Below are 253,479 nucleotides of genomic sequence, written 5' to 3' on the forward strand. Positions count from 1 at the left end.
GTGACTTAAACTTGCTGCTAATAACTCTATACAGCTCAAACTGAACACTGCTCTGTTCAGCCAGTCACAGATTACTTGTTTTTTTTTTAATTAAAGGTCAATATAATCCCTTTTGTACATGTTCTCCTTTTATAATTTATATGACTGTACATTATGTGTACAGGCACGATGAAACAGAAAGGAGCAGGACATTTAAACAAAAATCTATTTTACACAAAGGAAACCTTTGGTTAGTGGAAATAATCACACAATATAACATAAACTGTTGCTTTCTTCATTAATGATAATCTGAGAATATAATCCATGACTTTGATATGGTATTTTAAGTTGTTGTTGTTGCTAATAACTTTTACTTTGGTAAAGTTTCAATGCATGATTCTTGTTCAACATAAAAACATATTTCTAGCAGGTTGTGTTGCAGTTGTTGTACCAGTACTACCACAACACAAACAGAACAAAACTAAACAAACATTTCACCACCACAACCTAATGGTGACTGTCTGTTTCTGCAGAGTGATGATTCAGTGCCTCTCTGATATTTGGCTGATGGATGATGTAGCACTACAAGCATCATGCACACTCAGCACATTTTCGTCCCATATTTTGCTCTCAAGCCCTGAAACACCAACAAAATGCATAAGCAATAAGGCAGAAAAAACCGAGAGCTGAGCCAGCACTGTGAGCGGTTTGTAGATAAAAAAAAAACAAGAGGGGGAATTATGCAGTTTAGAGCGGTTTGATCTGACCTTCAGAAGATACGAGCCTTAACCTAAAGATGAAAAATGTCAGAGTGTGTGTATGTGAATGAGATGGAGGAGAGGCAGCAGAAGCTGAATCAACAGGAGAACTCGTATGGAGGCCTGCAGAGAGTGACCCCGTCCACACTCTGACGTGTTTTCCTGCAAAAAGAGTCGACAGTAAATCCTCTTTTTTTTCAAATGATGCATCAATTATACAAAGAAACTGTTATAAACACGCAATGGGACATTTTAAGTATAGAAACATCATCATGCTCGGTGGATGAATCGGGGATGATGAGTCGCCTGCATTGCTTCTGAGTTACTCCTGAGTGCCAACTATGTTTGGATGGCACCTGTCATGCTCTTAATTAGGGCCCTGATTCATGGCTTAACTTTTAGCCTCGTATTTATGTGTGCTGTAAAGTTTGACATTTTAACATGAGGGTATCTGGAGGCCACGCAGGGACGTGCAGTTCCAGAGATGAAAGTTCTTAAAACAGCAGTGGGAGTACACAGGTTTCAATATGAGATAAGATGGCACAAACACAATATTTTGTTTTTTTCAGATTGTCCTGTTACAACCTGGAGGCTGCATGTATGTACTTACTAAGGCACTGTAGTCAAAGCAGGAAGTGGGGCCTTTGCGGTACCGGGCGTTGCTCAGGACTTCACATGGATTTTCCTCCTGAACTGTTGGTTTTCAGTTAACAGGCTTAACTGCTACATATTGTTGGGTAAAATTTCCATCTTCAACAGAAATAAAGGCACCAAGTTGTGTGTGTGTGTGTGTGTGTGCTCGCAGAAAGGATACACTCTGTCCTGACCTGGGTGAGTCTCTCTATCTCACAGGAGCTGCAGGGCAGTGTCTCGGCCACCACAAGGAGCAGGTTGGTGTTTTCTATCCGCTTGGCATGGAACAGCCTGCCGGAGACAGTGATGAATGTTTAGCCAACTCCAAATGGACGGCATGGACCCAAGAACACAAACACACACACTCTAGAAAACACACCGTGAACAGTTTCCACAGTCCTGCAGCACGTTGTAGGAGTTTGTGGTGTTTGTGAAATAAAACTGGCTTTGGATGTTCACGCAGCTGCTTTCCCTAGTCTCAAAGCCTTCAACCAGCATGTCATCTAAAAGACAAACAATACACCTTTTACATTTAACATCAATATGGAGTGTAGTTGATTTTTTTTAAATAATAAAAAAAAAAATATTGCTTAACCTTGGTAGAACCAGCTGTTGTAAATCAGACCATGCAGAAGCTGATGTGTCACAGACCTGAAAAACATGTTTGTTAAAGAATGAAGTTCATTTCGGAAACATCAATAAATAACAGTAAACATGTGTCAGAGCTACAGGAACACAGAGCTGAAAATAACCCCGCTTCAGCTGCCCAGCATGAAATAAATAAAATCTCCTTCCTGGCTACCAGAAGTCTGGACACAGTTGAGATTGTTTCAAAGGGCGGCTCACATGCTACTGCTGCCATTTAATGTGCAGTAAATAAAGTCTCACCATGCCACCGTTGACGTCCACCAGGCCAAGTTCAGGATGTCAGCTATGGACGGCTGCAGAAACAGACAACGTAAAAAAAAATCAAACATGCTGTCCTGTCATGTAAAGTCTGCGAGCCTGGAGCCGCCTCCATCTTACCACAAAGATGCCTCTGGGTGCTGCCCCTGTGTGGCTGCTGCTGACTGGCTCACACGCAGACTGGTACTGGAACGACTGCCGTCGAGAGAAGATTGAGTTGTTGTAGAGGGCGTGCATCAGGAAAGGGTCCACATCACCGAAGAAAAGGCCAAGCTGTGATGAAATAAAAGGAAAAACAGTCACACAGAGGTCATTAAAGCCTGAGAACACACCAGCACACAAAGGTCTGACATAAAAAGAAACACAGATGCACCTTTTTCCAGTGATCCTTCTGATTGGACATCACCAGAAAACCGCCATCATCAATGAGATAGCAGAGGAGGTCCTGCAGACAACAAACACATGAGCGCACACTGTATGAGTGAACAGCAGCAGGACTTCAGCTGGTGTGAGTGAAATAAAAGATCGTACATCTGTGTTCACGTCACAGTCCATCTCACAGCTTCTGGAGGGTCCACACTGTTTGATAAAATCAATAAAGAGACCATGTGAGGTTTGCTGAAGTAAACTCAGTTTTAACTGCGTGATCCATGACACTGTGTTGGTGTACCTTGTGTGAGCCCCGTCGATTGTCTGTCACGTTGCTGGCCAGGATTTTAAACTTCTCCACCCACACCTCCAGGTCCAGCTTTGCTCCGATCACTGAAAAAAAGAAAGCGAGACTTAGAACCACTGGTATCTGAAATATGGACAGATACTTCAATTACAGAAAGAGAGCTCCACATGGCACATCCAGATCAGCAAAGGCTTTTCTTACCTGCAGGTTTGAGTGGTTTGCCTCCTAAATTAACCTCAACAGCTGAACTAACCAGAATTCCAACTGTGTCATTTTCTGCTCCAAACTCGTCCAAATCTGTTCAGAATACACAAACATGGGATTAACTTGAGGTTTGTTTACTTTTAAAGGTACTGAAATTAACTTCGTTGATGATGTATGTGATATAGGACAGAAAACATGAAGTGTAGACCATTGAGGGGGTGACCAAATGAGGGGAATTGTAGCATGTTTTAAAACTGAGCTTTAAAGCTGGCTCTGTCTGAGTATTCTTGGGATGTTTACAGGAAAATCTCTCTTGAGTTACTGGTGGGAAACTCACAGGATCTTGAAGGAGCTCTGAATATGTAGCCTTTGTTGTCAAGACTCCGTCTGTAGAAATTTGAATTGAAGGGCTCAGGATCTTCATCCCACAACTCCGCAGCTCTGTGCAAACACAAATCACCTGTTGTTATAAAGCAGAGGGGCCGTGTTTTTCTGCTTTACTCTTTAAACCCCACTTACATGTTGGGAAAAACCCGTGTTATTCCTCCATCTGTGGATGCAAACACAGCCAGGAAGTGGTACCTGTAACAGACCATTCGTCAGCTATAGTTTTTTTTACACAAAGTGTAGAGCAACAACAAGCCGACTCACGCATTCAGATCCCTGTTCTTCCACACACGTGAGGCCAGTTGCCCAATAATCCTTGAATCCAGAATCAGGTTATGGATGAGGCCTTGGTCACCTGCAACAAAAGAAACAGCAAAGCTGACCATCTCATCTGAGTGTCTGCAGCAGCCACAGCCACTGAGACCAGCTGATGCACTCACACTCATCAGATTCAGGGGAGATGTCCAACATGAGGGACAGAAAGTTCTGCAGAAACTGAGTGTTGTTGTCAGAGAGCTGCAGTCGCTTGCAGTATTCCCTGCAGAGACAATGGAGCAAGTAAGCAGCTTTGTTTTACAGAGGAGGCACATCAACAGAGATAAAGATGGTCACCTTGGAGCCAGAAACACATGTCCTGATGATTCAAAGGAGCTGGGCAGCAAAGACTGCATATCTGTGAGGCAGAAAGACAGAGAGGATGATTTGTCTTTTACATCATATTCCTGTCTTTACGAGACTAACGCTCCTCTCTGTACTCACACTGGAGCTGCAGCATCACATCACTCAGGTCTGCTTGGATGTAGTACTCATTGTAGGGAGGTAATACCAGACCAAGACTGCAGGTGGTGCCATTCCAGCATGAAAATACATGAATGAGGAGAAACCAGAAAGAAGCTGAGTCCTAATCATGATGTCCAGGCAGACCTCATCAGACCACAGCTGGCTGGCTATCATTTGTGATTCATAACACTGTTCTGAGCTCACCTGTAATCTGTACCATTGATGGGAGTCCAGGTGTAACCCCGATACACATCGTCAATATATTGCTGTAATAGAAGAAATATTTAAATAAACAGAAGTGAAAGGTACCAAAGTAAACAGACTCACTGTGCCCAGGTTTACTTAGTGTCATATAAACTTGTTCTATCAAATCAATTCTAAAGAAAAAAGGCTACGCCCATCAGATTAAGATTTCCCTCAGCACACAGAACAAGCTCCCAGTGTGTTGGTGGTGACATCCCCAATTAGAACAACCTTAATATGAGCTGTATGTTTTCTGACACCATATTGTTTTTACACAAAGTAAGAAATGAATTTCAATCAACAGAGATTCTGAATACAGTCTTTCAACTAAATAAATGAAAATACAATTAAAAATATACTAATGACAGTGAAGCTGACATTTTAAAAGTGCATATATACAAAAGTATTTGACAGGAATCAATCAGCAGAGACTTAAAACTGCATTAACAGAACTGGACATTAACAATGATATCAAGTTTAACTTACTGTAAGTTTAAAAATAAGAAAAGAAACACATCTAAAGAGAGAGAATTTACTTGCCTCATCAATTGACTTGATAAGAGTTCTGATTTGCATTTCACCCGGTCTCCCATCAATCATTTGTCTTCGAATCTACACAATGAAAACACACAAACATGTTCTAAACATTACATGACCTGCATAGACTCTGCAAAGGGACTGGCAGATTGTCCTTAGGCAGATCCTGTGCACTGGCCTGGTAGTAAACAAACTTAACCATAGTACAAAAATTGCCTGAAACCAGAAATCTTTTTTAGTTCCATTTGCTGCTCACCTCCTCTTTATTGCTGTCCTCTACCTCTGCATCCAGGAAATCCAGAGTCACAGGTTCAGGGAGGTTCACAAGCTGAGATGTAAAAAGCAAAAACAATGAGGGCCATCCAATGGAAAGAAGTGTAGGTTTCTCAAAGCCTCAATCCACAGTGTAAATATAACACTTAATTAATTAAACATTAAACATAGAGATTACCTTTGGCTGTAGTTTTGGATGAAGCAGCAGATATCCATTTGGATCAATAGCAAAGATGTATCCATTGGCACCGAGCTGTTTCAAACACAACAAGGTGAGAAACAGCAGCTTTGTTCATCCAGTCAAGTACAAACAAAAAGAAAAACCTTACACATACATTGTACCGTGGTGTCAGCCGCTTTATCTCATCAAGATGGACATCCACCCCCATGACACCTAAAATCAGCTGATTCTAAAAAACATCAACATGATATTACACAACAGTTATACTCTGCATTTAAAAAAACAAATGCTGGGCTCAGAATATCAGAGTTTTAAGCTGACAACCAGGCACTAGTATGTGAAAAATGCTAAAGGAAATTGTCTAGAGTTCAGATGAAAATCATATTTTTAAATAAGTGACTCAGACAAATGAAACACGACATATAGCTTTACAGAGAAACATGAAACATGAATACTTCTTTTCAAAACCTTTGTTTTTCTTTATGAAGGCTTTGTTAATGTAAAGATGTAACCTAAATACTAAAACCTAGCAGAAACAGAGAACTTCCTGTTTGATAACTAAGGAGGCTGACGCCCCGCCCCTTCTTGGTGCCTGCGTTGCCATAGTAACGCGTTGTGTCGATACTAGCCTTGAGACATAGGTAGTGGAGCTCTGACGGAAGAAGAATTTGTCTTCCAAAAACTATCCAACGCGGCACATTCTCCTCTAAGTTAACGGAGAATAATGGTGAGCTAAGCTTTATTGTTTAGTGTTGTTTGTTGTTGTGTATGTACTATTCACAATCGTGTACAGGTTACAGTAAAATGCTAGCGTTAGAAGTTAGCTATCTTTGCAGCTAAAGCTCGTTATGTTTTGTTCACTTTTTGTCCAGCCACCCAAAAAGAAAGACTCGAGTAAAACGCCTGCAAAGGCACGGACGCCCACGCTGATAGATGGTCTCACTAAGGAGGAGCTGTCCAAGGAGCAGGTCAGAGCTGTGAATGAAGCGTGCGTGGGAGTGTGTGGCGTGATGCCTGTGGGTCCGGGTATCTTTGGATACACAGCAACTCATTTGTTATTCTGAACACACTGAACGTTTTACTAATTACTAATATCAAAATAAAACTTTTCTATTGATTAAACATCAAATATGAAACCTCTTCCTCCACCTGCTCTATCTTTCGGTCTGATTACCACTTCCCAAGCTTAAGTAGAGTGTTAGAAGATTAAATGTAGTAAATGGTAGCTAGTAAATATGGTTGTACTTTGTGGCGTCATGAAAAAGAATTAAAAACAACTTTTTATGTTTCAGTTATAGCAGTAGTATTTTAATCAAATTTGGCAGACTTATGTGTCCACTGCTGAAAAATGAGCAGCGATTTGGTGGTAGATGGGGACCTCTACTGGCAGTGTAGATAACACTATTTGAGAAGAACCACATTTTACACACACACACACACACACACACACACACACACACACACACACACACACACACACACACACACACACGTGGTGACAGATAAATGGGTGATCTGGCACCTCAATAAAATGAAGAGTCCAATACATTCTCTATCAGTTCTCTAGGCAGTAGGATGTTTGCATTGTCTGACTATCACAGTAATATAAAATGTATTCATTTTAGATAGAAGAGCACATTGTGCGCCTGCGGGAGGAGCTGGACCGTGAGCGTGAAGAGAGAAACTACTTTCAGCTAGAGAGGGATAAGATCTATACCACCTGGAAAATCACAGAAAGACAACTGGAGGAGGTCAAGGCTGAACTGAAAAACTTGGATAACCACACAGAAAAAGATGAGGAGCGTCACCATACAGATATCAAGGTAAGTTAAACAGATCAAATTCCGTGTGAGCAAGAAAAAAAGCCCACAGCACCCATACACTTTCATGGGAAGTTTAAAGGCAGCGATAAGAGATTTAATAGCTGAAGTCATCCTGTATCACACATTATTTTCTTCCACTAGGTATATCAGCAGAAGATGAAGCACCTCCTGTGTGAGCACACAAACACCATCTTTGAGTTGAAAGCAGATGGTTCAGTCTCCAATGAGAAGTTGCAGAAAGAGCAGGAACAGCTAGAGATGGAGCTCCGTGGGAACATGACAGACACGCTGGCTGAGATGCAGGAGGCTGACAAAGAAAGCTTCATCAAGGAACTTGAGCAGGTTTGTTGTACTGCGTACATTTGTGTACTGTGTATGTGTATCTTTGCCTTTATATAGTTCAACAAATTGTTTTTCTCAACAGAGTCATGCTAAAAACATGACTATGACAAGGAACAACTTGGAGGAGAAGCTCAAAGGTAAATAAAGGTCATTTTGAGTTTATCACCCCCTGATATCAAACACAGGGACATCATTTAGTTTCTCTGTTGGGCAGATCTTATCGACAGCTATAAGAAAAACATTGAGATGCTGAAAGAAGACCTGGAAAAGATAACAACAAGTGTGACCTGTGAGAGAGAACACCAGTGGAACAGCCACATCGCCTCTCTCAAAGAACACCATGCCAAAACCATGAGTGGCTTTGATGACATTGTTTCCCAAATGGAAAAGGATTTAGATGAAATCATTGCACACAAGGTACAAAGAACAGACACATTTAGCTTCTGTTTCAAACGGCAATAAACATATTTAAGATTCTTTGTTTAAACTGCAACTTATTCCTGATAAATCTACTGTATTTAATCTTAATGTAATCAATTGTTGCAGCACATTTCTAACGTGGCATGTTTGATTTGCATCTTCTAGAAAGAAATTAAAGAATTGACGATCAACACCAGGGAGTTGGAAAAGAGCATCGAATCTGTTTTGGAGGATAACAAGCGTCTTGTTGAGCTCATCTCAACAGTCAAGAAGGAAAAGACTCAAGCTGAGAAGAAAGTGAAATACTACATAGAGGGAAAGGTTAAATGAATGGTTTACTTTCTTGATGTGGAATTGTAAGAAGGGCTTAACCATAGTCGGTGTATTACCTACAGTAGATGGAGGTGGACTGGCAACGAAACATAATCTGTTTTATTCTTCTTGGATCTGGATTAATGTGTTAAAAATGCCACAGTGGCGGAGCTCTGCGTTCTGTGAAGTAATAATGTTTTTTTCAGTAGAGACTCTGAAGAGAGCTTTCAGTTGTTAAACATGGTGAAGAAGTCATAATTATCTCAATGATAATATTTTATGTATAAATGGATAAACTGATTTTCATTAGGAGGGTTAAGTATATTCTGCACCTGACTGTTCCATAGCAGATCATCGCTTGGCTTTAGTGCTAGTACTTCTGTCTGCTTCACCTGTCAGATTGAAAGTGAAGTATTTACAGCATATTTACACTATTGTGACAGATTTTGTGGAAAAGGACTGAAAAGGACAGACATAAGAAGCTGAGAGATCTGAAACAGGATCATGAGCAGTTGGAGGAGAAATTCATCAAGGTAAAACGCTCAATTGCTCCAATGTCTGCTTGACTGTAGAGGCTAAATAAGTGTGTAGTTTAGATGTCAAATATTTTTGTTTGTACTTCCACAGCTTCAGCAGGAAGTAGGCGAACGGTCCAGGTCATTTGCTCAGAGTGTTCAAGAGTTGCAGCACCAAGCCGATGTGAAGGAGGAACTGCTGAAAAAGAAGCTGCAATCCGTGAAAGAGAGTGTTGAGAAGACGCACGCTCAGCTCAGCTCAGTGCTCTCAGCCTCTAACATGGACCACACAGCCCTCACAGGGAATATCAAAAAGATGGAGGTAGTCCTCTCAATCACTGGTGTAGATGTGTTTGTTGTAGTGTGTATTTTGATTAATCATGAAAGAAATGTGTGTTTTGTTTGAAGGAAAAACTGGACTCTGCAAATAATACCATCAAGGACTTAGAGTACAGAAGAAGGCTGGTTGCAAGGGTTTGTAGTTTTCATTTTTCTAGGTGGTATTTTTATTTGTAGTGATGTTCCTACTTAAGTGAAACATGTGTGTCCTACAGGCCCACAGAGATTTGTTGCTGTTCATTGAAGCAAAGGAAGCAGCTTGCGGTGTTCCTGTGAAGTAACCATGTGGCTTTGTATGTAAGGTTTATTAAAGCTAAATAAAACTATGCGATTACTTGTAGTAGAATTTACTTTTTTCTTTAAATATCTAGTCATTTACTTCAGTAGATGTGTGTCTATTTTGAAATAATGTTAATGAATTCAACATTTCAGTCTTTAAAATTTAAAGAAACTTTACTGAGATAATAGTACATGAAGTCTGAGTTGTGTTGTTGCCAGATACTGGCAATCCACTAATGCAGTGAGATATAAAGAACCAGTTCACCTGTTTGACATTTCTTTGTTAGGCATAGGCTGAAAACTCTATGAGTATTATTTCGATCAATAAAAGCCACACCAGAGGAAACAAAACAAGCTGCTGAGGATATTGGAAAGCTGTCAGCCTGCTAGATTATATGTGCTAAAGGCAAATAGTCAGTCCTTGCTGTCATTGAAGCAGGTTCTGGGTTTCTGTAAAGCTCCAAGACGCTATTCATAAACTGAATTGGGGTACACCCTGGACAGACCACCAGTCTACTGCAGAGCTGACATAGAAACAAAGAACCACTCACACTCAGCCCTGCAGCCATTTTAGAGTCCCCAGTTAACATGCACATCTTTGGTGTGTCTACAGTACCCGGAGAAGACCCACACAGAAGGGCCCCAGTCAGATCCAATGTGAGGCTGTAGTGCTGATCACTGTGCTGCTCTCTCTGGTGTGCTAATGTTTCAAATGTTATACAGTATGCATGTGTGAAACTCCTGTAATCTGAGCCCAGTGTTTAAGACAAACAAAACAAGAAAGTCCAAAGACACAAACATAGTGGTCCATAGTGTAAGGACCAGTTACCTGTGAGTTCCCATCGGAGGTCAGATTAAATACGGGCAAAGTCCCAGTTACAACCATGCCAAGTCCCTACAGAGTTTAAACACAGAGCCCAAAACCATTTATGCAAATATAAATGAACTTGTTGTGGATTGACTGCATTTACTGTATCTTATCAAATGCAGCCAACAGGATCATGCGGTCTTACCAAAGCATCTTGATAGACATTGGTCCACTGAACCTGCTTGGCATCACTACCTGCCAGAACCATGGGGCGTCCCAGCACATCGAGGTACTCCTGACAAAACACAGAGATGCTAACGTGACCAACTACAACCAAACACCATCAACAACAACCTCAAATCTCGTAAAGGAGTAGAGAGTGCAAAGACAAACAAGCAGAGATGTTCCTGCACCACAAGGAGGACAGTGAGAAACAGTGAACAGGGATCAGCTGTGTCACAGGCACTAGACAAACCCACCTGGGTGTTAATCCTTATAGCACAGATGGAACGGATCTCAAAATAGTAACCTGGCAAACCACAGAGAAAAAGACAAACAGAGGGAGAGAGAGCATGTGTGAGGGATGCTATTAGAAAAAAACAGGAGTGGTGCTCATAAATATTCCAGATTTGACAAGATGTTACTAGAGAAGTGACTCAGCTACTTAAATCCTACAGATAGGAAGCTTAAAAAGGAAAACTACTGAGCTCTAAAACTGAGGTATGTGTGGTCGTACAGAGATCTGCTAAATTATCTAAAAACAATGTGATCCCTTGTTATCCAAATGTTTCCTTTAAGTAGCTTAAGAAGCCATGTTTTTAAATCAAACCATCACATTTTTTTGTCAAAAGAAATTTTTGTCCTTTGTGTTTATTTGTCAGTACTTTCTTTGAATTGTCAGCTCACCTTTATTTGTGCAGGCAATCCACTGTAAAGGTGTGACATCATAGTTATGCTGGCCCACAGAAAATGTAAACACTCGAACCTAATGGGATGGCAAACACAGGGAGTTAAAAAGATATTTGATAATTTTAGAGGGGGATTAAGATGCTGTGGTGAAATGTTATGTCAGGACTGACTGTTTTATTGGGCCAGTTGTATTGCATGAAGACATCCTGAGCTCTGTCCTCTCCTCCATCCGTAAACAGCATGATTATTTTATTGCAGTTAGCCCGGGGCACATTTGTCTTCTGAAAAATATCAAAAAATCATGCATGAGGTAAATACACAAAAACAGTGTAGAATTCTTAGGCGTGACACAGAACAACCTGCTTACGTTTAACAGCTGATTGAAGGCGAAATGAAATCCAGACTTGTAGTCGGTGGTGCCTTTCGCCTGCATCTGCTGCACTGCATCCTTGAAAATCTTTTTGTTGCGCACATTAGCCTGGACCAGATGTTTGAAGCAAGGAACGACAGCCTCTGCCTTCTCATTAAACTGTTAACATGGAAGGAGAAACATAGAAAATGATAAGAGACATGAAATGATACAGAATCTGTGATTAGAGTTAATACTGCAGATACCAACCCTGGCCACATTGACGTAGTCATCATCAGATAAAGTGTCCAGCATTTCTATCACTGATGCTTTGATCAGTTTTAGAGTGAGTCCACTGACACTGCCGCTCCTGAGCACACACAAGAGAAGTGTCATCACAATCACAACAGATGACACATTTTTTATACTCTCACAGCAACTGACAACATACGAGGGAACGACATCTCAACAAAAACACCCTTTCCAAAAAATGTTTGGTAAACCTCTGAACTCACACCATGTTATCAGTGTTTGCTGAACGTTATTTTCTGTGGACAATTGCCAGCATTGATATGCCATGATGCCTGTAAATAACATGTGAATGAACACATCTTAAATTAACTGTTCAAACTCACGGTGCAGTCATGACTACTTCACTGACCATCTCATTGTACATGTGATGAGTGAACATGTTTCATGTTCAGGATGTTTCATTTTTTCCATTCAACTCAACAGTAAATTCAACCTTGCACAGAGCAGGCTACTGATGAATGACCCTTCATTTGCTGAATGAATAGCAGCCATGGGGGCGGCACAATAGTAACAGATAGCTGCACTCCACTGTGACCATGAAGCTCAATGCACTGAGCAGAACCCAGTGCTGCCCATGGATCTACTACAGAAACTGATGTCTGATGTTGTTACAGTACATGTTACATATGTTTCATACTTAACATTATGGTAGTATTCTTAATAGTATACAGTATGTTAATACTTGTTTTACATCCAATGAAATGCTTCTACAATGTTTTTGTAAGAGGGACAACATTCATGTGGTGCTATTTGTACAACATCTGCTGCACCTGTCTCATCATATACACAGTCTTCAACATGATTCAGGCTGTTAGAGGTCGCCATAAGTGTGTAATTGGAGGCAGAGGGTGTGGTGGATTCTAACTAGCAGCTGTTACTGTTTTTGCACTTGTTTACTTTTCAAGCGATTCTTCACTTTTCTTGTCATACACCATATTTAGTCTATAATAGGGTTAGGTATAAACATGGCGACATGGTTCGGATTAGAGGAAGAAGATCATGGCTTTGGTTTTGGTTGTCATGATAATGGTGGCTACCATAAGATTTGCTGCCTGAAAAAGTGCGACTGTTGACAATCTTTGTCCCTGCCTTCATTTTTTTTACAGGTGGAAATAGATGGAAGCAAATAGAACTCTGACAGCTGTTAATAGAAGCAACACTTAAATATGTCTGTTTTTGGAGATTTTTGCAAATTGAGCTAAAGCCAGTAGCTGCTTAGCTTAGCTTAGCAGCTACACAGACTGGAAGCCAGCTTTCTCTGTCTTTGATCAAAGATCAGGTAAAGCATACTGACTTTAGTCTTTTGTCCAGTGTTACAGGGGTATGTTTCAAACATTTTCTAGGCTGGGAGAGGTGACTTCCTGGTCTTTTTGCGAGATGCCTGCCACTATAACTATTCCCTATGTATTTATCCTAAACTAAAAAAAAGGACATTCATTACTTACACATCAACAAGGATGACCATATCTTTGGGGGATGAGGCGCCCTGGATGTACCTTTAACAAACAAACAGAACTTCAACACCTCTGCACCTGTGACAAGAACATATGTAGTAAGTATCACACAGTACCAGGGCCTCCTCCTGACATCATACAGGTCAATTTTATCCGGGGCTTTCCAAGGTGTTGCTGTAAAAAAAAGAGGGAAAAATAATATTTTAATGCAACTTCAAAGCTGTTCAGCATTAAAGCGTTAACATTAGGACACACAGACAGCTCAGGCAGACCTGGATAGTAGCGTGTGACTCCTGTTGCACTTCCAAACGCCTGCCACAGTAGTGACGGATCCTCGCGGCTGTTCTCCATGAACACTTTCTCCAGCGCCTGTGTCCAGTTCAGCTCGTTCAGAATGACTGGAGCTAGTGAGGAAAGAGTCACACTTCATAAACACGCTCCTTAGACGTATGTGTAAACATTTCAGGCTTCTGTGTACTCAAAATGTCTGCTGCTCTACTTGCCTCCTTTATAAATGTCAGTGGGAATCTGAACAGCTGTGTATGAATAGTTGACGTTGTTTTTGAAGTTTGGATCGTACACAAACTCCAGCTTGATGTGCGAGGGATTTTCCACCTCTCCCTCTCCATCCATGGAGTACTGTAATATAAAAAAAAATCATAAATAAGCTTTTCACTATGACAATTAAGATTATAGCCTACTATCATTTATTCGTATTCAGCCTTGTCAAGAGTTTATTGAAGATTCAAGATTCAAGAAGTTTATTGTCAAATGCACAGCACTTTACAGTTACACTGAGCAATGAAATTCTTACTTTGCGAGTTCCCTTCACATGACTTTATACTCAACTAAACTAAGATAAAAAACAGTAGACTTATTTTAGGCATAAGAATAAATACAAATACCAATAAGCAATAAGAAAAATAAAATAAGCAAAATGTGCAGTTCTATGTACAGAGGGTAAAGTGCTATCAGTGTTTAAGGTACATTGTTTATGCATTATTGTCAGAGGTAGAACATTTAGAATGTGCAAATACCTCACTCACATAATCTAGCTCTGCCTTGGAGTCATAATAAGCCATGTCCAGCTCCTAGAAGAAACAGATGGAGATGAGATGAGAAGGCTGCAGCTCTGACAACTGTGGAACATTATGAAAATGAGCAGTCATTATGGATGCACTCTCAGAGAGTCATCACTGAGGACTGGGCTGCACGTAAAAGATTATTTAGGAAATTTGTAATTAATCCCTAAAAACATCCAGCAGGTTTTTCATCATTCATCACATTCAAAAACTATAAAAACAGCAAGAATTATTATTATTATCAGACTTTAGATGTCTGTTTTAGATGTTCTGTTCAATTGACCTTGAACGCACCACTGTAACCAAAGGTTAAAGTGTACTTTTTCATCTAAGCTATTTTATTCACTTAAAATAAGAGTAAAAACACATTTCTGCACACCTCAGAGCAATAAGATACCAGGACTCACTAAGTAAATCAGACATCAGATATTTATTATCAGCTTATTTAATTAGTTAGTATGTACTGATTGGTTGAATCATCTGTGAGCTGATTACAATTCATTTGAACTTATCAATCTAAAATATCAATAATTTAATAAATTCAACTGACATATCTTTTCTGTGTGATAGGAGTGAAACCCAATCTTCATAACTATTTAAGTTAATCAATGCATTTTATACTTCTCCTTTGTTAATAGCAGCCAAGATTTATGACTAAATGGGTGTCGAATTGAGCTTTCATCCCAGACAAATGAAAAAATCTATATTAGTGGATATTTGATATTTAAAAATGCCTAATACAATTTCAGTGTAACTGGCAATAACTAATTAATTCATAAGAGAAATCCTAAGTAAATATTCACACAAAACAACATTTACTCAAGTCAAATTATTCACAAAACACAGCCAGTTGAACCCAAACAAACTCGTTGCCCAGATTGCATCATAATGACTGCTCATGAATGTAAAAGCAGCTGTTATAAAGAAAAACAACAGATTCTTCCGGTAAATCTCCACAAAAAGTTACCACATCCTGAAAAAAAAAACTGAAGCGTTCAGTTTACACAAAATGGAGAAAAGTAGCAAATCGCCCTATTTGCAAAGTGTAATCACCAAATGTTTCCTATTGCTCAGTTACAGCTTTCTGCTCGGTGCTGTCACATTATGAATCAGTAGACAGGCTGTGTGCAGCATGGCCATCTGTTCGTTTAGTTTCTGAGGAGAGCGAACACACTTCAGACTGCGTGTGACATCACTCAGAGGTGAACGTGTTCCTATTTCTGGTTCGTTCTGATTAACAGTTATCTCTGATGAGCACCTTAGCCTACATAACATTTCAGTAGGTCGACTCTCTCTGTCCGCTCTTTGTCGTCCACTATCTGCCGTCCACTGCTGAGTATCACTCGATGTTCATTATCAGTCAGTGTCACATTGCTCATCCACCATGGGAGCTCCTTACCTCTGAGTCTGTCATCGCAAACAATGTCCAGAGAGAAACCTGCCTCATACAGTATGAAGTCTTTACTCTATGTTACTCTCTGAATCAGCTTCGCTGAATCATCACCTTTCTATAGCACCAAATTCTGTCATGTTGTAAGTTTGCTAGCTTTCTACTCAGCATCCTAAAATAAAAAAAGGAAAGCAACAGGCAGCTGAAAGTTGACTGCATGCATCAGAAATGCATCCACAGCATTTTAAACTCCACACAGTTCTCAATGAATGGACTAAAACATGCAGCGGTTTGAAATGGCAGGGGGATTCAGTGCCGCAGAGACGAGTGTGAGAGGCCATGTGAGAGGATGAGGTTAACCCTGTCTCATTTTGTTGGGTAAATGAAGCAGACTGAGTGGAAAAGGGGAATGCCAATGTGTGTAGGACTCAACAGAACCGCATGGCTGAGTGCACTCAGTCATCTGTTTCAGCCAGCTGAGTGCCAGGGGATCTGCTCAGCTGACTGGTGTAAATGTTCTTTCTGTCTCAGGTCGTCCCATTTTAGCGCCACAGAGCTCCGACGCAGACCCCACTGATCTGAATAATTTATTAGTCTTTAAAAACAAATTTGGTGTGGTAATATGTAACTGAAACATTGGTATGTGCACAAGAATGGCATGTATAGATTACTATTGCTACAGTATTAGCATCCAGTTGAAATGGGGATAAACATGACCTTAGAACGTGCATGAAATATACATTCATAACTTATAAATGTCCTATTTAAAGAGGCAACGTGGCCACAGACACCCACATCCTTGTTATATCAAAGCAATTATTATAAAAAGATGTTGCTTCTTTACCTTGATGCCATCCTGCCATGGGTGTTCTTGCTGGAGCCGCTCTGCTTCGCTGGCTAACCTCTGCAGGTGCAAGCACAGACACAGCCTCATTAGATGCTGCTTTCTCTAATAAAACAAAACAAAAATAAGCACACTGTGGAGTCCTCTGAGCCACTCTGAGGTCAACGGACATTAGTAAATAATGCTGTGTGTGACGTATTTTGCAGCACATGGGAATCAGCTACAGCTGTCAATCATACTATGGGGTCAAATACATTCATATTAAAACTGAATATAAACTGGTTAATGTCTCTGAACCATTATAAAGAAAACATTTATTATGGCCTGAGCCTTTGCAGTGTTTATTAAGAGGAATCATCTAAACATTTCATACACTTACATCAGAAACAAAATATAAATACTGCAGAAAGACTTATCATGGAGAGCAGCTGTACTCTATAAGAAAACATATACTCACGACGAGGGCCTTTCGCTTCTTAGCCAGAAGCTTCTCTATATCCAGGGCCACCTTCTCCACGATCTTCCGAGGCTGATTCTTCACCAGACTGAACCGCCGCCTTTCTTCGTTGTAAATCTGTTTTAAAAGGACGACATCAGAGTGACACCAGGCAGACAGTATATTGTATTTATTCATAATTATCTGAAGCACAAACACTGAAGACATGTGTGCCATCATTTTTCCAGCACATACAACACACACACTGACAAGTGTGTGTGTTTTTATGAAGCATTTATGAAGTATTTATGAAGCTTATGAATTTGTAAAAGCAACCCTTTCTATATTAAAACAGCGAGGACACAGGGGAACCGCCACTTGTTGTGTTCGATGCAAAGCTAAAAATGGCTCCTTTCATGCAAGTGTATTCATGCACTCTGTGTGTGTGTGAGAGAGAGAGGATCACATTACTGGTGTCCTAGTCCAAAAAAATCACAGATCCCATGCGGCTTTTAGTCACATTAAAGTTGTTTACTTGCTTAATATCTTCTCTATACAGGAGGCAAACAGGTTTTTGAAGCAGAGTTAATTTTAGAATAAACAGCAAACAGGTCTAAAAACATTCACCATATGCTGTGTGAATGTTACTACATAAGATACAATGTGAAGAAAAATACAGTAACATATTTTTTAGGCAGTTATTTCACACATTTTATCCATTGGAGAACAAAGAAACTAAAACCAGCCATTTTATTAAACTAGCTGCACGGCAGTTCATATGGTTTGTTTTTCATTGTGTTTACTAGTTTTCTTTTAACTTTTTAAAGAGAGCATCACAACAGACTGATTGCCGGGATCACTCTAGATAGAACATGTTTAAATTTCACATTCGTTTCCCATCTTACACAATAATATGTATACAATAATGTGACAATGTTGATGTATTAAAACTACATTTAGAAAACATGTTACAAATTACATTAAAGGATATTTTATCACTTGTAACACCAACCCTGTGTCAGTGAAACAAAATCAAATTTAAGTTTATTTTTAAAGTGCGAACTGAAAAAAATGAACTCATTCAGCCAGATGATGACCTTACTGCTCTTCTCCACAGGGGCTGAATTTAAATTAGAGCACACATGGACACACATCACTTCAGAGGACCTGGAATAGGGCCTTGCTACATCATCCAAAGTATTCCTTATGATTTTTGTTTTACTCCAGAGAACTTTATGGGTCATCAGGAGACACATGGGACTCACACTGAGTAAGCAGATTGGGCTGCATGAAATAAAAACCTCCAACATATTTCTCATTCAGTTTGGTGTCACACTCAATTGGACTGCAAAATAAGTTCTACCTAAACTAATATCTAAAAAAATGAAAAAACAGCCAATGGGAAGAATGAAGATGATGTTAATGATCCCCAGTGTCACGTCAAAAATGGTATTTCCCTGCACCATCTACTCTCTGGTGTTTCTAATAACTATAACTATGCACACAGCAACATCTCAGCACACAAACATTGTCTTCACTTGTACATTATGTGACTGGGATTTTATCATTATATCAGATGTACTATAGATGTATTATTTCCAGTACCTCAGTGTCTGACTGTCCCTCAGACTTTCTACCCTACGAGGAAAGGTGTCAGGGCACACAGTGAACATGCATGTGTACTGTATGACAGCTTTCTCCTATAAATGAACCTCCCTGGAGACACCCCTCAAGTTGAGCACTGACCAGATGCTGTATTGAAGCAGATGGGAACATGCAGTAATGAACAGGGTGTTTCAGTGAACCGTGTGCCGTCTGTGAAGAACTGGGTCCTCCGATGCATTCAGCACTGAGGCGCAGCACTGAGAATACATGTGGTATAACCGGGATGCTGTCTGCAGGCTGTACGCTTTAGCAGCAACTATTAGATGGAAGTTTTCATGGTTACCAGAGGATAAATCTACCGACCATCCTGGCTAGAGTGAGAGTAAGAGACTGTAAGAGTGTGTAAAAAAGTGCAGCTGGTGCTGAGGCTTCTGAACCCTGTGAGTGACTCTGGTCTCCATCAGCATCAGCATCAGCAAGTTTTTAGGTAAAATGTGACTATGTGACTATGTGACAATGTGACTACTAGGCGGAGTAATTTAGAATTAAAAAAGAAAGCGATTGATGCAGAAAGAACAAAATATGATTTAATATTTTAAAATTGTGTTAAATAAATATCTGTTCAAGTTCACACTAGTTAATCAACAGGACATAAGGACATCTGCTTACATAACAATGTAACTAACGTAAATTATGATATCACAACATATCATAATAAGCTAACTGATTATACTCAATATTCTTTGAAACATATCAACATGGTCCAACACCTGTCCATTATATGTTGGGTGATAAAAGGATATAAATCAGGAGCACAAAAAAATATTTTCACCTTGTTACAAAGGACCATTCGACCTGAGTGTTAGCGGTGTCAGTGTGAGCATGTTAGCACTGTGACATTTAGCTGAACACAGCCTCACAGGTCTGCTAGCTTTGCTGCAGACTGCTTTGATGTCCAGCACAGGGAGTCTGCGAGGGTTTTCTCACAAGCCCTACTATTACAAATAATCATCTTTCTATAGAGCACAAAAAGCAAAACTGAAGAGGATTCACTCTAAAAACTACAGCAAGTAACAGAGATGATCTCAAGTGGGCCACCATAATTATAATGTGAAACCCTGGCTTTTTATTGACTGATGAACGAACATGTCATTTGAATTACACTTGTGTCCTCGACTAGAGAGGATCGCGCTGAGCTCTCCAAGCTATAAGAGGAACAATTTCTTTAACAGAAGCATAGAGGGATTAATAAGGATTGAATGAACAAGTGAGTCGCACATCAAGGCATTACTGCGGGCTGACCATCTGCTCAGCTGTGACACAAACAGAGAGGACACGTGCCGGCGCTCTCTGCTGAGGAAACGCCCCCACACTTCTTCCCAGAGCAGGGCTCTCTTGCCCTCTACAGATCAGCTTTGGTCCTGTTTTTTGGCATTTGTCTCTTTAGGGACAGAGACAGGGAACAACTTCAAAAACTTGCTGATGCTGTAATGAAAATCAAAATGAAAACCCAACAACAGACTATATTTAGCTTTAGATTGATAATGTTTATAATACTGGAGGAAAAGATTTCAGCTGAAGATCATTTCATTTCTCAGCACAGTTATATTAGAAACACAAATATTGAATTAAAGTGTCATCAGTTATTAAACATCTGTGTAAAGTTTTCTCATATAAAGTCTAAAAAGTGAACATTCATGCTGGTTTTACATCTCTTAGTGTTTGTGAGGTATCATGATCATGAACCTGGAGAATGGCGGGATAACCGCTGAGCTTCATGACAAAGGAATGCAGAGCTAGAAGATATTTTCTCACTTAACACCACAGCTGCAGGCAGAGGCTGAAATACAGTAAATGATGAAGCCACACTTTTACAGTGTATTACATACCATGTTCAGACACTGGTTAATTTTGAGTTGATCACACAAACACAGTTCAGAAGTCTTCACTAAAATGTCAGCTCTAAAACTGCACTATATACTCCTGTTTATTATAATGACGATATTTGATTGAAAGGGCTAAAAGCTAAGATTTAAATGGAACTTCAATGGAATGAAATAATGATACCCACAATAAATCATTGTATTGCAATGCGGGTGCTCTTTGATAGGTTGCAGTGCCTACATTACATTTTAACAAGTGTCAAATAACTATATATTAATTTATTCATGTGTTCACTGTAAGCTGTAAGTCAATAAGGGTTTTTCCTACAAACGGAGTGTTTTTTTTAGCCCTTACTTGCAGGTGATTGTTCGGCGAGGGTCTTTAAAACTGGGAATATATTGTGTGTATGTACAGCGGCCTGTCTCAGTATTCTGGCCTGTTATTTAACACCAGATACACTTGGTTTTATACCTTTTTGACTAATACATCATTTCCATAAATTACATCCCTTTACCTCCAGAACATGAGCTTGATGTTCTGCCAACAATGATTATCTGTCATTTAGCCTGTTTATTGAGATTTCTTCTTATTTAGAGTAAATGTTCCAAAGACAAATATTTTTTAATGGTTTGTTCTAGAGAATAAGTTTTCACTAGTCCATTGTTTCTTTAGGTTACCTGTGTCCATGTCAGGCAGAGATCATCTATAAAATATCACCTGTCTTTAAGTTTTCAACAAACAGCATCCTCTTAGAAAGAAACTCCAAAAAATGTTTTCAATTGACATTAGATGATGACATTAGAGCTCAGGCGGCTGCAGGGAATCAGATTACTATAATGTATAAAAAGCACCAGACTTGGTGGTATAATCACTTCATAGTTCCACTGTTAACACCACATGACCGGATCAGCTCATGAAAGGTCTGAATTAGTATTATCATGGATGTAGGTGCTGTTAAGCTCATGGCTTCATGAAACTATTAATGAAGATATTCTAAATCTGACCACTGTAGGCGTGTGTTCAGGCTTCTATTTCACTTTGTACAAATCACACAGTGTGTGCAGAAATGATAATTGTTGAAAACAAAACACAAGGTGCCAGTGAAAATTTGGCTGCAACATCTGAAAAGCAGAGTTTATATAGTCTAAAGCACCGCTGAATTTAAAAGCTATTAGGAGCAGTTTTATGTCTGTTCAGGGAAAACAGTAGCATTGTGTTATATTGGCTGTTTCGCCGCTCTGTGAGGGGTCCAGAACAAAAAAAGAACAAAATGTGTTTGGAGGAGGCAGGCTGAATTGTTTTCTGGTTTTATGCACCTCTTTAGCTGCAGTGGTTGAACTTAATGGATTCGCAGCACACTGACCTCTCTGCTCCACGGATTCTATATTGAGCTGAAGCAGTGCTGTGATGAGTAAGAGGACAGACCACACACTCACCCCTTTCAACTGCTGGACTCCAGTGATGTGCTGGAAGACGGTGTCAATCTCCTGCTCAATACGTCTGGCCCAGTGCATTATCCTGTGGAGAAACATCACAAAACATGAAAACGATGCGTCTAACAAAAACAGTCATTCCATGGTGTATGTTAGAAACATCTATTAAGAAGATTTGCTTCATTTAATAATATACTGACTGGATTTATACTTCCACAGCACAACCAACAATTAACGAGGCACCAATAACCGAGCAGAAATCACAGAGCAAGCAGCTCTGTGATTTCTGTGACTCTTATAATGAGGCGAAGATTTTACACATTTGTACACCGACTGACAAAAAGAAGCTCAGACCATTCACAGAGATTTTAGAAACACTAATAAGCTAACTCAGACTCATCATGACGGAAATTAACAAAGCTAAGAAAAAAACGAATTCCTATATTATTATTAAGTATGTAGAGAGCTCGTCTACTGTGAGGAACTGATGACTTTTTCCCAAACATAATGAATAATACAGGATAAATAAAAAAAACATCCACTGTGAAGCACAACAGGGAGAATTACAACAGTGATCAATCAACATCTGCCCAATAAAAGTGTTTTACTACCCAGATAGTTTTCAAAGATATTTTAAGATTTTGCTGTGTTTGAAAGATGGTCATGTCGGTCACTACATGTGCTTGTTCAAGCCATTCTGTTAATTCTGTTATATTAATACATGTGTAAAAAGCTCTAAAACAGGCACTGGTTAATCCATCCACCCATCATTGGAACCTGTTTTGTCCTCCAGCAGGGTCACAGGGCGGCTGGAGCCTATGGCGCTATCTACAGGTGAGAGGTGGGGTACACCCTGGACAGGTCACCAGTCCATCACAGGGCAACAGACACAGAAAAAAAACATTCACACTCACACCTACAGGCAATTTAGAGTGACCAATTAACCTAAGAAGCACGTCTTCAGAATATGGGAGGAAGCCGGAGTACCTGGAGAGAACCCACACAGGCACAGGGAGAACGTTCAAACTCCACACAGAGTGGCCCCAGTCAGAATGGAACCAGGTTCAGATACCTGGATTATTTCTGTGAAAACACAGCACCTATTTGGAGCCAAAGCAATACAGATAGATGGATAGAAAGATGATGTCATCCACAGAAAAGGTGTGATTTCTTGCCACAGTTATCCAGGTCTGGACTTTATTACTGAAGATGTGAAGTGGGAGGAATTATTTCAGTAACTTTGTTTGTAGAATAAATGCTCCATTTTTTCCCCAGGAGTTAAAATTTTGTGCACATGAAACTTGGAAGGCTGAGTTAATTACAACTCTGGAGGATAAGAAGATGAATCCCTCGAGAGTTAGAGCACTTAATGGTCATTTCCTGCATCTGTGTCACATGGACACACAGTCACTACCACGTCCCTTAGGGACACTAATGGAATGTCCTGAGAGTGCTGACTTCAGCTAGAGTGTGTGAGCTCAACAATTCTTTCCCCAACCCCACATGCTCCAAGCAGTCTGACACTACTACTGCACACTTCAGACAATCAAGCCTGAGATCTGTCTGTCTGTCTACATATCCTCTTTGCTGTATACTTTAGCATGCGGCTAAAGCAGCAGATACAGCTAGGATCAGTTCAACTGCTTTCTGGGTAAATTGGCGAAATGATGTTTAAGACAGTCTGTCACACTGAAACATCTGTGAAGTTGCCCTTGGAAACCGCCTGGAAAAGATGGGTGCTTTTAAAAGGATACTTGACAGGTGACTGAATAAATCATCTGTCAGTCTATAACAAGGTGTGTTCAACCAATCAGATCACTGAATCACTGAAGAGGAAACACAACAAGCAGCTGAGAATCTTTGAAAGCGTGGCCTGGATGACTGAGAATCTTCATCGACGTGTTCGTTTTAGAGTCTACGCAGGGAAAATATGCATAAACAACACAGCTATGACAGCCCCTACTTCAACAGAAGACACTTATTGGTCTTATGAGGAGAAACAAAACAAACAAAAAGTAGTAGCAGTATAAGGTTGATACATTATCTATAACAGTCCTTTAGTTCTTTAGTTTATTTCTGTCCTTGCATTAAAAAATCAATTAGAGATACAGAATAAACACATCCAGAGGCAAAACTATTAAACCACTCAGAATCTTTCTAATCAGCCTTATAAATACTGTACAGCACAGTTTGTGTCTGTCTGTCTGTCTTTTTCAGATATGTCTTATAAATAATAAATGCTGCAGCATAATCACATGCCGAGCTGCAATTTCAAGGCAGAGCACACAGTCCTACACAGCCTATCAGAACAAAAGAGCATCCTGCAGTCTTTTATATTCACTGCATCCATGCCACGCTGGCAAAAAGGCAATAGGAATGCTTCAAATGAAAAATATGTTTAAAAGACTGTAGACTAGAATAAATAATTTATAGCATTAATGCTACAGATTTTCACCCGTCCCCAAGAGACCCCGAGGATGCAGCTTCAGTAAAGACACGCATCTTTCTGTTCACCTGCCTCTAAGTCAGACAGTTTAAAGGAAAGCCTGTGGAGGAGAAAACACTTCTGTGAGCCTGCTGCCTAAATTAGTTCAAACCAGGAAATAAATCCTAATACCCAGAAAATCACCCCGGATCCTGTAAGTGCCCAGAGAATCGATTCATTATCAGTCAGACAGACAGCTCACAGCAGAGTTACGAGACAACATCACAGATTAAAGCCTTGTCGGGTTTGTCTCTGCTGTCAGAACAGCCACAAATCTGCGCTCAACTGTCCACATCCACAGACACTGCAAAGAAACACAGCACTCCTCATCTCTTTTCATTGTAGCTGCGCTAAAAGAGATGATGATGATGAATAGCACAGAACTAGACTTTTCACTTCTGGGCTTCTGAAAAGTGCCAAAAAGGAGGAACAGAGTGAAAACTAAGATATACTCTGTTAGCTCTTTGTTGTGACTCCAGCAACATCACGACTGTGAAGTCACGTTTTAGATATGATTGAACGTCTTTGAACAGCACTATTTAAAAGTGATTTTTGTTTCAGCCTGAGGCAGTGCTCTGAAAAAGAGCAGCATGCAACACTTGTCCTCTCTCCATAGTGACAACACTAAATGGGGTATAAAAAGTGTTTCTTTAGAAAATTCATTCCACTCATTGGAATTAATTCTCCATTAAATCAGCCTATATGACTCTTAACAGATGGTCATGCTGCTCTGTTTATAAAGACGCGCGTAGACTCTGAAATAGCAACAATCCTGCAGGTTTATTACATGTCACACTAAATAATATGTCTTAAAAAATCCTGTTTGCAGTCTGTTTCCTATCAGATGCCACTAATGCTTCATTAAATCACAACATCCATCTGCATCCCATATGTTTTCAACAGAAATGCATGTGATCTGAATCAGTTATGAGTGTGTGGCCTGCACATTTTCACCAGTCTGTCGCATGTCATGTGTGTGGATTGACTTTGTTGAAGTTTAATTACAAAGTTGTGTGTGAGTTTGTTACTTGGTGTGATGTTAGTTTTCATCCTATTCCTCTCACGATTAGCTCGGTGCATTGGGGCCTTCAGGCAACCTACATCTTGTTGGTGCGACACTTTGTACACAAAAAGCAACCCTAGACTCTGAATCTGAGATGATGACAATATAATTGATTGAATGGAAGAGAAAATGACCCAATTTCTTTAGTGCACAATAATGTTAGTTTCATAATCATAGTAACATAGAGCATAATGCAGTGTATGTGTTCATCTCACGGCTGACATGTGAGTAATCCATCAGTGCCAAGCAGCAACTTTCTTTATCAGACAACAGCACAAAACTTAACAGGGGTTTAACATTTGGCTGGTGGTCCACCTCCCTCTGAATGCACCATTCAGGTACTCATACTGCATGTTACCATACCTAATGTTACGGCACTGATGCTTAAAAGAGCAAATGCACAAAATCACTGACCAAAAGACTGAGGTATCAAAACAACTGTGCACAAACAGACAACAAGTCCACTTTCTCTACACACTCTATTAAAACCAACACATCATGGCGCTGAAGTGAACGAGCCTGTTGCATCAGAAATTAATTGAAAATGCCCTCCGCCAAGTTCTGTGTGTCTAAATCAGGTTTGTTACATGACTGCAGAGCAGATTTAACTGTGTGAGTCAGTGCAGCAATCTAAAGTTTCAGCACTGTGTGCTCCACTTCTCCCTGTTTCCAGAAAACTCTGTATAGCTGTGTGCTGTGATGAAGGAGCCTCTGCTCTGTTACCTGCTACACTCGCATACCCCTGTGAGAAACGACTGAGAAGCACTGCATGACGTGACCCATATTCACATACAGCAGAGGTTGAGGGTGGAGCTGCAGAGCACTAGGTGGAGGATAAGAAGCAGAAGAGACATATATACATGTCACAGGATGCTGATAGCGTCAGGATTACATTATTATTGTTATTGATATGACCTTGACAGCAAGATGCAGCCTCTGTCAGATTTTGGATCTGTCTGAGGAAAGGGAGCATCACTACTTTTTCTCAATTACAACAACATTCATTAGAAGTACAGTGACATTCAATGAATCCATTATTATAAAGGTCTTTATTCAAAGTGTATGTGTCACACAATCGATGATCACTGTTGTCAGTGTATGAGTCATGTATCATGAGCGTGTGCTACAAAGAGCAACATCTCCTCACACATAAACATCACAACATGTGACTTTGACGCTGCATGTGGTCATAACAGCTGAAAAAGCCCACACATAGTGGATATACTTTTACTTTCACTTTAATCCAGGAGGCTGCGGCTCATGTTGCCTGTCAGGCTGATGTTTTACCTTCTTTTTTTCACGGTTTTGTTTGTTTGGTTCAGGCATCAAAAACTACTTCTATAAAAAGATCATGCAACAACAAGCATCTGCCATCTACAACCATTGCCTTCATAATTCAAGTACTACTGCAGTTCTCCTGGCAGGCTGAGTAATTTTAATAGTGTCAGACTGTAAAAAAGCTTAGGGTTGCAATGTTAACATCCTACATCTTGATGGAAAGAACCTGCCTATCTATCTATCTGACTGGAGGAGTGGGGGTTAAAGGAGAAGTGAGAGAGAGAGGATAAATCCTCTTTGCTGCAGTATTAATTCTTAATTGAAATGAGATGCTGTTCTTCAGTGTAGCAATTCTGCTTCATTTAGCTTACATGAGGAGACCCAGGGCACAGGGCTATGTAGCTGTTTCAAAGCACTCAGCAGAAAAACCAGCAGAAAGGAGGAGGTGGAGGAGGAGGAGGAGGAGGAGCGGCTATACCCTACTTGAAATACGGTAACCCAATTCATCATAAAACACAAACACACACACTCAGGCCTACACCTTCCTGATTTACAGGCCCCCTCCTTCTCTAATTGGTAACTACACCTCAGTTCTCCAGTTGTGATTGGACAGAAATCCTCCATCGTGTGCCCTGAAGATGAGAGGACCATCTGGCCTGCTCCTCCCTCCAGAGCAGCCTGATTGCTGAGCCTGGAGGTGGGCCCAGATAGCTGGAGTCTCAAGTTAGGAGCCAGCTGTACTTAACAGAAACGGGTTAAAGGTTTGATTTGAAAAAAAAAATAACACATTAAACCACACCTCCTTACTTCTGTGCCACATGGTAGCTGTGATGCTACTGTGCATGAATTAATATCTATTACTCAAGAGGCTGTAAAAAGCCAGTGTTTGCTGAAATTGTTTTTGTAAGACTGCATGGAAAAATCCAGTAATGGAGCATGAGAACAGCAGGGGAAACAAAGCAAAAGAAGCACCTTCCAGTTGTACCACTGCGCAGATTTAATGTTGCATGTCAGATAAAAACTCTTCACTAATTAAAGCCACAGTTAGTCTCACCTTTAACTCTGCAGGCATACAATACATCCCTCCAACCAACACTTTAAAAACAAGAGCAATGAGTTCTGGAGCTGATATATGTCAGGATATATATATATATATACATAGCTGCCTGTGTACAGAGAATCATCATATGGCAATACACAGATAACAGGTACACTGCCAAACTTGATTTATAAACATCTATGAGGTCTAGTGTTTGGCAGAAACACTGAGCCGTGGCTCCTGTAATGTCCATGCACATCCCTGTAATGTATGCACAGCCATAATGTGGACTACACCTTACAGACCGCTCTTTACATCCCCTGCCTTTACATGGATGTAATCACCAACACCGTGAAATTATGTAACAGCAGGAAATCTACCAGAAGTGATAGCAGAGCTGAGCCCTAAAGTTGTCCCCCCTCGGAGCCCGGCTGTTTACAGTCACAGTGTATATGTTTAGGATGCACTTACGTGTATTGTTGTGGGAATGTGAGACCCTCTGCTCCAGGCCACGATGCGCTGAAAATCAAGATAATCTGGATAGATACCAAGCAGACGATGCTGCAAGACCTTTCGCCTATCGCCATTTTCCATTAAAAATTCTCGTCACGGGGGTTTCGGTGCGTGGATGAAGCGCCCCGGACTGTCTCCGGGGTGTATCGAGAGCAAGTGTGAACGTCCGGCTCAGTTTCCCGACGACTTCATATCGCTTTCTGCTGTCAAGTGGACGCGGAGGAGGCAGGCATTGGCCGTGGAGGCATCGCGGACGGTGGGAGATGCACTAATGCAGCTGCCAAGACACTGCAGAGTCTCCCCTCCTGCTCCCACTCACACACACACGCACCGCCAACACCAACACCACCACAATCACACAAGCCGGCGCGCTCACGACTCTCTCTCTCTCTCTCTCTCTCTCTCTCTCTCTCTCTCTCGCTCTCTCGCTCTCTCTCATCAGCAGCCCAGGCGCGTTCACGCTCACCAGGCAACAGAGGAGCAGGAGAATCTAGTTTGGCTTTATTTATCTCTCTGCAGAGCCACGTGGGGATTGTCATCACCATACATGTAGTTTTTATACAACACTGACCGCAGCTTCTCTGTCTGTAGCGATGGGCTTCTGTAAACGTCTGAGTGTAAGAAAATGAAGACATCTTCATATGAACTATCTGCGCCTGGATTACACCAACTGGGCCCCGAGCCCTCAGGGGCCTCAGCTGTGTTCACACATGGCTACAAGAACAAAGAAGCCCAGCAGGCAGATTTTGGTAATTCAATTAACGCTGTGACTGTTTACTTATATTTGACCCTAAATGATGAAACAAACTGCATTTTAAAGATTGAAATTCTCTATGGGTCTGCCTATAACTGTCTATAACTACAGATTGGATGACTATTAAAAAAGTCACAGCAGATTAATTTCTAATATATGCATATTCATTCTGATGAAATGTTTTTGTTTTAGTTTCCTTCCTCCAGGCTCCACCACAGTTTAAGATATGCATAGGACAAGACATGTAATGTTTGTTTCAGGGCTAAAGCCCCTAAAATGTATTTATGGTTGCAAAAAAATGGGATCCATAATTAGTTATTCTGAACCATATGTATCTAAAATAGGATGATGGGATCTAAATATCATCATATAAACAGCAGCAGATGTACTTTGATCAATAACATCTGAAATCCTGTTTTTTTTCTCTGTGATATTTGGATTTACCCATAAAATAAATTCTCTGTGTAATCCAGAGCAAAACAGTCTGTTATCTGTTTTCCATTTCGCCTACAACATGAGAGCATCCTATGTTTCAAACTTGCACACACACATCGTCAGAATTTAATACACATCAGTGCACGTGCAGCAGTGATCAATGCAGCTGCACTTTTATCCTGTAACACAAATCATTAACTGAATACCAATGCAATACACAGGTGGTATTCAGACACAGCGATCTCTCAGCTGTAACATAAATCTGGCAACAGTGGGCCACAACATGATGTAACACACACTATGTTGATCGCATTTCAGACATGCTCTATATATGAGCAAAGGGGATTTACTAGAACTGCACAGAAACAGAGGCTGATCGTAGAATTTACATTCAGATAGAATATATATGAAGACCTGTCCACTGACTGAAGGTAAAAGTCAATAATGATATGTCTCTGTATCCCTAAATGATGATCACCTCTTCTTCGGTTTAGAATGTTGGTTTTTCCAGACTGCTAACAATCATAAATGTGAAAACAAAAAATACTGATGACTGCAGCTCTCCGACAGCTCATCATTAATCCCTGTTCATGGATAAATTTTGTGGCCAGTACAACAGTGTTTGGCTTTAATTAGCAGCAGAGGACAGTGGTAGTTTCACTGCAGAAAGGGATGTCATCCTGCCGTGAGATTTCCTCTCACACACTACAGCATCTGAAGTAATAACAGCTCTCATCCAGAAGCAAGAAACCTCCAGAAGTGAAAGTCAACACTGAGATGACGGAGACACTCAAACACAGCTGCTTTAAGGACAGTCATATGGAAACTGTTTCACAGGAATCTGAAGCATCAAGTCTAACCGGTGTAACAGTGTAACAGGTACCAAATGGACAAGTGTCCAAAGTGGTGCAAGTAAGTGAGGTAAACCCCTCCTCATCCTGCCCCTGAGTAACTGACAGGTGAGAAATAACATGCACACATGTGACTGGCTGCAGTGTGTGATGTTTGTGCTGCAACACATTCACCAAAAGCCTTCCTGAAATGCAATAAGGAACATCTTTAATAAACAGTTTAACAACAGCACCTATGTTCTTTCCTTCAGACCGCATTAAGACGCTCCACAGCTGACCTGACAGGATGACTGCACCTATTCCTGCCCCCTCTGGGAGGAAGGATGTGGGCTCTGCTTTTATTCATCCCCCTGACGGCCCCATGTGCTAATACTGCTGTCATGTCCTGGGGAGAGAGAAGACTAATTACTGACTGCACAGTCTTCCTGCCAGTCCCCCCTCGGAGACACGAGCACTGTTAATTGGACGACAACTCCAAAGAGAGCTTAACGGTGAATGAGAGCGACCTTTAACTCATGTAAACAGCATTACAAATCTAAATAAATTTTTAATTTGTCATTTCCTGTATTACACTTCCATTACAGAGCATCATTGTTAATAAATGGTGTACATTTTAGCATTTAGAGTCAACGCTCTGATGGAGAATCAGCCTTTGATTACAGAACACCATGAGTCCACCATAGTCCTGACTATAGGGCGAAGGTTTGAGAGTAAGAGATGCTGCATGTTTCACAGATTTTAGTCATCACTCCTCCTGTGGATAACATTCGCCTGTGCATTCCTGTGTCTTACATGGTTCACACACATAGATCCTTTCGCTTGTGTATGCTTCCAAAAACAGGCTGACTGGGAATTTGCATAAAACGTACAGATTTTTAAGCATGCAGGCTTCTGTCTGCAAATGTGATATTTACACAGACATCAAATAGCATGAAATAGTATATTATAAATATTTTAGACAACCCCCAACCAACACCCAATATTTTTGCAACCTTACTAAAAGAGCAGGTACAGAGCACTTTGGACAGAAAGGCTGCTCTTTCGTGGCTGGCTGCACAACATGGTGAAAAACTCAAGTCAAATCTGTAAAGAACTTGTATCTTATTCATCATAAAGCAAACTCACACTGACCATTAATGATCAACCCTCCCCAGGGAGAATGAGGCCCATGGAGCTTTAGCCCAAAAAGATCAAATATATGAGGTTTACAAAAATTATTTTGGAGCATTTTCAGTGGGAAAACCAGTAGATATATGTCAACAGAAAGTCTGGGACAGACTTGAGGAGGGAAAAGATCACATTCTTATAGAAAAGTTGAATTATTTACAATCTGATTGATAATCAAAACTATGTTTACCAAAACTAAGTTAATTAATAATTTTGTGTAAAAGCAGAAGTAAATTATTATTTCTTAGCATAATGTGTTTTTTTTTCAGTGCAGGTCTTAGGCTCAGCCCTGCCATGCCCAGGAAGGATTCAAATGTAATCTTGCATTCAGCTTTTGCACTTCCTTGAAGGCATGAAATAAATTAAATACAAGCTTCAGCTCTCTTTGCCTTTTCCAAAGTGCCTTTTGTACATAATGTTGTAACTCATTATGGTGTGTAGGCAGCACTCTCCAAAAATAGCCCACAGTTCAAAACAGTACATTTTTTTGTGTGTTTGTTTTTTTGGGTGCTCATGATGAAGGCTGTGCTTATGGAGCCACTGTTACATTGATGTAGCTGTGTCTTTGAAGCAGATGGTTGGGTGGAGGTTAAATGTTTGGCTGTAGCACACCTTTAACCCCCCCCCCCCCCCCCCCCCAACAAAAAAAAGAGAAAAAAAAAAGAAAAGAAAAAAGACCATGGAACTACTGAACAAATATATTTATTCAGGTTTATTAAATAAGATGCTATCTCTAGAATTATTTGTTAAAATGAGGCTAAATTTAAAATTAGATAAGTCACATTCTAGTAAGTTTTTTTTCATACTAACGATATTCTCATAAGACTACACATACACACAGGCGCACTCACTCAACAGTGCTGACACACAGTAAGTACGCTGTTAAAACCTCCTGCAACACTGAGTAATGCAAAGCTCGCTGCACCTATATCCTGAGAATCATAAAAAATTAACAGTACCAAAGGCTAACTGCTCAGTTTAGCTTAATGATATACATGTTTTTATTCTTTGGTAATTCCTCACGTTAAATATTCAGATCATCTGTGAAATGTTTTAGAGAGGATTAAAAATGAACACTGCTCTAAGCCTCGTCAGGAAAGGCAGGAACGCTGGTAAGAGCTGGGATGAGCCTCTCGTACACGCTGATACCGTTCAGGAAGACATGCTCATTAAGATACTCGTTGTGATCGTGCAGCAGAATCGGTGTGTGGTTCATCGGAGAAAGGCCAATAGCAGGGATACCCACCTAGTTTCATAAAACACACAGAGTTCAAACAGAGCAAAGGCCTTCTCTCTGTATTGTCATGATGACTATAGGGTAGGGCTGCAACTAATGACTATTTCAGTAGTCGACAAGTCATCGACTACCTTAATGACTATTCGACTAATAGTAGACTATTAATTTGTCGTTGCTTCATTCGCTTCTGTGCTAAAGCTGAAGATATTGGGCTAACGCCCTCGGTTCAGGCTTTAAAAGCATGTGCGTGTGCGCTCATTCCCGCATCTGACAAAGCGCATTACCACTGAACCTACAGTTACTCCACACCAACCTAACATCTGGGCCATCCGGGTTTCGAACCCAGGACCTCTTGCACCCAAAATGGACAATGCAAATGTGTTACACTTGCATGCCATGCGATGATGTCACTAATGATTTTGTCATCGACTTTAGTCGACTAGTCGTTGCAGCCCTACTATAGGGAAATAAACATTAAACTGAAATGCCGGCTGAATACAGGCAGACTCACCGCTCGGATGAAACGGCTATCTGTAGCAGCTGGAAAGATCTCCTTTTCCAAAGTCATGTTCCTGCAGTAGAGATATATGTGATAAAGATCTTCAATATTAACATTTTGTCAGTTAAATCATGTGAATAAGCATTCATCAAAACATCCCTTAAAAAATTTTACAACCACAGTGTCCTGCATGTTTCCAATGAAATACATAATAAATGGAAAAAAAAATCTATCAGTTTTGCTGCCCAAACACTGTGGGGAACAGGGGGAGCTGTGTGTATGTATGCATTAGTGCACTCACATTCCCTTGCAGGCAGCACTGAAGGCACACCACCAAGGATCATTCTCTTCTGTCGAAGTGATATTCTGGTTCATGTGTTTCTGCAACAGACAACTGTTTTAGTCCATTGGACACACAATGAAAGGAGCAGCCTATTGTGAGTGTGAAGTACACACACCTGAGCAAATTCATAAGTGACGTCTTCTCCTGCTTCCTTACACCACTGCTTGATCTGTCTTTCAAACTCCTAGTAGGACGATAATAAAGTGTTTAAAGTTAAAGTACTAGTTCACACTAAAGTTAAACAAACTTACACACACACAGACCTGCAGATTCACTGTGGGGGGTATTCTCAGGTCGAAGCTGACGTCCATTTCAGCTGGGATGACATTATAGGACACGCCCCCTTTGACCATGGTCATATTCACTGTGGTGACATCACCAAGAGTGAAACACTCGCTGATGTCTAGTCTGAAACACACACACAGTAGCAATGACGTAATATTACACTGTAGAAAGTAGAACTGTCTATAAAGATATTTTATAAAACTTTTATAAAGTTTTTATAAAACACCTTTTAAATGTCTCAATGTTTAAAACTTAATAATAGCATCACTACCATGTGCGCGTCACTTCATTTTAGCCTGAACAACAGGATTATTGCTAGAACATGTTTTCATTCTGCAGCTTTGAACATCCTCCTGCACAGTCACAATATACAGAGATGTAGAGAGCACAAGGCAAACATGTGATATACGAGGGTGACTCACCTGTGTTTCTCCTTCTCTCTGAAGTCCAGGAAAGAGTTTATAACATGACGCTGCCAGAAAAAAACAAGTGTGGTCAAAGATACAACAATCAAAACATACAGTATTCCAGCTTGCAGGTGGTATTGCTAAGTCAGATATGCAGCACTGCAGTGATCTGGGTGAGTCCTGTATTGGTCAGCAGGTTTATTTATATACATTAAAACTAGGCCTGAACCTGACTCTTGTAGTGGGGACTGACACGTTTACACTTACAAGCTTCTCAGCAGCTGTGTTCTCCACGAATCGAGACCCATGACCTGGACTGCCCGGGCAGTGCACCGTAATCCCTAAAAACCAGAAGACACTCTGCCTCATTGAAGATGGACTTTATTCAGTTTAGAACAAAACTAAGTTAAACTATGAGATGTGAAGGTGTCATGTATTTTCTACTCACACCAGGGGTTCCTTTCTCCATAGAACACAGTGAAGGCCTCACCAGGATTTGCCAGACCTGCAGAGCACACACAGAGGAATGAAGACCCCCTCAAAGACAGCAACACACAATGACACAAACCAGTTTATTCTTTCAGGATCTCTCACGAGCCAACTTCACTCATGAGATCAATGATTTTTGCCGGTTTTTAATGAAAAGCTGGTGCACAAAAATATTTTTACTAATGCCGATGTTTACCTACACACAGATTATCCAGGCCTGTGTTACAAAGGATGTCCGTCCCACCTGTATGTGCTTTATATATCAGGATCATCTGTGAAAATGCTTTAATTCTCCTCACATTAAAAAGTGTATTCATTCATTCATTCATTTGTTTTAGCAGGCATGTTACCGGTTATCACAAGAATTGTTGCCATGGTTACCTGCAGTTTTTATCTTGTTGCATCATTTAGCAGCAATTATATATTTATCAGGAACAGTTTGAGGTGTGAAGATAAGAGAATGTTCACTGTGAACTTCAATCCACTGGGAGTTCAGTGTGCATTACGTTTTGAAGAGTGTTGGTAACATTTATTTACCTTCATCCAAGGCGAAACCAATATTTAATTTCTGAAATTCTGGATGCTTCACAAACGTTTCCATTCCCTTGTGACCTCCAACCTCCTCATCTAAGAAAAACAAGAAAAAATAATATGCATTTTTTTTTAGTGAAACTCGTGTTATCATTATCTATGTTCTGACAATCATTACGGCTGATCAGGCCTCTGGGTCACCAGACTCCTTGGAGTGTTTGTGTTCCAAAATGCACCCAGCACAGCGCTGTTCTGTGATGAACGGGCTGTTGTTTCAGTCCAATTTATGCAGACTTGAAACAAAGCCGATGTGTAGTAAATAGACAAAACACCACATGTACCAACAGGATCAGGAAACAATACACACTATTATCTAACTTGGTTTGCAGCAACTGAATCTGCATTGTTTTACAAAGGGATTGTTTTACAAAGGGATCAAATGTAAATCCAAGTTTCATCTTCTCCTCCTCCTGCTGTGTGATTAGCAGCAAAATGTGTTTATTTACTTAGAAGGAGGTTTGACATACAACAAGCTTTAAAAGGTCAACTCATTGTTAAAGATTAAACCAGTGATTCTCTTACATGTAGTACTTTCACCACATGACATGAGATAAAAGATCTGAGTACTTCTGAATATACATTATATATTAAAGCTGAGTCTATGTGCAGGAATCTTCTGTTAAACAGAAAGTTAGTGTGACACGAACAAAAAAAGTCAACCAAAGAGTGAGGTAGCTGTGAATCACAGGAACAGAAGCAGAGAAGCAGTCAAACATCTCACCAGGAACAAACATTAAATGCACGGTGCGCGCTGGTTTCCATCCCTCTGCCTTCAGACGTCTGACTGCCTGGATGTACCTACAGACAACAACAGGTACACACAGATGATAAATGACAGGATCAAGGGACCGACTGTGAGCTGAGAGTAATGCAGCTGAGTGAGCGCGTGTTAAAGCAGCACATACAATATACAAGTGAAGATCACAACAACACTAGAGCACAAATCCTGTTTCATAAAACAAGTTATCAAGGCAGCTTATACCCACTGTATAGTTACACATTTCATGTCCTGTGATCCCCGGGCATAAATGTTGCCCTCTGCATCTTTGAAAGCACTGAAAGCATCGTATTTCCAATGTTCCTGGAGAAGAGATTGATATCAAATCTATTTTTTTCATGTCTATTACAGACAGGTAATGACAGGATTGCAAGACAGTGGAGAGAGATGAATGCCACACCTGGTAAACAGGAACAACATCCGTGTGGGAATTCAGTAGGATGGATTTCAGCGTGGGCTTCGTCCCCTCCCATGTCATGATGGACACAACTCTGCCTGGCCACACCTTGAAAAGAACAGGGGACAGGGGACCACAGCCTGTATCACTTAAAAAAAACATTACAGTATTTAAACTGCTCATTTTTACACAAATTACCTCAATCTTTTTCATGGGCAGCTCAAGTTCTTCTGCTATTCTGTCCAAGAATCTCAGAGCAGCATCTATAAATGAATAAACAGATAGCACAACAGCCTGTTAAATATTAATACCTGGGTGAAAAAAAGCTCACTCTGTGAGCTGTGATGGTCAAAAGGTTAAGCAATAATACCACCATAATGATAACGATGATGATGACCGTAAGCATTAGCTCAATTAGCTCAATTAACTAAGGCTTTTTAAATGAGGCTCTAGGATCCACCTTTTGCTTTGACTAGCTGTTTTCCCAGCATAAGTCAACAAGCAGCTTATTTAAACCATGTATTTAAAATTAAATAACTTTTCAGAGTCTCTTGTAGGCAAACTAAACTAACCTAGTGTGAACCCAAAGTCCTTTTGTAGGTCTTTATTGTGCCGAGTTTGTAAAATAACAGACATTGTGGTAGTTTAAGACGTAAAGATAACATCATTGTTTTAGGGTGATTTCAAACAGCATCAGAGGCCTTTCTGAGAGTAAATCTTTCCACATTCACACTGCTGCTCTTTCTGTTCCCAGTTTTTCAGACCTACAGTGGGTCTTTCAGCATGTAAGTTCTCCTTTTGTTTGTGCCTGTTAGACTGAGGGGCACCCTGAACCTTAACCAGAGCCAGATGTTCTAACTGCAGTAACCAGGCGTGACCACTGAATGTTAAAGAACAGCTCTGCTCTCTGTTACAGACAACAGTCTTAATATGTAACTTAGAGGTAAGCAGATAAAAAATGGACTCTGATACAGAACATAAGATGATAGACCTGATAAAGGAAAAAAAATCACTGTCACACTTTAAAGAAGTTGAAGTCAGCTGTTTGACTCCTCTGAGACAAATTAAAGGGAAGGACATGTTTTGACTCTTTCTGTTGGAGGTGTCTCACCGTAGTCAGGCTCTGGGTGGACAGTTTTCAGGCGGAGGTAGTCTCTGAACAGACTCACAGAGGGGTCCTCGCCCAGAGGAGAGCTCTGTCCGCCTCCAACAACGGGACCGTCTTTGTCAGGCAACATGGTACGATTTAATCACTCCTCCTGAGGAAATGACACCCAAACAACACAAAATAATAAAAAGACACTCATGTCAGACACACATGGGAAATTATTCTGTATATTCTCTGTGACTTAAAGCCAAAGGAAAGGGTTAGACGGCACACACACTGTTATTTCTCTGCTGCAGGACACTCAGCAGCTGCGTGCTCACCGCTGGTTTAAACTGCACGCAGCGACGATAACAGGCCGGCAGACACACAGACATATCTAACCAAGTTAGCTACTGTAGATAGCGGTTTCTCACCGTACTCACCCTAAGCAGTTCACTTGTTTACCAGGTAAGCAGCAGCAGCCTCACTGTGTCAGCTGACTGCCGCAGGGTCCTCCTCTGCTGCGTCTTCTTCTTCTTGTTTATTGGCTGTTTGCTAACGTTGCTGACGTTTTGGTGCATTACCGCCACCCACCGGTAAGGAGTGAGACTCAAATGGCTTTATTTATGTTATTAAAAAAACTACATCCTCCCAAACAAATTAGTCGCCCTGAAATAAAGTAAAACATTTCGTCTTTCCCTCCTCCACACACTTTATTATTTAAGGTCGTACTGTTCTTCTTCTTGCCCTGCAGACATCACATGTGCCTGTTAAAGTTTGCTGTTCAAAACATACAGCTGTTAACCTGGAGGCTGAAGCCTGCCGATGGGGAACGCCCTGGACAGGTCACAGGGCAAACTAACAAACATCTAACATAACAGGCATATTTGTGGTAGGAAGGAGGGACAAACCCACCCAGGCACAGGGAGAACAAGCAGACTCCACACAGAAAGGCCCCCAGCCACGTGAACCAGGAACGCTGGATCCACTGGTTCAGCCTCTCTTCATTTTGATCACCTTCTTTGAAACCTTGTCTGCTTTTTTGTCTCTATGTATGTGTGCTGGTGCCCATACAATCTACTGCCTTTAACGGTCTTGTGTTTTTGGCCCACTGCACTGCTATATTGCATTTCCCCTTTTTATTCTGGTAAGTATAGATTTGCTGGTAATGGTACTGCTGGGGCAGTATTTTGATGTCAATCGCTCCTTTAGTTACTGTCCATCCAAACCTTGTTGTCTTCCTTCTCTCCTTTCCCAGTGTGGTTTTACCATCATATATGTTGGATGATCTTGATCTGTGGGTGATTCATTGACAGCTGCATCATTTCCATTATCTTTGTTTTATTGACTAAACATTTAACAGCCCATTTATCAGACCTAAACTCAACCCTACTAACACTAATAAAGTTAAACCTTTATACAGCCAGCACCAGTTTAATCTGAAATCAACTCTGCCCACTTTCAAGCAGTTTGTGGACTGTAAAACAAGAGAAAATAAAACTCTAGATTTACTGTATGCTAATGTTAAAGAGGCATACAGCTCCATAGCTCTCCCTCCCTTGGGCAGATCAGACCATAGCCTAGTCCACCTCAAACCCCAGTATATACCAGCAGTACAGCGGCAGCCGGTGACCACCAAAACTGTACGGAGGTGGACACCGGAAGCCCTGGAGACCCTGCAGGGATGTTTTGAGGTGACTGACTGGGATGTGTTCTGTGACACCCATGGTGAGGATGTAGACACACTCACAGACTGTATCACAGAATATGTTAATTTTTGCACAGATTCACTAATCCCCACCAGGTCAATACGCTGCTTTCCAAACAATAAACCATGGGTGACAAAGGACATCAAGGCATCACTCAACAGAAAGAAGACAGCCTTCTTGAGTGGAGACAGAGAGGAGATGAGGAGGGCCCAGGCAGAGGTGAAGGAGAAGATTGGAGAGGGCAAGGAGGAAGCTGGAGAGCCAACTTGCCCGGAACAACTTGAGGGAGGTATGGAGTGGCATGCGAACCATCACCGGCCACAATAGGATCTCCGACCAGCTGATGGATGGAGATCTGCAGGAGGCCAACCAGCTGAACCTGTTTTTCAACAGGTTTGATAGTCCACTCCCTGACCACCCTCCCCCTCCCTGTGATGCACCATTAACACCTGTCGATAACAACAATGTACCTCCTCCTCCTCCCCCTCCCCCTAACCATACTAACCAGTTTCACCTCCCCATCAATAACATCACCCTGCCCCCCTTACCCCACCTTCCATTAACAACCCCCCACCCTCCCCCATCAGATCTCTCTCTCTGCTCTTCTGTGTCCACAGTTACCATCACCACAGAAGATGTGAGGAGGGAGTTCAGTCGCCTACGACCGGGAAAAGCTGCAGGACCGGACGGACTCAGCCCCAGAGTACTCAGGGACTGCGCCACACAGCTGTGTGGGGTCTTCCAGCACGTCTTCTCCCTGAGTCTGAGCCTGATGACTGTCCCTGCCCTGTGGAAGACAACATGCCTTGTTCCTGTGCCCAAGACCAAACATCCAAGCACACACAGCGACTACAGACCAGTTGCTTCACATGTGATGAAGTCTCTGGAGAGGCTGGTCCTGAAACACCTGCGTGCTGTTGTGGAACCATCGCTGGACCCCCTGCAGTTTGCTTACCAGCCCCGTATTGGAGTGGAGGACGCCATCATCTACCTGCTGCACAGAGCACACACCTACTTGGAGGAGGCAGGTAACACTGTTAGAATCATGTTCTTTGATTTTTCCAGTGCGTTTAACACCGTGCAGCCTGCCCTTTTGAATAGGAAGCTCCTGGACATGCAGGTAGAGACCCCACTGGTCACCTGGATCACTAACTATCTTACAGGTCGACCACAATTTGTGAGGCTGAGGAACACTGTCTCGGACACGATAGTGAGCAGCACGGGGGCACCCCAGGGCACGGTACTGTCTCCATTCCTGTTCACACTCTATACATCGGACTTCAGACACTGCTCACAGTCCTGCCACCTGCAGAAGTTCTCGGATGACTCTGCCATTGTGGGCTGCACCAGCAGAGGTCGGGAGGCGGAGTATATGAGTGTGGTGGACAGCTTTGTGGAGTGGTGCGGACAGAACCACCTGCAGCTGAATGTCACAAAGACAAGAGAGCTGGTGGTGGACTTCAGGAAGCACCAGACACTCCCAAACCCGGTCAGCATCAAGGGTACCAACGTGGACATTGTGGACAGCTACAAATACCTGGGTGTCCACATTGACCACAAACTGGACTGGTCCACAAATGCAGAGGCAATATACAGGAAGGGACAGAGTCGCCTGTATCTACTGAGGAGACTCAGGTCCTTTAACGTCTGCCAGACCATGCTGCAGATGTTTTACCACTCGGTGGTCTCCAGCGTCATCTTCTACGCTGTAGTGTGCTGGGGCAGCAGGATGAAGACGGCCGACACCAACAGACTCAACAAGCTCATTAGGAAGGCTGGCTCGGTGCTGGGAGTGGAGCTGGAGTCTGTGGTGGAGGTGACAGAGAGGAGGATACTGAGGAAACTCCTCAGTATTCGTAACAACACCTCTCACCCCCTGCACGACACACTGCTGTCCTACAGGAGCACATTCAGCGGTAGACTGAGACTACCGAGGAGCAGCACAGAACGCCACAGGAGGTCCTTCCTGCCAGTGGCCATCAGACTGTATAACTCCTCCCCTTTCTGTAGGGAGAAGCGCTAGATATTCATGTCAGGCATCACTGTCATTCCCTCCACTGGTCTATATCATGTTTACTTAGCACCTTACATCTCCATATTTGTATCCAGGTATCATATATTGTGCTCATACTGTGTACTGTACTCTTAGTTTGGATTATAGTGACACTTATACCTATACTCTGTACTTAACTGCATTTATTGTGACTTGATACCTCTGGCACAAGAATTTCCTTCGGGATTAATAAAGTTTTATCTTATCTTATCTTATCTTATCTTATCTTATCTTATCTTATCTTATCTTATCTTATCTTATCTTATCTTATCTTATCTTATCTTATCTTATCTTATATTTATGTGCGGATGTTATTATTCTCCCCTGTAGGTGTAGAACTTAATTGAATAACATACACAAGCAAAGCATTACTCATTTACAGTCATGTTTTTTTTATGTACATGTGTTTACAACTCTCTGTTTTACATGGTTATATGAAGCGTCTGTTTTTATTTCATGTCTGTCTTCTCTGGTTTTCAGTGTCATATTTTTGTTTTTTCTGACATTGTAAAAAGATCAAAATAAAATGATTTCTGTGTTTATAGAGACAAAATTACTTGACTTTAAATGTATTATTCATCCAGTCGATGGAGCAGTGGTGTGTTTTATACTCTCATCATCCGTCATCGTCCGTCTGTTCATCTTCCAGGCTTCACTTCACGTTGGTGGAGAGATTGATGGTGATAGTTTAGCTTGGTGACAGTGTTTGAACATTTTACCTCCAAGAAAATGAGCAGTGAAAGGTGTCAAGAGATGCCTTCACTTACATGTTAAACATTGTTTTCAGTATTTTTGTGCAGCTGTAATGGACACGATTTTAGGTCTTTAACATAGTATATAATGTGAAATAAATGATGTTCCTACCTGATAAAATGCCACATTTGTCATGCCTGTGTGTTGCAGCTGATCAGCATTTCTCTCTGGCAGGTTCTCCTTGTGTGTCCCAGCAGGAGGAGAAGGGTAATGGTGGGTTGAGCTGATGATAAAGAGGAGGGGGTTAACCCTAATGAGAAAGGGTGTTAGGGTGGTACGATCATTTAAGACAGAGGTGAAGGTTGGCAATAGAAGAAGTCAAAATACGGTATAATTTCACTGGTGGTAACACCTCCTGCTGGGCTGGTGGTGGAGGATCAGAGCCTGAGTGTGGACAACAGCTGGACTGAAGTTGCTGTCATCACGTGTAATCACCACTGTCAGTTGTGTCATTGTCCCTCCTCTCACACAGGTGGCGCTAAGTTTCCTAAACTCAGCCTGGAGCAGTTCAGTCCATGCTTGTTTGAAAAGTGGAACAGTAGCTGTGTCCCAATTCAGGGTCTGCATCCTTCGGAGGACGCGGCCTCCTGAGGATCCTCCGGAGGATCCTCCACCGTTGGTAAATGGGACGGTCTGGCCTTCAAATCACTTCCTGATTGTGGCGCGACGTCATAAATTTTGCCCCGGGAAAAACAAAAGCAGCGACAGCGACACAACACGGACTACACAACAAACGGGACAACAGTGTGGATTTAGACATTTGGAATATTTTAATATATTTATTTGTTGTTGGAGGAAGGGGAGAGGCGGCTCCAGCGGCAGCAAAACCGGTGACGGCTCATTTTCTTCAGGCTGGGAGAGCGCAGTGGGGAGGTGACGGTAAGCTGCTGTTTAACCATATTATTGATCATAATTAATATACCAGTTACTGAGCAAACGCTAGATATATAACCAGTAGATAGACAAATATGATTAAATTTATATTTGATTCAATTGTAAGACTTGATACAGGGTCTGTTTGTAATTTTAATACTTTAAATTAAATAGCTAAATGTGTAAGAACCCTGCAAATAACCCTGAAACCACTGCTTTAATGTGTCATTAAGCATCAGGTCTGTCACTGCACCAGAGAATTACTGCTGGGTGGAGGAGAGTGGGGCTCCCTGCAGGACCAGCTGTCTGTCCTGGAGGAGGTGTACTGACCATCATCACCTTTGGAGGGTGAGGATACATATTTTATAGCTTTTCATATTTTAAGCTGCGTTGGAAGCCGCTCTGTTGAAGTTATTATTTTTATTTTTGCCCTTTTTAAAAACATCTTTAGTAACATGGCAGCCGCCGATCGTCAGCTCTGCAAACCCTGATGGACGATGTGGTGGACAGAGGAGACAGACACCCCCCTCCCCCAGATGATGTCCCACTCACAGCCAGAGGACTCCAAGGTCTTCACCGTGGCATCATCCAGTCCAGCAGCACCAAGGACTCCTGCTCAGCCAAACATTTATATATATGTTCTTTGTGAATAGTATTTTCTGCTGATTTTTATAAATAATAAACTGTACATTTTCATAATGTCCACTGGTAAATAGTTAGAAATGTTCAAACTGTGTCTTTGTAAATATTGTACATAACACAACACACACACAATAAATGATTTACTGTTGTCACTGAGAAGTTGTTCAAAAGTTTACTTCAATTATAAATAGGTGAAAACACATATGTAACAAGGTTAGAAGAGTTTAAGAACACAGAGACAAGAACGATTTAATATCATCCTTTAATTTAATAAGTAACATTTAAATAACACAGAACATAAAATCACTGCTGTCCAACATCCTCTGTATGAGCTGAGGTCTGTCCGTTCTTTCTCTGCTCTCTCTCTCCTCTCTCTCCCCCCTCTCTCTCTCTCTCTCTCTCTCTCTCCTCTCTCTCCCCCTCTCTCTCTCCCCCTCTCTCCCTCTCTCTCTCTCTCTCCTCTCTCTCCCCCTCTCTCCCTCTCTCTCTCTCTCTCCTCTCTCTCCCCCTCTCTCTCTCCCCCTCTCTCTCTCTCTCCTCTCTCTCTCTCTCTCTCTCTCTCTCCTCTCCCTCCCTCTCCCTCTCTCTCTCTCTCTCTCTCTCCTCTCTCTCTCTCTCTCTCTCTCCTCTCTCTCCCCCTCTCTCTCCCTCCCTCTCCCTCCCTCTCCAGCCTCATCTCCTCCGTTATCAATTGTCAGGTTTCTTCTGTTTCTCTCTGCTCCTCCTACAACAAAATGCCAACAGGCAGAAAGACCGTTTGATATAATAACGATAATATTGCTCCTCACGTGAACTATACTTTATACTATACTACAGTAAACAACAAGAAAGAACATCCAATCAAAGCGTTTAGTTTTAGCGCCTCGTATCAACAGGACGTCATGTTTGTAAATATGAAACTCATTTTTTTAATGCCGCTGTCACTACTAGCATTTTAAAACTCTCGAACTACTGCTCTTTACTTACATTTAAATGTGAATTCGGCACTCCTGCCGCTGCCGCTCGCTTGGTCCGTCATTGTACTATTGGACAAAAAGTAGGCCCGCAAAGCATTGTGGGATATTTAAGGCCACGAAGGATGGTAGCGATGCGTCCTCCAAATTCAGGCAAAAGGAGGACGCATTTGGAGGACGCATTTGAAGGACCCTTCGACTTTTGGCGAATTGGGACAGCCTTCGCGCAGCTTTGTGACGTAAGCGGCCTTAAAATGCGCACTGCGAAGGATGCAGACCCTGAATTGAGACACAGCTAACGAGTACAATGGCGTGAGAGAACTCTCTGGGCAAATAATATGGACGTAGACTCACCGCTAGCAGTTCAATGTCCGGGCTGCACACACGCTCCTTTACCGTAACGTGTCCCGGGCTGCACCACCGGTTGTTCACGTAGGCTGTGTCCCATTTCAGGGTCTGCATCCTTCGGAGGACGCAGCCTACGCGGTCTCAGGAGGCCGCGTCCTCCTGAGGATCCTCCGGAGGATCCTCCACCGTTGGTAAATGGGACGGTCTGGCCTTCAAAGCACTTCCTGATTGTGGCGCGACGTCATAAATTTTGCCCCGGGAAAAACAAAAGCAGCGACAGCGACACAACACGGACTAGACAACAAACGGGACAACAGTGTGGATTTAGACATTTGGAATATTTTAATATATTTATTTGTTGTTGGAGGAAGAGGAGAGGCGGCTCCAGCGGCAGCAAAACCTGTGACGGCTCATTTTCTTCAGGCTGGGAGAGCGCAGTGGGGAGGTGACGGTAAGCTGCTGTTTAACCATATTATTGATCATAATTAATATACCAGCTACTGAGCAAACGCTAGATATATAACCAGTAGATAGACAAATATGATTAAATGTAATTTATATTTGATTCAATTGTAAGACTTGATACAGGGTCTGTTTGTAATTTTAATACTTTAAATAAATAGCTAAATGTGTAAGAAACCTGCAAATAACCCTGAAACCACTGCTTTAATGCGTCATTAAGCATCAGGTCTGTCACTGCACCAGAGAATTACTGCTGGGTGGAGGAGAGTGGGGCTCCCTGCAGGACCAGCTGTCTGTCCTGGAGGAGGTGTACTGACCATCATCACCTTTGGAGGGTGAGGATACATATTTTATAGCTTTTCATATTTTAAGCTGCGTTGGAAGCTGCTCTGTTGAAGTTATTATTTTTATTTTTGCCCTTTTTAAAAACATCTTTAGTAACATGGCAGCCGCCGATCGTCAGCTCTGCAAACCCTGATGGACGATGTGGTGGACAGAGGAGACAGACACCCCCCTCCCCCAGATGATGTCCCACTCACAGCCAGAGGACTCCAAGGTCTTCACCGTGGCATCATCCAGTCCAGCAGCACCAAGGACTCCTGCTCAGCCAAACATTTATATATATGTTCTTTGTGAATAGTATTTTCTGCTGATTTTTATAAATAATAAACTGTACATTTTCATAATGCCCACTGGTAAATAGTTAGAAATGTTCAAACTGTGTCTTTGTAAATATTGTACATAACACAACACACACACAATAAATGATTTACTGTGGTCACTGAGAAGTTGTTCAAAAGTTTACTTAAATTATAAATAGGTGATGAAACACATGATGTAACAAGGTTAGAAGAGTTTAAGAACACAGAGACAAGAACGATTTAATATCATCCTTTAATTTAATAAGTAACATTTAAATAACACAGAACATAAAATCACTGCTGTCCACCATCCTCTCAATGAGCTGTGGTCTGTCCGTTCTTTCTCTGCTCTCCCCCTCTCTCTCCCTCTCCCTCCCTCTCCAGTCTCATCTCCTCCGTTATCAATTGTCAGGTTTCTTCTGTTTCTCTCTGCTCCTCCTACAACAAAATGCCAACAGGCAGAATGACCGTTTGATATAATAACCATAATATTGCTCCTCACGTGAACTATACTTTATACTATACTACAGTAAACAGTCCAGAAACATTCAATCAAAGCGTTTACTTCACAGCGCCTCGTATCAACAGGACGTCATGTTTGTAAATATAAAACTCATTTTTTTAATGCCACTGTCACTACTAGCATTTTAAAACTCTCAAACTACTGCTCTTTACTTACATTTAAATGTGAATTCGGCACTCCTGCCGGTGCCCCTGCCGCTCGCTTGGTCCGTCATCGTACTATTGGACAAAAAGTAGGTCCGCAAAGCATTGTGGGATATTTAAGGCCACGAAGGATGGTAGCGATGCGTCCTCCAAATTCAGGCAAAAGGAGGACGCATTTGGAGGACGCATTTGAAGGACCCTTCGACTTTTGGCGAATTGGGACAGCCTTCGCGCAGCTTTGTGACGTAAGCGGCCTTAAAATGCGCACTCCGAAGGATGCAGACCCTGAAATGAGACACAGCCGTAGAGCGCAAGTCCCCCTCCTTTCTTCCTGCCACTCTCGGTACAGTTCCTGTCCGCCCGTACCAACTGAAAGCCGGCTAAACTCACGGTAGAGTCCGGTATGTTTGCGTGCAGATATGTCTTATAAATGGGGAACACACAGGCTGTCAGGTAGAGTTAAAGAGTTGTTTTAGCTCAGCTGGCTCCGTTATCCAGCAGCCTCCAGTACAGTATGTGGGATCTGCCGCTTTGTTCTTTGTTGCGGCTTTGGGTAAGTTTTGGGGATGATGTTGTTTTTGTTTGCTGTAGTACTGCCACTCTGTCAAATCTCATGTCGGTTTACAATTGTCATATTTTTGCTTTAAATGCTGGATAAACAATCTCAGTTGTTAGGAGCAAGCCCCATTACTTACTTCATGGAACTGTAAAGGTCTTGGTGGTGCCTTAAAGAGGGGCAGAGTACTCTCACATCTTAAATCTCTGTCTTCTGATATTATTTTTCTACAGGAAACCCACATTCAGCCAACTGAACGGGGGCGTTTAAAAGCCTTGTGGATTTCTCAAGTATATAAGTCTACCTTTTCATCCGTAAAACTGCCCCATTTGTTTTCAAGTCCATGGTTTCAGACCCAGGTGGGAGATTTATTCTTGTCACAGGCTCTATTAATTCACTTCCTTTAGTTCTGTTAAACACCTATGCTCCAAATTCTGACAACCCTGACTTCTTCTGTAAAACATTCGATTTTATCTCTGAATACACTGATCATAATATACTCATTGGAGGGGACTTCAACTGCTATTTTGACTCCCTCGTAGACCGATCTTCAACTAAACCCCCCACTCCTTTAAAATCTGTGGCGGTCCTCAATAGTTTAGGACATTTGGAGGCTTCAGCATCCCACTGAGAAGCAATATTCTTTTTTTTCTTATGTACATGGTCGTTTCTCTCGAATTGACTATTTTCTGATTAGCTCCAGCTTAATACCAAATGTAATCAGCACAACATACCACAGTATTCTAGTCTATGTTTTAAAAAAAAAGACAGCTCCCTGCATCAGTCATTCTTTTCTGACAAGAAACGTCATGTTGCTGACAATTATGCTAAAGTTGACGGGGATGTGGGGGGGATGTGGTGGGGGTGGAGCTGGACTCCCTGACAGCAGTGTCAGACAGAAGGATGCTGTCTAAGCTGCAGGGGATCCTGGAGAACAGCTTCCATCCTCTACACCACGTGCTGCTGAAGTGCAGGAGTACGTTCAGTGCCAGACTGATCCCTCCCAAATGCAGCACTGAGCGCCACAGGAGGTCCTTCCTTCCTGTGGCCATCAAACTGTACAACACCTCCCTCTGAGATCAGAACACACTGTCTTGTAATCTTATCCATATTGGATTTATTCAGACAAGATTTTACTGCACATGGTACAAGTTGTATTATATATGACTTTAGTCTCCACTTGCCAGGATTGACTTGAATGTACATTAATGTTTAGAATTTATTAGGTTTTTATCTTATATTTTTATTTTTATTTTTTACGCTCACTACTTTACCTTATTAGTATTTCTGTCTTTTTGAGTATACATGGAGCACCTGGAACGAAAACAATTTCCCCCCGGGGATCAATAAAGTATTTCTGATTCTGATTCTGATTAAAACCAGCAGTGCTACTGTCAGGAAAGTGCATCATTCAGATACTGGATGCAGAGAGAATGTCTTCCACCAGGTGTTTGTAGACCCAGGCGTCTCCCTTCAGCCTCTGGCGGCGCACTCCGATGACCTCTGGCCTCTGCAGCATGCACACCTCTAGCTCAAACGCCATGGTCACCTTTCCAAAGTCACTGCAGGTCTGACACTTGAGAGTGTACCTGAATGATGGGTGAAGTAAATAATGGTAAAATGACTGAATTTGATAGGAGGAGCAGCATTATGAAAAAAAGGCAGGGAGGCAGCATGTCTTTCTAACCCCTTCTGCTGGAAATCGATGTTTTTCTCCGGCAGGATGGACAGGATCTGGTTGAGCACCTGGTCTGGATTGGTCTGACTGGTCAGAGTCACGTTGTATTGATCCTGGAAGGAGACAGCCATTCATCAACAAAAGTTTATCATTGTAGCTTTTCTATGAACATGGTTTATTGAAGTAAGAAAAATGAAGAAATTATGGTGAGGTCTGTTGTTTCACCATGCTTATACCTTGATTTTGCGGGGGCCGTGCTGATGGGCTCGTCTCTTACTCGGGGTGAGCATAGTGATCACCTTATCTAGGCCTCTCTGCAGGGAACCAAACACTTTCCCTGCTCTCTTCTTCTTCCCACTGTCTGTGACGGCCATGTCCAGAGAACAAGGCCTGGAAAGCAAACAGTTTAGCTTAACTTCTGTCACCTGTGACTCACATGTTCTTGTTTTTTTTTCCCCATTTCGGTCTGATTGGCCGACCAAAGACGTGTAAGGACATCGTCCCTTCACTCATCTTGTAGAGCACTCACCTTCGCTCTGGACTAAAGGCCAGTATTTCAAGGTTTGCAGCATCTTTGTTCTCTGCTGCCCTCTTCTTATTCAGCTCCTTAGTTGCACTATCACCACCTACATTTACACATCAAAAAAGTAAAGAATCTAGTTAGCCATTTTCCAATATAAAGGAAGCTGTGACTGCTGCTTTTCTGGTCTCATAAATTTATCATTTCAGCCTTCTGGCACTGTTTTTCTTTTTTTGACACAAGAGTCAATAGTTCTATATTAATAGTACCAGCATTATTATTATTTGGTGTGGTTCAACTACTAACATACAAAAATGATTGAGTCATTAGGAAACTTTTAGTGTTGAAAAAAACAGATATTATGGAGTGAATGTTTCATCCCAGTTTTAAGTAATTTAAAAGGACAAAACCTCATGGGATGGAATCAAATGTTAAACTGTAAGAACAGCTGTTATGCATATGACTGGCTGTTTTTGGCATTAGAGTTATAAACACAAAAGGCAAAATGAGTCTCACACACTCGCTCTCTCTCTCTCTCACACACACACACAACAGAGAGATAGGTTTTAGTGGCAAGAGAACACATGTCACTACAGCCCACGTGGGACAGTGAGCAAAGGAAAGAGACAGCTACACCTGTCACAGCACATGCCTAGGGACAGACACACACAGACCATGGTGTGTGTATGTCACAGGTAGCCTGTCTGCACTGCAGCTCAGAGAGTGGGAGGCTGTAAAGAAAGCAGGGCTGAGCCAGAGTCCGAGGCTTTAACACCAACCAGCTCAGCGGAAGCAAGTTTAGCCAAAAGAAACAAATGAGGCTGGACATCTGAGCAGAGACGTCAATATGACAAATAATTAAGCCTTTAATGACTCTCTTTTCACATTAGTGTCCTCCATTTACAGATAGGTGAATAGAATTAGCCTCCTGATTATAACCTCACCTTTGAGTTGACAGTGATAAGTGTGAGTGAATCTGAGTGTGTGTCCATTTTCTGACATAATGACAGCTAAATCACAGAAATATGAGTGGCTTTGGGATAAAAAAAATGGCCAAATAAAATGAGTTTATTACCAGAAGACAATTTACTTGCAAATGTGTGGCATGTGGATGTGGCACTTGTGATTATGAGAGCTGCATGAGACTGTGAGTGTGGGATAGATAAAGGAAAGAGGTGGGGGGGGGGGGGGGGGGTGTGGAGAGGGGCAGTTGGTTAATGCAAATCTAATCTAATAGGGACGGTACTTCAAGCCCTTGTTTGGAACAACAAACAATTACAGTATTCAAATAAACTGTACTAGTCCTGAAGCTCTGCATTATCTGTAACCAGGAAATTATTCCTACCTTTGGGTGTGACCGCTGTGGGTTTGGTTCCATTTTGATTTTCTTGGATAGCAGTATTCTCCTTGTTTTCACTGGTTCGTTCTTGGTCCCTCTCCTTCTTCTCCTGGCGGTGTGGTGTCGTTTTCCGCCCCCTCTCTGGGGTTGGGCTGTAAGCACACCTTTTTTCCACTGATGGAGATGCCAGCCTCTTTAGGAATCCAACATGAGAAAAGTGGTATGAGTACATTACTCTTGACAGAATCATGCTGAATGTGTGGTCTGTCTGAACAGCACATCAGCTGGACACCAAATTCATTCTCTCTACAACATTTAGTCACTGTATGGGGAATGACTGTCATCTTTAAAGACAGGTAAATGGTTATAGACCAAGAGAAGCTGTCTTGCAGAAGCATTAGCCAAGGTTTACCATGGCAGCTCCCTCCCCTTTTGCCTTTGCTTGTGAACAATCAAATACCACAAAATAAGGGTCTTCTTAGCAGCATCATAGCATAATGTTAGAATACCAAAGAGACTGTCTGACAATCAGGTCTCCCAACCACCCTTCCTCCTTCTGCTTCCTGCTTTTGTTTCAACTTTCACATACCATGTCTTTGTTTGTTCTTTCATCTGGATGACCTCTGACCCCCTGGGGTGTATGCTGTGAGATGTGATCATCAATGTAATCTGAGCAAAAGTCCATAGAATCCACAATTACAGCATCTTCATCCTCGCTGAACTGAAATGCGTCTCTTGTCTGAAAATGAACACAAGAAAAAAGGTCCACAACAACATTTAGGTGCAGAGAATCAGTACAAGAAGAACATCCACCTGGCAGTAGCCCTAAATATGTGGAGTATATTGGAGTGGTCCAGAGTCTGACCTGTAGTCCCTGGTGCAGCGGAGAGCAGGAGGAATCATAGACAGCTGGTTGAGGACACAGGCGGACAGGCTTTCCCCTCTGCTTCTTTGACAGCAGCAGCAGGTAGGTGGCTGTGGTGTGGTCAAAGCGCCACTGTGGGAGGGGAGATGTTTTAAAATCCATCAGAAACCATGCAAAAAAATGCACACAGATCTCTTAAACAGATTTTACAGTGTAGTGAATTCACACACCTCCCTCACAAGCGCTGTGGTGCTCTCTCTCGATCGCTTCATGTTCACTGCCATCTCAGTGATACAGTCTTCATCTATGTGACCAAGCTACAAAAAAAAAGACCAGGACTATCCATTAAAGACCCAAGAGGGACACTTCTAGTTTTATGTCAACACACGAAAACAACAATTTCCAACAAATAATATTGTTGAGTATATAATACAAGGATGTTATTGTTTCAGTAAAAAACCTCGAAATCGACGAATCTTTGATTTGAAACCAAAAGAAACAAGCTACCAAAGAGAACACATATCGAAAGCAAAAGCTGTTTAAGTGTTTGTAATTGTGTGGTTTAAATGTTTGCTAATGCATGCTGTTATAGATGATCCTCTTGTGTCTTTACCAGCTGCCTGCTGTCCCATTCCACAGGGCTGTTGTGGTCTTTCATCACCCAGGGATGATCCAGTAGCTGTTTAACAGTCACACGACGCTTGGGGTCCACCTACAGGACACACACAGACACTGCAATTCAACATGTACACTGTGTCTAAAACTATAATACAAGAACAGTTCAGAAACTGATTATTTATGTGAGATAGATATTAATATTGTAAATTCCCAAAACAGACTGCTGTGCTTTACTACAGATAAAGATATTAAGTGTACATTGTAAAAGAGGATGGCTCTGTTTCTTTGAAGAAGGACCTTTTTTCCTTGATGTCAGATAGGGTTTTCCTACAGGGAACTGACACCACACTGAATCAAACCGTCAAACTCCATTGACAAAAACAGTTTAGTTAACAGATCTGAATACCCCCAATGTTAGTTGCCTACAGTAAACAAGCACTTCCTGTGTTCTGCAAGGTGAAATGGACACATCAATAAATGGCAAGTTGGGCAATGATAATATCCCCATTATAGCAATCAATTAGTGAGTGACAGAGATTTTTTTTCCACTGGACCTTTTTTTCAGTTGGCAGTTCAGTTTTCTATATTTTATGTTCTTTCAACATCTGTAGATGATGCATGTAGGAATATGGACAAGAACCCCATTCTACCTTGCTTGTGTCAAAAAAGGATAAGGTCAAGATAAAACACAAATAAAACAGCAAACAAACTGACTGAAATGTACCTGCATCATCTGGTTGAGGAGAAGGACGCTCCCTGGAGAGAGCCAGTGTGGGTTGTCATATTTCCCCCTCTGAAAAAAAATATCCACGTCACAAACACTTCAGGAAAAACAAACAATATTCCGGCACTAGCTTAGACTGTAAGACAAAACAACGACTGTTGGTCATGGCCACAAATTATTTAGCAGCACCTCCATAACTTCAACCAATATGCTGCACACACAGCAGAGCTCTTACTGTAATCTTCAAATCATCGTCAAAGGGCAGGTCTCCACAGAGCAGAGCGAACAGCAGCACTCCCATACTCCATACATCAGCCTGGAGGTTACACATTACACAGCAGTATTTCAGCTTCAAGCTCAGTTGTACCGAGTCATGCACCAGTGAATAAGATCAAGAAACCAAGAAGAGGCAGACGCAGCAGAGCAGGCAGGTAATAATTGATCTTTTTTAGTGGAGATCCTGAATGTAAACACAAAGGTTTCTACATGTTAACATTCAACAGTATGCATGTCCTACCTCTGAACCAATATAAGCTCTGCCCTGGATGAGCTCAGGTGCAACGTATGCGGGGCTCCCACAACATGTCATCAGCTCATAACCCAAACCTCCCTGAGAAAGAGGAAACGTGATATGTAGACCAGTATGTGACAGTTTTACCTTAAAGATCAGACTTTTTCATCTGATGATGTACCTTAGGTTTGGCACACAAGCCGAAGTCAATGAGCTTCAAGTTATGATCCTCATCAATCAATATGTTTTCCTAAGATTCAGAGACACAAACATTAGAATCAAGTGTAGTCAAACCCAGACAAACATTTTGTGGTATCTGGCTGTATGATGAGGACTTTTACTGGTTTTAGGTCTCTGTGTGCGTATCCTTGGCTGTGTACGTAGGCCATGGCAGACACAATCTGTCTGAAAAACACCCTGGTCTCCTCTTCCGACAGACGGGCCTTTGCTATGATATAGTCAAACAAATCTCCACCTGGGCAGTGCTACAAAGAAGGCAAATATATGAACATAAGATTGTTTTATTCAGAGTCACACATCATCTCTGTCTGTTCGACCTTTACCTCCAGCACCATGAATATCTGGGTGGAGGTCTCTATGACCTGGTACAGCCGACAGATGTGCTGATGACTCAGGTTCTTCATGGCTTCAATCTCCAGCTTCACAAGAGGCAAGTCATCCTGTAGAGTTAGAAAGTGAAGGTGCTTTCAACATCGGTTAAATGTGATGTAAACACAGCCGTGTTTATTTTTTTGTTTTGTACATTTTCAAATGGTCCTGCAGCTTGAGGTCATGGTTTGTGTAAGTTTTGTGTTGTACACTTCAGTCAGACTCACCCCGAGATCTTTTTTATTAATGATTTTAATGGCAACCTTCTCTCCTGTCAAGATGTGACGACCCAACTTGACTTTAGCAAAGCCTCCTAAATAAAACACAGCGTCCTTTAACACACAATAGAAATGACACGAAACGACACAAACTGCATTTAGTCCTGAAATTACCCGAGCCGATGGTCTCATAAACCTTGTAATATTTGTAGAGCTCTTCGGCTCGGAACTCCGTCGTCCTTTCCACGGGCATGCTTCCTGCTCCAGCTACACGATAAACCTCCTTCATACGAGATAAAAAAAAGGTTTGAAATTACCAACAGGCTTACAAGAACACTGAAATTTGCAGCATTAACATCGCTAATACATTTTAACACTGTAATCTTTATGATAGAGAGTTTAAATACACTCTCTGATAGTTAAGCTATAATTAGTTTGGTTGCCCAGCAACCAAACCAGGCAATCAAACTCTTGTTCTTCTACGTCTTTATTAGTTTGATTGCCGTTGCTAGGCAATCAAACTCTTGTTATTCTACGTCTTTATTATTAGTTTGATTGCCATGGCAATCAACCTAGTGACTTCATACTGTTCTTGTCTTCAGCTGTTTCTCTTTCATATCTTCATGATATTAAAACATTTTCTACTTTTCCAGATAAGAGCTTCATCTTTCTAAATTCTTAACTGTGTTTCAGCAAATTAAGTTCAGATTGCAGATTCTCCAGCAATTCAGAGCAATCACTCACATCAGCGTTCAAAGCAATACTTCAGCTGCGGCAATCAAACTTGCATTTTCTTCAGGAAATGCTTTTCTAGTTCATATTTATTTCTCTAAAAGAAGTTTGGACATTAGGAGGGTTAGAGATGAGAAGAGCTTGTTACTTACTGCAGTGAAGGATGATGAGGTGAAAGGATCCATCTCTTGCAGGAAAATGCAACTTCTTTACAAGAAGAAACAACGGTGAGTACTCAGGTTGGTGAGTTGTGTCCCAAAAGACTGAAGCTTTGTTGATACGTCTCTATGGTGAAATCAACATTCTATCTATATATCTCTATACCAAAACGTCATCATGATAACGTCATAGCAACATTTAAAAACAAATGTTTGTTTTTCAATTTTCATATGAAACATTGTGTGTTTTATTCAGATATGAAAAAGCCTGCAAATCATTTCCAAACTTTCCAACAGGTTTCAGTAGCTTGAATCAGTTACCACACTATCTTAATATATACTAGAATGCTTTGAATGCTGATGTGAAGGATTGCTCTGAATTGCTGGAGAATCAGAGCAATTCAGAGCTTTGTATGCCTCTGTGTGTCAGCCTGTCACCATGGTAACAGCAGAGGAGGCCTCAAAAACCACTCCAACTTTAAGAGCCTGGCATGCGGAAATGATTCGGAATTAGAAAATTCTGAATACAAGTTTGATAGAGCAGCATCTAATGAGCGTTTTAAGACTAAATGGAGTCTGTAGCTTGAAATTTGTAGGAGATACATTTGGCAGATGACCCTCGTTGAAAGGCTCTCTCATAGACTTCCATGTTAAAAATGACACCGAAATTCCTTAATAATCTTAGTTATATAACCACCATCATAATGTGGTCAAGTGCATTTTCAGATTAATTACTTGAAGGACATGTGTGCAAGGTTTAGTGGCATCTAGTGGTAAGATGGAAGATTACTGACCCCATCAAACTCTCTTTTCACCTTTACTGTAACTTAGAGTAGAGTTCTGCCTTCAAATGCTACTGAAAAATAAAAGATACCACATACTTTATAAGTTATAAGTGCATTATATTGTAACTTAGTCTTACAACATAAGTAGGCAAACCTTTCTTAGAGTCACTACAGTCATTAAATAAACACATTTATTCCAAGTACAAGTGACGGTTTAATTTACATTCAGGAAAATGAATCATGCAAAGCAAAGCAGCTGCAAAACTAAAATATAAATGCATGGTTCAGTTAACATACAAAACACATATAAGTAGTTATTTTAAGCAATGCACATCTTTTATTTTTTCCATGATTGTCCAAACTTATTGCAAATATATTACATTTTACTTTATCAGCACTATGTACATAAGCATTAGTTTTTTTAAACACTTTTATATTCATACTCTTTTATACATGTGTTTTTTTATTGCAGTGTGCGTCTGTTATTCTTTTGTTGAGCAAAGCATGTAGCATTTGTTGAGGCAGGAATGGTTATCTGACCTTATCATATAATATACGTCTGTTTGTCAAAGGTAAATACAGGTAGCTGCTTGGTTCGCATACTTACAGTTACCTACGTGTCACCTGCAAACACAGCAACAATAAAGCAATCACATTCCATGTTATTACATGCAACAATGCAACGGAGGGGCATGAAACACATTAAATAAAACTCATCGTTATACAAGTCTGAAGCTAGTTTTTACAACAAGCTGAGCTAAAATAGGCTCACTTTAAGGTGACACCAAAGCGTACTGAAAGAAAATAAATAAAATCATAATGGCAACAACGGACACACTGTACAGCTAACTATAACATTTTATAGAACATTTTTAAAACCTACTCCATGCCAATGATCTTATGGGAAGTATGCCAACTACTTCCTTCTTCACTTTAATTTCTTCCCATCTTTTTACCTCGTATTCTCCTGCTACACATCTGTCTTCAGCGTGCCGAGGAATTCGATCAATCCTTGGTGAAATTCTCTGGGTTTGTCCATGTAGCAGGCGTGACGAGCTCCTTCTAGCTTTAGCACAGAGTGATGTGGAAGCTGTGAGAGGTTCTTGTGGGACTGGGCACCAAGATTAGTGTCGAGGGCTCCATACACAATCAGAGTGGGAGTCTGAAAAAAAAAAAGACACCAGCAAGAAGTTAAAAAGTACGTAGACTATACAAGGTTTTCACACCAGTGTGCCAACTAGTGGCATTAGTGAGAGTAATCTCTTGTTTTAGTAATCGGTTGTTGGGAGTAATCTGTGTAGTGCGTATTGGTAAATAAATGTGTGTTAAATTAAACTAACCCTAAATTAGAGGTGTAAAAAAAGTAATATTTATATTTTATTAGGTTTAATGACATAAAAGAAATAAATGCAGCATTTCATTGATATATTAATTATCACAGCCATCTGCATGTCCTCACTCACCTGAATACTTTGGTATTGCTGTGGAGTGTAACTGCGGGTGCCGACTGGAGCTATAGGAATAAAGCCATGTAGCTGGGCGCTGTTCTTCATGAGGAAGGGGATGGAGTAATGTCCGCTCATGGAGGGGCTCAGAAGCACAGCTGCCCTGACACCCAAAGACTCCATGAACCTTGCAAGCAGGTCCACACGACTCTGGTCGGTCTTCAGAGCCTCTGAGTCCGGGGATTTTCCATATCCTCCACAAAGGAGAAGAATCAAAGAAAGTAAAATGAACATGTTTAAAAAATAAGAGAGCTTTAATTCAAGCACAATACTACAACTATTCAGACCTGTGTGATTCACCAACAGCACAGCACACTTGGCAAACTCATTATAAAATCCCAGTGTATATACCACATATAATAACATGCCATTGTTTGGGAAATGTACAAATTATTTAATTAAAACTATGTAATATACTTATAATCTAAAGTTTACTATGTGCAAAACATCTTAAAATTTACCTGGCAGGTCAATGGCTAAGGCCTGGTATCCCTTAGCTGCCAGCAGTGCCATTGTACCAAGTTCTTCCCAGGTTTTAGATGTGAAGGCCTGACCATGCAGAAGGACAACTTGCAGCCTGCAAACATAAGGAGTCTGTTAGCAGCAGTGCCTGAGTTTATGCACTTCTTGAAACTGTAACCATCATCAATCACTCACAGTAAACTGACAAGCGTGGTTTCTGCTCAGATTTGTCACAGATCTTTACACTTATTACCGTACCTGGGCAATATCTGCCGCCCTGCTCCATCCACAGGTAAAGCTTCTCTGAAGAACAGTGGGGGGTCCCCAGGGAGCTGTCCAGTGCGAATGGAGACATTGATGGTTGGAAGTGGAGGAGGAGGAGGGGTGACCCTCAGACTCATTCTCTGCGCTTCAAGGGACGGCTCCATGCTGCCCTGGCGAATGGATGGCAGCAGCAGGTACAGCAGTACTGTGGCCAACAACACCAGGCCCAGAACAACAAGACGATTGCGCAGGAAATTCATTTCATCAGGATGAATGGATCTGGAAAAAATAATGGACAGTAGATCATTAAGATACATTCAGAAGCAGTCACACTGATCATATTTAATGTAGTGTTTAGTATTCACGTTTTTTAGTGTATAAAGTAAACAGACCCACCCACACACCACTGTATTCAACCTGTGTCTTTATTATCTTTAGGAAAGTTCAGACTAAATATTAATGTCATGCATAAGGTCTTTTCCATGTTACTTATACCTGCGATAAGCTCTTTACATACACTAAAAACATCCAGAATATTCATGCAGAAGTAAACATACTGATGAGCTATGAGGAACAGGACTGACTGATGTAAGCAATTAATATGTTAATTTGTTGGGTAGAATTTGTGTTATATTTCATATGCAGAGGGCAAGAACTACAAAATGAGATTCTACATAATTAGAGTAGTTTGGCCCTAGCAAACTGCTAGGCACCCTTTAAATCTAAAGAGGTGACTGATGAATAATTCCTGATCATATTTGGTTGATGTTTTTTTTTTTTATTAAAGCAAACATGTTTTGTTTTAAAAATAAGTTCATATTTTAGAAGCATGGAATACAACTGACAATTCAATATAAGGTATATGTATTAGCAGTCAAGTTAACCCTCAGGAGGAAAGAGTTAAAATATTTGCAGTACTAGAGAGAGAGAAAAAACATTCAAATGACCAGTGTACCTTAGGCTACATGAATAAAAGCTAACATTAGCTTGTCGGGTACTAGCTAAATCTCTCAATAAGACGCTGAAGGAGGTGAGGTGAGGAGATCCGAAGGAAAACATACCGACACACGGGAGACAATCAGCTCAGTGACAGAAGGACTGGGATCTGTTCTTTATCCTCATGTCTTCTGCATTGCTGGTTAGATATGCTGCTGAGAGACTTCGCTACGATGCTGCTGTTGACCTCCTAAAACCAGCTCTGCATCCTCTGCCAACGTAAACTGCGCGTACTTTGAAAGGGGGATCAATCGCTAGTTGACAGAGTCTTGATTGAAAAAAAAACAGTCGTGAAATTAAAATGATCTTCTGTCATAAATCCACCTCGGTCTAGCCGTTAGTTTCTTGCCGGAACAAATTACGAGCTACACATAACAACACTACGCAGTTACGTCATTTCCTGTTGAGGCTATGGATAAACTAAGGGAGGCTGTGAAAAATATTTGTGTTCTTTCGTTGTAAACATGACGTTGAGGTTGTTTTTCAATAAAATACGCTATGCATACATAAAATCTGAAATCTTCATTATGATTGGTCGTTTATACCTTAGTCATGTCCGGATACTTTTTTCCACAAATTTAGCAGCTACTATGCATCAAACACTGGCCCACATGTTGCTTTGTCCTTTAACCATTTTTTTTACTTTGCCATCCTCCAACTTTGTCTTGAAATAAACTGTTTTAATGTCTTGTTCTGTCTGTTTTATCTAGATTTGATGCTGGATGCACACTGACATAAAACTCTAAGGCCATATGTGCATAAACCATATTTACCATATTTGCTTACAGGGGGAAAAATTCCAACAGAAACAAGTTGAATATTTCTTTTTTAATAATGAGGATTTCAATGTAAAGGCAAATATGAAATACACCATCTGTTTAGTTTGCTTTGGTTTTAAATTTCCTATAAGTCTAAAAAGACTGAACCAATGCTGTCTCAAGAACAAATGTGTAGTGATAAAAAAAGAAATTTAAAAATAACAAAATAATAAAAAATAAACAAAGGAAGTGAGACAAGTCAAGCCTTCACAATGCAGCCAGGAATAATCACTTAAAAAGAATGTGTTGTGAATGTTATTCAATAACTCTGTCACTGGTAAAAGCTGTAGGGTTTAATCTGCATTAAAACATGAGTTTCACCTTTCTTTCCATCTATAAACCAGTGCTATATCAGAGCTGTGTCTGTCATTGATTAATATATAGAGGAGCCTAAAACAATATCAACATAACAATTTAGCCAAGGGAGGTATACTTATTATGGAAGCACCCCTCTCTTTTAAGACAAGATCCACAGTGGAACATCTCTAATATGACACATTACAGGGTAAAAAAAAAGTTATAATGAAATGCACTGTCAGGCTTTTGTATCCAGGACACAGAAAATAATTTCACTTCCATAAACACGTAATGAGGCAAAACTCCCCTTGACATAAAAGTAATTAAAGTGCAGATTTTTCATATAGCCTCCTGATATAATACTATCCATAGTTTCCAGGTTTTCGGTTTGGCTGACCCGTCCACCTGCCTGCTGGTTATCATTTTGGTTACTTGATATAGCACCTACTATATAAATATAAAACTGCTCAGCTAGCATCAATCTAGAAAATATATCAGAAAAAAAATCTACTCTGAACATGTACCTACAATGTACCAGCAAGAAGCCCTGACACGAGCTGCAGTGGAAGCAAACCATGAAATCTGATTACTATGAAAAGATCCCGATCAATAGGTATGCTGATTTTTCAGTCCAATAACACTCAATGTTTTCAATATGAACATTTTAAAAGGCTCTCTCACAACATTAAATACTGAGAGTAACATTTTCGGACTTGTAAACAAAACCACTTTTGGTATTTCCAAGAAATCTGGAACAAAAAAATACTATTATTATCTGATCATTGCTGTTTGTTTTCAAAGAAATTATATTAAATAATAACAAAAGGTTAATTATATTATATTAATAACATTATCAGGTGAATAACGACTTTCCTTCACAGTAATATCCCAAAACCATGATGAAATTTACATTCATCTTTTTAGTTTACCGTTTACATCCTTTATGTATATTTTTCTCTGATAAAATTGTAGGCATCGTGGCATCACTGTCAGAATAAAGCACTGAGATAAACACTAATAAAGGAAATAATAACATTTGTAAACAAAGGAAAGTGTGAAAAAAGCCTTGATAAGGCACACTTTTGGCTTTATAACACTTAATTTGTTATGATGCATAAAGAACCTGTCAATGCACCTGGAGTGGATAGCCATCAGTGTCAGTAATCCACTAGTGCAGAGTAACTTACCACCTTTATGTAAAAAAAGGTTGATCTCTTTTTTTCCTGTCTTCCTCTGCAGGAGCAGAAATAGTCTGTCTTCCCTGGTTTCCTCAGTGTACCAAAGTGAGGAGTCCAAGTGGGAGTACAAGGAGAGGCCAGGTCCCAAAGACAGAGAAGGCTTTATTCGGGCTCTTTCCTTCCTGAGCACAGCCATCCCCACTAAACCCACTGTAGCACTGGCACTGAAAGTGTGTTTGGAAACTGGCCAGCTCGGCCTGGCCAGGTGCTCCTGTCACCTTCAACCGGCCACTGTGACTAGTTATCTTGTGTGTTGAGGCACTGAGATGCAGGTACACATCTTTGTCTGGTACTTGGCGGAGACAGCGGCCACGGGATTTACACAGCACCTGGCTGCATTGCTTAGCTGCTGTAGACACGTTCAGTAGGTACTGGCCCAGCGGTCCCTGAAGGTACTGATTTAGAGCAGAGCAGCTGGTCTGAAGGATAAAAAAACAACATCAACTCCAAAATACAAAACAACTGGCTACTCAAGATCAAACAAGCACAGAGGTACAGCTCTTACATCACTGCTTGCATAGGAAGTGTCACCCCAGAAGATCACACCTGCAGCTCCAAGTGCAACACTCTCACCGATGGTGGAGACCAAATCTGTCTACACAAGATTTACCAAACATTTTAGCACACCATGCAATAAGAAGTATTATGACATCATTCACTGCACAGTACATTTCAGTTACTGTACATATTTTATTCACACCAAAAACGGTACTTGCATTTTATCTAACTAATGGTCATAAGGTCACTTATGTCAATGATGCTTGCCTGGACAAATACACTCACTGTTCTTATCTAAGGGCAGTGTGTAGTTGCCAAATAACCGAGACATCCAATCACATGTAGGTGAAAGGTGCTAAAAGGTGGTTAACATTTGGTGAAATAACATTTTGATTTCTTTTCATTTGATGTCATTCTGAACTGAATACTCTTTGAGCTTTGTGGCTGTTTGTTAGAGAACATGTGTTGTCATGTGTTGTTTTTGACATGTTGAAGATTATATGTGCCAAATCAAATAAAGATGTGCCAATGGTTAATTAAAGGTAATAAACAAACTCCTAGACAAATCTCTAGTGAACTCACCTCAGTTAGGGGGGTCATCTCACTCATGTAAGTAGGTCGGGTATAAACAAACACAGGGCGTGCTAATCCATCCCCAACAGATGCCAGGCGCATCGCCTCCTTCACCCGATTTCGGACAAAGAGGCGTCCATAATTTGAGGAACGTAGCGCAGAGCCCAAGTATATGGAGGGAAAAAATGCTGTACATTCCAACCACAACCAATTCAGTTGATCATTGCGCTTCACCTCCACAGGAGGACAGCGGCCTGTGTAGTTTTTCAGGCCATCCCTATAGTCATGGTTGTAGCAATCTGGGAACAGGTAGAAACCCCACAGCTGATTCAGCCTCAGATTCTTGACAAATTTTAGAGTGTCCAGCATAAATTTTTGAGATGCTAGCTCAAATTCTTGTTGGGCGACTTTCACCAGTTGCTCAGGTGTCCAGTTAGGGTTCTTTTTTGCCAACAATTCACAAGACTTTTTGCGATAAATATCTTTAACATCCCAGTTGCGGATCCACAGGGGACGCCACTCCTCCCAGTCAATAACAGCTAAACCTTTTGCGTCTGACTCGCGTATATATTTCTCTACATCTTCAGGTATCTTTTCATAATGCTTAGTGAGGCTGGCCAGCTGTGGAAGGCCTCCATTGACAGCAGTGCCACTGTGCTTGTAGTAGGGATACAACCCAAGGCGTTCCTTATAGAAAATTGTGAGATTCTGGCGGACAAAGCCCTCATTGGGGGATGCTACGATGTCAAACTGGTCCAAGGATAAAGTAACATGGCGTCGTGGTGCACACTCCTGTGTTGGCGCATTCCAGGCAAGAAGAACTGGCCTCTGAGAATATAATGGCCATCTTGTCTGCTTTATATCTGCAGAACACAAGACTGTCCACAATGTAGTCAGAGTCAGGAGCAACCAAGGCAGCTGTCCAGCTGTGGTGAGAGAGGGAAACACAGCCTGCATGGTCACTGCTCACCTTCACTCCTCTTACTCTGGAAAAGACAAAAAAAACATAAATGTTGAAATCATCCACATATATAGGTAATCTGTTCTAAACATCTGTGCTTCAGAGGATATTTTTTTACTAATTCTATAAAATGTGTAGAAGAAACAGGAAATCCGTTTCAGGAAATATATTACAAAACACTATAGGTTCAGAAAAAGCTATATGCTTTTAAAGAATCTAAAGGTGAAGTCTGTAAACTGTTAGCTAATATTACCAAAAAATAATAAAACATGAGCTTAGATAAAGCGACTTCCCCTGGGATTAATAAAGTGTTTCTGATTCTGATAATGATGACTTAACCTGAAAACTCTTAAAAAAAGAGCTGGTTATCTATCCCACTACTTTATATCGCAAACACACACATTATCCCACAGACTGCTTTATTCTGAATCTGTTCTGTTAAGGGACTCACTAAAGTTAAGTGCCAGTCGTCTAGTTAGCCACATTAGCTCAAAGTTTCATTGAAACAAACTGATCGTTAGCTAGTGGGGTTCTTCTTCCCGTTTAGTCTAACCTGTTCTGTCGAGGCCGAGGAACCACGGTGAAGTTGTCAGATAAAGGACTCTTCCACCGCCCTGCCATGTGAAAGATGAGACTCATACTCCGTTTAATCCATTGTAGTGATTAACAAGTCTATAACATAAATTGTTGCTAAACTATGAGAATAAGGGAAGTATGGACGATGACTGTAAACGTTGAGCAACAACGGTTCACTGCATTTAGTTTGAGAGTAGGGGGGGTTGGAATATATGAAAGAAGTAATTCGCCGTGCTTTTATAATTCTTTAGTCAGAATTACAGTACGTGTGTGTAAAATTGTTATTACTTAGTACTTATTTATTATCATACTTTGTCTGACATAAAATTATGGATAAAAACATATTGCTGTGCCGCGCACCCCCCTTTAAATAATAAACGCAATAGTCTGTTCTTCAGCCCTGGCTCCGCTGGAGGTTTCATTGATTTTCATTGATCCACGTATTAAAATATGGTAGTTCCTCCTTTATTAATGATCCTCGTTTGAAGCTATCCTGAAAACTTACAGCATAAACTGACCACATATTTATTTTTAAAGCCTAAGTACGGCAGCTTTTTATTTTGTCCCATAATACAGGATGGCACTAGTTTTTCGGAACACTGATTTATTCCTCTCTGTATCTGCAGCATGAACAGAGGCGACGTATTGAAGTATTTATATAAAAGTGTAAACAAAGCATGATATTAATATTTGCTTTACTCAAGGCACAAATGTAGCATAGAACTGCTGTCGGTAATATTCTCTGGATTAGTATTGCATAAGAACAATAATGGCTTTTGAAAAAAAGGAACATATTGTATGAAGGAAACAGTTGTATGACAACATAAATCATTTTGAAATACTTACTTTGAGAGGAGTCACAGTTATGTTTCTTACCAGCAGTCGTGTCCTCTCTGATCTTAAAATGAAGTAATTGTGAAGAGGATGTAGATCAAGGAGCTCCTTTTAAACAGAACTGACAAAAGCAGTTGTTCATTGCTATTTAAATATCGAAGAAACCCCACCTCTCTTTGACCTCAGAAGTAACAGAACATTTCAGGCAAGTCAAGGGGGATGGGAGCTGAGGGTGAGAGACCCACGTTTTTGTGTGCACAAAACCTTACCCGAAGTTCTTGGTGGTCATAAAAAAGTGACTGTTTCTCTTGTTTTGCTGACAGGGGGAATTTAAGATATGTTCTATTTAAATTACAGGAGTGCACTGCCTGTCTGGAGTAGACCTGCCACAGCCTGCAGCTTTATACAATAATCCAAACTTTACAGTTGACACTACTTGGTAGTGGGGTCTTGAATGGATTTTTTTTAGTATTTAACTTATTATTTAACACTTCTGAAACAGGTCTTGCGTAACATCATGGGCTATAAAAGTGGACTTCAGGTTGAGTGTAAAGTTTGCCTCATGTCAGCATGTCTAATGTTTTTCATGAATGTGCCCTGACGTTTGTCAGCAAAGATGGCAGGTGGTGTGCTGAGTCGCTCTTTGCTTCATTACTGAAGTTCACCTCATGGCCTTGCATATTATTTCTTCTTTGTGAAAATGAAAACAAAAAGTAATTGTGCTGCCATGATGCCCCTCCACTGGAAATGCAGTGTGTCTATGAGACAAAATGAGAGACCAGTGCAGAGCAGGATGATTTCACAGAAGCAATAAAGTGGAGTGGACTTTGGCATAGACATTTTATCCTCTAAGGAGAGCAATATCAGAAAGCTTTGTAGAAGACCCTTTCCCAGGCAGGCTGCATACTCTCATCCATGTCTCATCAGCACACATCTACACACACACACACAATGGTTTGCCCCCCAATTTCCTTTGCAGGTGGCTAATGTCATCACAGGTGGAGGTCACAGGTCCAGTCAGTTCACTTCAGTGTTTAAACCTTTGCCAAAAGGCGAACTTCTCCATCATTATAAGAGATTATTTGACAAATTGCTCTCTCAATCATTGTTATATAAAGGATCAGGGAGACAAGCCATGCTGGAAAGTTGCTTTGCTCTTAATTATTTAAGTATTTTCAGTTTAGATGCATATTACTGGCTGTCTCAGGGCAGAATAGTTTAATCAGCAACAATGCTCTTATTCGTCCAGGTCATAGTCATGTCCAAGTGTTTAAATCAAGGCACCTACACTCGTGGATTTTTTTTCTAAAAACGCTCGCCATTCGACCAAGTGGCCTCTTCAGTTCTTTAAAGTGGTGATCAACCGACTTGTTCTGGTTGGGCTGTCTGCTTTTTTTTTGCCCACTTTGACCAGGCTCTGTTTGAGTAGCCACATGTTCTGAGGGCTGTTTTCACTTGTTTTTAATTTTTCTCCTGTCTTTGTAGGCATTGTTAGCACCATGTGTTGTAGGGTCCTGATGACACCCAGCTTATGCTCTCATGGGTGATGTGACCACAGAGTAAGTACCGGTCTGTATGGGTTGGTTTCCTGTACACCTCCATAGTTTCACTCCTGTCTGGCTCAGTGTGAACAAGTCCAGAAATGCCAGACTGTTGTCTCTGACATCCTCCTGGAGGAACTTGATATTCTTGTCCAGTGCATTTATGTGCTTGATGAAGAGCTCCACTTCACCTGTTCTGATCTTAACCCATGAGTCATCCACATATCTGAACCAGTGGGATGGAGCTGTTCCTGCCCTGCCTCCACTACTTCCATGTAAAGGTTGGCCACAGTTGGGGACACAGGTGACCCCATGGCACAGCCATGCTTTTGTCTTCAGAATTATCCGTCAGATTTAAAGTAGGTGGTCGGTTTTATCAGCAACATAAGTCCTGGCCTGTCTGGGTACTTCTAATGCAGGAGTGTGCTAAAACATGACAGGCTTGTGTCACTAATATCACTTATCCTTACCAGCTCAGCTGTGATATTTACCACTCCAGCACAAGGAGGATAACATGATTTTGGGTGAACTTTCCTTGTAAAGATATATTAAGGTAGTGGGTTCAAATCCCCAAAGGCAACTGAGGAGTTTCTGAGATTATTTCACAGCATGCAGGTTTAATCTTCCTATCCTAACCACGTTAATGTGTCAGCAGATGGTTTCCATGCTGTTGTTATAGACTCCCTGCAGTTTGCTGAAACATCCCATTTCCATTTAAAAACAAATCCACTGTTCTTACTGCAGCCTGAGGTTAGTTTTAGCATGTTCTGCAAAAATAAACTATTTTGATATTTTCATAGACTTTTCTCAGCAACCAGAAATACACCTCTGTGGACACTATGTGTCCTCATTAACAGTCAAGGCTTGAGAGGTAAATGGACTTTAATATGTTGTTCAACTATAAGGTTTGCATATAAAACAGGAACATGACACAGTTCAGCATTTTAGTTTGTAATTAAAAACAGTTTTAATAAATTATAGTGAAATATGATATGCCGAAGCTGCAAAAAAAAAAAAAAAATCTCATGAGACTCTGCTGCTGTGTACATGTGCGGCTCTGAGGTCAAAGAAGCCAGTCCTTCCATTATTATATCACATTAATCCACTTTAGATTTTGTGGGCAACTGATTGTCAACTCCCTATAATAAGCAGATCCTGATCCATGCATAACAAAGCAACTGATAATGGTGTCAAAAAAAAACTAAAGGGTACACTGGCAACTCCCCTAATCTGCGTAAGACCATGGCAGAGAAGGGACCTGGTTACATTCTCCTTAAACTCAACAAGTTTAATGAATCATACCAGAAAACAATCTGCAGCAAAAACGTCAGGACTCCTGTAAGATGTCATCCCTTGTCTGCACACACATTCATACTTACATGCACACAAACCTTGATCTGTAAACGATCTGTAGGCTTTGCCAACTTGGCACCATTCTGGATTCCCTCTGGTGACCTATTCTGTGTCTAACTGCACACAAGCCAAAAACAGATCACATGCAGAGGCTTTGCAAACACTGCATCAGCCTGTCCACATTAAGGGCATCGAATATATCAAGAGATCACGTTATTTTCAAAAGGTGGTTCGGGCTTCCATGTGTCACGGAAACCACAGGACGGAGTTGACACAGTGGTGAGTCCGACACTCCTCAGATGCTGTCAGGCTTCACAGAGAACCACTGGGAAATCTACATGGATGCATGGGTGATCCAGCTTTATAATTCCCTGCAAGGAAACAAAAACAGTCTAAGGATAAAGGCTATTGAGAGGGCTGGTATTGCCGAGTACATGTCCCGGTTTTCTCACCTGAGGTGTTAAATTCTTCTGAATCCTTTTCAGCTTGGCTTTTTTACGTCCATTTTTTGTCACAATTGTTTCTTCATAGAATTCATGGGCCAAGTCTCCATCTTCATCAAAGAACATGGAGCTGCAAAAAACACACAAAATTGATCATACAAAATATTCACAATGACAAAAAATGTGCCTCCACCAACCAGTCACATTACAGTTTAAATCCTTGTGTAAAATATGTAGGTTAGACTTTGAAAGAATTCATTAAATGTGTTTACATTATAATGCCAGAGTGACATTTTAGTCTAGTTAAATGTATGAACTGTGGTGTTGCAGCAATCTTTTACCACCAAGTTTTTGACCAATCTTAATTTGTGCTTAATTTGAAGTGGAGTTTTCTCCAGACATCAGTGAGATATTACGTTCATAGAACACAACAGAAAAGATGGGCAACCTAAAAACATGCCTCCAGCCATGACTGTTGCAGGAGGAGAAGCATTAAATGTACTTGATGTTAAGCACTGAAATAAACTCTCATGTGAACTGTGTTCCATTTGTTCACATAAGAAAATAATGGCAATAAGGAAAGTGCTCATTCAGCTACTAGTCTGTAGATAAAACAAAAGCTAGCAGATAATGGAAAGAAATTAACAGCTCAGTACAAAAGTCGTGTGTAAGACAACACTATGTGTCCACTCTTGCCAAATAAGAGAATGAAGAGTGGACACATTAACAGATATCACAAGTGTGCGTCATAATGAGCCAATGCATAGGTCAGAACCGTTGTGCAATTAGCATGAATTTATAGCTCCCTCTTTCCCAGTGTCAGCCATACTGACCACACTGACTGAATGTCAAACTCATGGGAATATTTTCTGTCATGTCTTTATGTCCAAAATAATAGATCATGTCATTCATGAACTCTAACAGCCCTAATACATGTGGTTTGCATTTTAACTGAGTTTAGCTCAGTTTGTTGTATGCATGCCAGAAATAATGATACAGCTATGTTCCTAAAGGACATTCTGGATACAAAGGGACATCGAGCTAATTAAAACTGCATGTTTAATCCATTTACATGGCACCTTCAAATGTATTACCAATTTAAAGTGTAACATCTCAGTGTATATGACAAAAGACAAGGGGCTATATTTACCTTCGTCTGATAAACACAAACGGTGTTGCACCTGGAAAACTTCGAACTCTTGCCAGCGTTTGCTCATTTCCATCTTTGGTTGCATCGTCCACACTACCTGAGCCAGAAAAAGGCCAAAATCCTTTGGATTTGGAGCCGCTACCCCCCATCTTCAGCTGCAGCACATTATTTTCTTGGGTCACAGGGCTGCCAGTGGTGCTACAGTGTTACTGTACCTGACAAAATCTGGGTGTTACACCTGTAACAAGTTGCACAAGAGAATGTATCTACTTTACATAGATAAATCATGCAGACATTTATTGTTAATTATAAATTCTGAAACATGGCACCACATATACTGCACCGTTACCACAAAAAATACACAAAACAGGGTACTAGTTACATCTAGTAGTGGTTTTTAGCTGATCTTTCTAACGATGTCATTCCAATGGTGAAGATAGACTGCGGACTGGTGTGGAGTCAGTTTTGTAAAATCCCAGTCATATGTCCTTTACCACTGTGCCAGACAAAGCAGGCTTGTGACGTGACAGTGCAATCAGACGATGCGTCATTATATATCAGACCAGCGACATATACCCACATATTATTATAATGTTATTTAATTAGGTTAACTCAGAATTGAAAATGCAACACATTTTCATCGTCATCTCTGCCAGGACTCGCTAACGTTAACATGGCAGCTAGGTTGGCTAGCTAGCCTAGCCTGGCAGTACAGATGTGTTCAGCTTACGTTATTTACAACAGCTTTAATGTTACTTTTTGTCCTGACTGCTAACATTACGATTAGCCAAAGACAATTAGCACTCTGTTACTAGCAGTAACCAGGTCAACATGTTTCTCAAAAAAATGACGTTTACTGACAGTGCCAAAAGCTAAAGTTAGCCAGTTTTATATCCAGCGATGGACGCTTCGGCTCTGAAGAAAACGTACCTAAAGTGAGCGGTGGCAATTTCGCAGGTGGGAAATGTTCTTGTATGAATTGGTCTCGACTGGTTGCTAAATCTACACAGGCAATAACACAGAGTTACGCTAGCTATTTATGCTAACTAACGTGTTATTCTTCAGTCATTCTTCTGTGAGTAGTTGCAGAAACATAGTCCAGATATAGCGCCACCGCGTGGGCAGGAGGGCGAGTGCAGTATTCAGCAGTATCAAAATCAAATGAAATTTTCAGTGGCCCACCATAATCAGACTCTGTGGAAAACAGAATGAGAATAAACTGTGGTGCAAATTCCTGCAAACCGGTTTAAAAATCTGTTAGTAAGCGTATGTACACAAAAAATGACACAAATTGACCCATAATTATCAGTTTATTAGATAGGTATAAACACACACCCACAGGCTGATTGAAGTGCAAACTTTAAACTAAAAACTAATTACTTCTGTGATAGATAGGAGACATGTCAAAGGTGTAAAACCCACCTTTTGCCCATTCACAGCTGGGATAGGTTTCAGCCCCCTGTGACCCTGACAGGGCAAAGCACGTTAAGAAAATGGATGGACAGCCCCTACAATGTTGATTTTTAACATCTATAAATAATCCAACCAAGCAGCCTGATTTTTAAAATGAGAACTAATACTTTATGTTTTGATCCAGTGACCTGATCAGCAGCTTTATTATAAATCAGAAATCTTCAGTTACAAATCCATAATATTAATTCATTCCCTTTACATTGCTGCAAATGTTTTTATTGATTCATGATACTATCAAGGACCAGAGGTCAACCAGGAGTTGTTATTCGCGCCATGGCCCGCTTCATCATTTCTCTTGCAAGAGCGTAGCGCTTCACAATCTGCCGAACATGCTCCTCCTCCTCACGCTGAAGGATTCGCATAAAGTTGCACAGCTCAGGAAAGCTGAAAGCATCCCACTACGGAAAAGAAGCGTGTGACTTCAGAAACAGCACTACACACAGGACATGCAGTTTTTAATTTTCCTTTAACAAAATAATGTAAACTTACATTTACGTCCCCTGTCTCATTCTCTTTCAAAACCAGACTCAAGACTGTTTCATCAGGGCCAGCACGCAAGCGCAGATAGAGAGGACGTTCATCATCAGACACTTTACGCATGTACACTGGAGGAAAAAGAAGCAGAGCTTCAGAATGAGAGTTACTGTTTTGTTTTCTAACACATACGTCATATCCAGACTCCTACCTTGACTTTGTTTCTCCGTACGCTCAAACAAGGCAAACTTTGCTGGGTTGTCCACCACGGTGAACTTATTGAGTAGCGCCTCAATGACTTCTCGTACCCGTGTCTCGGAGCTTATGTGTAGGTGCTTCGCAGCATCTTTTGGGAGGTAGAAGGACGTCCGCCGTGTCATCCGTCGGCCCTGCTGATCCTCCTCCTGAGTTAAACTGTGGCTCCGAGGAGGAGGGAGGGAGATGGGACGAACTAACTGAAAGTGGACCTTGATGAAACCAGTGTAGGACCCGTCTTTATTCTGCAAGGTGGAGAAAGAGTCTTATGCAGTATCAGTTCATGCAGCTTGGTTATTTTTGCAGGGATCCACTCACATCCACCATGTAGAGATTACTGTTGATCTGAGCATTATACTCCTTGACCTTCTGCTGAACCTCACCAACAGTTAACTCTCGTTTCTCCGACTCGATCGGTTCATCCTGATGAGAAAAGAGCACTCACAATAACAACACAGAGGCAGAAACATCTGAGGATAAAGACGGACAAGAACCATGGTTACCTTCACCTTTGCGACCTTGTGAAAAAAAGATGTATATGCAGTGAAATACAGCTCAGGGTCCACGCTATCTTCGTGGTTGAAGGATGTGCTGCCCCAAGTCATCTTGAAAAGGATTTTTCTGTCATTGCTCCTGTCTCTGAGAATATGCTCTGGGGTTGTTGAAGGTTAGCGGGCCTTCTGTCTGCTCCGCTAGCAGCTCTTTTGACCTCAGCATTTCCATTTGCTCCTCCCTGACAATATAACCTCACAATGATGTCTCGAAGGCCAACCCACTCCCAGTGAGCTCTGACCAAATTATCCAAAAAGACTTTCCTTGAAACCATGACCCAAAGTGATGTTTCTGCACTCTATGGTTCCCTGAGTGTAACTGGCTGAGGAAAAAAGCTCAAGTAAGATCATTAAGAAGCATGACACAATGATGGTAACTCAGCCCCGGGTTGGATGGGATTGAGAAACATTCATATAGAGAGCTTTATTTATGTGAGGAGCTGTTCTGCTTAGTGGACAGCAGTCTGAAACAAGGACAGCTGTTTCATTGTTTAAAGTTGTTAAGTTCCCTCCTCCTCTCCGCTTTCTCCTGAATTACTTTCTGTATGGATGACTCAACAATGAGTAGGTAATAAAATTGGTATCTCTGTTGACATATGGCACAATGATGTGGAGTGGACAGCAGTGGGTAATCTGGTAGCCTCCTTCTGCTTTGTCTTATTTGAACCACACTTCATTCTTATTCCCGGTCAAATCAATAAGATACCCTTGTGTGTAGTAAGAAAAATAATTAATAATCTATAAAGCCTCCTCTCTAAATGTAGTATCAGTACAAAGTGTTGTTCTTTACCACATTTGTGTCTGTCTCAAAGGAGTCCTCGGAGAAGTCTTCTTGGTCTGCTAACAAACTTCCATGTGTGTTGCAGTCCAGCTGGATGAGCGGTCGGCAGCGGTAGTGACAAGTGTAGCTGCAGTCTAAGAGAGTGAAAAATAAAACTTTAGAGGTTAGGTTAGGTTTATGCGTAAAAGTCAGCAGCTGTATTTGACTTTTAACTCAACAATCTGTCCCTCTCATAGTTTCATATAAATCACCATACTGAGTCCAAGGTGAGACAAGCAAACACATTCACATGATGTTTGCCAGAGCTTCCTCCAGATTAGGACAAATGGAAAAACTCACATCCTACATCCTGGAGGTACAGGAATGAGGAGGGTAAAGAGTGTTTCTCAGCTCTTTTGGACATAATAACAACAGCTGATTGAGAAGTTTGTGGCCTAGGTATAACTTCGGTGACACACTTTTCAATCGGCCTATAGGAGCTGATTTAGGATTTAATTGTTAATGTTATTGATTTATTTGACTTGAGCACTTAAGATGGACAGCCCAAATGATTTAAATTGTCACTTCAGCTTCACCATCTCTCTGTGGCTGTTAAATTAAATCATTCAAAATTCAGGAGATTTATTCCCATCATGCAACAAGAGGAATGTGATAAAGCACTCCACTCATGGTACTGCAGTATAGGGCACAAAGAGTTAAAATACAATAACTTAAAAACCTAAATCTGAAATGACTGCGATGTAGCAGTGTATATGTGAACAATATGAAACTGAAGAATTACTGTCATTGATTAAAAATGGTCAAATTATTACTAAAACAAATGCATTGATATCTGCTACTGACAACAGCAGGACAGTGTGAGTGAGGGACCCACACTGATAATAAAGTATGGTCATCATAATGTGAGGGACCATTAGCCAAAATATAATCCCTGCAGAGACAGTGCTTATTTGCTTGTTTTGGTCTTTGTATGGGATTACTTGACTAAAAAAATACATACAGATTATCACCATCCTCTAAACCCATATGTGGGAGCTACTCACTGGTGCAGCGTAAACTCTGCTTGTAGAGCCCCCAGATGAATTCTCCACACAGGTCACACCAGGTCAGATGTGTGTAACTGTCAGGTTGGAAGTCATGACCCAGGCCGGCCTCTCCTGCGTGACGGCCGGGGGCCTCAATGCTCACACTGTCTCCAACCAGACGGACAACGTGGCAGTGACCTGGCTGATCTGGGTTTGAAGGCGGCAGCAGCGGCAGGGCTACGTGCCCAGGTGGAGCAGCCAACTCGATGGAATCATTCACACTGAGGTCCTTCAGCTCGATCAGCTCACACTTAGACATCCTGTCCTTGGTGCAGATACTGACATGTCAGGGGGCACTCGCTGTCCATCAGCTAGGATGAGTGTGATGTATGTGGTGCCCTAAGCTGGGACAGCAGAGCAACATGTGCCTCTTTGCATGTTTTGTGATTGTCAGTGTTGATCAGTCAGTTTTCTGGACTCACTTCTCTTGTGCAGAGAAACAGGCGGCCTCTTAAATCCTTAGTAGCTGTAGGACAATTAGAAATACAGTTAAACATAAAGGCAACTTCAGTCTGTTATATGACTGTTATATTGAATGTCTGAATGAACTGGAAATAAACAAGAGATTAGCTTTTGTTATCTGGTGCCAGGATTCATACGATTATTTTAAAATGTGGGACAAGATGACGTGTAATAATCCTGTGCAATCCTGGGACAGCTCCTACTGTTTGTCAACTGTTTGTGTGAGACAGAGAAACAAAACTGCACGTTTCAGACAAAACACTCAACAAAGTGGGTCAGCAGCGCCTCATTCCCTGAATTCAAAGCACCAAATGAGTCATTTAAAGGAATTGTTTCAGAAAAATACCAATAACATCAAAGCAAAGAAACATTTAAATGCACTATATGCATAAAGACTACAACAGCTACAGGTGCTAAACTGGTCCTAACAATACTATCCCTATTTCTACTGGACCTACTGGAGAGTTCCTCAGGTCTGCAGATTAAGATATTTTTTTTACGTTAAATGGGCATCTAAAATCACATGATCTAATAGGAGGCATTTGTTTGCACATCAGCTAACTCGTGTAGCCTTCGTTGAACTCGAGCTTTTCTGAACTACAATAGAAAAAGTCTGAACTTCCTCCACTGGTGACACACATGTCAACAACAAGCCGAGCTGCAGAACCTGATATGCTGCATTCATCTCAGGATGCATTCAGGGTCAAATGTTTACAGGTGGATCTGAAACTTGGTTGAATTGGCGTCTAAAGGACCCGCACTGTGACTGGAATAAGAACAACCCGGACCTCTATCTGCCAAGTGGGTCACCACACTCTATTATTCTGTTATTCACACGGGGCAACAAGAGCGCATTGTATCCATCCCTGCATTTTCCTGTCGCATCGCTTTATTTTTTAGTCCTGCGTGTTTTTGGGTTTAAAGACAGATTATTCTGACATTGCTCATTTGTTGCAGCTCTCTCTCGCTGCCTGTCTGTAACGGGACAGCCCGGTTTAATCCTGTAGTCAGAAACAGGACGTCAAACTCAACAGTCAGAGACAGCGGAGCTAACGTTCAACTTTGTGACAGACAAGCTGTGAGAAAACAAACTTACCTCACCGCAGATCATCGCAGAGCAAATCTGGAGGCTGAAGGCAGGTTGTCGTTGAATTAACAGTGAACCGTCCCTCTGCCGAAGCACGCACTTGAGTTTGCGCATGCACATTGTGAGTGTGGGATTACTGTCTAATCCCACATGTGTATTAAAGTGCACTGAGAGAAGAGGCACCGCTGGAGGAATCCCCTCACAAGCCTGTTTGTAAGTAATGGTGGTAAACAACACAAATAATAAACATACTTTATACAAGAATAATTTTTACAGTGTTAAAAAGTAGGCTGTTTACAAATTACAAATAGCCTATCAATAATTATATGGTAATAAAATAAAAATAAACAAATCAATTATAAAACAATGTGATGTGAGGTTATTAACAGCCCTTTGTTGATTGTTAATCCGCTTCTTTAAGGGATTATTGTAGAAATCCAAATCAATAAATATAATGTACAATCTGTCAATAAAGGTGTCTTTTTAGGCAGAGTTTTGATTTTGAGTAATATATATGTATGTTTTTTGTCTAAATAGCTGCATGAAATCTCATTATAACAATAACTATAGGCCTACTCTTAATCACAGGCTGTGTTCTTTCTTGATGATAATAGACAATAAAGTGTTTAATCTTTAAGTAGGGGACATTTGGAAAGTGTTCAGTGGGGGAAAAGCCTTGAGGCTTAAATATGGCAAATCAAAAATTCACTATAGCTACATACAGTAAAACACGATGTTCAAGCTTTCACAATGAAAACAATGAAACAATACTTTAGACTGGAGCTCTAAAGGGACCAATGCAAAAATATGTTTTTATTAACAGAATAAAAGCCATATAATATTGTGATGACTCAAGTGAAGGAAAACAACAGTGTGGATATCTTCCATTATATGTCCTGCAATTAAATGACCCAAATATCAGCAGTACTATGTTATTGGGCATGTAGCTGCCTTATATATCTGGATTATTATAAATCATAGAACTCATAACATGTTATACAAAATCTACTCACAAGTGTTACAAACACATTTACAAGTTAAATCTGAATCTGAAAAAAGCTCTTTAGTTCATGTTAATCTATTACTGAACTTTTTTATGCACTAAAAATGGCGCATGCCCCCAGTTTGCTGCATGAAGTTTGGGTGTCATAATGTGTGAGACAGAGACAGGCAGTCAGAAACAAGACAAGCACGAATGAGAAAGCTGTTATTTTGTGTGTGCCTCAGTGTGTGGAGGCCCTGCAGAGTCACAAGCTTATTACAGAGTAACTGGAGCACAGTGTACAGCTGACCAGTGTGTGTCTGTCTGCAGGATGTGGAGCTGCTGGTGTTAATTAGAGGTATTACATAAAGTACGCTGTGCAACATTTTTGAGGCATTTAAAATAAAACCTTTCTATATTAATCAGGCAATCAAAGAGTGTGTCCTAAAGGCACAAACATGTTCATTAAGGAGTCCGGAAAACGTTTATCACCGAGTCAAGTGTGGGATTATATGCCGGGATTGACAGCCCCGAAATAATCAGAAGAAGAAATTATAAGTTCCCTACAATCCACTGGCACGTCGTCGCTGTCGTTTTCAGTGACAGGACGTGTGGCCAGTGTGTTGCTTTCCCTAAAAGCCCGTGGGTAATCCCTCCAGAAGGCATCCACGTCAGCCAGGAGCTCCTGCATGCAGATGACCAATAAACCGAGGCAACTTCCGGTTTCAAAATAAAAGTTTTAAAACGTGGTATCAACGAGTACTGCTAAAATGTGGAGTCTAATATGTAATAACCGAGTAAAGCACAGTCTGCGCATCTTGTTCTTGTTGAACGCCAAATGATCACAGTGGTGTTAAAAACGTTTAAATACAATCACATATAAATCTTGTTTATCGTACAAGATAAGGACAGTTCCAGGTGTTTTTTAATTTATTTATTTTTATTTACTAACCATAACCCTTATTTATTTTAGTTTTATTTTTGTATTTTTTATTATAGTAAACGCACATTATTCGTCATAATCAAGATTTAATTAGTTCAGAATAGATATTACAACGTGTAAAGTGCTTTATTTTGAAAAATCAATCCGGAAGTGTGTTTTTTGTTTCGTTGGCGACACATCAGCACAGAGCAGCTGAGCAGGCTGGCGTGTTTGAGTGTTCGTGAATTTTTTGTAACACAGAAACTCAGTTATGTGACGCTTACCTGCCGCTCCGGGCTCCTGTAGACGTGACGTCCTCTGTGTTAGGATGAAGCAGAGCAGCAGGAGGAAGTAACGGACGAACTGAGATCACTTCCGCGTCTCATTGATTTAAACTCTGGCTGCAGACTGTCTGGCTTTGATAACATTTAAACATGGTTCACAGCAAAGAGAGTGAATCTGAGCCGCGGATCTACAGGTTCACCAGAACAGCTTCTGCAGTGCTGACCCACTTTATCTGCTTTGTCTTCACGGTATTGATCACATTTCTGTCTCGTCCCGGTACAAGTGAGTGCTCCTAATAGATTTTCATGTCAGTGCGCCTTTTTGCACAGTAGCCTGTGTGTTAATGTGTTTCTTTTGTTTTTCAGGCTTGTTTTCTTGGCATCCCTTCCTGATGACGCTAGCTGTAAGTAAACTGAAAATGATCAGCTGTCAACACATTAATCAAACTTCCAATTTTCTATTTTAGCGCTTGAACAGTCAGAGGATTAAATAACTGATAGAATATCAGAATGTTTTATTAATTTAAAAATATTAGTAAGTAAAATGTAAATGACGCTTTCAAAATGATGAAATTTGTACTTGTCCTGAACCATTTCTTTCGTTTCCTACTAGTTCTCCTTCTTCATGACAGAAGCCATCCTCCTCTTCTCACCTCATGGCTCCCCCATAAAAAAGCTTTCACACAAGACCAAGGGCCGTGTCCACTGGATGCTGCAGGGCCTCTGTGTGTCCTCTGCAGTCCTGGGCCTAGCTGCCATCTCATACAACAAACACCTGAATGGTAAACCCCACTTCACCTCCTGGCATGGCCTGCTGGGCCTGCTCACAGTGTGTGTGGTCTGTGCACAGTCTTTGGCTGCTGTGCCTCTCATTTATCAGTCTTTAGCCAAAGGCTGGTCCCTCGCCAAGCTCAAACGCTACCATGCAGCATCCGGACTCCTCACCTACCTGCTGGGCAGTGCCAGCCTGCTCCTCGGCCTCTGCTCCGCATGGTTCAGTGCATCTGTCAGGGATTACACCTGGTACCTGACAGCACTCTGCCCTGCTCTTAGTGCCTTCATTGTAATGAACCAAGTCTCCAGAGCTTACATTGCTAAAAAGCGGTTCCAGTCCTGACAGAGGACTTAATGGCCAGTGACACAACATAAGCAATGTTTGCCCGAGAGATTGCATTTTTTTATTTCTATCAAGATTGATCCTGAACTGATTTCTACAGCAGCACCCGTTTAGCTGCATAGTAACCCACATGCTAAGCAGATCTAGCTAATAAACAAACCTCAGAGTGGAGACCAGCCAATTTTACTAGAGAATTTGGACCTGTTTGGTAAACATCAGCCTCACCACAGACAGCTCACTGATGCAATAATATTGAGCAAATTTCTCACCGATGGTCTAGACCATAGTTTCAGGTATATTCTATATATGCTGTACAAAAATACTTGAAACTGACCTGTTCTTTGCAAATCTTAGTTGAATAAAAATGAATAAATTTGTTTGTATAATGCAGAAGGGGTGATGGAAACTTTACAGTCGTATTGGCCACATTGCACTATTGCATACTGAGCTGTCTGCCTAGTTTTACTTTACTATTACAGAGTGAGTTATTGGGGATATTAGCATTAAATATTAGTCATTAGTCATTGGACCACACACCAATGGAAGTGTGAAAATTTCCAATTTATACACTGTAAAAAACAAAAAACACAAGTTTATCCAAGTCTCTGCTGAGAATGAGACACTCAACTCAAAGAGTCTTCAGCTAAGGAGCATCTAGAATTAGAGTTTTAGTGGGAGACATACTTTTTTGTCAATTGTGACCAGCTCGTCAGTGAATTTTCCACAAAAGAAAAAGAGATGGAAAATCAAATGCAACAGTACGTCAACTCAAAACTCAACTCAAAACAAATTAAAAAAAAGAAGTAGAGGAGAAACACGATGGGGAATTCTATGGATATATCAGATAGAGTGGGCTTAAACCTCCACAAAACTTTGAATCAAATCAACAATATAAAAAAAAATATTTTTTTACAGTAACATTCACTTCCAACAGAATTTAGTTGAACAAATGATTAAATAACACACGACATGTTTGAAGTGGGAAAACCAGCGCTCCCACGGTAAATAAATCGTAATAATTTAAAGAATCTATTGGCAATAACTAGCACATTTTTATGTCATTTTTGACATGAACGTTAGGGGGCAGCAACGCCCCATGCAGCGTGGACTTCACCGGAAACAGAAAAGAAGAAGAAACTCCTCGCTGGAAGCAGCCGTTTCAGTGAGGATGAAAGAGATGCTTGCGATATTTCTATGCATTTTGTTATGTGTCACTTAAAGGCGTAATTTTCACAGAGCTGCCTGTAAATCAGAAGGAGAAAGTGAACCTACCTCAGCGTGAAGAAATGGGCTCGGTCAAAGAGGAAGGTAAGCATGCTCTGCTAACTGAAGCTAACTTCTGGAGAGCTCTGAAGTTTAGCCCAGGCTGAATAAATAATACAGAAATGTCAATGTCAACGCAATAATAAAGCGTCTCAACGAGGTTCTTACTTGAAAAAGTGAATTAGGGCTGTTGGAATGTGTAAGTGTGTATTATGATTGATATGAGTGTTACGCACCTGTAACCATCACACACTTTAACCTTGACCTGTAGCAAGATGTTGAACAACAGGCCTGCAACCTGCACTTTTTGTTTGATATAAAGTTTTTATGAACGGCTGTTAATATGATCTATAATATTGGGGGTAAACGTTTTATATAGTCAGTATTCTATGTTTTTAAACAGATTACATTGTTAGAGATTAAATGTTTTCCAGCATAGCCCTAACTGGTGAGATCCCCAAAAAAATCAGTATCTATTTGTATCCCCCAAACTTTATAAATGTTTTAGTTAATGTGACAGTTAACTCATTGATAAATGATTAATTACCATATGTGCAGTTTCATTGATTAAGCTCATATCTACAACGGTGCTCAATATACTTAAATACACAATAATAATAGGTGCTGTTTTACAGATGAGAACAACAGTTTTATTGCCATGTCTTTCATTTTACACCACAGGTAAAGATATAATAATCTTTGTCACCAAAGAGGACCATTCGACACCCAGCAGTGCTGAGCTCGTAGAAGATGATGACAACGACCCATATGAGGAGCGAGGTGAGGAGCAATTAAACAACCAAGTTCATCCTGTCATCAGGCTAAATTGTAGCTGTGGGTTAAATGTCCTCTCTCAATTAGGTCTGATTCTTCCCAGTGGGGAGATCAACTGGAACTGCCCCTGCCTGGGCGGGATGGCCAGCGGCCCCTGTGGGGCAGGATTTAAAGATGCCTTCTCATGTTTCCACTATAGTAAGGAGGAGGTGAAGGGCTCTGAGTGTCTGGAACAGTTCAGGGCGATGCAGGAGTGTATGCAGCGTTACCCAGAGCTCTACCCACAAGAAGAAAAGTCAACTTCACAAGAACCTTCAGGGTCAAACACAACATCTGTTACTGAGCAGGACTCTAATGCCACACCTAACACAGAGAGCTCAGTGGAAAGTTAATAATATGACACAGCCCTGCTCACACCTGACAGTAGCATTTCTAGGTTGATCAGCATGTTTAGTTGGGAAACGAGATCCACTCAGAAATGCAGTTTATATTTTCATTATTAAATATTGCCACAAGATCCATTTAAAACAGTTGTATCAAAAGCATCAGAATACAGAATCAGCACAGTGGCAATCGTGAGGTAACAGTGTATAAAATGTAGACATTGATTTCCATATCCTCACATTTTGTAGCGATTACTAAAACAACAGTAAACGAGCAAGCAAGCAGACAGGGAGGGACACTCAGCTACATAGTAAATTGCATTCAGAGATGCAGTTTAATGGCAGATGTAGACCTGAGATGTGTGGCAGGTGTTAACAGGGTGTTAAAGGAGGTGAACGTTCGTGAGATTTAGCCATCCCTTTATTATTTCTGTTGAAAACAAATAAAACAATATATATTTAAATACATTTTCAGGTTAACACGGGATGCTTTTTTGTCACTGTGGAAGCTGGATGGTTTAATACCTGCAATAACCTAGCATACATTCAGTTTAACCTGAACATGGAGAACCCTGGAGAAACGGATGACTATCTTTAGTGTTTTAAATTCAGACTCTCCATTCCTGCTGTTGTGCTCATCCCGAGCTGTTTTACATAATCTTGTAAATGCAGATTAACAGGACCAAGTTTAGTAACACACTGAGGTGCATAATATATGTTCTTTGTTCCATTCTGTGATTTGATAAAGTCACAGACTCTAAGGTTACAGTAAACTGTACATGTTTAATTTTCTTTCTCTGATATCAGATTTCATATATGTCTATTATATGCTTTACAAATATTGTATATGTCACTAAAAAATTAGCAGAATTCACAAAGTGTGAAGAATGTAGTAAAGAGCATTAGTGTAGCCTGTGTTTCCACTGTTACCCTTCCTCCTGTGGAACTGTGTCCATCCTGCTAATTTATAACCCCACTCTAAACATTTACCTCAACTCAACAGGAACATCTGTGGATTATTTTGTGTGCAGCACACGAGTGATTGAGTCAAAGTGAATATTGTTGATAGTTTTATAATAAAAGACATTACACCCTTTTGGCTTGTGAGATCTTCTACATTCTTTTAAATTGACCTTAATTCATTAAATCTCACCTATACATTATCTGTAAAGTCTGGCATTACATATATAATTTACTATTCTGTGCTGACCTGTCCAAAGGATTACACAAAGACTACACATTTGTGTAACATGTCTATGCAGCAGAGGTCAGAGGTCTTATCTGTCCTTTGAGGCATGTGCTACTTCAAACTCCCTCAAAGATCAATAATTGACAAACAGGCTTTTCTCTCTGTGGTGTTTCATTGGTGGACTGTGATGAGCAAAACAGTTAAAAGGCCAATAGGACAAGAAGAGTGATCATCCACAGGGGAGCGTGTCAGAGCTGCCTGCAGCCTTCAGACTGATCTTCTTCTCTGGGTTTCGGCTCAAGTGTGTGACAGAAAACACGCAGTGGGATGTCTGATTTAAAGGAAATATGCAGCGGTTTACCCCTGAACCCTTTACCACCTAACCGGGGAAGAGATCCCAGTGTACCACATGCACCTATCAGAACCCCCAACCTGTCAGCAGAGGAGCAGCGGGTGAGTGAATACTATTTGCAGTCACACTTTTATCAACTTACTGAACAAATTGAAAAAGTAACCTATTGATTTTAATCACTGATGATGCAAGATTTTTAAACAGGTGTGCTCTGGCTGCATTTCTTGTGCATACCTCAGCTGTGCATGTAAATGTAAAATAATCACAGCACCAATCTTTCTGCTGAAGGAAGACAAAATGCTTTCTGTGGGATATTCTTCACAGTTATATGTCGAACAGATGTTATATGTCAGACATTTTACATTTTACATGAACTCTGCCTTGTTGCACCACTCCTGTTTGTCTACCCAAAAATTGATTATTCTCAAAGGTCCTCAAGTGATTACCCAAACTTGAAGCTTCAGTCAATGATTAAGAGAGTTACACAGAGAGCATAGGGAGGGAGTAAAAGTGTCTCTGTCTGACATCACTGACACACACACAAAAGATTTATTTACTTAATCAAAAGTCCCTGTCTCCTCTAGGTGGCACTGAGAAATGCCCTGCGTTATTTCCCCTCCCCTCTTCACTCCACACTTGCACCTGAGTTTGCTCAAGAGCTGCGGCAGTATGGACACATATACATGTATCGTTTCTGTCCCACACTACGTTTGAGGTAATGTTAATGTCATCTTTAACATTTACTCCCATGTTTCTTAATTTATCCCACTGCAGCTGTAAAGTGCATTTCCTTTCGTTTCCTTAGAGCTTACCCCATTGATCAGTACCCATGTCGCACACGTCAAGCAGCTGCCATGATGCTGATGATCATGAATAATCTGGATCCAGCAGTTGCCCAGGTGAGCTTTTTTCTTAGCAGGCTAGGATAGCAAATTCCTTTTTTGATTTTTTTTAATGGTTTTGTTTTTTGGCTGATGCTATTCACACCCCAGTTTGGAGCATACAATGCTACATCAGGGATGGAATAGCCAACATGTCTATTTAGTCCTGGATGTATAGGATTGAAAAGTCTTTGGGGAATAAAGAATATTTTTTCTAAACTAAACCAAGTACCTTTGTTTCCTAAACTGAACCATATATTCAGATTAAAAAAATCATGTAGGCTTTAAAGAAGGCCAGCCACACATATAGTGTCCTCTATAGGTGTACATAGCTGAATAGCTGCTGTTCTCACTTGGATTAAAAAAAATACATTGGTTGGCAATTTTCCTTTTTTCCTCAGTTTCCCCAAGAGCTTGTCACCTATGGAGGGAATGGACAGGTGTTTAGTAACTGGGCCCAGGTAAGCCCTGATCTAATGTGTGTTTATTAAACTGTGTACAGTCTAACCCCTGTAGATTAATGGTATTTGTATGTGCAGTTCCGCCTAGTAATGCATTACCTCAGTGAGATGACAGAGGAGCAAACTCTGGTCATGTACAGCGGCCATCCTATGGGCCTGTTCCCCAGCTTGCCTTCCTCACCTCGCGCCATCATCACCAACGGCATGGTAATGGGACAAAACATATCTGAGACAATGAAGCGATGGTTACATACAGGACATATTAAACAAATGGTTTTTTTCAGGTTATTCCAAATTACTCCTCCAGAGATCAGTATGAAAAGATGTTTGCACTTGGTGTTTCAATGTAAGTTTTTAAAGGGATACAGAATTAAACAATCAGCCATATTAAGTCTGTTGAGGTCCATGGGGGATAATGTGTGTTTTTGTTTTTTTTAGGTATGGGCAAATGACGGCAGGCAGCTACTGCTACATTGGACCTCAAGGGATTGTTCATGGCACCCTGGTTTGTAAAGACAAAGTCACACATTCTTGTAAGTGTATGATACAAGTGTTTACAGTGTGTTTTCTCTTTTTTGTGGTTTTCTGTGTAGCTGACAGTACTAAATGCCGGCAGGCGGTACCTGGGCTCTGGTGACCTGAGGGGGAGAGTGTTTGTGACGTCTGGCCTCGGTGGCATGAGTGGAGCTCAGGCTAAAGCTGCCGTCATTGCCGGCTGTGTTGGCGTGATTGCAGAGGTCAGCTACAGTCATTTCCCTTAAAATACCTTACTACTGCTGAGTAAGTGAGAATGGAGGAAATACTGTGTGTCCTATGTGACTGTGTGAATTTGATTTGTGTTGTTTGTGTGTAGGTGGATGAGGCTCCTCTCAGAAAGAGACATGAGCAGGGCTGGCTGATGGAGGTCACCAGCAGCTTGGAGCAGTGCATCAAACGCATCAGGTAACAGAGTAATAGAGAGTAGAAAGTAGGCATTAGCTAGAAAATATAAAAATGCCTGCTCAGGTCATTAGAGTGACTAACCAAAGTAAACAAGGCTTTAATAATTCTGCATCTCAACATCATTCCACCTTCAGCAAGACCTTCCCGTAATCCCACACAGAGGACTGAAGGAGAACCTATCTGCTTAATGCTTATTTTGTGTCTTGCAGAGAGGCCAAAAAGTCCAAGACCCCCCTCAGTCTGGGTTACCACGGTAACGTGGTAGACTTGTGGTGAGTGCCAGATGAAAACCTTCTGCTCCACAGACACTCAAATCTTTTTGTTGATTGATCTTAAATTCTTTGTTGCACTTTTCTGCCTCTTTCTCCAGGGAGAGGCTGCTGCTGGAGTTTGAGAGAACAGGCGAGCTTCTGGTGGACCTGGGTTCAGACCAGACCTCACTTCACAACCCCTACAACGGGGGATACTACCCAACCCAGCTCAGCTTCCGGCAGGCAAACCAGCTCATGACGATGGATCCTGAGCGGTTCCGAACAGTTGTCCAAGAAAGGTATATAATCACAGTTTGACAGCATTTGATCTGCTCTACATTGGGTTGTGTACGCTGTAATATCCATGTTTTATATGTTGTCACAGCCTCCGAAGTCATGTAGAGGCCATCAACAAGTTGTCTGATGCTGGTATGTTCTTCTGGGACTATGGTAATGCTTTCCTCCTTGAGGCCCAACGAGCCGGTAAGCAACTCAAAAAACCAAACCTTAAGGAAATTCTGTTGGTGCAAACAATGAAGAGGTTTGTGCGTGTTCTTTAATGTAGGTGCAGAAGTGCAGAAAATTGGTGGTGGAGCAACAGAATTTCGTTACCCATCTTATGTGCAGCACATCATGGGGTGAGACACTGACCCAACAATAAAGCTGATTCATAAAGTGATTTATACAGTTGAGCTTTTGTTCATCTTGAGCATGTTCTTGATCTTTTTCTTCTGCCTTCAGGGACATTTTCTCACTGGGCTTTGGGCCTTTTCGCTGGGTGTGCACGTCTGGCGACAGCCAGGATCTGGCTGTGACTGATGACATTGCTGCTACTGTCCTGGAGGACATTAGTGCCAGTGTGTCTGATCGCATCAAACAGCAGTACAGTGACAACATCCACTGGATCAGAGAGGCTGGGAAACACAAAATGGTCAGTTTTCTGGACAGTTCAAACAGATAAAAAAAAATACAGATTCCTTATAGCTATAGCCGTTGGTTCTCTTTGTATAGGTTGTGGGATCCCAAGCCAGAATCCTCTACTCTGACCAGAAAGGAAGAATCTGCATTGCTTTGGCGATCAACCAGGCTATTGCTGATGGAAGGGTTTCAGTAAGAGGATAAACTATCTGCTAAGATTATTTCATGCTTACTGCCGAGATCAATATTTCAGTGGATCTTTCTCTTGTTCAGGCACCAGTGGTAATTAGCAGAGACCATCATGATGTCAGTGGCACAGACAGCCCCTTCAGAGAGACCTCCAATGTGTATGATGGCTCAGCCTTCTGTGCAGGTGTGTCACATGTTTACTGAGACAGCTAAGAACAATGTCTTTTCATACAAAATACAGTCCACACAGAATCAGTTTTAGGTTACTACTGACATGAAAATAGCTGAGATGGAGTTTTGTGGATTTGCACTTAAACTCCTGACCTTGTTAAAAATAACCTCTTTTCATTTTCTGCACTCTCAAACATCCTAATATTCATGTAATTCATAAATGCCTGAGTAGTAAAAGCAGTTATAGCTCACAGTGTCTTCTCTTTGCAGACATGGCAGTCCAGAACTTTGTCGGTGATGCATTCAGGGGCGCCACATGGGTCGCCCTGCACAATGGAGGCGGTGTTGGTTGGTAAGGCTAACACCTTATGCAGTAAAATGTGAGCTGGGTCCATGTTTTATAAGAGGTATCATTCTAAATGATTTTATTTCAGGGGTGAGGTAATAAATGGAGGATTTGGTTTGCTGCTGGACGGCACAGAGGAGGCAGCAAAGCGGGCCAAACTGATGCTCAGCTGGGATGTCTCTAACGGGGTGAGAGAAGCAGCCCTATAGATTCAAGTCGCACTCTAAAGTTTGGCTGTGATCTTTGTGTCTCTGTGTCACAGGTGGCTCGTCGCTGCTGGTCTGGAAACTTGAATGCCTATGAAACCATCCAGCGCACCATGGAGGAGAACAGGCAGCTGCGTGTCACCATGCCCTTTGCTGTGCAGGATGAGCGTGTGCTGGACCGTGCACTGCAGGGCTAATCAACACTTAGCATAGGATACCTGCCAGCTGCTTACAAAGACACAGCATAGGAAACCTGAAGCAATAAAACCGTATCAGGCTGCTGATGTTACACTTCAGGCTAATAGATATCATCCACAGTTCAGTACACTACAGCTCACCGGGTTGCATCAACATGCTGTTTTAATGATTTTATATATAAGGATATATTCTATTTTCTGTGATGAAAATTGAACTTTAGAGCCTGTAAATTAAAGAAACCTTGATTTTTTGTGTCTTTAATGTCCAAGATAGTTGTAATTACCACCAAGAGAAATAAATCAGGAGTAAATAAAATGGTTGAGATGTTATTTACATCAAAAAACAAACAAAAAAACAGCAGATAAAGTCTGGATAATAATCCAAGATGAAGTGAATTCCAGGTTAGTCACAGTTTACAAAACAAATTACAGCCAGTCAGGTAGTGTTTGTTTAAAATGAACAGACCAAATAAAGCAGAAATCCAATGAAACTCCGATGACATCTGTTACCGGATCCGGCAGTCCCCTGCCGTGCGTCTTTGCGCGTGATTGTTCCTTTAAGAAAGCTGTGACTGGTGAATGAACTTGAGCTGCTCCGCACTGACGTCAGGGAGCTGGAGGGGTTGGTGTGCCCCGCAGGAAGAAGCAGATAACGGTGATGAGGACCAGAAGGGGACAGCAGATTTCTTCTTTTATTTCTGTTTATTTATTGTCTTTTTAACATCTGCTTCTGAACCCAGCCTGTGGTTAGGGTCTTTTGAAGTTTTCTGTGCCAATATAACGCTACGATTCCAGACCTCCGCCCTTTTTCTCCATATCAGGGATGTTATAGTTTGGAAACCTAATGTCTTCCTTGTGTTGAGAGTGTGTCGAGATGTTCTGTCGAGAGGCACGGAACTCCTCCGGACATACGTGGATGAAGTGAGACAACAGGGGCTGTTTTCTGCGGCAGACACTGATGACATTTTGTCTGCACCACTGTCGACTTTTAGAGAAAAACATGAATCATAACCAGGCGGAGCACTCGGTCAATACAATCACCGCGCAGCACGGGACAGCGCACAGCCTGGTCAGCGGCCTCACTGACCTGCCGCCACCTGCCTACACTAAACTGGAGTTCAAGAGGCATGCAGTGATAGACGACTATAAAATAACAGCGCAGGTTCTGGGCCTGGGGATCAATGGCAAAGTGCTGGAATGTTATTGCAAGAAAACTGGAGAGAAATGCGCCCTCAAGGTTTGTGTGTTTCTCTGCTAGTTAGTTATGAAGGATGTTGTGACAGGAAAGAGAGAGCAGCCATCAATTATTCAGCCTCTGTGGTCCTACCAGCCTAATGGTGTCTTAAATCTGTGTAATGTCGAAAAGCTGCCTCGCTGAGCCACTCAGACAGTGTGTGTGTGTGTGTGTGTCTGCAGGCAGTGATGTGCTGTCTGGGAAGCTTGGACTCAGTTGTGTTTTGATGATTGTTGTGTTGACAATGATGTGCTCTGTTCACATGCTCTCATTTAAAGTGCTCTACCACAAATAATTATAAAGTAAAGAAGGTAGGTTTTTTTTTTAGGTTTTTTCAGTTTATTAATAAAAGATTATATACATTCATTCATTAATTCATAGACATATTAAACAGCATTTTATAAGGTATTATTATTACTGATATTGATAATCTCACAGGAATCTAGTCTGTAACCATTTGTTTTATTTTATTGTTTTTCCTAACGTTTTATCATGATTTCAGTGAACTAAACTCTTGTTTTAATTTTCAGTTTAGTTTCAGTTAACAGCACTGATCCAGCTCAAAGAGAAAAGCAGCTCTGTTAAGTACATAAACAGCTGGCTGCAGGGTCACAGCAAGGCCTTATGAAAATACAAACAGGAAGGTCAGCTCCCATGTTCTTGATGACCTAAAAAGACCTTAAGACCCGCCTCTGTCTGGGAAGCTGTGGGTTTGTGCATTAGCATTGTCATTTCCATAAGGATTTGGGGTATAAGAACTGCTTATAGGTAAACAGGAAGTACCCTCATCCTCTTTCACTGATACCTTGGATATGAATAGCAAGTGTAAAATTTCCATGTAGACAAATTAAATATGAACAGAAAAGGAGCATATTTGTTTTTATTTTTTAGATCCTATATGACACTCCTAAAGCCAGACGAGAGGTTGAGCTGCACTGGCGAGTGTCTGGAGGTCCCCACATCGTACGCATACTCAGCCTGTATGAGAACATGCACAAGGGGAAGAAATGTCTCCTCATTGTGATGGAATGGTGAGAACTACATTCATTTTGAGACTTTTAAGGGGAAGTCACGGCTTAAATAGATTTTTCTCATATTATCAATAGAGAAACGAAGTGAATTACGTTGATTATTGTTAATGTTGATTATTGTTAATGATCCATTAGTGTTCTGTCTTCTCATCTTTTCTGTGGCCATGTGATAAATATAAGCTTTAAGACTAAGTGACCTAAAATGTAATTATATCAGATTAATTCTAAAAACATGCAAATGAAATGCTGTAAGCTTGGTTCAGTAGTATCTGTGGTGGACCTTTTGCTTGAGTCTGTTCCAGCTCAGTAGACTGGACTCATCTGAACAGCAAACAGGCACAATGACTTGCTTTGTTATGAACCATGATTACAGTAGAGTTCCTTCGCTGCAGTCGTAATCTCTTTGTTATTCTTCTCTCAGTATGGAGGGAGGGGAGCTGTTCAGCCGCATTCAGGCCAGAGGGGACCAGGCCTTCACAGAGAGAGGTGGGTCAGTGTTCTCCTCACATCATTTTTTTCAGTGTGTTGGTTTTTGTGTTGTGACGTGTGCTCTCATATCTGTTCATCAGAGGTGTCAGAGATCATGCAGGATATCGGCACAGCCATAGAGTACCTCCACAGCATGGATATCGCCCACAGAGATGTAAAGGTACTGCTGCTCACTTCTTTACAGAACACATAAGAAAGATTCTGTTAGCGAAATAACTGTGTTGTCTTCACACTACAGCCTGAAAACCTGCTCTACACCACTAAGGAGACCAATGCCACACTGAAACTGACTGACTTCGGCTTCGCTAAGGAGACAACACTGCACAACTCCCTCCAAACTCCCTGTTACACTCCATATTATGTTGGTATGCATCAGCTGAAATCTGAAAGCAAGACCTCAAAGCTACTTTTTTAGCTTTGAGATGCCATCCGTTTTTGTGTAGTATGCAAATTACTGACCTGCATATTTTGTTCTCTACTTCATTGGTTCATTCTCTTTGCTCATGCAGCACCAGAAGTGCTTGGACCTGAGAAATATGACAAATCATGTGACATGTGGTCTCTGGGTGTAATCATGTACATTCTGTGAGTATCATTAAATTTCTTATTAAGATTGTTTGTTAAAGATGATGTAATATTCTCTTCTGTTTTTTCTTTATATTCTACTCCTTGAACTTCTTCCTCTTCTCCTTTTATTTCCTTTCCTTCTTCTTGTTTTTCTTGCTCTTCTTCCTTTCTTTTTCTTACTTCTCCTCCTCACTCCTATCATGTAGGCTGTGTGGGTTTCCTCCATTCTACTCAAACACAGGTCAGGCCATCTCTCCAGGCATGAAGCAAAGAATCAGACTGGGTCAATATGAGTTTCCCAACCCTGAGTGGGCTGATGTTTCAGAAGAAGGTTGAACATAAAACATTAATTAATTAAACATTAGATTAATTAATTAATCAATTATGATCTCAGATTCAGATCACAGATTGTGTTTGTTTTTATGTCCCCTGCAGCCAAACAGCTGATCGTTCAGTTACTGAAAACAGACCCCAGTGAGAGAATGACCATTGGACAGTTCATGAACCACCCTTGGATAAGTGTAAGCTCCTACAGCTTCTGTGAACATTCAGTGATTGGACAGTTACTTTTTGTTTCACCAGAGTACATGTTTTACTATATTGTGTACTGCTCAGCAGGCTTGCTACTATGCTAACAAAATAACTAAGATAACTTAGATAACTGTATTCTTGTTTGTTGTTTTAAATCAACAGCAGTCAATGGTGGTCCCGCCAACACCTCTGCACACCTCGCGTGTTCTGACTGAAGAAAAGGAGCTGTGGGACGACGTGAAGGTGAGACTCATCCTATCTAAATCTGAATGTGGCCACAAGATGGCAGTAAAGCACCAGATAAGCTGTTTGTGTCCTCTTAATAGGGAGAAATGACCAGTGCTCTGGCCACCATGCGTGTGGACTACGACCAGGTGAAGATAAAAGACTTGGATACATCCAATAACCCTTTGCTCAATAAAAGGCGTAAGAGGCCTGTGCCTGCAGGAGCTGACTGAGCAGAAGAGGCTGATGCAGGAGGAGGAGGAGGAGGAGGAAGAGGAAGAGTGACCGTAACAGATATTCTTTGAAAAACATGGGGAAATGACTATATGACAAAGTAGCAATATTTTCCCATCTACATATCACATAAATACTCTTGTTCTTTGTGTAACTGCACTCAATAAGAATGTTGTTGTATTTTAACAGTTACTCCTATAAACATGTGTTTTATATGTTTTACACCTGTGTTGTGTCACTTTGCACACTGACACTCAGAGAGCTGAGTAACGTATTTGGTGATATGAAAGTAAAATAACCAATTTGAGGAATTTCTGCCAAGAAAGAAATAAAGAATCTGGAAGATACAGTAAGTATTAAGTAATAAGTCCTCCAGAGACTTTTATTGTGCTGTATTGTATGGGTAATGTGATGTGCACAATGAAGAGGAAAGCTGTTAACATGTGCCTTGACTGTGTGATCTATAACCCCAGCCATAAAACCACTGACTTTCAATTTTCTTCTCACTCAACAAGTCAGTATGACTGCCTGTTGCTTCAAGATAAACCAAGTTCTGTAAAGAAAAAATGATGAAAATACAAGAGAAGAGGTTCAAATGAAAATGAACCTTCAAGTCAACACCTAATGGTGTTTAGGGAGAGTGCTAAATCATGAAGTATGTGGCAGATTAAATTAGTCCACGATACATTCCCAACACTGAGTAAATTTGCTACTACCACACTTTATCATATGATATGATAAACAAACATTTCCATGTCATCCTGATTTGGGTGCTGTCGACAGTATTCGCTGCTGTTCGTTTGCTTATTGAAAGCCACAATGCACACATAGTGTTCTTGAATTTGCATGATCACATGTCCTGCTATGAGAGTTTGGCTACATTCAGCAAGGATGAGAGGACGAGGCTGAGACTTGTGCATTTGAGTGGAAGAAAACATGGCAGCTAGTCTGGTTTCTGGATGTCAGGCCATGAGTGATCTCCTGACCATCCGTGAGAAAGGAGTCCTTGTCGGTCTGCTTGATCCTCAGTGTAAGGTCAGTTATTACACTTTTTACAGTACAGTATACAATTTACCAACAGTTCAAGTATAAAAACATGTAAACCAGAGCAGCCACGCCTGTGTGGCCATAAAGGTAAACACTTGATGGAGTGACTTAATAGTAATATTGGACTCAACCTGGTTTGGGCTGTTGTTGGTGTTCAGAGGAGGCCTGATAGGTGATGGGCTTTATGTGAGGGCTGCTGCAGTTATAGAATCTATCCTGTCTCAGATGTTTTTTTGTCTGATAGAAAAAGGGTTTATATAGAAATTTAATTTAAATGTTCATTTCAATTTAAAGAAAGAAATAGGTCAATGCTGTAAACAAAAAACACAGTAAGAAGACAAAAAAAACACATGGGAAGAAGTCGATGAAGTGAGCAAAATGATTGGCTATGGAATGATTTATGGGCCACAAATGCTGTGTGCAGCCATTAAAACATGTGTGGTGGTATAGTGACAAAAATGTCTTGTCTTAACCTGACATTCTAGAACATCTGGCTGCCAAAGGTAATTGTAACACATCTGATAGGGTCACCTGTAAGATAGAATGAGATAATTATATTGGTTAAACAGGCAGATAGAACTATGTGTTATCAACGCAACAGTAAACATTAGGTATCAAAGTGGATCATTTAAGTATTAATCCTGTGAAAACATGTTGGTTTGTTTGACATCAGAAAATCAGCTGAGATACAGAACCTTGTGCATTTATGACACCAACCCAGATTCTCCAGTGGTGTCATTAAAGGTTTTTGATCTCCTGAAGCTCTCACAAGACATAAAAGAATTTAAGTGGATCATTCTACATCATCATCTTCGCCCTCTAAAAGGAGGTCACTGATCTCTCTGAGGAGCAGCTCTGAAACTAAACCAGCATGTCTCAAAGGTTACTGTCAGACACACGAGCTGGAAACAAAACTGCAAAAGCTCTTAAACAGTCCAGCGTATTGATAAAAACACACAACAAACATGCTCTTAAGGGTAATTTGTAGGTTTGTCTGCTTGTGTGTTTTAGCTTATCAAAAGCACAGTGGCCCAGGTACTACAGGCCAAAGGGAGTCTGGGCTGGAGTCGCTTTGACTGCGGTGTGGTGTGTCTTGTTGAGGATGAGTCTGTAAAGTCCTATTTCCTGCGTCTCTACTGTGTCAAGGTAAGAAGAACTGCAGAGTCCAACCACTGAGATCAGCACACACCACAACTCTTGCACATTAAATTGATTAGTGTTTAAGTTTTGCTGCTCTGTGTATGAGCATTGCTGCATGCACCAGGCAGTGTGTGTGGTTTCCTCTGATTTGCATTTTCCTTTAGAGTAATATAAGCAGTTATACTTTGACAGGTGTGTGTGTTTCCTCATGTAAGAGAGTTCACAGCCACTTCCCTTTCATCCCTCCCTTAAATATCACAGCGAGCCAAGTTACTGTGGGAGCAGGAATTATACGTTCCATTCAAATACACAGCAACTCTCAAGTTCTTTCACACTTTCCCTGCAGATGTAAGTGACCCCGTTAGAATATTTGCATTATTCTCATTAGAGTATTATCTTTGCTTTGGTTTGAGGTGGACTTGCTGTGTTTCCACAGACCCACCAGGCAGGCCTCAACTTTGCAAATGAGGTGGAAGCAGAGGAGTTTTACCAGTCAGTGACGGCTGTCCATGGTTAGAAACACATCAGATAACAGCTCTCTTCACACGACACTGAATCAAACATACTATCAAGTTTCTCTGCTGTCAGTTCGCATTAGATTTCTTTGACCTTTTTTCTTTGCAGAAATGATGACCGGCATGATTGAGGTGACAAGCACCAAAACCTTTGACAGCCTAAAAAATGACCCCTCTGAACCAGGGTAAGAATAAATGTCATTGCTGTTCATTGGAGGCAGGATAAAATATTTCAGATTGTTGGGTCACGGATGTGACGTCCAGCCTTCTAAATGAGAGTTTATATCTGTTTAATTCTATGTAGAAATGACACAGTGCTCAGTTTGGAAGAGAAGAACCATCACCCCACAGCTCCACCAACTACAAGTTCAGTAAGTCAAATAAAAAATCAGTAACTAATAAAATTTGCACTATTAACCATTCATTATTGTGTTTGCTTGACAAAGTTTAAGGATCTGGACCCTGCTATGAGGAGGCTTCTGATGCAGGCAAGACTTACTGAGGGAGACCTAAAAGACAAAGACATTGCTGAGGCTGTTGACTGCATTATCAACAAGTTCGGAGGACTGAAGGCTGTGCAGAGAGAGCTGAGGAACAGAGGTCAGAGTTATCACAGGTGCAGTGAAACCCCTTTTACCTTTAATGACAATGTTCATGGTATTTTTGACAGGGTCAGTATCTCAGACACTGCCGAGATCTGCAGGAGCATCCATCTCCCTCGCCCTAAGGAAAGGGCCTTTGCCACCGGTCCCCTCTGCTAAACACAGCTCCACCTCTCAGCAGAGACCACAGAGCACAGACACAGCAGACCAGGGGCAGGTTGGGTCCTGGATTCCCGGAGTCATGGATACAGAGAGGATCAGGAAAAGTGCAAGTTTCAAACATGTAAGAAGACTATATTGGTGTGATTATCCACAATGCAGACAGCGTGTGAACGGAACAAACTTGTCTTTGTGCTGTCAGGTGGGCTCATCAGCACCAGCAGCACCAGGCGACCACATCTTGACTGCACTGAAAGAGGTGTTCAGACAAAAGCAGATGCTTCAACGATGCTCAAGCCAACTGGATCCAGATACTAACAAAGGCATGCACCTTTAAGAAGCCCAGAGATGGTGGAAACCATCGCTATACACACAGCAATGTTCGCCACGACTGCTTTTTGTCTCTAAATAAAAAAATTTAAAAAAAAAACACAAAGGTGTTTTTTATCTGAGCCCTGTGACAAAAGGACAGGGCCTCTACTGACCCATAGTTTACTCTGTGCCTTTACACCTAATGTGTAATAATCCAAAAGTCCTTTAGAAAGCAGATGTGATTACGAAACACTGTCAACCAAAGAGCTAACAGGATGAAATATTACAAATAACTGTGGTGTTGGTCATGGAAAATTAAACAGATATAGATATTTGGCAATAAAACAGACAGTGAGAATACTGATGATACTATTAAAGCTGTTTATGTCAGCTCACATTAAAGCTGCTCTAACAAGCTGTCACATTGTGAACATGTGGCCTGTGTGATCCAGGTGCAGCTACAACCTGACCAGGTTCATACTCTGATTTTAAAAAAAGGTGTTAAGTAAAGTAATGTAGTAATGTTTAAATGTATGTAGTGCTAAACGAGCACAAAACAGATGTGCACATGTGCGCGCACTCACGTGGACGCGCCGTGCGCGCGCTTCTCACTCCGCGCTCACTCACTTCATTCATTGCTGGTTTGGACGCTCACACGCTCCGCACTTCACGCTGGGAAGACGAGGCTTTAAACCGGGATCATGAGGGGCTCCTGCCGCCCGGGAAACACGCAGGGCAGAGCAGGTAGGTTGCACACTGCAGCTGACCTCCCACAGTTCGTTTTGTCTTGTATTTTTGTGTTTCGCTGTTGTGAGTCGACATTGTGCGCTGAGTCGCCACACAGAGAGCAGCTGGGCTAGCAGGCGGATGAAGTAAACAAGTCTGTGTCACGTAGGCTTGCCTCTGAGCTCACAGGACTGTCTGTCGGAGACGGCCGTGAATATTTGTGTAAGACTGGCCTACTGTAGTTTTTATGCTGTATTGACATAGTTTGTTAGTTTGACAATGATGCTTTGGTGGCTAGCATCCTCCTGGACGCTGCTTAGCCTGACTGCAGCTGCTGGTTAGCATGTGAGCTGCTGACAGTTATGAGACTGTAAACAAGACCGATCGTTATCAAAATGTTGCCACACATCGTGTTAGCCAACTTAATGAGTTGTCCGCGTTTTTAAACCTCAACTTTGACTCATAGGATTAAGTTGCGACAAAGAATATTTGAGAAATGTCTGGAGTTTGTTCCTGATCAGATATGTCTCATGCTTTCATGCCATATTGCCAGACCTGTATGACAATACAGAGAGATTTATTTCAGGGTAAATCATCTAACATTATCTCTGGACCTAAACAAGTGCATAAACTCTCCACATAAAGTTTAGTGCTCACCTTGTTATTGTAGGAGGTCGAATGAGGTCTCATACCTGTTATTGTTTGGTTTAGGTTCCACATGTGGCCAGAAAAGATTTAAATGATTTGATTACTGTAAGCACTTGCTTCATTATTTCACAGCATGTTATAGCTGCGTATAGATGGAGCAGATGGAGGAGAGATTTGGGTCTAACAGGTGCACTGTTGTATCAGAGGCTCTTAAACGTCACTGTCTGTTTGCTGTAAAACTGTTCTGTAATAACTTGTCCACATAACAACAAGAAAAACAAGCTATTTTATGCTTGTGAATATCTTTTTAAACCTGGGAGTATACTGTGGCCCATATAATCGGTTGGCTTAGTTATTACAGGAATAGGCTGTTATGTAATTGTGTTAGTCATATATGCTGGAGGGCCTATTGAATTTGTGCTGTCATGTTGGTGAGCACAATGCAGACAGGTTGACTGCTGTGTGCTGTGTTAGTGTGACCGCAGTGGTTCAAATGTGTGCAGCCTGAGCTGTTGTGAGCAGATGTATGAAGGATGAACAGAGCTCAGGCTGTGTCTGTGAGTAGGAGATGTTTTCTGCTGGCTGTCTGTCTGCCTACACAGATAGAGAGAGGTGTGGTTGAGCAGAAAAACAGGAAAAACACAACATGTTTCTCTGTGTGTCTGTGTGTATTTGAATGCTGCTGTGTTTATTTTAGGAAAGCTGATGACAAATAGAAACAGACGATTTGTTTGATTTAACCGTTTATATATCGATAGAAGATGAGGTGTGTAAAGACCTTCCCTTGCACTGATGTACAATGAAGTAGCTTTGTTGTACGCCCACATGTGTTTTTAGCTGAAGAGAGAGAGGTGTGTGCTTCAGCTTCAGATTATATCATTGCTCACACTGCATAGTGGCCGTGTACCCTGCAGGTTATTAATCTCCATGTCTGAGACGCTGCCAGCTGCAGCAACGCTTCCTGCTCTCACCCAGTATTTCCCCTTTTGTTTATTCTCAGTAATTCTTTATTTTTTTGTATGTATTTCTGTCAGTTTGCCTCTTTAAATCCTCACAGTGAATTTCTCCCCCTTGTCCTTGCCCACAGACGAGCTATCACTGTCTCGCTGCGCCTCACTCTCTCCCTCCCTTCCTGCGTCTGCTCCTTATCTGGGGGAAAGTTCACCCGCTCACTCTGAATCACATTAAAGGCTTCAGACGAGGCTGTGTAATGCCTATGCTGCAACTGTGCGACTGTTCAGTGCACTGATCGAGCTGATTATTTGCATATGGCGGCATTCAAGCAGAGACTTTTTAGTGTTATTTTTTTATATGTAGCTTTGCAAATGAAGCAACATTTCTGTGCAACAGACACATTAGTCTGTGGAGGAAATGGCCTCTTATTCTGTCATCACTTTGGAACAATATGAACCAATAGACCGAGCTCAGATTCGATACACACTATTCCATATAATTACCACCAAAAGATGAGTCCATTAATCCTCATTTAATGGTATAAAATTGCTAACATGTTCAAAGGTTGTGTAATTGTGTCAAACAAAAACTAGAGAGAACAAGAGAATTTTTGGCCGCTGAATGCTAGTTCCATCCTATATACTGTATGGATATAATGTTTATGTGCCTGTACTTTGCTGTAATTTAGAAGGATAAAACTTGATGGATTCTTCCCTAAAGTTATACAAAATTACACAACACAAGCAGCTTTTAGACACTGTAAACTAAACATTATTATTATAAGCAGTGCAGTGACCTTGTTGGAAATGAACCATCTGCCAGTAAGGTGGATCACACTGTGTTATTAATTGTTTATAGCTGCAGGAACATGACAACAGGTTGATAAATGTGACTGTTGGGCACTCTGTCCATTTTACGACGCACCATTGTGTCAGTGCTTGCAGGCTCATGTAGCGGTGTCATTTTTTTAATGGTCTTGTACCCACAGCAGATTAACTCCTATATAAAAATAGGCAATAAAGATCATCTAGTGTCCCAGAAACAGGACTTTTATACACCTACATATAAACACACAACTTTTTTTTTATTAATTTGGGGGCTGTCACAATTTGTATACCTATTAATTTAAACATATATTTTTATATTATATCAGGTCTTGCATAGAACATGTTTTCATTGTATGTATTTGTTGTCATGCATTTAAATGAGTGAGTAAAGAATAACGTCATGTAATATTTTTCATGAAGGACAAAATAATCTGTGTGTTTGTGTGTGTTGTGTTGTTTGTGGAAGTGTTGCCAGAAGCTGTAAAGTGTTTGATTGGATTAGTCCTGCTGACATGCTGACTGCTCTCTAAAGATCATGGCCTCTGACCCTATTTACTGTCACTGTCACCATGGATGCTGGGTTGATACCACAGCTGATGTCAGATTTAGTAATTTGTTAAGAATATTGAAGTTCATCTCTGCCTCAATCTTAAAATCTGGCCTCTAAAATGAGTGCACACTGCCCTCTGCAGACAAACCTGTGGTAATAAATGCAGATTAAAGTAAGGGGGTTGTTAAAAAGGGTTAGTCTACAAAAGTGAAAACTGAATCGTCCATACACACACTGATGAGCCAATTAGAAAATTAATGCAGGGCTGCTGAATTTCTACTGTCATGGCTTTATTATGCTGCAGTCTGCATTGCCCCCCCCCCCCCACACACACACACAACTTTCACTTCATGTGTGGCAAAATGTTGAGCAAGTGTAAAAAAGAAGAAGCATTGTGAATGAACAGAAAACTATTTAGATTTACATCGCTATACACTTTGACCCTTATCCTTAGATAATCCCTCATGAGGGACAATTTTAGGGTTGAATCACCAGTGAATCTGAGTGTAAAGTCCTCCCAATTAGTTAATACATGTCTTTCATTAAAAAAGGTCAGAATGTCTTTTGATCTTAAGGTGTTTTTCCCACACCTTAATAACAGACAAAGGCAGTCAAGTGTTTCAATTGAGGAGGAGAAATGTATCTTAATTACCAGCCAACTGACCATAGTTACAGCCAACTTTATTTAAATACATTTAAAGTGATTTTCAGGAGTGTATTTCCTTTGCTGAATAGGATTTAAATGGTAGCCTGTGGAACAGGATGTTCTGCAGCATGTGCCTGAATTTGTTGAGAAACTTTTCCACATGTAGGCTGTGTGATCTGACTCCGTGAGGACGTGGATAGGTCGTGTAAAACTCCAGGATCTCACTGTTTCCTTGATCGTGTGTTTACCTGTGGTTCTAGCATGCAGCACGCCCTCCATGTGCCCCGACGTGCTCTCCTATTGGCCGCTGGGCCTCTCGTCTTACCTCTGATTGGCTGAGTGCTCAGTTGCATTCACTGCCCATGTGTGCCGCATGCGAAGGACTGCACATTTGTTTTCTTCACCATCAGTTTTTTTCCCACTTTACTTGCCCACTCAGCGCAACATTACGGTAATAGTTCTTAGAAATGATTAATGTTTGTCTATAACCTACTCCGAAATGTTTCTGAAAACTTTAACAACATAAGATTCATTCTTTACGCTAGACAGCACGGCAGGAAACACGCAATAAACATATATATTGTTTATTGTAATATAATAAACAATAATTATGGTACATAGATTTTACTTCAGGTTTGTATCTAACAGACGGTTTCTTAATCTTAATCTTTTTCTTCTAATTGTCTCTCGTAAATAATCATGACATTGTAGATGCTAAAAGATGTAGATGCTGATAAGTTTTATTAAAAACTTGAAGTACATTCCTGGCAGCTGCTGCCAAGTGACTCCCTGTACCAGGCCTCTTGTTTTGCTCCCTCACATTTGTGTTGCGCTCCGCCTGTAGTATTTACGGTAAGGAGAAACTGCTGTTTCTCAGCTGATATGTGACATCCACCCCCCTGCAGCCTGCTGAATCAGACCGCTAGGGCTGCAGCCCACCGCCTCATTTTGGTGTCGGCAGGGTAACCTCACTGATCCAGCTTTCAACATGTTAGACAATGAGGAGTTTGTGTTGGAGAATTACCCGCGGGAGCTCACCCAGAACCCGCTTAAGAAGATCTGGATGCCGCACAGGAACGGGCACATAGCTCAGAGAAGGGGTAAGATGCAACCGCTTCGGCGAGTGCGCAGAGGATGTAACGGGGAGGTGATGTCGGGCATCTGATGAAATCTTCTCTTCTTTGATCTTTACGCTGTTATAACATATTTTTCAGCTTTGCATTTGAACTGGTGGATTCAGTTACTGGACGCAACATCTCCGGCAGTTACGCGTGACTGTTGGAGATGTTGCGTTTGTGCGCTTGCCGGTGTTGCATCATGTTCAGTTTGTGTGGTCCCTTTTTTTGTTTTTTTACCTTGATGTTAATAGAGGAAAACTTGTAATTTTTTTTACTTGTGGTTTTGGAATACACCGGTCACACATGGCCCAAACACGTCAGTTCAGTCAGGACCACAAACACCAACATGTCTGATGTGCTGTTGATTAGTGTTTGTGGGTCTGGGTGTGAGGCTGAGCAGCCAGCTGCGCTTTGTCTGGCTGCTCTCGTTGCAGGGTCGTCTTGCTTTTGCTGAGTCAAGCGCTGCTTTCCTTTAAGAAAGAAGCTGCAGATCCAGCTGTCTGACTCTCCAGATGGTTTTATGTCCAGGGTCATTCTGCAAATTGTCTTTTTTTAAACATTCATATCAAATCCATTTTTTCACTATCATCATTGACATGAGGCAGTTTCTCAGTGACAGTGAGGAGGTTATGTGAAGATAAATGTATTTAACAACAGCAAAAGTGATAAGAAAGAAATTCTGGCTGCAGAATCTGCTGCCATCACAGAAAAGCCAGGAGGAGTATTAATTATTTAGAACGTGATCAATTTTGTTGACTTTGTGAAACAGCCTTAAGAGATGCCCTGGCATCCAAACATGTGGAACTACATTTTACTGAAGTCTGAATTTGCAGTTGTCAAACCTGACCTTTGTTCCACATCATGCTGCTGTCCTTAATTAATCAGCATGTGCCTCTGGTTATGTCAGAGTGGACATCATGCCGACCTCACTGTCTGCATGCACACATCCCATCCTTTCCTTTAGTTTTTCTTTCTTCCTCTTTTTCCCCTTTGTGTCAGTGATGTGAGAGCTGGGGTTGAGTCCTCAAAGCACATTTAAAGTGTTTTCTCTTATGAATTATAACATTTTCATATTTTTATTGTCTTCTGTGGGAAGACACTGTGTGTCACTGTGACACAGTCAGCGCTAAAGTGTTCTCACTGGTGTTTAATTACGAGAGACCAATTCATTCTAGCTGAATGGAACAGTGTTAACAAGCCATGTTCAGCAAATGAAAAGTGTTTCATATTTGTCACTCCTTCTCTTTCAGTGTGTATGACAAACTGTCCGACTCTCATTGTCACCGTTGGACTTCCAGCCAGAGGGAAGACATACATCTCAAAGAAGCTCACTCGCTACTTAAACTGGATAGGGGTGCCAACTAAAGGTGCAGTACAGACCACACGCTCACAGATATTATTTAACCTGTGCCACTCCACATTTAAAAGAGTCTGTGTGCCTTCTCTAACAGAGTTTAATGTTGGCCAGTACCGGAGGGAGTGTCTGAAGATCTACAAGTCCTTTGAGTTTTTCCGTCCAGACAATGAAGAGGGATTAAAAATCAGACGGTGAGTTCTTCACTCTGGATGACAGTCTGTGCTATGCATGGCCAGTCAACCATAAACAGTGGCAAGCCAACAGTCTGCAGGGTTTTCAGTCCAACCAAAGACTCACTGACAAGTATAACTGCCTGCTGGAGCGAATGGTTAAAACTGAAAACCTGCAGTTATGAAATAGAAAGACTGAGTGTGAATATTTCTCCCCTCACAGTCAGTGTGCTACTTCAGCACTCAATGATGTTCGGCAGTACCTGAGCGTTGAAGGGGGACAGGTTGCAGTAAGTCCTTAATCAGTTCTTTAGGCCTCCATGATAAATAAGTGTGTCCGCGCTGCATAAGAAGCACTTTGCTGCTCTTTCAGGTCTTTGATGCTACAAACACAACACGAGAAAGAAGAGGGACGATCGTCAAGTTCGCTGAGCAGAATGGCTTCAGAGTATGTTAAAAGCAGGATTTTATTCATGTTTAATCTTCTTCTAATCTCGATGACCAGGTTTACAGTGTTTTCTTATCAATCCAGGTGTTTTTTGTGGAGTCTGTGTGTGAAGACCCTGATGTTATTGCACAAAACATAGTGGTAAGCTTTATTTAGTTTAATTTAATTCAGTATGATTCTCATAAACTATGTATACAGGCAGGCAAACCCTTTAAGAATGGTTTGAAAATGCAGTGCAATCCCCATGCAATGGGTCTGTATGGGTATTGATGCACTTTTAGAGCAAGCCCCAAGTGGCCAGAGAACTGCAGCTTTTATCTTGGCTAAATTTCCTTTTGCTATATAATGACAATTAAGTTAAATAATTATTAAACTTGCTTAAATATTAAAAAATGATTACCTTTGTCTAAAAAGATATGTTAATATTTAACACATAACACACCAAAAACACAGTGAGCACACAAAGCTCAGTCTGTTGCTACATTTCTCTTAAGAAGTGAGTGGTACCTGCCTTATTTCCAAAGCCACCAGTAGTAACCGTCCCCATGTTGGCGGTAGTAACCACCCTTAAGCACACTGACCTGTTGTGAGGGTGAGCTCGAGCTCAGCTACACATGTAAAGCAGAGTCAGACAGCTGACTTCCCTTTGCCCTGTCCTCACATCCTCTGCGTGTTTCCTCTCTTTGTAGCAAGTTAAGTTGGGAAATCCAGACTACATACACTGCAACTCAGAGGAAGCCATTGAGGATTTTATGAAGAGGATTAAGTGCTATGAGTCCTCCTACCAGCCCCTGGACGAGGTGCTGGACAGGTGAAGACACACAGGACTGACTTGAAGTATAGTCCTCTTCATACACAGGTGGTTGACTTGAGTTTTTTTTGTTGCAGAGATCTGTCTTATATAAAGATCATGGATGTGGGCCGCCGTTACCTGGTCAACCGTGTTGTTGACCACATTCAGAGCCGAATTGTCTACTACCTGATGAACATACACATCACACCTCGCTCCATCTACCTGTGTCGGCATGGTGAGAGTGACCTCAACATCAAGGGTCGCATTGGAGGAGACTCAGGCTTGTCTGCCAGGGGAAAAGAGGTGTGTTTCTGTGTATGCAGTGTCTGCTTAACAAGAGTGTAGGTGTCCTAGTGTTGGAATCTAAATGTCCTCTTGCTGTTTAGTTTGCCAAAGGTTTGAGGAAGTTCCTTGAGGACCAGAACATCAAAGATCTGAAGGTCTGGACGAGTCAGATGAAGAGAACGATTCAGACAGCAGAGTGTCTGGGAGTGCCCTACGAGCAGTGGAAAGCTCTCAATGAAATCGATGCAGTAAGTTACATTCGGTCTTCATCTATGAACTCATTTCACAATGTCTGTGTAAAAACCTAACACTTTTTATCCTGTCCTTTTCCAGGGTGTGTGTGAGGAAATGATGTATGAGGAGATCCAGGAGCACTACCCTCTGGAATTTGCACTGAGAGACCAAGACAAATATCGCTACCGCTATCCTAAAGGAGAGGTAAGAACAGAATTCTTGCTAATATTTCATATTTTGTGAGATGTGTTTCTGAGTTTGTTGTTTGACTGGCCTCTTCAGTCATATGAAGACTTGGTTCAGCGGTTGGAGCCAGTGATCATGGAGCTTGAGAGGCAGGAGAATGTTCTAGTTATCTGTCACCAGGCCGTCATGCGCTGTCTTCTTGCTTATTTCCTGGATAAGACTGCACGTAAGCAGAACTTAGACTGCTTTGTATGTTCTGATTTACAGATTTCAGAGTTTTCTTGTCAGTGTGTATCAGAGTAGCATATTGCAGTTGGAGTGCATCACCTTGTCTGTCTCCCTCACCAGATGAGTTGCCTTATCTGAAGTGCTCTTTGCACACTGTGCTAAAGCTGACGCCCGTAGCTTATGGTGAGTAATATACATTTTCTACACTTTTATGTGGTGTCACAGACTCTCAGAATTGCAGCCACATTTTTTCTTCTTGTACTGTCTGAAATTGCGTGGCAGTAGTTTAATACAAACTTTCCACCCAGAAACAAAATATCCTGATGTATTTAACTGCTGTTTGTTATAACTCAGCATATTACATTTTTATGTATTCTCATGGTGCAAACTGCCTTCATTTGGTCTAACTTTAAGTGATCCTTGTTTTGTCTGCTCTCTCTCAGGATGTAAAGTGGAGTCTTTCTATTTAGGCGTGGATGCTGTGAACACACATAGAGACCGACCGGAGGTACGTATCACAGCAGACAACTGACTTCACTGTGACCCACAATTTATTCAGGAGGGTCCCTGTGAGTGTTAAGCACATTTACGCCAACATATTCAGGCAAATAACTGACCTGAGAAGACCCAGAGAGTCAGAGCTGAGCCGTGCTTCTCAAGACTTATGACACACATGAGTGTAAATCGTTCATTTCATTGTCATGTAATTAGAACAGAACTGAGCAGCAGCTTGCTGTTGTTTATCTCAGGGTTTTCCATCTTAATGGAAAAACTGCCTGCAGTTTCAGGATAAATCACTGAGCTGTGTATGTTTGTGTGCTTGTGTTAATAAGAATATGTGAAATGAATCTGTCTCAGACAGAATGTCTGTTGTACTTAAAAGACAAAATGGAAGGTTGGGGTGTTGGCGTGTGAAGTCAGTGCAAAACACTTTTAAATGAGAACATAACAGTGAATGAATAAGAAACAAATTAATCCAACATAATTTTGATTTATCTTTAAATAGTATGCCAAAGCATTTTTCCTCTGTTAATGTTTTGTATTTATATACACATGTAGCTCTTTTGTATACTTGTATGGTAATCTCAACATGTCAACATCAAACTACGCACAGTTTCATTGTCTTTTCAGCAAGACTAAGCTGCACTTTTTGACATTTCAAATGAATGTAAACACAATACTTACCTCCACAATAATGATAAGGTGTTAAATAGTTCTGAGTAAAACAGGCTGGATTTATTTGATCAGTTGTAACTTGTTTTGTCAAATTTTTTTATTGTCAATATAAAAATCCTGATAAAACTAAACTGTCTGGTCAGAAGCTTTTTTGTTATTGTGCACTCAGTGAGGTGGAAGTTGAGCTGGACATTAAATAATTTGTAGTTTGCAGTTACAAAAGTTATTTAGAATAAAATACTTCTGTACCGCTTGGCTAAAATAAATACAATAAATATCAGTGGCTCAAATCTCACTACATTTTAAAGTTCGCTGTGCAGAGATCACGTTACAGCAATAAGTGACATCTAGTGGTGAGGTTGCAGAATGTAACCAACACATTATCCCATTATTATTGGTGTTGCTGCACAACATTGTCATAAAACATAGTTGGGGAGAAGCTATAAGCTCTAATGATTATAATTACTACACGTCACTCCTGTAAAACTTCCCCCAAACCCTACACACTGGTCCTTCAATAACTGAAAAATTTAAAAAGACAACACATTAGCTGTACTTACAGTTAATTCATACATTTTTGCTCCAAATATAAATGTGAAGGGATATTTGTGACTATCAGATAAGAAGCACGTGACTGTAACTCAGTGTTTTTCTCTCACCACTGTTGCAGAATGTGAACGTGCAGCGGAGTACTGACGATGCTCTGCAAACAGTCCCAGCTCACTTTTAATCTCCTGCACTTCCTGTTCCAGCTGACACCTCATCCATCTCTGTGTTAGGACCTCTCAACCGCATTAATGGGAACGCTGCTGTTCACCTGCCAACGACGGCAGCTTCTTCACTGATACAGAGACATCCTACCAGAATCACACTCTAAAGCACTTTTAACAGATGTTATCCATTTTTATACATGCAATGGTTTGAACTGTACTGTAGCTCAACTCTCAGTGGAGAAAAAACAAAATGCTATTTTTATTTTGTACATGAATTTACTGTTTTTACCAGCGCAATGATAATGATTTCAACTCTCTGTAAATGGTGTATTCTGCCATTGTGCTTCTATTGTTTCTAAACTTTTTATTGTACAAAAATCCATAACCCCTGAACAAACAGGACATAATCATTACAAATGAATGACTTTTTCTGATTATTTTCTAAAAAAAAAAAAAAAAGAGGCAGCAATAAATCCCCAAAAAATTCAGATGTGGAGAAAAAAACAGTTCCTTTTAACCCCAGACACACTCCACAGAGAATTTAACTTCAAAAGCACTTGACACTTTTCCTCTAACACGTAGCTTGTCTGGTATCATGATTAAATGAGGCCCTTCCTATGCTTATTGTATTGACGCCAATAAAATTAAATTAAATTTCGGAATTAACAGAGGCAATGAAAAGCTTTGACAAATGCCTGTTTTTATTTGGAAAAATAAGGAAAGGTACTGTGAAAATTATATGTGCATGTTTAATGTGTTGTGTGTGAAACTACTGTGTATGACTGTAATGAAAATTATTCCGAATGCCTTGTCTGTCTTCAAAATATCAATAAACTTTAAACATTTGTGGGAATGGTGCAATATTTACAACAAATCGAAAAAGAAAAATCACTAAAATACAATTTGTTTTTATTCATTTTCACTGCCAGCAAGTGTATTTATTTTAATATGTGTCTTCTACAGTAGGGTCTTCTATGTATGCAGAAACAAAAACAAGTTGATTGCCTTCATGGTTTAAGGTTTGTTGTAACAAAACAGCAAAAAAACAAAAAAAAATGATGTGCATATATTTATATATAATTAAAAAACATTTAAATTATCTGAAAGAAAATCCATCTTACCCTGTGCTCATTAATATTGATAACAAATATCTTTTTAAGGACCTGCCCTGAACTCTAATGTAAAGGCAGATAATAATTGGTGCGAAAGTTCATTATGTACAAACAATATTTTTGAGCACAGGGCCTTTTTAAGGTTTAAGGGTTAAACCCTATTGACCTGTACATCCTTACTGTACATGTCATGTCGCTCAACAATCTCCTGGCTGATTTTATTTTGTCTCATCTCTGTCCTGTGATGTCAATGCTCCACACTGATGGCCAAGACTGCAAAAGGAATGTTTCCCTGGGTTTTCTCTTGCTCTCTCAGAACTGCAAAAGTAAAAACGATCATTCATTCATTTATCTATAATAAAAGCAATATTAGAAGTGACATGGTGTGACTATTGACTGCATTTTTCAATGTAAAGAGGTGTACTGACACAATAACTCACATTTTTGAGGAACTCCTCAGCGACTATACGTGCTCTGGCGTTAACAGACAGCTTCATCTCACTGATCTCCTTGTCAATTTCTTCCATAAAATGAATGACAAAATCCACTAGTTTATGCTTATACATCTGCTCAGTGTGGAAATTGGTGATGAGGAAACTGATGTCGTAGCCCTGTGGAATGAACATGGATGAAAAGGACAGTGTTACAGATCCCCTCAACAAATAAACTGAAGAGCATTTTTTTAATTTCTTCAGTATGTTTTTGCTACTTTAACTTCTGTATACTTTGAACAATAAAAAACATCCTGCTACCTAAATGTCAAAGAGTTCTATTCATATTATTCATTTTTTTTTTTAAATCACTCAGCTTTTCCAAAACTTTCAGACCATTTAATCAATAGAGAATCACGTTTACTTACCTCCACTGGCTTCCTTCTCAGGATGAAGAAGTTCTCTGCTCTCATCATCATGAAACGCATGAATTTGTGGCACAGAATCTTCTCAATCTCATCTGCCTGTAGGATTCAAAAACAACAGTGATTTTTTTTTTTTTTACACCAGTCCTATTGTTCCGGCACAGGCACTGACCTGCTTCACAGCGATGCTGACTCTGACCGAGTTGATGGAGCCCTCAATGAGAACCTTCTCCTTCTCGTTGCGGCTGATGATCACCGGCTGGAGAAGCAGCTCTTTACTACTCCTGGAAATGTGCAAAAACACACATGATTAATGCTCACAGGCCCTTAAGAGGGTGAATGACTTCAGTCACATTCAGAGTGGTGGTGCGGGGCTCACCTGACTTCCACCTCTGGCTTGTTGTGTCTCTCCACTACCTGTGAGGAGAAATTCTCCAGGCAGAGGGCGGCCTGCAGTGTGGCGCGCACGGCATTGAGATATGGGCGCAAGGTTGCTGTCTGAGGGAGGAAAATAAGAAGTCATTGCTAATGAAGAATGTATGCATCTGTATGGAGGAACAACTAAGTCTGACTGGCTTTAAGAGTTCCGATTTCACACACTGGTCTCTGGTTTCAGTTCACCTAAAAACCCTGCCTCGAGACTCATATACACATAGATGGATTAACCCATGATTCAGAAGGATTCTGGATGACTCTACATGTTGTTAGGACTGAGGCTTCCTGTTTAAAAGTATGGGGCAGGTTTTAGGAGCAACAGATGATTCAGCAATCTAAATGGCTGAGTTTGTCTTGTGCCAGATGTCGACAGATGGTTCATCCAATCAAAGTGAAAACACATTGTTTTCAAGGATGAGTTACCACGTGTTTATATGTAACAAACCATAAACTGTGACTGTCAACTGAAAATATTATTGAGAGGAACCTAACAACAAAAGACAGCAGGGAGAAGAAAACACTTCCTTTAGCAGGAAGAAATGATAGAATGAGTCAGTGTAATTAACTCAAACTGCTGCTGTTACTGGAAACACCTTGCTGTTCCCCTAGGGATATATGTCTAGTATATAAAGTACTTCTCTCTTTGAACAGCAGAAGAGCCAAACACAATCTGCAGAATGAAGATGAAGTTTGACTAATAAACCACAAGAGAAACACTATGTATGAGAAACAATCTCATACATATTTACTGCAGTAATGTTTAACCCATATTGATACTGTAACAATGTATTACCATGCAAAGTAATGCCATTACTTTATCTACCGACCCGTTTAATTATGTATAGTTCACTAAATGTTGGTATATAGACCCAGCAGCAGCTAACCACCACCACTAAGTACGCAGGTAAAACAACCAAAGGCAGAAACATCAAAACTCTGCACCACTGACACAGTATCTGACATACGTCACTCAAGTTATGCTTTAGCAATGAGGGAAATAGAGGCTGTATCACCAGCCCAGTGAGCTCACATCAAACCAGCTGGTACCAGCAGCTGCGTACTGCCAGATGCTACTTAACATTACCATCACAACAGTGAGCATAGTACAATACTACAAAGCATTACCACATTCACGATCAAAATGTAAGCGATGATAAAAACTCATTAAGTGTCCATACGGCTTAGAACTAAGCGGAACTGTGTCACTCGTTTAGCTAGGAAACTGACAGGCTAATGTTAGCCTGTTAGCTAACCGCCTATTTTTAAGTAGGACCAGTGGAAGACCAGAACCGCGCCAACCGTGTGTGGTAGTAGTTGTAGTTTATGAGCGTTAAAAACCTTCTACGGGCATCGTCTGATATATGTAATCATTAAACTGTGACGTTTAATCAGCACATATGTGTAATTGCTCTTACCATTTCTCAGTATCTCCAGAGGCGGCTAAAGGCGGAAGTAGGAACACTCACGAGCACTTGTTCCGTGAACACACCGGAAATCCACAGCAGACGCTGGTGTGTGCACAAGGACGAGAAATCACAAATTTACTAAATACAAGGAACTGTTAGCAATTTGTTTGTGATGCACAAATCTAAATTGTTTGTATTTCTGTAACATTACAATAAAAGACGGAAGCAGCATACTGATTCGTTTTCTTCTTCGTATGTAGACAAAATATGTTTACATATACTTTTTTAATTAATTATTTAACATTACTCTGATAGTATTGTATGTGGTGTGATGAAGTGATGATGAGATTAAATTTCATTAAGACAGCAGGAAACATGATAAGAACACCTTAATGTGATGGATAAGTGATATGAAGAGGAAGTTGTGCAATAATGATCTAGGAATAACATGATAAACCTTATCAAGGAGCACTAGTGGACACACTGAATAGAGTCTGATCAGCCAAACATAAAGTGAGACAGTTGTTAGACCACTGATATATTCAAGAGTTTTATTGACGTTCGAATTTTCTTTGACAACATCATTGGCATTGCAGTATTGTTTGTAAGGAGGAGTAATACCAGGGCAAATAGTTGGATATTTTCTTAAAATGGAAAGAGAGAACATCCATTTCATCTTTGCCATCTATACACCGTAATACACAATCCGTTAAAAATATTGAGTACTTAGCCAACCTGAGCTACAAGCAGATAGATAGAACAGCAATAACAATGACATGACAGAAGACGAGTGTACGCTGTGTTGGTGACGCATATTGTAATTCCATAGCACTGAAAGATGTCTGATGAGGGACAGAACACATACAGCAGTAATAGTAGCGGTACAAGTAATGGTACATAAAAGGCAAATATCAATATATCAAGGAATTAATTCACTGTGACTGCTTTTTCAGCTTTTACATATCTACCAAGTAACATTTCTTTTGCAGTGTGAGGCAGTTATAAACCCTTTCAACACATAAACTTGAAGGAAAAAAGCAATACAATCACCAGAGTGTTTTCTCAGGATGTTATTTGACAGGGAAAAAACAAGTAAGGAGGTTTAATTTGAAGCTTACCAAAAAGGCGTGGTAGCAGACGTTGCCCAAAATCAGTCATCCCTCTAGAACATTTAAAGGCAAAAAACATAAAAAGAAAGTGCAAAAAACAAGTATGTGTTTCAGATTGGCCTGAAAAATAACACCAGCCAATTAAAATATACATATATAGTTCAACTAGATTATTTTTGACAGATAGGCTAAAGAAAGCAAACAGAACAGAGAGATAATAAGATACTGGGATGCTGACATTAGCCAACATCATCTCACATTATAGAGCATCAGCCAGTCCAGCTAGAGTTCTTGATTGCACTCATTGAACATGGCTCCATCTTGCCCCCTCACTGTGAGAGTCAGGGGCCACAGTCAGACAGACAGGTGGGTAGGACAGATAGCATGTCAGGGACTATGAGGTCAGATGGGATGTCATTCTTCTCTCGTGTGATCTTTGGGCACTGGATTTGTCAGCGTATTTTCTGAGTGTACGCTAGTGCATTAAATTGCGTGCTAAGTGTGGGGGAGGGGGTATACATCCATGTGCAGCATACTGCATGAGGGATCGTGTCGATGGAATGAACAGTGGCGTGAAGGAGGAAGACCAGTAGGGAAGTCCTTTCCCTGGGAGCGTGGTGGAGGTGATGTAACCGGTGACAGGGTGTTTCAGAAAGCCAAGAGAGAAGATGGTCCAAGTTGTCCCTTAGCAGCTGCAGCTTTCTGCTGATGGTTTAGCTCTGTCATTCCTATCCAGCTTTATGGGCTCTGGGAATTCATTATACAACTCCACCTCTGTCTCCTGTGACAGAAAACAATCAGCAGTCAGTCGCTAAAGTACAACCTAAGCAACAAGATGTTCACATAACCAAACACACATCACTGTCCCATTTTATTTAAAGGCACAGTAACTTACCTGTTTGAGGGCATTACGTGCAATTGTCTGGAATGCCTGTTCTACATTTATGGCTTCTTTGGCACTGGTCTCAAAGTAGGGGATGCTGTTCTTACTCTGACACCAAGCCTGAGCCCTTTTGGTGGTCACCTGTGTGTACATGAAAGAGACAGATGAGCTTGAATGAAAATGAGTCTGATATGTTCATTTCCATTACAAATCACTTCAGTAATGTCATTTCAAGCCACAACAATACAGTGAGCAACAAACACTTGGGAAATTTGAGCTATGCACTCTTCTGGTCACTGAAATGACTCTGTTCAGATCAGGTGACACTGTTGTATTTTGACTAAGTTCTCTGCCATTCCTTGTACACAGTTGGAATGGGCGGTATTCACTAAACTTTTTCATCCCGACTATTCAGCCAAATTTATGTCATACGCACAGGACAGTCCTGTGCACTTGAGTAATTATTATCTTGGGTGCACAACATAATTTTTTTCTGCATTCAGCAGTCATTCAGCAAAGACACTGGGTGTTTGACATTCCCCGTTGAGAACCTACCTGTCTGTTTTCCAAGTCAATCTTGTTGCCTAGCACCACAAAGGGGAAGTTCTCTGGGTCTCGAGGACTGGCCTGGATCAGGAACTCATCTCTCCAGCTGTCAAGCGTCTTAAAGGTGTTGGGTGCAGTCACATCAAATACCAGCACACAGCAGTCTGCTCCACGGTAGAACGCAACTCCCAAAGACTGGAATCTTTCCTGGCCAGCCGTGTCCCAAATCTAGTTTAAGACAGTGCATAATGGTCACTGCCTTCACAAGTTTAAAATATTCTCCGTTTGTGTTATGCAGCTATTAATATATTAAAGTCCATAACTATGCTTGTGCATATCCAAAACACAGTCTATAATATTTAGAAGGACAAACATTTCTTCCTCCAACTGTAGCTGTAGGCTTTGTTTTGTTTTGAGACCAGATGTTGCAAACTACTGTCAAACCCCAATTCAAATGGATTTATTATTATATGCAATTGTTCCACACCTGCATTGTAACAAGCCGGTCGTCCACCATCACCTCCTTGGTCAGGAAGTCTGCCCCTATTGTAGCTTTGTACTGGTTACTAAACTTCTTGTTCACATACTGGTTCATGAGGGAGGTCTTTCCAACACTGAGGGCAAAGGACAACAAACTTAACACAGATAAGAGGATACATAATATACAAGGCACAACAGATGCATTGTTTAAAACCTGAACTATTGAACTTAAGCTATTAGTGGGAAAATGGTAACAAAAAATATAAAATATATTTTTCCAACCCATAAAAACTGCCTTTTAAATAGTCTTTGTATAACTGACTGTGGATTATTGTGATTATTGCCACAGCACAGAGACAAGCATGAAGACAGCAGAGGCAATTCAGTCTGTATTTACAAGCAGCAGAGTTTGTAACTCTGCCTGGAGACAGCTTATGGCACAATAAGAAGTCAACAAGGAAGTCAAACAATACTGCATAAACTGATTCAAAAACTAGATTCAATTCAAAACAAAAATAGTAACACACCACACAATTTAGGGTTTTTCCCCCACTGAATTTTATTTTCAGAACAGAACAGTTATTTCCTAACTGGCAATACTGGTTTTGACGAAAAAGAAAAATCTGCCACTGTGTGACTCACCCAGAATCTCCCAAGATGATGACTTTCAAGAGCACTTTCTTCCTGGATGTCATTTTTCCACAGCTGCAGAAACACAAAGAGAAAAAAAAGAGTTTAGCCACTACTGGCCTTCTAACCTCTTCATTGCCAGTCACAACATAATCACCAGATTGCAATGGTTCAGAAAATCAATACAAAGGTTAAATCTGTTCCTGTACAGACCGGCCTATTGGAAAACAGTATTCCACAAATTTGTGTGTGGAGTTTCATGCTGCCTGGACCAATCAGGTTTGAATGCCATTCATTCCAGTCATGTGCTCTCTAAGCTGTTGGGTAAGTCACAAGGAACACATCATTCTTTCTCTTTCTTTCTCACACACAACAGGAAGTTACCTCTAGAGAGTCGACTCCTCCTCTTCATCGTTAAAACTAAACAACACATCATTTTCTGCTGATATCACAAGCTGACATGTTCTGGTTAACCCAACAAAGAAGTGACACACAGAACCTGTTTCTGCATTTCAGCAAGAACAATCTTTCACTATTTGGTAATCTGTGTAATTCCTCAGCACTCAGATATACACAACTGCTCTGATTTTCTTGTCACTAACTGCAGTGATGAACTGATCTCTCAAAGGAAAACACATGTTGTGGGCCAAAGAAGTAGGACTACAGCAATACTGCCTTGAAATCTGATAAAATAAACTTCTACGTTCTTGTTTACCCTCCCTCTTTTGAAAATGTAGTGTAGAATATTAAGATATGCTCCATTCTTGAAGGGTTATCAGTAAAACTTATCTGTGCACAAATAGGCAAGAAAGACTAAAATAAACAGTGATTTCATCAGAGGCAGCCTTATCTATTTCACACCTTTGAGTCTGTGCCATGTAAACAGTTATCACACTGCTACTGACCAAAAAAACCTTTGGACAATCTATTGTAGATGGTAGTAATATTGTGTAGCCTGCTTGCCCGAAGCAGGAGCTGGTTTAGCCAGGAATACTCCAAACAGAAGCATAGAGTGTGTAGAACAAAGACAATACAATCATTACATACTGTACTAAAAGAAACGTGATGCTTTAAGTACCTTGAATTTAGGTGAATTAACTTAACTTTTTAGCAGTTATAAACAATAACCTGTTGGTCTATATATAGGTCAACACACAAAACACAATAGGCATTTTAAACACAACAATAAGACAGCTCCAACTGGTGCAACTGTGTTACAGAACATTAACAACTACTGTGATTCTATACAGAGCCATGAGTCCATAGAGCACCCCTAAAATTCTACAGCTAATCTTGAAAAACACAAATGCTTCAGTTACCAAAAGGAGCTAAAAAGTACACTTGCATGCTTTTTGAATGGAACAAACATGGCACTCCAAAGATGACAATACTGTGAAGCACAGAGTACCTGGCAGAAACTCAGACAGTGGCCACATGATTATAGAGAAAACAGAGGTGTTTTATCTCAAACAGCTGAACATTGGACCAAAATCTAAATGCCAATCACAGTCTCTCACTGAACAATTTCTTTCATCTTGGTGCATATGTTCTCTGTGTTATGTTTTTCATTAGTCAGTGTTGAACAAAGTTCCAGCAGTTACTAAAAAAATATATAATCAGCAGTTTAGGCAGTCATTTGTTGTGTTAAATCATAATAAACCTGAGTTCACCTACCTCAGTACTGATTATAAATGAAAAGCAAAATACATAAACTCTAAACCACATATGGATTTAGAAGGTAGAGTTCAGATGTTTCTCCATGCCCAAGTCATCTCCTTCATACCAAGTAGGTGGCTGTAATTTTTTCTGGTTAACAAGTTTGCATAAGACAGTCCCAATTATATCCATAAATTATAAATACACCAACAATTTTAAAATGCTAAAAACACATGCATGCACTACAGATCTAGGTAGTAGCAGAAGGGAGAAGGAGAAACACGAGCAATCAATACATGCATTATACACTCACAGGAGAAAACATTTTTAATAAGGTTCCTTTCTACATTTAGCAACAGACGTACCTAGATGATCAACCGAACAATAAATCAAAGCTCTGAACATACACCTTGCTATGTAATATGACACTGAGCTGTGTCAGTGAACTTTTCAGGCATGTAAACCATAAAAAGCCTACATGAACCAGTTACCGTACGTTATCAAAGAAGGAACAAAACGTATCAATTTGTGGGATGTGAGTTAATGAGAGCTGGTCTAAAATATGACTCAGGTATACATGGTCCAGTGTCCAATAACATGTGCAGGACTTCTTGTACTTATGAAAAACCTGACAACAACTAGTAGCAAGAACATGCCACAGTCTTCAAATTATTAAAATTCCAAATAGCAAATCACGGAAGACAGATGGCAGTGTCAGACATTTGCACATGAAAATCAACAGATTTCATTTCATCCTTTCAAGCTTGTAGGCTCAGGAATTCACATCAGATGATCAACATAAAGAGACAAAGGGAGCGACGTGTACCTGCGTGACCTGTGAGTCACAAACGAAACAAAAACTTTGGGAAAACACAGCAGGTCCAGTCTGCCTAGCAACACTACAACAGATATATATAACAAGTTTTTTTCCCCATGGCCGGTTGACAGATGTTGCGCATTACTAAAACCCACCTTAGCAGATAGTAATAAACACATTTTGACTTTTTTTTTGGAAAATGACTATTGCTGTGAGTACATGATACAAATTAAAAACTGTCTCCCTTCCATACTTTCACACACAAGTAGGGGCATTTATTTGTACAAAAAAGAAAAATATTAAGCTCGACAGATCGACCTCGACTCTCCGGTTCTCCTTTCATGTTGGAGTCGACCCAAAGGAGCCACAGGCCGGCCTTGTTTTTGCCAACCAGCTTCTCGGAAAAACATTGCACCACCACCATTAGCTGTTACAGCGTAAGGGTTATTAGAACACCAAGCGCACCGATGAGCGAGCAGACAGTATACACATGAACAGATTGTTATCGTCACACAACTTACTTACTTTACACTTGTAACACACCACGAAGGAGACTTCTTGACAGTACGAGACCCGGCTGCGAGCTAACTAGCTGTTATTGTTCAGGACAGCTAGCGTTTAGTGGCTAACTAGGCGTTACGTTTGCTAGCTAGCTAGCTCGCTGGAGTTGTTGGCGTTTATTTGGCAATGCCTCGTTTCAAATAATAAAAATGTGTCGCCCTTTTACGTAAACAACAACAGCAAGCGTGTCGTAAATTGACGAGGCAATTTAGCTACAACTGCTGTGTAAATTTGGCACTTTGCTTGAAGGCTCGCCTGCCTGTCAGCCTGCTAACTACCTACTAAGCTCAGCTTGTCTTCCCCTTTCACTTCCTTCTCCAAAACAACGCCTGCGTTCTACGTCAGACGCGCCCCGCCCCGCCCATTAGAACTGTCCATTTGCCTTGGCTTAATGTTAAATTATACATTATTTCTGCAATGGTTACTGCAAGTTCGTCAACCGTAAAAAAAAATAAATGTTGTGATCGTATAGGTTTATATACATGTTGTTATTTAGGTTCGGTTTTGTTTGGCTCTAGGAAATTTGGATAAACATTGAGCAGTGCACATTCACAAATTTAGTAAACACACAATAGACCAGTAACAATAGTAAGAATAGTTCAATACATATTGCACTGCATCTCATTTAAACCCTTCCAAAATTCCAACATCAAAAACTTGTTCCTGACCATCCTTTCTGTCACAGTATTTAGCCTCAAACTCAATCTGAAATAACCTTGACAACTTTATTTGGACAACAACAGGTTCTCAGAATCTGATGACCTTCATCAGCCCCATTGCGGCAGTATAGTAAGTAGCTATTTCACATGACTTGACTCAATAATTTCCCAAATGATCAGTTTGTCATTCACTCACTGTAATGATATTGCATAATTTTAAAGGGGTAAAATTTTAACCCACGATATAGCACAATTTTACAGAACACATAGTAGACAACACATAGCATCATACATTTGACTTCCAGGGCTGTGGTACAGTACCATACTAAGCTTTTGAGACACCTGCTGCACAATTGCTGCTCCGTTTGGTTATTGTGTTGTAGTTGAGAAGCTAAGCTCATAAACCACTAGAGGACAGTGTTAACTCATTTTGAAAAGATGAACCATATGGGCTGATGGTCCCACTGTACCACACTGCACTGACAACAACAACTTGTAAACAATCATCGAAATATGTATCTTCTGCAATTTCATGCTAAATCACACTGTGTCTTTGTAGTGGAAACATTGTGGGTTAGCAGTGGCAAATCATCTTCTGCACACGTCTAATAAAATCAGGTTACATGTGCACTGATCATTATCAGACGACATGCTGTAGACTTTCATTTGCATCTGTAACGACTGCTGCTCAACCTCTATCAGGTTTTAATAAAAACCCATCAAAGAATTTAAAGAATAACATTTTCATCAGTGTAATGGTACTTTTGGTGTCTTATGCTTAATATTTAGGGTTTTTTTTTCTTTTTTGGACATAATCTGATAAATGTTATTATTGTGGTGCACATTTAAAAGAAAAAAGCTGCTCAGCTTGTTGTTCACGAGTAAGTGTCTACATATGTATGTTTGTTCTCCTCGTTACGGGGAGTGTGCCTCTGCAGAACCCTGATGACTGGGAAGACTCTGGTGTTTATACAGGAATTCCTGCCCTCACACACCTATTGACTGTCCAGTCTTTATGGCCTCTTTGGAACTCAGTTTGTAAACACAAACAGTGCAACACAAAAGCACACAAGTGAAAAAGTTGTTCACACAAGGAAAGGAGCTGCATACTTTGGGCATCTGCAGGATTTTCACCTCTGCAAAGCTTGTTACATGTGCACCTTGATGACAAAGGTTGAGAGGTGGTGAATGACACGTAATAACTGAATAATGTTTGAGCTTTGACATATCAAAGCTAAAGGATTTGTGAAAGATGCCCATAAAATGTGCCTAATGTTACACTGCATATGTGTATGTGACATAGTGGGACTTTCTACTCATGCTCTCAGTGCATAAGTGTGTGTAAACATGCATGTGTGTGGCTGTGTGGGAATGTAGGAGGGAGAATGAGATGAGTAAGGAGATGGACAGATTGTGTGTGTGTGTCTGTGTGTTGGGGGGTGGGTGCATTGGTCCGTGTCAGACAGCAAAGAGTGCCGCATTTATCTAGGAATCTGAGCCAAAGCAACCTCACTAACGGAGAGTAAGCAGGAGAAAGAGGACGTCAAACATGATGAGCTGAAGACGAACAAAAAGAAGGAGATGAAACAAGATGAAGAGGGACAACGGCACACAGATTTAAACAAAAGGACGCCAGTCAGGAAACAGTCTGCACCTGAGGAGGCATTTCCACAGATATAAAGAAAAGTGAAGCTAAAGTTTGCAGCGAATCATCAACAAGGCTGGACAAAGAGTTTATAAGATTAGAAAATGATGCCCGCATCTGCGCATTTTCCCATGATTCCTTTCAATTATGTCAGCATACTTTCTTTGCTGTGTCTTTATGTGGGAGTGCTGCTGTCCTCAGATGCATCTGCAGCCTGCACACATCCTCCCTGCAGGGACAGTCTGGTGGCTGCACCCAGCTCGCCAGGCACTGGAGCAGGAGTGGATACCAGGGCCTGTGAGGGTCAGACTGGGACGACTCTCTGCAGGATGGGGGTTTCACTTCCAGTCGTCTCAGATGGTCCTCGGAGGGTGGAGAACAGACATGAGTTCCCACAGGCTCAGTTAAAGGTATGTGTCGTTACCCTTAAAATATCTTAAACTACATTTTAAGAATAGACATTTTAGTCTTCAACAAATCTTAACATCTTAACAGTGATGGACAAGCTGAACTAGACATGAACTTCTGTCAGCAAGCGTAAGTGCATACTATCAGGCACATGCCAGCAGGTCCTTTCTCATGGGACACTAAACTTGGCACCACCTAACAGCCTTCCAGCAATAACAGTGAGCAATCAAAGAAGGGATATAATTAGATCTGCTTTAAAAATGTCCTCATCATATGGTGGTGCTGAGCTCATGCAGCAACAGGTGTGTGAGGGACATGATTACAAAGGCTGAGGTAAGTGTAACAGAGGCTGGGTGTGACACAGAACTGAGCTGGGTTTTTTCTATAAGAGGATCCAAGTTTGGGCTTCATTTTTTTTACTTGAAAACACAATGCAACCACCATGTTGACTGTGTTTGTGATAGGTCAAAAGTGACTTATTAAGACCTGTACCTATGGGTGTCTGTGCAGTCTGGAGGTGTCAAAGAGCGTCTGGTTCAGCTGCAGCACTGCATGCGCTCTCTCCAGGAAAAAGGGGGGCCCTGGAGTCATAGGGACCAGGAGAGCAGCTCTCTAGGGGCCATCCTGGCTTTAATGGCAGCTGTGCTGACAGAGTGTGACCTCCACTGTCACAGCCAGACTCTTGGGGCAATGGCCAAACGACTGGGTAAGTAGCACACATTTATATGCTCCACCTATGCAACACACATACACACACACACAGAAATGCCAGTGCAGTCACTCCCCCACACATAGTAAACAGAACCCCAATGAGGCCTGCTAAGTGTCGGTCATAGGTGAGTGCATAGGAATTTAACTGCACTGAGAGGCATGGAAAAAACCATGTATGTGCACACACAGACACTGTACAGCTTACAGTGAAGAGTGTAATGGCACTATCGTACAACAGTTGTGCGAGGTACATGCAGACAGAGGTGTTATTTTAAGCTGTGACAACAGTGTCTCACCGATCACCTCTTTCTCTGGGTTGAAAGAGAGTGCAGCAGTGGGAAGAGAGGGGGAGAAAGACCTGCTGCTGTTCCTTAAAAGCATCACACAGGATCCTCCCACAGGTAAAGGTAGTCATATGTAAATAGTTCTTGATCAACACGATGAATAAAAATGTTCTTTGTGTGGCTCTCAGTCGCCCCTTTGGAACGGTTACATCCTCGCGACTGTGCAGAGATTTACAGGCTTGGGATCAAAGAGAATGGGATCTACACCATCCAGCCCGACTTGCACGGGCCAGCACTGGAGGTATTTTGGTTCACCACAGTCATAAAAGACACATACACACCCAGATCCTCTTCTTTAGGAGAACTGCATGCTATCTGTGGAAAATCTAGATCTCAGATCAGAGTCTTTGTTTTGGCTCAGGCTAAATGTGACATGGAGACGGCGGGTGGTGGGTGGACAGTGATCCAGGTTCGGCAGGATGGCTCAGTGGACTTCAACAGGACATGGCAGGAGTACAAGGAGGGCTTTGGCAGTCTGCAGGGAGAACACTGGCTGGGTAATGCAGCACTGCATGCCCTCACCTCCACTGGCCAACACCAACTACGCATAGAGCTGGAGGACTGGCACCAACAGAGGCGCCAGGCTACCTACAACAACTTCAAAGTGGCTTCAGAGGCACAGAGGTGAACTGCACTGCAGACACACATGAGATGTTCAGAGTTACCTGAGTGGCTGGAGGAAAAGCCCACTCACTTTAACTTATCAACCTTTGATGAAGTATTAAAGATGGTGTTGGGGTTGCTTTTTAAGAAAGAAAAATCAGTCAGAACAACCTAAACACTGCCCTGTCATTATGTGTGATTTTTATTTATGTAAAAGAAGACTATAAAATATAATTTAGCAATTCCTACATAGTCCATAGATTTGAACACACCACTCATAAATGTGTTTCTGTCCTCCAGGTATCGTCTGACTGCCCGTGAGTACTCTGGGGATGCAGGAAATGCACTGAGTTACAGTAAACGTTACAACCACGATGGAAGATCTTTTAGCACTGCTGACCGAGACCATGACCGTTATACATCTGGAAACTGTGGTGAATATTATGGTGCAGGCTGGTGGTTTGATGCTTGCTTGGCAGCTAACCTGAATGGACGATACTACCGCGGGCGCTATAGTGGGGTGACCAACGGTATCTACTGGGGGACATGGTACATCCTGACAGATGGACGAACTGGAGAGCGCTACTCCTTCATGGGGGTGGAGATGAAGACAAGGTCCAGGAGCTTTGTGGGAACACACTAAAGATAATAATTTGCTGTATAGTTGTCAATTATAATGATCATACCAAAAACAGGTAGAGTACCTGTTTTACATTGTTTTTGATTGATTAGATGTTTTCACTGTTTCACTTTTTTTAGTGCAACTTTCATTTTGTCTGTGATGTGCTGATGGCAGCTAACAGAGCCTTTAAACACTCACTAGGAGGCTGTCTACAGAAATCATTCAGCTACTTTAAATAAAGCAAAGAAATAGACACTTAAAAATTCTGCTTAAATGTTGTTGTTCTAATAAATTCACAGAATCTTTATTGTACAAAAACATGCTATACTAACACACATGAAACTAAACACACTCACATGACATTTTTCTTTTTAGACTTATTGAAACAATGAATGTTTCATGTCTGACACCCTCCTGTGGTTCTATAAATGATTCATGGGTTGTCCTAGGCAGGTCTCACTATGCACAGTATGACAACATATAAACTAATTGTGCATAAAAGTCATTCATCAAGAAGGTAAGCCTGATCGTTTGCCTGAGGTCTTTGCAAAGTTGCCCTAAAATTTAGACTTCATCAGGTTGCTATTTAAGTGACAGAGAGAAAATTTAAAAAAAAAAACTTTTCTGTGCGACCACAGGCTGCTGTGTTCTGCCTCCAACTGTATTAACATAGAGCCAAACCCAAAGTTCACAGTTAGACACTAAACAGAGAGTAGACCCGTTTTGAAGAGGCCTTTTCTCACCTCACCTTACCACTATTTTCCCTGGTCCAGGCCTGACGGGGAACTGCTGAGCTTTATTCTGTCGTCATACTCCAAAACCATCCACCACCCACTATTATCAAATCAAACGCGCACACACAACCTCGGTCTCACCTGCTTTTCAGGGTTGGCGTCAGGCAGGCGGCCCCCTCCCTGGCTGTGCTTCACAAAGCCTTTTCTGGGAGTTCAGAGTTGGCAGTGTGATTGGTGGCACAGGCAGTGAGTGTGTCTCTCACAGTGTTTGTAAAATGCAGCAACTATTTTAGCAGCGTTCACGTTGAGCTGTCTCTCCGACGAACAGCATGGCTAATATTAACATGTGAAGAGGCCGTGGCCCTGACGGCTCTGATCTAAACAAACAGACACACTGCTGGCAGACTACTGACTGCCGGGACTTGTCTGTGTTACACACACACACACTGACACACACACACACAGTTCAGTCAATGAGGTGGTGCTTGGCTTCAGAATAACAAATGGCTTCTATGGCACACATCTTAGCAACTCAGTTATCGTTATGCAGCCACACACTTCTTTTCCCCTTTTCCTCTGATGTATACATGTCTTTGCACACACACACACAGCAGAAGACAACCATAAGCAATCAAGTTCAATTACCCGCAAATGCCATTATACATATCACCATGTGTCCTTGTGTGTATACTGCCAGGTGGCAACTTCCAGGCCTGAAAATTAAGCTAATGCAGCTTAAAGTTCAATTCTGCAGCTTGCTGGCTCCACATCACATTAAAATGTGGTAAGAATGCAGTTAAATCACTCCATAAGACAATCACCTCTTATCCTGTCACCCTCATCCACCAACAGACCTGACTGAAGACTAGCGATGTAGAGTTCCACCCCTACTTGTGTGACAACTGTGTGTTCCTCAGGGAGTAAGGAGGTTTCCCACCTGTGTTCTGATCGCCACCTGTCCTAAGTGCCCTGAGTACAGTGTTACTACAAATATTTATGCTGCTACAAAAGTTATAGCCTGGCTTATAAGCCATAACAAAGAATGAAGCAGGCATAAGGACTGACCAGACGAAAATGGTCACTGTACAAATTGATTTTAAAGGAACACGCGGGAAAAATATAAATATAAAATTATGTTCTTCACCACAGAGCAGTTTAAAAGCTCTTCCTCCTTTAACAACATCTCCCCTGCATGCATGTGACTGACATCAACTTACAACTTGAAAGGTTTACTCACACAAGGGAGCATTTTTACCAACCAATAAAGTAAATCAATTGTGCCACAACTGTTGAAATGTTTCGATAGAGCCTCCAAATGTAAATGCAGCATGCGGCAAATATTTAGCCCAGGTGGAGTAGATGGGCAGGTATGTGGTCCTCATCTTCTCAGTCAGATTCCCCCCTCAATCCTCCCCCAGGACCGCTCTCTCCATATTTGAATGTATGGTATATCACAGCACTAGTTTGTAAAATCCTAAGCCTTGTGTTCTGCCCCCTGGTGGCTCTTGACTATAATGCAGCAGCTGAGTAATGTAATCTGCACAGCAGCAATTCATGTATCAGAAAATCTCCTGTTAGTCTATAGTGAGGTTTTGTTGTTGAGCTTTTAGAAGTACATTTTGAAATGTTCTGGACAATGATGACTATCTTAATTGCAGCCCGATACTGTATAAAGGCTAACAAGAAATCATCATCAGCTCCATCTTGATATTTTCTCATCAGACCTTGTGTCCTCTCTATTTTCCTCTGCTCTGCATCCATCAGTCTTACTGACAAGGGAGGAACAGAGGCCTGAGGTTGTGTCACCACAGTATCCTGGCACAGTGTCTGGGGTGGTGTGATAGTGGTGCTGCTGCAGGGTGTAAGGGGATACCAAAAGGCTCTGCTGCCCCAGGGCCGGAAGCCCAGACTGGGCAGCGGTTAGCCAGCACCTCCCTTCGAGAAACACTGAACTCCTCGAAAGGAATTCCCCCTGTGATGTTTGTCACATCAAAAAACGCATCTTCATTGCACTGTGTTGACCTTTATGTAACCTTGATGCTTTCAGTGGCAGATGATAGGTGTCAATTGATGCAGCTATCGACACACAAACTGAGACATAGGGGGAGACCGGTTGTTGTCACACTTTTTACACTCTGTTATATATTTTAAAATTATTTCATCAGATTGTTAAAAAAAATACTTACCAAATCAAAGAACAAAGTCATATACTCAAGTAGTGTGACAAGTTGCCCCAAATTGGCTGAGACAATTTGCCCCAAACAGCCATGTTTGCTGATATTAGCCATATTTTAAAGTTAGCTTGAAGCAGCACTGTAACTCAAGTCTAGCCAAACACTTTATTCTCTCTTCTAGGAGGTTCAAATGTTAAATGATTGATATTTGTGTATTTAAGCAGACAATTACAAAAAATATTTATTTGGCATTTTTTACTTTCACATGTGAAAAATGGGAAATTTGTCCTCACCTCAGTTGACAGTGTGCTTTGGCTTTCCCTGAAGGGATGTGACATCACTATGTTTAAGCACAAAACTACTATTCCACTTTTGAGTAGACCCCCTTTGTGGTCAAGTTATTGCAAGTGTGACAAAAAGCCCCGGTCTTCCCTACACGAGGCTAAAATTAATATCTACTGAAATGAAAAATGTAGTTTTTAGTACGTATTTATCCAGGTTTTTTTTAATCCAAAATAAAATATTAACTTTATTCTGAGTTTTAGAACTTATAAATGTGATCTTTGCAAAAAAAAACAAGGATTCGTGAGATGATAGCTTTTGTGCAGTTTTTTCTGCTGCTCTTATTCCATACAGTAAATTAATTTGCAAACATTAAACAGCAGGTGGCAATGTTTTCTCATGTGTTGTCTCATGTTGCTCAGAGGAAATCTTAAGAAAAAACCTTCTGAGACTTTCACATGAGAACAAAAGAGGCATGAACACTGTGTATAGAAATGAAAGAACAATAAATATATTATGTTTTGTGAGAAAATAAACTATCAAAGACAATAACACAGCTCAGCTGTTTGTGTGAGGGCTGCTGAGAAAGACAGTAACTGATGTCATATGTTTAAGTTATATTAAATCATATATGAGCTTTTCATATTATATGTGCTTTTCTTTGGTTGGGTTTGATGTTTAAATAAGATGAGTGATCTAACACAAATGAGTCTAGAATATGTGCTTAGAATATGAAACAATATAAAAAATGATTAATATTGAGCTTCAGGGCCAGATAAATGAAGGCTGCAGTGCATCTTTAGAGGCACCATAACTGAAGTCAATGAAAAAAAAGTCCACTGTGAGAACAGTTTAATATGTTTAAATATGTGTTTATAATAATATATTGCAATTTTAAAGTGGGATAATTACATTAGTGTCTGCAGCAGTTTGGTTTGTGGCGGAAGATAATTCAGTGATGTGACAGCATGAAGGAGGTGGGAGGAGATGTACACCGTAGTGGCCTCCAGTGGAAGGAACTTTTCATTCTTTAATCTGCTCTGATGGTGATAAGGGTATGCATGGATGTGCTGTCACGGGTGAGGATGGGAGGGGATGGGGAGGAAGCAGGAGCGGGTGAGGTTTGAAAGGTGTGTGAGCACAACAGGCCGTTAGAGGCTCCCCTTCCCTGACCACAGGACCTCTAAAAGACAGAGACATGTGCCTGTTTTAATACTGGTCCTACAGAAAACCAGAGCAAGGCAGCGTTCCGTTTGAAACCGGAATTCACCAGAACAAGTGTATCCTGATGTGGTGAGGAGTGGAGGGGTGAGGAGGGTGAGAGGAGGGAAGGAGGACACAGAGGGCGCCATGTGGCGGGCCTCACTCCATCTCTTGTCTATATCTGCACATGAAAGCAGAGATGGAGGGGTTTTGCAGGCAGAGGGAGGAGCATGGAGGACTGTGCTGCATTTGTAAGACTAAATATCATTTTCATAGATATTAATAAAAACTTGAATAATGCTCAGTTAATGCAGTGCAAAAATAACTGAAAGGCCCTGACCTATGACCTACTTTCTTATTTCCTGTTTTAACATACAGACTAAAAATCCTGTAAATATACCGTAGATTAAATATTTATATTATTTACATTTTCTGAAAAATGCATTGATAGTTTTGATGAAAAACAACAATGTTTGATCAATCTTCATCTCCTTAATACTTCCTTAAACCTCTATGGACACAGGTATTCTCTAAAGCAACTAAAATCAAAGTTCTCTTTTTGTAAACAGACAATTCAAATCATTCAAATCATCCTCCTCCCTGTCTTATTGAGAAAAGTGAGAGAGCAGAAGATGAATCATGGAAATACGAAGGTACTTTTGGTTTGTCACATTTTAGAGCACAAATAAACACATCAGCAGAAAAGTTGCTGGATTTTGTGTGTATTCAGCCAAATGTCACACTTCACCCGGTTTGCTGCGGCCTTTCTGGTCCCCCTGTGACTCAGACCTCCAGGACTGAAGGCAGTGCAGAAGAGCTGAAAACTGCGGTTCCTCCAATGACTGTTTAAGACCGACTCTAAATATAGGCCTGTCCTCACAGACATGTATGCTTAGTGTCCAACTTTACAGATGACAGCTATGAATCATTATTAATATTAGGAAGTGACAGGTGGATAAGATCTCTTTAGATAAACAGATTTGTTAAGATGTGATGGCTCCACAACATGCTTCAAAACAGCTTGTCCATTCCATGTTTGGTGCAGTTTTCCTTCATATTTTGTCAAGTATACACACACACATACAAAGCAGAGACGAAGATAGTGATGTAATCGTTCTCATGGTGCTTCTTTAAAGCCCTGCATGTTTGTATGTGACTGAGGAAAACAGAGGGCAGGGTCTGATATATACTGTAATACTTTGAGAGGACTGCTTTAGGTGTGACTGAGGCAAAGGTTATTTTTCCCAATGTATATCTTCTCACAACCACAGCATATGTGCCACATGCTGGCATGATTTCTGCTGCTCTTTTCTTACGTACCAGAGGTTTAAGAGAGAATTCACACAGGAGACCTTGAAGGCCACAATGTGCAGCTTCCTGACTGACAGGAGTTGAATCCATTGGGGTCTGAATATCATGAGCTTCAAAGCAGTTTACCTCCAGCAGTTCTTCTCAGAGCTTCTAGAGCATCATAATCCACCTAACTGTCACTCTGCAATGATGGTAAGAGGGAAGAAATAGCAAGAGAAAAGGTGCATAGATCCACAATGCTCATCAGGCAGACTGTTTCTCAAATCAAAGGATTATCTAGTCTGATAATACCAACAAGGTCAGAGGCAGCTCATCATAATCCACATTAAATGCAAATACACACATTGTGTCAAATTGTGTGTGCGTGTGTGTGTGTGTGTGTGTGTATGTGTGTGTGTAAAACGTTAAGTACAGTATGAAGGATGTGGTAAAGCAACCTGATGGTCAGCTGTGTTTCTCTTCTCTGTGTGTCGCTTTCTCTCTTGCACCTGCAGAGAATTGTGGTAGAGTGAAAACACACACACACACACACACACACACACACACACACACACTGATGATCAGACACAGACTGAGCAGAGAGATACACACTGAAACATGAGATGAATCTTCAGATCATAAACACACACACACCGTTGTGCGTGTGAACACTGAAACACTGACGAGATAATTTTATGAACTTCTATCTTAACATCTATTTGAAGGATCGGTGACTTTTGTGTCACCAGCAGGTGGCAGTTTTTGTTTCAGTAATCCATCTCTGACAAGACTTTTTACACTGAATTTATTTATCATGTTATTGTGTGACATTACTCATTATTACACATTATTTCTTGAATAAATTTCAGCCTAATTAAGCTTTTGAGGTTAAAGCACACATATAGCCACATTTCTAGTGGTTGTGTACAGGTCGGTCTTTCTTTCTGATCTGTAATTGTGTGTAAGGGCACGATGATATAAAACTGATGAACAGGTTGAGTGGGGAGCTAAAAAGCTGTTTTGAATTCTACAACTCCCCGGACAGCTCAGCTGAAACAGAGACTGATTGACAGGTGGTTAGTGACAAGGTGTTGTAAACTTTCACTTCCTGCTTCTCTCTGAGCAGGAAGTGAGGCAGTGAACCTCTGACCTGTAGGCTTTTAGCAAAGATCCATCTGAAGACTACACACAGCTAAACTGAGTTCAGACATTTGAAAGTAATGTGAGAGAGGTGTGTAAACTGACAGCCTAAAGGTAGAGTCCAGAATCACATCCCAGAAACCAGTCTGTGCTAAAAGGTGAAGCTTCACTGAAGCCAAAGCTGCTTTTCTTTTCACAGATTTTGAAAGTTTCAGATGATAAACAACCGGGCTGCGTTTTTTGGTGTTTGGATAGCCGTCAATAACTGAAGTTGAGTTTAATTGATTATGACAGCTAATATGATTCAGCATCAATACATATATGTGCAGTGTTTTAAGGTTCAATCAGAGAGAAATTAGTTCATTTTCTGTCATGAAAGACCCAAGTAGAATAGTAAGAAGACTGGACTAGGATTAGCAGAGCAGCTGCTCTCCTCTAGGTGGCACTGTCTGCCCATTCCAACCAACCAGCAGCACACGGATCACTGTAGTGCCTCACAGTGAGAGTGAAATGACACAGAATATACTGCAAAAAAGTTTCAGTGATCGGATCAGTGGAAACAAAACCCCATGAAATAAGGAAACATAAATACAAATAAATTGTTTTAATAATCTTTTTAGACTGAAAAAAAAACTTTGATGGAGTATTTTTGGGGTTTAATCTAAAGAAAATGCAGCAATGCCCATGTGATCCACTTCACTAATTATTCCACCAATCTCAAGTGCATTATGCAGCCTTCCTGGTGCATGTTGAAGTCTCACATCTTTGCCCAGTTTTGCACACACATGCCATTGATGAGGAATTCTTCCATTTATTCTTCCTTTTTGTGTCCTGTCTTCGGAGAAAAAAAATGTCTGGGTCATGGTGATGAAGTCAGTTGAAAAAAAACACGATTTTAGATGTCATCAGAGAAGAAAATCACTGAATACGTCCTCCTAATAATATATCCGAATAATATGAGAGGAACCTTCAGGAGGAGGTTTGTTTGTGGGAGGTTTGCATCTATCAAAACATGTCAGTAAAGGTCAACACGCTGGTTTAACTACAATATGGGAAAAAAATGGGAAATGCTCTGTCATTGTAAAGGGAATGTGCAGAAGGAGGAGGAACACTCCTGGCTGGCGTGACTTTCTCTTTGACCTTTCTGGGGAAGGAGAACTAATCCTTGAATATAATAGACTGTAAGATATGGAAAATGACTGTGCCCTTATCTCTGTTACCCTGGAGACCATCAGCAGCACCCAGGGCTGCTGCAGCTGCCAAGTTATTAAGCATCCAGTTTGTATATATTGGGGAAAAAATACCTTTTTTTTGCTGTCATAACCGGTCAGTCCCTGTGCACACACTCAAGCACAATGATTTAATAAGTAGGTTCCTCTTTATTCTTTGTGCCTGAGAGGACAGGACGTGACAGAGCAGCCTTTGTGACGTAAACAAATCTTTTTATCAGCAATAATAGTGTTTAAGGGAGCAGTATGGTGGGATTATTTTTATTTTCTTTAATTAAATTCAAGATTTTATTTAAATCTCTAAATAAGATTACGGACAGTGTAAATCAAGTTTAATGTTTTCATTAATTAAGGGACCATCATTATTCAGGACCAAAGTGCTGTGGGGTTTAGAAGCAGATAAGGATGAATAAACAAACTAAATAAACAAATAAATAACACAATACATCTGACAGGGCCTGTGTGTTTCCACACACGTGGCTTAATACCTCTATTCCTGGCGTTTGGCATTTGCAAAATTTCCAACACATGAAAACATTATTCAAATATATTTTTCCTCTCTGTGTGGAGGCGGCTGTGTCTGTTTAACTCTTATCCAGTAAAATCCAAGATACCACAACAAAGAACCGGAACCTCAGATGGCTCCCGGAGATAACCTAAAAAAATAATGGCAAACCAAGCTGTATTTATCCCGCCAAACTCAGACGAATAAAGACTTTGCACATGCAGAACATTAAACTTGTTAATACGCCATGATCCCCCCTCGTGCAGCCCCCCCCCCTTTTCTATCTATATCTATCTATCAATCATTCAAACAGATCTGGCCCACTATAAGTGATGCATTCCCCGCATTAGATGTATTTGTTGCGCGAGTTTGAAAAGGCGGCGATAATCTGGGAGAGAGAGATAAGAAATGCCATTTATTCCGCGGCACTTTGGAGCCTATTTCCCGGGCCGATCAGCCCCATTCTCCCCGACACCTCCAGCAGCTCGCTGATAACGATTAGGCTATTTATTATCTTCACAAAGAACAAAGATTAGCCTGCACCGATGAAAAATTACCCCGGGATGGGCTATAATCAGTGGGATCCAAGGATCCTACCAGCATTGGATTTCTTCCTCTCACCACACACTCACACATCAATGTAAAATGCTCTTAACGCAGATAATAATAATAATAATAATAATAATAATAATAATAATAATAATAATAATAATAATCGTTATTGTTATGTGTGCATATGATACCTCATGTTGCCACACAGGCCTTTAGGTAAACGTCTGTAAGGACCTTCTCTGAGCTTCTCGGAGCAGCGACCTCTCTTATGTGTGAGGGGAAAAGAGAACCGTAAATAAAGGGCTGGATTGAATTAATGTCAAATCCCAAAATGGAAGTGGATGTTCGCTGCTGATAAGGTTTTATCGCCAGACCAGATCAAAAGGGCTCACGCTCAAAGCATGTGTATTTCCACATTATCATGCTGATGAGCTCTAATGCTGCTCATTCGTCCCTCTCGTATGTTCTGCTGTCTGCGGTCTATGTTGTTGATTTTCTCTTAATATTGCTTTAAAAAAATAAAATTTCTCTCTATGTGGATGAAGACAGCAAGTTACACCCTGATGCATATGTAATGATTTAAAGGTACGGACTTCTAGTAGGGCCGTTATAAATGATAGATAGATAGATATATAGATAGATAGATAGATAGATAGATCACTGTTGATATCGTTTATTATTTCATTATAGGCCTGGTTGTGGTATCTATTTAGGGAAATATAAAGCGAATATGTGTATCTGTACACATTTATTTAAAATGTCTAATCTAATCTGATCTAATCTAATTTCCACTTTTTCTCAAAGATCGCCATTCACAGCTTGTTCTTGGCATGTTCTTCGAAATCACAGCAGGGTCAGGAAGATGTACTTGATGTATTATTAATGCTGCCACAGTGTAAATATCAGTTGCAGTGTCCTTCCTCGAGTTCATCCGCTGGGACCGCAGCAGACTCCGGGCAACCCCCGTCTCTCCCTCTCTCTCCCTCTCTCTCTCTCTCGCTCTCTCTGTCCCTCGGTGTTGGTAAAAGTTCACGTCCTGCTGAATCTGTTTTTTCTTCTCTAAGATGCACTGACGTCAGGAAGCGGCGTCAAGCAGGCGGCAGTGTTGGCCTGCCGGGGCCGCACGCGCTCCCTCTCCAATTATTGTCTGTCAATCATACGCGCGAGGAGATTGGGAGGGGAGCGTAGCCTGAACTTTAAGCCCGTACAGGACGAAAAGTCAACAAACAAACAGGCAGAAAGAACCACACACTGAAACAAAATATGACGGAGCACAAACAAAATGTCCCGAGTCTCAACGTGAAACAAATAAAGGAGCAATTCAGACTAAATACACATTATCAGTGATTTCAAGACGTGAAAGTGACAATTAAAAGTGTGGATGTATTCTCAAAGCGACACTGCTGCATTACATACAACAGAGTGTGACAATGAATAAAAAGAGATGCACGACTAACGGAGTGAACTCCTTGCGTAAAACAGGCGTTTATGTTCCTTTAACTCTACTTAATCTACCGTTGGGTTAATGATGTGGCTCATAATGTAAAATGTAAAAAGCATTTTTCATGCTTTTCATTTCAATTGGCATTAGGTTTTTATTTCAATAACTTCCTTTAAGAAACTATAGGTCACATGAGCTCGGCACTAAGCAGCCAGACAGTGCCTACATGTACATTACAAAAATATCTCAGTGATTTTCTGGTCGGAGGTTTGGCCTCTGAGGTTTTGTAGAAGTAAGACGCAATTGGCTGAGTCAAAGCTTTATTGGAGACTCCGCCTCTGAGCCTAACAAGCCTGGCCCTGCGCTGTCAGCCACAGTTATACGTGTTGCTTTAAGTCCCAGCGGACAGAGTTCACTCTGACAAACACCAACCCAAATCTGGAGAGGACCTGCAGTTAGGGGACAGGTTTCCAAAGAGGCGTGAGTTGATGGGACGCTGTGGATGAAACGCTGTCAAAGGTACGGAGTGTTAAACTTCTGCTTAGGTGTGAGTGAATCTGAGGTGAAATATCTGGTTGTGGATATGAAGAGTGATGTGATTATAAATGTGGTGCGAAGAGTAGGATTTTTTTATTTACTCAACTTGCATCACTTCGTGCACCGCAGGAGAAGCGTGCGCAAACTCTGCGCTCAGAGGACTGATGCTTACAAACAGATACCAGGCTACACAGCACCTCTAAAATATTAACATCTGATGTTTGCTTGTTGCAGGTTTCCAGTGTCAAACTCGACTCCATGTCCAGGAACGAAGAAGTGTTTAATTCGGAGCACGAGATCCTGAGCTTTGGATGGACACAGCGACCATCGGCGTAAACGACAGATAATTTGCGCTATTCTTTGTCCTCTCCCTGGATATACCGTGACTTTATAAGACAACGCGCCACGCAGAGAGTCGCGGAGATGGATGTGGCGGCTGATCAGCCCCGCTGGATGCACCACCACGCCGTGCTGAATGGACAACACCCAGACTCTCACCATCCCGGCCTGGGGCACAACTACATGGAGCCCGCGGCGCAGCTCCTGCCTCCGGATGAGGTGGATGTTTTCTTTAATCACCTGGACTCACAAGGAAACCCGTACTACCACAACTCTGCCAGAGCCAGGGTGTCCTACAGCCAAGCGCACGGTAAGATGGAGCCAGCACAGTGTGCAACAGATGACCCACAAAAGTACGCGTCATCAAACAGAAATAAGACAATTATCTACATTTCTACAAGCTAAATTATTGTCAATATTATAATTAAAACGTGATCCCGGCACGTCATTGTATTTTGAGGGGTTAAATATAAACAATGAATTGTTTTCAGTTTTATGAATAAACATATTCCTGGTGAATGAGTTTGACAAACGTTTGCTTATCAGGAGTCATATTTGTGCTTATACAGCCTACAGCAAGTGAAACATTTTAACATTGTTTTGATATTTTAATGCATTTATTTTAGTAAATACTGGCTTCATTTGTACATGTTTGTGGTGCTTCATTTAAATCAGACCAGAGATTCAACAAGTCTCTCTCTTTTTTTTTGCATTTTCATTTGCTCCACACAGCTCGTTTGACGGGGCCTCAAGTCTGCCGGCCTCACCTCATCCACAGCCCGGGGATTTCATGGCTGGACGGAGGGAAGCCAGCTCTGTCGGCTCACCACCACAACGCCTGGGCCGTCAGCCCCTTCAGCAAGCCGAGCCTGCACCACCCCGGCTCCGCGTCCCCCGGCGCGCTCTCTGCCGTGTACCCGTGCAGCAGCAGCTCAAACACGGCCTCAGCATCCTCGTTAACACCGCCTTCACACTCCAGCTCTCATCTGTACACCTTCCCCCCTACGCCGCCTAAAGACGTCTCCCCAGACCCGGGTGCTGCGTCACCGTCGTCCTCCGCCACGAGAATGGACGAGAAGGATTCTATCAAATACCAAGTGTCGTTACCGGAGGGCTTGAAGATGGAGGGCTGCAGTCCACTGAGAAGCAGCCTGGCTTCCATGAGCGCACAGACGCCCTCCACCCACCATCCCATTCCGACGTATGCCCCTTACTCTCTCCAAGCGGCCCACGAGTACGGCGGCAGTCTGTTCCACCCAGGCAGCCTGCTGGGATCATCGTCCAGCTTCAGCAAGAACAAAGGCAAGACACGGTCCTGCACCGGTGAGTCCACCGCAAACACTCCACCTCAGTCCAAAATAAAACAAAGGAAATTAAATCTGTTACAGCTCAGCAGCTCTGGATTTATACAGAATCTGTGCTTTATTTAACCACCCAAAGACAGGACTGAAGTGTCAATTTAACTAAATCTGGACAGTAACAAAGTAACTTATTACATTTTTAAAATGTAGTATGGCGCTGCAGATTACGCAGCTTTATGTGCTGAGAGTGAGTGTCAGAGCAGCTTTCATTTTTTTGTAGTATATATTTAAATGTCTACCCCTTAACTACTGCGTTAATATTCTAATAAGAGGACACTCGTTATTTATAAACAGTCACAAATAAACCTAATAAAAATAAGACCATGTAATTTATTATTATCTCGACACAGCAGTGATTAAATAAAAATGGCCAAAAAACTATTTCAATAGAAATAATGACATATGAGCTGTGATGAATAATTGTCAGAGAGGATACTCCTTTGTTTGATAAATTAAATTATAAGAACTAGTAAATAAAATTAATTTAGTAAAACTCCAATCACAATAACATTTTTGAAGGTCAATAAATAAATCCCTTTAAAACAGTCAGTTTGTTGCAATGTGCACGCCATCAACTATATTTAAAATAAAAATGTGTCAATAATAATTTCTAAAGGACTCCTTGCTCATTGTACTAAAATATTCTGCAGTACAGTAAATGATATGAGCGTCTGCAGTGGGCACTGGATAGACCTACACACAGAGCCACTTAGATAATCCCCTTTGTAATTATGCCTGAGCTGGCTGCAGCTGAACAACGAACTGGATCCAGACCAGAGGTGTGAAAGGAAGATCCGCACGAGCACAGAGCCAAAAACCTCAGTATTTAGGCTAGGAGTAGCTTCTCTGTTACATAAGACACCAATACATTGTCCTGATTGTTATTTGATTACAGACCAGGAGACTCCCAGCTTGATTGTGTTTGACCAGCTTATTAGCAGAGATACGGTACATGGTAACCTAAACTCACTGTTTCTTATAAAAACAAACATCCTGGCTGACTCTGAAATGTTTTTCAATATGATCATATGACTCATGATTGGTGTTCGTTTCCAACAGCTCCTAAAGTGTGAATGAATGACTCAGCTCTGCTCTGTTAATGAAAAATAAAAAGTTTGTGTTGTATGGATGTCTGAGGAAGAGGAAGTTTTGTGAACTCCTCTTCAGCGTGTGGCTGTTTTGTGCCACTACTGTAAACCTAAAGCTTCCACACAGTCAGTTTCTCTCTTCTTATCTTGTTGTTTGTTGGACTGAAGTAAAACTGTTACATCAGTGTATACACACACACACACACATAAATGGTATTCTACATGGCTTAATAAATGTCAATGTGTGCTTTCCTTCAGATGGCCGTGAGTGTGTAAACTGTGGAGCCACGTCAACACCTCTGTGGAGACGTGACCCCACTGGACACTACCTGTGCAACGCCTGTGGGTTGTACCACAAGATGAACGGCCAGAATAGACCACTTATCAAACCAAAACGCAGGCTGGTGAGTCTCTGCTCCCTCTGTATAAACCTGTGTGTGTGTGTTTGAAGGGTAGTAAATAAAAAGAGTAGCTGGAGGGGAGGTGGGGGTGGGGGTTACAATTCCAGGAAAGTTATATTTTCCCAATCAGTTTCCAGGAATTGTGTTTCTTGCTCACCTCTTGCTCCTTCAGCTCAGGCTGTTAGCAGAGTGGACACTATCTGCACTGTTGCTGTTATCATTATTATAGCTACTTCTGATACTGTCATTGATAACTGGCTGCTGACACTGTATGGGTCGTAATGCCACTGTGTGCTGTGCAGATGTTTTGAATATTGTAAGTCAGGTTTTTATATTAACATTTGGGTAGCAGTGTTGTCTGTAGTGTTAATGCTGTCTTTTAAATAAGTTGAAAATGTTCCTATAACTTAAGTGTAATAATCCATTAAAAATAACTACAGTATTATGTGAAAATGTACATTTAAAAAAAACAGTGTTTTTTTAGCTCCATGAAAGGTTGACATTAAATGACAATGGAAAACTGTCCTTTAAATCTAAAACCAATCTCCTCCCAATAAGTCAATCCATCATGAACTGTTCTGAATATCAGTTTTTTCAGCTGGCAAGTAGGTCAGCCTTCATGTCACACCCATCTGATCATTTTTAAAATATTCTTTTCACCAGTTTAATATTAATGGAATACCTGACAGAAATGGAATATAAAAATATTTCTTACATAAAAATTTTAACATTTTAGCAGCAACCTTGGGCAGGAACGTCCCTGTAAATGAATGCTGTGACTCTGTGCAGCTGCTGTGTGCAGCAGGGGGCAGCTGGGAAATACAGAAAGAAACAGTGTTTACACAGACAAAACGAACTAAATCAGCCCGATTGACCTTGGGTGCCCACGCTCAAAATCATGGTTTTAAATAGATAATAAGAAAGAAGGATAAATACAGACTGAGATATCTCCGTGGAAAGGCTTATAAGCGCGGAGCAGCAGAGGAAGAACGGCGTTTTGCGACAGTCAGAAATCAAATGATTTTTTAATAACCTGTGTGTCGGGCCTATCGGCGCATGCGGACTGCAGCCTTATAAAAGACGCAATCTATTGAACATAAGCAATAAAACGACCGTGTGTCAAATGAAAGCTCCGTCCAATGCACGTACGGTCATATATCAGGCCTGGTTTACGTGCGCCTCGACTGGGGGGCTCGCAGTGGTCCACAGCGTCTCCTGCTGTGTGGTAGCAGCCTTCCAGTTGTTTCCTATCCGGATATCTGACCCGTCCAGATAAAGCAACGGGGCCCGCGTCTGCTTCCTCCCGCGGCCTTCTAGCTACAGGCGCAGGGCTCACTGTGCAGTGGTCAACTCTCCATCCACAGACAAATACAGCACGGAGAATGAAATGATAAAAAGTCAATATTTTAATACTTTTTAAAGTTAAACTAAATTACAGGAACATTTTGACTGGGGGTGCAGATGATGGTATTAATTGTGTGAAACTGATGAAGCAAGAATTGTATTAAGGAAAAAGTGTAAACACAAATTTGAATGTTACCAATGAAAAGGCATTTGTTTATATTTTTTTAATTTGAAGTCTATTATTAATATATAGACAGGTAACAAACTGAAGAGCTGCAACAATCAATAATGGACATTTGAAAATGCCCCAGTGGGAAGATAAACATTTTGAAACATAAATAAACATGTGATGAAAAAGATGCTGATGTCATAAAATTGGTTAAATCAATAGATTTCATTTATTGACAAAACACTGTTCAAGTGTCCTTAGCCTTGTCTGCTTGTGCTCTAATCAAAGCTCATGTTTTTCCACAGTCTGCTGCCAGACGAGCGGGCACCTGTTGTGCTAACTGTCAGACGACCACCACCACACTCTGGCGGCGCAATGCAAATGGAGACCCTGTGTGCAACGCCTGCGGCCTCTACTATAAACTGCATAACGTAAGAGTTTGACTGCTGACCCAGACTTTGGGTCCAATATAAGGCCAAGTAGACAGGAAGTACTGTACGCCAGCAGGTTACATTGATTGCTGAGTGATAAGAGGAGAAAAGAAAAGAAAGAGAGAGGGAGAGAATGAGGGTTGTTTTACTCTCAGACACTGTTGCACTCGCTGGTGTTTTCTTTCTTTGTGCTTTATTGTTTCCATGGTAGGCGTAATCCCCTTGAGACTCACAATGGTGGGACTGTTGTTGAGTGGGACTGCCACAAGGCCAGTCTCTATATGAATACCATTAAGGCTAGCAGGCATTACATAGACTGCATGGGATGTATGTTTGTAACAACAAACAAACAAAATACCTTCAATATAACTTACTTTTCTTCGCTATATAGGGCTCCATTATAAAAATCCTCAGTGTTTCATAGGGTTGTTCAGGATACTTACTCTTCCATGAGGAGTGAGTATTTCGTCTGCAGAATAAATACTCCCAAGAGCTCACTGTGTGTTCATCCATGACACAAAACAATCACCATCAAATACACAAAACAATCACCATCAAATGCACAGTTTATTCCTGTTTGCCAGCTATTAGAACTTAAAATAACATGAAAACTACATAACATGTTTTCAAGGTTTGTATTCATGGAACAATAATACCACAGACAGGCTTAGGAGACCATACTAGTGACCTAAGGGGGAAAGTTTAGAATACATTTAGAAGCTCAGCAGAAGAATTGAGAGAAATTCTGCTTGAATGTTAATATTTCATTCACAACTACATTACATCAAAATGTATGATTTTTGCATGTCATTCACCTCCTTACCTATCCTTTGTTGTGTAGGTGAACCGGCCTCTGACTATGAAAAAGGAAGGAATACAGACACGCAACAGGAAAATGTCCAACAAGTCCAAAAAGAACAAGCGGGGCAGCGACAGCTATGAGGACTTTTCCAAAAGTCTGCATGACAAGAGCTCTCCCTTCAGCGCCGCCTCACTGGCGGGCCACATGTCAATGGGCCACTTGCCCCCTTTCAGCCACGCTGGACACATGCTCCCTACACCCACCCCGATACACCCATCTTTTGGCCATCCACATCACACCACCAACATGGTGACGGCGATGGGCTGAGAAGGCGAGGAGAGTGAGGAGGTTGGCATAGAGCTACAAGAACCTGAGCAGGATTCATGAAGGGTGATGAGGGTCTAACAAGAGGACAGTGTGTACAGTGTTACAGACATGCAGCTTGTGTGTCTTCATCCTGATTGTCTCTTGCCAACGATTGGAGAAAGGACCTTTTACTCCTTATCTATAGGTACCTATCTGGATGGAGAAAGATTCTCTCCTCATTGTTTGTCCCCACTGACAGCCCGATGGACTGTACTGTGGTTCAGTCTGTGCTGAAGACGTTTATACTTACTGTGAATATTATACATGTGTGAGACTAAAGAGGGGCCGTTCCAGAAGGAGCAATCCCCTTTAAATGAGAAATATGCTGGATTTTTTTGCTGATGGACAATTTTAAAGGAATTTTCACAGAAAAAAACAAGCAAACTAAAAAGTTTATGAATTCTAATTTGACACTGTTTATTATAATTATTGTTATTATAGTAATTATTGTTATTCAGATAATTTATTTTCACGGTTATTGTTTTGTTTTTCTTTGACTATATTACCTGAATCATAATATGGATACTGTTATCCCAGTTATGAATATATTTTTAGCTGAAGCGCTTTGTCTGAGCTGGTCAACATTTATACTCTCAAAAAATAAAAAGAGATTGAGTTCATTATCTGATCTGCTACGTCTATTTAATATCACATATGAGACTCTGAGGGGAAAATGGATGCAGAAACTCAGTACAATTAAAAACTACAGAAGGAACAGCTCTGTGTGCTATTATAATTACTACTCCTCACTGGAGCATCAGAGTTACAAATTTCAGTTTGAACCATTTTACCTTGAGTTTCTCCACAGCTTCTGCTAATATTTTCTACTTGCATTCATCCCATATTAATCTGTATCATATTCATCTGCCGGGGAGGGAGGGAACATTCTTTGCTATCTGTTTAAAAGCTTCAAATCTGGTGACCGTTGCATACTGTTAATAATAAAATGTAAAAAAAAAAACTAACAGTAATTAACTTATTTCCCTTTGATAGACACATTTTATATTAATAACAGACCATAGTACTCATTGTTAAAATGAAAATGAACATTTCTTTATAGCAATAAACATGCGAGAAATTATAACCTGACTCTGTGTGAGTATGTGAGAATTTTAAATGTGGACAAAACTGCTGAAAGTGATTGACTCTGAGTAGACGAGTCTGACCTCCAGTTTATTTTTTAGTGTGTCAGGTCTGATACAATGTCATGAAGGCAAGTGACTACATTATTCTTTTATATGTCTTCTATCACAACCCATCCTCATCAATATTTCACAACCAGTGAGTACCGGTAGGTATCTGGTGCCCACCTGTGGTTGGTTGAACATGTACATCAAATGTGCAGGCATCTCCATCGCGGTAGCTACAAATAAGAGTCTAAAGATTTTAAACGAAAGCATGATCAGAAGGCCTAACCAAGTATTTTAGAATGTTATGAAGTGTGAAAACAAAAGTGAGACGGTGACAGGTCATGAATGGTACCAATGGCAGTGGTCCCACAAGAGAAGTGAACCCTAGTCTCTTGGGTGTAAATCTGGAGCCAACCATACAAAACAAGCTTAAACTTACATCATTTTTCTCAGTGCTCACTGCTATTGCAGCACAACACGCGAGATTGTTGTTGGACAGATACATATTAGGTGCAATGCATGGTGCTTAGGGATCATTAGCTGCACACTGCTTTTCATGAGGCATAGTGGGATACACTGAGTCCACTATAAATGCTATAATGATTCCCACTGCACATTCTGATAGTACTAGAAAAACTCAGTTGTACTATGTAGTGTACTCTATAGCCAGTAGTAACTATGTAGTCAATGTAGTTTGGCTGGCTGGTGAACATGTGGAGTCTTTAAGGGGAGTTGGTGGAGACCCAAAACATAAAAGGAGACTGAGCATTGGATTATTCAGGTAAAACAAATTGAAGGTTCTTGGTGTCCATTCAAAAAAGTTGCTATATTCAAATTAAAGTAGTGCTGTGCGTTTTGTTGCTTTGCAGAGAATAACACATCTGATCAGCTTATGTAACCCACCCACTGACCTGCTTGACTGTGTAATGTTTTACTTTTTCCAAGACAGCATTTTGCAATACAGTGTATTCAAGTTACTCTTCCACCTTTTGTCCACATAAACCTCTACTTTCTAACACACAGGTTACTTCACTTGGCTGTGGAGATTAGAGCTGTTGACAGAAACTAAGCAGGCTGAGCCATATGTTCCCACAGTTACTTAACCAGTTGCATCTGCTCATTGGATAATACTCTTATGAAATTGGCTTTTTTCATCATGACTCTGTTATATGAGGCCAATACACTGATTCATCTATGTGACAGATTTGGTTATTAGCAATTTACAGCTCAAAATAATTGATTATACACATGAATAATATCATTTTACAGGGACATTTTTACTTTTTAAATTATGTGGCAACATGTAGAAAGGATCTGTAGCCATGTAAACATGTAATATCACCCAGTCACCACTCAGACACAAAAGTGTGTCACTTCATGACTTCCTCAGAAAACTGATGGTCCACTTTGCCCTAAGGCACTGACCCCTGAGACACACAGTGAAAGGTCACCTCAAGTGCAACCTCCTCTTAAGACTTTCCTGACCTCTCACCCTGGAGGCACTTACTGCGTCAGTCTCCAAGGCCTCACACACATCCTCTTAAAATGCCACGTTTTCTCCAAAAATATGACAAAGAAAACACTCAAAACACAGCCACTTCGCAGGGTGAGCCTCTCTAGGCCTTTTAGGACTGGGTGCCATCTTAAAGCAGCTCACAAAAAGGATTTATAACCCCCACCTCTACACAGCAACAACCCCTCAGACCATTTGTTTTTCTACCAAATTCAATTGGAATCAAAAACAAGGACAGAGGTGGCTTGAGAGGAGTCAGTTAGCAGGCAGATGGTGATAAAAAAGATGAAAGGCAACAAGAGCAGAGTTTTATCCATTGCAGAGAGCTAATAATGAAGAAGGGAGGAGGTACCAGAGAGGAAGAACAGTTCATCCACATTTCTCAGCCTTTGATGAAAATAGGTTTACACACAAATTATTACATTTTAACACTATTAGCTGTGTTTTTCTAAATTATGCATATAGCAGAGTTTCTTTCTTCTATATCACAGGAGATATTTAGATGGACAGTCAGCTCACAGTGTTTGTAAAAGTGATGTCGTCATCTGACCATGGGACCATTACAGCTGCAAAAGTCCAATAAGGAAGTAGGGTGGAAATGGTGGGTGTACATGCAACACATGGCCTTTCACTTAGGAGTCTGAGGTTTGAGTCTCCCTGACACTATGAGCTGTTTTTTCCTGAAGTTAATATTTGCTTGTAATTGCAGCTTGATTTGGCATTTTAAAAAGTGTTTAGGGTAAGGCATTAAAACTAGAGTAGGGGGTTAGGTAATGTAAGACAAATTCATAACATTAAACCTCTCCTGTCACATAGTTTTTCTGCATTTTCAGCAACCACAGAAATAGTTCCTGCCCCCACGGACATCTAGAGAAATGCACTGACATGTTCTGTTTTTAGGGACTGAAATATCAACCTTATGTTATGTTTTCTTGCGGAGGACGGACTGGACATTTCTCTGGAATATCTTCAATAACATTTTGAAGTAAGGTTGTGAGATCTTTACCAATAGTACTCCATTGCAATCTGGGATGAGCTTCAGTGAGATCCAGTTATGACACAAAGGTTTTGTCGCTGCCAACATCTCAAAATGGCCAAAAAGCAAAAGAGAGGGCTAGTATGGTTGATCTTCAGAATCTCTGGGGAGAACTGAGTGCCTCTGACAGAACTTTCACATCTACAGACATACACTGACATACTAGAATGAAGCTTTCTGCAAAACAGAGCCAACTTCAAGTGGAAGACAAAATTAAACAATCTAGAAGCTAAAATATGATAAAAATCATTTGCTGCATTCTCACCTAACTATGCTGGAAAACATAATGTACACCACTGACACACACTGATGTGCACACACTGTACAGACACACACACACACACACTGTGACTTGCTCGGCAGAAAAGGTATGCTGACACACGGTGCATTCTCTCTGAAAAGTGGGACACCCTCCAACCACCCGATCCACAACCAGTGACAAGTCCCTTTTAAACTGCTTTTCTTCTTCTGTCTGAGGCAGACAAATTCATCCCTCTTGTCTCCAAACAATCACTTCTTTTCTTCTGCCCGATGCACCAATGAAAAGAGGAAGGAGGGTCCAGGCCAGAGGGAGGGAGAAATACATCTGCCTGACTGGCTGCACTGTAGGCTCTAAGCTAATGTCCTGTGTGTTAGGGCCCCTGGGACTGGGCGTCTGGGCCCCACTATCTTATAACCAAGTTGACAAAAAGCCCAGGGCTCAGCCCTGAGGAAATCTGAGAGGCGGGGTATCTAGGCCGGGAGCGCAGGAAAGAAGGAGGGACAAAACATCTCAGGTGCATTGCATCTATGCTGGCCTATATATGTGTAACGACTGGGTTTTGTTCGAATCAACCTACTTCATACAACATGTTATAAAGTAGTCGTCCCTGTTCCAATTGACCACATCCACCATCCATGAAATAACAAATAGTTAAATAAGTTATATCCATTTCTGTGTGAATATTGGTCAGGTGGCTTTGCAGCAGAACACAATGCAATGAGGGTTAAGATGTTATACAAAGCTAATGTAAACATGCCATTTCATTCATCAGGAGTGTAATAATCACACACTGTCCTGTGTAGCTTAGTCACATCCACTAAATAGTGGCCATGATTCACACAGGCTACAGTATGGCAGGAAGCTGCCTTTCCTTCGCTGCATACATGTAGACACACCAACAATGCGATCACTGGAGACACTGCCAATCTCTATTACTGTGATCTGTGTGTGTGTCTGTGTCTGTGTGTGTGTGTGTGAGAGATTTGACAGTGCAGCATGCGAAGGTCTCGGGGCTCTGTCGCCCTCTCTCGTCAAGGGATTTGACTGTTTTATCTGCATGTTTTATCACATCATCTGTCAAAGGACCCTCACCAAACCACTTCACCATTACTTACTATTTACACACAGTTACCTTCCACTTTCACCACAAAAAAGTGTTGCACTTGGTAACATCCAGCTGATGTTATTTTCTTTGCAGTCAACACTGAGGTGATCCATGCCATCGTGGCCACCATGGCGATGGATCTTTGAGAGAGAAACAATCACTTTTAGGGGATTATTTTGGAGGCCAAGTGTCTGTTCATGTTGCTTCTCCGCTGACCTTCAAGTGACCTGCAGACCAACCAACAGCTCAGAGCAGAGGCCCTTTGGGCTGGGAACCAATCACTGGGGAGAAACACTGAGAGAACAAGACGAAATGAGAAACTTGTACTACCAAGAGAGTTGTTGCTGTGCAGAATAGTAAAATAGACAGAAAGGGGAAGCTGTGTTGAAAGATGAACAAGGACGGCTGTGAGAAGTTTGAAAAAGAAGGAAGAGAGTGTGCAGGGGTTCATGTTTGTTGATTTTAGGGACAGTGGAGGTGGAGTGAGGACGAGAGCATTAAAAACCTTTCACACCAAAGTTAGTGCTTATATGTCGGTTTTTAGCACTTTCTATAATTAACTTCAGTCTCTTCCTACTTTCTTGCAGTTAGATGAGCAGTGAAAAGTTTGTGTGACTGCTGAGGAGCCCTTGGACCTGGGAATAAATACAGACTTGACCCTTTCCTACGAAAGACAAAAGCCAGATGTGTTTTAACAGCAAAAAAAAAATGACACTTGATTTTGTCTGTGTCTCTTGTATTATATCCCTTTGCTGACAAATGTCTTTTTCAAAGTGAACAGGACTTTAACAGCGCATGACAGCTCATGGTATAACACAGCTCTGATATCTTGACTCTGCACTGTAAATATCTGCACTTAATATTGAACTAAATATGAAAGACTGGACATGTTTACAATCACACGTGCAGTGTTACAAACACACACAACACATCCTCCGACTCTGCGAAGGTGTCCTGATGTGACACGTTCTGTGATTCTGTTTCTTTTTACCTCTCTGTCTTAATTTTTTTTTTTAAATTTGAGCTGATTGCCTTTTTGACAAGTGCACCACATATCACCCTCCACCATCAAGCTGCTTTTCATTTCCTCCTCTTTTTTATTGCTTTTCTCGTGGTGTATCTCTTTAACCCTTTTATCACCATTCTAAGCAGCAGAGCAACACATTGACTGATTCTCCCAGTTTTTCTTTTATACATAATGAATACCAACATGAAGATCACTTTGTTTTCTCATCAATAACAGGGACTAGCGATCTCATATTGTTTCACAGAAACACAGAGGCTTTCTGTGAAGAGCTGATACACTCGTAAACACTTTCACACACTTAGGTGGGGCGAGGGATGGAAATCGGGCCAAGAGAAACTGGAGACACGGACTTGAGCACTGAGAGAAAAGAGGCAGTGAAAAAGAAAAAAAAAGAGTGATAGTCATGGATCCGCCTCACCTGTATCTTCTGCTGCTGCTTCAGCGCTGTACTGTATATAACCCAGCAGCAGCCCACCCCCACCCTCATCTCCACATCCCCCTGTAACCCTGTGCACACAGCCTCTACCGGCTCCCTCACATCTTTAATTTCACTGCTATTGTTGCGGTGGCCATAACACCCTGTCGTATTGTCTTTTACACAGCCCTGTTATAATGAGGCCGTTTTGTCACATGCAAAGGAGCCATTTTGTGTGGACAAAAATCACTGCAGGCATTTGCAGCTGCTACTCAACTCAATGAGCCAGCACACAATGTGTGATTCCTAAACAGTTTAACCCCATCAGTCAGTCACTTGCTCAAATACAGGCCTACACACACACAAAGACACACATACACACACACACACCTATCAGGCACTCATGTTTGAGATTGGTTGAGTCTGACTTTTGTGAATAAAGGAATGGATTATGCAGAGCAAAATATCCTAATTATTGCAAGCAACTTTATTTATTTATTTATTTTCTTTAAAATAGTAATAGTAATATGCCTATGTCTGTATAAGTGCAGGCATATATCTCTTGCATATTTTTCCCCATTGTGGGACAAATAAAGGTTTTCTTAATCTTAATCTTAATCTTAACCTATAATAAGAGAGGATCCAGCAGATAGTGCTCTAACACGGATCTGACTTGACTTGACAAAATGCTTGACTGGTAATCCTAACATTAAGTAAATATACTGGATTGCTTTTCACAGTGGACATACTGAACCCTTCCCCAGTTATAACAATACAAACCATTGATGTGCATGAGTGGACACATAGTAATAATAATGTTGTAAGAAATGTGTTAAAATTCAAAATTTATTTTTGAATTTTTCATTTGTATACATTTTTTTTTTAATTTACAACTTTGTTTGCATTTCAAATGCAAAGACAAGACAAACAGTGTCATATCAGTGAGTAAACTATCGACAGTAAATATCAGGAAGTTTCCCATTTCTTCTACAATCTATCAAGCTCTCAGTGCAACTAAAACCTTTTCACATTCCTCTCCATTCAAATCCATTCTGTTCTTCTGACCTGCTGAGGAGTGAGTCAGATAGCATCCCTCCATGCTGGGCCGCCACACCATGAGCAGAGAAGGGTGGGGGTCAGGAGTCTGGCTGTAGTACAAAGTGTTTACTGTGCCTCTGTGAGGGTCCTGGAGCTAAAGACGCCCCAAGCTTAACCACTTACATCAGTCTGAGGTTGGAGGCTTTGACCACAACAGCCACACACATACAGTTCAATGCTGAATAAAAGCAATGTCACAATCATTTCATATGCATTATATGAAGTCAACCTCATCAGGACAAAAGCTTGTGTGAGTTACAGCCACACATCTATCATGTGAACACATTCAGTCTGAGATTTTCACAGAGGCAGCCCGCCCGTGCTCCAGTGCACACAGTGTAAGGAAATCCAGCTATCTCCTCTAAACTGAATCTTTTATGAAATAAACATGATCAAACTGCTCGCTTACACCCTCTTATTGTGCTTTTTATTGTCATTTAAGAAAATACTTCCTTCATGAACCACTGCCCTGGGCCACATATGGGAACAATGCTGCTCAGATTGCTGTTACAACACAGCCAAGGAGTTTCAGCACAATCGCTGTGGATTGAGTGACACTGTGAGGTTATTAGTCCATGTTCTGAAACCTCACCCTACCAACCTTCTCTACTCTTCTCTGCCTATAAATTACATCTTGTACTGTGCTGTGCTCCTGTTACACCTGCATGACTGTGCCTACCTCAGATACCCTGTAAACCGGTGTTACTGTGTCTTGTATGTCACAACAACTGCAGTTAGGTAGTAAGAGATGTCCAAAAATCTTAGGCTACATAAAAAAGTCTGGATTCGACACATATGTAAATAATCATAAAGTTATAAACACCAGAATATTTGTGTGTGCAGATTTGAGTTGTTGACAGGTTAACTGTGAAAACGGTCAGTTTCCCTTGAACCGCATCTTTTCCATTGAAGTAGTGTTCAGATGATGCTCATGCTGAATTTGATCTACTCATCAGAGGCATCTTCAAGTAAGTCATATTGCAGCGATTGTTCACGTATAGACATGGCTGTGCCTTTAGTTTCCTGATGTGTCATGTGTCATGGTGTGTTACAAAGATCTAACAGGAGAAGCAGCATATATAGCTCAGCTTGATCCGTTTGATTCTTCCTGTTGCCTCCATAGAACTCCATCACGTTTAAAACACACCGACAGCAGCCAGCTGTCTGTGAGACCATTTTTTTTAGTATAATGCAATGGAAATGAAATGCATGTTCATCACCAGTACAGAACTGTTAAACAAAAGGTCCTGTTAAAAAATAGGGGAAGTAGGCAGAGAGTTTAAGGTGGGCTAAGAAATAGAAGCACAATTCAGTTGCTAATGTGAAAAAAAATATCTAATAATTAACGAGAAGACTGACGGTGTCCTTCAGAGACAAGCTTCAGTAATTAGTTTGCATCTTTGTGGTGGATTCAGCAGGACGATGAGCTGAAACAAACCTAAAAGATAAATTAAAGACCACAGAACACCAACAGGTGCTGACTTTTGGTGAGTTTCCTCCACAGTCACCTGACCCCACCCTTGCTGAACATAGCAGAGGCATCTACACTTCTTTTTTGGATTTTTGTACCCATGTCATCATGAGAACAATTCTGATCACAGAGGCTTTAAGCCACAGGTGCTGCACCACAAGCTACCTCGCAGACAAAAAGGCTGCATCAGGGGTCAGACCTGACAAGACAATTACATTTATGAAAGTAGTGCATGTTACAAAATAAAAGTTAAAATACTGTGACGGTGTCACATCTTCATCAGGACTTCATGTGTGTTCTGACATTACACTGTTTCACCTTGGTTCTTTTCGTTTGGCCAGCCTTGTTCTTTTTTGCATGTGGATGCTATTGTGTGAGCAAGCAGCACTCAGAGAATATATCATATACACATACACACACACACACCTATGGCTGCAGAGTTCCTGAGGGTGTGTGTGTGTATGTATGTGGTGGGGGCATGGTTCCGCAAATTTCTATAACAGGAAGCCTGGCTGGAGTCAGCCCACACACCAAGGATGCTGGGACACTGGAGGCCCCTGAGCCCCAACCGTGGGAGAGCCAGGAGAGGTAAGAGGAAGTCAGCTTCAGCGATTACTAACACTATATTAACTGATATTGACCAGTCAGAGACACAACAACCGAAAAACTTCAATTCTTCAGAGAGCTTTGAATCCACAGGAGCGAAATGATTGACAGGAGACACACGTCCTCTATTTACACTAAACCCAGCTCCACCCGAGACCACCTCATCTGTCTCTCAGCCCACTAATCCCTTAATGACAAACCACTGAGAGTGAGAGTCAGCACACAAAAGGAAAGAGAAGTTCCTGAGCAGTGTGGTAAGGTCAGCGAGTGAAGAGTTCAAAAACTCCAGAAACAGATCAGGATGTGGAGACATTAAACAAACAAGTTCCATGAGAACAAATACAGAAAACTGTGTGTCAAATATTTATTACTCCATATTCTCATAAAGAGCTGAGACAAAGGAAGCATTTATTGGTGTGTTTGTGATTTTTGTTGTGCATGACCATTTTTGACTGGTGTGTGTGTGTGTCGTTCAGATTAATACTCCATTGTCAGTGAGGAGAGACGGCAGCACAGGATCATGTGACAAGAGTCAGACTGAACCCGGCGCCTACACGCTTCTCAAAGGTCACACAGGGGTCGTCATGTGGCTACTGTGCCCACTGCCAAATCTACACACACACACACACACTAACATATGGTACAAGTGTGCACATGGGGATGCAAAAGCACTTAAGCAATGCAGTACATGAACAGTTAACAACTGAGCATAAACACAAATGTGCAAAACAAGCACACACAACACATACAAAGACAGAACTTCACAGATCATCCTCTCCCCATTAAAAGATTATGCACAAATTAATGATATCTTCTTGTCTTGCATGCATTTTTACATCCACTACTTCTACCACTAACCTTCTCTCAGGTCATGTAACCGGAGATTCCCATGTTATGTCCTCTTTGCGTATTAAACCCAGCCATTAGTGACATCAACTCAGTTCAGACGTCAGGAAAAGGAGATCAGGGCAAAGGAGACATTAGGGAAATGATAGAGAACAAGCTAGACAGAAGAAAAATATTTTGTATAGGCTGAAGAGACGAGTTATTAAGGTGGAGAGCAGCAGAGAGGTGGTGGATCAGGTTTCAGTGTTTTCTGTACTATCACCATTACAGTAATGTGTTGGGACCACTTAAGTAATGCATAAAAGCAGCTCAGCGATACCTGCAATAAACTGCATTACACAATGAATTAGGGTATGAGAGTCAGAGAGGGCCACTGAAAAATGTAGACTGTGCATACTTAACCCCCACCCCTCTTCCTCTCTCCAAACACACACAGTATAAAATGACTAACTTCATTACCCTCCCCATTCCTCTTAGTGAGCACAGCGAATTGAAACCTAATTACCACACCAGAGCCAAATTAAAAGCTTTTCCTCTCAATGGCTGCAATCCATCTCCTGACAAATGAACAGCACCACTTCCACTGTGTTAATGCTCGTTTTCTCCCTCACTGCATTCAGATGTCTTCATTCATGCCAGCAAGCGTCTTTTCAAATTACACTGAGGCAACAGCTTTGATACCAGCAGCACATTATCACACTTACACTAATATCAATCACATTTCTAAGACATAATATTAGAAAAAAACAAATCTGCTGGATGTTTGTTATTCAATGGACTTGCTGAAACCATTTGTAAAACATCACTTCTAACACCTCAATGAGAGATTACAGCAGCCTATTCTTGAGTCAGCTGTCATGGCTCGTCACTCATTACAGAATCTTCTTCCTCTTTTTATTTCGATCAGTCGCTGGCTGTGTGTTCTCTGTCTCTGTCCATCTGGTGCTCATTCAGTAACATCAAAGTTTTGTATAGAGTGACAGCCACAGTCAAAGAACTATTGAACATATTATGTAAAAATATGCAATATAGGACATCAGATTAAAAGTCCAGCACCAACATGTGACATTTGGATCACTCTTCTACCCTCTGCAGCATTGATAGATTGATAAATATTTAGAATTCTTGGTCTTCAGAGGCTGCACCAAAGGCTCTGGTGACATTCTGGCTGCCGTTTCAAAAATGTCTGTTAATCCAACGCTTTCGTTTATTAACCTGTCGCCTGTGTTTTATGTTATAGCTCATTCTAATACACAGTCTGCTGTACATTAGCCCATTAGCACGTTAGCACACCAGCAACATTACAGCAGAAATAAACATATTTACAGCCTGGTACAAAAAAAGGTTTGGGTAACAAAGTGAATTTTTGTTTTAAATATATTAAGACAAATTATATCATCCATAATTTTGGGCATGACTGCTTTGAGTAACAGACAGGTGTGAACTCACATCATGATGAGCTTTCTGCTTCAGCGACTGCCCGGCCACCTTTTTGAGGTAGGGTGTGACTATCTACACTTGCTCTCTGCAGCTGTCAGTGTGGGGATCCTGAAACTTAGGTTTGTTCATATAATTTCACAGCCTACGGTTAAGATTACAGCTTACTGTAAGACCACCCATTCTTAATTATAATCACTGCCTTACCAGCTATCTGTAACTCCACCTAGTAATTAATAGTGACATGTATCAGTTCGAGATCAGATGTTTTGGGTTGTAGGAGGCTATGCTTAATCCAATGATGTCTTCGTTTAACAGACAGTCAGGCTCCCAGACAGCAAGGTTATCAGAGGGGCTCTCTGCTCACTGCCACTTAATGGAGATCTCAGGAGATTGTGGCTCACAAATTCACTATTACCGTTACATTCTGCTATCTTTTCTTGTCTGGTATTTCTACTTTTCGCAAGCTGACTTATAGGAAATGGCTACTGCCACTGATTATTCTGGGAACAAAGATACAAAGCCCACACTCCTCACTGAACACATTCCAGTCAGTCAGTCACTTCTCATTGTGCCGCTCCAAACAAAGATTGTCAATGGAAAGCTGGTTTACGAGGAGATTCCATCTGATTGATTTACAATGACTCAAACCATTAAAAACAACCAATGCTAATACATGTAATGTGTACTCAGCTAGATTGTGAATGGTCCCTCCTAAAATGTACGGTTATCACATGGAGGGCAAAGTGCTCTTCGTTTAAAAGTCTTTATCACTAGTCAATCACAGCCGAATGAGTTTGGATTGATGGCAGATTACTAGTGCTCGCGCTGCAGGTACTAATGCCATTATTTCCTGCTTTTTGCGTCTCTATCTGTCCATCCTAATCCAGTTAGACACAATGAAACGGACCCAGAGGGGCATAGCATTCAAAGCACATTTGTCCTTGTGTATGAAAGCAACATGTTTTTTATGTATGTATGTATGTCCAGAATGAAAGCTCTATCCTGCCAGCATGGCTCATTCAAATCATATCTGCCATTAATACTGTGTATCCCTATTACTCCTCCTTCTCACTGAATTCTGCACTTTTATCAGTATACTCCCCTGGGAACCGCTGGTAACGGCACTTTGTAGCATCTGTCATGTTTTAAAAGAATGATGGTGGCTGCATTTAAATTACTTTGAGACCTCAAACAGTCCCTAAATAGAGATTTGTTACAACTAAATCTAACAGACAATTCTAACCTATAGGATGTATCACTGACGGTAATTATGACTAGGCCAGGCACATCTACATGATATCTGGTTCTTCTTTGTAACCTAGAATAACAGTAAAGTGATGAAGTTTGAGAGGATGAGAGAAAACCCACTGTGGGAGAGCTGTGTGGGTGACAAGGAGAGGGGCGGGGGTATAGTATACCAACAAAGAAAGAAGAAAAAGCAAAAAGCAGCATGCACGGAACAATGAAAAAATATAGTGGGTGCATTAAATGACTGCCTGTCTTTGTGTTTGCATATACGGGTGGTGGTTGTTTTATGCAACTCCATAGTTTGTCATTTGAGTGCTCGCTCCACTCTTTGTTGTGCCAACAAAGCTGCAGAAGTATAGTGGGTAATCTTAGACCGGGGCTGCTTGCAAGGTGAAGGACGGGTGGGAAGTGGGTAAAATGATTCAACCCATTTCCAACCTATATGGCAATGATGAAACAATAAAAACATTTAAGTGTGTCACATAGTTTATGTGGGTGAATCTGTTAATAGGCCTAATTCTCTGCTATTGTTTCTAAAAGTCGCCATTCTTTCTGGGATATAGAGAGAGTAGCGGGGAGGAGAAGCGACGGGGAGAACTGAAAGGCAGATTTCATCTCTGAGATACGTCACTACACAGGGTGGTCAGAGACTAGCAGAGGTCCTGGTCTTATATGGAGCTGTAGTCATCCTCTCTGCTGGTCTGACCAACGAGTTCAAACACTAAACCACTCTCCCTCCCAACTTCTCTCTCCTCCCGTCACTGTAACCTTCTTTCACTTTGAGATAAACACTGTGAGTAATCTCTTGCTTTCTCCTATTGCACCCTCTCATTTTCAGCTCTCCATTTCTACCTTTATCTCATCATTATTTTACTCCATCCATCCATACTGCTCCCCCGCAGAGATCTGCGCAGCTCCACCACCTTAAAACCTCCAGCTTGCTCTGTGATCCAAGGTGCCTGAGCCAGAGGCCCATACTTGGCTGTGCCTCTGGGTGTAGAGGTAAACAGCAAACACTCAAAGCGAGGGACGAGTGTATAGAGGGTGTGTGAATCAGGTCTTTGTCCGTGGCTATAGACGGAGGTGTAAAAGGAGGAGGGATCTCATGGCTTTGTCCTGGCAACATGATACAACCAGGCGAGCAAAAAAGAAACAGGCCTCGCTTCAGAAATATATACTGTGTAGTATGTATGTGCTGAGGCCGTGACAGAGTATTTCATGACAGAAATCATTTAATTTGATCAGCGACTGTTTATGAGGCTAAGTGCAAATACAAAGAGTGAAACTCAAGACTGGAGGTTTAGTGTTTATCAGCAGAGCGCCACTGAACGGTTGATGTTTAAGGAGCTCTGAGCTTCCATTGAAGCATGCTCAAAAAATTCAACCAGTTTTTTTAAACATTTAAATTACCACAATAAATTAAATCAACCTGTCATGTGATCCTTTTAATCCTGACACAGGACACCCAGCTGTTAAGAAAAATATAACGAATATAACAGAGCCAAACAAGCCTATGCTAATAGGCTGGTATTACAATTGTGGCAATAATCACTACAGGAGGTCAAATCTTATGAGGACGGCCTGAGAGCTTTGGTTAACAGCCCACAAGTTAACAATGTTGTACAGTACAACCACTTATGATATTTTACCTTAAATATTATAGTAATCTCTCAGTTTGACAATAATGGAAAGGCCATTTAAATATTTAGATAATAGAATACTTGTGTTGGGGGGGGGGGCTTAGACAGTAATTTGAATAATTTATTAAAGTAAATTAAAAAAAAATAAAGTCAAATTACTACCTGAGAGTCTGGTGACTCAACATTATCATTTGTGGCTATATTTCCACAGACATTCATCTGTAGCTGTATTGTATGTGCTTTGGAGTTGAGCTAGTTTTTAACAGTGCACTTTAGCCCGTCTCGGTTAACCACACACGATCTGGAACAAATCCTCACCACACACACAACACTTAACACTTGACCTCTAAGTCAGCAAGCAGTACCACACACTGCGAGTCACACGCTGTTAGAGAGGGATATAAATAGTGAAAGGAGGCATGAGAGTAGTGTATATGTCTCCACTTAATGCCTTTGACATTCAATCAGAGCTCTCTATTATCAAATTATGGTAATTATGAGTGATTATCTGACAGAAATCATACCTTCCTTTGTGTTCCCCATTCACACCTGCCAACTATGTGCACATTACCTTTTACGGACGTCTGAATCAGATCATAACTTGGCATTAGTGCATTATGCTCGCTCATGCTGTCTTTGTCGAGCGTCATCCCAACTCTATTCACAGAGTTGTGACCTTTCTGCTCTCTGCTGTGTGACAGAGGAGTAACAAGTTGTCAATACAAATGAACTGAGAGACTGGGAGAAAAGCAATTACAATCTCCCTTTAATCCCTGGCAGTTCCAAAAGTCAAAGATTTAGCCTGTCTCACCTAGCTTCCTCAGTGTGTGTGTGTGTGTGTGTGTGCTGGTCCTAATCAGGATAGAGTGAATAGGGATCAAGTTTCTCTTTCACTGATCAGGATAATATGTCTAATTAATCCAATCTCTCCTTCTTGAATCTCCATTCAGACTGAAGGTGAGACAGATGAATCTGTGAAAAGCCTGTTCTTTAAAAAAGGGGACAAAACACACAGGCAGAGATTCAGCTGGTGAGAGACAGAGGTGGTGTGCAGATGTGGAGACTAAGAAGAGGTGGTGGTGCTGGTGGTGGTGGAGGGCAGGTCTGGATTAGTTTCTACCTATTCGCCACCTTCAGCTAGAAGAATTAGACAGGGGGGGGGGCGAAGAGGGCTGATAGTTTTAACAGTCTGAAAGGAGCCCAGATAAGGAGCACAGAGAGGCTGGGCATGGAGGGGATCGAGATGGGAGGGAGAAGTTAATTACCTGAGCAGAGGGCATGGAGGGAGAGGTGATTGGAATGAGCGAGGACAGATATCTCACATGGCTACCCTCCAGAGTCCCCGATGCATACTGAAACAGATTTTAAGGGGGGAGGAGTGGGAAGACAGGGTTGTTTAAGTGGCCTCACTGCCCCTCCAAGACCACAGACAACATTGGAATATTAAACAGGAATCAAAGGGAGGCACTCGTCTTTAGGCTGTATCTCCCACAGAGCCACAGACCTGCAGAAATAAAAAGCATGAGGGAACATTTAGACTGAAGGTTGTTAAGGCTTGCTGTGAGCCGTTAATGCAAAATAGATGCACTTCATGCACTTGAATAGATGTTTTAATGCCTGAAATATAGGAAAATATTCCTGGCAAATTTGTCATGGGTGTATCAACCTTAATATAAACAGTGTGACCTCTTAAAGAGACTGCCTGGAAAAACAAGAGAGTTTCACAAGAACCAAAGAGGAATGCAGGGATGGGGAGAATTAAAGGATATGAGAGGAAAAAGGAAACGCAAAGTCCCATTAATGGAGCGAACTTCAGAGCCAAATTACAGAGGCGCCGCAGAGATAGTGATCAGAGCGCGGCCGTGCACCCTGCGTCTGTTAGCACAGCACTCAGTGCATTTACATCACTATCATTACTGTCCTTATCATGGACATCATTCAAAGCTATACATAATGTCCATATAAAAGCTATAACGGACTACTTTCATTCATACGGTGAGAGTTGAGCTCCTGGCCGGGTCCAAAGTCATACTACAGAGAAAGAGAGTACAAAATAAGTCAGCATTTTTGAACTACCATTCCCTTTCAAGGAGGAAGTGGTAGAGCCAAGGCTCTTTGCGATTGGTCCCTGCAGACCTGCCCCGCGGCTCATTCGCTGGCTGGACGGTAATTTTGTTAAGGGCATGGGTTGCTTCCTGTGCTGGCTAAACATATCTGTGTAAATGAGGTTTGGGATGCCTAAGGGGAGTGGGGGCCATAGAGGGGAGGGGGGGGCAAGTAATGGAGCCAGTTGAACAGAGCACTACAGGGAGACAGAATGAGGGGGCGGGAGGGAGGACAGGGACACGGAATGAGGAAACGAAGCCGAGGTAATGGAGGTTAAATGAAGTGGAGATAGAGGGAGAAATACAGCTGCATCAAACATGCATTAGCTCTGATTAACAGGCCTGCTTTGAGTCACTGCTCTAATATTTCCAGACGTCAAACAAAGTTGACCCAGTGAGCTGAGAGCTGTGTTCTCGCTGACCTCCTGGGTCTCTCTACCAGCCTAATGTCTTCCACAGAGCAGAACAAAAACAAACACACTGTGGCTGAAACTGCTCAGATTCAGAGGGGTGTTACATGTTACCTTAACCTCAGTGCTTACCTACATCTTCACTGATGTCGGGGAACAAGAGACACTGTTTAGTGTAGCTAGTAAAACCTGATCACATCAAAAACCTGCATGGCAGGGGCAACTCTGTCTCATGCTATACTCCAAATCCAATTACAGCCAAACAGTGACAGTTAGCAGCCCAGGAGCCAGGTACCTTCCACTCTCCTCATCCCCTGAGGCTGAAACTCCCCTCCCTTCATCCCAACCATCCCTCCCCTGGCTCCACTGAGCCCCTCACAGGCCCATAATTGGATTGGTCAACAGTTAACTACATTACAGCCGGCCAGTTAGGCACTTGATATTTTGAAGTTGTTGGCAGTAATTTGCTCCTATTAGCAGCTTTTACAGAGAATAAGAGTCACTGCACAAACAATCCACTAAGTAGGGTTTCAGTGTCCGGTTTGTGTGTGTTGTGTGTACACTCATGTGCATAAAAGGGTGTTTGTTTCAGAGGAAGATCCAATTTGAGGAGTCAAATCTAATCAGAGGACATAGAAGTCTTACAGGACAGCATGTGTTGAAGTGAGTGTCAAAGGGGCATGGCTGACCCTGATTCCCCCTGAAGTCATCCGGGTATCCAGACTGGGACTACTGCCACACTGCTATACTAAGGCTGAGGAAGGAGAAGAGGATGTAGACATGGGATATTTGAATAGCGTATGTATAACTGTGAGTAGGGAAATTTAGATCATAATGCAAATATGCTGAAAAGATGCTTCAAGGCAGTGTTTTAGAATCAAATTCGGCACAGAGACGAGAAGTAGAAAGTACAATTACTGCAATAAACTCACCTGGGATCATTTGGATGTGAGTATTTGTGAAGTGATGAGAAAAAAAATGGGGCAGACAACACATCTTATTTAGTGAACTGATTCACTCATAATATTTAAGACAATAGATAGATAGAAACAATTTGGCTTTAGAAAGATGAGAACGGTAACATCAGGACTGAGGCAGCTCTAGGTCTCTACAGGAAGCAATAATCTAACTGATGATAACAATCTGAATGAAGGGAAGAGGGTGATGGGAGGATGGGGATGAGGGAGGCTGACAGCTGAGGGGCTTTCTCAGTATTTTCCAGCAGGTTATTTCTTTCAGTTCAGTCTGGACAAATACCTGTCTTACTTCATGCTGAGGTTGATTAGATGGACCACTGCTGGGAAAGAGGGGCCACGTTTGTCCTGAAACATCCTGACAGTCTGTCTAAAGCAGAATGGGAATATCTCTGTATAAGTGGTGACAATGGTGTCCGAAGCCGATCAATCGGGAAGAAAATTGCCCGGAGGAAAAACTCAAAGGAAATGTCTGGACGCTTGTTGTACCTTTACTCTCCAGTCTGTCTACCGCCTTTTCTCTTCTACTTACCACGTGCAGGGAGCAAAGAGGACAGCAGTTTCCTGACATTCATTCTTCAGACACAGACTGAAGGGAAACACGAAAGACAGGGACCAGGCAGGGTGCCGTGAAACCAGGAGGGGATGAAAACGATGGAAATACGAAGGGGGCGATGGGGCTGCGGTTGTGTCTTGGTGTCTGTCTCTAAGGAGGACCTTGCCACCTGTCGGAGCCCACATTCCTGCACATTCCAGGGATCCCACAGACAAAGCGTGGTGAGAGGGCCAGGAACTGACCTTGGCTCTGCCTGTCAACAGCAGATCTTTCTGATAGAGACTGCAAGGGCCCATAGTCACATAAGCAAGATACGAAAGGACACAAGAAATGCAGCACATTAGAGAACATGTTTTGGGCTTTGGATAAACATGTTCTATAAAAACGAATGTTATTAATAATAAGAATTTTCACAAAAAACTAAAATTAGGTATCAGGAATATCCTGATTCATTTCATTTGCACGATTGTTGAGCTTTAGAGGCGCTGGACATGTTTCTGTCCATTAGACTAAACTAAGCAACATATTTACAGTCTGATATCATTAAGCCAATGTAAATGTACCACCTGATACAATAAAATAGCTGTCTGTCTCCTTCTTTATACATGACACAAATATTCAATTAGAAAGGAAAGAAGAAAGGATTAGAATTTGGTGGTCAAACATAACAATACATAAATTACACTGATGACATTGTGAAAGGTCCAAAAGGTCAAAGATAATTTCACCACAATGTTCTGAACAAAACCCTTACAGCCTTCACTACATTCAGATGAGTCTAAACAGACATATATTTAAAGTCGTTTTTCATGCAAAAAGTATTTGGAAGTTTCACCCACTTTCTCAGCATTTGAAGCTTTTCTCATTTAAAATCAAACTTGAGTTTGAGCTGTAGAAGGTTAATGAATGGTTCATTTCTGATGTTTTACTTTTCAAAACAATTAATTTGATATATTTGCATACTTTCTCCTCTAGTATGTTTTGTTTTAATAACAACTTATATTAGAATTATCAGTGCATAAACACAGCAGAAAAAATCAACAGTATAACCTGAGGCAGGGATGGACATATTTTTACACACAGTATATATTCAAATCAGAAGAGCAGGAAACTGAAGCCTCGACAGGCAGGATGGAGAATATCCTCAGGCTGTCTATCATATTGCTGTCTGTCCACCTCAGTTTCAAACCACTGTGAGCTCTGAGCAGTGTTGCATTTCAGCTGTTAACAGAGTGGAGGGAGTGCAGTGAGAGGTGGGGCTGGGAGTGTGGAGGGTGCAGCAGCTTATGAATGGAGCTCATTCTCCCCGAGTGGACATCAAACAGGCCCGCATCAATCAGCCAGGTGGAGCACCGGTGGCTGAGCCATGCCCGCCGGCCGTCAGCCCAGAGGTTTCAGATGCACCGAGCATGCCCTCTCACACGACAGACTGACTGACACACTGACCAGGAATGGGCCAACTATGTCAGACACACACACCTACACACAGGTTCCAACATGCACATATTACACACACACTCCCAAAGCCTCTGGCCTTCTGGGACATGGCATCCAGCATTAAAGTGCCAACGATGGCTCAGTGCACTCACACATAAATCTCTACTGCTGTTTATGTTTTGCCTCTTTGCATTGTCTTCAAATGTTCCTTACAACGGACTCTTTCACCTTTATGCAGAATTCATGTACTTCCTGCATTGGTGCACCTGGATTTGAGGTGTAGGATTTTTCAACATGTTCTGTTACACACTTATAACTTGTAATATCATCTCTTCCTCTTTTATTTCTGTAAGTGATCCCTGCATGAACCAAGATGGCTCTTTTCTCCTTTGTTTCTTAAATAAGCAGGCATCATAGTTCAGTTCATGCTATACTGCTAAATGGCAAGCTGAATAGAATCAGGTCAAACAATTTAAACTGATGAGCTTCTGTATGCGTCACACAGTGTGTAAAGTAGCTGTGGTGTCATTTTCCTTTTCAATAATCTAAGAATGCAGTTTGTGGATTAAAGAGACCTGTATCATTAAAGTCATATAATCTGTCTATCTCTCACCTAGCAGCAGGTATTTGTGCCTCTTTCTTTCTTCTATGGAAAACAATGTCACAACTTCCTTAGCCTGCAGGCTGCAGATCAGATAACAGATGATACAAATGTCCAAACAGAGACAGTCACGTTACAGTGGGGACAGACACTGTACTGTGGGGAGAGCTTAGGAAGTGCATCCTGCTCTCCAGCAGCCAGCTCAGCTCAGGTTGGCAGCTTCTCTGAGGCCGAGCTGGCATGGCAGCAGGTCCTCTCAGTGGGTTCACTTTGTTTGTTTGTGCTACAATTATGTGCGCTCTCTCTCATCCACCATGCTGGCCCTGTGACCTATGGGTGAGGGTCAACATGCAAGATGCTCTTTCCAACGTACACAATGGATCTCCATTCACAAGCCAGGGGTGGATAGAGAGAAGGAGAAGAAAAAGAAGAATGAAAGGAACGTTCTCTCAGACATCAGACCCCCTATCTCTCCATCATTTCCCCTCATCTGTCTGAGCAGTGCAGACCGAGGAGACTCTGCCCACATCCTCTCACAGCTATGAGACCCTGAGTCTGCCACCCTCCTCTAAAACAGACCCACTCAGCCCACATCACCCTGTTTTACAAGACCAGTTTGTTCACTGTGAATGAACTGGTGCCAAAGAACTCTGGGAGTGGCCTGTGGCACAAAACACTGCACACAAACTCAGCTCCACATCCTACAACATAAAAACAGTCCATCTTTTCCTGGATACCAGCTGATTCCAAAGCATTCGTGTGTCACCTGCTGCCCTGTGTGAATTCAGCCTGATGCCACAGTAAGAGAGGGGCTGGCAGAGGGGAGAGGGAGCAGAGCATAGACCTCAGGGCAGGCGGGGGGGGGGCTAGTGGAGGATGGCAGCAGAGAGTGTTGGTGGTGGGTGTACAGGGCTGGTGTTGATGGGTGGGCGTGGAGGCAGTGAGGATTTAAATGGAGATTGACGCCCTAGGGTAACCTGGCAACAGGCAGGAGCTCCTGTCAGATTAGGATCTGAAAGCAAGAGATAACCACTTTACTGCCCTCTGGACTGAGGAGAGCTGGAGGGCTGCAGCGTGTGTGTGTGTGTTTAACCCACAGTGTTAAATACACACACAGGAGGCAGCTGCAGAGCCGTTTCTAAAGGTCTGGTTAAAATGCCACACAGCAAAGAAAATCCATCCATAATTGACTGCATCACTACAATCTCCAAGAGTAAGAGAAGGGCGCAGACACAATGTAAACACACGAAAACATCTCAGATACAAACAACAACAAAACACAAACTCCCATCTGGTTAAAGATTTGTGCAGATTCTTTATGTTTGACACATTTAGTTTGAATGCAAAATAAAACAAACTGTCTAGAATTTGATATCATGATGGACAATAGACCACCAGCAGCTCTTATTAACATGACAATAGTCTGTCAGCACAGTGTCTAACGTCCTCACAACAGCGTAGACAAACAGCAACCTCCTCACAGGGCAAAGGTCATGCATGAAAAGACCTAGTAAAAAAAGCAATGTGGCAAAATAACAGTTTTATTATTGATGAAAAGAATGGTTAAGGTCTTACATTTCTTGTTTACAGACGGTCTGCTGGTCCAGACTGAAATATGTTAACAACTTGAGATTACATGGAGTAGCCTGCCTGTCAATACTGTGCATATGACAAATAAACCTCTTTGAATCTTTTAAACTGCTGGACAGAATTTCTATTAAACTGCTGACATCCTAACAATGCTGGTGATTTCTGAGGTGTGTTTTAGCAGTAGCTACTAACAGGTTTTGTGAAATTTCTTGACAATAAATCTCTGTGTTGTTTGGTAAAGACATCTCTACACGCCCCACTGATTCCTTACCTCCTCCAAAGGAGAACATTTTAATTGGTCCTCAGTATTTTAATGCTAAAACATTGTATGATATGTAAGTATGATGCTCCATGAAGGGCCGATGACACCACAAACGGCACATGTTTACAGAAGCTACAAGATCTATTTTAAATGAACAGCTGGAAACTAAATCTGTTTTAATACGAAACTGTGTTGTTTGTGTGGCTCCAGCACCCGCATGTTGTTGTGCTGGCATAAACATTTAATTCAACAATTGTCTCTAGTTGAGTTAGCAATGTATGCTACTAAATAGACAGTAATCTTTGGTGAAACCTTCCACTAAACAGAAAGGATGAGATGGATTTTAAGGAGGACTGATCCATCAGATAGACAAATGCATTAATGTAGAAAGACAAACTGATCAGACAGAGAATTGATGAATGCAACAAGCTGGCTGAAAACAAACTTGCATTGATGTCCAATACACTGATAAGCTCGTCAAGTCAATCAGTCAAGTGTGTGCCAATATTTTTTTTTTTAGCCATAATCAATAAACTCTCCTCTTGATCATTAGGACAAACATCAGTGAAATAATTGTAAATAATCTCTGGAGCATGTAGATTTATATGCACAAAAACTGCTTGTAGAACAAATGCACACACTCCAAAACTGAGTACAGCTTCAAAGACACACACACACACACACAGGCCCGCTTAGGGCCTGCTGGCTGACGGATTGAGAGGGATTTGTTGGACGGCACGCGACTGTGTCATGGCAGTGCCTCCACCTCCTGTCAGCTGTGTTTGTGCTAGGCCAGGGTGGAGGGAGGGGGAGGATGGAGGGAGGTGGGTTTATACAGGGGGACAGTCTCTACATAAAAGAACTGGGGAAAAAAAGAGCATGTAAATCTTCTCGACAAGCAAGAGGGCTGGAAAGAGAGAGAGAAAGAAGGGGGGCACGGCTGGAAGTTGAAACAGTCACTTTTTCTTTTGTGCAGGTGTTTTGTGTGTGCGCACGTGTGTAGAAAAGACGGCAAGAAGACAGGCTGCATGCGGACTGAATGACACAGGCAGACATAATGACACTAACCAAATAAGCTGAGCACAGGCCTGTTTTCTTCAGTGCTTTAACTTTTGGGTGATTTGCATTTTTCCTTCAGCGAATGTGTGTGTGTGTGTGTAAAGGAGATAGATCCATCTTTTGTTGCATTTAAGGGTTTGTAAATTATGTTTTGTTCATGTTTTACACATTTATTCATACAAATGGCTGTAATTTGTGCCATCTTCATGAAAATCCAACATAATTCCACAAATGGGAACAATGGTAAGAGTTTTATTACAACCAAAATCCAAATCACGTCAGCAGAGGGTGGTTATTACAGAGTGTTTTATTATGGAGCACTAAAGCTTAATTTATGTTTGACCATAAACCCTAATCCATCATCAGAGCCCTGAGTGTGGTCCGAGGATCTTCAAAGCACGTTTAACAGTAGACACTGACAGTTTTATTTCCCCTTAGTCTGCTATCAAATAAAGGTATGTATGTGTTTGAAATCTGCTTTATAAACTTCTATCTAGAAACCGTAAAAATGAAGAAGGTCTGCAATAAATCAAGTCCTGCTGATATTTAAATGGTCATCTAGAAAGGATCTGGGTCTTGTGTGGTATTAGGTGTACTGTAATCAGTAATGTCTCACTCCACAGTGTGTGTGACAAAGAAAGAAAGAAAAGAGAAGAACAAAAAGTTAACACAAAGGAAATAACAGGTAGCATTCATAGAATTCAGTCATTTGATAATTATTGGTCAACACAAAGTAAGGATGGAGGGAGAGTGCAGCAAAGATGAGGGGATAATAGAAGGAGAGCCATCTCTGGTTCTCATTTCCAGTCTGTGGACATTACCGCTTCATTAGCAGGCAGCATGTGCTAAATATTATTCTGACTCTGATGGCTATCACACTCCTATGTAATGAGATACAGGCCCTCTGAACACTCATATCTTAGACATTTTCTCTTCCCCTCCGACACCTCCTGACCCTCCTTTTACCTCTGAGCAAGTGTGTATGTTAATGTGTCTGTCTGAGTGCATGCATATCCTTCCAGTACATTCGTAGGGTTTTCCTGCGTACGCCAGAGAGGCACAAGTGGAGGGAGAAGGGAAAAGGACTGAAAAGGGAGGGGAGAGAATGATACAGATCCCTAAACTCTAATCCATATCATAGTCTACTTTGTCTTCCTCCCTGTGATACCCCGATCTCATTTCAGTTTCAGGAGTTTAGGACCTCACTCTTCACTCTCATATCTCCCTCTGGCCGATTTACAGAATTATTCAAATGAAGGAGAAACTTTGTCCGATAAAGACCCTCAGATGTTCTTTTAAGGACCTTTGAAGGTTGCAGATGGAAAAGGGATTCCTCTAGAGTCGTTCCCTCATTAAGAATGATAATTGAGATCTGGATGTGTTTGATATACTGTACACCATTAAACTAAAGGTCTGAGCTGGTTACTCAGGGACAGAGTGGCTGAGTTCAGGGCAAAAGAAATTTTCCACTGCAAAGGAAAACCTTGTGAGGATTTTCAATTATTTAAGCTTGGCTTCACATTTGCAGCTATTTATGTGTATAATATTTAACACTGTACTGTCACAATAAAAGAAGTGGTCATTATTTACATATAATTAATAATTAATCATGCATCTAAACATCTTTAATATTCATAGTACACATGTCTAGTTCAGTTTGTGTGATTAATGTCATTTTTATGAACAGTTCTAAGTTGGAAGTATTCTTACTAAACTCAAATTTAAGCGTCTGTAGTTATTGTTATTTCTAAATCTGACATTTTTTATTTCCTTTAGCCACAATACTCCTAATTTTGCAGTAACTTCTAAAAAAATCTGCATTAAAAGCAGGTAATCATGCAGTCAAATAGCAGAAAATGTGCAGAGATACTGAGAGATGTTATTCAGACCCATGTCAGACAAGAACGCTTTTAGGGAAAATAACAGTAAACCCCTACCCCAGCTAGAAGAGAGAAAACGTGAAATATTGTTACAGTGTTGGTTAAATAATTAGCTCATTTTGCTTATTTTATTTATTCTTTCTCTGTTTAAAGTGAGTTTATGTCTTTTATCTCAGTTTAGTTGTGTACTATAGTCATGTGAAGGGAACTCACAAATTAAGAATTTCATTGCTCAGTGTAACATTTGCATTTTACAATAAACTTCTTGAATCTTGAAAATATGTTAATATCAGTTTCTTTGTCTTTTCCAGTAGCCCGTGCACACACACACAAACACACAAATCTGTGGGCTAAGTAATCTTAATTACCACTACCCCCTAGAGGTGCACAGAACAGCAGACGAAAAGAAGGAATTACTTTCAGTGATATTTCCCAGAAAATAAAACTCCACATGTTAGGTAACAAAAAATAAAGGTGTCAAATTTTAAATCTGTTTATTATCGAAGAAGGCAAATGAATAAATCATTTTGGTAAAAAAAAAAAAAGGTAATTATGAATAAAATAATTAACCATAATTCAAATACTGGGCCACATCAAAATAAGAGACATACAAAATAACTGCCTCAAATGTAACAGTAATACTAAATCTTTTTGTTAATGAGTAATAATATAGTAAAATATAGTTGACTTTTAAACTGAGGTGGTTCACACTGTGGATGAAGGAAGAGGGTCAGAGTATAATGCTCAGTATTATCGTTGTGTGTTGTGGCTGAACTCAGTATCAGTGTGTTATCAAGCTTCATTTATGCTCCATTGCAGTAAGGCGTTATGTCCTCCCAGTCAGGAACGGGCTGAGAGATAAAGGCCAATCAGAGCACACAGGGCTGATAAAAGCCAATCAGAGAGGGAGAGAGCGATAAGAAAGCAGACCTCGCCCTGCAGGTGAGGAGCTCAGACACACGCAAAACCACACGTAAGGACACACAAAACACACCGCACAGTTTTACCGACGTATAAAACTGGAATTAAAGTTCTTTCACTTTTTTAAGTTAACTTGGATCAATAGAAAATGTGTCTTAGTACAGTAAACTACATTTTCTAACATGCAATAATGCCAACTAAGACATATAATACCGTTTTTATTTAGGCCACTAAAATGACAACAATACATTACAGTCTTGACTACACAAACTTAAAGAACGAGTACAACAGTATAAACACAATCTTAAAGGCAGTGTCTCAACAATAAAACAACGCGTGCACAGTGAATATCCTGTGTCCAGAATAACCTGACAGCAAAGCCTGTTTTATTTGGGTCATAATGTATTCACAGGGTACAGAAGAAAGACAAGTCAAGTAGAATTTAGCATTATTATAGCACATTGCTGTTTGTTTGGTCACTTATTGCACACATGTAGCTCAAAGGCAAGCCAGAAAAAGTTCAGCACAAAAATGTTCTTCTCAGCTGTCTGAAGTGAAGGGGTTGATGGAGGGGGACAAACGGGGGGAAGAGAACATTTGAAAGACCTTCAAAAAAAACTCCTCTGAGGAAAATGAGAGCTCGGCCAGAAAGAGATCACAGGCTGCAATTACAACAGCATGCTGCGGTGATGGAGGTGATAACACGCACTCTGGGGTGAGCAGAAAGCTGGCACTCTGAACCTCAGCTCACCCAGTCCACCACCACCTCAAGCCCAAAACCTTGACTCCTTTCAAAGGAGTCTCCCTCAGGTCAGGCAAAGGTCATGTACAGGAAGAAGTTGAGAAGTGCACAATGCAATCAGGACTTCTCATCTAATGGTAAGACTGCTTCATTTTTGTGTGTGTGTTTCTTTGTCTTTTCCATTTTAGTTGATTTTTCAGTGTTTTCGTGGCTCAGACTTTTTGGCAGAGGTCATTCTTGCAGGCATGTAGCGCACAGTAAGTCCCCCCTGTTAAAAACACTTTGCAGCGTAAGAGCTACATCTGGACTGCTTTACAACACAGTCAACGAAAGCAGATTCAAACAATTTACTCAGGAAAATATGCTCTTATTGACAGAGCTCTAAATGAGTGTGCAAAACAAACCGATTTAGAAAAAACTGGAACAGGAGCAGTTGATGGCACAGTCGCCTTTGCTGCCATGGTAATATCATCAACAACAAATATACAAGCTGACACGACACAATAACACACATTTGAAATCCTTTAAATCCAAGAATTGTTTACGTTAGTTTATAAAACACCTCTTCTGAACCACTTGCAGCTTTCTGGACAACTGCCTATTCAAACAAGCAGACTGACTGACAACATGTCATATTTATTTAAATAGTAAAATATCAATTTATACTGCGCCTGGAAGGGAGTGTCCTTGGTTTAGTTACAACCTGCCTCCTAACGAATGATAACAGACCTACTAAACTTAGTAGATAAACAAGAGCTCCACTAAGATTGTGGTTGGTGATGACAACTAATAACAGCCATTTAATGGGATGATAACACTGAAAACTGCGGCATACAAACTAAACAAGGACACAAAAAATTCTTCATTGTTTAGAGGCCAACAATTCTACAGGGTATTTCAGAGACTTCACATCACAGCACACTGCATTAGAGCATGCCTGCATGTGCATGCACACACACACACACACACACACATCGTGTGCATGCATTTACAATTCACCTCCCTCTCACCCCTCTTCCCTGGGTGGGAGTCCATTTCCGTCTCTTGATACATAAATAAATAAAGGGGTATATAGTGCCCCAGGACTGGGATGGAAGAGACAGTGTTGAAGCAGGACAGAGAAAGGAAAGAATAGTGGTGGACAGTGGAGGAGAAAGGAAAAGGAGGAGGAGGAGGAGGAGTGGGGGGGGGTTGTAATTGTTTCCCAGCTCGGGGAAGTTCAGTCCCAATGCGACAGAGCCGACTCTCCCCACGGAGCCCACCTCCCCTTTCTCCCAGACACGAGAGGGAGGCCTCAATCAAACACATGAGCCACAGAACATGACCTGGCAAGTTCAGCAGGAAAAGAGGGGAGGAGGAGAGAGTTAGTGTGAATTGATTGAATTACACTTGGCCAAAAACACCATGTGTGGGGCTGAAAGTTGAGAGACTCACAGGCTGTGGTTAATAATGGCAGCACACACTGATTAAGAACATTGTTACAACTACTTATTTAACATTAAAGCTGCACCCTCAGAGTCGTATCAGAGCCACTATAAACATCTGTCTGGATGAAGGGTCTTAGAAACAATGATTTAAAGAAGACAAACAAGGTTAATTGAGTTTGTTTTGTTTGGTGCCAATCTAACGAGTGGTGAAGAAAATAAAGTCATGCCTGTCGGCAACAGAAGGAGGGTGACGGAGGAAGTGGAGGAGATTTTGAATAAATACATCGGCATTTGTTTTCAAGGGATCCTATCCCCTCCACTTCTCTCCTTTCATTCCTACTTTTCTCACAAAGGAGAGTGATAGCTTAAAGCACCAAAAATAATTAAGCTGCCAAATTTATTCATCTAATTTAAAATGGCCGTCTGCAAAGAACTGTTCTGTATGGTACGAAGGGGTTTTCCTACTCTAATTCTAGCTGTGAGTGTTTACTGTTGTATCTTCCACAGTCGTATCAGTGTGGGCAACAGAAACAAACTTCACCTGCCAATCATTATCGACCCGGAAGCTACGATCATCACACAGGGCCAGTGGTGGAATAGACACAAAGCCTGCACTAAAACCACTGATTAGCAGTTTTTAGCTTGTATGTGTTGTGATATTAGGGTGATGATACAACTGATTTGATCTTTGTGACGTCTGTGTTGTAAAGCCTGTGTTATGTCTACATTGGGGTTGCGTTTCTCATAAAGTGTTACTTTCTTCCTTGTATGTGTGTTTTTTTTTCCTCATGTTCTATGTGCCACTGTTATCTCTCATTTTTATGGTTGAGACGAGTGTGTTGAACTGTTAGCGGTTTTGCTGTGAACCCACCAGTCAGACCAGTTCTTACAGACAAGAGCCAACAGATAACACACTGACTTGCATACATGATAAATTTGCTTACATTTGCATGAGGCCTGTTTTCATACTGGAATATCCAGCCCACATGAAGCCACCATTGTTCATAGCTGATTAATTAAACACCTCTGCAGGACAGAAAGTCCCCTAAAGCAATCTCCAGAAGATAACATCACAATGTCAGAGACTGGTCGTAAGTTAAAATCCAAAAAACTGCGAGCTGACTGTCAAACAAAGGGAGTAACACACACTGTGTAGTTGACAGTGCAGAGACACACTAAGTGACAGCCTCATCTAAAACTGGGCCAAACAAACATTTCTCGGCCCGGAAGATTCTAGAAAAGCCATGGCAGCAGCCTGCAAATCTCCAGCATCAGTTTTTGGGGTTTGAATGTAATTACTCTATGGCCACTTAGTCCAGGCTGTCACGGCTAAGGTCACATGAATAAGCCTCCATATTTGTCTCTAATCGAGCCACTAATCTGAAAGATCTAAGAGCCTGAATCAATCCTCCATTCTGCCTCTATTGATCTCATCTCCTCCGTCTACCAGTTTCACTCCCGCTTTTTGGTCTCTGTCTCCTCCTTGCCATGCTCTTTTTGCAGTAATGGATACTGAAGATGTCAGACAGATTTAACATTTACTGCTTATTTAAAACGGCCTCTGACCCAAACACAATACACTTCACCCACATCTCTGCAGACATGCACTAAAAAGAGTAAGCAGAGCAGCAGCAGCTCGTATTGTTGCGGTAGCTATGTAATGATCAAGCTACACTAATGGCAGCCTTATCTCTCTTAATAATGGCTCCTCAAAGCCTGCCTCTCCAGGTGGGAGTTATGTCATTAAGCCTTGGTATTACACATTAGACTAACCCCAATAACCATATGGTCTGAGCTAAAGAGCAAGATACTGAAAGGTTTTCAAAGCCTCCAGGCTGGGATCACATGGATCAAAGTAGCAGAAAACCTGATTGTAAATGTCTACATGTGTCTGTCGCTCCAGTGTTAGCAATTATGTGCATGCCTATTTATGTGTACAGTCAGTCGCTTTATACCTCGCCTGCAGTGTTTTCACAAGCAGCAGCACTGAGTGAAATTATCTCTTTTTTTCCCAACATGTAATTAATGTTGTGCACTTCATTCATATTAATACAAAAGAAACGCACGGTAGAATCCCTCAGGGGGTGGAGGAGTAGCCACAGCGTGCAGCGGGAAAATGAGGGCACAGCTTCATGTCATGTTTAAATTGTGACCACGGCTACGATTTCATTTAGAAATATATGATTATAATCATCAAGCAACAGTGCCTATACAACAATAAGATACTTGGTGAGACATAGAGTTAGAAGGGTATGTGGACAGGAAAACTGTGTATCAGATCTACACTGTAGGTCCAACACTAATGTAACACATTACCAGTGATGGAAAGTATTTTTTATGTAATTTTTTATGTATTTATACTTTACTTAAATAAAAATAATAGCGCATACTTTATACTTTTACTCCATTACATTTTGCACCTATTATCTGTACTTTCTACTCCACTACATTTCTACAGTGTTTGTAGTTACATTTTACAGTGCTGGACTAATGTGAGGTCAGACTCTGCATGGAGGTGGTGTCATGCTGCGAGCTGTGTTTCTATAATGTGGCTCAGCCTGGGTACTGAAAAACGCAAATTAACCACACATTGTCAATTTTAATCTTAAAATGATTTCTTTATTATTTTAACCTGTTCAGATATCCTTAGCAATGGAAATGAATAATATATATTCAGTGCATGAGTACTTTTACTTTTAATACTTTAAGTACATTTAAAAGTAAGTACTTAAGACTTTTACTTAAGTAGGATTGTTGATGTAGCACTTCTACTTTTACTTAAGTATATATATTGGTGGGTATTTGTACTTTTACTTAAGTACCAAGCTTCAGTACTTCCTTCACCACTGCACATCACAGCAAACAGCAACAACCGTGACTGACATACAGTACATAGTCTATTCAGAGCTAATTGTCGACATTGCTGCTCACATTAAATAACAGTCCGGATCACTGATTGTGTCTTTTGACATCTGTCTTTTCTTATCACAGTAATTTTAGTAAAAAGCAGCACAGATGCTAACTAGCATTATGGCAGGGGAATTATAAAAAAAAAGTCTGCACTCACAATGGTGTATGGTAAAGCTCTGTGCAGATTATCAGTATAAATCTGCTGGATCAATAAGAACATTTCCTCCTCTTTTGTCAAAAGGCAGACATTTAACTTCTGAATTTTATGGAAAGTTTATGGAAAGTTACACAATTATAATTTAAGATAAAACAGAAACAGTGCCCTGTAAGCTGGAGGCCCAGGTGAAATGTCTCAACAACTGTTGGATGGATTGTCATCATTAGATCAATATTCCTGTCAGCCTCCTCTAACAATTAAATATTTAACACGCTACAGTATGATGAATAAGATTGCAGGCTGACAAACATCAGCATGTAAGTTCATTCTTCTCTTATCAGATGTAGCTGCTCTATTGTTTGCACATTTCAGTGTGGATAGAGATCTGTACAAAACAAGCAAAAAAATGTAAACATGAGCTTGTAAGCAAACAGCAAAGTGTTATATTAAACACTGACTGAAAAAACTTTGTTACCTTACAGTTAAAAAATCAACACTGAGCTTTCAAAATAAAAAGTTGGCTTGAGAGGAAGAGAAGCACGAGAAGAAAGTTTAAAGACAAAGAAAATGAACAGAGCGACAGACATGTCTTTTCAAAACTCAAACGACATGAGTGAGCTACAGTCAACTAAACCCTTCCATATGATACCATTCTGCCTTCATAAGTTCACTGTGGTTTCAAATCAGCCACGCATTTTGTTAAACAAACACTGGGATTATAGAGATTAATACAGAGAGAGAGAGAGAGAGAGAGAGAGAGACAGAGAGTGCTCAGTGGATGCAGGGCGGTCAGACCAGACAAAGCCGAAAACAGTTACAGTGAGTATTTACATGAACTCTGGGGAAATCCATATCACCACTGCAAAAACATACACTGCAAAACAAAAGCACACAGCCCTGCAGAATGAAATACAGAGGTGTCATTTTCTCTTCTCCAAACCAGAGCATGAGGGACACGGTCCGGGGTTTACATAAAATACAGTCAGTATTAATATCTACCTACAGCTTTCAGATGGTAGTCATCACAACAGGAACCTCGGACGAGGGTTTGTCAGCTGCACTTTAGGGAGTTTGAGACATCATGTCGAAAGTTCTGTTCATCCTGAAAGAACAAAACCTTATATATATATGTGTGCGTGTTTTGCTTTTAAATGGATTATAAGTCATCTGTGCTACTTGCTGCAGTAGATTGGCTTGATACAGCTTAGGGTTAGTTGTTTCTGTGTTGCCCCTGCAGGCATCCTCCTCATTATTTCTCGCTGTCTGGATCATAACTTGCATCAAAGCCGTGCACCAAACCTGGCCTAATGCCGACTGATAAAACTACACTTATCGTCCTATCTGCTTTAAAACCAGCTTTTACATGCAGGGCTGTAGATTGCACAAAACAAAATGGCAGCAAAGTGCTGGAAGGTGGAGAACCACAGAAAAAAGTAGGCCACTAATACAGTCAATAGCGTGCACATGCAACTTTGCTGCAACGTCTGTCTATGACAAAAAGAGATCAAGTTACACGCTTTAACTACTGTCTGGGCAAATTGGACACATTTAAGACACCCAGATATTGCTGATGAAATAATAAAACCATGATAATCAAAGCAGCATTTTTATTTAAGAAACTTAACTCATGGGCCATCAAGGCCGTCTGTCCTGTCCCCCAAATCATTCCAAACCGCCGGCTGACTTCTGCACCCCATGCCAAATGCAGACGAGGAAAAGGGGAAGGAGAAAAATAAATAAATCCTCAATTTTAATGGCTCATTTCCATGGGAAACTACCCTTAAGCCTTGAGCCTGACATCAGTGAAGAGATGTCTCAACCCCCATTCACCATTAAATCTCCAGCTCCACACACAGTCTGTGCCGGAATAGGAGCCAGGAGTATGTCTAATCTGATTTTTTAGTTTCAGATTCTCAGAGCAGACAGACAGTCGGACCTGCTCGTGGCAGAGCAGGTGAGACTACCCACCGAAAAAACCCTGAATTTATGATCCCTCTTTGCTTTTGCTCATGTTTGTTTGCTTGTTTGTGTGCCTGTGCTAAACTAAAAAGTTTTTAAACACATTTGTTCAAGCAAACAACTTTCAAATATAAAGGTTCTATATTTCTAAACTTTCCACATTCAACTCAACTATTTTTGGCTTTATGCACTGTAAAGCTGAATTCACCTGGATTTTGAATGACCTTGATGTCATATTAGGACAGACTGCAGAGAATTTTACTTTAGAAAACACTTGGTCCTTGCCATGTTTACATTTTGAAGGGACATGTGAGCTCATTGCACCTCGTGGAGTTTAACACTCCACATGTGTGTCATCTCAAATTTTACAATGAGCCATTCAAATTGAAAATATGCGTGATAATTTGATAACAGTTTTAGTTGAGTTCTGTGATTAATGTTAGATTACGTTATATTGGAAGTATCTGTATCTGTAGAAGCTACTGGGAACCACTGTCTGTCAGTGTCAATGAGCAGCACCATGACATCATATAGTGAACTTGTTTGCACATGTTGATGTTGATTGGGGACATTTTCAGTATACACTCTGAAGTTTTACAAGCATTGATCAGTTATGCTAATCAAATTATTTGCAGTACTCACAAGTTCCCTTTTTTCTGAGCAGGCATACCGTAATCTGTTTAATTATATTGAATGTATTCTGTTATTTATAGTCATTTCTGGTTATGAAAAAGAATTATGTTTATATAAATATAAATATATATATATAAATATGTTTGATTTGCTTTAGTTTATTTATTAGTACTTGTTTGTACCGTATTTGCACTTTAGGTCTACTCCTGATGTCTGTTAAAACTATTAAATATTTATAATAACATATAGAGATGCAGGTGTGGAATCACATGCAGAAGAAAAAGAAAAGGATATTGTATTGTGAATTATCAGTCGCTGTATCTCCCGTCCGCTGTCACCCTTGAATGGTCTCTGCTCCCCTATTGTCTCCCACTACTACGCAAAATGATGTTATGTACACACACCTGATGATTAATATGCAGCGATGAAGCAGTGAAAAGAAGGAGAGAAGAAAGGCCTGATGGGAATCTTTTCGGCACAGTAAACACTGCATGAATTAACCTATCAGAGCTCTGACAAGAGCTGCAAACAAATGAAGAATGGTCGAGGGTAAACATGCTTTACTTTAGATACCAATCCATCACGCAGTGTTAAGAGAGAGAGGCGTCCGATCAAGCCCTAAATTAATTCTGGAGCCTGACAATGACCCCCAAAAAAGTCAGAAAGAACTGCAGGAGAACCAGGAGTGTTGGAACAGATGAGCCTTGATCTCAACACTGTGCAGTCAGTCTGAGGTTACACAAAGACACAGAAAACAGAGAGGAAGTCTGAATCCACAGATGAATGATGATGTGCACAGTTCTCCAAAAAACACTTTGAACAACCTGCCACAACTGTGCTTAGGTGTAATGAGGAGAACTAATAATGTTTTAAAGGCAAACATTTGATTTAGGCTCTTCCTACAGACATATCATTCAAGTCAGAGGTGTATTGTATTGTTTCACAAAATGCTTATGTAGGCATGCGTGTACAGAGCACGCTCAATGTCAATCAAGCTAATTTCTCATTAAGAGTTGCTGGGCAAGGTTAGCGATAGTTGCTAGGGAGGGAAATCACTATCAGCCTTCATTTTCATATGAATGAGCTCATTTAATTACACTGAGCAGCTAATGAGAACCTATATCAAAATATTAGAATGTTTTATGAGCTATGTAAAAAGTGAACAAAAACATGTGGATGACATATAGGACAAAAAAAAAGCTGAAGAGAGACAAACGGAGTGAAAGGCAGGGAGATTAACTGGCTTCCAGCAGGAAACAGATATCTGTTGTCTTTGAACCTGTAACGTTATTTTAGAGCTGACAGAAGTTCAAAGAATCTGTAGGCCGAGATTGAGTTAGACTTTGGTGCACAAAAGGAACGAGGAGGAGAAAGAGAGAGAATAAATGTCAACTTGCATGTTGTCTGGTGTGTGTGTGAGAGAGAGAGAGAGTGAGACAGAGTGAGGCATAGAAGAAGATCTTGGATGAAAAGCTGAGAAAAAAACTCTTCCATTGTTGAGTCTGTGCAAGCATGTGTGTGTGCTGCAGTGTGATTGTCAAGCGTGCACGTATACTTGTGTGCCTGCTATAATTTCTCCATTTGAAGGTTAATTAACGCTCGGAGTGAAAGCTACAGGACTGCAAATCAAAGACAGTAAACAGACTTCCAGCTGCCTCAGGGGATTATTAGAAAAATAAATGAAAGCTGCATAAAACAATTAAATTATTTGAAATGTGAACTTTGAGAAGCAGTTTATCCCGCTTTCCTGTGATAACACTAAAATGATCAAGGACAAGTGAGAGAAACTTTGAGCACAAGTGAGCGTACCAGGGATGTGGACACCGTAGGTGCAATACAGCAACAGGCACAGGGTTAAATGTTAGGCACCTTGAAAGATGTCGAAGTGGGAAAGTGTGCGTGTGATGCTAGTGACTGGGAGAACTACGTATATTTGATCTGGGGGCAGTGTGTGCACGTCAACACCCTCAATCTGGTAAACCAGAGGGATATGAGCTAATTAAGGAGGAAGACAACCAAAGGGGCATAACAGAGGGAAGAAATCAAATTAAAGACAGGAAGGGATTAGTGAGAGGCAAAGTACTTTCTACTTTTTCGAGTTTAGCAAAAACATTTGGAAAGACAGAGGATGAGACAAACTGGCATGGAAGTCGAGGAATGAAGACAGATGCAGTGAACATTTGCTATAACTGATTTGAGTTGAATTTCAGACCCCCCCCCCCCCCCCCCCGCCCTGTTTTTATATGTTCCGTTTGTGTTACTGTCGGTTCCTCTGTCTTTGTCTGTCTTTCTGTCTCCGTTCTGCTCTCTCTGAGGAGCTGTCCCTGTCCCAGCCCTGCAGCTCCTATCTGATGGGAAGTGGGCCACTGTTTTCATAAACACAGTTTTTGGAGGGCTAGCATACATACATAAACAGCAGCACCACAGGCTGCAGTGTCAGGTCTCCTCTAAACCTCTGTCACTCACTCTGCTCTTCTAAAAGCTCAGTCAGTCTGTGTTTGGACCAGCCTGCCAGTCCAGACCTTTCAGAGGGGGTCCCAGACAGAACCAGAGCCACATTTGGGTCCCCCTGCAGACGCAGAAACCCCCGGGCCCATCAGAACCTCACTGTCAGTGCAGGATTAACTCTGTACAGAAACAGGCCCATTACAGTGCACACAGTGTAAGCCTCAGGGCACAATAAATATTCTTTAATCTGATAACCCTGCATTTACTTTAACAGAGTCATTTGGAGTTTTTGTGGGTTTAAAATGTGATGTTAGCGTATTACTCTAAGAACCCCTGAATCTGTAAACACGTATTCACTGATAGTTAAAGAACCACTTGTGGTTTCCTAAAGCTGAGATCCTGAGGTTCCTAAGTGTGCGTTTGGTATTCTGCAGCCCCAAAATCCTCCCAATTTTCAGATATCCTAAAAATAACAAAAAAATAATGCTATAGTCATTATTACTTAAGCTTTCTTACAACAAACCCTGTTTTAATCACTGAAGAGCAGCTGCTGTTATAAATATTACCTGTGTAAATGATATCAAAGCTGCTGCTTCAGGTTCACTCAGCTATATGAAGCATTTTAGCTTTTGGTATTTCATTGTTTTTAAGTTATTGTCCACAGCTTGACTGTTTTGATCCATGCTCACTGCTTTAATCAGCACTGTTTCTAAAAGAGGCCGGCTGCCTCAAAAAGCCAACAAACATCACTGTTCAGCACCAAACAACAGACACAAGCAGACCAATAAAGTGAAGCTTCACAGGCTAAGAGGTTTTGACTGAATGACTGGAACTGAGTGGATCACTTTGGAGAAGGATTTAAAGTGCATGTAGTAAGATACATGGATGAAAAAAAATGCATAAAATATTTTTCAGTGTCCACAGACAGACTTGACAGCTGAAACTGAATTGTTGTGGTGTGTAATCACATGAGGAGGGCCAGATTCAATGAGGAAGTATACATTCAGCTTTACAGTCATTTAAATAAATAATAACATTATTCTGAAACTGTATCTGTTCAATATATGAAGGTGATGATATGCTTCTGTTAAGAAATAAATGTTTTTTTTATTTGTGTTCAATGACAGATTTTTTTGCAGATCTATTCACTGTTCGGGTACTTTCTATGTTACACTCATCAACATCGATATGATGCTGTTTGCACTACAATAAATTAATTAAATTAGTTCAACATAATTTAGGCTCACTAAAACATTAACAACATAAAATGCGTGACACATGAGGAGCGAGTTAGGAGTGAGGGCTGTAATGTTTGGTGACTAATCTCAGCATAACATCTACCTCTGGTTTGCAGCGGGCCAGATGGACTCCCCAAAGACATTTCATTAGATTGTAAAACAACCATGAAGATCCAAGAATTGTTGCCATCTCTGCGACATCTTTTACAAGGTTATCCAGAGTGTAAGTGATTTTTCAGGTGACCCTGCACATCACATGACCCCAGCAGCAGCCATTCTGCTGCAGGAGCCTCAGTGTTAAAGCCTCCTTCCTGCAGCATGAAGTCCCCACAGCAGTAACAGAACTCTAGGAAGGGAACAGCTTCAGGCCTTTCCTTCAAATTCATTATGGTGATGGTTTAACATAATTACTGAAAACATTTTTTAGGTCAGTCCAAAATCCTATCATTTAACAATAAAGACTCCACACAGAGCTGAGTACTGAGATGACTGAGTTACCATACAACATGTCAGGCATTCACATGGACACCTCAATTTTATTCAATGAATTGTGACACACATATTTCTTTGGCAAACTATACCATAGCATTTTCTCTTCACCTCAGCCTCCGAGTCATAGGTGCATGTTTGTTTGTCTTTGTGTGCGAAGGTGAGTGATAGACAGCAAGACATCGACAGGTGTGCAGAAAACTGGCCGCCATTTTTCAAGATGATGCTGCGGGTGACCTCTGACCTGAGCACCTGGACTGTGCTGAGCTCAGCTGTAATGATCGGCTGTCCATAAGCCCCTGGCTTTCACTTTCATTGTGAGGTGATAAGGACAGAGATAAGAGGAGCACTAAAAAAAGACTGCTGTGTGTACGTGTGCCAGAGTATGGAAACAGTATATCAATACATTCCTTTATGGAGGTGCCAGCAGTAATTTGCATGTTTTTGTCTGTCTCATGCAAACAGCTCTGTATTAAAGGCTTTTCTTTCATTATGGTGCTCTGCTTATGCATAAAAACAAAATTATGTTTTAATATGCAAGAGAAAGAATTCAGCTTTAGTAGCTGATTTGTTCGAATTCCAGCCTTTTCTAAATGTGGCACACAAAGAATTCAATCAGCTCTAATCTAATGTGATACAAACACAGTAACTGAAGAAATCTGAGCACAATAATAAAATTGAAATTGTTTATTGTTGATATTAAATTAAAATGAACAAATTAATGTTAATTTGTGTGATACCAAAATAATGTTTTATATAATGTATTTATGATGCAGTTACAAATTACTGTGAGAGCTTTTTAATTACACAAAAATTTTACTTTTACTTTAACCACTTAGGTGGTATTCTGTTGTACCCTACTGAGGTGCAAAATAAATAGAGAGAATATATAAACTTTAAGTTAACCTTTTAAAACTTTCAGTGAAATTTTGTTTATTCAAGTATGATGAACACAAACTATTTTATGAGAAGGTAAAGCAGTCATAGCTTCATATAGGCATAATGTGCCAGCTCACATGCATGTCTGTGATTTAAAGGCACATGTCAAGAACAAAACACAGAGACAGACTTACACAGCTGATGGGAGGATTGGAGATAAGCAAAACCGGAAATGGAAATGTGGATTGAAAGAGGCTGCAGAGGTATTAATTAAACAATGCCCAGTTTAATCACAGCTAATTATATTTGCATGCACGGGTTCAGAGGAGTGGGGGGGCAGAGGGCGATTCTATCTGTGCCTGTGTGCTTCAATAGCATGGTGGAGCTGTCTGGTTGCTGTCATCAAATAACCCGCATTAAATATCTGTCAGAGGTGATAGTGTGATGAATACAGTGACAGGTCTGTTTAGTACAAACACTTGTAGCAGAGCGGCTGGAAAACAACGATGGGAAATGAAACATCACATCTGGAACTACAGGAAATTTGCTGTCAACAATAAAGAAGGGAAAATATTAGCCAGGAATGTGTTTCAGCCTAACCACCTCCCCACTGGTTAAATAGTTAATTAGTGTTGCATCCATTTACTAGTCACATAGCTGCTAATTAGTCTTTTCAAGCCCTCTGCCTTGAACCACTCTTCTTCAGCCCTCCTCCTCCTCGTCAATAATCCAGCCACCGTCCTCTCTCCTGTTCCTTTTTTCTTATGTGGCTGCCTGTTATCTATGCTCATCAGCAACTGCTTCCCATCTATAAACATTCAGGAGCTCATACGTTGACCCTCGACTCCCAGCTGACCTGGAGGTCAGCAGAAAAAAAGGGACAGGGGTATTGAAGGTAAAACCATCAGGCCTGTGTCTTATCTCTTGGAGGTGCAGAAGGAGCAAAATATAGGAAGCCTAAGGGGAAACTGCAGTCAAGAATAAGAGCACTGGGTGCAACATAATGGACAATATGTTGTCTTAGGGAGAAGGTGTGGTCGCTGTCCCATGTCCTGAGGTGAGAACACACTCCCAGCAACTGTCTCATAGCCTCAATCAGCTAAAGCAGATTACTCAACCCACCTAAGCCCACTCACACACAACAGGATTAGCATGCATGTTAAAATACAGTGAGGGAAACACAGCGCACCAATACTCCCGCAAACAGGAAAGGATCTTTATCAAGACAAGAGGGATGGAAGTAATCTATTAAAGCATATTCTTTTATCAGCAATGTTATGATGCAAGATTATAACTTTAAGCTAATTTACAGGCATGTTTTTGTGGTTTGGACATGAACATCACATCCAGCTAACGGCAGTTGTTAAGACTTTCACACACATCTAAACTTTACACTGCAGCCGGATCAATCACTGCAATATTTTCCATTACTGACTCATACCAGTAATACAGAAGAGAAGGGTTTCCAATAAAAAGTAGAATGGATTAGGAATGAAAGAGGGGGTGGAACAAGACAGAGAAATTGGAGAGACACAGGAGTAAAAAGCGACAGATTTTTTTTTCTTCCTGTCTGGTTTTCTATAAGAGGAACGAGAGGAGATAAGACTAAAAGGACTGTCACTCAGAGGAACAATCCTTCCAGTGTCCCCCCTTGCTCCTGCTACTCCTCCTCCTCCTCCTCCTCCCTCTCTCTCTCCAATTTCCACAGATTGCTGCTGAGATAGAGTCGCTGTTCACAGGGACAGTTTGCTGACATCATCTGTTACATACTGAGTGTGCTGCACTCACACTGCCCACCCAACAACACTAACAGGATGGACACACAAACACTCACAGACATGCAGATGTTAGCAGGTACAGTTCTTGAAGCGAGTTAATTTGAAACATCCGTTATTTGCAGGATGAACAGGTATTCTAGTTACATTATCATCTGACAGATGCACTTTTATGTTTGCTGTATATTCTGTGACCATGCTTTGCACTGCAAGAAACTGTACAGAATAAAGGTATTTTTCAGATCATTATGAATTAGGTGTGTACTTGTTATCATTCTAACATGTTTAGATAGCTAAAGCTAACAGTGCTGTTAAATCACATGTAAATGTTTGATTTGGATCCATTTTTGTTGTCACTGCCATGTTTATGTTACGCACCAAGGGCAACACAAATGAACACACCTAATGTTGATCAGAGCAGGAGTCTTCATCTGAGTTTTTATTTGTTTCTGAGACGATCAGTATTTAAATCATATGAAGCGAAAAAAAAAACTTCCATTAAAATTATACTATAATGAAAAAATACTGAAATACAGAAGAATGTTGAGATTACACAATGATTCTGAACCCAAAACCTATGCCTTCATCTTTGCTATATCTTTAGCATTTATCATTTATCATGTATGGTTTAGTTGAATTAGAAAGATACAAAACAAAAGTTTGCTGCTGGTCAGGTGACCTATTCAGACTTTATCGGCAGAGAAACGCTGAAAGCACTGGATTTAAAAAAAAGAAAAAGGGAAAAAGGACAAATCAATTCCTTTGGGAACAGCAGAGCAGCTTTCACCCTTGTGATGGGACAAACGGGATTAATTCCAGCTCCTTAAAGGGAGATAAAACAATCACTGTTTCACATGCGTTCAGCATTCCACAATCACTGCATTTGAAGTTATCGAAGCCCTGATGCACAGGATACAAGACCTCTACAAGACCTCTGAAGCTGCCCCATCTCTGTCGCCAGTGCCACAACATGGTGTCGGCCTGAAGTGTGTGCAGCAGAGGTCAAGACTGAACCATCTTTTTATGGGGATCAAAGACGTATCGCTTGAAGTGCAAGTGAATATTAACGGGCTGAGAATCTCCTTTGGGCTCCTCTTCATTTGCCGGTTTGTTTCCACTCTTTCCTTTCTTCTTAGAGGTGGAGGATAACAGCTGCTTGGTTTCTGGATGGAGGCCTTCTAAAAAAGATCAACAATAAAACAAACTCACACAAACAGATCACCTTAGGCAATAGATTTAACCATATGTTGACTGTTCTTTACTATATTTAGTTCTTAGGTCAAATAAATCATCTGAGTTTATGTGTGTTGTGAGGAGAGAAAATGTTTGCTTGTTTGCGTGGGGTTTTTTTTTCGGCTTTTTGTACACGGAAGGTATGAAATGTTCTGGGTTCACTGCTTTACACACTGGCTGTCTGACCTCACGTACAGCGGCGCCAGCATTCTTCTTGTTATCGTTATGCCAGTGTGAGGGTTGTTATGGTTGCAGCGCAGCCAGAAATCTCTTTTTGTTATCTATGATCAGCTGAAAATGTCCGTTTACCACCAGAAAACACACTCAGCAGAGCCAATCATAAATGACTTAAGGGTTTACCAGACACATGATAAGGTCGCTGTTTTACATGTTTGTTCAAATAATTGCACTTCTGGGTGTGTGTCATTCGCAAAAGAATACAAATCTAAAATCTATAATCTATATAATAAGTACCAAAAATACTGAAAACTAAATATTACTGCTGCAAGTTCACAGGAAACACGAGTGATTTTACTTGCGGCCTACTAGTCAGAAAAAGCGTGTTTAACAGGGTCCAAAATGAACATCCAACAAGCAGCATAAATAAATAGAAATGCCTTTGATTTCTGTGAAGAGGAATGTTACACTTGCCATGTTCAAGGCTCACTGAAATAACAGCAATGTGTGTGAATCAATCAGACCTGGGTAACCCAAAGATGAAGTCAGTGACTTACATGTCACACTTGTTTAGAGCTTTTGTATCAGTCATACGCTGCATGGTGCATTTGTCAATGGAGTATATCATTATTATATTAAATTATATTACTTTAATATATTAAAGTATTAATGCTAGAATACTGCTTTTAAATAGGTCATAATTAATACTCATCTAAAGTTGAAATTAAATCAAGTTTGCTTTTTTCTGATAAAATAACTACATTTCCAGTATTTGTTTTATATGTTACAGACAATACTTTAAAATTATAAAAACAATTATAAGATGCATTACAAGAAATAATGCAGGTACAATGAGCAACAGAAAAGTTATCTGTATATCTCACATGAAAACTGCCACTCTTCATCCTCTGTGAAAAAAATGATGCATGAAAACTTGTATGAGAGAGTGGACAACAGGCAGGAAACAGACCTGTGACCACAGTGGAAGTTATGTGTATGAAGAGGAAGCAATCACACACTCATTATGGAGCAGTTTTTAGAGAATATAGTTAAAACATTTTTAGAGAGGTAAGACATATTCAAACTGCCATAAATGAAAATACCAGCAGAGACCAAGCTTAAGCTTCCACACATCCTCAGTAAATGTCTGTATTACATGTGAGCATGAGTAAGTCAGTGTACCAATATCTGAGACCATTGAGTGAGCAGGAGTAGAGGATGTAGGTAAGGTTCTAAATGTTTTTGTTTTCTCTCCCCCCCTGGTGTGGAGTCGTGGGTTTTGAGCAACAGAAGGTAAAATAAACATTGATCAGACTTCCCCCGGAATACTGGCAATCCCTGGAGGAATCCTGGGAATGCGACTCGGGATGTCGGGCCCACCACTCTTACCACATCCTGAAAACTGTCCGTAGAGCCCCCAAATTCAAGAAGAGAGAAAGTGCTCTAGATCTGACTATACAGATGAAGATGGAGGCTTATCTTTTTCAGGGCTCTACTCTACTCTAACTAGGCAACATTAAGGTTTGTTGTGTGGCCTCCAGTTAACTGAATCTGATCATCTTACCTTGTATCCGAATCTTGAACTTCCCGCTCTGACCAAACCCACCCTCGATAACACCAGTCTCGCCTGTCGACAGTGTGACTTTCAAGCCCACAAAGAGCTGGAGATTGGTCTCCTTCTTAAACAGGTTGCGGCCAATCACAGTGTAATCATCAGTCACCTGAGAACAGGAAAGCAGGAAAGAGCCGTATGAGCTGCAGCGCTAATAACACACACAATCAGAGCACAAAATGTGACAAGCTTGATTAGAAGTACTTGCTATATGCAGGCATATGATCTAACTAGGACTGTGAAAATGTCAGGATGTCTCTCTGGTTTATTTAGCTGTAGTACATTGGTAGGACGTTATTCAGGCATCATGACGTTTGAGGGAGTGTAGCCGGTCCTCTTCCCTCATCAATGAACTGTTCACCATTTGCCACATTCTTCAGGCTCGCCGCCTGGCAGTCTAGTACTCTCTCTTTCATCGTGCTGCATATTTTATGGTATATTTGTTTGTATTTCTTGCTTATCATCCATCACTAAGTCGATCTAACCCGCTACTAATCTGATAACAGGAGGGCACCGCTCTGTCTCCAACTCACCCCCACCACCAGCTCTTCCTTTCTCTTCTGCCTCACCCTCATTCATTCTTGAACATTTGACCCTTACGTTCCCCAAGCGTGACTGATACACTGATAAAAAAAAAATACAGTTGCTCTCCATGTCTGACAGAATGTATGAACTGTGACTGGACAGGGCCATCATATCTCAACAATGCCACTAATGTGTTCTTTTACGAAAGGGAATTCTTTCGTCTTGAAACATAACTGCCTCATTCTGAGAAACAGACGAACGACAAATGCAACGTCACATGACCATTATCTGACCTCGCACACTCACTGTTCTGCTCCTGAGCAAGTGGAGCTGTCAACAGCCTGAGGTGCTAAAACAGGAAACTAGCTCACACACACTTGACCCCTGACCTGAAACTAACCCCGTACAAGGGTCTAGACTGAGAAACTTAACTGTACCACACACAATGACAAGAGTCAACACCTTTAGTGTGCACACAAAAAGAAAAGAACAGACGAGTGTTGACTTTTTAAAGAGTTTGACAAAATTAATGTTGATTAGAAAACAACAACCAACAAGAGATATGTAATAGTAAAATGGAGCTCAGAATTCAGGGCACAATCAAACAGCTATCATGAAAAAAATCAAGACGCCATGTGACAGAGCGGAAAGAGAAGGGGAGACGAAGGTGCTTCTACAGAGCTAACTCTCTTCTCCAGCTTCTCTAACAGACATGTGGGTATTCCTGTGCCACTCAGGTGTGTCCAAACAGCGCCAGCCTCTGACAGCTAGACAGGACTAGTGGCGTCAGGCGGCCACCCACACACACACCTCTGTCACAGCACATACTAAGGCATGCGTACCCAGCCATGCTTCAAACACTGCTCATCATGGTTGCATATGCATGCTTGTTTGGGTGTACGTGTCTGTTTACAAATACACAATAGGGGCTCTGTCTGTGAGGCATGCTCCAGTGCCACCAGCAATGAGAAACATCCAAAGAAGCAGAGACAAAAGGAAGAAGTACAAGGTGATAGAGCGGGCAGGGATGCAAAGACAACATGCAAGAGCCACAAAACAGATTTTATACAACAGACAAAGCATCCACTCACCCTCTCCACCTGTCCCTCCTTCTGTTTGATCTTGTAGATGCGCAGACGAGGAAGGGCGGTCTCTGTGTAGCTTTTGTCTTCAAACCCCTGTAGTAAACGGCCCTGGAAGGCTAACCGGCACGCATTGGCGTGGATGTCTGTGTCCAGCTTGGAGCCAATTACCAGACAGAGTAAAGGACATGTGACGGACCGCTCAAACTCCAATAAGGCCCACTGCTCTGGGTGAGGCCCTGAACTCCCCTCTCCCTGACTGACAATGTATTCATCCTGGTAGAAATACTCCCTGTCGTAGGTAAAGGGTGTTTCCAGTGAGCAAGGATCTGATGAAGGAAGTTTAGTGTCTGATGAGGGCTCTGAGGCACCTAAAGGTGGCAGGCCAAAGAAAGTCACCTTTGCCATGACTGTCTCATGACCCACTGTAATGTGGAACTTGGCACGGGTGGCAAGAGAGCCTTTGAAGTAGGCTATTTTCCTAACAGAGATGACTGCGGCAAAGAGAGTGCGGAGTGAGCCTGGAGTGCACACAACACCGCGCTCCAACAGTTTAGGGTCGAACTGTGTTACACACACACCCACACGGTCCCCCTGCATGGCCCCAGACACTGGCTTCCGAAACATCTGCACTGACTTTATCTTCTTGGTGACCTGGTGTCAGAGCAAAAACAGAGACACATAGAATTCGAACATAAATTTCAAAAATATTTTGAAAAAAATTTTACAGAAACTACAGAAAGTATTTCAGGCTTAAACCTTATAGTTTTCTTTTTACCAAATGAAAATCATGGATGCAACATTTGTTTTTGTGAGCCACATTCAATTTTACTATTAAAATCTGGAAATTATATACAGAAAACAGGGCTCTGCAGAAATTTTTTTGTCCAAACACCTGATTAAACATGCCCAATTTTTAGTTTAAACACTTCTTTCTTTAAAAGATAACAGAGCTTCTTATCAAAACATTGGTTAATCATCAAATTTGCAGAGGTCCTAAAAAGAGTTAGGTAAATTTGTTAATAAAATTGTGATATTTAAATATTCATTTTAATAATATAAAGAGCTGATAAGAACCTAATTAAAGATGATGCTGTTTCATCAAACATCTCAACAACAAAACAAAAATCTCAAGAAAATTAAAATATGCTTTATTATCTGGCTTGTTATCTTAATATATCTAGCATACTGCAGTCTTTTGTGGTTGTTTTTGTTGTCTGTCACATTGACAAAATCATCAGCAGGCTCTCCACCAAGGGACCAATTTAGCCAAATGCTGCCACCAAGAGGTGAACATGAATACTGCAGACAAACCTGCTGAGCCTGGAGAAAGTTTGCATCTGGTCTAAATTACCCATCTCCTGTGCTACCAGTCCACCCCCAGTCTCCTCATCCTTTCCTCATTAAACTGACACATCCTCTGAACCCAGTTGGCCATCCATCCCTCTGTCTGCCCACAGCCAACTCAACTTCTGACCTTCCGAATCTCTGCGGTTTCTATGAATGCATTTCATCCTTGGGAATGTTACTTGCTTATAAATATCAGAGATTCAGAATTTGTGCCCATTTTTTGGGAATACCTTTAATGCCGGAATTTCCACTGTGTCGTTTATGGCCAGTGACCCCTGCAGGATGGTCCCTGTCATTACTGTTCCCTGACCACGTATGGAGAAGCAATGGTCTACAGCCATTAGAAGATCCCCTCCTGGGTCTCTTTGAGGGAGGTACGCTTGTTTTTTTAAAAGCTGAAAGCAAGAAGAAAAACATGCACATACAAAAAAGATCCGATAACTAATAAATAGACCGTAGCTTTTGAGGGCCACATAAGCAAACAAACCCACTGACATCAATAAACAGATAATTTTTCAGTACAATAAATAAAAGTACTATATAAAAAGGGTTGATTTTGTAACTATTTTTTTCCTTCATTAGAGCTTTTGTTGCACTGAACAACTGTAGCAACAAGGTGCTAACCCACTACTATTTGCTGTGTTGTCAGAAGGCACTGTGTATTTGTTGATGTTGAGTTCAAATATCAAGTCATTCTGGGTAATGGTTTTCAGCACCTTTAATATTCACTACACTGCATGTATAATATCATCTGACCTTCGGCACCACAACTTTTACCTCTATAGCAAAAATAAGACTTTACCTCTATTAACTGTGGCACCCCCTGTGGCTCCTCTGGGTCAGGGGCGTCTGGACCCCCGGGTTTCGCTGCCACAGCAATCACTGGACAGTCCCTAAACCTGGCCACCAGAAATAGAGCCACACTTGTTTTAGTTCAAACATTGATTTTAAATGAAAAAACAATAGACTTTCTTTGTAACTGGAAAGACAGAATGTGTAATGAAAAATTAGATTTTATGCCCTATGCCATTATCTGTGATTGAATGCTTCTAAAAACACCCCAATTTACTTATACCGTATGTGCAAACCTGGTGTTCTCCAGTGTTTTCTGCAGTCGCTTGGTCATTTTCTCAATGGCACTTTGTCTTTTGTTGGGTGGCAAAAGGTCAATCTTATTCAGAACAACAACCATGCGAGGGCAGGCCAGCTCTCCTATCAGCAGACACTCTGCAGTCTGGGTCTGCACTCCTTTCACCACATCCACCACTAGCATCATCAGGTCAATGATTTGGGCACCTAGAAAAGGTAGGTATTGGATATGTCAAAGAAATGCTGTACATTATAGCAGAAAGCACAGTACTTTGATGTTAAAGCCATTCCAGCTTTCTCCTTCTGAAAAAAAGCATGTTCGAACCATGAGTGGAGACTATAAGACAGACAAGAGCAACACAAACAGGAATGAACAGAGATGCCCAAAAATAACAGCAGAACAAGAAATTAGGGGAGGGGTGCACCAATGCAAAGCGAGAGTAAAGGGCTTGAGGGTTGAAACTAGAGCTGCAGCTCACTTGGTTGTCTTTCCTTTCCTCCTTTCTTTTCCTGACTTTGGCAGTCTCTCTTTCCTGTGCTACCCTCTTTTCTCTCCTTCTATTTGGCTCCCTTTCTTTCCTGTTTTCTTGCCACTTGGGACTTGAGGGGAAGTTTAATACATACCCCAATCCATATACTTTTCCACCCCCATAATCTACAGCATGTGCCACCCCAGTGGCTCATAGGTTTAATTTACAACATGACATACAGCAGCATTCAGTGTTTGAATGGCCTCAAGCAATCTACTTGTATTATATTTGTTACATTTGAGGGCGATTTAGTGTTCGGTTGATGGCAAATGAAAAAAAAAAGTTTTACAAACTGTCCTTATAGAAAAATGCCTGACTATTTGTTCCGTACCTCAGGTGTTCTCTATTAGAGCCCAAATCAATCAGTTACCTTTGACCTGGCTTTTTGCAGAGAATGCGCCCTCTGCTGGATAGGCTAAGCCTGACCTTAAAGTATTGTGCAGTATTCAAGTTTTTTTAATAGGGAGCCAACAGGCTCTTCCATTACCCCTTTAACCCATCTCTTTCAACCATTTATCCCTTGGTCAGATGTGACCAGCCTGGACAATGAGTGGCCTTTCACAGATTTTAATATATTATAATATATTGTATAAAAAAAATAAAACCTTCCAGTAGGAATGAGTAAAACTGTGAATCAGGTAAAAATCCTGTTTTGTCACGGACCTTTAAAGGTTGTTGTCACAAAATCTTGTTAATATTAGTGTTTTGTTATTAACTGGCCCTTGGCCCTCTGCAATATCACAAGGCCCCCATGCAAAGCAAACAGGATATTCCTGCTACCGCTTGTTTCTTAAAGGTAATACGAGTCCAAGAGTTTAAATCGAGGCAATTGGACTCGCGGAAAAAAAGATCCATGAGTCATGACACAGACAAAATGTGAAGTACTGAGTAGTGGTAAATCTGTGCATTGCTAGTTACTGTAGTCTGTTTGCTCATACAACAGGTGTTATGGTCACTGTGACCTGACCGTTTCCTGCCCTGTTATACTGTACTGTGATCTGCATTACATTTGGCATCACTTCCTAAAACATCAGAGCTCACCTCCAATGATTGTCCGGATCAGAGAGGCATGTCCAGGACAATCAACCAGGGTGAACTGAAGGCGGTCATGGGACTGCTTGTCGCCGTTGCTCCGCAGGTGATCAGGCAGATCCACCGTGAAGGAGGAGAAGCCGAGATCCAGCGTGATGCCCCTCTCACGGGACTGTGGGTTCTTGTCGAATGCAGCCGTGGATGCCGTGCTGCTCAGCGCCCTGGCCAGCGACGTCTTCCCGCTGTCGACATGTCCGAGGACTCCGACGTTGAAATTTAACGTTTTGGTGCGGCTGTCAGCGGACTCTGACATTGTATTAGCTGTATGATGTAACGTTAACCGACGTGCGAGTGTTTCCTATCTCAGAGCTGGACCTCGAACTCTGCTCCTACAGAAACAAACGACGGTGTTGTTTGCTACTTTCTATTCGTTGGCGTTTGTTAACATGAATACCGATAACGTCAAGCCATTGACTATTAATAGTGTGATACTAACAAAGTATAGTTAGCAATAAGCATGACTTTACTTTTCATGGAAACAGGTGAAAATATCTTCCCCTGGTGTCTGTGCGCTGCATCCTCGGGTCAACATGCTAAAGCGGAACTGATTTCATAGCTGACCCGAGCATAAACAAGACCATTATATTAATATTTAAATCATGACGTGGCAGTGAAATATAAACGAAAACCCTCTATCGTTGTCGTCCTGCACACTGCAAACACTTCAATTCACACAATGACAAGTTTCAAGCTGTTTCTACTACGACACAGCAACTGTAGCACAAACGGAAACGAGAGGGCGGGGTTACGGCTGGTAGAAAATGATTGACACAACCTTAACGAATGAACGCTTTAACAGACATGACAGCGTCCAATCATTTGTCGGGTTAGTCCAAAGAGGCGGTACTTTAAGGTATCACTTCCTCTCATTTTCCCTAGTAACCCACATGGAAACCAATTTCCTTGTGTTTTGAGTTTCGGCGCCGATTGCGGCGGGCAGATAGAGAATAGAACATAGGGGGCAGTTTATGTGTCAGTAGTGTATCTTGTAATCTTAATAACACATATTTGTAGAAATAACACAACTATGAAGATCGAGGAGGTAAAAAGCACCACAAAAACCCAGAGGATCGCCTCTCATACTCACGTAAAAGGACTGGGGCTAGACGAGGCCGGGTATGCTAAACAGACTGCATGTGGACTGGTCGGCCAGGAGGCTGCAAGAGAGGTAATGTTTCCCTTTCACTGTAAATACGTCGTTCCTGTATTCTTAGAAGGAAGAATTTAAGAGCTAAATATATCATGGTTCACTTAGTTTATCATACCGTTTAGTACAGCAAAAGCTAATTCCGTTAACATTGTGGTGTCGCAGTTTCATTCTCAGTTCAGAGGTGATGTGAGTTTTAGAAGATTTACCTGAAAAACATCCAATTATATAAAATATATGTCACATTTATATTGTTTTATTTTACTTGTGTTTAATGTGTTTAATTAACGTATTTTACCCTCACGTCTGTTGCTTAACGGCCAAAAGCAAAACAATGTTATTTATTATTAGTTTGATTGCTGCAAAGCAACCATTAAGACATAATGTAAAACCAAAAACATAGAAGAAGAGCAGCCATATTTTCTAACTCACCGCCATCTCCACGTCTTTGGGATCATAGACATAAAAATCATAGGCTTCAGTTTGGACAAAAACAGAAGTTGTTTAGAGGGTGTTTTTACATATTAGGAGGGGGACAGAGAGAGCTGCAGTTAGGGGCAGGGCTGTCCCGATACAACTTTTTCACTTCCGATATATACCGATATTGCAGCCATGAATATCGTTATTCACTAAACACTAAATCAACACATATCATACATACTTTAATTACAAATTTTGTAGAGTGGAATGTTAGAAAAGGCTTTATAAATTGTCAGAAGCAGTAGGTATGAGAAAGACCCATTTATTAACAATTCAATAAAATACAAAAGTAAAAAATAAATTAGGAGACCCTGAAAAATAACCTCTGTAATAAAATTAAAACAAATTATACTTTTAAAATGCAAGCTCACTATCACTAGTGTTACTCTCGTGCATGTAACACTGCTCTCTGCAATGTAAACTCATCGTCTATCCAGTGCGCAGTCAGACTCAATAAGGACAGCGGAGAATGGCTTGAGGTCCAGATGTCGGTGGTGAAGCTAACAGCATTAGCTTTCTCTATGTGTCTGGCGATAAACGTCTTAACTTCTACATGCATCTGGGTCATAGTTTTGTCGACAATGGAGTGGCGGCTAGGGATAATATAGCGAGGCTCGAGGTGCTCAATTAAGCGTTTGAACCTGACATTACTCACCACAGACAGGGGTCGGTCATCAAGCACAATAAATTGGTATCGTTTCTGTTATAGCTAATGCCCTTTTGCTGTCCCGTGGGAGTTTGTCACGGTTTTGAATAGTTTCTCCCAGCATTGGTTGTTTGAGGTTGTTTGTTTTTTCGCCTCGGTGATCTGAAACTCTTCATATTGTTGTTTGTGGTGCTGCTTCAAATGTGCGATGAGGTTGGTCGTATTAAACTTCCTTGTCTCTGTGCCTCCTCGGGAAATTTGAGCATGACAAGTTTTGCACGTAGCTGCAAAAAAATACTGCCACACAGCCGTGCCATGGATACAGGCAGGGAGGCAGGGATGTTACCATGGTGACAGGCTGACACACAAGAAACATACAAAGCAGCCATATTTGTAGTCTTTATCAGATTTTAAGCATTATATCTGTCATATTGATCATCCTTCAGCTGTATACTACTTTTCCACATTCAACTCACACAGCCTGTGCTTCTTATAAGCTTATGGTATTATTCCAGCCTCAGACCTTTCATATGGTATATTCACACTATTCTTTAAGGTCAGTGACTTCATACTGTTCTTGTCTTAAGTTGTTTCTTCTTCTTCTTCTTTCTAATATTCAAACATTTTCTACTTTTCAAAATAAGAGCTTCATCTTTTCAAATTCTTAACCGTGTTTCAGCAAATTAAATTCAGGTTGCAGATTCTCCAGCAATTCAGAGCAATCCTTCACATCTGCATTCAAAGCAATGCTTCAGCTGCACAGCAGCAATCAAACTTGCATTTTCTTCAGGAAATGCTTTTCTAGTTACTTATTACTTATTAAGTACAGTATGTCATAAATTTTCACAAACTACCAGCTATATGATTATCGTGAATAGATATCATCACCTTGAGTTACTTGGATGGAAAAAGTAATACCAGTGCATCTAATTTTACAATTGCAAATATATTTTTACACTAAAGTAAATAAATTGCCATATTATTATTATTACAGTCTTATGATATGTGTATTGTCAGAGTGGTCACAGGTTGAAAACCAAGACTGGGAATTAAAGAAACTACTAATTCTTAGTAACATCGGATGGGAAATCTGATGCACTTTGTCTTAATGTCTCTGCTCTAAATTGACATTAATGCTGGTCACTGCTCACATTTTACCATTGACTGTTCTTCATAACATATGAATTTTAATCATCCTCCAGGCATGTGGCATCATTGTTGACCTGATCCGCTCAAAAAAGATGGCCGGAAGGGCAGTCTTACTCGCAGGGCCACCTGGTACAGGAAAGGTGAGTTGTCCAATGTTTATTAGGTAAAAAGGAAGGAGTAAAGCTTAGCTTCACTGTCGCTTCATGTTGTTGTTGCAGCAGATAATGACACCTGCCTGTCATTTTTTCTTCCCCACTTTCAGACTGCCCTTGCCCTGGCTGTAGCACAGGAGCTGGGAAACAAAGTGCCTTTCTGCCCGATGGTTGGCAGTGAGGTATACTCATCTGAGATTAAAAAAACAGAAGTATTGATGGAGAATTTCAGGAGGGCAATTGGTAAGTATAATGTACTTTTTGGTGATTTCTTTGTGTCCAAAGTTATAGTTTCTTACCATTTGTCTATTTTATTTGAACAAAGTAACTTTACCAAGGTTTTACTTAATGTGTACCATTTTGAATGCTGCCAGTTAATTTACAACTTTAGCTGCAACGATACTGTTGGCACCATACTGTTCTTATGCTGTAAAGGGACATTTTTAGAAGTCCTTGGAAAGGAGCAGCAAGCTGACACTGCTGTCATGAACTGAAAGGCAACACTTGAAAGCGGGATTATGAAGATGATTGTCGAATTGTAGAAGTAGTGCTGATGATGGTACTGTTGTGAATGGGGAGGAAATGGAGCTTGGAGAGCGGTGGCCATCAGCACAATCTAAGAGAATGTGCAGGGGGAGTGGGTTTTATATGAAGGCTGTCACCACCTTGTCAATAACAGCTTTGTGACAGACAGTCCTCGGCTTTACGCACTGCTCTCTGACCCTCAGCACTGAGGATCAGGCACCTGTGTACCACACATGCTCAGGGCTGCATGGAAGAGGTACAAGAGTGTGATCGTGTTACACTGAATGATGCCCAGGCATCTCATGGGCATGCATGGAATAAAATACATTGTTCAGGAGTCTAAAGGATGTGGCGGCTTACATGATACAGGAATATAAAGGCCCAATTAATTTCCCACTCTGTACCTTGTGCATGTATGACTGTGATGCTGCTTACTTTTCAGGACTGCGTATCAAAGAAACAAAGGAAGTGTATGAAGGCGAGGTGACAGAGCTGACCCCCTGTGAGACAGAGAATCCCATGGGTGGTTATGGAAAAACCATCAGCCACGTCATCATCGGCCTAAAGACAGGGAAAGGCACAAAACAGCTCAAGGTTAAACTTCTCTTTATATCCACTTTATGTGTGGCTGTCCTGTTGATTGTAAAAACATTTCAGCCATGTACAAACAGTGTCAGAATGTTTCTAAAACAACATGTTGTTTCTTTAGCTGGATCCCAGTATTTACGAGAGTCTTCAGAAAGAGCGTGTAGAGGTGGGAGACGTCATCTACATTGAAGCAAACAGTGGAGCCGTCAAGGTGAGTTGTACTACTTTAATGCATTTTTATCAGTACTACTATTAGTAATACTATTGGTTTTATAATTAATAATATTTTATCCACTATATACTAGACTTTAAAACAAAAATTGTCTAAAAACTTGGTTGGACCCAAGCCGAATGTTTTCTGTCCTCCTCTCATAGTTGTGCGCTTTCATCTGTCTCAGCTCTATATAAAAGCTCTGCTGTATTTCGCTGTACTCTGGAATGAGCCTCATTCCTGCAGCTCTCTGTGGCCACTCTTATCTCCCTATCTTTCACATCCCTCTTTTCCAACCATGGGGCTTGTGGCCCCTGTTGACAGGCTGCAAGGACAGCTCCTTTAATCGGTACAGGTGGGCTAGGGGCATGGGGAGGCTGTAGTTGGATGGCTGTGTGACACATTTGTAACTGTTGACAGCAAAGTCATGACTTACTTTCTCAAACTCTTTCATCCCTCAGCCACAGCCTCATGCCCTCCTTTCTGCGACGGGCTGGCACTGGGTTCAAACATACACCTGCTCTCCCTCTTTCAGTGTGCCTATGTCTTTGTTGACCTGAGTAGTGTAAGACATTGTTTTTTGTTAAGAGGTAGGTTCTATGATTAATGTGTTTATTTCTGTAACTTTGCAGAGACAAGGCCGCTGTGACACCTTTGCTACAGAGTTTGACCTAGAGGCAGAAGAGTATGTTCCACTCCCTAAAGGGGATGTCCACAAAAAGAAGGAGATCGTCCAGGATGTCACACTGCATGACTTGGATGTTGCAAATGCCAGACCCCAGGTACCTGCAGTAATACAGTAACATCAAATGTGTTATGTAGTCACTCTTTAATAACCGCTGGCTGTAAAATCTCAGGGAGGCCAGGACATTCTCTCCATGATGGGACAACTTATGAAACCCAAAAAGACTGAAATCACAGGTAGACAGAGGTGCCTCAATCCAAATGTCACAAGCATCATCAGTGGAGTTTTATTGGAGACAGACTGTTTTCTTTCTCACTCCAGATAAGCTGCGTGCTGAGATCAACAAGGTGGTGAACCGGTATATCGACCAGGGCATAGCTGAGCTCGTACCTGGTGTGCTGTTTATAGATGAGGTGCACATGCTGGACATTGAATGCTTCACGTATCTCCATCGAGCACTGGAGAGCACCATCACCCCAATTGTTGTGTTTGCTTCAAACAGGGGAAACTGTTTAATCAGGTAAATAGTAAACTGAGTGTTATAGTGAGAAATTCCTCTACCAAGTTTTTTGTGTGTGAACAATCTATTGTTGTTCACCAGGGGGACAGAGGACATCAGCTCTCCACACGGCATTCCTCTGGACCTGCTCGACAGAGTCATGATAATCCGCACCATGTTGTACACACCACAGGAAATGAAACAGGTGAATCTGAGATTCAAAACTAAACATTTATGATATATTGCATCTGGTCTATGTTACTAATGAGACTGATTTGTAGATCATCAAGATCCGCGCTCAGACTGAGGGAATCAGTACCAGTGAGGAGGCTCTTACAAACCTGGCAGAGATTGGCACCAAGAGCACCCTCAGGTACAAACCAGCATTTTAAGCATAATGGAATAGTAAGAAACTGAGTGGCCTCATAACCATTGTCAATAGTGATCCAGTTTTATTCCGTTTTTGTCTATCGTGACCTGACCTATAGTCTACATAGTGGCTCATATGTCTCCTATTTCCTCTCAGGTACGCTTTACAGCTGCTCACACCAGCCAGTCTGCTGGGCCGTGTTCAGGGTAAAGAGTCTGTGGAGAGAGAGCAGGTGGAAGAGATCAACGAGCTGTTCTATGATGCTAAGTCCTCGGCAAAAATTCTCCAAGACCAGCATCACAAGTTTATGAAATAAACCGGTTCAGAGGGCTTGTTGGTTCACTGTTGTCTCCACCATGTTCCATGCTTTGCCTCTGCATTTGTTTTTTGTCTTTAATTTCCACTTAGCATCTCATTAAATTCTAAGTTGTATTCATTGTTTTGTTAAATACATGTTTTTGAATAAAAATACAAACAAAAGTAACCGTTACCCCAGTTGTTTTTAATATTTTGTATTACATTTTTAATACCATCGTATGTTCATTACATCGCGATCAAAACAGTGTTACTTCTGGTGTGACAAACTAGTTTATAATTTTAGTTTATCATATGGTAATTCTTTGTGTAACACATGTCAATTATCAAATTATTATAGGTGGTATAGTATAGGTGGATTATTAGTGACAGATATAAGTGATCACTTGCCTGTCTTTGCTGTTTTGGAGTCTAGGAAGCTAAAACAAAGACTCAATGAGACTAACAGTCTGGTTAGACTGAGAACACCAGAAGCAATAGAAGCTTTTAAATCAGAACTGACAAGTCATAATTGGCAAGAAATATATGTAAACAACATTAACAGTGCTTACAATGCATCTTTGGAGATGTTTATGTTATTTTACAATCACCATTGTCCAGTAAAAGAAATGAGACTAAAGGCTAATAAGATAAGGAAACCTTGGATAACAAATGGCTTGGAAAAAGCTTGTAAAAAGAAAAATCAGCTGTACAGAGAGTATATAAAGCACTAAACTAAGGATAAAGGGGACAAATATAAAAATAAATTGACAGCTATTTTGAGAGAACAAAAACAGTATTACTACACTACTACTGTTACTACAGTACTACAGTACTATTAGTACAGTAATTAATGCACAAATATAAAACTAATATGAAAGCAACATGGGGTGTTATTAAAAAAAGTGCTTAAACAGCACAAATGCAAATCTTTCCCTACTCACACTGTTAGAAAAGATGGTTCTGTTACAGATACCATTCGGGAGATTGTTAACATATTTAAGAATGTTTTTGTAAGTGTGGGTCCAAATTTAGCAAAAGTAATTCCACAAAATGATGGGAAGGTAAAAGACTTTAATACTTCTGTCAATAACTGCAGTTCCATGTTTCTTGGGGGAGTGTGTGAGAGTGATGTGTTAGAAGTAGTTAGAAAGTTTAAGAACAAAAAATCCACAGACTCAAACAACACTGACATGTCAATAATTAAAACTGTTATTGATTGTATAGTTAACCCTTAACATATATGTAACATCTCTTTTTCAACTGGAACTTTTCCAAAGAAAATGAAACTGGCAAAGGTTTTTCCTGTTTATAAAAATGGACAAAAGGATATTGTTTCAAACTATAGACCAGTCTCTTTATTATGTCAATTACTTGAAAAATTATTTGTTATAAGACTAGACAGTTTTATAGAGAAAAATAACTTACTGAATGAACAGCAAAATGGCTTTAGAAGTAACGGTAATAGATCTACATCTTTCACAGTGATGGATTTTGTGGAAAATATATCAACAGCAATAGATAATAAGCAATATGCTATTGGGGTTTTTATAGATTTGAGCAAAGCTTTTGATATGATTGATCACTCATTACTGTTGCAGAAATGTGAATACTGTTGTGTGTTGGGTTGCTGTTTGTATTTTGTGGTGCTTGGTGCTTTTTGTCCCTCCTTCCTGTAGGAGGCTCTGTCGTCCTTTCGGCTGGAGGCGTGGGCTGGACCTACTGTGGGTGGACTTACCTGATCTGGTTTTCTGCAGGTGGCTCTCTTAAGCCAGAGCAGTCCTCACCTTCGACGTTGGATTGTCACGTCACGTGGTACTCTCTAGCCGCTGTTCTCTGGACAGTTATTACTTTGTGAACAGATTTTTAGATGTTCGATTAATTTTCAGGAGACTAAATATGTCCCAAAACATTTTTACAGCTGCTAAAATGTCACATTTAAAAAATGAGCTCCTTAAAAATTAAGCATGCCTAATTTGGCCAGGAGTTTATTTTGCTGTAATTGTAAATTAATTTCAGAAATAAAAACTGTTAGTTTTAAAGTTATATTTAGTCTACTGTTAACAAGTTGAGGTATAATTGTTATAATTGTTATATTTCCTGACTTTGGCAGTCTCTCTTTCCTGTGCTACCCTCTTTTCTCTCCTTCTATTTGGCTCCCTTTCTTTCCTGTTTTCTTGCCACTTGGGACTTGAGGGGAAGTTTAATACATACCCCAATCCATATACTTTTCCACCCCCATAATCTACAGCATGTGCCACCCCAGTGGCTCATAGGTTTAATTTACAACATGACATACAGCAGCATTCAGTGTTTGAATGGCTTCAAGCAATCTACTTGTATTATATTTGTTACATTTGAGGGTGATTTAGTGTTTAGCAAATGAAAAAAAAAACATTTTCGAGGTGACTGGACTCACTGAAAAAAAAGATCCGTGAGTCATGTTGCCTCGATTTAAGCTCTTGGATCATAACCTGGATGAATGAGAGCATCCACAGACAGACTGTGAAGTACTTAAAAATAAAACCAGCCCAGTAGTGGTAAATCTGTGCATTGCTAGTTACTGTAGTCTGTTTGCTCATACAACAGGTGTTATGGTCACTGTGACCTGACCGTTTCCTGCCCTGTTATACTGTACTGTGATCTGCATTACATTTGGCACCACTTCCTAAAACATCAGAGCTCACTTCCAATGATTGTCCGGATCAGAGAGGCATGTCCAGTGTCCGGTGTTGTTTGCTAACTACAGACTTTCTATTCGTTGGCGTTTGTTAACATGAATACCGAAAACGTCAAGCCATTGACTATTAATAGTGTGATACTAACAAAGTATAGTTAGCAATAAGCATGACTTTACTTTTCATGGAAACAGGTGAAAATATCTTCCCCTGGTGTCTGTGCGCTGCATCCTCGGGTCAACATGCTAAAGCGGAACTGATTTCGTAGCTGACCCGAGCATAAACAAGACCATTATATTAATATTTAAATCATGACGTGGCAGTGAAATATAAACGAAAACCCTCTATCGTTGTCGTCCTGCACACTGCAAACACTACAATTCACACAATGACAAGTTTCTGGCTGTTTCTACTACGACACAGCAACTGTAGCACAAACGGAAACGAGAGGGCGGGGTTACGGCTGGTAGAAAATGATTGACACAACCTTAACGAATGAACGCTTTAACAGACATGACAGCGTCCAATCATTTGTCGGGTTAGTCCAAAGAGGCGGTACTTTAAGGTATCACTTCCTCTCATTTTCCCTAGTAACCCACATGGAAACCAATTTCCTTGTGTTTTGAGCTTCGGCGCCGATTGCGGCGGGCAGATAGAGAATAGAACATAGGGGGCAGTTTATGTGTCAGTAGTGTATCTTGTAATCTTAATAACACATATTTGTAGAAATAACACAACTATGAAGATCGAGGAGGTAAAAAGCACCACAAAAACCCAGAGGATCGCCTCTCATACTCACGTAAAAGGACTGGGGCTAGACGAGGCCGGGTATGCTAAACAGACTGCATGTGGACTGGTCGGCCAGGAGGCTGCAAGAGAGGTAATGTTTCCCTTTCACTGTAAATACGTTGAACAATTTAAGAGCTAAATATATAATGGTTCGCTTAGTTTATTGCATGCTGCTTAGTACAGCAAAAGCGGATTCCGTTTGCACGGTGATGTCGCTGATAAAAGGACCCTCCTGTACCCACCTCCTGCACTGAGTCCAGAGAGCAGCCCAGGACAGAGCTGGACTTCCTGATCACTCTGTCCAGCTTCTTCCTCTCCCTCTCAGTGATGCTGCTGTTCCAGCAGACCACACCGTACAGGATGACTGATGCCACCACAGAGTCATAAAAGGTCTTCAGGAGTGCCCCTTTCACTCCAAAAGGCCGCAGTCTCCTCAGCAGGTAGAGCCTGCTCTGGCCCTTCCTGTACAGTGCGTCTGTGTTGTGAGTCCAGTCCAGTTTGTTGTTGAGGTGAACACCCAGGTATTTGTAAGAGTCCACCTGCTCAATGTCCATTCCCTGGATCTTCACCGGCAGACTGCCCTGGAGGGTGAAGAGGGTGAAGAGGAAGGGGGCCAGGACAGTCCCCTGAGGGGCACCTGTGCTACAGGTGAGCAGGTCAGACACAGTTCTGGGCTCTCACAAACTGTGGTCAGTTTGTGAGGTAGTCCCTGATCCACTCTGACAGCAGGTGGTCCACCCCTGTCTGCTCCAGTTTGTCCTTCAGGATCGCCGGCTGGATGGTGTTGAAAGCACTGGGAAAAATCAAAGAAGGTGATTCTCACAGTGCTGCCGGTCTTCCAGAGCTGTGGTACCACCCCCAGCTTGAGGCTCAGATTAAAGACATGCTCCATAACTCCACACAGCTGGTCTGCACAGGACTTACCTTAAGTGACAGGCTGACACACAAGAAGCATACAAAGCAGCCATATTTGTAGTCTTTATCAGATTTTAAGCATTATATCTGTCATATTGATCATCCTTCAGCTGTATACTACTTTTCCACATTAAAATCACACAGCCTGTGCTTCTTATAAGCTTATGGTATTATTCCAGCCTCAGACCTTTCATATGGTATATTCACAGGCTATTCTTTAAGGTCAGTGACTTCATACTGTTCTTGTCTTAAGTTGTTTCTTCTTCTTCTTCTTTCTAATATTCAAACATTTTCTACTTTTCAAAATAAGAGCTTCATCTTTTCAAATTCTTAACCGTGTTTCAGCAAATTAAATTCAGATTGCAGATTCTCCAGCAATTCAGAGCAATCCTTCACATCAGCATTCAAAGCAATGCTTCAGCTGCACAGCAGCAATCAAACTTGCATTTTCTTCAGGAAATGCTTTTGTAGTTACTTATTACTTATTAAGTACAGTATGTCATACATTTCACAAACTACCAGCTATATGATTATCGTGAATAGATATCATCGCCTTGAGTTACTTGGATGGAAAACGTAATGCCAGTGCATCTAATTTTACAATTGCAAATATATTTTAGACTAAAGTAAATAAATTGCCATATTATTATTATTACAGTCTTATGATATGTGTATTATCAGAGTGGTCACAGGTTGAAAACCAAGACTGGGAATTAAAGAAACTACTAATTATCATCGGATGGGAAATCTGATGCACTTTGTCTTAATGTCTCTAAATTGACATTAATGCTGGTCACTGCTCACATTTTACCATTGAGTGTTCTTCATAACATATGAATTTTAATCATCCTCCAGGCATGTGGCATCATCGTTGACCTGATCCGCTCAAAAAAGATGGCCGGAAGGGCAGTCTTACTCGCAGGGCCACCTGGTACAGGAAAGGTGAGTTGTCCAATGTTTATTAGGTAAAAAGGAAGGAGTAAAGCTTAACTTCACTGTCGCTTCATGTTGTTGTTGCAGCAGATAATGACTCTTGCCTGTCATTGTTTCTTCCCCACTTTCAGACTGCCCTTGCCCTGGCTGTAGCACAGGAGCTGGGAAACAAAGTGCCTTTCTGCCCCATGGTTGGCAGTGAGGTATACTCATCTGAGATTAAAAAAACAGAAGTATTGATGGAGAATTTCAGGAGGGCAATTGGTAAGTATAATGTACTTTTTGGTGATTTCTTTGTGTCCAAAGTTATAGATTCTTACCATTTGTCTATTTTATTTGAACAAAGTAACTTTACCAAGGTTTTACTTAATGTGTACCATTTTGAATGCTGCCAGTTAATTTACAACTTTAGCTGCAATGATACTGTTGGCACCATACTGTTCTTATGCTGTAAAGGGACATTTTTAGAAGTCCTTGGAAAGGAGCAGCAAGGTGTCTTGCTGACACTGCTGTCATGAACTGAAAGGCAACACTTGAAAGCGGGTTTATGAAGATGATTGTCGAATTGTAGAAGTAGTGCTGATGATGGTACTGTTGTGAATGGGGAGGAAATGGAGCTTAGATAGAGAGTGGTGGCCATCAGCACAATCTAAGAGAATGTGCAGGGGGAGTGGGTTTTATATGAAGGCTGTCACCACCTTGTCAATAACAGCTTTGTGACAGACAGTCCTCGGCTTTACTCACTGCTCTCTGACCCTCAGCACTGAGGATCAGGCACCTGTGTACCACACATGCTCAGGGCTGCATGAAAGAGGTACAAGAGTGTGATCGTGTTACACTGAATGATGCCCAGGCATCTCATGGGCATGCATGGAATAAAATACATTGTTCAGGAGTCTAAAGGATGTGGCGGCTTACATGATACAGGAATATAAAGGCCCAATTAATTTCCCACTCTGTACCTTGTGCATGTATGACTGTGATGCTGCTTACTTTTCAGGACTGCGTATCAAAGAAACAAAGGAAGTGTATGAAGGCGAGGTGACAGAGCTGACCCCCTGTGAGACAGAGAATCCCATGGGTGGTTATGGAAAAACCATCAGCCACGTCATCATCGGCCTAAAGACAGGGAAAGGCACAAAACAGCTCAAGGTTAAACTTCTCTTTATATCCACTTTATGTGTGGCTGTCCTGTTGATTGTAAAAACATTTCGGCCATGTACAAACAGTGTCAGAATGTTTCTAAAACAACACGTTGTTTCTTTAGCTGGATCCCAGTATTTACGAGAGTCTTCAGAAAGAGCGTGTAGAGGTGGGAGACGTCATCTACATTGAAGCAAACAGTGGAGCCGTCAAGGTGAGTTGTACTACTTTAATGCATTTTTATCAGGACTACTATTAGTAATACTACTGGTTTTATAATTAATAATATTTTATTCACTATATACTAGACTTTAAAACAAAAATTGTCTAAAAACTTGGTTGGACCCAAGCCGAATGTTTCTGTCCTCCTCTCATAGTTGTGCGCTTTCATCTGTCTCAGCTCTATATAAAAGCTCTGCTGTATTTCGCTGTACTCTGGAATGAGCCTCATTCCTGCAGCTCTTCGTGGCCACTCTTATCTCCCTATCTTTCACATCCCTCTTTTCCAACCATGGGGCTTGCGGCCCCTGTTGACAGGCTGTGATGATGGCTTTTTAATCGGTACCGGTGGGCTAGGGGCATGGGGAGGCTGTAGTTGACTTACTTTCTCAAACTCTTTCATCCCTCAGCCACAGCCTCATGCCCTCCTTTCTGCGATGGGCTGGCACTGGGTTCAAACATACACCTGCTCTCCCTCTTTCAGTGTGCCTATGTCTTTGTTGACCTGAGTAGTGTAAGACATTGTTTTTTGTTAAGAGGTAGGTTCTATGATTAATGTGTTTATTTCTGTATCTTTGCAGAGACAAGGCCGCTGTGACACCTTTGCTACAGAGTTTGACCTAGAGGCAGAAGAGTATGTTCCACTCCCTAAAGGGGATGTCCACAAAAAGAAGGAGATCGTCCAGGATGTCACACTGCATGACTTGGATGTTGCAAATGCCAGACCCCAGGTACCTGCAGTAATACAGTAACATCAAATGTGTATGTGTTATGTAGTCACTCTTTAATAACCGCTGGCTGTAAAATCTCAGGGAGGCCAGGACATTCTCTCCATGATGGGACAACTTATGAAACCCAAAAAGACTGAAATCACAGGTAGACAGAGATGCCTCAATCCAAATGTCACAAGCATCATCAGTGGAGTTTTATTGGAGACCGACTGTTTTCTTTCTCACTCCAGATAAGCTGCGTGCTGAGATCAACAAGGTGGTGAACCGGTATATCGACCAGGGCATAGCTGAGCTCGTACCTGGTGTGCTGTTTATAGATGAGGTGCACATGCTGGACATTGAATGCTTCACGTATCTCCATCGAGCACTGGAGAGCACCATCACCCCAATTGTTGTGTTTGCTTCAAACAGGGGAAACTGTTTAATCAGGTAAATAGTAAACTGAGTGTTATAGTGAGAAATTCCTCTACCAAGTTTTTTGTGTGTGAACAATCTATTGTTGTTCACCAGGGGGACAGAGGACATCAGCTCTCCACACGGCATTCCTCTGGACCTGCTCGACAGAGTCATGATAATCCGCACCATGTTGTACACACCACAGGAAATGAAACAGGTGAATCTGAGATTCAAAACTAAACATTTATGATATATTGCATCTGGTCTATGTTACTAATGAGACTGATTTGTAGATCATCAAGATCCGCGCTCAGACTGAGGGAATCAGTACCAGTGAGGAGGCTCTTACAAACCTGGCAGAGATTGGCACCAAGAGCACCCTCAGGTACAAACCAGCATTTTAAGCATAATGGAATAGTAAGAAACTGAGTGGCCTCATAACCATTGTCAATAGTGATCCAGTTTTATTCCCTTTTGTCTATCGTGACCTGACCTATAGTCTACACAATGGCTCATATGTCTCCTATTTCCTCTCAGGTACGCTTTACAGCTGCTCACACCAGCCAGTCTGCTGGGCCGTGTTCAGGGTAAAGAGTCTGTGGAGAGAGAGCAGGTGGAAGAGATCAACGAGCTGTTCTATGATGCTAAGTCCTCGGCAAAAATTCTCCAAGACCAGCATAACAAGTTTATGAAATAAACCGGTTCAGAGGGCTTGTTGGTTCACTGTTGTCTCCACCATGTTCAGAATCAGAATCAGAATCGTGTTTATTCCCATGTAAGTAAGGGGATTCACATTACTAGGAATTTGCCTTAGTGATTGGTGCATACATAGAACATATAATAATTACATGAAATAAGATAGAACTAAGATAAAATTAAGGTAAATAAACTAAGGTAAGGCTAAGTTGACATGGCATAACAGACATGGCATAACAGACATACAATGAACAGAACATAAAATGAGTGGCGGTTGTAATGGCAAACATAGACCCTTATATGAACGAGTGGAACAGTGTAATAATGTAATAGGTACCACATGGGTCGGTGAGGTGGTACTAGTGTACAAGCAGTGCTAGATGGAGTAAACAGTGCAAATAGTCATCAATATGCAGTGACTATACTAAAGTGACCTTGTGAAGTGACAGTGCAGAGCAGTGCATTAATTACAGTTCAGTCAGTCCAACAGCAGAGGGGAAGAAGCAGTTCTTGTGGCGTGAGGTTCTGGTCCGAATGGACCGTAACCTCCTGCCTGAAGGGAGTGGCTCAAAGAGTCCGTGTCCAGGGTGAGAAGGGTCAGCTGTGATCCGACCTGCACGCCTCAGAGTCCTGGAGACGTACAGGTCTTGGATAGATGGCAAGCTGCAGCCTATCACCTTCTCAGCAGAGCGCACAACACGCTGCAGTCTGTGCCTGTCCCTGGCAGTGGCCCCAGCGTACCACACTGATGGAGGAGGTGAGGATGGACTCAATGATGGCCGTGTAGAACTGAACCATCATTCTGGCTGGCACCTTGAGTTTCCTCAGCTGCCGCAGGAAGTACATCCTCTGCTGGGCCTTTTTGATGAGGGAGCTGTTGGTGAGCTTCCACTTGAGGTCCTGGGTGATGGTGGTACCCAGGAAGCGGAAAGAGTCCACTGTGGGGTGTCTGTCAGGGTGAGGGGGGGTGATGGAGCTGGCACTTTCCAAAAGTCTACAGTCATCTCCACTGTCTTTGGGCATTCAGCTCCAGCTTGTTGTCAGCACACCAGAACACCACACGGTCCAGATGCTGCAGGAGGTAGTGAAGAGCCAGGTTGACAGCATCGTCCACAGATCTATTGGCTCTGTAGGCGAACTGCAGGGGGGCTGTGATGGTCTTGAGGTGGGACAGTACCAGGCGCTCAAAGGACTTCATGACTACAGACGTCAGTGCCACAGGTCTGTAGTCATTAAGACCAGTGATCCTTGGCTTCTTGGGAACTGGAGGATTTGAAAAGGCTGGCACATGGCATGACTCCAGAGAGATGTTAAAGATGTCTGTGAACACGAGTCAGCTCGTGCTCCATGTTCCATGCTTTGCCTCTGCATTTGTTTTTTGTCTTTAATTTCCACCTAGAATCTCATTGACCGTAGTAGTTTTGTTCTGATAAATTCTAAGTTGTATTTATCGTTTTGTTAAATACATGTTTTTGAATAAAAATACAAACAAAAGTAACCGTTACCCCAATTGTTTTTAATATTTTGTATTACATTTGCAATACCATCGTATGTTCATTACACCCCGATCAAAACGGTGTTACTGCTGGTGTGACAAACTAGTTTATAATTTTAGTTTATCGTACAATTCTTTGGGTAACACAGCTGTACTGCTCTGAGTTGTGTCACCTTCAGAAGTACTCGGACGACAGCCATAGTTGGGTGTGTGGAGAATGGACGGGAGGATGAGTACAGGGACCTTGTGGAGTAATTTGTCAGGTGGTGTGGGGAGAATCACCTGCAGCTGAACGTGGCCAAGACAAAGGAAATGGTGGTGGACTACAGCAGGGAAAAGCCCCCGCCCTGCCCAGTCTGTATCAATGGGAAAGATGTGGACATAGTCTCATCTTACAAGTTACTGGGGGTCCAACTGGACAATAAACTGGAGTGGTCTACAAACACTGAGGCTGTGTACAAGACGGGCATGAGCAGACTGTACTTCCTGAGGAGACTCAGGTCCTTCAATGTCTGCAGCAGTATGCTCCACATGTTCTACCAGTCTGTCATGGCGAGCACCATCTTTGCTGTGGTGTGCTGGGGATCAGGCATTAAAGCAAAGGATGCCAACAGACTGGACAAATTCATCAAAAAGGCACCCTCTCCACAACACTGTGGACAGACTGAGAAGCAGCTTCAGCAACAGACTCCTGCTGCCCCGCTGCTCTAAGTGCAGTACAGGAAGTCATTCCTGCCACCCGCCACCAGACTCTATAACTCATCTGTGACAGAGCTGTGCTCACAAACGTGGACTAAAGCATCATCACAGGTGCATTTCAAACTGCTCAGTTACATTAACTGTGTTTTTATGCTTCTATCTTCCCCCTTGATCTGCTATGTGTGTGTGTATGATATTCTTTCTCTGTTGCTGTCATGTGTGTGTATGTGTATGTAAGAGTTTTTTCTGTGTTTATTATATTTATCCTTTTAATGCTGCTACTACAACTCAATTTCCCCACGGGGATTAATAAAGTAAATCTTAATCTTAATTATCAAATTATTATAGGTGTTGCAGTAATACTGAAATGTCATGTCTAACAACATGAATTATTAAAGCAGGCTTTAAGTGACATTTTCCATGGTGGGGGAAAAAAAACAGGTGCCAACCAGTCACAGTCAGGAAGTTTACTTCTTTGCTGGTCGAGCTGAACGTGTGTTGAAAACAGTCTCTCCTCCTGACTTTGCTCCACTGAACACAGACGGAGCTGCTTTACCCATTTTCTCTGTGGAAAAAAAGAATCAACAATCAAAATAAGCCTCTGTGAATGAGGCTGCGAAAAGTTTGGTAGGCTGTTGATATTCACTTTGTAAACATTACTGTGTGTGTGAGAGAGTGGATGGAACTCTCCCATCATTACAGCCTTTCTTTCCTCTCTGTATATGGAGTGGAAACTTCAGCATCATGAGAAACCCCCCTTATTAAATTCACTCCCATAATGTGATCTTAGCTTAACCAGACACTGAAAGCTGTTTCTTCTTTATGGCCTGCAAGTCTAGTGGTCTGTTTGTGTCTGGGTGTGCATGTCCTCACCACATTCCTGCATTACTTGAAATGTCTTGCCCTTCACAGCCCCACTAGTACCCAGTTTGTCCTTTGCTTCAGCCAGGTCTTCGTCTTTCACCTCAAGACGCTGCGTTTGTTCATCCTCCTGCCCAGGCTGAAGGACAAGAGAAAGAGATGTCTGCAGCAATGCCTTAAAACAGAAAATAAATGTAGTTATGAAAGCTCAAAGAGTAGCCTTACTTGAGACATGATGGTTGTTGAAGACACCCTGAAAGAAAACCTCCTCTCTGTGTCAGCTGGTTCTCTTTTTCTCTTGTAGCTCCAGTCCAAACACACTCATATATACACAGCCTGGCAGTGATTCACCAGTGGACAATAAATCTGTTCTCAAGACTAATAAATGATGTAATGGGTGAACAAACTCCTCCTTTTTCCATTTTATATGGTCTGATCTTTCAGTAGAACATGATGAAATCACTGCTTCAACATGTCCCAAAAAAAGAAAAAAAAGGATGCAGGAAGCTGACAAATGTTTCTTCCCTGTCTCTATTGCAGATGCTTACTATGAACACAGATACCGAAGTAGGCTAAGCAAAGTGAAATCAAAGTTCAGACTCAAAGGATAAGTATTCTACATGATTGTGCAAACCATACCAGTACACATCTACAGTATGTATGTACATACATGGATGAAAGGAGAATATAGGGTAAAGGAATGTCATCTCCACCCCTTCCTGTTCATTTACTATAATTACATCATTATTCAGCCTCTAGGGGCCCTCAGTTCTGAGGCAAATAGTACAGAATAAAGACAAGCAAATAAGCAAATAGCAGTATAAAAACACTCTAAGATCACTAATAGGGGGGAAAAACTATACGTTTCTTTGTAGCCAACAATTCCTCCAAAAAGCAGCAAGTATTTTGACTATTTCTGCTCCTCCTTAACATTTCTGTTTTCACCAGGACATCGTTATATTTTACATGCTTGTAGAAAAGCCATTCATTCTCTCCTAATCAACTAGAAAATTTATAATTTTTTTTATAAAATTTATATTTTTATTTATTTATAGACTTAACAGATTTCATAGTATATTTGGTTGTTTGTATGGTACTGGCTTTGTGAATAATGAGCATGTCACAGAGAATGTTGCACATTTGCCACAACACATTTTCTCTATTCAAATAAGAGTCATGCTTTAATAAAACAAAACACACGGTAATAAAAAGAGTTTTATTAAAATACATTCATTTTTCACCCATGTCATACTGTATCTTCATACTTCTATGTACAACATAGAAGTACTAAAGGACACACACTGATTTACATATTCACAATTATAACTGTCCTAGGCTTAATTTAGGCGTGTTTTCTTCTGTATTGGGGTAACAGCTGAGTCTTCACAAACTGAATGAGCTGAGTCTCAGTAAGAAGAACCGCAACAAGCACACCGAGCAGACACAATGCACCCACACCTATATGGGCCAGCCTCGGCCACCAGCCACTGTCACAGCAGAGAATGACCTGCAAGCAGAGACACCCAAGTTAGGACCATTGGTTCCCACAGTATTCAAAACAGAATGATTACTATTGATTTTATTGATTCCCTGGTACCTCAGAAATTGCTGTGACCACTGCACTGACAGTGAGTGTGAGAAGCAGGAGTGGGGAGGGCAACAGGCCTCGCAGAGGTCTCCACTGGCTGAACTGGAAGTAATGTTGTATGTAAAGCAGGCTGTGTAAGATGCGGAGGCCCATGTTAAGACAGTTTGCCAGTATGAAGCCAACACTGCCAGCCCACCATGTCAGCATGTAGGACAGAAAAAGGAAGGATACAGACAGAGCCAGCATGACCAGGTTATACCTGCAGGCAGAACAAACACATGAAACACATTTAAGAGGTTGTATGCATGCTGTGTAATATTTAGGTCTGTGTTTAAGTCCACATTCTTACTTGTCAACCTCTTTTTGGCTCATTGCAGCAAACACAAAGCACTCTGTAACACCATTTACAGCCAGCAAGAGGACGTAGCAGCTGTACCAGCGCAGTAAACTGGGCCCTTAAACATAGTTAACAAAAACCGTATTAAACTTAAACTACCCAACAAAAAAGAATTTGATAGGTTGGAATGTGGCTCACTTACCTGCACCACTACTCAGCAGAGAGCCACCATAAATATCCAGAGCCAAGTGAGAATAGGCATAGCCAAACACAGTGATAATCAGACCGATCACCAATACCAGCTTCAGCAGGCACTCAAGGACCTCTGCTGCAATAGCGACTTCCTCCTACGCACAACAAGAGGAGGACAAGATCAACAAGGATTTCTGCCAGACTTTTACCAACATATGTTCATGTTTACATCCACAATCCTGACCTGTCTCTGACGTCTGATATCACAACCTCTCTCCAGCACTTTGGCAAAAAATATATAGAAGCTTTCCTCGATGGGCAAGAAGATGAAGCGTGCCACCATGGAGCCCAGGTTGTTGACAATATCATAAACACCCTGGTCTCCAAAGCTGAGGACGTTCAAAAAAGTCATGACGTAACGCTCGCCCTCTGTCAGGATCTGTTTCAAGAAGGATTGCTTGAAGAAGCTCCAGGTAAGATGGGCAAGAGTCCAATCCACCAGTGGCTTAAAACACAGTACAACATTTGGAACGTCAGACTTACATTGTAACCAGTACATCTTGTAACTTACAATAAAAGTATGTGGTAGCAGGTCACCTCTCCAACAGCTCTGTGGGGCAGCAGATCTCCAACACAATGCAAGGGAAACCTCTTCCTGGCTGCCTCTTTAGATCCCAAGAAACGAATGAAATACACAGCGTAGCACAGCACCAGAAACCCTGTGTACACCAACTAAGAAAAGCACATGACTTAAAATGAAAGTTTACAGACGTATTTACATAAATAACGCAAAACTGGAAAAGTTTCTCACATGAGCAGCAGAGAAGATGTAAAGGCCCCATTCACGGGCGAACACAACTAACACAACAGTTACGCTACACTTAGCTATCATTGCTAAGCTTTCAGCAACCACTTTCAGATGGACAAACATGTGAGCCTGAGCTAACACCCAGAGTGGCTCAGCCAGGAGCTCCTGCACGCCTGATAAGGCAAAGAACACCACAGCTGGACCATAGTAAGGGACAGTTTGGGAATCTGGGATCTCCAGGAGCCACAGCCACACAGCGACCAGTAGGGTAGCCCACAACACACCCAGTGGCACCCTGAAAATGAGAAACAAAAATTAGATTTGAGCATCAGAGCTAATTATCAAAGCACATATGTCGTTTTAAATCCACCCACGTGAGCCATAATAAATTGATAACTTGTCTCCAGCTGTGGTTTGTCCCTGACTCTCCACTCAGACAGGCTCTCCGGAATGCCTCTCTGGACAGGAATACTAATGTGGAATACAACAGGGTAAGCCTGCAAAACAAAGACACAGAAAAGCGCACACCGCAGTAGTTGAAATCTGGTAGCACTGTGCACTCTCGTGGCTTCGGACAGGAGTTTTACCTGACATTAACAACGCCTATCAGCTCTTTGGACACAAACCGCAGGGTAAATGCATTCAGCAGGAATGTCAGCACACGGAACATCACCTGAGATAAGAATCAGAGGAACAACATGAACACTTTACATACTTGTGTTATAAAGGGTACAGAAATGGTTTTATTTACCTGTAGCAACACATTATATGATGCTAAAGTGGACGCATTCTTTAGGATATCCTGAGAACTCATTTTGGACTTTCTCTGTTAAGAGTGACGCCGAGGAAGAACCCGCTGCTTTGAACGCAACAGAATCATTACAGCAGTCATACTGTGGACGGTTTCATTGTGGCTGCGTTTATTCCTAAAGTCCAAGCAGTGGGCTGCAGTAGATGACTCGAACGCGGAGAGTACATTTACTTCCGTACACAGTGTACGGAAAGGCTTTACGCGATGACGTGACAAGTTGTTAATTCAGCGTCTCGCCGCTAGAGGACGTATCCAGTCCTTCAGATAATCCGAAGTCACCCTCTGTATTACTACCCTCCATCAACAGTTATTAAACGTTAAAGATATATTATTTATCTTGGGTAAATTCTACATTCATAAACACTATCAGAACTTTGCTAAGCACCAAAAATCCTAACAAAATACAAACATCTACTGTAAATTTGGAATGTTTGCCTAATGAAAGTGACAAAACAGAAACCATGTATCATGTATAAAACCACCCTAACACAGCCAATAACAGTTGCACAGCTGTCAGGCTAAAAAATAAACCATGGGTTCAATGATAACATGCACTTGAAATACAATAAGACTCCTTATCCTTATCACTAGTCCAGAATGAGAGCTGCAAGAGAGCAAATAACAGCCTTGTAACAAAGACTCAGTAAACACTCATGTTATTGAACCTGTTCTAAAAATTATCACCTGCAATTCTACCACATTTGATGCAGCACAAACCATGCTACATCTAGGCATAGTAGGCTACTGTGGCCTCTAAAGTGTGCCATGCTTCACAATCTGAAGCATTGGCACCAGTTGTGGTTTCATAACAGATATGTCCTGGAGTCAGGACATCAACCGTGGAGGGTGTGAAACTATATTTTGAGAAAACTAAATTCATAACAGTAACACACATCTCTGTAGTAATCCAAAGAATCTTTCATTAGTAACCACACAATGTCATAGTAAGAGCACAAATCTGGGAGTTGATGGTTTTTTAATTAGATCAGTAAAATGTGGAGACAGTAAAAAAAGTACATCCTTAGCGAACAAATATACATGTTACAACAATATACATAAACATTTTCTATATACAGCATGTCAGCGTTTCAATGTTCCACCCATTGTCAATAACATTACTACTGTCTACATCCACTCTGCCTCCATCCACAGTCAGAACCGTTCAGTACAGCAGAGAGCTGCTGTAGATGTTTTTGTTTGATCTTTACATGGCACTTCTCATTCAGGCACACAGCCACCGGTTCCTCTCATCTGGTTCATCAGGTCAAAAACAATTAACATCTATTGTTAAGCTATATTTCAAAGATGTGTTTTTGTCAGTCTGAGATTTCTACGCATGCGGTAACCTCATTCACACAAACAACCTACATCTGAATTGCACAGTACATTTTATTCTTATGGATTTTTGCCATTTCCAATGTTTTCTATCCCCCAGCTGAATTGAATGTAAAAGGGAGACAGGTGGCTGTAGATGTTAGCAGTGACGTCAAGTGGAATGTAAGGATTTTCAACCTCCCATCCTTATATTATTACTCATACAGGCTTTTAGAGCCTAGACCAATAAGCATGCGCACAAACACAGTAACATCAATATATATACAACAAGGGTCCCCTTCTACTTCTATACGTACCCAAGGAAAATATTTTGTGCTTAAAATAAGGCTACACACATACTGATGGTGGAGCAGCTCACAGATCTGTAAGTGAACTGTGCCAGTGACAGTAGGGAAGTAACCAGACCGACATGACAACAATCACTTTTCTAAAAGGTGCTCCATCTTGGGGTTTATGAATGAAAAACCAGCAAATGCAGACTGGTCCATGGAATCTATGAAGTTCTTATCGCTGTAGGAGAGACGAGGCTTCTCACTGAGGAACTCCCGATCAAAGTTGCTGCAATCATTCGGTGCTTTCTGTAATTGATCAGATTTGAAACAAATCTCAGCAATTTTATAAAACATAGGCAATAAATGTGCATAGCATATGATGATCCAAAGTAATTTCGACAAAATACTCAGTAACGTGTGGGCCATACCACTTTGGGTTTGAAGGGCGGTTCAACCTCTCTCCTCTCTAAGGCCTGCCAGTTAATGGTCTTGAAGAAGGGATGCAACTGGATATTACCCACAATCCCTAGCCTGCGAGTGGGGTCTCTTTCAAACAGCTGAAGGAAAGCAAAACATTGTAATCAAAACATATTCAGTTACAAAGAAAGAGAGAAGTAAAGACACAATTTTCCAAGAGCCAGCAATGGCATCCTATCCTGACAGACAGGCAGTGGCCCCGAAAAGGTTTCAGACCTTTGAATATGATCTAAAAAAGTAGAAATTGTACTGCAAAAATAATGTTTGTAGTGTGTGTAAGAAAGACTGTTGTCTTTGGAACGTGATTTGGAACATTATCTCACTGAAAGATCCAACCATCCTTATTCACTTTCTGTTCTATACAGAAGTAGTTTGGTCTCTGTGGATTTTAACAGTCCCAAGTGACACAGAATAAACTGCCTCTAGATACAACCGGACAGACACACAACCAATCAAAAAAAAAAGCATGTGATGTAAAGCATGAGGACCAACAAGACTACTATCAACAACAGACATATGAATATAAAACTTGAAAATGGTGTTCTTGGCCATTCTGTATGTTCAGTATTTTATAATACTGATAACGAGGCAAGCAGCAAGTCATTGTATAAAGCTCAGCCCATTAAAAAAAAAAAATAAACGTTTACATTTGGTACAATAGGGCTTTACTGAGTGGGACTGACTGTGAAGGGGACAGGAAAAATTCTCACCAAATGAATGAGCATTGTCAGGCTAATCACCAATCAAATCTGCAATCAGTTTGCAACTAAAACTCCTCCATACACTTCCTTCAATACATATAAGCTCACCTACACTTCTGTAACACAAACAGCCCCTAGACTTTCATGTTCCACCTACATACTTGACTGTGGCTTCAGTGCTGACTGGTTGATCACATGCTTTCTTTCTAACAAACTTTCCACCATCAGATCCATGTAGATTGAATGAACTCAACTAAAAATGCTACATCGCCAAAAGCCACTTCCTGCCACTCTTTCTGTACATGTAGTGTGTCCAAAATTTTCAATAAAGCTTATGTACAGTAGTTGCTTTTAACTAACCAGTATTAAACCAGTATTTCAACTAGATAGTTCAACTGATGGATTTAAATACTAAAACAGTGATACTCACCCGCTCAAGCAAGTCTTTGGCCTCCTTGTTGATCCAGCGGGGATAGTGGGGAGTGTCCATTCGAATGGACTCAAACAGCTCATCCTCATCATCTCCGTGAAATGGCGACTGACCAACCAGCATCTCATACAGCAGCACACCGAATGACCACCAGTCCACAGAAAATGAGTATTTCTGTCCAAGCAGGATCTGAGTTGCAACACACACACAAATGTTTTTTTCCGGGACTAGGACTAAAGCCTGTTTGCATGCAGACTGATAAAACCAAATCAACTGCAGATTTGAATATTTCTGCACAAGGGAGCATCTCTAACTTTGGAACACCATACCTCTGGAGCAATGTAGTCAGGAGTGCCACAGAAAGTCGTGGCACGATTTTCTCCAAACACATTCTCCTTGCACATGCCGAAGTCCGCAATCTTTATGTGACCCTCATAATCCAGCATCACGTTGTCTAGTTTTAGATCTCTGAAAACAAATCAAGATAACAGATTTTTAGATGTTCAATTCATTTTCAGGAGACTAAATATGTCCCAAAACATTTTACAGCTGCTGAAATGTCACGTTTTAAAAAAATGAGCTCCTTAAAAATTAATTTAGCCAGCCACTGGTTTCAGTTTATTTTGCTGTGATTGTAAATTATGTGTTTCAGAAATAAAAACAAGTTATACTGTTTACAAGTTAAGGTATAATTGTTATATTTATGGTACAAAACCTGGGAGGTTACAAAATCGCATATTAATACTCTATAAAATCCATGTCTTTCTTCCTGCACCCACTGCTTTTACTCAGAACTTAGCACACAATAATAATGAAACTTTCAGAAAAAAAAAGTGTCAAGATGTGTGGGATTACCTAACCAAGCAGGTTTAGAGTGTCTACAAGTTCATTACACTCACATTACATTGCAGCTGAGCCAAAATCTTTGGCAAGTTAAGAAAGAATATAAAATGGTCAGTTTTAATGTGACAAAAATATAATACTTTGCAGTACTGTACATATGTAAGTAAAGTAATCCTTATATTGTTTCTTCTAACCTGTAGATTATTCCCTTGGAATGTAAGAACTGAAGGCCACAAATGATCTCAGCAGAGTAGAACCTGGGAAAACAAAGACAGCAGAGACAGATATCAGCTACTGGTACTCATCAGTGGTGAAGCTACAGGTCTGCACTTTATGCTGTGGCTGGCAGCTGAACACTGGGGTCACTGCAGACTCAGTTCAGTGTACACCTGAATTATTGAGGAGGACATTTGTATGGAGTAGGAGACAAGTGAATAACGCTCTTATAATGTGAAACCCTAGAGCTGCTGTGAGCCGAAAGATTAGCCTATCGCTGACCCGCTTCTCTTGTCATCTGTGTCAGGTGAAGCGACTGGGTCCTGAGAGCAGACAGAGTACCCGTCACTCTAACCCAGTTCTTGCTTGTTCACTGTACATGACCTACTGACAAGGACTTAATAAACTATTAGGGGTTTACCTACTCAATATCTTGAAATGGACAAATAAAAGGCTGAAAAGCGCTCTTATATGTGCATGGATGTGTAAATTTGTACAACAAACACAACGCAGGATGTAAACTGAAGTGTGTGATGTAAAGCATCTAAGATAGGATATGGTTGGGTTCTTCCGTGTGAGGAATGTTCAAATGATGGACTAGACTCGCTTTGACAGGCCAATAGGTCAGGAGTAACTACTGAGAGAGCAGGCCTTTGTGCTGGTAAAGAGGTCATCTGAAACTGCAGTTCAGTCACTGCCTAAGGAAAAATGTTGCATAACCAAATGCAGGAGTTACGTTCCATTCGACTGTGCCAGCTTGTGCAGCAACACACGAGGTTACTTTATCAAATCCAGAGATGTCACAAGAACTAATACCTACTGTGAGACATTTAGTGTTTGAGTAACACTCAGATACATAGAAACCAAAGGCTAGCACCAGAGCATCTGAGATGAAAGGGTTCTTCTTGGCTATGCAGCTCAAAGGCAGATATATGCTGGCTGTAAACAGAATTTACAGTTGTTAACTTTCTATTACTTTACGTTGTGCATATTGTGAAACCTTTTGGCTAAAACAGTGATAAGTCATAATGTGAGCTGGGTGCTGGCTACTGTAATTTTTGTTCAAATATAACCTTGGGCGAGTATGAGTGTAACATACACTGCACACCGTACAAATATTTAAATACAAGCATGTTATTGTTTTACTTTTTTTAATACCTTGGTTTTGATGCCAATTATGGTACCAATTTTCTAGTGTTGTGATATTCATAAATTAACCCTCACTATAAGCCAACATAAAAGAATGCACGTGAGGTGATGAAACATCCTACTCAGTCTCAGGCACTAAAGATAAATTATCCAAGATGAATAAAGTCACTGAGTGAGGAGGGTTTTAGCAGATGCCAACACAAGATCGGGTGTCTGTGTCTGAATTACTCCTGCCAGCTCATGGGTACAACGCACCAATGTTTTAACTACAGGAGCTAGAACAGCTCTGTAGGATCGGTGACTCAGCAGATAAGTTGTTTTCCAACTGAAAAGCACTACACAAAGCCATTGATTGTTTTATGCATTTAACTGTGATAACCTTAAACCTGCCTTATTTGCATAACTGTGCAACCTAGAATTAAAATAAACATGCTTTCCTACACTTTTATTTCAGGTGTGAATTAGTCAAATGTTCTTTTTAAGGTTGGTTTGTTTATCTAACAGCGCCTGCTAAAAAACTTTAACAGCCTTAATTGTGTGATATTTTTTTAAAACTTAACTTGGACTTTTTAACAGTTTCTTTTAGCATGGCATTGTTGTTTTCTGCAGGGGTTTCCAGTAAGTGATACCTCCCTTTACACACACTCAGTACACAGCCAGTAAGTGAAGTTCATGTGTTACAAGGCCAGTCTGCTAGTAATGGGGATATAATCGATCCAAGCCTGTGCCTGCACATCAGACTTCAGTATAATTCGTAAAAGAAACAATAATCGAGGGGTTAAAAAAAAGAAAGTATAAAATGCTATCCTTAAGGTTGTCGGCTTTCCATTAGCTTGTTCTGTTTGTGACAGCAGCTACATATAAATGTGAGCAATCGTTAAAGGTAGTGTGTTTTATATGATGTATGTTTATCTTTGTTCCCATGTGACTGGTATGGCTCACGTGGCTCTGTAGAGTTCAAACCGCCCTTTCTCCTGAATATGGAACATCAGGTCACCTCCATTCAGATACTCCATCACAAAGAAAAGATGCTCCTGCAGACAAGATTTACTTCTGTAAGTACTAAGGACATCTTTCAAAGTATGATGCACAAAAGATGTAGCCACAGACAGTAGAGACATAGAGAGGGAATACCTTGGTCTGGAAGGTGGAGTAAAGGTGTGTGAGGAAGGGATTTTCCCACGCTAAAGCCAAGACTCGCTTCTCTACCATGGTGCACTCCACATCATCATCCATCAGCACTACGTCTTTCTTCAGGGCCTTCACTGCAAAATACTCTCCACGCCCCTTTAACTCTGCCAGGAGAACCTGTGAGAGGAGTTGAGGAGAAGAAAATGTATACATTATGGCTGCAGCTGACTGTTAGAGACAACACAATATAGGTCATTTTCTGTATAATTGGCCTACTGTTTCTTTTGTTGGAGCAGCAACTGATGACGTGGTCATACTATACCTTGCCAAAGCTGCCTTTTCCTAAGACCTTGTGAAAGATGAAGTTGTCTACATTGATGCGGGTCAGATGAGTAATGCGAGACTGTGGCCGTGGGCTGGATCCTTCCCACAACCTCCCATAAGGAGACCCATCTAATGGTCAAACAATTTAGTTTATTAGCTTAGAAATGTTATGCAGTTATCTCAAACTTTCACTTCTTATATAAACTTATATAAACTTCTTATATAAACAAAAATATTTCTGTCTGAATGCATTTATTTAATAACACATACACAAAAATCCTTACTGACCATTGATTTCAAGTCCAGCAAGCTTGTTAACCTCATCATAGATTCCAATGTCAGGCAGATTAGGCAGGTTTGGATCTGAACGGCGAGTGGATGATTTCTGATGAAGAACAGGAAGAAACAGTAAATGTTAAAAAGCCAACAAGTAGCCTCCCATCTGGCCAAGCACATTTGGTACAGATTCTTCCTTTTTAAAAAGCACTGTGACCCTCCACAAAGCTACAGTTTTTAACTTACACCTTAGACCTGTAAAGAGACAGCAAATGAAGTGTGAGTTATAGAATGAACCTGTCTCTAAACACCTCGGGCAGGAGGTTCAGAATAACATAAGGGTGAAGGATCACACTGAACCGTGTCAACACACACTGCATATTGGAAGGACCTAATTTGATGGACACATTTTTTCCTTTCCTTTACACAGTAGTATCTGATCTTAATAAACGGTCTGTCTTAGTGTTGGAATAAATACCAGAAATATGCTCTGATGAGGACTGAAATCAGGAAAAAAACAGGGGACACATTTCATCATTGGTGATCATTGTTAGGATCACCAATGGCAGGTGTGTGTTGTCAGCCATCTCTTAAGAGCTGACACTTGCAACCTTATATATGCATTTGTTTTTACACATATATGTACACACGGTGTTAGGCAATCATGTATTTATATGATCATGTATCATAAAACAGACATGTAGTTGTAAAAAAGTTTCAATTTATGTTTTACGATTTATTATCACTTGATCGTTAAATCTGTGTTTTATATAAATTTAAATTACTCAGAACGGCCTCCAGAAAAAGAACACCTCAGAAGAAAACAATCTATTCCTCATCTCATAGTTCATCATTAAGTTCCATTTGTATTTAACCATCTCAGTATACCTAATAGCTAATGAAATGTAATCAGATATCTGATTAAAAGGTGTATTGCGATTTGATTACATGGTATGTTACTTGAGTCAGACTTTTCATTCTAATGTCTTCATTCTGACAGTGGCTTAAATACTTAAAGACTCTAGACTTGACCATGCATTGAATGGCTTGTGTGCACCTCCATGAACTCACCTGACTGACTTGTGTTAGTGCTTCAGCTAGCAGTTTCTGGTTGATACCACAAAGGTTGGCAACTTTATCCTGACACTTGTGATGGACATTCATGGCACAATCTACAATCAGAATAAAACGGGTCTTTTAAACACAAGAAGCAGTCAAACTCCAGTAATGCACAGACATCAGCACTGTACCTTCACATTTGAGACCTTGTTTGACCAGACCCCACAGCAGACTTCCACAGTGGTCACAGAAGGTGGGACTCATGTAGTTGTTGATCTTGAAACGGTGTGGCATGTCAATTTTAAAGCGCTCCTTCTGGAACTGTGAGGAGAAAGAGAATTCACTGTCTCCACAGCTAACTGGTAGCAAAGGAATCTGGACCAGTGGCCTATAGCACTTCACATTTCTGCACATCAGCCTCATCTTTTTTCTGTTTCCTTCCCTAATCCGTCTGAAATAACCACAGTAAAAGTTTTTCCCATGCCAGTCTTTAGTAGTAAAGTAAAACTGAGACCACACCCCATTGTTGTTTACCCACTCAGTGTGGGTGGGAGTGACCGTGATTATTGTTTTGTTGCTATTATCTAGGTCAGTTAGGCTTTGATCATGTTTATCCACGGATAATATTGACCACTGAAAAGAGACTTAATTGACTGAAGTGAATGCTAACTGATATCTTCCCTTGTAGTAAATATGAGTATGAAATGCCCACAGTCAGACTCCTGAACACTAAATTGGAGACATACGGAGAACACTCACAGTACATGGTGTACTGTAGAAACGTGCATTACATACCACAGTGTCCCGACTGTTGGCAGCAGTACCAGTACATCTGCCGATGATTTTGTCTATGCATTTCTTGTGGATGGCTGCATTGCATTCTAAGAAAAGGCAAAGATAAAAAAGAGATGGTGTTAATAGAGCAAGTTTTTTTATCCTTGATCAAGCGCACATTTTTGGTTCCGCCACATATTTAACATACCACACAAAGTGCTGTTTTAACACTTACGTCTGCATTTGTAACCTTGCTTGTTGAGTCCCCTATAGGCAAAAAGACAGAAATGGGTACCAATAGTACCAATTGTACCATCTTTTAATCATGTTAATGGTTTGCTGATTAATAATGTGTTAGTGACAAAGAACAGTACACTGATGTGTGTCCTTTTGTACAAACTTCCCTTCCTTTGAGACCAAAGTGTGTGTCAGAGTAGATATTTAGAGATCAAATGATGTCAAACATGACCTGTTGGTTTGTGAAAAGGCATCAAACGTTTATGGTTTATCAGAGCTAGACTTCCTGCCCGATTACGTGAGCAAAGCTCTGTGGATGTCCTACTTGTTTAGAATGAGGGTAACAACGCATATTTTCAGACTGTCCATCCAGAGAGACACTTATGTGGCACAGCCTAGTGTGTTTCATGTTTTTCATTTCATGTTTCATGTTTTTCATTTCATTTCAGCCTAGTGTTTCATGAAAGGTCCAAAAGACATGCTGTAGTTTATCTGAAAGATGGATTGTGCTGCATTGAAGGGAGACCACACTAACCAGACAAACTCTCTGCACACAGAGCAGAAGGTTGGCTGTCTGAAGAAGGTGGCAATGAACTCGTGGTTCTTTATAAAGTGGATCTTGGCCTGCTTGATGGCCCCTCGTCTGCGGTTCAGAGTCGGTGCCTCTTCCTCCTTTGCCGGCTGTTTACTCTCTAAACAAACAGAAATGGAATATAATGGAAAATCATTTTGCATTTATTGTCTTTATGATAATCATCATCATCAAACCAACGGAAAGGTTAGAAGAAGAAGAAAATGCTTTAATTTAAATTTACCTGCATCCACACCCTCTAGAAAATACTGCACAGCCATCATCACTTTCCCAGAAGGATGAAGATCCACCTGAACATTAAACACACACAGTTAAATGGGCTCCTGAGATTCTGCTTTAAGATAGAGGACAATCCGTAATGTCCTACCCAGAATTCAGCACGCCCGTTGGCTTTCTTGCAGCGCTCAGCGAGGACAGACACACCAACAGTGACCTCAGCTAGAGGTTCCTCTGCTGTCTTCATCAGCAGTACCTCGAGCACACGGCCCTCATAGATATGCGCATCAAAACTGGACTTCCAGGCTGGGTACATGGTAGGTTTCCGCTGAACCAAGGTCTTACCACGCTCTGAGATGAACAGAGAGAGGAAGTATATTTTTGTTGTTATCAAGTACAGGAAACATGAGGAGGTGATAACTTCTGTATGTGGCAGGGCATGTTATAGCAAAGATTTTCTCACCAGTTGTCAAGGCTTCCTTCATCTTGATTGCACAGAAAGGGGGGTCGGCTAGAGAAGGCAGAACACCCAAGTCATAGGAGTTAAAGGCGATCCTCAAAAAAGGAGCCATGATGACGAGTACCAGGATCACCTGCTTTTAGAGACAAACACAGTGTTACCTAGTGACATTTGTCTCTTTAATCATGCAAGTTAGATACACAGTTCATTATTATATCCACTATTCAGCAGGGACAGAGTTACTGCTACTGCTCCAAAGTGTTAATCACAGAAACTGCACCATGACTTTGCATTTACTCAAGCATTTTTCCGTCTCACTATGAGACATTAAAATGCAAGTCACGCCCATATGGAAGAGAAAATGCTGTTTTCCAATTGTCAACAACTCCTGACTAATTACTTGTTTTTATATCTGACTTCAAATGTATTTTAGAAAGGAACAGTAAAACTAAAAAGTTACAGTTTCACTATTTTTAAACAACACAAACAAACAGGAGTCATTTTTACTTAACATCTTATAGACCTGCAGATTGGATAACTAAAAAACTCAAACATACAGTTGCATCCCTTTGTGCATTAGAGGTGAAATACAGTATACGTCAACAATTATCCACCCCTTTGTGTTAGGCACTAGTTACTGCATACACAGTTTACTGCTTGCATAACTTACATGTGCTACCAAAACATCAGCATTTTTTCACGCACCACTTGTTTCTCTATGTGCTATGGAGAGGACACTACTTTGACATGATGGCCACAGACACTTCATTCATACCCATGTTGTTCATGACTTTTCCACTCTGTGTATGAAATGCAATATCAAATGTGCTGGTTTCATACTTGCGCCTCTGTCACGGTGCCTTTTTTTCAACATACAGTTTCTAAGAGGCTGCTGCTGCTGCAATGGTGGAGGTTGTTTGCTTGTACTACAAAGGCAGAGCGAGCCTCAACATGTCACTAATCCAAATACAAGCCTGCTGTGCTCCACAGTAGGCCTAGCTGGTATTCACAATCCTAAAAACGCCCACACTGAGACAAGAAAAATAAGACAGAAAAAAAGCACAGGCAAGAAAGAAAAAAGTATGCACTGAGAGGAGAGGGTGCCGTGAGCTGTGATGTCAGGGTGTTTGGAGTTAACCGACACAGTGAGCACACAATGTGATTCAGGGCGGTAGTGATTGATTACCTAACAAACTGTTGGTGTGCGATTTCGATTTGTCCCATCTGTTAAATTCACTAGTTACGTCCCGTGTGTCAGTCTACTGTAACTTCCATCAGGCTTTCTATTCAGCTTTACTTCCTGCTACCTAAAATAATGAACAACCAAAAGTGTGAATGTAGCAGGAGTAGCAAGTATTGTTATTCTACTTATTGTATAAATACATTCTTTTATCCAGAATACTTGCCTAGAGTATAGAATAACGGCACGCACACATGCTTGTTTTTGAACACATTTTATACCGGAAAATAACAGCACCGCTACAAGGTCTGTCTGTAGTGACCTGAGTAGCTTGTCAATATACAAACACTATAATTAAACATTATGGAATAATATTAATAATAATAAAGAAACAGAAAAATCACATAGAAATGTAAGATTTGAGAGTATTTTGGAGAACTTTATAATGTAAGCACCAAGTCCAGACAGCTTGCATTCATTACATTGCTCTTACAGCAGGTCCTGACAGGTACCTCTAACAAACACCAAGGGGCCAGCAGCTCTCTGTAGTACTGTGACACAAAGTCTGAGGAGATTTAACCTCAGCTTTCACCATTTATTGGTGTGAACCTGAGAGATCAATGAGCCGGTCTGATTTTTCTAAGCAGTTATGTTTGTGAAGGATGTGGTTAATTGTCAGTTGGTTTAAAGCAGATGTCAACTTCAGTCTGACTCACACAGCGACGTGCAGTCAAAATATCTTCCATGACAAATCACTCAATCTCACTCTTCCTCACGTCCACGACTTAAAAAGCTTTCTGTGACCCGTGGGATTCCATACCACCGCCGCCATAGTCATAAACACGCAATCACTGTTTAGATGTGACAAACATAATCGCATCCTGACACCGCATCTGTCAAAATTTAGATCTGCTTGACGTCGCAGCGCCATCCAGTCTGACAGGTCAGATTCCATCGCATTATTTCTGTTAAAAAACTAAAAGCTACAAGCAAATTGCAAAAGTTGGAACGATATAAACCGGAGCCGCTAGTTAAGGTTCAGCTAATGTTTAAATATGTGATGAGAAAATGTGTGGACACGACATTACTTCGGTGTGGTAATGCACGTTTTCAGTTAGGGGGAAAGAAACAAGCTATAGCTTAACTTTAGCGTCGACCGCCGTCAGATAAACGTAGAAGAAGAATGACTGCGTTATTTGATCCTCACGCAACTTTCTGCAAACTTCAGACGTAAAAGACTCAAAACTCAACTACAGGCTCGGCAGAACAATATAATGAGGACAGTCTTACCTCGTCCTACACGCTCGGCGGTGTTTCCTTCTTCCCCCTCAGCACGATGAAAACTTGCTGTTTTCTCTTCCTCTCGCTTTTTCGCTCCGTGATTCCGTCGATTGAGGAAGTGTGGCGCGCGCCCACAGCGAAGGCTTTCTGAACAAGCTGTGACGTTTACCTGGTATGCTGCCCCACACACACACACACACACACACAGAGCGCACAGGGAGAGAGAGAGAGAGAGAGAGAGAGAGAGAGAGAGAGAGAGAGAGCACACACACACAGGGAGAGAGAGAAAGAGCACACACACACACACACACACACAGACATACAGAGAGAGAGAGTGAGAGTGAGAGAGAGAGAGAGAGCACATACAGAGTCTGGGTGATGTGAGCTACACTGGTTACATTGCACTCAGTTGCCCTAATTGATAAAAAGGTCAGTTACAATACTTTTTCCCACAGGGTGACTAATTACATGTATGCACACACACACACACACACACACACACACACACACACACACACTGAACCCTTGTTTTTCAGCTGCACAGTCACATTTCACATTTACACATTTTCCATTTACCCCCTGGCTTCATCACTGCAGACCTGTTGATCACCTGAGCTCCACAAAAAAGGCAACTTTAGAACAGAACATACAGATCTGCATTGCTTGTGCGGGTGTGTGTGTCCTAGATTAGATCCTATAATGATTTTTTTCCACTTGAAGTCTTTATGTGGCAGGGGGTGGGGTCACGTGGCTGTAGGCTGCGGGGGTAGTTCTGAGGTTTTTGCTGGTGAAGAGGTGGCAAATTTGGCTCCTACAGCCAAAGAATCTTTTCTTGTTCCAAACAAGCACAGGCTCTCCAAATTATCCATATTCTTTATTTGTTTCATGCCTGTGCACACCCACTCACACACGCACATATACACACATCTAAGTGTGAGTGTATACACAAATGAGCAATAGAGAAGGCTGCCAAGAGAGCTATTCTCATCTGATTGTAGCTTCTAAAGAAACATTGGCTGAAACAAAGATCTAAATGAGGAATGTAGCAGCATACATTCCTTCAGGGGGAGTCATAAATGAGATGTTTAGGTGGTGTTTACATGCATGTGCTGTTAACAGTAAGTGAATGTAAAATAAAACCTGACAGAAAGAGGCACACAGGGCACAGGTGTGTCAGTGATCCCCTCTCTGCTCAGAGGACTTACGTAACAGGCACGTTCTGACTCACACAGGAAGTCAGGGCAGACTAGGTGTGTGTGTTTGTGTCCACTGACTCACAGACACACCTTCAAAGCTGGAGGAACCCTGTCCTTCTCTCACACACAAACACATATCCACACTGTCATGATCAGCACAGGCTGGAGAACAGGCGGATGTATGCAGAGAAGAAAATCTGATGATTGATATAGAATGTAGAGTAAATTTTGATTTTTGTTTTTATTTTAATTAATTTAAAACACTCAAATATGTTTGACAGTTGCAAGCTTTCTCTTGTCTGCACCTACACGTGTTATTTTGGAAGAAAAACATAACACTATGATGAAAAGTGACATTTTAATCATGAAAACTGACATGAAACCAGCTGCAGGATGAAGATCATCATACATTCTGGCTTGGTTATGTGTAGACAGGTACAGACATGTCACATTGCAGTGTGCACCATTTGCTCCCTTGTGGTAATTTTGTGCAGTCAAGATGATGTGCTAGCCTTGCAAACTATACTTTTTTGTGCGCAAATGTACACTTTCATCTCTGCTATGTTGGAGAAAAGGAGTTAGAAGGAAGTAGACAAACTTCTAACTTTAAGGTTTTTTTAAGCCTGCAGTTAAATAGATAAAACACTTAAATGGAATAGGCTTGTTCATAGTTTTGGCTTTTTTTGCACAAAACTGCAGAGATCTAATCTGTCAATAACAAAGCTGTTGTTATTATGTTATTGTGTTTCTACAAAAACAATGCGTAAAGACAACAGTTCATTTTATGCACCTCGTGTGCTGCGCGGTTTCTTGGACTGGAGCAGTGACTTCCTAAGCCGGTTGCCTGGTAACTGCTCCCAGCCAAGAAATATCTGTTACATAAAGCCTTATAAAACTACAACTGGACGTTTTCACACTTCAGCTTTTGTACATATTAATTGAAACTTTTGTTAGTAAACTTGGAAGGCATCATTAGTTAGCTTCGAATGACCCAGACTACCAGGTTTTCGGCGTGTTTTCTTTTGTAAGGCTAAGCTAATAGGCTGCTATTTAGGTTCATATACCATTAAGGGTGGTATCAATATTTTAAAAAAATAAATATAAATGTTTAAACTACTTTCATTTTGTTAGAAACTGCCTGGGATCTCTCTGCTCAACCACTTGAGACAGATTTTATGTCACGCCGCTGTGTGTTTCTGTTCTCTGTCTGCAGATGGTTGCTGGTAACAGAATGGTCACAAGAGAATGGAAAGCTGAACGCAGACTCCATGTTTAGGTAACAGGGATAATAAATGTTCTGTTGAAGCTGCAGAGTGTGCTGAAGGCTGCGTGTTTTTCTCTTGTTTGTCCTGTTGAGGGAGAGTGGGCTATTTAAAGCTGTAAGGGAGGTGGAATAGGTGTAACATTGACTTGGGAGTGTAGGCTGCAAAGAGTTTGCAAAGTGGGACAGAGGAGTACGTCCCTCTGTTTTTCCAGTACATCTTTTTTCTTTCCCTCTCTCCACCTCTGAAGGATGCTGAGACACAAAAGAAAAGGTGCAAACCCAGAAATGTCAAGCCAATGTCACATGGACAGAGCCATTTCTTAGGCTCTGTATGAACACCCAGATATTACATAATAAACTCTTTCCCTCAGGATGTGTTGCCCACGCAGCACTATGAAAGATGATGCTGCCACAGCTGACAACATCAACACAAACAGCGCTCTGCTGTCTCAGACTCACACCGAAGGACGGACTGTGTCCGCATGTCACTTAAAAAAAGTTCACAACATCACAGGCAAACAGCCATGAGGAAGTTCATCTCAGGCAAAGCTGAATGCATCTGACCTTATTGAGTAGGCTGTGTATGATTGATTATTTGCTCCTCTCTGCATTGCTCCTACCTGCAGCGATGTGGAAGTTAGATTGGATAATGACAGCATTACTGCCCCACTGTAAAGAAAAGCCTATCACCACAGCATAAAGTGAACAGCAGGCTTCTGTCATTTGTTTTTTTTTTAATTAGCACATCAAAAATACAACTGAACCTGCAGTTTACACTGATTCAATGGCACATTAATTTCCTGTTTACAGGCAAATCATAAGCAAAGCATGATAAAAATAAAAACACAAAAAGGTATTTTGCATATAGAAGCTGTCCAACCACACTTACATTTGCAAACTAGGTCTCTAACCTGGTTTACTGTTGACAACTAACAAGAAGCAGAAGTGCTTCCATTTTAGGGGTTCAGTAATATGGAACACATGCACGCAGTGTGGGATGATTAATATGCCATTTGTAATTAATTAATTAAACATTTTGTATTTAACATCAGCAAAACCAGAGTATGGAGCAACAGAGAAGGGAGGAAACAGAACTGGGGCTAGAGAGGGAGAGCAGAGTGATGAATGATCTGTCCTCTATATAGGACAAGGTGTCTGCAACTTTTCAGGAGCCCCAGAAAGCAAACTTTCTGCCTGAATATTATTCTGGGTCAGGAAGCCTCAGGGGGAGATGAGAAGCAGAGCAGGCCTGGCCTTCCTTTGGCCACACAGCACACTGGACTGTGTACCGCTGAGTCCCTGGGGTCTTCCCTCGCAGCTCAAAGCGTGATCTGAAAAGCTTTCAAACAGAGCAGGCTACACATGGACTATGTGTCAGCAGAGAGTCAAAAGACTACAAGCGCAAAGAGCTTGGATGGCAGCATAGTGAGTTTCCATTTTTGCATGTATGTCCTGAGCTCCAGCAGCAAGGACACAGTGACAGGCAGTCAATGACAGCCTGCTGCACTTCAACATAGTCCACCTGCCATGTCAAAGACACAAGGAAAACAAAGAGAAAACACAGACGTGCTGTTTTCATTTATACCATTTATATTTCTTTTTTTTCTACTTTGTTTAAAATTACAGTTTTGTAAATAAACTTAATAAATCATTTAGTACAGTACAAAGTCAGAAACACTACAGTCAGTGATTCATGTTCCAGTCCAAGTCAGCACAATCAGATCTTTATACAAATATGAATTTACAGTTCATTATACTTATTATAGGAATTTAGAATAATAAAGACATACACATCTATACGTTGCCTCTATGATGAAGGTACACACATATTCATGTTTCAGGTTTGCTTTGACTTAGTCACAGTGTATCACAACAGAAATAATGTAGATGTATAAAATTACTCATTCTCATATGCAGCCTGTGCTCTAATGTATCAGATGTTTTCAATTCAGTGCAAGAACACATGTTGCAATGTAAGCATAACAAAGATGTGATTCTGTTTTTCCAGCCTCTGTGTAAACAACAGTAACATCTGTGTGTGAGATCTTTTTTTAACTTTAAATTATTTATTATATAGCTTAAAATTACATATTTTTTCTGCTTTCCATGATTTGGAAGAATGAAGCTGATCAGCTCCTTCGAGGTAAAATACAGGTCACATCAGTGTAAAGTTCCACACTGGCAGGTATCTGGGTCGACGCCTCTCGTGGCTCTCAGCATCGCACCTGCTGTAGCAGCAAGACGGGGACGCTGGAGGTTGACAAAGTAGGTGATCGTGTCCCCTCTCAGAGAACACAATGTCTTATTCTCTTCTGTCCAGCTTGGCAACTTACAGCTTGCAGGTGTAATAAAATAATGATTTTTTCCCATGCTTCTTGTTTGGTCTCACAGTCAGTCATTTCTTTGGGGACAGCAGACTTCTATTTTGGAAACTCACCAGAGAGGCTGATTCTATAAAACTGTGGCTTCCTCTATAGCGTTTACCCACCTGTACAAGAAGAAGAGTTCAGATTATGAAAAACTGCATAAAGTGCAACTCTGCTTCACCAAACACGCCCCACTTCAGCACCTACCAGAACAGATGGCTGCATTAGCTGGTTTAATAGTTTTTAAAAATGATTGTATTTTGTTGTTATCACACTATTCTAGACCTTTTAATCTACTGTACTCATAGCCAAGAAGGTGCATTATCATGTATGGTGATGAGGACAGTCACCCACATTCCTCTGGCGACCTCTTGTGGCCGTCTGAGTAAATGCATGTTGGTGTGTCAGGTGAGAATGGTCCCTCATTTAATCCAGAGAAGTTTCATGGATTTGTGATGAATGGACAATCTTTTTATTTTGTTTCGCCGTCATTCAGTTATTTACACTGACAGTTTCCAATAGAAAACTAGACTCCACTGCTCTAATGAATATTCCTTGTGCAGTGTTTCACACTGTAATCAGATGTTTAACCATCAGCTCTCTGTGTGTTTCTCACCTCTGAGCTGTGAAGTTATCCTCAGCTCTGAAGGTGTAATACAGAGTGTTTTTGTGGTAGAGCTGGAAGACGGTGGACTCCTCATCTCCTTCCGGCTTGTCAGGGAGCTTCACTGTGAAACCCAGCAGAGGTAAACTCTCTGATGCCACCTTCTCCTGCACAATGGAAGTTCTTCAGTTAACAGAATTACTTTTAGCCAATGGGTTTAACAGTAAAGTGAGGCCTGTTTACATGTGAATGTTAGCTGCTTAGGTTAAAGGGGAGTGCACATTCCCCTCACCTCTTGGCCTCGGTAGGTGTAAAGCACCTTGTCTTTTAGAAGGAACCAAAGCCTCTTCCAGTTCCTTTTGCTCTTCTTGCTGCGCTGCAGTGTGCCACTGATAGAGCCTTCCTCTGACACCGTCACCTACACAGCAATGGCAAAAATATGGCATGTCAGTCATCCATCTATCGATCCATTTACTTAACACACTTTGTCCTGTACAGGGACAAGGGGGGACGGTTGAGTCTATCCCAGCTATCAATTAGGTGAGAGTGCCTGTGTGTCCCAGGGCTACCATAGAGAGACCCACCAGTCACACTCACACCTATTAAGAGTCCCAGTTAATCTGACATGCACGTACTGTATATGGGAGAAAGCTGGAGTATTTATTAATGTTCACAATGCAGCCACTACAGAAACAAAGAAACAGAAAGACATTTGGTGACTTCACCTGGTTGAATGTGACTGTGCCCTTCCGATGTCTCCATATATTGGGAGGATGGATGTTTTGGAACACTGAAGAGAGGGGACGACTGGAGCGATTCACCCGAGGACTATTTTTTCCTGACAGTGGAGATGTATCTCCTCCTGCAACGACACACATCTTCCTTTTACCAAAGAAGGACAGGTACAAAACTGTATGGATGAAATTTGGATCCTATTGACCAATTCAAGCCAATTACAACTCCTTTAACTTTAGACCATGACCCTTATTATACTCTTTCAAATGTGCTACTTCCTGTTTTCTGTCAAATAATCAATTTCTTGAAATGCATCTGATTTCAGCTGACCTCCTGTATGCTTACGTTGATGTCCGTTACTGATGCAGCTAATGTATATGTACGTGAGCAGTGTCCTCACCTCTCTTTTTTAGCTCGTTGTAACAATGATCACACACTTTGGCCATGCGGTCCTTCATGTATTTCAGTGGATATCTGTTTCTTGAGCAGCTTCGACAGACAATCTGTGTCAAACAATGTAAAAAAAAACCTCAGTTCATTTGTATTTAGCACACTAAATGTTTGTCAACATTCATACAGAGGTATCTTGGTTGTGGGTGACTTACTCTTCCACAGCCGTGGCAGTGATGTCTGCGAAGAGTGAGGCTGAAATCTGAGGTGCAGTTCATGCACATCATCACTTGTGAGACTGGAACAAGTGTGGGCGCTTTCTCTCCTAGAGACAGCCGAAGACGATCTCTGGCCTTAAACACACACATGACATTCAGAGGACATTACATTCACTCTGGCTGGAACAATACAGTAACTCCTATTATCCAGTAGCCAAACCTTGAAGGACATACTGGAGGATGTGCAGAGGTGTAGACGTGTTTATTTGTGCTTGAGATCTTTTTACTGACACCACTCCTTTGATTTATCACTCATTCACATGGATCCCCAACATGACACACACTCATATACTGTGCACACTTAGAAGGAGGATGTCCATAAGACATGACATCAGTCTCAATCTGGCTGGCACAGATAAATATGACTGAAGACAAATACAGAGTTAATGACCTAACATGAGTCAAAATGAAGGGCCTGTGATGAAGCAGGGTTTGCTCACCTCTCCTGAGCAGCTGCTGAATGCTGCTGAGCCTCTCATATGTTCAGCTGCAGCACGAGTCAGAGTATAAAACCAGTCCTCTCTTTCAATGAAGGAACTGCAATAAAACATACACACAGACTCACTACTGTTTTTCATCACTGTCACTATGAGATATGAGTTAACAGGGCACTGTACAGTGTGACCCACCTGGCGGTCAGAGTGATAGAGATGTCAGCTCCCTCTATTTTCAGTGCATTTTGGACATTTTCTATGATAGGTTTGCTGACCTGGGTAATCAATCAGTTAAAGTCATAAGTCAGAGATTAGACAGGAAAAGCAAAGGACAAAACATTTCTGTCTGACAGCAGCAAACATCCATCCACACACAGACACAAGCAACAACAAACAGTGATTTTAGCAAAGTTTGTCCAAAATCTTAAAGCATCTATTCTTGACGCTTGGATGTCTGGTGTTCAGGAATAATGGCAAGAAAACATTCATATGTGAAGAACTGCTGCTCTGCAACATAAGGTGATCAAAGACACTGACCTTCAGTCCACTGAGTGGCAGAGTGTTCTTAAGTCTGTATTTCCCATCTTGCTGAGGGAAGGTGTAGAGCAGCACGTCATTCATCTGACAACACACACACATAACACAGTGAATATGAAGAACAGACAGAAAGACATGGATTAAAATATGTACATGCATTGATTCTCCACTAGGTGGCACTGTGGGCTAATACAACCCTCTGAAACCTGAGGAAGTTTTTTCACTGTTTACCCCTCTTATTGTCAAAAAGAGGAGCATAGCATAATCAATAATGTAAATAATATAAAATGTATATATATATAATGTATGTATAAGAATAATGTATAGCATCCTCACCACGACCATATGAAGAGACACACATTATTATTTCAAGCACTGTATCAATATTTATCGATATGTATTGTGTCTGCAGGGAGCCTATCAATTCAAATCCCTTCCTTGAGTTTTTATGACCATACGTACAGTAAGTAGGCCCCATATAAATTATCAAGCTGCGTCATTAAACTCTGGATTGTTTCTCCAGTGCATCACTTTACTGCGAGATCCTGCATGTTTCATTACTTTCCCTCCAACATTAATTATAGCTAATAACATCCTATTATCATCTGAGATGGCAGAATAAAAGTTAGATAGCACTAATTGTCAAAATTCCTCCAGATAACTGATGTGCACACTGATGTGCTTTTTGTAATGTGAAGCCCAGAACACAAATGTAAAAATCACAGGAGGGAATCATAAATCACCCTTATATTTAGATGTAGGAGTTCTACATGGATCATTCAGTTCATAAGGAGCTGATGTTGACCTTCCCTGTGCTGTCAGTAAAGAACGGGCTCAGGAAGCCAGCATTCAGAAACATCCTGCCAGGAAACCCTGCTCTTAATAGCTCAGTCTGGACATAGAAATAGACCAGACAGAGAACCCCTGACTTTACATTTTACACTGAATTATCACAAAAAATGGAATCACTGTGACATGAAGAGGAACATAATAAAACTATAATAATGAGACAATTGTGAACCAACTTCAAACAGGAGGGAGCATTTACCAAAAACAGATGACGGGGCTGTCGACTCTTCCTGCTAACCTTCATCAGGGTGCCCTCCTTCACAAAAACCTGATGATAAAATACACATTACATTAAAACTGAGAACGTCACATCAGATCCTGACACACAGAGCACATCTGCAGTGATTAATGTTGTTTTAAACCATGATGACCGGGGATTCCCAGCCAAATGATTGTGTAAAGGGCAACTCGGGGTGGTGCAGAGCAGACAGGGTGGGCTGGCACACAGCAGGCAGAAACAATGCTCTTATCAGAGTCATACCCTGCCAGGCTGAAGCAGGTCCAGCTGCCCACGAACACTGTACTGGATGTTGACCAGACGCAACAAGTTCTCCTGAAACACAAAGAGAACAAAAGGGAGAATAGATGAGGCATTCACCATCGTTCTCCTGACAACATTGAACTAATTTTGCCTGACTCACTTCATTGATATCACCTGAATCAGGCAGACACACTGTGTACTGTGTAGTGACTCTAACCACCCATCAGATGTTAGTGACTCTTTCATAAAGAGATATCCAGATGGCACACATCATGAACGTTTCCTCTGTTTTTGTCATTCTCCTGTGTGCTACCTGCTTGACTGATGGATGTAGTGATTTTATGGAGGCATATGGAAGATGTAGGTGGAAATAAACATCTAACATAACATCTTTATGAGCTTCATATTTTTCAAATTAAAGCTATTCTTCAGCCTACTGTACTGTCTCGGTGGTGTTTTGAGCTAAGCGTTAAAATGAGCATGTTAACAATATATTACAAATGACAACTACAGAGTAGCAAGCTTGTTTCCATGGTAACCACTTAGTTCATTGTTTCACCAATTTAATGGTGCTACAGCTAGAGTCGAATATTTCAAAAGCAACAACCTTTTGACCAACTACTAGAAAAGTTGCAGATCTAATCCGTTTATCTTTGAGTTCATGTGCACATTTGAACCAGATCTGAAGAAATTCCATAAAGGCATTCCTGAGATATTACATCACAAGAGAAGACAGATGAACAAACATCTCAGGCAATGTGTTGATGAGGTTTAGATTTGGACCAACATTGTCATCCCAAATATATAAAGTTTTTTTGGTTTAGTGCTTGAACAAAAACCAGCCTGTAACACTTACCCCGTGTTTTAAGCTGTCATTTACTTGATCTGCAATGTCAGAAACGATTGCCACAGCAGCTGGATAAGACAAACACAGACAGAGAAATCAGACTCAGACAGTCTTTAGTCAAAACAAAAAGCCCTAACTGATGAGATGCGCCTTCATTCCTCGACTCTAAGTGCAGAGACAAGTACAGTTAATTCAGCAGTCTGGAGGTGCCTACATGCCTAGACTGGGGTGGCTCCTTTATCTGAGATACAGGCAGAGATAGTGTCGCTGCAGCTTGCCTCCTCATGAATTACACATCACCGTCTACACATAGAAGAGAGCTGGAACGACTGTCCAGTGGGTTACCACCACAAACAAAAACATCTAAATTGGCTCTCTCTTGGCCACCTCTTCATGCCAAATGAGTACTAATAAATTCCCAGCAAACACATGCAGAGGGCAAGAAAGGCTCTCCTAGGAGTGAGAGAGCATGTGGACGGAGCAGCCTGTGAGCACACTCTGTTTGTTCCTGTAGCATGTTTATTGTACCTTGGGTGTCTTCATACTCCTTGGAATCAGGGGAGAGGTTGTTCAGGTAATCTGCAGAGGAGTGAAAGAGATAGATGTCACCAGGGAGTAAAGCAAGCAACCATGCTGAGAGAAATATATTATTCATTCAGGAAGGATACTCTGTCGTAATTTAATTATATCTTGACTCACCAATGAGGAGCATGCGATACTGAGCCACACGGACAATGACCTGCAGGAGCTGATATTTAAAGGAAACCCTTTCCCTGGCTGGGCTCTTCGCCTGAAAACAAACACAAACGTAACATTTTCTCTGAATCACTGCTGCCCTTCAAATGCACATTTAATGTAGAAACTCACTTCAGCCTGATGCAATGTCAGAGCAATTACAACTGTCAGGGGTCTCCCTGAAATTGTTGTGGGAACATGAATCATTTTTTTCAGACAATGCTGGGATTTGCTTTACTTAAAGAAGTCTGCATAATGCTGTATGCTTTAGATGTTTTAATGAGTCTTGGTTTAAATTTATGGTTAAGAAGATACAACTGAAATTGATGAGATGCTGTGTACTGAGGACCCTCTGTGGGGGGAAACATCACAAGTCAACAACATACAGTAAGTCCACAAATTCTGTAGAACCTCCATGATGCCCAATGTGTAAGAAATGTACCTCAAACTTACCTTAAGTACAGTCTGAGTTGAAACAAAGCAGCTAACAGGCTAATAGGCTATTGAATATATTACTATAGCAGTCAAACTGAAAACTTGTAAACACATTGTACCAACAAGTAAAATTACAATTAAGATGTAACATGTCAAAATGTTTTCACTGCAGCAGCTCAGAGAGCAGGTAGCATGCAATTTGGTAAACAAGATAGAAGAGGAACTTGGCAAGCCCGATGTCCGATTTCTGACGTTTTCTTTGCTGTGGTGTGAGTGATGCACAGTGATAGATTTCTTTTACTGCACTGGCATTAACATACAAAGTGCTAAGGAGAAGCTGAGGACTTTTAAATACGGGTGCTCCTAAATCAGGTAGAGAAAACTGCCCAGCTCTGCAAAGACTTCCTGCCAACACCCCTCCTCAGTGGTCTATAAAACGGAGGAAAAATGCTGAAAAGTCCTCCATCCATAAATGAAAAACATGTACACAGAGACACTGGATATTGAACTACACCATAGCTATAATAATGACAATAGCTTGCAATGCTCTGAGCCCCCGGAAAGATGAACTTAAAATTGATCCCTGCCAAATGTTGAATTTAGCGGTTTGCTGTTTTATATGTTCTGATGTTCAACTCAGCTGTGAAAAAACTTACACGTATACCCGTTACATAAATACACAATCTACCTCTATACAAAATGATACACACTGACCACACTGACACACCTGTATGAAAAGGGAAGAGGATGGTTTTGAAGGAGGAGGAGGAAGAATTACGCTTAGAATGGGTCCCCTTCATGATTGCATAGAAATTTAAGGGACAATGAGGAAGGACTTGGAAATGTGTTCATACTTATGTCCTTCAGTGAGCATTTGCTTTTCAGGAAGACCCATTCTTACAGAAGAATTATTACCACAGCAGCTGTGTTTTGCATGTTTTGAGTAAGTAAAGCTGACCTCAAACTGTTGAACGATGGCTGCAAAGGCAGGTGAAGTCCGGCAGCTGTCCTCCAGTAAACTCATGCTCCGATCGTAGTGGCCAATGTAAGTCGTAAAGACCAAGAACTCTGACTTTCTGGACAAGAAGATGTCTGCAATCTTCTGGCTTTCCTCCCTGGGCAGAAAAACAGGGAAGAGAGTAGGAAGAAGAAGCACTAGTCCTCCCATTCTGGGCAGTATAAAAAATATTGACAAAATCTGTTTAGATACAGCATGACGTGCATCAGTGTTTGTTAGCAGATGATGTCTCACCAGTATCTTATTCGATTCTCCAGTTCAGTGAGGATTGTGCGGTGCAGAGTGTAAACATCAGGCAGCTCATTGAGAATCTCACGAAGCCTTATGTCGTCTAACACAGGTTCCCCCTTGTCCCCGACTGCCGACCCCACTGCTTCCCGAAAGTCCTGAGACAAAGTGCAGTGAGAGGGATTTCATCCTATACTCATGTTTAAGTCTTACAAAGTGTACAGATTCCCTAAAGTCTGTAGTTCTCCCCCCACTCCAACTATGGTACAATGTAAAAGCATATAATTTTCACCTATAGACACATATATGCAGATTAGATTACTGATACTTCACTCACTTCCTGCAGCAGCTTCAGGGCTTTTACATGCCTGTGAAAAAAATAAATTAAAAACACAATTCATCAGTATAGAGAGTAGAACATGATTACTTTTGGCAGATGCGCTTAAAGAAGAGGTCCATAACTTACAGCCTCTCTGTATCCACCAGCTCTTTCACAATGTAAAAGGCTCTGGATCGACCATCCGGCTGTAAACAATCACATAATTTATTTTTAATAGACTCAGCATTAGGAGAAACTGAAGCGTTTTGGCAAGGGTTCAGTGCAGTGTGCAGTGCTGCAGCTACTCATCATCTCTGGGCAGCAATCAACTTTTAAATAATGATGACAGCCCTGTACTGTAGTAGCCCATTAACCTTCATTAACCCACATTAAAATCCTGGCTTGTGAGGGCAATTCTGCAATTACCCCAAGTAAAAAACTGTGTATTCTCTTTTAGTCTCAATAAATGCGGAAAACTATTTGTCTGTATATTTACTTCTGTACTAACACATTTTTTCAATCCATATTAAAACAAATGCTGCATTTGTAAGAACCAACCTGTCTATCACAATTGTTGACAGTCCCTCCCTCTTCCTCCTCGGAGGTACGTCCTTGATCTTCTTCACCCGCCGTCTCTCCCCCAGCATTACCCACTAATGCAGTCTGTGGACCAGCAGCCCGTGGACACACATTGTACGCTTCCGTGTAGGCACTGAAGGGGAAGAAGAGGATCAGCCCAGCCCATGTCACAATGTGTAACCCTGTCACCATCCATATCAACCACATGCAGCATTACCTTAAGAAACATTGCCACTGTACATTAGAGTGCTAAAAAGCTTTTCTTCTCAATTTCATTTTAAAAGATAGATTCTCAGTCATCCAGGTCCTTTTCATTCAGAAACTTAAAGTGAGGCATTTGGATTTATCAAGGTTTCTACAACCAGTAACATTCAATAGTTCATTGCCAAAACCGCATACACTCAATTTGTTGCTTTTACCACTCAGTTTAAGTAAACAAAATACATGTTAATGAGCTGAACTTCAGCAGTGCCAGTTTGAAGCTTGTTTGTTCTTCTCTTGGGAGACTTTGGTAGTATTTTAATCCCAAACTGGAAAACTGATGTATCAGGTTAATTTTTCTCACAGTCTGACAGAATGTTTTCACATTATTAGCTGTGCTCTCTCTTCAACCCTTTGCTCACGTATGTGAATAAATTAGATAAATGTCATTTAACCAGTGTTGATGGCCTTCTATGTTGAAATATCACTATATTAAACATGTTCAGTAAGAACAGATAAAACACTGCATGTCTGCAGAAACTAATGAGCAGATCCCAAACGGCCTGCAGTGACAACCAGGGACGCATGTCTGTATTTTATGCTACAAGATTTTCTTCTGCAGGGAGTCCAAATGAGCATGCTAATGGCTGCAGCTCAGTGGGGAATGTAAATAAAATCACATCCTTAAGTTACAGTAGCATTTCAGTAGTCCTCCATGTGATCAATTGCCTCACCAATGTTCCTGCCATGTTCCACTCCAAGTGGATTTAACCCCACTGAGATGCAAATTAGCTGCATATGAACAACATATGGGAGCACTCTGCATCACACACATTAGAGCTGCATGGTCCATTGCTGCTTATGGGATAAAGCTTTAAATGGGAAACTAAGGCTGCTTTAATCAGAAGACTACAGTAAACGCAGTTATTAGGCTTTTTATATCACACGCACAAAAACTTCCTCTGCCACCTTTCACTCTCCTGCCATGCTAGCTCAAGGCGATCTATAGTGATACATTACAGAGGGAGATAAAAAATATGATTTCTGTTTTTTTCCTGAGGATAAGTTTCCAGTGAAAGCACAGATAAGGCAAAGGTGGCAATAATTTTCAAACTATCAGCTAATATGGCCCCTTTAGGCTACTCCACACTACACTACACTTCTAAAATGAACAGCCTCTAATACTGACTCTGCTGTATGGGCAGATATTGCAGTAGAAGTGCAAACACAGAGAAAATCATAAAGTTTGTGTTTAGCAAATGTCAGGACATTTGATTATTTTTTTCTGCTTTATTGTTTTTATATTAGGGCATTTACACTGATGCTTGTTAGTTACAAAGTGATACTTGTTGAAGTCTCCTTGGGATGATTAACCTATGTGACCGGTTAATACAAGTGATTGTGGCCTTTGACAAACAAATAATACTTAAATGTAAGTGGATATTTGTACCAAAATTTGATGATCTTCCCCCTAAAGTCTGAGACCTGTCTGACACCAGATCAGGGCAGCCATTAGGTCACAGTGACCTTGAAATATAACTAAAATCTTACCCTTGAGTCCAAGTGAACATTTGTGCCAAAATTTACCTAATTGTGTCAAACCTACATACATATGGATGAACCAATGACTCGAATAGATAAACACAAACACAGGTGGCACAGAGACTTAAAAAATGAGAAATCTGTAAATCTATATATATATATAAACTAGTCTCCTTATTGTACAGTTTTTCTTGCTTATACAGTACAGCTAAAATGGTGAACAAGAGAAGAAGGAGACTCTGCAGGGAACATCTGCTGACTGCAGAGCACACATAGATTGTATCTCATCCTTGTTGTTCCTGACTGACTAGACAAGAGCAATGACTCCAAAATGCTCTGACTATTAATCATGTGGAAGCAGCCTGTATGATATGGGCACAGCCAGCAGGAATGCAGGGGGGATGGGTTAATGTCAGAACAGCATAGCTGATTGTACCAACAAATAGCACCACAGCAGGGATACCAGAGGCTCTACCTGCAACACCCTCTGTATGTCTGCACCTAAACATGATTTATGAATGAAACCAGCCTCAGATCTGAAGAGACCACCCCTACACCAGCGTTTCCTACTTTCACACCATACAACATGTCCCAACAACACACAGACACTTCACAGCTGGGGTTTATTAAATCTCACCGCGAGGCAAGAGGGACATGTCCTCTGTCCTACTGATCCATGTCCGCTGCCATCATAGCAGCAGGGGACTCTACATAATGCATAGTTATAAATCCTCCTCCCCAGGTACATAGTTAAATTTATCCAGTAGCCATGAAGTAATAAAAGAAGTCTGTGCTCGGTGTAAAAGGCAGCAAAAGTCACTGATGTTATGTCCAGGAACATCAATCTACATAAATACACACACAGGCAAATATCAGCCAGTGTGGCTTGATCCTGACTGCATAGAAGACCACATGATAGAGCCAGCAACACCCTGATTCTGTCCTCAGATACTACTACTACAGAACTTGAGTATATTCATGTTTTGTCTAAAAACCACTGTTTGTTATATTACTTTAAATGGTCTCTACACCCCAAAAGTAAAAGAAACAGGTTCTAAAGTTAGGATAGCGCCCTGAGTAAATGTTACCTTCAAATCTTGCTAGCTTTCCAGAATTACCGATGCTGTCTTTAACTCAGAGCATCACAGTGGCACTGGCATGGCAGCAGACATCTTTGCTTACCTTTCTGTTTCCTGTTCAAGTGACTGAGTTTTTTGCTCAAACCCAGGAAGGCTGCTCATGTCCACATAACCATCTGTCTCATTGGCAGCAGAAAGCACTCGAGTTGGACGGTCAAAAAACTCTGTGAATGGCGGCTGCCAAACAGGCCTCCGCTGTGGGACCTGAAGGTTCTCGTAGTCCGAGCTGATGGCGGGAACATTCTCGTAGTCAGAGGTATCTGTGTTGGGGAAGGAGATGGAGCGAGGCTTGGTGAGAGGAAGAGGTACAAAAGGCACACGAGACCGGTCCTCAAAGGATTCCACCCGAACAACGCTGCGATTGAGGAAGGCCACAGAGTTCCCTTTCCTTTTGCTGTCCTTGTAGAACAAGAAAGTGGAGGCTGGCTCAGGTGAAGCTGGAGGTTTGCTAGCTGAGCGTGACCCGAGCTGCGGAGAACCACTTACACTGTGTCTATCTAACTCCAGCAGCCTGCTGGGTGTGCGATGGCTGGACTCTGCTGAGGACTTAAAAGAGGAAGAGTTGACATCTGCCACAGGCTTGTTGTCTGTTTTCCTTCTGAACTTAAGCATCAAGAAGCGCTTGATGGAGGACTTCTTTTTCCTGTTTTTTTCTGAGTCTCCTTCGATGAGAAGTGAAGGGGAGCTCTTTGTTATGGGTCTCTTGGTGATGTAGGCCAGCTCAAATGGTGGAGGGATGTCCACCACAGATGTCGGGGTGGACAGGGCGCTGGATGAAAGTGGTGATCGCCTGGAGAAGCTGTCACATGAACAAAGGCCACCTCTGTGTCTCGGGGATCCTTCCTTGTAGATACACAGAGGCGTGTCCTGTCCCTCCATGGAGAGGGAGCGAGGGTACAGGGACAAATAGTGAGGTTTGGAGTAGCTCTTGTGCCGTGATGAGTTTAACATGGGGCTGCTGCTCAATGTAGGTTGTCCAAATCCACTTATGTAGGGCTTCTGAAGAAACTGCACATCCACATTCTGAGCAATGCGGTGTGACAGGGAATGGGAGCGAATCCCAGTGGACCTCCTGTCGAAGGGAAAGACATTTTCAGCCTCCAGACTGCGCCTTGGCTCCTCATAGACATGCTCATCACTGATGTCCTGCTCTGTGTCAGAGCTGTCATCCAGAAACGGCACAATGTGACCCTCCTGATCGTCCTCGTCCCTGAAGACATCAGAGTCATTTGGGGACAGCAGCTGACTCTCGGAGAAAGAAGATGTCAGCGAGGTGTCTGTGACGGACACCTGCCTGAACCTCAGCTGGCAGTCTAGATGATTAAACATGTCCTTCACTGCATAAGCACTTTCCTCTTCAGTTTTGATGTACATTGTTTTCTGACATGTCTTGTTTTTATCACCCGCAGCAGCATCCACATAATCCCCAGAAGCCACGACATCTACGTCTTTATTTTCTGCTCGTTTCTCACAGCTCCTGGCTGATACTCCACTGCTGGGTGTCCTCTCTGGTGCTCCATGAGCATTGTTGATAATGTCCTCTGAGGAGATGTAAAAAGGTTCCTGAGCTGGGTCCACCTCTGAGGCAGCATGTCTCCTCGTTTTACAGATCTCTTCAGGAAAGGTGTCATAACAACAAATGCTCTGTGACTTCTCTGCCATCTTATGACCGCAATTCCATATCAGGATGTTACAAGTTAAACTACAGTCAGAGGCTTCTTCTTTCTCTTCCCCGTCTGTTAGACAAAGATGTTGCTCGTCAGTGTCCCTTGTGTTTTCCTTGATGAGACCGGGATCATCTGTGAGAGATTCTGTTAAATCATCTGCTGTACTCCAGTTCCTCTGCTTTTCCTTCGAGTCTCCTGCCTCCTCATCGATGCTATTAACAGAAAAGTCTCCCACTGAGAGCCCATCTGTGTCAGCCAGCGCCTCGCCTGCATCGCAGCCTTCAGCATCCATGTCCTCTGTCATGTCCGTGTCAATTATCTCCTTCTCAGAGTCAGTTGTGAGTCTGGTTTCCCTGGCCCAAAGTTCTCCCAGAGAGTCGGCTTCCTCTGCCGAGGCACTGTCTGTTAATCTCCAGTCCTCATCCATCTTCTGAATCATATCTTTATCTTCCTCTTCCTTTTCCTCCTCTGTCACCTCTCTGTCCTCCAGCCCCTGAGACACAGTCTGTAAATTTGCCTGCGGTGGTTTGAGGATGTAGACACGAGGCAGCGTCTCCATTAAGACTTTGTTTAGACCATTCTCGGCCTCGTGCTCTTCCTCAACCTCACTGTCAGAAGTCAGCCAGCTGCCATTACTGCACTCTCCTTGGTTTCCATTCAGCTCCAGTTTGACTTTAGGTTTTGGGGCTATAAATGGTTTAGGGCCCCTAGCTGCAGACATGAGAGGGGAGGACAGCTTCAGGCTGGCGTGACAAACAAATCTTGGCTTTGGAGCAACAGAAGGCTTGGTGCAGTCTGAAAGAACAACAGGAAAAGGAAACTGTAAGATTATGGGCTTTAAAATAGCTTACAGGTCAGCGGTATTGTGTCCCTGTGACCTACAACCGCACAAATAATAACACTTTTATGGTGTGTGTATGAGTCATATTTAGAGTTCTGCCATGTCAGATCAGTTTGACTGCTGTCTTCTCATAATGTACACTTTATCAAAGGCTGCAGGACAAACCAGTTAAACATGACTCAAAGCTTCTCTGACCTTATTATTAAAATTAACTTACATTTGTAATGTAGGCTACTTTTACACCCTTCCAGAAAGAATACAACCAAACTATGGGATTTCCCTGACTCACTTCCTGTGATTCAAGTGAGAGAAACCCCTGTCAGGCTGCCTTTACTTTAAGGATAAAACCCAACACATAGCTATAAGAACAATGGTGGAAAATACTGTTTGCAGCCCAGTCTGCTCAACAAGTTTTACCAGAGCAAAACATGAGGCTGAAGGACGAGGCTGAGGGAGTCAATGGAAGAAGCTCGGAACTCAGAACACACACACACACACACGGTTGTAAAAGAGCTTCATTTTGGATGCATTACGTTAAACTCTTGTATTATTGTGACTGGTCTGTAAATGTAGGATGAAAACTACACAATATATGAAGGTTCATCATTTTCTTCTAACGTCAAGACACACTGAGGAGACTTTGGTTTCACATCCTGTTGCTGTGCCGCTGGATTGTCCACAGGTCTGACAGAAGTCAGATGAAAAACTTTATATCTGTTTTTCAGTTCAATAGCCTAATGGAGAATTTAAATTTGTTTTTAAACTGACTAAAACCGAACCGAAAAGACGTCTGCTTTAAATTAAAATGATCTCACCTGTGTTCATTTTTGAGCAGGACCCTCCAACATCTCCACGTATACAGCTACGATATCCTCCAGATCACTTTGTTAAAAATAAAAAACACGTAAAAACAGAGTAAAAACAAACTCAGCTGAAGCGTCCAAAACGACCTGAACAACCCGGACTCTCCTCCTCCTGTGAGAGGGAAACGCTGCTCAGCTGTGCGTCCTGCAGCGCGCAGCGCGGGACGCGACTGGAAACCAAACGGAGAGGCTCCACAGACCAGACCAGGATCGCTCCACGGCAGCAGGTCCCGTCAAGCGTTGTCAGTGTTAGCATCCGCCTACAAAACGAAATACAAGGCAGATTAACTCTTTAAACTGCACACCAAGGCTGCTGGTGTGGGTTGTGATAACATTTAAGAACCGTTTGTTAAATAACCTAAAATCAGATCAGTTATTGAACAGCTGTCAAAAAAAGGACAGACGCACTGTTGGATACACAAAACAGCGTCTGCTAAATGTTTTAACCAGTCACATGGCACATTCATCTGAGTAATAATGGTTAATGCAGTATTTAGAAAGGTTTTAGTAACCAGTTGTGTGGTACCAACTAATAACTTGAGACTTGTCAAACAATAATCAGGGGTTAATTGCTGACCAGCTTTTATCATCCTTATTTTTGTTAGTTAATAGAAAGCAGGAAAACAAACGTTTCTAATGGCTAATAAATTGTTATTTAGTGATTTATAAAGTCAGGAAGTGACACATTCTGGTGGGTCTGGATGATGTTTTCAGTTAAGTTAAATGTTTTTGTGATTTTAAATCAGCTGTTCTACATTAATAAACCAGGTGTTTATGAACGCCCATCTGTCTCTGTGATTGCTGTTCAACAGGCTGTTTTTTTTTCTTTTTTTTCAAAACAGGAAACTGCTCTCCCTGTTTCCTGCACAACCCAACTTCACATCCTCAACAGCTTATGGACATCATTTAACCCCTGTGTGCATTGACTCACAGCGCTGAAGTAAGGGAAGCTATTTTTATTGTTGAATTGTGGTCAGCTGGTGCAGATACATTACTCTAATAAAGCAACAAACACGTTCCCACACAGACAGACAGTCTGTATAGAGCCTTTTCAGGCAATCAGCAGAAGCGACCGCTCTCTTTGTGTGCCTGTACCACACATGATAAACAGCCTTACAATGTGTATTCCTCTGCACCAAACGGTTCACATGACTGCAGGCGTATCAGCTGTAGGAGGCTACCTTAATAACACAACAAAACCTTAGAATAACACAATAAACACAAAACTGAAATCATCACTAATGTGCTGCCATCACTGACACCATGTTGTCCCTGAGAGAGAGAGAGAGAGAGTGTTTGGCTCATTGAAAAACATTACGTGGCTGCACCATTGACCCTGTTTTTGTTGGTGTAATAATTATGTTTTCTCATTGAGTCAATAAAGAGGAGGACGGTGGGCTCTGTGGTCTGTAGTGCTGACAACAATGACAGATCGGCATGGTGGTGGGGCCCTCTGTGCCTTCCTAGCCTTCCTCTAATGAGTATTTAATGTTAGATGTACTCACAGTTTTACTATGATATTATAGTAAAGCTGATCTTTGACATTTTAGATTTCAAATGTTATCACAACATCATTTAGAGACATTTGTGTAAATTAATGTTATGATTTAAAGTGCAGTGACCCAAAAGAAGTCTAAGGACTTTATTCTTATGTTAAAGTTGCTAAACAAACAAGGCCAGACAAAGGTCAGACCAACTGAAACACTGAGAAATGAAGCAACAGCAGATGTGCCAAAAAACTGCAGTTCCTCAAAAGGCCACTTGAGGCTGGCTTCAAAGTGAGTCAGTTCCAGGAGACGTCCACGTTAAAATGTCCGTACATCCTTCCATTAAATGCACACATGGAGAAAGCTCACTGCATAACAATTGATAATTGATTTGTTTAAAATATCCTCTAAATACTGTGTATTTACCATAGTTACAAATGTGGATTCATATGTTGGGAAGATTTCAATCTGGGTCATATATACATATAGGGTCATGTTGTAAACAGTAACAGGTAATAGATGAAAAAACAGCTTGTACACACTGAAGTCCGTCTCTGTCTGTGCGTCTCCTGTTTGCGTCAGGCGAGGAAAGAGTGCGTCTGCTCCTCTCTGCTGCTCTGAGGTGAAACAATAAGACTGGGGCTTAAAAAAGGAACTCCATCTTGATATACTCCTTCCTGTGACTGTTTTCAAGTCTTTCAGCAAAACTGGAGCACAGAGGGTGTAGTCACCAAAGTTAAAGGATCATTTCAGTTATTTTCAACCAGGGCATCACTGTCGTGCTTTTGGAGTGTATTCACTGTTTTCAGAGGATTTGGAGAGAAATGTCGCCGATCAGCAGGATGTGCAGCACTTTAATTTACTGAATTTACTTAATTTATTTGTTTTATTTGTAGGTTTACTGAGGAATAATTAAGGTTGTACATAAAAAATCCTGACAGAGGTTTTAAAATCCTTATCTGCTATAATAAATTGAATATATGTGCACATTCAGTGTTTCTTTGGACCTGAGGACTGTCCTGTCTTTGGTGATCCTGAATGCTGTAAACGGTCGGGTTATTGAACCGGCAGAATGCAGGAACAAACTCTGGTGTCATTGCAGTCTAATTTTAGTTTCCCCTCACATCGTGTCGAGGAAGAAAACACAGCTGGAGTGTTGTTTTTGTTCTTCTGTGAGAACTTTCGTACAATAGTGTACATGAAGCGTACAACAGGAACAGCTTTAACAAAGGAAAGCTGTAAAAATAAAGATTGCTGCTGTAAAGAAGATTTTTTTTATATTTCATTATCATCTATTTATAGAAGCTTTTTTCTTGTCCTAATGTCTTAAGTTCTTTTATTTTAAGTGATTAATAAATTAGACGTACAGTCTGTATTAATACATTAGATTTCTGTGGTTAAACACAGATTATTCATTGGTGTCTGTTTTCAGCAAATAAATCACTGGTGAATTAAGTGACACACACATCAGGTTCTTGTCATGGGAAGCAATAAGTCTGATGACCATATTTATCAGAGCATCCATGTCACATCTCTGTGAAACCACATTGGATTAACCTGAGCTGACCCTCTGTCATAACATACTGTGTGTGTGTGTAGCAGCTTCTTCAATCATCATGTGTTTTGGTTATTTTTTGATGCTGTTGTGTCTCATGCTGTAGTGGAAGTGTGTTTTTCGATGTTTACTTTGGCTTGGCAAACTTCCACTTATGTTTCATTAATAATGAAGAGAAATGCAGCAGGGATAGAGTCTGTTTTTAAAGGCTACATTCATCTTCTACTGAAAGGAAACATTGAAATGCAAGCAGCCCCTTAACAGCCCCTGGATCTAACAATCAATACTGGCCATGGGATACAGAGTGAGCAAGAGTGACATCTTTGCTGCCAAGAAACATGGCTTCCTCCCTTCACAGCATCTAATTTAGGCACAGACACTGACTGTCACATCAGAACCGTCACATCACTGAGGACATTTTTACTTTTTTATTATTCAGCTACTGCCCTAATCAAAAGAGACCCTTATATATAACATAAACATACTGTATAATGTCCATATTATCCACCATCATTACTTTAAATTACAAAATAAATCCCTTAAAATGTCAATGTCATGCATGTGCCCAGAAAGAACAGCTGATCAACTCTAATCAACGTAATGTTTCCATAAAACACAGATAGAAGTGATCAAAGTAAACAAGGTACCAGCATCAGGTAGGATTATAGATCTCCATTTACCCTGGTCTAGTTAGGTCTGGTGGGCTATTTATGAGCTCCAGCTCTGATCTGAACATGTAAACATGTGTCCAGCAGTGAAGCCACAAACTCAAACACCCAAAGTTACTGCAGAATATAAACCCTGTTTGTCACCATGTGTGATTTAAATATGAAAAAAAACAAGTGGCAGAACTGTTTTATCTTCCTGACATAATGTCATAAAGAGCTCCTAATCACTTTCAAAGTGTACAGTATGATCATAATGAACATGTCCTGATACTGCATACATACAGTCAGTTTCTATATAAGGTTAGTCCTTAGTACATGTGCATGTATATTTGTCACTATAAGGAAAGAAACATATTATGAAGCAGCTTCGGGTCTCTGAAGTGTTACAAAAGCAGGAATGTCAAATGCTACTTGTCTCAGTGTTTGTTGCATCCATTAAGTGCAGGTAGAGAGCATGCTGAGTTTTTAAAGGAGGCTGAGAATGAGTTGACTGCCAATGAGTCCACGGTGCCTTTCCTGCTTTTTCCCTCCTTTTTTCACCTTTCACATGTACAAAATTTATGGGGCCATTACTGGTGTGCATGCAGTGTCAACAGTGCCCAGCTAATATCTTTATCCAGCACCGCGAAGAGCACACACACACACAGACACACACTGCCCAGGAGACAAACTGCCCTGCGAGCTCACAGCTCAGCTGAACATAAACATATACACTTAAGACGTTTAACAAGCCTCAGCATCTCAAACACATTAGCTGGCTTCTTTAGAGCAACAACCTAAGTAATTAATTCAGCACAGGCCTTTTCTTACTTTACTTAATACCTAGAATTAAAATCAATGCAGTGCAAATGCACATAAATAAATACACATTAGCATCTGCTTTAGTTTTTAGATTATTCCTGATTTAAGACTTTTCTGATTAAGCAAGCACGTCGTGACTTATTCTGCCCAAGTCTTTATTGTTAACGCCCACACAACCAACTTCTTTGTAAGACTTTCTGACTTCTTTGCTAACTTTGGGCAGCAGTGGCTCAGTGGTATAGCAGGGTTGTCCAGTAACTGGAAGGTTGGTGGTTTAATCCCAACTCCTCCCTAGTCACTGTTGTGTGTCCTTGGGCAAGACACTTTACCTGCATATAGCCTCAAGTGTACTCACTGGTGTATGGCGCTCTTTGCTGGGCTGCCTTAAGCAATTTCCCCATTGTGGGACTAATAAAGGTTTCAAATTTAATTTTAATTTAATTCTTTAAAAACAATATGTAAATTTTTTTATATTTAAAAATGTATGGGATATGAATGTCCCTTCATGTTTTCTCAAACTTAATAAATAGTTACTGACATTTGGAAGTTTCTCTGCCCTTTTTGGCCTCCCTAAGCACCCATACTTTGTACAGATGTGCACCTAAAATAATTCAGTCAGCTGTCTTAAACAAAAACAGAAGCATTCACTCCTCTGATTGTCCACCAAGCATGCAATGATGCCATGATCAGGAGAAAGTGGAACATTGTGGTGGTATACAGTCTTTGCAGCAACAAGTAAATATCACATAACCTTTTATTTTATCAGAAAAACTGGGACCCTGAATAGAGTCTACAGCCTTATACAGCCTATGAACCATTGCAAAGGCAATCTGCATCTGCAACAAGCTTCTCTGTCATTTTCCTACATACAAAAACAGAGCTATGCATGTGTTTGTAGTTTTACTTAAGGATTTAAATGCTTTACTACTGCAGCTATGTCGCTCCTTTCTGTATTCACTGAAATGAGATGTTAAATGAATAAAGAAACTCTTTGGCCATCAGAGAGAAAAGGTGTTATTTACAACATAAATTTAGCTGCTCCATGCTGTGAGCTGCACCACAGCCAAACTGTGTCATTACGGACTCCACACGCCTTTGTCCCTCTTTCTCTGATCCATCTGCTGCTGGGGAGACACTGCAGCAGGCCTGCCATCAGGCTTACTGGCACCAGCCTGTTTTACATGTGGCTGCTTGACACAGCGCAGCAGGAGCAACATTATGGCCTCGCGGCATGAGAGGCTCAGTAGCCATTGGCAGCATTAGCTCTCATTACACTCACCAACTCATTACAGCTCACCGTGGGGTGATGCTGACGGCGGGACCCTGGCCTCCATCTGAAGCGCATCCTCTCATCGTGTGGAGGTGGCGAAGCACAACAGTGCAAGGCTATTCACTGATGAACTATTAAAGAAGCCTACAGCAGCAGAACAGTGCAGGGATGTCGAGGCAATAATGTGTTTTAATTGTCTGCCCAATGGACACTGCTCTCAGTCTGACTGTTTTAATCATATTTTGTACACAATATATGATTAAAAACATCTATATTGACCTGTAGATCTGGTTGGTGACATGGTTGTACCAGTGATTGCTGGTGTAATATCTATGTTATACAAAGAGATCAAACATGCTCAGAAGCCCCTCTTTTAGTCTTCATATTTCAGTTATCCTCAGATGTTTATATGACTTTATATGTTGCAATTGTAGGAGAAAAACAAATAACAACACCTGCAGTGCTCTGCCGCTGACATAAGCACTCAGAAGAACACCTTGGATCCCAAAGCAGGAATCATGAAAGGAAATGAAACCATCCTTCTGTCCTTCTCATGCGGTGTACTGTACAGAAGGTCAGATTAATTTAGACGGATAAACATGCTTACATCAGGGCTGAAATGTAATAAGCTCTAATGAATGTTAGAGTTTTCCACTTGTCTCTCTTTCAGCCTTGCTGGACCTCACAAAAAGCCCCCCTGTTGTTTTATGTCTCCATTAAAAAGTTACTTTATGACTTATCTCAGCAGGTTTCTTTTAGTGTTTGTTTTATAGTGAAGCCATCTTCACTTGTTTTAAACTTAACAAGTTATTTAAAAAAACACTCACACACAATTCTCTTCTTTTCAGCTTGTTTTGGTCTATGTGGTGGAGAACTAAATCTGCTCTGTAGGGTGAGGATTTGGTTTGTATCATCTGAGATTCATCCAGCTCAGTGAACTCAGTTCCCAGCTGTGTCACTGAAACTGCCCACAGGATTAAAAAGTGAAGAGTCAGGTGGTGCAACACATCCTCACCCATAAACTGCTGAATATGTCACCTGCCAGAATGACACACAGGTAGAAACAAAGTTATGAGCCCCCCTCATGCCAATAGCTGAATGTGTGTCCTTTTTCAACAACTGTGACACAAGTCCCCCATCCCATTCTTCTTTTAGGGAATCTCTCAACCTCCTCCAGATCTGATGGTCCCCTGCATGGACCCTGGTTTCAGGGACAATAATGCTACCTTTCTCTCCTGGTAGTTCTTCCTCATGTTGGAAGAGAAAACAACGACCAAGGCCCAGCTTTGCTGTGCTGCCACCACCTTGTTTGACTTGTTGTGGGAACAGTGTCCTTTCTTTCAACATTTCTGTGACCAAAGAGCTCTAGTTTTCTTTCATCTGACCAAAATGACACACTTCCAGTCTGTGTAATCTTTCTCCAAGTCGTCCCTGTCATGCCTCAGTGGAAGTGGAAATATTTTTTTAAAAAGGATGATGTTTTCATGTGAGGGCTAATAATCTATGTCTCTAACTGAATACTTTAATCTGGGCTATGAAAACAGACAAAAAAGGAGACTTCACACAGAAAGCTGCGGTTTGTTTTACTAATATTGCTATTCAACAAGTTTTTCTGCTGTTTATATATCTATTACTATTATTTTTTGCTGACATACTCCGCACAGCACTGAACAAATGGCAGAGCTGTATGAAGCAGTCACTATTCAGCTCCTGCAGTCTGCAGTGTTTCTGAAACCTCCCCGGAGCAGCCCGCTGAAGGGATTTATTTGATCTCACCATGTGCAGAGTTTAAATTTTCCTTGTAGAAGGGATAAACATCGCAGCTCATTGGCCTGACCATTCCTTGTTTGGCTTTTATCTGAGTATAACTGCATTAAGAAGGTGCCAGACCTGCACCTCTTTCCTCTCTGGATCAGGGACCTGCAGAGCCATAAAGACAGCGTTGATTACCTCATCAGGGTTTGATGACATTGGGCAGCATCACAGGGGAAGTGTCGCACATCTTATGACCTTCAGCACAAAGCACCTTAAAAACTGCACTGTTGCAAATTATTTCTGATCAGAAGCTGCTAGTTAAAACTAATCATTTGTTGCAAACATTAAACTCATAAATATATTATAGGGAAATATTATATCACCACATTACATTTTCAGCAGCGCCCGCTTGCTGAAGGTCGTTTATTTTCTATTATAGAAACAGCAGTTTGCCATTTTGCTTGGCTGCGGTAGAATTAAACTGCCACATCAGAATACAGAAATCATTTCTCAGTGCAGCTGGTCCCTGAGAGCAGGGCGGATCTGTCAATGGGACACACCCTCCTGTCCCTAATAAGTGATTAGACCCATCAGAGTGGTGAGTCAGCAAGTCGAATTAAGCTGGAAACATGCATGTTTTCACCAGTCTATGGTAAACCTACAGAGCAGGCAGGTGGCAGTCCATGTTGTTGTTGCAACATGCATATACAGCAGACACACAAAATGTAGGCATGGGATCCACTTTCAATATAAATATTGTCCTTTGTATGTCTGACTGTATTGTTGGGTCATTTCACATTCAGATTTGAATTCTCTTTGAAGGATCTTCTGTGAGGCTGCATGGCAGTAAGAATCAGATTTTTATTATTATTAAATCATCTCCTCCTATTGTATATATTATGCTCTGTGCACTTTTACATTATTATCACTGGACTGGAGGGATGGGTGAGTATAAACATGGGCCTCTCTGGCATCAACTCTTCATAATGAGAACTAAGATAATCAGACAAACTACACTGACTAAAAGATGACAAGAGTTTCAAATTATTTAAACTGCATCAAACTCCTTTCTTATACTTCAGGGCAATAAATGGCTGGCCTACATGCAATTAATATATATATATATATATATATATATATATATATATATATATTATGAAGTCTTTGAGGCTTTTTAGAGACAAAAGGGAAATACAAACTAACTATTATCTTTAAAAATAATGCATAAGTTAATGATAAACTAAGAGCAGCTCTAAAATGTGGTGTTAAGATAAATCACTGCAGGGTAGTCCAGCAAAGATTTTACCAAACAAATGTATAGCACCACCTGGTGGATATTCAGATACTGCAACTGGGCATGTCCACCTGACGTTACGTAAATGCATGGTATTTTGTGTGTATTGAGCAAAATGATTAAAAAAAATTAATTAAAACTAAAATTAACAGGGTCTTTGACAAAAGGCAGGAAATGTCCAGTTATGTGTTTATTTATTAAGTGTTCAAACTCTTCTTTTTTTCTGCAGCAGCAGTAATTACACTGAATTTATTTAAACTAAACAGCTAACACAACATATGAGGGATCAGTAGGAGTTCCTGTAGAAGGACAGCATGTCGTCCAGACTCTGCTCAGGGTGCTCGGGGGCCTGCTGGGTCTGGGTTTGCTCTGCAGGTTGAGACAGGTTCTGCACCTGTGGTGGACAC

General features: G+C 41.2%; 25 protein-coding genes across 32 annotated transcripts in view; 10 read left to right on the plus strand and 15 right to left on the minus strand.

The window, feature by feature from the left end:
- Positions 1-452: 452 nt before the first annotated feature.
- On the minus strand, positions 453-28,545 carry cacna2d2b (calcium channel, voltage-dependent, alpha 2/delta subunit 2b). The gene is made up of 38 exons (XM_028405655.1): positions 28,430-28,545; positions 22,097-22,178; positions 17,193-17,309; positions 16,736-16,795; positions 14,457-14,510; positions 13,923-14,058; positions 13,692-13,823; positions 13,536-13,593; positions 13,411-13,461; positions 11,924-12,023; positions 11,672-11,833; positions 11,475-11,585; positions 11,302-11,380; positions 10,875-10,924; positions 10,601-10,690; positions 10,417-10,482; positions 5,712-5,786; positions 5,555-5,629; positions 5,360-5,431; positions 5,107-5,178; positions 4,528-4,589; positions 4,303-4,379; positions 4,156-4,249; positions 3,984-4,081; positions 3,808-3,898; positions 3,676-3,738; positions 3,494-3,597; positions 3,154-3,249; positions 2,947-3,038; positions 2,808-2,855; positions 2,650-2,721; positions 2,397-2,549; positions 2,259-2,311; positions 1,966-2,021; positions 1,750-1,873; positions 1,552-1,661; positions 1,348-1,430; positions 453-899 (listed from the first exon to the last, which is right to left on the minus strand). The coding sequence occupies exons 1-38, from the start codon at positions 28,543-28,545 to the stop codon at positions 786-788; spliced, it is 3,348 nt and encodes a 1,115-aa protein (XP_028261456.1). The 3' UTR covers positions 453-785.
- LOC114435727 (dynein regulatory complex subunit 4-like) lies at positions 6,182-9,651 on the plus strand. Its single transcript, XM_028405656.1, has 11 exons — positions 6,182-6,284; positions 6,430-6,525; positions 7,183-7,380; positions 7,522-7,722; positions 7,805-7,859; positions 7,937-8,139; positions 8,308-8,463; positions 8,898-8,987; positions 9,082-9,291; positions 9,378-9,443; positions 9,524-9,651. The coding sequence occupies exons 1-11, from the start codon at positions 6,282-6,284 to the stop codon at positions 9,587-9,589; spliced, it is 1,344 nt and encodes a 447-aa protein (XP_028261457.1). The 5' UTR covers positions 6,182-6,281; the 3' UTR covers positions 9,590-9,651.
- A 4,110-nt stretch (positions 28,546-32,655) lies between the features above and the next one.
- Positions 32,656-38,345, minus strand: LOC114436037 (aminoacylase-1A-like). Of its 2 annotated transcripts, none has more exons than XM_028406084.1 (15): positions 38,235-38,345; positions 37,816-37,963; positions 36,903-36,967; positions 36,708-36,812; positions 36,516-36,610; positions 36,251-36,327; positions 35,476-35,565; positions 34,898-34,954; positions 34,717-34,790; positions 34,465-34,514; positions 34,021-34,165; positions 33,873-33,941; positions 33,716-33,795; positions 33,427-33,487; positions 32,656-32,924 (listed from the first exon to the last, which is right to left on the minus strand). In XM_028406084.1, exons 2-15 carry the CDS (start codon positions 37,940-37,942, stop codon positions 32,760-32,762), a joined length of 1,260 nt encoding a protein of 419 aa, XP_028261885.1. In that variant the 5' UTR covers positions 37,943-37,963; positions 38,235-38,345; the 3' UTR covers positions 32,656-32,759. The 2 variants fall into 2 exon arrangements, with proteins under 2 accessions (XP_028261885.1, XP_028261886.1); XM_028406085.1 differs by having other exon boundaries at positions 38,133-38,265.
- Positions 38,346-48,842: 10,497 nt separating this feature from the next.
- LOC114436310 (maternal embryonic leucine zipper kinase-like) lies at positions 48,843-54,797 on the minus strand. Its single transcript, XM_028406506.1, has 17 exons — positions 54,704-54,797; positions 54,539-54,624; positions 54,266-54,382; positions 54,044-54,187; positions 53,884-53,952; positions 53,709-53,801; positions 53,427-53,507; positions 53,192-53,260; positions 52,463-52,561; positions 52,080-52,166; positions 51,850-51,981; positions 51,574-51,723; positions 50,991-51,177; positions 49,655-49,751; positions 49,362-49,515; positions 49,135-49,238; positions 48,843-49,036 (listed from the first exon to the last, which is right to left on the minus strand). Exons 1-17 carry the CDS (start codon positions 54,780-54,782, stop codon positions 48,859-48,861), a joined length of 1,926 nt encoding a protein of 641 aa, XP_028262307.1. The 5' UTR covers positions 54,783-54,797; the 3' UTR covers positions 48,843-48,858.
- A 1,690-nt stretch (positions 54,798-56,487) lies between these two features.
- abhd14a (abhydrolase domain containing 14A) lies at positions 56,488-59,785 on the minus strand. Its single transcript, XM_028406390.1, has 5 exons — positions 59,497-59,785; positions 58,430-58,714; positions 58,171-58,286; positions 57,668-57,903; positions 56,488-57,366 (listed from the first exon to the last, which is right to left on the minus strand). Exons 2-5 carry the CDS (start codon positions 58,693-58,695, stop codon positions 57,175-57,177), a joined length of 810 nt encoding a protein of 269 aa, XP_028262191.1. The 5' UTR covers positions 58,696-58,714; positions 59,497-59,785; the 3' UTR covers positions 56,488-57,174.
- A 459-nt stretch (positions 59,786-60,244) lies between these two features.
- Positions 60,245-64,550, minus strand: LOC114436801 (hyaluronidase-2-like). The gene is made up of 4 exons (XM_028407257.1): positions 64,370-64,550; positions 62,865-63,841; positions 62,290-62,379; positions 60,245-62,203 (listed from the first exon to the last, which is right to left on the minus strand). Exons 2-4 carry the CDS (start codon positions 63,810-63,812, stop codon positions 61,817-61,819), a joined length of 1,425 nt encoding a protein of 474 aa, XP_028263058.1. The 5' UTR covers positions 63,813-63,841; positions 64,370-64,550; the 3' UTR covers positions 60,245-61,816.
- Positions 64,551-67,631: 3,081 nt separating this feature from the next.
- On the minus strand, positions 67,632-70,791 carry tusc2b (tumor suppressor 2, mitochondrial calcium regulator b). Its single transcript, XM_028406179.1, has 4 exons — positions 70,644-70,791; positions 69,714-69,951; positions 68,573-68,693; positions 67,632-68,491 (listed from the first exon to the last, which is right to left on the minus strand). The coding sequence occupies exons 2-4, from the start codon at positions 69,860-69,862 to the stop codon at positions 68,426-68,428; spliced, it is 336 nt and encodes a 111-aa protein (XP_028261980.1). The 5' UTR covers positions 69,863-69,951; positions 70,644-70,791; the 3' UTR covers positions 67,632-68,425.
- A 431-nt stretch (positions 70,792-71,222) lies between these two features.
- rassf1 (Ras association domain family member 1) lies at positions 71,223-76,072 on the minus strand. 2 transcript variants are annotated; one of them, XM_028406360.1, is made up of 7 exons: positions 75,891-76,072; positions 74,291-74,798; positions 73,257-73,381; positions 72,234-72,338; positions 71,872-72,160; positions 71,676-71,791; positions 71,223-71,584 (listed from the first exon to the last, which is right to left on the minus strand). In XM_028406360.1, the coding sequence occupies exons 2-7, from the start codon at positions 74,589-74,591 to the stop codon at positions 71,435-71,437; spliced, it is 1,086 nt and encodes a 361-aa protein (XP_028262161.1). In that variant the 5' UTR covers positions 74,592-74,798; positions 75,891-76,072; the 3' UTR covers positions 71,223-71,434. The 2 variants fall into 2 exon arrangements, with proteins under 2 accessions (XP_028262161.1, XP_028262162.1); XM_028406361.1 differs by lacking the exons at positions 73,257-73,381; positions 74,291-74,798; positions 75,891-76,072 and adding an exon at positions 72,419-72,685.
- A 1,894-nt stretch (positions 76,073-77,966) lies between these two features.
- Positions 77,967-82,702, plus strand: LOC114436817 (mitochondrial intermembrane space import and assembly protein 40-like). The gene is made up of 6 exons (XM_028407293.1): positions 77,967-78,352; positions 78,436-78,473; positions 78,683-78,851; positions 80,423-80,494; positions 81,131-81,229; positions 81,311-82,702. Exons 1-6 carry the CDS (start codon positions 78,220-78,222, stop codon positions 81,613-81,615), a joined length of 816 nt encoding a protein of 271 aa, XP_028263094.1. The 5' UTR covers positions 77,967-78,219; the 3' UTR covers positions 81,616-82,702.
- A 303-nt stretch (positions 82,703-83,005) lies between these two features.
- uroc1 (urocanate hydratase 1) lies at positions 83,006-87,960 on the plus strand. Its single transcript, XM_028406416.1, has 19 exons — positions 83,006-83,248; positions 83,732-83,862; positions 83,953-84,046; positions 84,430-84,489; positions 84,568-84,696; positions 84,774-84,835; positions 84,928-84,994; positions 85,083-85,226; positions 85,343-85,431; positions 85,641-85,703; positions 85,802-85,981; positions 86,068-86,165; positions 86,248-86,320; positions 86,424-86,613; positions 86,694-86,792; positions 86,874-86,973; positions 87,231-87,312; positions 87,395-87,494; positions 87,569-87,960. Exons 1-19 carry the CDS (start codon positions 83,123-83,125, stop codon positions 87,707-87,709), a joined length of 2,028 nt encoding a protein of 675 aa, XP_028262217.1. The 5' UTR covers positions 83,006-83,122; the 3' UTR covers positions 87,710-87,960.
- Positions 87,961-88,319: 359 nt separating this feature from the next.
- LOC114436043 (MAP kinase-activated protein kinase 2-like) lies at positions 88,320-92,242 on the plus strand. The gene is made up of 10 exons (XM_028406100.1): positions 88,320-88,946; positions 89,835-89,974; positions 90,396-90,460; positions 90,544-90,623; positions 90,702-90,828; positions 90,973-91,048; positions 91,237-91,361; positions 91,466-91,551; positions 91,724-91,804; positions 91,888-92,242. The coding sequence occupies exons 1-10, from the start codon at positions 88,668-88,670 to the stop codon at positions 92,017-92,019; spliced, it is 1,191 nt and encodes a 396-aa protein (XP_028261901.1). The 5' UTR covers positions 88,320-88,667; the 3' UTR covers positions 92,020-92,242.
- A 675-nt stretch (positions 92,243-92,917) lies between these two features.
- Positions 92,918-95,823, plus strand: LOC114436520 (neural Wiskott-Aldrich syndrome protein). 2 transcript variants are annotated; one of them, XM_028406822.1, is made up of 9 exons: positions 92,918-93,055; positions 94,079-94,213; positions 94,469-94,555; positions 94,644-94,719; positions 94,832-94,907; positions 95,027-95,093; positions 95,169-95,322; positions 95,393-95,607; positions 95,686-95,823. In XM_028406822.1, exons 1-9 carry the CDS (start codon positions 92,957-92,959, stop codon positions 95,818-95,820), a joined length of 1,044 nt encoding a protein of 347 aa, XP_028262623.1. In that variant the 5' UTR covers positions 92,918-92,956; the 3' UTR covers positions 95,821-95,823. The 2 variants fall into 2 exon arrangements, with proteins under 2 accessions (XP_028262623.1, XP_028262622.1); XM_028406821.1 differs by having other exon boundaries at positions 95,393-95,823.
- A 588-nt stretch (positions 95,824-96,411) lies between these two features.
- On the plus strand, positions 96,412-107,385 carry pfkfb4b (6-phosphofructo-2-kinase/fructose-2,6-biphosphatase 4b). 2 transcript variants are annotated; one of them, XM_028405098.1, is made up of 14 exons: positions 96,412-96,539; positions 102,515-102,631; positions 102,716-102,812; positions 103,015-103,081; positions 103,165-103,239; positions 103,324-103,380; positions 103,929-104,050; positions 104,128-104,335; positions 104,419-104,565; positions 104,651-104,755; positions 104,834-104,963; positions 105,086-105,148; positions 105,409-105,473; positions 106,812-107,385. In XM_028405098.1, exons 1-14 carry the CDS (start codon positions 96,497-96,499, stop codon positions 106,869-106,871), a joined length of 1,356 nt encoding a protein of 451 aa, XP_028260899.1. In that variant the 5' UTR covers positions 96,412-96,496; the 3' UTR covers positions 106,872-107,385. The 2 variants fall into 2 exon arrangements, with proteins under 2 accessions (XP_028260899.1, XP_028260898.1); XM_028405097.1 differs by lacking the exon at positions 96,412-96,539 and adding an exon at positions 101,032-101,246 and having other exon boundaries at positions 106,812-107,372.
- A 152-nt stretch (positions 107,386-107,537) lies between these two features.
- arpc4 (actin related protein 2/3 complex, subunit 4) lies at positions 107,538-110,762 on the minus strand. Its single transcript, XM_028405099.1, has 6 exons — positions 110,673-110,762; positions 109,202-109,320; positions 108,995-109,106; positions 108,826-108,921; positions 108,407-108,577; positions 107,538-108,284 (listed from the first exon to the last, which is right to left on the minus strand). The coding sequence occupies exons 1-6, from the start codon at positions 110,673-110,675 to the stop codon at positions 108,279-108,281; spliced, it is 507 nt and encodes a 168-aa protein (XP_028260900.1). The 5' UTR covers positions 110,676-110,762; the 3' UTR covers positions 107,538-108,278.
- A 438-nt stretch (positions 110,763-111,200) lies between these two features.
- LOC114436087 (ras-related protein rab7-like) lies at positions 111,201-117,662 on the minus strand. Its single transcript, XM_028406169.1, has 6 exons — positions 117,310-117,662; positions 114,324-114,386; positions 113,689-113,815; positions 113,211-113,429; positions 112,668-112,796; positions 111,201-112,553 (listed from the first exon to the last, which is right to left on the minus strand). Exons 2-6 carry the CDS (start codon positions 114,374-114,376, stop codon positions 112,458-112,460), a joined length of 624 nt encoding a protein of 207 aa, XP_028261970.1. The 5' UTR covers positions 114,377-114,386; positions 117,310-117,662; the 3' UTR covers positions 111,201-112,457.
- A 2,316-nt stretch (positions 117,663-119,978) lies between these two features.
- On the plus strand, positions 119,979-122,358 carry LOC114435488 (fibroleukin). The gene is made up of 5 exons (XM_028405182.1): positions 119,979-120,059; positions 120,568-120,763; positions 121,241-121,353; positions 121,450-121,736; positions 122,016-122,358. The coding sequence occupies exons 1-5, from the start codon at positions 119,979-119,981 to the stop codon at positions 122,356-122,358; spliced, it is 1,020 nt and encodes a 339-aa protein (XP_028260983.1).
- Positions 122,359-133,270: 10,912 nt separating this feature from the next.
- On the plus strand, positions 133,271-140,806 carry LOC114436255 (GATA-binding factor 2-like). The gene is made up of 6 exons (XM_028406436.1): positions 133,271-133,406; positions 133,659-134,073; positions 134,496-135,086; positions 136,471-136,616; positions 138,432-138,557; positions 139,399-140,806. The coding sequence occupies exons 2-6, from the start codon at positions 133,848-133,850 to the stop codon at positions 139,684-139,686; spliced, it is 1,377 nt and encodes a 458-aa protein (XP_028262237.1). The 5' UTR covers positions 133,271-133,406; positions 133,659-133,847; the 3' UTR covers positions 139,687-140,806.
- Positions 140,807-181,420: 40,614 nt separating this feature from the next.
- Positions 181,421-190,431, minus strand: eefsec (eukaryotic elongation factor, selenocysteine-tRNA-specific). The gene is made up of 8 exons (XM_028405653.1): positions 190,172-190,431; positions 189,654-190,033; positions 188,082-188,289; positions 187,796-187,892; positions 187,224-187,388; positions 185,653-186,297; positions 183,989-184,145; positions 181,421-182,192 (listed from the first exon to the last, which is right to left on the minus strand). Exons 2-8 carry the CDS (start codon positions 189,955-189,957, stop codon positions 182,017-182,019), a joined length of 1,752 nt encoding a protein of 583 aa, XP_028261454.1. The 5' UTR covers positions 189,958-190,033; positions 190,172-190,431; the 3' UTR covers positions 181,421-182,016.
- A 106-nt stretch (positions 190,432-190,537) lies between these two features.
- LOC114435725 (ruvB-like 1) lies at positions 190,538-196,640 on the plus strand. The gene is made up of 11 exons (XM_028405654.1): positions 190,538-190,872; positions 193,180-193,266; positions 193,389-193,521; positions 194,246-194,397; positions 194,513-194,602; positions 195,235-195,384; positions 195,460-195,523; positions 195,609-195,807; positions 195,889-195,991; positions 196,068-196,159; positions 196,313-196,640. The coding sequence occupies exons 1-11, from the start codon at positions 190,732-190,734 to the stop codon at positions 196,470-196,472; spliced, it is 1,371 nt and encodes a 456-aa protein (XP_028261455.1). The 5' UTR covers positions 190,538-190,731; the 3' UTR covers positions 196,473-196,640.
- Positions 196,641-199,692: 3,052 nt separating this feature from the next.
- On the plus strand, positions 199,693-204,965 carry LOC114435986 (ruvB-like 1). Its single transcript, XM_028405996.1, has 11 exons — positions 199,693-200,008; positions 201,688-201,774; positions 201,897-202,029; positions 202,766-202,917; positions 203,033-203,122; positions 203,709-203,858; positions 203,940-204,003; positions 204,089-204,287; positions 204,369-204,471; positions 204,548-204,639; positions 204,792-204,965. Exons 1-11 carry the CDS (start codon positions 199,868-199,870, stop codon positions 204,949-204,951), a joined length of 1,371 nt encoding a protein of 456 aa, XP_028261797.1. The 5' UTR covers positions 199,693-199,867; the 3' UTR covers positions 204,952-204,965.
- A 2,387-nt stretch (positions 204,966-207,352) lies between these two features.
- LOC114435424 (musculoskeletal embryonic nuclear protein 1-like) lies at positions 207,353-208,502 on the minus strand. 2 transcript variants are annotated; one of them, XM_028405095.1, is made up of 3 exons: positions 208,231-208,502; positions 208,034-208,144; positions 207,353-207,709 (listed from the first exon to the last, which is right to left on the minus strand). In XM_028405095.1, the coding sequence occupies exons 1-3, from the start codon at positions 208,237-208,239 to the stop codon at positions 207,521-207,523; spliced, it is 309 nt and encodes a 102-aa protein (XP_028260896.1). In that variant the 5' UTR covers positions 208,240-208,502; the 3' UTR covers positions 207,353-207,520. The 2 variants fall into 2 exon arrangements, with proteins under 2 accessions (XP_028260896.1, XP_028260897.1); XM_028405096.1 differs by having other exon boundaries at positions 208,018-208,144; positions 208,231-208,465.
- A 704-nt stretch (positions 208,503-209,206) lies between these two features.
- Positions 209,207-211,916, minus strand: rft1 (RFT1 homolog). Its single transcript, XM_028405094.1, has 10 exons — positions 211,682-211,916; positions 211,518-211,603; positions 211,305-211,427; positions 210,934-211,225; positions 210,720-210,854; positions 210,367-210,627; positions 210,133-210,277; positions 209,943-210,048; positions 209,603-209,852; positions 209,207-209,512 (listed from the first exon to the last, which is right to left on the minus strand). Exons 1-10 carry the CDS (start codon positions 211,742-211,744, stop codon positions 209,348-209,350), a joined length of 1,626 nt encoding a protein of 541 aa, XP_028260895.1. The 5' UTR covers positions 211,745-211,916; the 3' UTR covers positions 209,207-209,347.
- Positions 211,917-212,700: 784 nt separating this feature from the next.
- On the minus strand, positions 212,701-224,858 carry prkcda (protein kinase C, delta a). Of its 2 annotated transcripts, none has more exons than XM_028405091.1 (18): positions 224,704-224,858; positions 222,237-222,369; positions 221,925-222,124; positions 221,781-221,847; positions 221,501-221,657; positions 220,964-220,995; positions 220,750-220,835; positions 220,146-220,275; positions 219,967-220,067; positions 218,908-219,004; positions 218,618-218,748; positions 218,299-218,472; positions 218,107-218,198; positions 215,994-216,056; positions 215,286-215,424; positions 214,957-215,145; positions 213,777-213,905; positions 212,701-213,654 (listed from the first exon to the last, which is right to left on the minus strand). In XM_028405091.1, the coding sequence occupies exons 2-18, from the start codon at positions 222,343-222,345 to the stop codon at positions 213,496-213,498; spliced, it is 2,055 nt and encodes a 684-aa protein (XP_028260892.1). In that variant the 5' UTR covers positions 222,346-222,369; positions 224,704-224,858; the 3' UTR covers positions 212,701-213,495. The 2 variants fall into 2 exon arrangements, with proteins under 2 accessions (XP_028260892.1, XP_028260893.1); XM_028405092.1 differs by having other exon boundaries at positions 213,496-213,654; positions 222,237-222,366; positions 224,704-224,833.
- A 3,880-nt stretch (positions 224,859-228,738) lies between these two features.
- Positions 228,739-244,323, minus strand: fgd5b (FYVE, RhoGEF and PH domain containing 5b). Of its 2 annotated transcripts, none has more exons than XM_028406776.1 (21): positions 244,195-244,323; positions 240,915-243,333; positions 237,969-238,122; positions 237,558-237,616; positions 237,429-237,459; positions 237,098-237,249; positions 236,804-236,960; positions 235,375-235,465; positions 235,204-235,254; positions 234,685-234,743; positions 233,829-233,900; positions 233,547-233,615; positions 232,499-232,582; positions 232,157-232,236; positions 231,968-232,064; positions 231,465-231,602; positions 231,260-231,362; positions 230,850-230,986; positions 230,444-230,542; positions 230,137-230,291; positions 228,739-229,642 (listed from the first exon to the last, which is right to left on the minus strand). In XM_028406776.1, the coding sequence occupies exons 1-21, from the start codon at positions 244,202-244,204 to the stop codon at positions 229,606-229,608; spliced, it is 4,254 nt and encodes a 1,417-aa protein (XP_028262577.1). In that variant the 5' UTR covers positions 244,205-244,323; the 3' UTR covers positions 228,739-229,605. The 2 variants fall into 2 exon arrangements, with proteins under 2 accessions (XP_028262577.1, XP_028262576.1); XM_028406775.1 differs by having other exon boundaries at positions 230,417-230,542.
- Positions 244,324-253,242: 8,919 nt separating this feature from the next.
- Positions 253,243-253,479, minus strand: part of ccdc174 (coiled-coil domain containing 174) — a 3,183-nt gene continuing 2,946 nt past the window's right edge. Inside the window, exon 11 of the mRNA XM_028406283.1 lies at positions 253,243-253,479. This exon is cut by the window's right edge and continues 394 nt beyond it. Within this exon, the coding sequence (XP_028262084.1) occupies positions 253,359-253,479 (121 nt within the window). The 3' untranslated portion in view covers positions 253,243-253,358.

Source organism: Parambassis ranga, chromosome 5, assembly GCF_900634625.1.
Source record: "Parambassis ranga chromosome 5, fParRan2.1, whole genome shotgun sequence".
Taxonomy (NCBI): Eukaryota; Metazoa; Chordata; class Actinopteri; family Ambassidae; genus Parambassis; species Parambassis ranga.

What these genes read in the sequence shown, in the direction of transcription:
- LOC114435727 (XM_028405656.1), top strand. An exon ending in GTCACCATACAGATATCAAG is followed by an intron (nt 7,381 to 7,521) that starts GTAAGTTAAACA and finishes TTCTTCCACTAG; the next exon opens with GTATATCAGCAGAAGATGAA. An exon ending in ATGAAATCATTGCACACAAG is followed by an intron (nt 8,140 to 8,307) that starts GTACAAAGAACA and finishes TGCATCTTCTAG; the next exon opens with AAAGAAATTAAAGAATTGAC.
- cacna2d2b (XM_028405655.1), bottom strand. Translation starts at nt 28,545, where the DNA reads ATGGCGATAGGCGAAAGGTCTTGCAGCATCGTCTGCTTGGTATCTATC. An exon ending in ACAACTGGCCCAATAAAACA is followed by an intron (nt 11,381 to 11,474) that starts GTCAGTCCTGAC and finishes CCATCCCATTAG; the next exon opens with GTTCGAGTGTTTACATTTTC. An exon ending in ATCCAAAACTACAGCCAAAG is followed by an intron (nt 5,432 to 5,554) that starts GTAATCTCTATG and finishes TTTACATCTCAG; the next exon opens with CTTGTGAACCTCCCTGAACC.
- LOC114436037 (XM_028406084.1), bottom strand. Translation starts at nt 37,942, where the DNA reads ATGTTGCCTGACAAAGACGGTCCCGTTGTTGGAGGCGGACAGAGCTCT. An exon ending in GCATTTAATGTTTGTTCCTG is followed by an intron (nt 35,566 to 36,250) that starts GTGAGATGTTTG and finishes TGTTTTTCTTAG; the next exon opens with ATGAGGAGGTTGGAGGTCAC. An exon ending in AGTGCTGCCTGCAAGGGAAT is followed by an intron (nt 33,488 to 33,715) that starts GTGAGTGCACTA and finishes TCTCTACTGCAG; the next exon opens with GAACATGACTTTGGAAAAGG.
- LOC114436310 (XM_028406506.1), bottom strand. Translation starts at nt 54,782, where the DNA reads ATGCCCGTGGAAAGGACGACGGAGTTCCGAGCCGAAGAGCTCTACAAA. An exon ending in AATGGGACAGCAGGCAGCTG is followed by an intron (nt 52,167 to 52,462) that starts GTAAAGACACAA and finishes TTTTTTTTGTAG; the next exon opens with CTTGGTCACATAGATGAAGA. An exon ending in GCCTTTAGTCCAGAGCGAAG is followed by an intron (nt 49,516 to 49,654) that starts GTGAGTGCTCTA and finishes TTTGCTTTCCAG; the next exon opens with GCCTTGTTCTCTGGACATGG.
- abhd14a (XM_028406390.1), bottom strand. Translation starts at nt 58,695, where the DNA reads ATGAATTTCCTGCGCAATCGTCTTGTTGTTCTGGGCCTGGTGTTGTTG. An exon ending in GGGCGGCAGATATTGCCCAG is followed by an intron (nt 58,287 to 58,429) that starts GTACGGTAATAA and finishes TTATGTTTGCAG; the next exon opens with GCTGCAAGTTGTCCTTCTGC. An exon ending in CTTAGCCATTGACCTGCCAG is followed by an intron (nt 57,904 to 58,170) that starts GTAAATTTTAAG and finishes TCCTTTGTGGAG; the next exon opens with GATATGGAAAATCCCCGGAC.
- LOC114436801 (XM_028407257.1), bottom strand. Translation starts at nt 63,812, where the DNA reads ATGCAGGCTGTGTTTCCCTCTCTCACCACAGCTGGACAGCTGCCTTGG. An exon ending in AGATGACCCCCCTAACTGAG is followed by an intron (nt 62,380 to 62,864) that starts GTGAGTTCACTA and finishes AATCTTGTGTAG; the next exon opens with ACAGATTTGGTCTCCACCAT. An exon ending in CTTCCTATGCAAGCAGTGAT is followed by an intron (nt 62,204 to 62,289) that starts GTAAGAGCTGTA and finishes TTTATCCTTCAG; the next exon opens with ACCAGCTGCTCTGCTCTAAA.
- tusc2b (XM_028406179.1), bottom strand. Translation starts at nt 69,862, where the DNA reads ATGGGGGGTAGCGGCTCCAAATCCAAAGGATTTTGGCCTTTTTCTGGC. An exon ending in TTTGTGTTTATCAGACGAAG is followed by an intron (nt 68,694 to 69,713) that starts GTAAATATAGCC and finishes TGTTTTTTGCAG; the next exon opens with CTCCATGTTCTTTGATGAAG. An exon ending in AGAAGAATTTAACACCTCAG is followed by an intron (nt 68,492 to 68,572) that starts GTGAGAAAACCG and finishes GTTTCCTTGCAG; the next exon opens with GGAATTATAAAGCTGGATCA.
- rassf1 (XM_028406360.1), bottom strand. Translation starts at nt 74,591, where the DNA reads ATGTCTAAGTGTGAGCTGATCGAGCTGAAGGACCTCAGTGTGAATGAT. An exon ending in GCAGAGTTTACGCTGCACCA is followed by an intron (nt 73,382 to 74,290) that starts GTGAGTAGCTCC and finishes TCACTCTCTTAG; the next exon opens with ACTGCAGCTACACTTGTCAC. An exon ending in TACGGAGAAACAAAGTCAAG is followed by an intron (nt 71,792 to 71,871) that starts GTAGGAGTCTGG and finishes TTTTTCCTCCAG; the next exon opens with TGTACATGCGTAAAGTGTCT.
- LOC114436817 (XM_028407293.1), top strand. Translation starts at nt 78,220, where the DNA reads ATGGTTCACAGCAAAGAGAGTGAATCTGAGCCGCGGATCTACAGGTTC. An exon ending in TCTGTCTCGTCCCGGTACAA is followed by an intron (nt 78,353 to 78,435) that starts GTGAGTGCTCCT and finishes TTTGTTTTTCAG; the next exon opens with GCTTGTTTTCTTGGCATCCC. An exon ending in ATACAACAAACACCTGAATG is followed by an intron (nt 78,852 to 80,422) that starts GTAAACCCCACT and finishes TAATTTTCACAG; the next exon opens with AGCTGCCTGTAAATCAGAAG.
- uroc1 (XM_028406416.1), top strand. Translation starts at nt 83,123, where the DNA reads ATGTCTGATTTAAAGGAAATATGCAGCGGTTTACCCCTGAACCCTTTA. An exon ending in TGTCCCACACTACGTTTGAG is followed by an intron (nt 83,863 to 83,952) that starts GTAATGTTAATG and finishes TCGTTTCCTTAG; the next exon opens with AGCTTACCCCATTGATCAGT. An exon ending in GGATTGTTCATGGCACCCTG is followed by an intron (nt 84,995 to 85,082) that starts GTTTGTAAAGAC and finishes TTTTCTGTGTAG; the next exon opens with CTGACAGTACTAAATGCCGG.
- LOC114436043 (XM_028406100.1), top strand. Translation starts at nt 88,668, where the DNA reads ATGACATTTTGTCTGCACCACTGTCGACTTTTAGAGAAAAACATGAAT. An exon ending in GGCTGATGTTTCAGAAGAAG is followed by an intron (nt 91,362 to 91,465) that starts GTTGAACATAAA and finishes TGTCCCCTGCAG; the next exon opens with CCAAACAGCTGATCGTTCAG. An exon ending in AGCTGTGGGACGACGTGAAG is followed by an intron (nt 91,805 to 91,887) that starts GTGAGACTCATC and finishes TCCTCTTAATAG; the next exon opens with GGAGAAATGACCAGTGCTCT.
- LOC114436520 (XM_028406821.1), top strand. Translation starts at nt 92,957, where the DNA reads ATGGCAGCTAGTCTGGTTTCTGGATGTCAGGCCATGAGTGATCTCCTG. An exon ending in AATGACCCCTCTGAACCAGG is followed by an intron (nt 94,908 to 95,026) that starts GTAAGAATAAAT and finishes AATTCTATGTAG; the next exon opens with AAATGACACAGTGCTCAGTT. An exon ending in CTCCACCAACTACAAGTTCA is followed by an intron (nt 95,094 to 95,168) that starts GTAAGTCAAATA and finishes TGCTTGACAAAG; the next exon opens with TTTAAGGATCTGGACCCTGC.
- pfkfb4b (XM_028405097.1), top strand. Translation starts at nt 101,135, where the DNA reads ATGTTAGACAATGAGGAGTTTGTGTTGGAGAATTACCCGCGGGAGCTC. An exon ending in CTGAGCAGAATGGCTTCAGA is followed by an intron (nt 103,240 to 103,323) that starts GTATGTTAAAAG and finishes TTATCAATCCAG; the next exon opens with GTGTTTTTTGTGGAGTCTGT. An exon ending in GCTGACGCCCGTAGCTTATG is followed by an intron (nt 105,149 to 105,408) that starts GTGAGTAATATA and finishes GCTCTCTCTCAG; the next exon opens with GATGTAAAGTGGAGTCTTTC.
- arpc4 (XM_028405099.1), bottom strand. An exon ending in AAGCCAGAGGTGGAAGTCAG is followed by an intron (nt 109,107 to 109,201) that starts GTGAGCCCCGCA and finishes GCACATTTCCAG; the next exon opens with GAGTAGTAAAGAGCTGCTTC. An exon ending in TCAGCATCGCTGTGAAGCAG is followed by an intron (nt 108,922 to 108,994) that starts GTCAGTGCCTGT and finishes TGAATCCTACAG; the next exon opens with GCAGATGAGATTGAGAAGAT.
- LOC114436087 (XM_028406169.1), bottom strand. Translation starts at nt 114,376, where the DNA reads ATGACATCCAGGAAGAAAGTGCTCTTGAAAGTCATCATCTTGGGAGAT. An exon ending in ATCATCTTGGGAGATTCTGG is followed by an intron (nt 113,816 to 114,323) that starts GTGAGTCACACA and finishes CTTTGCCCTCAG; the next exon opens with TGTTGGAAAGACCTCCCTCA. An exon ending in TTGACTTGGAAAACAGACAG is followed by an intron (nt 112,797 to 113,210) that starts GTAGGTTCTCAA and finishes ATGTACACACAG; the next exon opens with GTGACCACCAAAAGGGCTCA.
- LOC114435488 (XM_028405182.1), top strand. Translation starts at nt 119,979, where the DNA reads ATGGGGGTTTCACTTCCAGTCGTCTCAGATGGTCCTCGGAGGGTGGAG. An exon ending in TCCCACAGGCTCAGTTAAAG is followed by an intron (nt 120,060 to 120,567) that starts GTATGTGTCGTT and finishes GTGTCTGTGCAG; the next exon opens with TCTGGAGGTGTCAAAGAGCG. An exon ending in GGCAATGGCCAAACGACTGG is followed by an intron (nt 120,764 to 121,240) that starts GTAAGTAGCACA and finishes TGTGGCTCTCAG; the next exon opens with TCGCCCCTTTGGAACGGTTA.
- LOC114436255 (XM_028406436.1), top strand. Translation starts at nt 133,848, where the DNA reads ATGGATGTGGCGGCTGATCAGCCCCGCTGGATGCACCACCACGCCGTG. An exon ending in TCAAACCAAAACGCAGGCTG is followed by an intron (nt 136,617 to 138,431) that starts GTGAGTCTCTGC and finishes GTTTTTCCACAG; the next exon opens with TCTGCTGCCAGACGAGCGGG. An exon ending in TCTACTATAAACTGCATAAC is followed by an intron (nt 138,558 to 139,398) that starts GTAAGAGTTTGA and finishes TTTGTTGTGTAG; the next exon opens with GTGAACCGGCCTCTGACTAT.
- eefsec (XM_028405653.1), bottom strand. Translation starts at nt 189,957, where the DNA reads ATGTCAGAGTCCGCTGACAGCCGCACCAAAACGTTAAATTTCAACGTC. An exon ending in GATCCGGACAATCATTGGAG is followed by an intron (nt 188,290 to 189,653) that starts GTGAGCTCTGAT and finishes TACCTTTTCTAG; the next exon opens with GTGCCCAAATCATTGACCTG. An exon ending in AGGAGGGACAGGTGGAGAGG is followed by an intron (nt 184,146 to 185,652) that starts GTGAGTGGATGC and finishes TCCTGTTCTCAG; the next exon opens with GTGACTGATGATTACACTGT.
- LOC114435725 (XM_028405654.1), top strand. Translation starts at nt 190,732, where the DNA reads ATGAAGATCGAGGAGGTAAAAAGCACCACAAAAACCCAGAGGATCGCC. An exon ending in CAAACAGTGGAGCCGTCAAG is followed by an intron (nt 194,603 to 195,234) that starts GTGAGTTGTACT and finishes GTAACTTTGCAG; the next exon opens with AGACAAGGCCGCTGTGACAC. An exon ending in GGCACCAAGAGCACCCTCAG is followed by an intron (nt 196,160 to 196,312) that starts GTACAAACCAGC and finishes ATTTCCTCTCAG; the next exon opens with GTACGCTTTACAGCTGCTCA.
- LOC114435986 (XM_028405996.1), top strand. Translation starts at nt 199,868, where the DNA reads ATGAAGATCGAGGAGGTAAAAAGCACCACAAAAACCCAGAGGATCGCC. An exon ending in AAGGCACAAAACAGCTCAAG is followed by an intron (nt 202,918 to 203,032) that starts GTTAAACTTCTC and finishes TTGTTTCTTTAG; the next exon opens with CTGGATCCCAGTATTTACGA. An exon ending in AGGGGAAACTGTTTAATCAG is followed by an intron (nt 204,288 to 204,368) that starts GTAAATAGTAAA and finishes GTTGTTCACCAG; the next exon opens with GGGGACAGAGGACATCAGCT.
- LOC114435424 (XM_028405095.1), bottom strand. An exon ending in TGAAGGGCAAGACATTTCAA is followed by an intron (nt 207,710 to 208,033) that starts GTAATGCAGGAA and finishes TTTTTTCCACAG; the next exon opens with AGAAAATGGGTAAAGCAGCT.
- rft1 (XM_028405094.1), bottom strand. Translation starts at nt 211,744, where the DNA reads ATGAGTTCTCAGGATATCCTAAAGAATGCGTCCACTTTAGCATCATAT. An exon ending in CCCACAGAGCTGTTGGAGAG is followed by an intron (nt 210,628 to 210,719) that starts GTGACCTGCTAC and finishes CTGTGTTTTAAG; the next exon opens with CCACTGGTGGATTGGACTCT. An exon ending in ATATCAGACGTCAGAGACAG is followed by an intron (nt 210,278 to 210,366) that starts GTCAGGATTGTG and finishes TGTTGTGCGTAG; the next exon opens with GAGGAAGTCGCTATTGCAGC.
- prkcda (XM_028405091.1), bottom strand. Translation starts at nt 222,345, where the DNA reads ATGGCTCCTTTTTTGAGGATCGCCTTTAACTCCTATGACTTGGGTGTT. An exon ending in GAAAAGGCAGCTTTGGCAAG is followed by an intron (nt 218,473 to 218,617) that starts GTATAGTATGAC and finishes CTCCTCTCACAG; the next exon opens with GTTCTCCTGGCAGAGTTAAA. An exon ending in CGCCCTTCAAACCCAAAGTG is followed by an intron (nt 213,655 to 213,776) that starts GTATGGCCCACA and finishes GATCAATTACAG; the next exon opens with AAAGCACCGAATGATTGCAG.
- fgd5b (XM_028406775.1), bottom strand. An exon ending in TCAGCAGCTGCTCAGGAGAG is followed by an intron (nt 231,603 to 231,967) that starts GTGAGCAAACCC and finishes TGTGTGTTTAAG; the next exon opens with GCCAGAGATCGTCTTCGGCT. An exon ending in CAACGAGCTAAAAAAGAGAG is followed by an intron (nt 230,987 to 231,259) that starts GTGAGGACACTG and finishes GTGTCGTTGCAG; the next exon opens with GAGGAGATACATCTCCACTG.